Source organism: Mesoplodon densirostris, chromosome 15 (genome assembly GCF_025265405.1).
Source record: "Mesoplodon densirostris isolate mMesDen1 chromosome 15, mMesDen1 primary haplotype, whole genome shotgun sequence".
NCBI lineage: Eukaryota > Metazoa > Chordata > Mammalia > Artiodactyla > Ziphiidae > Mesoplodon > Mesoplodon densirostris.
The window spans coordinates 50,373,450-50,661,807 of NC_082675.1; the positions used below are offsets into that span (position 1 = coordinate 50,373,450).

Consider the following 288,358-nt stretch of genomic DNA (forward strand, 5'->3'; position numbering starts at 1 on the left):
GTAGACTGCCTATTTCCTCTTCATTTGTTTGGTCTGGTGGGTTTTTACCTTGCTCCTTCATCTGCTGTGTATTTCTCTGTCTTCTCAGTTTGCTGAACTGTGTTTGGCGTCTCCGTTTTGCAGGCTGCAGGTTTGTAGTTCCCATTGTATTTCGTGTCTGCTCCCAGTAGCTAAGGTTGGTTCAGTGGGTTGTGTAGGCTTCCTGGTGGAGCGGACTGGTGCCTGTGTTCTGGTGAATGCGGCTAGATCTTGTCTTTCTGGTGGGCAGGACCACGTCCAGTGGTGTGTTTTGGGGTGTCTGTGACCTTATTATGATTTTAGGCAGCCTCTCTGCTAATGGGTGAGGCTGTGTTCCTGTCTTGCTAGTTGTTTGGCATAGGGTGTCCAGCACTGTAGCTTGCTGGTTGTTGAGTGGAGCTGGGTCTTAGCGTTGAGGTGGAGATCTCTGGGAGAGCTTTTGCCATTTGATATTACGTGGGGCCAGGAGGTCTCTGGTGGACCAATGTCCTGAACTCAGCTCTCCCACCTCAGAGGCTCAGGCCTGATACCTGGCCAGAGCACTGAGACCCTGTCAGCCACACGGCTCAGAAGAAAAGGGAGGAAAGAAAGAAAGAAAGAAAGAAAGAGGGAGGGAGGGAGGGAGGAAGGAAGGAAGGAAGAAATATAAATTAAATAAAATAAAGTTATTAAAATAGAAAATATTACTAAGAATAAAAAATTAAAAAGTAATTTAAAAAAGAGCAAAAGAAAGAAGAGAGCAACCAAACCAAAAAACAAACCCACCAATGATAACAAGTGCTAAAAACTATACAAAAAGAAAAAAAATAGACAGACAGAACCCTTGGCAAATGGCAAAAGCAAAGCTATACAGACAAAATCACACAAAGAAGCATACACATACAGACTCACAAAAAGAGAAAAAGGAAAATATGTATATATATAAAGATAAAAAAGGAAGAGAGAAACCAAATCAATAAACAAATCTACCAATGATAATAAGCTCTAAATACTAAACTAAGATAAACATAAAACTAGAAGCAAATTAGATGCAGAAAGCAAACCCCAAGTCTACAGTTGCTCCCAAAGTCCACCACCTCAATTCTGGGATGATTCATCATCTATTCGGGTATTCCACAGATGCAGGGTATATTAAGTTGATTATGGAGATTTAATCCACTGCTCCTGAGGCTGCTGGGAGAAATTTCCCTTTCTCTTCTTTGATCACACAAGTCCTGGGGTTCAGCTTTGGATTTGGCCCCGCCTCTATGTGTAGGTCGCCTGAGGGCGTATTTTGGGAATTCTGAGGTCTTCTGCCAGCGTTCAGTAGGTGTTCTGTAGGAGTTGTTCCACATGTAGATGTATTTCTGATGTATTTGTGGAGAGGAAGGTGATCTCCATGTCTTACTCCTCCTCCATCTTGAAGGCGCCCTAAGAAAGAATTTTAAACAAACTATATTACTTTATTACATATCTGTGGATGAATCCACATAAAACTGGTACATTTAGAGTTACCAAACAGTTACAAATGTAATGAAAGAAGAAATGTTTACCTGAGATAATTACACTGCGAGGAAACAGATTTGATAATTGTGTGCTGACTTTTTCTGTAGGAGGTGAAATTATTTTCTTGGTCCTTCAGGGAGTCACTCTTCTTATTAACAAAGAGCATGCCTTTTTTCCCCCAAAGCCCCACATCTTTAGGTACCATTAAGCATGATTTAAGTTGTCAGCAGATTAATACGAACTTTTTACCAATAAACTATTCACATTTTTTCCTCCAATAATGAGTGATGGAATATGAAGGACATGTGGAGTGTATTCACATTTGATAGTCATTTTAATCAGAACACTGCAAGCACATATTCTTAAACATTTATCACTGGACTACATTAAAATTGGTAGCAGACAAAAGAAATGAGAGGAGAATCATTATCTAAATTCCTAAAGTACAGAATGATGTGGCTATGACCTTTAATTAATATTATGCTTTATACACAAGAAAGTCTGTCATACATGCCTTATATTGTATAAGTGTTTATTTTAAATCAACATTAAAAGCCATGAGTATGTAAGATGCTGAGTCACACAAATTTAAAGGTTTTGATCTTTGACCTGGAGAAGACCACATTCCAAATGACAGATGCACTGAAATATGCATACAGTATGAAAAGACAGCAGCATATTGTCACGTTGTACTTTTCCTCATATCTTGTAGAATTTCTTCATTGCCGCATTCTCTTAAGCAAAAATAACTAGCTGTTCCAAAACATGGGCTGGTTTTATAAAATGATCTTTCATCGCTTCAAAGAAGATTACCTATGATCTCAACAGACCTCAAGAACGCTACTGCAGGGCTTCCCTGGTGGCGCAGTGGTTGAGAGTCCGCCTGCCGATTCAGGGGACACGGGTTTGTGTCCCGGTCTGGGAAGATCCCACATGCCGCGGAGTGGCTGGGCCCGTGAGCCATGGCCGCTGAGCCTGTGCGTCCGGAGCCTGTGCTCCACAACGGGAGAGGCCCCAACAGTGAGAGGCCCGCATACCGCAAAAAAAGAACGCTACTGCAGAGCTACTAGCCACTCAAGCAGACCAACTCCGGAGATTATTGAAAGATGTATGGATAAAGCCTTTTATTTTCCTTACGTGAATTCACTACTCTTCAAAGTTTGGGGTTTGGATGAATAAGTCCAGGGGCTGCTACTGCTGTCTGGAAGGAAAATACAGCATATTAAAGAATGTCTATCAAGTTATCTTGCAAATCAGATCCCTTTCCAATCTAAAAATGTGGTATTGAGCTTGTAGAGCCTCATGTTTAAATAAAAAGTTTTTCCTTAAAAAAAAATAGAAGCTTAAGACAAATTACTTTTAAAATGTAAATACTTATTGATTCTCTTTATCAGTGACTGTTGTGTTGTCCTACATTAGGTACTTTTTTTCACTCCAACCAATTTATTCTACTCTGAATAACAGACTCATCAATCAAACAGTTTGGGGCTTCCCTGGTGGCGCAGTGGGTGAGAGTCCGCCTGCCGATGCAGGAGACACGGGTTCGTGCCCCGGCCCGGGAAGATCCCACATGCCGCGGAGCAGCTGGGCCTGTGAGCCATGGCCGCTGAGTCTGCGCGTCCGGAGCCTGTGCTCCGCAAGGGTAGAGACCACAACAGTGAGAGGCCCAAGTACCGCAAAAAAAAAAAAAAAAAAAAAATCAAACAGTTTGTCTCTCTCCTGCCCTGAATGTGCTGATTGACCCATTTTCTTCTAACAGTTAGTCAAGGCACAAATACAGATTATGGTCTGGGTTTTATTTCTGCCTTAAAAAAAATTCACATCAAGCAAGGTAACTGAAAGAAATGTTAGCTTTTCTTCCGGATCAGGTTGAGCTTTGTTTATTGCTCTTTTGAAAGCATATTACACAGGACTCATTTTCTCCCCACTTTCTAAGCAGCTCTACGGAGGATGACAGAGTGGGTAAGCCTCAGACCCGGCTTCCATTCAGGAGAGGGTTTAGGGAGGCTGTGGTGACAGTGCAGAGAAGTTCCTCCAGGCTGGCTGCCTGCCTACTTAATACCATGACACACAGAGCTGGACAGGACTACTGACTCTCCAGTGATTCTACAAAGTGGATAATGAAGCAGCTCTATTTACTGACTACTAGACAACAAGGCCAGGACCATCAACTGTAATCACAGCTAATGGCTCATATAAATTGGATCATGCAGACCAAGGATCTAGCAGAAACTCAACTCCTTTCCTAGAATTTATTTTGCTGAAATATACTCAGTGTATCGAGCGTTCGTAGGGATCTCCACCCCACACCTGCAGCCACGTAGAGAAGCTGTGAAGAGGAGACCAGCTTTCTTCCAAATGGGAGCACTGCCTGCCTAAGAGGATTCCATTTGGGATGAATCTTTCTAGCAGCCTTCATATTTTACAGGACCACTCAGAAACTCTTCTCAGGGGTTACCATATTCACTCTTATAACCATGTGTGGCCTATAATTTCTTTCAGCAGCCAATAGTTTCATTCAGGACCTAGTTTTAGGGTACAGTCACTAGCCCCATCATTGAAGTCAAATGATGCCTCTTCTCTCTACAAAGGTCTGAAGGATCCCCATCGTTTTATAACTAACTGAGTTGAGTTTTATCTCATATTGGTCCATAAGCATCCTGTAGGCAGCAACTATGGAACTTGACTTTGTATTATCCATAATGCCCAGAAGAATGCTTTACACACAATAGATGCCAAATGACATTATAGATTTCAGTAAATTAAAAACCTAATGCTTGACATGTAATAGTGAAAATTGCTAAGTGATTTTGGAAATCAGAGGAACCAGTTCTGCTTTTCCTACACACAGAAAAATTATTTGTATTGTTATGGCTATTACTTTATCCAAATACCTAACTGCAATTAGTTACACTTCCTTATGTTATCTTCAGAATATATATGTAATTAGAAAGTGGCTCGGACATAAAATTTTGCTTTAAAAAGTTTTATTGACAACTGATATTATGTTCCTCACTTTTGACTTTGGTGTTTACAAAGTTTTAGATAACCAGAAGTTTCATTATGGTCATCACCTTAACACAAGACCAGCCCTGGTTCATGTATTATCAGTAATAATTTCCTTTAATCTCTGCCAAACATGTTCCTTAAAAAAAACTTAATTCAATAATGCTAAATATTAAAATAAAACTTTCCTATTTCCATTGTCACAATCACATGATACCAGAAGGGTCTCAACCCTCAGTGCAAGTTCACTTACTTATTCTAAAATAAGTGTATTAATGCCCAGCAGTGCTAATGCCTCTCTGAACAAATCACCATCTTTCTATATACACATGACTCATATTCTTTCCTTTCTCTAGTGATCCAAGAAACATGTTTATTCTATTCCTTTACATCTACATCTGGGAGCCTTATTAGTAGAAGTAAAAATAAATAACTTAGCTTAAATAACTCAGCTTAGCAAATCTGCCCTCTCCTGCAAATTCACACTTACTATCCAGCACTCTGAAAATGCCTCATAGTTATTTTAAAAGGTTTGGCAATTTTGGAAATTTTAATTAGTTTTTTTGATCTTTAAATATTCTTATTTTATATAAATACCTAACATTAAATTAAAGCAAATATCTTAAGTGGGAAAAAATAGCGTAAAGGATGCTAGTGAGTACCCCATTAATATCCCTCGACCTTACTGCTTTGTGCATGTGTCAAGCACCTGTGTTCCTTTCCCTAAGGGCTTTTTCTAGCCACTATGCAGCAGGTCAAAAATGCCAGGGAATTAGCCTCCCTCTACAGGAGCTCTCCACTAATGTGGACGGGAGTTAGTAAATAAATACCCCAAATCCCTTACCTTGGAGGGGAGCAGATAACACAGAAGTGTTGTTCTACATAAGCTCTCAAAGGACCCCCCGGCCTAGTGGGATTGCACCCAGTAGCCCACAGTGGTACCTGCCGGACAATGTACCTTTTTATTGGCTATCATCCCTCCCTGTCTTACTGCCCAATTCTCCTACTGAGGTTTGCTTCACCTCCCAAATAAACTTTTTGCACTCAACTTTTTTCTAATAGTCTACTTCCGTGAAAGTTTAAATTAAGACAGTGAGATAAGAGGTCCTGAGAAGCAGATCCTCAGGCTGGGACTCTAGAACTGAATGACTTATCAGCCAAAAGACAATGAGGGGTCCATTTCTGGTGGTAAGTGGAGTGGTAACAATCCCAGACATGCTGTGGCAACCCAATTAATAAGCCACTCAGCAAGAATGAACTGGGGTATGATACAGATGGAAGAGGATGTATTGGATGATGCAGTAGCTCCAGCATTTAGAAGATTTGAGGGTAACAGTGATTAAGAATGATGAAATCAGCTTGTTGTTGTTAAGTGCAATTGAAGCTCTGAAGGAAGAAAAAGACAGGCAGACTCATGCTCCTACCAACTCAGCTCCTGTATTCCTTTGCCTGAGAGCATTCTTGGCCACTGAAGCCATTTTGCCCTTGTGTGCAGTAGACTTAAAGTGCTGGGAATTAATGACCTCCAGGAACAGCATTCAACCCATGAGCAACAGGTATTGGTGTATAAATACCCCAGCTCCCTCACCCTTAGAATAGATGACTCTGAGATGCATGTTCTACACTGGTTCCCAGAGTTTCCTCACTGGCATTAAACTCCAGTAGCCCACAGTGATAACTAGATTGATGATACACTTCTTAATAGTTGACTTCATTCTCTGTCTCCCTTCCCAGTTTGCTTTACATCCTGCTTAAACTCCAGTCCTAGTCTCAGGGTCTGCTTTGGGGGACATCCAGATTAAATCAAATGGTCTTATCCATCATTAATATGACTTCAGTGTTGCACCTAAAGAACCAGGCAAAGCCATGAGGAATATGCAGAATCCAATCAGATATTATTTAAATATTTATAAAAGTTTGGGCCCTATCAGGTTAGAAAAATATTAGACAAATTCAGAATAGACTCAAGGGATAAAGAGATTAGTTGACTCCTATTAATTAGTAAAGCAACTGCAAGGAAGAAGAATTGGATTTTGTATAAACTGAATTGGGACTTGAGTCCCAATTGGGAATTGAGTGGGCTGAGATACTACCTTTGTCAGGACCTGTTAAAGCCACTATACACAGGGCTCACGCTGCCCCAAGGCCTTGGCAGTGTCTCAGGACAACAAACATCCTATGATCCAAACAAAATTACATCAGATATGCAACCTTGTCCATCTAAGAAAGTCTTAGTAGAGTAACCTCAATTTACTGGCTTGAAATTTTTCTCTTTATTCCCCACCCACTACCCACCCCCCCACCCCCCCAGGAAAAACTTTTAGATTAAGGGAAGAAGGTGAAAAGGTAAATTCAATATATAATATGCTTGTGCTAAATGTTAGAAAAAACATATGTGTAATTGACATTGAGTGTAATATTGGAGAATAAAGGATCAGTCAAATGAATCTTATGATTCCTGCTTTAAACGTGCAGTTAGGTAATTCATTCAGACTTGTGATTTTAAATAGAAATATATAAAAGAATTAAAAGAATTATATTAAAGAATTATGGACTTATAAGTAATATTGTAACATTCAGAATAAGTAATATGTTTAGAATCCTCATGCTTAAAAATATAATTTAATAGATTTTAAGAATAATTCAAATGCCTGGGAAGGTGTTTGTTCTGATAATTTAACTGCTTTTAAAAAATTAAATATATTAAATTTATATATACTCCTTAAAATTAATTTTTAAAATAGACTAGATTTATAAGCAGAATACTTATATTTATAAGTTCAAATTTCAAAATGAAGGAAAAACTGGGGTTTGGATTTGCAACTTTCATAAATCAAATATTAAGTTTTACAAATCAAAGCAAGTATAAGTTGCCCTGCTCTCAAAGACAACCAAAAGACTCAGCCTTTCAAGAGTGGGATGCAGTGAAACCATGTTTATAACCACTATGGACTTTGTATTTTAAAAGGGGGCAGTCTAGAGCCCCCAAGTTCCCTGAATTACAAGTTCTCAATGATTTGCATTTTCAACCCTCTCACCCTGTTGTCTGAATTTCCTCTATCTACTGCCTGATTCTTTTTGGAATTATTTTCATAGTCTTCCTCTCCAGGCCACAGTCTCCGAGATAGTAAAAACACCTCCAATTGGACTCGGCAACTGTGATCAACCCTATAAACAGCCATGCTAATGACATTCTCTACACCTCAACCATCCACAAGTTAAATCACGTGGGAACTTTGTATCTCCTTTACTTCTTTTCCCCCTCTTTAAAATGATCAGAATAATGTCATTGTCTATGTCTGTTATCCTGATTAACTGAATTTTTACAATTATATGAGGGGAAAGTATTAATTCCTTTAAATAAATAAAACTGTTATATGTTCAGGATTTGGGGTGTATGTGGGGATTTTAAAATTTGTTTTACTTTAATGACTTAGCTAAAACATTTTCTTTCCTTACTAGAAGGAATCTTTATTTCAGTGAATTTCCTAGAAGGTTACAGGGCATTGTCCAGGGAAATAAAACAAAGCACTGCATTGCCCTGTTTTTCTAGGTAGTTCTGAATAGTAATGGCTGTATTTGCTTTACGTAATGGGCTTCTCAAAAAAAGATAAGTAAAATACTTAAACTTTTAAAAATGTTGGTTACTGTTCACTGCCATAAATCAGTCAGAAGTTGAGGCTAAAAGACCCAAATATTCCATCTGTCTGATTCACTGCCACTCTTATATAAAATGGAAGCAGCAAGCAGTTGAGAATTCCTAATCTGCCCCACCCCAAATCCAAGCCCAAATCCTGTGGCTGCCAACCTTATCTGGAATCTCCGTGTTGCTTGGAAATCCTGTGACTAAAACTTAGAAATTTTGCTTTCATGCTTTCAAGTTCCCAAGTCTGATCCTACTCAGCTCTCAGCAGATGAACCCACTAACTTCACCAAGAAAATAAAGACTATCCCTTATCTTTCCTTGCACAGCCATCCAGCTAACATGTCTTGAAGCACTAGGCAGTATGCTAGAAAGAATATACCTGAGAGAAAAGTAGGATTCAGTCTCTGCCTTCCAGAAATGCATTGCCTAGTGAAGAGGAGGATGTGGGAAAAAATAATTTAAACACAAGATAGTAAGTGTAACTGAGTGAGATGGGACTGTCATTCACAGTTTTATAAAAGCAATTGGAAGTAAAGTTTTATAAAAGCAGAGTTTTATAAAAACAACTGGAAGTAAAAAATGTAGTTACTTGGGGTTTTCCCCTGAATTCATTCTAACTACTTCCTAATTTCTAATTTATGATCATTCCCCTATCTTTAACTTCTGCTGGATCCCTTTTAGAAAAATGTAAATGTAAGACACATTCCAAATCATTTTTAAAATTCAAATCAGTCTAATAAATTATAATAGTGCTTAAGACCTTAGTTCCTAGGATAGTGCATTGTTGAATTATTTACAGCATGATGTGAGTGCAAAATAAATAGGGCTTTTTAAGAACCAGTGAATCACAATGGCCTCAGGTCACCAATGACCATTTTAGTGACAGGAATATATATGTGAACAGAAAGATGGTCATGAATTGATGACCGTAACCTTGAACCAGGGTTCAAAAACTCTAAAATTGTATTCTGTCTTTGCTGATGACACAGATCATAACTTCACGCAATAAAACTTCATTTCATTTCAGCCCTTTTTTTCTAGTCCAGTGGAAGTCCACCTCCACCACTAACTACTCCATGACAGCACGTAAGTCTCTTGAACACTAAAAGGATCATAATGACCTGCCTAACTCACATAAATATTATGGGATTCATATCACATAACAGATCCAAAAATATGTTTCAAAGTTTTTAAAAAATACTACATAGAGGAGAAAATGTATGATATTATTATTATTAATACTCATGTGTGGAAGAGCCTGAAATAGTAAAATTGGTGGGGTTGATTTTGAAACCATTTGAAGCTAAAGTAATAAAAACTGATAGAGTCCAAGCAAAAGAAAAATAGACATTGAAAAGTCATCTATTGCTAGGCCATTCCAAGCAGTGATCTACAGATGCTTTGAAAGGAAAAGATTTGCTCCCATTTCCAATATGTGGAACTAAGTGTTCTGTACCAGTCTAGTTTATATCAGTTTTAAGCAGTACAGCAAAACCAAGTTCTAGGTTTTTTAATTTCTTCTTGAACCATTCCAAAACTACAGGGACATCCAGCTCACCGTATAGTCCTAGGAGTAGAAGCCATATCCTTCCAAGTGTCCTGAGCATTTATATCCCATCTTTCTTAAAAATAACTTTTATCAAATGTAAGACATCATATTTTTTCATCAAGTCTAAATTATTATTGAATATAAGATACACCATTTTTTTAATATACACTACAAAAGAAAGTTCTACTAAACTATGACATACCATGACACATCCCAATTCCAGAGATTTTAAAATGAAAAAAAGTTATGTCTTAGAATCAATGAATATAATAATTACTGTCTTATTATAAAAGGAATCCATATTTGTTGAAAAATTGCCAAAGACTGTGTATTAGCAGAAACATGGTTGCAAGCAACAGAAAAACTAGATTAAGTAAGAGTTTGTGTAACTGGAAATCCATTGGAAGGACAGAGGTTAGGGTTGGTTTAATTCAGGGCCTGAAGGCTATCTCAAAAGAAGTTTCTTTCCACTCTCTGATCTGCCTTCCATGGTGTCAGCCTTCCTGAGACAAACTTCTTTCATGGTATGGGTTCCCGGTGTTCCATCTGCACCCCACTCCACACTGGAGATAGGGCTTCTATCCTGGCACTCCAAGCAAGAATTCTGAAATTCACCTGTACTGTTAAGATCATCTCCGTCATCTCACCTCACCTGAGCTGTAACTGCTGCTTAGAAAATGCAAATGTACATGAAAAGTACACGGACTGCATGGGAAAGGGAGTAATACCCAACCAGAAAATCTGCCTATTGCTAGAAAAAAACCAAAAAAACAAAAAACAATGGAGAAGGGGGAATTGCTTGAAATCTGTGATGGTTAATTTTATGCGTCAACTTGGCTAGGCTCTGGTGCCCAGTTGCTTGGCCAAACACTAGTCTAGATGTTGCTGTGAGGGTATTTTTAAGATGTAATTAGATTACCCTCCATAATGTGGGTGGGCCTCAAAAATGACTGAGCTTTTCCACAGAATAAGGAATTCTCCTCAAGAATGCAACGTCAACGCTTATCTGCATCTTCAGCCTCCTGGCCTGCCCTACAGATTTCGGACTTGCCAGCCCCCTCAATCATCCTACAATTGTGGGAACCAATTCCTTAATCTCTCTCATTCTCTCACTCTCCCCACCCCACCCCCCAGGAATACCATTTTAAAATATTTTCTCCAACTTTATTTATTTACTTTTCTATGCATAAAAACATATGGAAACATTTTACTCAAATGACATCATACTGGATATGCAAGATTCAGAACTTTTGAATCTTGGTTTTGTCCCTTTATTTGTTAAGGTGATCATTTTTCCATGCCCTTAAATATTTTAACGTGATTTTTTTTAACAGTTACCAAATAATCCATCACATAACTAAACTATAATTCATTTAACTGTTTGACTGTTTCTGGGCTTTTGGATGATTTCATTTTATTCTCTAAATACACAGCCCTCTCTCCTGATGTGAAAAGCCAGTTAGGAGACACTTCTGGAACCTGAGGCCTCCAGAGGTCAGAACCAAAAGGGTTGCACTTGGCAGGTATACACTCATCTCCTGACTCATCAACATGTATAAATTAAATATGTACAGCTTTTTATATGTCAAAGAAAAGTGTTGCACTTGGGGCTGGCTAGAGCTTATTATGAATAAAGAGTGTGTTGCCAATGCAGCATTTAGCCAGAATGATTCTGAACTGGCATCAAAAAAATATCACTCTTCAGGAGATAACCACAAAGATCTGCACCTACCATGAAGGTCTTTTGGTCAGTGACGTAGACCTCTGGTCCCTGCTCCTAAGTCATCATCACTGTTAAGGGCATACATTTGTTTTCAAGTAACATAGTAATGTTTGTGACTTGTCCAAAAATTTGTTTACTCTTGCAAGATCCTCAAAAGAATGAAAAAAAAAAACAACAAGGAAAATAAAAGGAGGAAGACGAGTTATGAATGGGCCTGTATGGAATCTCAGTAGGAACATATTCTGTATCCTATATTTACTGATTCACACTCCTAATTATGAGAGAAAACTGAATGTGCGCTGATGAGTGGTGAACAGAATGGACATTCTTGAAGAACAAAGAAACATATGGCCGCCTGGCAGACCACACCAGCATTTCTCCGAAGCACAATTGCCTGGGGGGTTTCTGGACCTGACACCCCTGCCACTGCAGATTTCACTCTCCATCCATTACCCTCATTGACAGAGGGCCTGATGCAAGTCCCCAGAGACAACATAGAGCTCCCAGCAGCTGGATTTCTCTGAAAGAGTTAAGTGGCATTTTTTCCCAATTACTCTTCTCAGACTTTAGATGGAGGGAAAAAACCATTTTGTGAAATGGTGAGAGTAATGACAACAATTAATTTGCGGCTGTGGTGAAGTGCAATTTTAGCAAGGCATTGAAATGTAGCATATGATTATAGTGTTTCTTCAAGAAACGGATTTCTAGGTCTCCTGTTCTAGTATTTTAATATAGTTTATGAATTTCCTTTTTATTTATTTACTTATTTGTCATATTCTAGAGATAACTTTGCTTTTGAATGCTGGGTTTTATTTTTAAGACTATACTTAACCCTCCTACCTAAATATCACTGGGAAACTCACGTAAAATGTATTTGAGGTCTTTAGAATATCTGTAAGCTGAAAGAAGATTGAAAAATCTCCCAGGTGCTGAAAGATTAAAGTTGCTGTATGTGTGAAAGGAATGACCTTACAATAAACTTATGCTAAACTGAGTTTTAAAAACATTAGTGGAGTGGCTAAATTATAGATAAATAATACAATATGATAAAGAAGATTTTGATTTTTTTAAAGGAAGGGAAATAATTCAAATCAACACATATTTATCAGTCTACTCTGTTCCTTTATTTATTTACATATTCATTCAATCATTCAGAAATATTTAGTTATCATCTATCATGTCCCAGGCACAGTTCAGCACACTGGACACAGAACAGTAAACAAAACAGACAAAAATTCTTGCTCTCATGGGGCTTACATTCTAGTGGAGAGAGATGGGCCCCTGAATTAAATTCCAATTTAATGACGATGACAGTGCATAAGTGCTTGAGATGTTAAATAATAAAAATGCCACAAAACCACGATATAAGAAATTTCAAATTTTAAATAAATGCTTATTTGGCATTATTTACTTATAACATCTTATTTATGAGGTTAAAAATAGAATTGTATGAAACCTGAAAATTAAACTGCTAAATTATCCGCAGATTCTTAGTAAGTATTGGGTTGGCCAAAAAGTGCCTTCGGTTTTTCAGTAAAAATAAAAGACATTTTTCATTTTCACCAAGAACTTTATTGAACAATGTATTCACCCTTTTGTTCCACTACCTTCTGCCATTTTCCAGGCAACTTCATAATTCCACCTTCCCAAAACTTTCTATCTTTTTGAGCAAAGAACTATTCCAGGTGCCTTTTATAGTCTTCCAGGGAATGAAAATTTTTTCCATTAAGAGAATTCTGTAAAGACCAAACTAAATGGAAATCCGAAGGTGCAGTGTCTGGTGAATACGGCGGATGAATCAGAACTTCCCAGCCAAGCTGTAACAGTTTTTGCCTGGTCATCAAAGAAACATGCAGTATTGAGTTATTCTGATGGAAGATTATACGTTTTCTGTTGACTAATTCCGGACGCTTTTCATAGAGTGCAGTTTTCAGTTGGTCTAATTGAGAGAAGTACTTGTGGGAATTGATTGTTTGGTTTTCCAGTAGGAGTTCATCATAGAGGACTCCCTTCCAATCCCACCATATATACAACATCACCTTTTTGGTTCTGAAGACCGGCCTTCGGTGTGATTGGTGGTGGTTCATTTCACTTGCCCCACAATCTCTTTTATTCCACATTATTGTACAGTATGCACTTTTCATTGCCCATTACAATTTGTTTTAAAAATGGAACGTTTTCATTGCATTTAAGTAGAGAATCACATGTGGAAATATGGTCAAGAAGGTTTTGTTCGCTTAACTTATGTGGAACCCAAACATCAAAGCGATTCACATAACCAAGCTTGTGCAAATGATTTTCAGCACTTGATTTGGATATTTTGAGTATGTCGGCTATCTCCCACGTGGTATAACATTGATTGTTCTCAGTTAATGTCTTGATTTGATCACTATCAACTTCAACTGGTCTACCTGACCATGGAGAATTGTCCAGAGAGAAATCTCCAGCACGAAACTTCGCAAACCACTTTGGACATGTTCAATCAGTCACAGCACCTTCTCCATACATTGCACAAACCTTTTTTTGTGTTTCAGTTGCGTTTTTACCTTTCTTGAAATAATAAAACGTAATATGATGAAAATGTTGCTTTTTTCTTGCATCTTCAATATTAAAATGGCTACACAAAAATTCACCTATTTTGATGTCTTTTTTTAAATGCACGCTATGACAGCTGTCACAATACAATCTAACAAAATTGTTTCTAATGAAGTTAAAGCCAACTAAGTGCTACTAGAGCCATCTTACAGAGAAAAACAAACGAACCTTTCGGCCAACCCGTTATAAGGTAAGGAACTGGCGGAAATGGCATTATATGAAAGGCAGCCTTATAACTGAGCAAGAACATGCTTTGACAGGTTGGTCAATAAACAACATGGAGAGGAAAGAGGACATCACACCAGAGTTTCACAATGTTCGAGGTTCCTGAAGAAGGGATATATGTACAGCAGAATCAGAAAACATTCACAATTTCTGCAGTATAATAAAAGAACTGGCTGATGTGAACAACAGGGTTTTAGGTGTGGAAAGACAGAAAGTGGCGCAGACTAAGGGGAGATCAAGATGGCGGAGTAGGAGACATGGAGCTCACCTTCCCCCACAAAAACAAAATGGGTGTAAGAGAGAGTGACTACCTTACAATAAACTACAGCCTCAATGACACTTGAGAAATAACAAAATAGTAAAAAGAGTAAACATGGAAATTCACCAAAGGACAATATACTTTTAAAGAGGTTAAGTAGAATGCAGAACTAGCCTAAATGTCAAATTAAAATTCTAAGATTGTCTGTTTAGTGATGATGTCTTACCCTTATGTAATGGTATGATGATTCTTAATCATTTTCATTTCATATAAATAATTACAGGTGTTAAACTGTTGTGTTACTTTGTCTCTAGATGAAGGAATATTTTTAAGACCAGCAGTTGTAGAAAGGGCTACAGATTGAGAAATTAAAGGTATATAAAATCTGTATAAGCTTTCCTGAGCTTCAGAATTATATTTAAAACACCCATTAGTCAATCTCCAGGGAATCCTTTGGGCACCTCTGACTTAACACATCCTAAACTGAACTCTTTATCTTGTTGAATATCCCATTTCTTCATCTCAAGTAACAGTTCCACCATTCACTCAGACTAGCAAGCTACAAACTTGGGAATCCCTCTCTCTCTCTCTCTCTCTCTCTCTCACAAACACACACACACACACACACACACTTTAACTGAAGACCACATTCTTCAATGATCTCTCCATCACCATCATCATTTTTCTTCTTGATCATCAGCTTCCCTCTGGATCACAATACTAGCCTTCTGGCTGATCTTCTGAACACTGGTCTCTCATTCTCCATTCCACACTGTTGCCTAAGTCATCTTCCTAAAAACAAACCTGACCGTAGGCACTTTTGCTCTAATACCTTTATCGGCTCCCTTCTGCCTACCCATTACTATAAGTAAAACATTTCTTATCTCACATATAAGTATTCATTTGTAAATAATATAGATACACAACTACTGCATTAATATATTGTACACATAAGAAAACATATCATAAAACTTGAAATTTTAAAGGGCAAGATAAAGATGAAATATACATTATTTTATATTCTATTTGTTAATGGTAGATAAAATATTTTGCTATCATTAAAATGTTATTTAGTGAGAGTAATGTGGTTGAATATGCTTCATAATTTCTATAAAGATTTATTGCTTTGTGATAAAGCAACTTAAAATCTGGTTCTAAGTGCAGTTTATTTCAATGTTTACTTTCATGGCTGTCAGGACTGCAGCATACATTTTACAAAGAGCCCCATATACAAATGGAGGAAGTGTATCATTGGATGAGATTATGATACTCATTTTTCATAATCATCCACCAATTTTGCAAGGACTTTTGTGAAAATTGACTAATGCTTGCATTATTCATGCTGTCTTCAACCTTTTAAAGTCATTTATCCATTCCATGAGGCTTAGATTAGTCAACCGAGATAATACACATAGATCCACTTAACCAAGCACACATAAAATGTTAATTAATTGCAGTTGTTTTCAGAGTTAGGAAGGAGGATAGGGACACCCCTTCAATGTTGTGGATCCCAACACTTCCTTCAGTATTCTTTGCACCTGATAAGTCCCTCTGTCTGACATTACAAACATACAAGGGCACCAATGTCAATCCATACGTTACTAAGTCCTTTCTCATATTTTCAGTTTTCACACTTCCTTCCCACACTCCAGTGTATCAGCTCACACAACCCTAGTGTGTTCTTAGCCCACTTTGGAGACCACTGGCCAGTATATTACATCCAGACATCTCAGCTAGGCGCCCCAGGACCTTCCTAGTCTACCCCACTGATGTCACCCTTCCACACACCCTACCCTTCAGCCACATGGAAATTCTTATCATTCTTTGATCATATCTCTGGTCAATCTCTGATCAGATCTTTGCTTTCCCATTCCTTCTCCGGAATACTCTGCCCACACACTCTGTCTCACCCCAAAGCATCCTTACCTGGTACTCTCTTCTTCATCCTTCAAGACTCAACCCAAATGTGAGTCCTTCTCTGATGTTCCTCCTCACTGTCCAGTGTTCTCTTAACATATTATTCATACCTTTAATACCCCTCAAGCTACACTATGCACACTCCATGTTTCCCTATCCTGTAAGTCTCTTGAGACCAAAGACCATTTGGGCAACCACAGGCACCTAACTTTGTGACTGCCCAGTAAAAGTCATCACAAAACTGTTTGTTGGATAAATTACAACTTAGCAAGATTTAAGCAATTTTAAAATTAGAAAAGCTGAAGAAGAGCAAACTTCTTTTGAAGAATCAAAGACTTCTTTCTAGAAGGTTCTGAGAAGACATAATGAATCAGTTACCTATTATTCTCACACTGGTTGACCAACCCATGGACAGGATATAGGAGAATGAAAAAGAAAATGCAATTGGCAAGGTAGTCTTTAATAAATCAAAACTAGCTTTCAAGTCAACAAAAATTGACTGCATTGTCTCCCAAGGGATCCCAAGGTGAGACAGTGATGATCCCACTGGTCCCTAGAAGCTCCATGGAACTGCCATAGAAAACTTAAACAGGTTTCATCTCTTGGCCTCAGACTTCATCCTTTAAGAGAAAATGACTAATCAACCAATTAATTAATTATATCTGCTGCTGTCGAAATGTGCTGTGATAAAAATACTGAATACAATTGATTCTCCTACAATTGTTCTACATCTGTTCTACTGTGTTCTAAGCAGCATATAGAAATGTATGTCCAACTTATTTCTTTGTAAATGAGTTTTTTTCAGTGTGGTATAAACATAGACCTCTATGCCACAATGGCTTTTTATGAGCCAAGGTAAAATTTTGTTCCTTTTGATGTACATTAAACATAGCTTATGATGTATACACCAATATGTAGTATATAATAAGCATATTTCCTCTCTGCCATTCTGTAGTATCTTATGGAGGTAGAACTTTTTGCTAGCAGACATAGCTAGAAATTAGGGCTTGGATCAGTCATTTAAGTTCTCTCTTTAACTTCATCTATGAAATAACAATACTTTTTAGCTAACTCACAAATATTTACTCATAAGAGCTCACACAATGTTTTGAAGGTGGCACTGATTTTTATTCCAACATTTACTCTGTAACTAGACACTAGAGTCATCACAAGGCAGTGATCCCTGTGAAGCTGTCATCTTATGCCACCTTTACTGCTCATCTTGATAAATGCTATCATATCTTGGTAATGAACACATCCATCTCCATCTTACATGGTATTACTGATACATTTGTAAGTGGTTCACTGCAGCATATCTCTTTTTTTTTACATGCTCATGCCTAATTCAAAATTTTCTGCTATTTCTTTTTTTGAAGATGTTGGGGGTAGGAGTTTATTAATTAATTTATTTATTTTTGCTGTGTTGGGTCTTCGTTTCTGTGCGAGCGCTTTCTCTAGTTGTGGCAAGCAGGGGCCACTCTTCATTGCAGTGCACGGGCCTCTCACTATCGCAACCTCTCGTTGTGGAGCACAGGCTCCAGACGCACAGGCTCAATAGTTGTGGCTCACGGGCCTAGTTGCTCCGCAGCATGTGGGATCCTCCCAGACCAGGGCTCGAACCCGTGTCCCCTGCATTAGCAGGCAGATTCTCAACCACTGCACCACCAGGGAAGCCCCTGCAGCATATCTCTTGAGGTTATGATTTATACTTAGAGCACTATTACAGCTTAGCAAAGACTCAGAGTTAAAAATAAATCAGATAAAATGAAAAGGATTTGAGCAAACAATTTAAAATATTAACTGATAAACTCTGCCTCTCCTTTTTAATCTCCCATGTTAGATATTTGTGGAAATGTGGGATTGAAGCTTTCAGAATATAGCCTTAGGAAGATACTGGTGTTATATAAAAATATTTATTTGGGACCTGTTTTATGAGAAGTAAATGTTTCAAAAGGGGTATCACTGATGGATGTGGACAGAGACAATATAAAATTGTTGTGATCAAAGGCACTATTTTAGTGCCCAACAACATATTATAATATCCTATATCTTTACAGCATCTTAGAGTTTACAGCATTCATCAATGCTTTATCCTTCTTAGGCACATGAAGCTTTGGGAGATGTAGGAAGCAAGTTTAGTTGACAGAATCTCTGCTCTTTAGGGAAAGAAGCCCAAAAGCTTATTGAAAACCATGATTTTATTTTATTCACATTGATGAGTGATTTTTTCTCCTTGCTTATGGACTGATTTTTATGATTTTATTTTTATACTCAGGGCTACATTTCAACATTCTCTTGAAGAACAAGAACATTCTTTGTCAAAGGCATAATTTGTCTCAGTCAATCATAGGAGAAATATGGGACAATTTGAAACTGCTAAAATATTTCCTTCTTGAGATACACATTCATTCCTCAAGTAGAGAATGACCAACAAAGTCAGCAAAATTAGCACATTTGCTTGTGTTGATGTAAGCTTACTTATGTAATGGTTGGTGTGTTCCTCAGGGTATAATCAAGATGTAAGATACTTCCCCGCTCTTGTGTGACAGAAGAGTTTGGATGATCAACTCCTGGAAAGACTGACCTTGACTAAATCATAAGGTGACCCTGACAGGCAGAGAGACAGAATTTCTCACTTATAAGTGTCTGTCTATATAATATCAATATTGTATCATAACAGCAATGATGTTGTTTTCCCAAAGGCTCCACATGCAGCTTCCTCAAACTGGTAATCTACGCTCACCCTCTACTATAACTAGACTGTTTTCAGTTTAATATTATCCCTAGCCCTCCTATGTAGTAGTAGAATGGATTCCTATGGTAGACACTACTCATGCCCCCCAAGATTTCTACTTCCCCATTTCTTCTGAGCACATACCCCCTTAAAGTTAGGTAATGACCATGCCACTTCCTTTGACTGGGTGAAAGCATTTAAGGTTTGGTGCACAATTTTCCATATTCTCTTCCCTTGCCATGGTGCTCATGGAGAGGTCACAGGAATGAAGCAGGCTAGATGATGATTCACCCTGAGAGCTGCCCTGGAGACTTTGCATTGAGCAGGAAATTAATTTTTGTCATATGGAGCAAGCCACTGAGATTTTGGTGGTGTCTGTCACAGCAGCATAATCTAGGCTACTCTGATGGATGTAGTCTCCCACCCGATCAGTTCACCCTGATCACCATTTATGCAGCAGCCCACAGCGGCATATGTGGCTGTTATACCAGTGAGTTGTGTTTACACATGAGTTGGCCCCAGTCATTATTGAAGGAAAGTCTCACAGAAATATCTGGGAGCAGCAAGAAGGCAGCTGGAACAATCATACTGTGTGAACCACACCCCTGCCAGGTCCCTGAATTAGCACTGAGGGCTTTCCAATGCAAATGATCATCTTGATTTATTACTGAGGAGGTATCCATTTTATGAGAGGAGAAAGGAGTTTAATTTAGAACACACTGAAACTTCTAGGCTAGTGGGAAAATCAGTGGAAATGCCTAGCAAGTAATTGGTAATCCAGAAATGGAGCTTGGAAACGGGTCAAGAATGTAGGTATAGATTCAGAAGTAATCTCCACAGACTTGAAAGTTGAAAATAAGATAGAAATAAAATTTCCAAGGGAAATGGCAGAAAGTGAGAAAAATAAAAAGCCAAGAAAAGAGTCTTAGGAAACAGTGATATGGGGATGGGGTGGCAGAGAGAGGAGAAGCAAAGAAGGGAAATATGGGAACTATGATGACAATACCCATTCATTTTGAAAGCTAAGAATACCATATCTTCATTAATAAATTCATTTCCAGTTAAATTTCAAGGTTTTTAATGAGGATAAAAAATGTACTACTCCGTAACAATCCATTTACTCACTCGGAGATTAAAATAGATTATCCTTCTGACAGGCACCTGGACATTATGTGTAATAAAAAGCAAAATGATTTTTTAATTCAATGTCCCAGAACTAATTTATCAAGATTTACAGTTTTTCAGAAGAAACAGAAGAACTTTTAAGCATGTGTGATTTGCTCTGCATTATGGTTGTTCATTTATTTAACAAACTTATTCTACACATCTGGTGGTGCTAGGCGCCCTTGGGCATAGAGTACTTACCCTCGGGCAGGCTGCCTCATCCCCTGAGCCCATTTCACACACTGCTCCCCCTGCTGGTATGTTGGACTTTGTGCCAGCTTTGCTCCCGCAAGTATGCCCCCAAGAGCTAATTAGCTAACGTTTGTTAAACCCTAGGTTTGTGTCTCAGGCACTACACTAGGTGCTTTAAATGGGTTTTCTCACTTAATCTTCAAGATTGAGTTGGATCTTCCCTACTTTACAGCTGTGGAGGCTTAAGTGTTAAGAAACTTGCCTAGGGACTTCTGTGGTGGTCCAGTGGGTAAGACTCCACCTTCCCCATGCAGGGGGCCTGGGTTCCTGGTCAGGGATCCCACATGCATGCCGCAACTAAGAGTTCGAATGCCGTAACTGAAGATCCCGCATGCCGCAACTAAGACCTGACACAGCCAAATAAATAAATAAATATTTTTAAAGGAAGGGAGGGAGGGAGGGAGGGAGGAAGGAAGGAAGGAAGGAAGGAAGGAAGGAAGGAAGGAAGAAAAGAAACTTGCCTAAAGTCACAAAGCTATTAAGTGGTGCAGTCGTGACTCAAAATAGGCTGGCCAACGCCAAAAGGGTGCTCTGAACCTTGCTACTCAAAGTGTGGTCCTCAAACCAGCAACACTGATGTTACCTAAGAGTTTGCAAAAATACAGACTCTCAGGTCCAACCTCAGACCCACTCAAACAGAATTTGGTTTTAACAAGGCCCCCAGATGATCCCTCTGCACATTAAAGTTTGGGAAGCACAGAGCAAAGTCACTCCACTCTGCAGACTTCACTTTAATGGATGCTGGGGAGATGGGGACAAGCTTTCTCCTGAGTTGCAATTTGGAGGAAAGCAAAGGTATATGTGTGTTCTCCAAGGGCAAAAGGAAGGATTCAGACAACAGGTTCTTGCAGTTTCAAACAATGGAGATCAGCAACAGTCAGGACCACTTCCAAAAGCAGCAGATACGGAGCTGGGTCCTGAAGCCAGAACATTTTCTCAATTCATTTCATTAAAGCTCCATGCTCTTCCAAATGGACAAGTGCCCACATCAATAATCTGGAGTTAGTGTCTCCAGCCTGATTCCATTTTCCAAATAGAATCCAAATATCAACGAGCACCAACAAGCAGATTTCAAACCTCAGTAGAACTTGCTATTATTTATTACATTGTTTATCATATTGTTCAGCTTAGAATTGCCTAGTTTAATTAATAATGTTCAGGACAAAACTAGTTTGCTCCGCAGTATCCATTGTTCCCAGGTATGAGTACAAACACTTGGTGCAAGTGTTTGTAAAAAGCAGATGCAAGACGGTTGGTGTGCAGGCCCCCAGTTACAGGTACTTAATTCAGGGTGTGGGGTCGCCTCTTAAGTCCCCTTTCTGAGCCGCGCTGGCCTCCTCCCTCTCGGCTGGGGCCCAACAGTTGGGCTCCTTTCACCGGCTGCCACTTTATTCCTTGTCACAAACTCACCCTGGCTTCCTAGGGCCCTAACTAGCGTTAGGGACTGACCCGCCGGCGGGTCGCCTCAGACCTGCCCAGGCCTCTCGGCGGCGGCCGCCCCGACCTGCACCCCGCAGCCCCCGGGAAGGGGTGGCCCTGGCCGGGCTCTCACGGGTGGCCCCGCCAGGCGGCAGCGGTAGCAGACGGCGAGTCACGTGTGGCGGAGGGGGCGGAGCGCGATCGGCCGGGTGGGTGGAGAAAACAAAGCCCCCAGCTGTCAGTAGAGGAAGGAGGCGACGGCGCCGGAGCAGGTGAGTCAAGTGCATTTAAAGCGGTACCGCCCTGGCGCACCCGGACACCCCCAGTTCTGGCGCAGTCCCTCCCAGGGCAGACACTGGCCGCACCTCCTTCCGCCGTCTGGGGGCTGCAGTCCGCCCGTCCCTCAGCCGGCGGGACCGGGGGTCTCCAAGCCCAGCAATAAGTTGTGCAGGGGTCAGCGCCGCGGCCCCCGGGTGTGCACCCGCCGCGCTCCTGCGGGCTGCATCCCTCCTTCGGGGCTCCAGAGCTGCGCACCCCGGGAAAGGGGAGGGAATCAGGGCTGCCACGCTGGCAGAGGCAAAGTGGACCGGCTCGGGGGGTGAGAGCAGGGCTGGCCAGGACTCTTGGCGCTGGAGAAGGAGGGGGTCTTGCGAGTGCGCGCCCGTAGCGCGCGGACCTCAGGGCGACGGAGTTGGGGCGCGGGGACTGAGAACTAGGGGCGCTGGCAGGGGCTGTGCGCTTCGGGGCAGACCAGGAAGTGCAGCGCACGGGCAACAGCCGGCTGGGGATCAAACCTTGGACCGCCCCCCAGCCCAGCTGCCTCCCCCAGGGCTTCTCCAGCGAAGAGCAGCCCCACCTCTCCATTCCGACTCCGGCTCCCGCCTGTGCTCCCGGCGCCCGGGACGCGGGAGCCGGATGGGTGGGAAAGAGAGCGGGTTATTATTCTGATCTCAAGTGGTTTTCTGCAAGGAGCTCCCTGCGCTCAGGGCGGGAGCAACTCAGCGACTCCCCATTCTGTTTGCGTAAGAAATTCTTCAGTCCACCCTTCGAAGGGTTGGGCAGTGACCACAAATCCCACAAAGGGCGGGCAGGAGGGGTGGGCACAGAAAGACCCTCCCTTCTGAACCCGGAGCGCTCGGTCATGCAGACTTTGAGACCCCGAAAGGGCCAGTGGACTAGGTCATCCCCTTGAGTCACTTTGCCAGTCCCGTGCCAAGGGCCGCCCAGTGCAGAGGGCAGAACTGTAACCTCGGAGGCAGGGGCGCTGCAGCTCAGGAGGAGCCTTTGTCTTAACCCCCAGCCCCCTTCTGCTAGTCCTCGCTGGGTCAGTAGCGCGTGGAGTAATTAATATTCCAAACATGAGCCGTCCCTTCGCCCGGGCACCAGCCAACACTGCTGTACCCTCCCTGCGGGTTTCTCCATCTCTTGAGCACATCGTCTTCTTTTCCAAAAGCATGGAATGTGGTCCAGACCCGCTAGGCTAGAGGAGGTTACTAAGCGCACTGTAGTGCAGTCACGTAAAATCAAGGGTTAAGTGTTCAAACCTGCACCCGCCCGCCCGCGAGGAGACGGAATAACTTTCTTGATTAGCATAGTATCTGCCCTGGGGGCCGCACTGCGACGCGGCGGTTTGGTCCCAGCGAGGTGAAGAGTGCAGTCCCCTCTCGATTGAGGTTTGGCGCAGCACCTGCTTCTAGTCTGAAGGACCCGAGCTTTCCAACTTTGCCAAACAAGACACTGTGGAATGAAACAGAACAGAGATCAAAAGGTAACCGAAAGAATAGCAACGTTTGAGATGCTTCGTTTAAGCACTAAATTTAGCTTAGTTTTTAACAAGGGGGGTGGGCAGGGGCAGGGGTCCTTGCCAACCTTCCATTCTGGAAATGACCCTTGCTTTGCTAGCGTTCTTTGCTGCCAAATTAATCAACATACCGGTTAGGGGCTGTCAGTAGATCTCCGAGATAGGGGTTTGGGGAGCCCACCGAGTGGTCGTTAGGTAAGCTCAACTGGCCAGTTTCCCTTGCATGGGAAGAACAATGCTTCTTCAACGCAAAGGTTCCCAAATTTTGCTGCCTGGGGAACTGTGAAAAATCCTGATGTCCATATCTCATCCCAAACCATTTAATTAGACTGTTTTGAGATGACAGTGAGGTTTGGGGTTGTTGTTGTGTTGTGGTGTGATGTGGTCTGTGTGTGTTAATCTCCAGGTGTTTCCATTGTGCACCCAAATTTGGGAACCAGTGAGGCAAGGGCAGAGTTCAGTGGCCGGCAGCTGCAAGCTGCAAGACAAGATGCCAGTTTAACTACCTGGGTGGGTGGGGAAAACCACGCTGAAACTGGAGTGCTGCTGACGAATGCCTGGGGTCGGGGGGACTGTCATCTGGGAGCTTGGCTGGCGGTGGTACCTGCCACATCATTTTTCACCCTCTCAGCCTAGGGTCTGGTTCTTAGTGGAAAGATCGAAGTTCACTGTCAGTGCCTGGTTTCTGCACGGTTGTTAAGGATACGGTAGAAACTTCATTCCAGAGGTGATTCACGTGTAGGAGGCAGTGGGGAAACCCAGCAGAAACTAACTTGGAGCAGCCTGGTGAGTCAGAAGCCTGCACTCAAAGGCGGATCCCGAGAATAGGAAGTAATTACATGGAGTAGCTTATTGACACCCACTACTCCACTCCTTTGAAAGCACTTTTGAATATCTGATCAGGATCTGTCTGCTTGTTTGAGCCGCTCCCTTTTCCAGCACTGTAAAGCTCTCCTGTTAGAAGAGGAAACACAAAGCCAACTAGATAGACGTCTTGTAATTTTCTTGGTGGGAGGCATGTAGGAAAAAAAAAAAAAGTTGGAAAGTGGTTTGGGTTATTTCAATTATGCGAAACAGTGAGGATGAATTTGCAAAACAAATTTTGAATACAACAATGTCAAATAACTGTTTGATTACACATTCAGAGCTAAATTAAAGGATCTATTTAAATAGAAATGGTTACATCTAACATTTTACGGGGAATCTTATGTTATTAACCAAAGGTTTCTTGCTTAAAAAACAAATCATCCTCAATGCATGATCCTAATAAGATAGCCTATTTAGAGATGTACACAGCTTATGAAATACTTATTTTTATTACTATTAACTTCAGTTATCTCTCTCTTTTCCTCATTATTCTTTATATCATCATAACTCTATTACCTAAACGCTTTCTTCTGCATTCTCAGTTTCTTTAAGGGGGAACAACCATGCCTAGCACATAGCAAGCATTCAATGTCATCAGCTGTTGAACTTTATTTGAACACCTCATAACACCTATGTACCTTACTTGGTATTCTGTTATCTAGAAGGGGCCTTTAATGTCTACAGCCCCTATAGCACAGAGCACAGGCCTTTTGTGTTTGTACTGAGCATTATCAGAAGGTGGGGAGAATATTTATAAGCAAAGCATCCTGAGTACATTCATTTTTATTTTTTTCCAAGACACACATTCTAGATATGTAGGAGCCAAAGTTCTGTTACAGTTCTTAAGAACCATAAAATGGTAGCTCATTTGTTTGCTTACATTTTTATATAAAACAATTTAGCATCCTGAGAATAACTAATAATTGTTATAATACTTAACTACACTCTCATGGATCCAAGATTCACTTCATGAAAATTTCACTCTCTACCCATTATTATGGAAAAAACACGTATTTTTTCCAAAAGGAACTAATTAAGCTAGGAGAGTTATTTCAGAGTAGGATAAATGGCAGATTAATAGTTAGACAGCTTTTATTGTCTTCTACCTACATTAAAAATAGCACAAAGATATTTAAATATCCAGCATATTTAAAAATGGAAATTGGGATGTATTCCTTGCTGGATACCAGCAAAAATAAATGTTAATAAGAATTTCCAAAAGCCAAAATGATGTAAATGAACCCGTTCTCATTTCTGTGTAGCTGAGAAAATTCTCTGGGAATGCAATTCTGAAATTTCAACTCCTTTTAGGGAAGGTGTAAGATACTGAAAGGCTGTAACATAGTCTAGAAAAATGGGACTAATTCAGATAAATCAGAAACTGTTCATGAGAGGATAGTACAAACCTAGCTCTGTGATATTTACAAGTAGCCCAAGAGGGCAAGGTACAAAGAAAGGGTATAGCCTCAATTTTAGAAGCTCTGAAGTTTTTGAGAACAGATGAGAACCACCCAGTCTTATTACCTTAAGTTTATACAGCCCATTGATCTTATTAACCTATCAGGGACTAAACACAGTTGAGTAGATAGTATTCCCATGTGCCAAATAGCACAGGTCCAGAAATTAAATGATCTTCAAATTGGGGAGAAATCTGAAGCCCCCACTCCTTTTCCAGAGTCTGGCCTATCATCCTGCTATTTCTTTTTTTTTTTTTTTTTTCGGTACGCGGGCCTCTCACCGCTGTGGCTCCCCCCGCCGCCGCGCAGCACAGGCCCCGGACGCTTAGGACCAGCGGCCACAGCTCACGGGCCCAGCCGCTCCACGGCATGCGGGATCCTCCCGGACCGGGGCACGAACCCGTGTCCCCTGCACCAGCAGGCGGACTCCCAACCACTGCGCCACCAGGGAAGCCCCCATCCTGCTATTTCTTAACTAGCTTTGATGTAATCTTGTCTGGAGGTTTTGGGTAGGCAAACTCAGTTCTAATTATATCATCCCTTCTTAAAGTAGGAGAAACTCTTCACCTATATCATGCTCTCATTTATTCTCAAATTATCAACCTTTGAACTAGGCCAATCCCAAACAATTGGAGCCATCGTTGGCTTCTTGTCCAGATAAGCAAAGTAAGAATTTTTAACTTGTATGAGGGTTCTTAAATGTTAGTCATATCATCCAGCAAAAGCTTAAATGCCCTGTACAGCATCTTTACTAAATAGTCTTTCAACTGATGCTTCACTGTCTTCCTGGAAGCACATTCCATTCACAGGAGGCTCTCAGCAGCATTCACTTACTGGAGACCACAAAGAACAAACCCAACTCTTTTACTTGTTCACCTGCAACCATCCTAAGTGTTTAAAGTGAATTTATTCTCCTTAATCAGGACGATCTGGCTAAAGTATTTCAAATCCATTAATTGCACAAGTTTTTTGCTCCATATCTATAACCACAAATTTTAAGAGAAGGATTCAAAATTGTGGTTTGTTACACCAGAGCCTCATAGAATAGAATTATCAGTAAATTTGCTTCCAACAAACCTAATAATCTACACACTTCAGAAATGACTACTGACAAACTTCATGCAATGGCATTAAGCTTAGGTTGAGTTGAAACCCATGAGTCGATCAACAGATCAGCAAACTCGATCAGGGAACAGCCACCTATGACCCAATGTCTTTTTTTGTATAGCCTATGAATTAAGATTGGTTTTTGTATTTTTTAATGGTTGAAAATAGAGCAAAGGAAGAAAAACATTTGTGGACCCTTGAAAATTTTGTGAAATTCAAATTTAAGTGTCCAAAATAGTTTTGTTGGACTACAGTCATACTTACTCACATATATATTATCCGTGGCTGCTTTTGTGCTGCTGCAGTGGAATAGAATAGTTGCACCGAAGACTGTATGGGCCACAAAACCTGAAATATTTACTGAATATTTACAGTCAAGGTTTGCAGACCCTGGGTTTATTCCAACTCAATATACTTCCATTTTAAATGAGAATTTGCGCACTGAAAACCTTGGTATTTTTTCAGTTTTTTCCCCTTTAGAGAAGGGGAAAAAATTTGTTTCCAAACATAGGTCAACTAATCTCCAAAGATAGTTTAGTTTCACATTCCCCTTTTCTGTGTATTTATTCCTCTGTTGAGTATATTTGCAAAAGCAGTACCTTTCTAAATAATATGTGAATTTTAGTGATGTCAGCCGTAAAACTTCTGAACCTAAACAGCCCAAACAGTGCAATACTAACTTACATTGAGCTACATCACTGTTTCCAGAGCTCTAGAAAATAGGAAAACATACCCTTGACAACAAGCCCATGATCACACTTGCCTCAATTCTTTAGCTGTAGAAACTTCCTTTTCCTCCACCCTAGGAGGGCGTTTGTATTCTTATTTGGTTTAGTATGTTAATGCATAATTTGAGGATCTATTCAGATTTAGATGTTTTTCATTGACTGTCACTTCATACACTTAACACATGATGTGGAAACTTGCTGCTTTGGGAAGTAGCACCACTCCTCTAAAGTATACATTTAAGGTAAATTGCTTGCTACTTACAAAGGCAATGATCATTAGGTAATAAGCAGATATACATATAATCACTTATATCACTAAAGGCTGACAGTATGCCATGGACAGTTTAGTTTGAAATTTCTAAATTCAAAAACAGATCAATTATGATCCAGAAATTCAAATTATATGTCTTCTGCTCAAGGCTGGACAGATTACTCTTAAGATTCTAGAAGGAATATTTGAAAGGACAACTACATTGATAGGAACTTGTCTTAATTTTTTACTGTAAGTGTTGCCTCTCATATAATGTCCTTCAGTTAAGAGAACTTCCTCTTTTTGATGACTTGTTAATGCCACAGGCTATTTGCAAGTGAGTTTCACTTAGATGAATAGAGCAATTTTAAGGGTTATATATAATTAGTGTCCTCTTCATCCCTTCCAGAATCAGTACACCTGCAATTTAGAGACCAAAATAATCAAACATTGCATTATAAGTAATGTAAATTTTGAGGTGCCTGAGGTCAGGTACATCATTTCTGAAAACAAAAACAAATTGTAAGTGTATTTAATCCCATCCTAGGGCTATTGGTAGTAATGGCTTGTAGGTAACTAACTTCCAAGGTAACTTAACCCACTAGTGTTCCTGACGGAGTATTTGGGAAAGGGGAGGAGGGAGACAACAGAAGACAGATTGTCTAACTCCTATGCTGACTGGGTAAGGAACTAGTCCAAGTGAAATTAACTTTCCACCCTTATCATCATTTAGATTTCACTAAATTTTTTTATGAAATACATTTTGTTTGATATAGTATCTGCCATACATATATCACTCATAGTTCTCTCCAAAGTAGTTCCTAAAATTAGGAACTAATTGGATTGACTATATTTTTACCAGAATAGGGAATTCATAATTGTCAATTGCTTAAGCAGGGGCAAAACACTCAAAAGCATTTTGCTAACACACAAACCTTGGTTCTAACTTAGAGTTAATTATAAACATCATGGCAGGAATGACTATTGATATTTAAAGTCAGTAGAAGGGAAAATAAGCAAGAAAAGGCAGCTGGAAAATGAGGTAATTCCTGTTTTTTTTTGCTAAAGTATCTGTAACTTTTTATTGGCTGTCATACTTAAAAGTGAAATCAGAGGACTAAATTACCATCTTTAAAAGCTGGTAAAGTCGACTTTCAGCAACTGATAAGCAAGAAGGGAGAGAGTGCCTGCAATCACCTTACACTTTCCTTCCTTCGAAAATAATGTTAAATCTAACCAACCTGCCAAAATGTGATGTATTAAGAACTTCTCATGAGTGTAAGAAATCACTATCTCCATTTTCCCACTGAGCATCTTCAGTTCTCCAGAAGTGGAAAAGAGTGGCAACTAGAAGAAACACTTTCCTGCTTTGCACCACCTGGTCCTTCCCCAGAAAGGAAGCTATTGATATAAGACTCCTGTTAGCTTCACTTCCAGCTTGCCCTCTATCATGATTTTTTTTAAGTGTGGTCTTTTGGGCACAAATCTCTTAAAAGGAATTTCCATGAATCAACAACAGTAATAGCCAAGTGCTCCATGTGGTATTGCCAAGTCCAGAAAGTAATTCCCTGTGCAGTTGGAATGTTTAAGCAACACTGTCAGTGGGTCTGTTAATTCTTCCTCTCAGCATCTGCTCCCTTAACACCTAAATGTAAGTTAGAATCTAGGGTATGTTTTTAGCAATGGTTGCTGCATAAAACACAGGATGCCCAGTTAAATCTGAATTTCAGATTAACAATGGTTTTTTTTAGTATGTCCCATATATTGCATGGGGTATTCTCATACTGAAAAAATTAATCTTCTATCTAAATTTCAAATTTAACTGGGCATCCCATCTTTTTGATGGTGGTTGATTGAAGTTTTGTTTTATTTTTGTTTTCTCTTTTTGTTTTTGCTAAATTTTACAATCCTACTTTTATCTCATAATCTCAAAATGACTAGCTTTCCTGGTCTGTAAAATATCTGATCCGAGACCCTATTTCTGGGGTAATAAAACATCTGAGCTGCCTTCACCTACTAAAGAGAAAAATCAAGCCATTATCGGAAGTTTTCTGCACATTTTGCTTAATTAAGAAGGGAAATAAAAAAGTAAAGCCAGATCTCGAAAATTAGCAATTTTTTTATTTGTAAGATATCTTAAGGTTCTTTCACAGACCTTTTAATAAAGTAGATACTTTAATGGGTAAATTGTTAGCTCAAGTGGGGTAACGTGAGAAACCCATCAGCCATGTCCACAGGACATTGTTGATTGAAGTTCAATCTCAGGTGATTCCAATGATGCCTTGCTAGTCAAGTGAGGTCCTGGGACCTGCCTGTAGCATCAGCATCGCCTGGGATGCCTTGAAATGCAGAATTTTGGGCTCCACCCCAGACCTTCTCAATCAGAATCTTCACTTTTTTTTTTTTTTTTTTTTTTTTTTTTGCTGTACGCGGGCCTCTCACTGCTGTGGCCTCTCCCGTTGCGGAGCACAGGCTCCGGACACACAGGCTCCGCGGCCATGGCTCGCGGGCCCAGCCGCTCCGCGGCATGTGGGATCTTCCGGGATCGGGGCACGAACCCGTGTCCCCTGCATCGGCAGGCGGACTCTCAACCACTGCGCCACCAGGGAAGCCCCAGAATCTTCACTTTAACAAGATCCGTAAGTGATTCGTATACACCTTAAAGTTTGAGAAGCCCTGAACTAAAGGATCCACTTTTTCACCATAAATTGGTCTTTATGTTTAATATCACGTTGCAATAATCCTTAACAAACTTTCTTTTAACACACAGGAAGGAATGGTTTATTTTGATCAAATATCTTCAAGATAGGCAACTATTGTATTTCTATTTTATTCATATGAAAATTCTAAATGACCATTTCTAATATTGTTTCATAATGAGCATATGTAATAAAATAAGACAAATGTAAGTTTAAAAAACACTCTCACTAGAACTAATTCAACAGCCTATTAAAACATTCTGGGTTGTCCTTGAATGAATTAGGTGGCAAATAGTTCCTGACCCTCAAATCACCAATAAATCTTTTTCGTGCTTTTTTACTTCATTTATTGCAACTTACATAAGAATATTTATAATCCAACACCACACATTCATGGTATCCCTAGGTTCCTCTAAAACTGAACAAAGGACATACAGTTTGGACCTATGGCAAATTCCAAACTACACTTATGAAATTCTAAGTTTTAAAAAGTAATTTAAAAAGTCCCATAGATCTTAATCCCTTTTGAGTTCAAAAACCTCCCTTCTCTATGCTTGCCTGCTTGTTTTTTAGATGTTATGGGGTTGTATCGTAGAAAGAATTCTAGATGTTGGAGCGAGAACATCAGAAGGCCTGATGTTTATAACCAGTTCTGCAGCTGACAGGAGTGGGTGATTTTGGAGACCTTAACATCCTTCATCACTATCCCTCAAACTGTTCCTCATCTGTCAGATAGAGACTGTGGGGTCTGAAATTGTCTCACAAGATTCTTTTTTTTATATATAAATTTATTTATTTATTTTTTTGGCTGCCTTGGGTCTTCCTTGCTGCGTGCAGGCTTTCTCTAGTTGTGGCGAGTGAGGACTACTCTTCGTTGCGGTGCGTGGACTTCTCATTGTGGTGGCTTCTCTTGTTGCAGAGCACGGGCTCTAGGCATGTGGGCTTCAGTAGTTGTGGCACACGGGCTCAGTAGTTGTGGCTCACGGGCTCTAGAGCGCAGGCTCAGTAGTTGTGAGGCACAGGCTTAGTTGCTCCGCAGCATGTGGGATCTTCCCAGACCAGGGATCGAACCCGTGTCCCCTGCATTGGCAGGTGGATTCTTAACCACTGCGCCACCAGGGAAGCCCCACAAGATTCTTGTAAGGATCAAATTAGATAATTTTATGTGTGGGTTTTCGTGATGATTGTTTTGTGTATGGTGATGTGGTCATATGATTTGTTTAGTGACCTGCTTCAGACATGGCTGGCAGTTGACTAAATATTACATGATGTGGTTTCCTACAACACGCCTGATTTGGAAGAAAGGTGGTAGTAATTTTAACGGTGCCATCTATGGAACCATCGAGCACATATCTCATAGACATGCAGCTTGATGTCCATGGCCAGCACAACACTCCCTTCTTCGCCACAGAAACTTAAAGTTCTCCTCCTGGCTGGGGACAGCGACATGTCCTGGGGAACCAAGCAATGAATTCCTTATCAGGGTACCACTCATGGCTCTGTGAAGTCAAATGACACAAGGCTTTTTCCTGCCAGAATTCTATACAATTCCTCCTGCATTTTTTTCCCCAGGAAAAATTTACTAATGGGTTATAAAAAAGCATTTCAGTATTTTTAATTAACTTTTAAAATAAAATATTATTCCTTTGACAACACATTTTTATGTTGTCATCATAAGCACATTGCTATATAATTGTTGTAATCAGTTATTAAGTAGCTTGGTGTCAAACAATCACATAATCCAAGATTGGAAGAAGCTGCCTGGTCATTCTGTTAAAGGAACCCCAGTGCAGAATTCTACCCACCCCTCGCAGCCCATGGAGGAGAAACTCATTTGTTTTGTTGTTGTTTTAACAAATTCATTACATAACAAATTCATTACAGAAACAAATTCATTAATAAGGGTCTGAAGAAGATGAGGGAGAGGTGTAAGGGGAAGCACTCCTCATCTTACCACCTTCATGCAACTATCACAAATCTATTTTTATTTTTGTGCAAAGCTCTTATTGTCTGTGTTCGCATTCAACCAGATTTCACCTGAAATTTGCCTTAGCATGTTGAATGTTGTTTCCCATATTCACCAGTGTTTCTAGCTTCAGTGCCTTGGCACATTCCTCTGCCTGGGATGCCTTGCCTGGGATGCCTTTTCCAGCCTTTGTCTTATCACAGGTGTTAATCCTTTTAGGTCCCCACCCCTCAAAGTGTTCTCCTGGAACCAGTGGAGCATCTTATAAATGCCCAAGCTCAGGCTTCACCCCAGACATTCTCCATCAGAATCTTTCCTTTAATAAGACCCACAGGTGTCATTGTTGTGGGTTAGCTTTGAGAAACATTGTTCTGGACAGTCTTTCCTAAGCTCCTAACCATTGCTTCCCACCACCTCCCACTGGTCCTCCCATCCAGGACAAGTTAGGTGGATCCTTGTGGTTGCCCTTTAATTCCCCCCATGTGGGCCTCCCCAGCACATAAACTGGTTGGAGATGGTGATGGATGCATAGTCATCGCCTTATCCCCGGGTCCTGGTGCAGCACTTGACATGTAAGAGTTTTATATTTGGAATTGTTTCATCATTTTCCAACACCACTGCTTTCGCAGATGAAGAAATGCAGAAGTAAGTTTTTCTTCCTGCTGGGAAATGGGGTACTCAGGTAGGGCTCTCTTGGCCATTGGCCTGCAGTTCGGGGGTCCCATTTGTTGCAGTCTTTATTATGGAAAACTTATGGGGTGGGGGATGATTCTCTGCAAGTAATTTCTGAAAGTCCACTGCTGGAACTTTATTTCTTTTACTTAAAATATTAATATCTATTAAAAACCAACACCTCTGAGAGGAATCGCGCTTTACCTTCGGTGTGAAGGTGGAGCAGCTGGCAGGTTTGGGTAAGTGTTTAGCGAGAGACAGAGGTACTGGTTATCTGACGGGAAAAGGTAAGGAACATTAGTAGGTGATAGAAAAGATAGATAGTGGAATGCTGCAAAACAACTTCTAATTCCGACAGATGTTACAATAGTTTTGTCTTGAATCATAACATTGGTCGCTTTTCCATTTTAAAAAGAAAATCACATTTTTTAATCTATAAAAATCTCAGGATGGGACTTCCCTGGTGGTTCAGGGGTTAGGACTCTGTGCTTCCTCTGCAGGGGTCGCAGGTTGGATCCCTGGTGGGGGAAGTTCTGCATGCCGCGAGGTGCAGCCAAAAAAAAAAAAAATCTCAGGTTGGACTTTTCTCCCCCATCCTGCATCTCATCTATGACAAATTTCATCCACCCCCTACATTCAGAACAAAACTAAACTGCTACCCTGGGGATTTTTCTTTTCAAATGTTTGTTTTTAAATTGTAGACAAAGTGCAGGTACATCTATACTGATGTTTCTAAACTCACATTCAAACTAAGCAGCACCTGACGCATGGGGAGCTTTCACTGTATTCATGAACCACTAAGTCTTTTCATAGTGGAAGGAGTGTTTCGTGAACTTGGGGATGGACAATCTGATGGAGGGAGGCTCAGCCCTGGAGGCTGCTGTTTTGAAGTAGCAGGAGACTGATTAAGGCTTTGGAATCAAACTGTACCCAGAAACAAGAAACATCTGTCCTGCAGGGCTATTGTTCATCATATTTGAAAGGAACAAGAAGCTCCTGGTACTGCTTACCAACAGCTCTCACAATTAGCCACACAGACCACAAGGAGTATAATTATGTCCAAGAATGTGTGGGACTTCCCTGGTGGTGCAGTGGTTAAGAATCCACCTGCCAATGCAGCGGACACGGGTTCGAGCCCTGGTCCGGGAAGATCCCACATGCTGTGGAGCAATTAAGCTTGTGCGCCACAACTACTGAGCCTGTGCTCTAGAGCCTGCAAACCACAACTACTGAGCCCGTGTGCCACAACTACTGAAGAGCTGTGCACCGCAACAAAGAGTAGCCCCCACTCACCACAACTAGAGAAAAGCCTGCACGCAGAAACAAAGACCCAATGCAGCCAAAAATAAATAAATTTATTTAAAAAAAAAAGAATGTGTGGCTTGCCCCGCCCCCCTTGGGAGTCTAGCGCTGTACTTACGCATCACCACGGACACCAACTCCAGAGGAATGGTGAATCTGAGTTAGGTTTATCCCTTGTGAAAGAGTGTATGAGGTTGTCTTTCCATCCCAAACTGCTTACCTGAGTGTCTGTGATGATACTATTCATGGTAATTTGCCCAGACTTTGGACCTTGGGTGCGGTTTGTAAGTCATTTGATGCCTTCAGAGTGTACCTTGTTGAGTAATCTGACTCAGGTGAGCCATGCAGGATGGGTAGAACAATCATGTGTTCTATATGCTGTAACATCAAGCCTAAGTCCATATGAGTCATATTTTCCCGTGGGAGTTGTGGCCCATCCCAGAGGAAAGCGATTTTTAACATATCCTTGTGAGGCTTGGTGGTGTTTTAAGGGTTGCTCTTGGATTCTGAAAGCTATGTGCATTTTTTGTTTGTTTTTCACATTTGGGGGGGGTTGTTTTAAAATGTTAAATAACCTTGTTACTAACCTTGGACTTTGATTATGTTAATAATTTTGTATGAATTTGGTTGAGAGAGTTTTACACCTTGATTTCTCTATCCAAAAAATGATACAAATGTTTGTTACTAATGATCATGAGTAGAGGCTCTAGAGATTAAAACATTAAAAGAGTAAGTTAAAATTATTCCAGATATGAAGAACCAGAAAGATGATAAACAAAGAAGCAGTAGCAACAGCTACCAAAGTATTCAAAAGAAAAGTAAACCTGAGTTAAGACCAAAAAAATGGTTGTCTCTAATTAACCTCCTATTCAAACAAGGATCTTCTCTTAAAATCTTTGCAAGTTAGGCATCACTTTGTCCTTATTGTTTTTTTTTCTTTTTTTTTGCGGTACGCGGGCCTCTCACTGTTGTGGCCTCTCCCGTTGCGGAGCACAGGCTCTGGATGTGCAGGCTCAGCGGCCATGGCTCACGGGCCCAGCTGCTCCGCGGCATGTGGGATCTTCCCCGACCAGGGAACGAACCCGTGTCCCCTGCATCGGCAGGCGGACTCTCAACCACTGCGCCACCAGGGAAGCCCTGTCCTTATTGTTTTTATTATTAACAATAAGTCAGTTTAAACTGATTGTCAAAGGACCTGGTTCTCGTCCCAGTTCTGCTCAAAGGGCAATCCAAAACAGCTCAACTCACCTGTGGTCCCAACTCATCAGTAAAGAGGGGCTCTTGTCTTTAACTTATCCTTTCCCCACAAGATATCCCAGTGCTCTGAAAGGTTGCTGCTAATCCAGCTTTCTTAGAATACAATACCGTAGAAAATGCACTGAGGACTGTATTTTCTTTTTCCTCTGGAGAATCTACACATTGTTCAAAACATGAGGAAAATAGTCTTGATAGTCCACTAGCACATCAAATGATCGAGTTAAGTTGTAACAGGCAGATGCAGTGGTAAGATTCAAACTTCCATTTAACATACAGAGAATACCATTGCAGCTCATCAAAATAGGAAAGCAATGGGATTTCTAGCAGAGCAGACTCATTTTATAAAGCGTCCACTCGGAAACCCTCCTGTGCTCACTTTTCCCTGTGCCTGTGGTAATTGGCATTGGGTCATCTCTCCACCAATCAGCTTGGGCTGAGATATGGAGATGTCATATAATCACATCCTGTTAGAGGGAAGGGAGGGCGTGGGTAAAGCAGAGCCACAGACTCAGTCTAGCATTGAGTTGTATTGTGCTGCCCCCAGATACAGGGAAAGACAAAAAAGCCTGCATCCCATGGTACAAAGGGCATTCCCTTTTATAAGACTGCAGTTGTGTGCTAGAAAAAGGAGAAAGGCCAAACGTCAACATTTGTGGCCAGAGGTAAAAATCATTGCCACTGTTGTCTTATGGTACCTTCATTAATGCCAGATGGTGCTCGAGGAGGGGTTTATGATGAACAAAGCCTTCCCCTGACCGGGCCATAGTGTCACTGCATGCCGGACTCTGGAGACATGGCCCTTGGATGCCTTCCGACTCCTGGTGGGAATAAACACAGCAGGTGTGTTCCACCCATCTTGGAGGTCTGGTATCATCAGTGTGTTCTGGCAGAGATGGTCTCATAAAATCGGTACCTAACTCTCTGTATGCTTTTCATTATGCCAAGTTGGATTGACCCTTCATTATGGCAAGTACAGTTGACCCTTGAACAATGTGGGTTTGAACTGCATGGGTTCACTTATACTTGGAGATTTTGCAACAGTAGATACTACGGTACTGCATGGTCCCTGGCTGGTTGACTCCCCGGATGTAGAGGAACCTTGGATACAGAGGGCCGACTATAAGTTTTACTCGGATTAATCCCCACCTTGTTCGAGGGTCAACTCTATTTTTAGAGCCACACGTAGCCTTGGCAGTCATCTCATTTAAATCCCATTATTTTTCTAGATGAAAAACTGAGGCATGGAGACTTTTCCTACTAAAAACTTAGTAATTTCAGAGTCTTAAAGTTTTTCTTTTTCAGCTCATTGTTCACTTTGACAGTGTTTGGCGGGTCATCTAAGCATCCTCCTGGTTCTTTTTTTTTTTCTTTTTTCTTTTTTAAATATTTATTTATTTATTTTTGGCTGTGTTGGGTCTTCGTTTCTGTGCAAGGGCTTTCTCTAGTTGCGGCGAGCGGGGGCCACTCCTCATCGTGGTGCGCGGGCCTCTCACTATCGCGGCCTCTCTTGTTGTGGAGCACAGGCTCCAGACGCGCAGGCTCAGTAGTTGTGGCTCATGGGCCCAGTTGCTCCGCAGCACGTGGGATCTTCCCAGACCAGGGCTCGAACCCATGTCCCCTGCATTGGCAGGCAGATTCTCAACCACTGTGCCACCAGGGAAGCCCCCCTCCTGGTTCTTGAGCACATGGTCCTCGTTAGGGTGCCCAGCTAACAGCTCAGCATTGGCAGTCCCCTTGGAAGGACTTTTTGGGGTGGGGAGGAGCAATAAGGCAGAAAAATAAGCCTCTCAGGATCCAAAAGACTTGAAAGAAATGAGACTATTAAGCACTGCATGAAATGAAGTGATATCTACAGAGCCTGAAACCCCTCCAACAGTCTTACGAGCAAGGGTTCTACAAGAAAAGTTCCACTTGGGGTCAAAAGATAAAGTTTTGTTTTCTGCTGTTTTTTCCTTGGCTGCCAACCTTAGAGAGGTGATAGTCAAAATGTGGGGTTTGCTGAGGTCACAGACTACAGCCCCCTCCAAAAAAGGCAGCAAAATAGGTTTCAAAAGGGCCAGTAAGGGTCCTGCTGAAAGGATTCCTTCGGGTCCCTTTCATCGAGGCCATGTCTACAAGATCTCTTTCATTCAGGCTTTCTCTCCCATTCTGTTTAAGCTATTGGGTTTCCCTAGAGTCGATTTTATTTTGATATTTCCTGACAATCTAATTAATGCTCAGACCCAGTTGATGAAGGATATGTGTTCAAATTCAGTTATTTAACAGTAATAATGATAAACATAAGTATTTTCCATTTACCTAGAAATTTACAGTTGCTAAAGAATTTTTACGCATAGCAGCAACACTCTCAGTAGCTGAACTTTACAGAAAACCATAAAAATTAGGGCCCAGAGTTTAAATGGCATGCCCAAAGCCACACAATTGGTAAAACCTCAACCTCAGGGAATGTTCTCCCAGGTCCAATGTTCCTTCTACCAGGCAGGTTTACAAATGATAGTCGGATTCTCTGAGTAGCCCTCAATGGTCCCTTTAACCCATAAAGGTACTGAATTATAACAACATCTTGACCTCTAGCCTCTTTGTATTTCCCATGGAAAGATGCATGGGGTTTCAAAAAAATTGGTTGACAAATCCATTTTTAGTACACAGTCGACCACAAATGAAGTCTCCCGATACTCAGGCCTTGATGGTCACTTTTTTCCCTCAGTTTGAAAATGCAAGTGCAGCTAGCAAGGCCCTGATTTGTTCAGGAGTGTTGTTAGAGAGTGCTGGCAATCTCAAAAGTCACTTTGTAACACAACATTGTAAAGCACTTATACTCCAATAAAGACATTTTTTTAAAATAATCACTTTGAACCTGACACTTTGAGGCAGAATGATGGTCCAAGTACACTGTAGTGTTGTGGAGGTCTTTAGTATTTGCAAAGTTAAGTTTTTAGCTCCTTGTATCCTTTTGCCAGTGTTTGGCAGGTCATCTGAGCATCATCCTGACTCTCCAGCACACTGGATATATGTGTGGTGCCTTCATCTGAATCAATGGTCTACACAAGAGAAAAATAACAGTGGTTTCATTGAGGATGCTCATGTAACAAGATTCAGAACCAGCCATTCAGATCAGCAGAGAAGAAATAACAAATGTTTGTTATTATCACACTCTAACCCATTTACACAGATTCGTTAATCAATTAAGTATGTATCATCTTGGAAAGGAGAGAGCTTTCTCTAAGGACCTAAAACTCTGGATGTGTACATGACCACTGGGAGATTAGGGACATGAAGAGAGAGGCGAAGCAAGTGGAAAATGATGGGGTACCCCAAGGATGGAATTTACCTCCTTAATTTTGCTTTGATCTGTCCTGGATAACAAGGTCTGAGCTGTAAATTGTTCAGATGATCCCAGTTGAAATAGACTGAGTGGCCCATCTGACTAAGCACAGGTTAGATTACCACCCAGCAGATTGTGAAGAGAGCACAGAAGTGGAGAGACCACCTGCCTTGCAACTCAAAGTGTGGCCCCCAGATCAGTAGCATCAGCATCACCTAGAAGTTTTTAGAAAGGTAGCCTCTCAGACCTTACCCAAGATCTATCAAAACATAATCTGAACTTTAACAGGATTTCCAGGTGACTCTTGAAAAACTCAAACTCTACATAATATCCAAGAGGACAGCAGTCATACGTGTTTCCCCTTTGTTCCATTCGCCCTGTCAATATCATTGCCTTCACAGCCCCATGATATAATTATTGTGTCTGTAAGTGCCTTGGGGGCTGCACTGTGTATTAGAGCCTCAGCACCTTGCATAATGCCTGGGATAAAATAGGTGTATAGGTGGCACTCAAGAGCTCCAGCTCTGAAATCCACAAATCTGAGTTTGAATCCCAGCCCCGCCACAAACCTCAGTTCATGTACCTATAAGATAGGAATAAAAATAGCACCCCTCATAGGGTTATTGGGAGTAAATGAGCTGATGCATGTGACATACGTAGCACAGCACCTGATGCACACCTGCTGTGCGTAAGTAGTAGCTGTTGTTATGTGCTCAATAAATGTTGAACAAATGAATGAATAGGAACTTCATGTGGAAAGAAAAAAAGATGGTCAATACTTGGTGCCCTGTTGCTTCAAATATATGAAATTGAATTTTAAAACAATATGCAAAGGAAGCCTCACGTAAGAGAAGGAAAAGGTAGAATGGGTCAGAATGGATTTATAGGAAAGCATGCGATTTGGAACCAGAAGACCAGGTTTGGATCCCAGCTCTGTCCTTTACTAGCTGTGTGATCTCCTACAACACACAAGCTCGCTGAGCCTCAGTTTCTTCATCTGAAGAATGGGATCAGTGGTCCTCTTTTTTTTTCTCCACTTATGCAAAAAAAAGTTTTGTAACTGACAAAGTATCCCTACCTCTCAGCACAGCCCTGGCACTTAGGAGATGCTCCCTAATGTATGTTTGCTCAATTGAATCAGAGCATGCAATGTCAACGGGATGACAACTGGGTACTAGAAGGGACAGTGGCCCTCCAAAACACAACCCTAACAAAATCCTATTCCTTTGCATTTAATTTCTTTAGGGTAGGGGGTAGTATAACGCAGAAAAAAATCTTTAAAACCTCCCTGTGGACAGGTGGTGAGGGAATTAGAAGTTTGGCTCTGCAACTTAGTACCAGATGAGAGTTCCTAAGGAAAGATACAAAGGAGAGAAAAGCAGCTAGCCAAAAAGCAAGCAGAGTGAACCTCTAGCAGTAGAAGAATTATGATTTCAAGATCTAGGTGAGATAGTATATGTCAGTGGTCCCCAACCTTTTTGGCACTAGGGACCGGTTTTGTGGAAGACAATTTTTCCACGGGGCGGGGGTGCTTGGTTCAGGCAGTAATGTGAGCGATGGGGAGCGGCAGATGAAGCTTCACTTGCTCACCCGCCGCTCACCTCCTGCTGTACCGCCCAGTTCCTAGCAGGCCGCACACCGGTAGCAGTCTGCGGCCCGGGGGTTGGAGACCCCTGGTATATGTGAAAGAATCTTACAAAATTAATAGCTATAGACATATATAACTATGAAAAGAAAAGAAAAGGCTTTACGGAATAGTCAGCCCTCTGGATCAAATTCAATACACGGTTGATTGAATCCATGGATGCAGAACCTGCAGATAGGGAAGGCCAACTGCACCATTTTGTATAAGGGACTTGAGCATCTGTGGATTTTGGTATCCATGGATGGTCCTGGAACCATATTGTATTTTCCTGGAACTGACTATATATATATTTTTTATTATTATTCCCCTTTATTTTTTTAACATCTTTATTGGAGTATAATTGCTTAACAATGTTGTGTTAGTTTCTGCTGTAAAACAAAGTGAATCAGCTATATGCATACATATATCTCCATATCCCCTCCCTCTTGCATCTCCCTCCCACCCTCGCTATCCCACCCCTCTAGATGGTCTCACAGCACCAAGCTGATCTCCCTGTACTATGCAGCTGCTTCCCACTAGCTATCTATTTTACATTTGGTAGTATATATATGTCCATGCCACTCTCTCACTTTGTCCCAGCTTACCCTCCACCCACGCCCCCCTGTGTCCTCAAGTCCATTCTCTACATCTGTGTCTTTATTCCTGTCCTGCCCCTAGGTTCTTCATAACGATTTTTTTCTTTTAGATTCCATATATATATGTTAGCATATGGTATTTGTTTTTCTCTTTCTCACTTACTTCACTCTGTATGACAGTCTCTAGGTCCATCCACCTCACTACAAATAACCCAATTTCGTTTCTTTTTATGGCTGAGTAATATTCCATTTTATATATGTGCCACGTCTTCTTTATCCATTCATCTGTCGATGGACACTTAGGTTGCTTCCATGTCCTGGCTATTGTAAATAGAGCTGCAATGAACATTGTGGTGCATGACTCTTTTTGAATTATGGTTTTCTCAGGGTATACACCCAGTAGTGGGATTGCTGGGTCGTATGGTAGTTCTATTTTTAGTTTTTTAAGGAACCTCTGTACTGTTCTCCATAGTGGCTGTATCAGTTTACATTCTCACCAACAGTGCAAGAGGGTTCCTTTTTTCTCCACACCCTCTCCAGCATTTATTGTTTGTAGATTTTTTCATGATGGCCATCCTGACCAGTGTGAGTTGATACCTCATTGTACTTTTGATTTGCATTTCTCTAATGATTAGTGATATTGAGCATCTTTTCATCTGTTTGTTGGCAATCTGTATATCTTCTTTGGAGAAATGTCAATTTAGGTCTTCTGCCTATTTTTGGATTAGGTTGTTTGTTTTTTTTAATATTGAGCTGCTTGAGCTGTTTATATATTTTGGAGATTAATCCTTTGTCAGTTGCTTCATTTGTAAATATTTTCTCCCATTCTGAGGGTTGTCTTTTCATCTTGTTTATAGTTTCCTTTACTGTGCAAAAGCTTTTAAGTTTCATTAGGTCCCATTTGTTTATTTTTGTTTTTATTTCCATTTCCCTAGGAGCTGAGTCAAAAAGTCTCTTGCTGTGATTTATGTCATAGAGTGTTCTGCCTATGTTTTCCTCTAAGAGTTTTATAGTGTCTGGCCTTACATTTACGTCTTTAACCCATTTTGAGTTTCTTTTTGTATACAGTGTTAGAGAGTATTCTAATTTCATTCTTTTACATGTAGCTGTCCAGTTTTCCCAGCACCACTTATTGAAGAGACTGTCTTTTCTCCATTGTATATTTTTGCCTCCTTTATCAAAGATAAGGTGACCATATGTGCGTGGGTTTATCTCTGGGCTTTGTATCCTGTTCCATTGATCTATATTTCTGTTTTTGTGCCAGTACCACACTGTCTTGATTACTGTAACTTTGTAGTATAGTCTGAAGTCAGGGAGCCTGATTCCTTCAGCTCCATTTTTCTTTCTCAAGATTGTTTTCACTATTCAGGGTCTTTTGTGTTTCCATACAAATTGTGAAATTTTTTGTTCTAATTTTGTGAAAAATGCCAGTGGTAGTTTGATAGGGATTGCATTGAATCTGTAGATTTCTTTGGGCAATATGGTCATTTTCACAGTGTTGATTCTTCCAATCCAAGAACATGGTATATCTCTCCGTCTGTTTGTATCGCCTTTAATTTCTTTCATCAGTGTCTTATAGTTTTCTGCATACAGGTCTTTTGTCTCCTTAGGTAGGTTTATTCCTAGGTATTTTATTCTTTTTGTTGCAGTGGTAAATGGAAGTGTTTCCTTAATTTCTCTTTCAGATTTTTCATCATTGGTATATAGGAATGCAAGAGATTTCTGTGCATTAATTTTGTATCCTGCTAGATTGGTTAGGGAAAAAACAATTATGAAGAAAATTAGCTTCTGCTCTAGAACTTCACTAGGTTATTTCCCAGGTGAGTGGAATTCAGCATGAATTTCTCCATCAAGGAATCTAGTCACTAAGACAGCCCCCAAACTGTTCGTAAGTGGACTCCTCTGTAAACCAAACCTCACAGCTGGGATCCCACGAGCAGTGTTAGTTGTTGCCAGATCAGCATTCTAGGGACCACATGGCTCAAACAGAAAACTTATGGGCAAAGGCTATGCAAAAATTCCTGCACATTTTAACAAGTTCTGTCCACTTACCAAGACTTCTAACAGACTCTGCTGAAAATGTTAGAATTTGAAAAGATTTCCGCACAAGTTAGACAATGATTATCCATCTTTTGAGGGAGATCTTAGCAATGCTCTTGCCATTGCTGAAGTCTTATTTAGATTTCATATTACCCTTTTACACTTTTAACATATTACTGCGTTCCTTCTTTGGGTGGTCAAAGGAATAACAAACTACAGACAGGACACGTGTAAAGCAGGGTTCCAGTTTTCAGTATGATCTGAGCAGTAAACTCGAACCCTGGACTCTAAGTGAATCTGATACCATTCTCTGTGCTGCTTTCCTGCTTCATGAACATTCTGCTACATTTCATTATCAATCATACTTATGAGCAAAGGAACTGTTCTTCTATTCCAGCTACTCTATTTTCAAGGATATCTGATTTAAAGTGGATAAAAGGATAAATGAAAAATAGTTATCAAAAATATTTCACAGAAGTACAGTGAATGTGGTATTTCTCATATGTAGTTTGTCTCATGTCATTTTTAAAAATTTCTTTTATACATTAACACTAAGACTATTCTAGAATAGAAAGGTCAATCTGTCTACTTCTATAGGTAGTAGCAGATGGATCAAGGAGTATTCTAGAAGAGAGGGTTAGGCCCAGATTGTATGAAAAGAACTGAATTTTTATTTAATTATAAAATCATCTCTTGGGATTCTCTTTTATTTTTATAGACGCCCAAATCACACGACCATAAGAAGTTTATAACATCATTACCATTCTTAATATATCCCACCAAAATCCCTTTATCAGACAGCTACAATTTTTCAAAAGCCCTTTTATATACAATATGGGTCATTTGAAGTCTGCCTTTCTTAAGTCAAGGAATGCGTTGTACCGTATCCAATATCCAAGATTCGGTGCAGTTTGACATTTTCTTGCCAGATAACCTCATTTGGGTCTGCTTTCCCTGGTGTGTGCTCAGCTGTTTGCTTCCCGGCAGTCATGCCTCTGGTCCCCTGAGGGAGTTGAACTGGGCAGGCTCTTGGCCTCCCTCCGGTGCCTCTGGGAAGGCCCTGAGCCCAACTGGAGACCCCTAATTGAGGCAGTGGTTGGTGGAGGGCACTCTGGAAGGCTGACAGCAAGTAGGATCTGTCTAAGGAGTCATCCTCTGTGACCTTCTGCTCACAAGCTGCTTACAAGCTGCTTTATTCCTAGAAAGCTGTGGGCCTCCCACACTAAAGACTGTGATCTACAACTGGAGTGCTTCAGTATCTCCAAGCTGCTACGGGGAGTTTGGACTTCAAGATACAGCTCATTCTGAAGATCCAAAGATAGCTGAGTCAACTCCTGGGAGGAAAACCTAGGTTCAGATCCCAGCAGCGTTCTCTTCTCCGAAAAGCTAGGAGCAGCTGGCAGGAGGCTGTAATTCCTGGCTCTTTGCAAGGAGAATGCTTTAACCTTGCATTGAGCAGACGCCTCATTGGCTAGATACGTAGCATTGAAAAAAGAACTCTTCCTTTCAATGGTATGGCATGATTGGCAATATTTTTACAACTCTGTTTTCATTCTGATGTATCCGTTATGTGCCTGCGGTTTTATGGCCAGACAAAGAAGCAGCCTTTGGGGGCGATTTTGGAGCTAGGACAGAGGTTCTGCTGTGCCCCACACTTGGGATGCCAGAATTCTGAGTTTGTTCAAAGAAAGAGGATTTGAAATTTCCAGAGGTTGAGGGAAAACAAAATGTGCTTTGTTAAAAGAGTCCAACCATGTCATGACTCTTATCCTAACAAAGCTATTTGGTCTTTTCAAGGAAAACAAATCCAACGGACAGGCCAGGGGAAGGCAGCTGGCTTATGGCTGTTCATTTCTGAGGGCTGCCTAGTGCTCAAGATGGGAAAAGTCAATGGGATCTCTCCTAAGGTGAAGGGAAAGTCCGCCAGCTCCTCTTCATGGGGTGATTACAGTTAGAGCCTTATTTAGTGTGGCCCAAGTTAGAATAGAGAACACCTGCCTTGTCATCAACGAACCATAAAGGATGAAATTCTCTTCCTGTGCCAATAAGATGTGGGAATTTTGGAAATTTATGGAAAGCATGAACTCGAAAGTATAAGAGATGGTTTCCAAAATGCAAAGAGTATCACACTGCCATTTAGAAGTCATTTCTGGTTTTGGGTGTGTGTATTTGTGTCAGTATTTGAATTTTAAGGTTGGGAAGGTAAATGTAGGAGCAAGAGGGCATAACAGCAGAGAAAATTCCAAGACAGGCAAGACTGGACAGCGAATGCTTGGCATGAGTTCTTAATGCTAAAGTTGTGGGTGAGAGATTATTTTTCTCAGATCTGCGCAACATGGAACAAATTCCTGACCCATCTGGCCCACTGCCTTGGGGCTTTTGTTCTTCTCTGAAAAGGTAAAAAAAAGAAAAAAGAAAAAGAAAGGAGGTATCTTGCTCAATTCTAGTTGCTGTCCAATCTCCTGATTTTTTTTAAGTTAAACTTTTTAATTTGAGACAATTGTACATTAACATGTAGCCCTAAGAAACAATACAGAGAGACCTCTGTACCCTCTGCTCCGTTTCCCCCTTGATGGTAACATCTGGAAGCTCTATGTACAGGGTCACAACCAGGTAATTGACATTGATACATGTTCAAGGTACAGAATGTTTCTGTCACCACAAAGGTACCTAGTGCTGCCCTTTTATAATCACACCCTCTTCCCTCCAGCCCTCACTCCCTCCTCAACCCCTGGCAACCACTAGTCTCTGCTCCCTTTCTGTAGTTTTCTAATTTCAAGAATGTTAGCTAAATGGAATCATACAGTACCTAACCTATGCACTGGCTTTTTTCACTCAGCATAATTCTCTGGAGATTGATCCAGGATTTTGCAGGTATCAGTAGTTCTTTTTTTTTATTGATTAGTAGCATTCCATTTTATGGGTATACTGGTTTGTTTAACCATTAACCTGTGAAAGGACATCAGTGTTGTCTCAATTTTGGCTATTATGAATAAATCTGCTAATAAAGAAAAGGTTTAACTTTTCTGGAAAAATGCCAAGAGTATCATTGGTGGGTTGTATGGTAGTTGCATGTTTCATTTTTTGTTTGGTTTGGTTTGGTTTTTTACAACAATCAAATGTTTTCTAGGGTAGCTGAACCATTTTATATTCTCACAAGCAATATATGAATGGTCTAGTTTCTTCTCATCCTCATCAGAATTTCAGATTGTTACTAGTCCTTATTTTGGTCCTTCTGATAAATGTCTAGTGATATCTCATTATGGTTTTATTTTTTTCACTTACCTAATGGCTAATGACATTGAATATCATTTCATCTGCTATCTGTATATCCTCCTCAGTGAAATGTCTGTCAGTGTCTTTTGCCTATTTCCTAATTGTTTGGTTTTTAGCTGAGTTTTGAAGCTTCTTAACTTATTCTAGATACTTGTCCTTTGTCAGATATGTGGTCTGAAAATATTTTCTCCTAATTATACCTTATATTTACACCTGATGGACAACAGTTCTTAATTTTGATGAAGTCCAATTTATCAATTTTTCCCTTGTATGGATTGCGTTTTTTGTTGTCAAAAACTTAAAAACTTAAAACTCTTTGTCAGGCCCTAGATCCCAAAGCTTTTCTCCTGTTTTAATTTTTTCTAAAAGTTTAATATTTCACATTTACATAGTGACCTATTTTGAGTTCATCTTTTTAAAAAGTGTGAAACTTAGAGACAATAACTGCTCTGCTTATGCCAGGCAGCACAGAAAAAACTGTTTGCCTTCCCTGACATCCCCACCAGTGGGGGACCCTAGACCTTCACCCTCACAAGGCATTATTGAGCACCTACCACATCCCAGGAGTAGACCAAGAGCTCTCCAGGTGTTTCGAATCAATGTCAGAGGCCTGGCTTTTAACGTGGTGTTGTGTGGACAAAGCAGAGTCTGTCAGACTCAATTAGAACTTGAACTAGAGCTGCATGATATTGGGAAACTGCTCCACTGCCCTGAGCCTCGGTAATAAGATGGTTTTGAGTATTAAATTAGATAAAATATGTCAAATGACTTGTGCAGGGGTATTCAATAAATGGTCTCATTCTTCTCCAAACTGATCCATCACAGCTGTTGAGAATGTTAGCAATGGGCTCTTGTTGTCAGAACAGAAAAGACCAGTTGTATACAGCTGATCCTGAATTTTCTAAGAGCTAATTATCTGGTTTACAGATAAACTAGGAACCTTATACTCTTGCTTCCTAGCTTGGTAGCCAACACTTTGCCTAGTAATGTAGCTACTGGTACTAGTTAAATAAAGAGGACAAATGAAAATTTTATTCTGATTCAGTTAAAATATCTCAAAGATGGACTTAGGAAAAGAAACTGACATGGATGGGAACAGATTTTTTTTAGTATTATCAACTCATTAAATTATGGGAAAAATGTGAAACACTCATAAAATTAAATTCTGTAAAATATGTGAAGAAATTCTACCTGTTCTATCTGAAGGGAAAAAATTGTCAGCTTATCTGTATCTGAGGTCACTTCTTGAAACCATCCACGTTAAATTTTCTGATTTTTATACAAGCCAAATTCTATGAATTACTTTTGAACTCCCTTATTGAATGGTATAACATTGAAAATTCAGCTATCACCTTTGTTTATTCTCTCAGCACTTACATTTTGTTATTTGCATTTATTTCCTTTTACCATCTCCTTTTTCCCTTATTTAAAAAAAAAAAATATATATATATATATAATGCCTCCCTCTTCCCTTTCTTAAAATCTTTCTCCAAGTGGCATCTCCAGAACTATGTCTGGGATTAATCACATTGTGTTGGATCTGCCACAAATACTTTATTTTTATACAATTGATGTTAAACTCAACAAGCACCAAAGGCATTTCTGAAATGGCCATATACAGAAAACACAGAAGAGCAATGTGCAGGGTGAGGGCTTAGGTGGCAGGTGGAGAGGGGTCATTTCTAGTCTGTTTCTTGGGTGTGGTGGGAAGACCACTAAGGCTCACACACATCTGCATCTTGGGTCCTTTTTAGGAGCAACTGCTTGAGCCACAAGCAGCCTCCCCAGTTACCATCCACCCCACCCCCAACCTGGACCCCTCAAAACCCACAGCTCACACACATGTCTCAACCTCTTGAATTGGATCTGTCCTTCATCAATTTATTGTCTTATCATTTAGTCAGAGCATATTTTGAAGATAAATAGCAAATTCATATAAAGAAAGTAAATAATTCCTTGATGGTGTATATATTTTGAAGTTTGATCCTGGCAATGCTTGTCCTGTTAAAATTAAGCACATCATTTTAAAAATATTTATTTACTTATTTGGTTGCGCCGGGTCTTAGTTGCGGCATGCAGGCTCCTTAGTTGCGGTACGTGGGCTCCTTAGTTGCAGCATGCATGTGGGATCAAGTTCCCTGACCAGGCATCAAACCTGGGCCCACCGCCTTGGGAGCACGGAGTCTTAGCCACTGTGCCACCAGGGAAGTCCCTAAACACATCTTTTAACTAGAAGAATAAGCCGGTTTTGATACTAGATATAAAGTCTGCAGAATAACCCAAGTTTGGGGAAGTCAATACTTTAATTGACGTTGGCATTTGATACCTCACTGGGGGCATTGGTTCCTTGGGTTATCTGCTAACACATGATTCTCATCACATGAGGCTATGGAGGGGAGGGTAAAAAAAATTCTCTTCATAGGACTGACATTATCTAAATACTCTCAAACTATGATTAATCAACACAAGAACTGATATAATAATGTAGCTGACAAGGCTATTGCTTGGCTAAGTTACTCTCTCATATGATAAAGTCAACTGAATTTGGATGTGTGCTTTTTAATTTTCTCTTCCATTGCTGGCCACACCCAATGAACTAAATAACCCTTTGCTCTGATGTTTTCAGCACAGTAAATGCTTTTTTTCTTTTTTTTCTTTTCATTTTTACGATCCCAGTATCCTGTTTCTCAGAGGAACATTTCATCTCGACAGCCAGGCAGAGAGCCTGGATGCTCAAGGTAAGATTTCAACATAAATTATGTTGCATGACTCCCTGTTTACAGATTAAATTGGAGTGTGTATTATTAATGCCTTTGTAACAAATTTATTTTCAAAATTCCATTATACAGTTAAAGCGAGTATTCGAGTAAACATGCTTCATTAAAACATTGTTTTTCAAACTACATTCCATTTCCCATGTGTACTAAGGGCTAATTAACTGTTATCCGCAATTCCTCTAAAAATGCTCAAGCCAGTTAAAGTTTAACTTTGGAGATCTTACTGGTGAGAAGTGAAGTGAGAGAATTTTAAGATATAGTCAAATGACCTCATGACATTTCTAATTATGAAGAAGGGATTATTTGTTAAAAATCCAGGCAACTGCTCTGTTGACTTTACAATAGAGGTGGGCGTCTTAAAGGAGATGAAAGCTCAGAAAGCCTCATGTTTTCAGTTTGGGATTTGTGTTTGAGACACAATCATTTGACCTTCTGTTGTTTCCCACTGGTGCTCCATCTAATATTCCAGGAGCTCACTAGAACAAAGGAACAATTAACTGAAATTCCACCAGATGGCAATATTTGGAAAGCCATCCAGTGAGGTTTCAAAGCTTTGAGCTATTTATTGTTCACACAGAGAATAGTCTCACAAAGTGTTAAGTCCTAGATTTCATTAAGGGTGCACTAAACATCTTTTGTTTTACTTTTTGCCCACAGCATCGAAATTTTTACTAGGGGGAAAAAAGGTGTGTGGGGAGTACGTGTTGTTTTCTTTTGTTTATCATTCTGGAAGGATAAAATTAGAAACTTCATTCTTCACTAATTCTCCAAACAGTATTGGTGAGTCTTAAAAGCTCAAATCAATAGGTAATATACCATATTTGTCTTGGGGTCTCTTTGTGATAAATGCTATGATTGATGGTCATTTTTAAATGAATTATTTGAGAAGAGAAACTGAAAATTCTTAAGAAGAGTAGAATTTTTAGGAGTTGCCTAGATATTAAAACAAGTGAAATTTACAGGTACAAAATTCTTATTTGTAATGATTTGAAATAATTAAGGTTTATTTAAATAGGATGAGGAACTTTGAACTGGAAGGAACTTTGCCCCTTTTGCTCTAAGGAAAGTAGAGATGCTGTATGTACCCTGAGTGGTGCCCAAAGAGCTGCCCTCTTCAACAATCAGAACTGGCCCTAGGACAGAGCTGGGACAGAGGGAAGGAAGTAGAAAGGCATCTGAGGGCAATTGAAATAGGAAGAACCAATAAGAGGAGCCGCCTGAGCTTTCCATGTGCACATAAAAGCAGTCCCTGAACAGAACCCTCGGACCCTGTTCATGGGAATGTAAGTGGCTGCACTATGGAAAACAGTATGAAGGTTCCTCAGAAAACTAAAAACAGAATTACCATATAATCCAGCAATCCCACTCCTGGGCATATTTCCAGACAAAACTATAATTCAAAAAGATACATGACCCCCTAGGTTCACAGCAGCACTGTTCACAATAGCCAGGACACGGAGACAACCTAAATGTCCATCGTCAGATGAATGGATAAAGAAGATGTAGTACGTCTTATATTTACAAAGGAATACTACTCAGCCATAAAAAGAATGAAATAATGCCATTTGCAGCAAGATGGATGCAACTAGAGATTATCATACTAAGTGAAGTAAGTCAGAAAGAGAAAGATGAATACCATATGATATCACTTATATGTGGAATCTAAAATATGACACAAATGAACCTATCTATGAAACAGAAACAGACTCATGGATATAGAGAACAGACTTGTGGTTGCCAAGGGGGAAGGGGGTTGGGGGAGGGATGGAGTGGGGGGTTGGGATTAGCAGATGTAAGCTATTATATACAGAATGGATAAACAAGGTCCTACTATATAACATGAGAAACTATATTCAGTATCCTATGATGGGGCTTCCCTGGTGGCGCAGTGGTTGAGAGTCCGCCTGCCGATGCAGGGGACACGGGTTCGTGCCCCGGTCCGGGACGATCCCACATGCCACGGAGTGGCTGGGCCCGTGAGCCATGGCCGCTGAGCCTGCGCGTCCGGAGCCTGTGCTCCACAATGGGAGAGGCCACAACAGTGAGAGGCCTGCGTACCATAAAAAGAAAAAAAAAATCCTATGATGAACCATAATGCAAAAGAATATTTTTGAAAAAGAATGTGTATATATATATGTATAATTGAATCATTTTGATGTGCAACAGAAATTAACACAACATAGTAAGTCAACTATACTTCATTAAAAAAAAAAAAAAGCAGTCCCTGGACAGGCACTGAGTGCCCTTTGAAACCCACTCGTGTGCCCTAGGAGGGGGTCTATATATCTGGTGTCCAGGACAGTCCTAGTTAACTTCTGTTGTCCTGGAATATCATCTAGTTACCACCCCACTTTCACCCTCAAAATTCTGTTTGGATAATCAGGTGATTGTATAATTTATCTTTCAAGCCGGCATGTTTGAAGAAAAAGTAATAGAAAAAGATGGCCTGATATCTAAATTGGGCATCTGTGTATAAACCTCCTTATATATATGGGGCTATGGGACAAATTCTTTTTCTGTGAAGAGCCACATGGTAAATAGTTTTCTGCCTTGTTGGTCGTACAGTCTCTGTCACAGCTATTCAATTCATTGTAGCGTGAAAACATAATAAACATAAATGAATGGGTTTGGCTGGCTTCCAGTAAAACTTTATTTACAAAAAACAGGCAGCCAGCAGCATTTGGCTGGCAGGGTTTACAGCCTTGTCTGATATAGTAGACAGTAAGGAAATAGGAGGTGGTGGAGAACCAAGAAGACAGCCATCCTTCATTCTTCTCCCTTCTCTTCATATCCCTTTTGGGTTGCAACCTCCTCATTTAACCCTCTCGGAAGCTGGTATTAATAGTTTCCTTGAGTGAGCAATTTTATCATCAGTTGTGTGGTTCCCGAGATTCATTTGCTGGGTCTAACTGCTTGCTTCTCATCCAAATCTGTTCCTGCACCTGCACACCATGCCTATGCTTTGTACCTCATGACACAGAAGAGCATCCCTACTCAGGTATCACTTGAGTCCTAGTGTCAAACACTGGAGCGATAGCTATTAACAGACATTGTAATTTATGCTTTGGTCCTCACTAAATAACTGTCTATAGGAAATACGGCTACATTAAGGAAACTTTTATGTTGATTCTACCAGAATTTTTATTATAAAAATAATAAATTTAAAGGAAACTTTAGGGGGGAAAAATCGCCCATAAAAATACCACCCCAAAATAACTATTTTTCTTTCTTTCTTTTTTTTTTTTTTGCATATTTGCTATTCCCTTAAGTATTCCTGTTTTTCTATAGTGGATAACATAGCACGTGTGAATTTTGTGTTTTATTTGATATTAATCACAAACATCTTTCATGAGTCATCAGAACAATCATTAGAATAGTATTATGTTGTATCAATGTGCCGTAAAATATCTTCTAATTTTTCACTAAAAAATGCTATACTAAATTTTTTGTAGACTTTCTTATTGTTTTGGTTGGTTTAGTTTAGTTGTTTGTTTTTTCTTTGGTTTTGTTTATTTCCTTAGGACAAAATCCCAGAAGTAAGATTATTATCCAAGGCTATGACCATTTGTATGACTTTTAATCTAGTTTACCACATATTTTTTTTTAATTTATTTTATTTTTGCCTGCGTTGGGTCTTTGTTGCTGTGCGCAGGCTTTCTCTAGTTGCAGTGAGCAGGGGCTACTCTTCATTGCGGTGTGCGAGCTTCTCATTGCAGTGGCTTCTCTTGTTGCAGAGCATGGGCTCTAGGCACGCGGGCTTCAGTAGTTGTGGCTCGTGGGCTCTAGGGCGCAGGCTCAGTAGTTGTGGTGCACAGGCTTAGTTGCTCCGCGGCATGTGGGATCTTTCCAGACCAGGGCTCGAACCTGTGTCCCCTGGCATTGGCAGGTGGATTCCCAACCACCTGGGTATCACCAGGGAAGCCCCCCACATCTTTTCTTAAAAGGTTTGGAGTACTTTACAAGTGTTTGCAGTTTGAGGGTATTAGGCTCACCACAACTTTGTGAGAAGCAGCACTTACTTTATTCAATAATATTTATTGAATGTCTTCTATATGTAAAGAACTGTGCCAATTACTTTGTGTGTGTGTATATGTAAACATATATGTAACAATATATAAATGATGTGCTCCTTCCACAAACATTTATTGAGTGCCTACTATGAACTGTGTATTGTAAGATTTTAATGGTGTGCAGAAGATAGCTTCTGTCTGAGTTTGACCTTACTGGGGAGCTAAGATACCTACGTAAATAGCTGTAATAAAATACACAAGATGAGACACACCATAGGAGAAATACAGTTAAAATATGAAGGCGTTTGGGAGGGGTGAGAGGAGGTAGAGATGGCATCTGAGCCAAACTTTGAAGGTAAATTGGATTGGGATGCTTGGAGGTGGTGAGATTTTCCCATCATTCCATAAGCATGTCTTGATTGCCAACTACATGCCAAGTCCTGTGCTACAAGCTCGGGATATAAAGGGGAACAGACAGAGCTCTTAAAGCTTACTCTCTAGTGGAGTAGACAGCCTTTAAAAAGAAAATTGTGTGATTGGTGGGATGGCTTATCTAGCAGAGGATACATGGAGGTAGGGATGAAACCAGGGTTTTCTTTGAAGAGGAGCTTTTCCCTGGCTCCTCTTTTGGCACTGTCTTCATCATCAGTTATTGGGTCAGAATCTGTGGGAGATCTGCTTCTGGAAGTTTGAAGGTTACTCTAGTTGTACTGACCAACATTCCAATTAAAATTGGCCTACATTTACAGCTGGTTCCCCCAGTGGGCACATTCACTGAGAATGCACAGAGCCTAAGGCTGGGATCAGCAAGACCTACATCCTGGCCCTCACCAGCTGATGACTGAAGCAAAGCACTAAGAAGTACAGGGTTTCATGGGTGTTTTGTTTTCTAACAGCTGGAAGGAACCTCAGTAATAATCTAACCCAACTCACTCATCTGACAGATGCACGTTCTTGTATGAAGGGAGTTGGGTGACTAGCCTAGTGTCAGACATTTGGTGACAATGCCACGGCACCAGAACCCTGGCTTCTGACTCTCACATGCTCTTGTTCCATATTCACTGCTGTAATTTTTTCTGCCTCATCTATACCACCGAAGTAAAAAGAACTAAAAAGTGTTAGCCTAAGCATTCCTTGTGCCTGTAGAAGCAATATATGTTTTACCCCTCTCGGACCAGAGCAAAAAATAATTTTAAAGTAAATATTTTTAATTTTAAAAGTAATGAATAGTGGTAGAAAGAGAGGGAAACTTGGAACAAATTCCTGCATCAGCCATTTACCTCCCTTAAGTTCTGGGCAAATAACTTGACCTCACTGAGTTTTTACATCTTGAGTTTGTTGTGAGAATAATTGGCAGTAACCGTTAAGTATTGGATACATTATGGGCACTCAGCAAATGTTTATTTTCTTTCTCCTTACCTCCTGGAGCTACAGGTTCTTGACAGATTTCCTTTTGTTTATTAATGAGGTGACCTTGTAAGACTCATGTGAATTAAATGATGGAGTGAGAGTACATTCATAAAAGTATCTGGTGCACAGCTTAATGTTCTCATTTCTGAATTTCACTGGACTACAGTTAAGTAGAGATCTAAAGGTTTTTATTCATGGTTCTTTATCCTTTTCTTCAGTAGCTTATTTTATATGGTCTGTGAACATGTTGGTGAGACTTAGAATTCATTCATTTTCTCCATGATTTACTTCAAAATGATTTGTCAAAGAGAGAAAGATGATTAGATGAAGAAAGTATGGCTAAATGTTAACTACAGAACATAGCTGGTGGTATGGTGTACGTTATGCTATTATACAATTTTTTCTACTTTTCTGGATGTTTGAAATGTCCCAGGCCAATTTATTTTTGGAGGATTACATATTAAATATGAAGCTTCTACCATGGCCCCATCACCATGCAAGGCTCCAAGGGTATGTTTTGGGCAAGAAAGTCAGGGTCTCAACCCTGATGGAGCTATGGCCCACCATAGCGGACACTAATAAAACAGGCAACTTCCTCTACAAGGTGCTAACGGCTATGGTAGGGGCTCCCGTGACATCCTGTCATCCTCCTAGCAGTGACAGCAAAGCCACGACTGGTGCAGGGAGGTCAGATGGGGCTTCCAAGAGGCAGTGACATCTCATCTAAGACCCAAAGAAAAAGGAGGAGCTAGCAGGTGTTGGGGAGAAGGGGACTGCAGGGAATGAGGGATTGTTTGGGCAGAAAGAGTAGCATCTTCAAAGACCTGGAAAGAAGATAAGAGAATCATATGGCATTTTAGCAAAATTGAAAGACATTCAGTAATGAGCTGCAGCATCAAGGTAGTAGTCAGAGGAGGACTGGATGGACAAGCAGATCAGGAAGGGCCTTGTGAGGCCTGTGAAGAGCTTTGAGTTGTATCCTGAAAGTGATGGTTGAGGTGTTTTAAGTAGAGAAGTAAAACTTCTATCATTTTAATCTTAGGATGGTCACCCTGGCAACTGTATGGAAAGTGATCGGGAGGGGATGAGATTAGAAGTGGAAACACAAAGTGGAGGATGATGATGAGCATCTGGATTAGCTGATGGTGGCAGCTGGGGTAGAGAGAAGTAGGTGGGTTTGAGTATAGTTTAGAAAACAAAATAGACAGCATGGGTAAGGGAGAGGTCAAGGTCTAATTCATTCATTCAACACGTGTATTGAGTGTATTGAGTGCTTGCTATGTGGTAAGCCTATTTCAGTGCTGAGAAGAAAAAGTCAGGTAAGGGCTATAGAGAATACAGGGTGTGTATAGAGAGGACTAATGGAGAGGGGTCTTTCACCAAAGCACTCGTTATCCTTCGGGACCCCCTTCAGGGATGTCAAAGTAAGAAGTAGTCACCTGGCAACCATGGAGTTCAGTGGGCTTCCCTGGGAGCTCCCCCAATGGTAGTGCTATGGTTTGCAGAGGATGATGCCCAGGTGCCTGATATAAGTAAGTGGGAGCTCTAGTGGTATTTACTGAGATAGGAAACACAGGGTTGAGGGAACACTGTGATGGCAAGAGTCAGAAACTCAGTATTAAATATGTTGAGGGTGCCCATGACATCCAAGAGTGTGTATATAGAGATTTGGGATCTGAATCCCAAAAGAGGGAAAAATGAGCCACAAGTATAGTTTTGGGAGTCACTAGCATGTAAGCAGTAAGCTGTGAATCTAGGTAAAACTGTCCAAGGAGAACAGAACCTTGAAGATCACCAGTATTTAAGGGGTAGATTATAGCAGCATGATTCACAATAGCCAAAGGCAACCAAGGTGTCCATCGACAGATGAATGGATAAACCAAATATGGTTTATACATACAGTGGAATATTATTCAGCCTTAAAAAAGGAAGGTAATTCTGCTACATGCTACAACATGGATGAACCTTGAGGACGTTATGTTAGGTGAAACATCAGTCACAAAAAAACAAGTACTGTATGATTCCACTTATATGAGGTACCTAGAGTAGCCAAATCCATAGAGACAGAAAGTAGCATGGTGGTTGACAGGGGCTGGGAGAGGGAGATATGGAGAGTTATTGTTTAATGGGTATAGAGTTCCAGTTTTGTAAGATGAAAAGAATTCTGGAGATGGATGCTAATGATGGTTGCACAACAGTGAAAGTACTTCATACTTCACTGAACTCTACACTTAAGTGGTTAAAATGGTAAGTTCTATGTTATATGTATTTTACTACAGTGAGAGAGAGACTGATAATGATTAGCCAGAAACATGGGAAAAAGACCAGTTGTATATGCTCTCATGGAAGCCAAGGGAAAATAGCATTTCAACACTGAGCAAAAAGCCAAGGATTGATAAACCCAAATGTTCCACAGAGGTTAAGTAAAATAATGACTAAAAGTGCCTATTGGTTTAGCAACCAAAAGGTTGTTAGTGATCTTGATGATGACGATTTTTTCTCTCGTGGTGAAAGTGGAACCCAGCATGGAAGTTGAGGAGTGAGGGGGAAATGGAGGCGTGGAAAAGGCAACTTTTTTTTTTAACATCTTTATTGGAGTATAATTGCTTTACAATGGTGTGTTAGTTTCTACTTTATAACAAAGTGAATCAGTTATACATATACATATGTTCCCATATCTCTTCCCTCTTGCGTCTCCCTCCCTCCCACCCTCCCACTGCAGTTCTATTTACAATAGCCAGGACATGGAAGCAACATAACTGTCCATCATCAGATGAATGGATAAAGAAGATGTGGCACATATATACAATGGAATATTACTCAGCCATAAAAAGAAACAAAATTGAGATATTTGTAGTGAGGTGGATGGACCTAGAGTCTGTCATACAAAGTGAAGTAAGTCAGAAAGAGAAAAATACCGTATGCTAACACATATATATGGAATCTAAGAAAAAAAAATGTCATGAAGAACCTAGGGGTAAGACGGGAATAAAGACACAGACCTACTAGAGAATGGACTTGAGGATATGGGCAGGGTTGAGGGTAAGCTGAGAGGGCAGCTTTAAATAAGCCCTGAGATATTTGGCTATAAGAATGAGGAGAGAAAGGGGGACCTGTAAGGAAGAAGAGTCCATTCAAGGTGGAAGAGACTTGATCAGTTCAAATATTGCTGGGAAGGAGCCAGTAGAAGCAGTGTGTTGGGGTCTGGTAGAAGGTTACAGGGCAGGAGGCAACTGGCCAGGATACACCTCTACGTTGCAACAAGCAAGAAACAGAATAAGATGACTACCGTGCAGGTAAATGTGTAGGTTTGGGGGCAGGAAACTTAAATTCTTGTCTAATGGCTTCAATTACCCTCTGAAGTCAAGGACAACGCTATCTGCTGGGGGAGGGAAGGTGGAAAGGTCAGAGATCTAAAGAAACTGAAAAAGTATTGAAATTGCTGGTTTGTGAATAATGACAGAGTGCTGAGTAGGGAAGCAGAAGGATGGTCTGGAAGCATTGACACCCACTCAGGTGTGGAGGGCATGAATTTATAGTTGTGCTGATCTTCTAGGCAGGGTGCCTCTTTCCCCCCCAAGCAGGGTTCAACAGTTCAAACAAGGCATATGTACCTGAGTAGATGAAAACTTTATAAGGGTTCCTTTTTGGGAAAACATGAAATTGATCTCAAGGACAATATGTTTACTTTCAAGTGGGCAAATGCTTTCTTCTTTCTTTTTAAAATGTTGCACGAGCCAAATGAAGGGGTTAACAGCTGTTGATGGTTTGGTTTATGAGTTTGATATTTGTACAGGGATTGTAACTAACTCACGAGGGCCCCCTGTTGACAGAATAGATTGTTGGGTGGCCAGCCTTAATTAACAATTGATTGGTTCAGAATGAAACTTTGAACGGTTTATTGAGTCGTTTGGTGTCACATCTCCCATTCACAAACTTGTACTGCCTGTCATTGGTGGCACCACAGGCAACTATTGCATTGTGTGAAAACATAAAACTGCCAAACTGCTTGGCAAACCGTTAATAAATTGTATATCCCTATAGGAGATTTCTGCCTTATGCATAGAGCACCAGGATCTGGTTAAGAAATACTCATTTTTGCTAGCAAAAGTGTCACTTAAATTACTCTGAGGTTGACCTATCTTATCACAATTTTCTTTACAAGTGGGTTGTGGTATGTGGAAAGAATGCTATTGATGTCTCATAGGCTGGTGCCTGGAATGCTTGTATATATTGAGGCCCCCTAATCAGGAAATATGTTTCTTCTACCTGGCTTCACTCTCTAAGTTTATTTTTCTGGCCTGAAAGTCATTAAAAAAATCAAAGAATTAATGAACAAAGATGATGGGTATGAAGCCTATGATATTTCTTTTTCCCACTGATACCCCACAGCTTCAGAGCAGAGTTCTAAATGTTCTGCAGTGATAAAAATGTTCTATCTATACCAACTATTTGGGGAGCCACTAGGCATATGTGCCCATTGAATATTTGAGATGTGGCTACGTGATTAAGGAACATTTTATTATTTTATTTTATTTTAATTCAATGTAAATAGCCACATGTGGCCAGTGGTACTGTATTGGACCGCCCATTTCTAGAAGACAGATTAGACAGTACAGAAATTTTAACTGCAGCATAGAAACAGAGCTAACCCAGGAAACTCACTCTGGTCTTTGATGGCCAAACAAGTCTGGCCTGGCCTCATCCTGCCATCAAGTTTGTTATAGCCTAGGGACACTGGCCCATGTGAGGGTAAGCATGGGGGAGGGGGCCAGATCTGAAAACAACCTACTGCTAGGGGAGAGTCACCTTCATTTCTACCTGAATTTTGTCTCTGATACCTGAACACTGGAGTCCTGTGTACAAAGAAAAATGTGGGAGAGAGAACAAACTTAATGCCTACTGTGTACAAATACCCGGCTAGCAACTTCACACATTAATGTGTTGGTTATCATATATGTCAGCTGTGAACCTTGTTTCTGCTTTTTTAGAAATGAGAAAATTGAGTTTTCAGAGGGATGACTGGCTTGTTCAAGGCACATAGTAAGTGGTAGAGACAGGATGCGAATCCAAGCAGGTGTGAATCCAAAGTTATTTCCACAAGCAGTACTCACAGACTTTAATTCCGTGTGTGTGTGTGTGTGTGTGTGTGTGTTTAATCCAATTATCTCGGAAGTTGTACCTGTGTGCCACCTCTCCTCCCTGCCCTCCCTACCCACTACCACTTCAGTTATGTTGATTGTAGCTTACCCCCCCCCATAGAAATACAACTATTAGTGTCATAGATGTACAGTCATTCGGACTGACTCAAGAAATAAAGACAGATCCCAACAGCTTAGTTACCATCACGGCAAAGTCTCAAGCTTCCTGGTACTTCTATATATTTATGATATATCTTATGAGAGGTAGGTTAGATTATCTACAGTCATCTAATCAAACATCTCCCAGAGTTCAAATGCTGCCTGCCTTCTCACATGTCTCTTACATGTATATTTTCTTCTACTTCTAAGGCATTTCCAAAATTTCCACTATTGAAAATAATGGTGGAAATCATGAAAAGCAAACACCTATGATCCTACCCTAACAAATGCCCCCCTTCATATAATTTGACATAGTTGTAAGCATATCTTGTGCATACTTTAGGACACTGCTTTTTATTTCACTTTGTCATGAGCGGTTTCCATGCTGCCACACATACTCATGATTACAGTGTTAATATCTATACAGTAGTATTTAGAGTTGACTTACCATTATTATTTCAACCTTCCATTGTTTGATGTGCAGAGTCTGTTTAAAAACTAACTTTGGCAGGTTTTAAACTTATAGATCATAATTGGTTGGTTAATACCCCTGGCTGGAAGTCTCCTATCTGTGTGTTTCCACATCCCCTGTGAATAGTTATTATACTCTGGAATTCCTAATTGGATATTACCTTGGATTTTAAACAAATTTTTCACATATGTAATTTTTAACTTCTAAAACATGATATTCTCAAGAGCAACAGATGATGCATTCTATTTTAATTACCACCCCCTCTCCCAGACATTAGTTACGTAATATATGCTTCTTGAATTCTGTATAGTCTATAAAACTGGCTTGGGATCAGGTTGCCCAGTGACTTGCAGATGACAGATTTTCAGCATCCCTTACCTCAAATATCATTCAGCTTAAAATGCATGCACTGACGTGTTTGTCTCTGTTCTAAAGTTAGTCATGTTTGAGTCTTCAAGAAAGCCTTTCAAATGAATCACAGGTAATCAGGTTGATATCAAACTATATTAGGGAACATGAACAGTCAAGGCTAGAATAAGCCTCAGAGTGCCTCCCTAGAGGACTAAATTCTAGGCCATGAGGATTTTTTATTTTCCAATACTTCATACTTCTGCTTTGGAATACGGTGTTAAACCTTTACTGGACCATGATGTTTCAAACTGCTGAGGTGTTGTTCTGTTATTTTTCAAGGCAATGACTAGGCTATATAATACCTGCCTGCTAGAGTTTCTCTCATGGGATTCTTGTGTCTCTAACTTTACTTTTGCTCTTGGGGAGAGATATGTTTCAGATTTGTGTGAGGTAATGCCACTCACGCAACATTACTTTGGCTTATAAGCTGGATTGAACCATTAGCATCTTTTTCCCGTGCCTGGCTTAGAAACTTTGTTTGGTCTGTCAAAAAATATGAACCGAGTGCTTGGAACATAGTGTAATTACACCGTAACAGTGCTATACAGGTGTCTTGAAAGAATATTATCCAACTACTCTTACCACCTGATCAAGAAAACAAAGTATAATAAAAATTGCCTAACTCAGGCGCACTATTTTTTAAGTTGCATCTCATCAAAACATTGATATTTTTATTGTAGAGTAAGATATCAGAACATGAAACATTTGCTTTTAAAAGTTAATCACAATTAGGTAAAATTATTTTGGACTTCAGGGTAAAAATATCAATAGTAGATAAAATTTTGGTTGAAAAAACTGACATAGCTGGCTCAAAGAACAATCATTTGTACAAAACTCAAATGTTTTTAAGTAATACAGAATTTTGACCATCTTAGGATGCTCATAAAGACTTCAGAAGAGGCAGACTTTGAGCTGAGCCTAGCTTTTTAAAATATGAGTACATTAAAAAAAAAAAAAGGAAAAAGGACACTGCAGGCGACAGTCAGAAGATACAGGGAACAGAGCATAACCCCTCTCAATGGGGTAAGGGGATGACTGATTCTTTAATGTGATAAATGGAGGATTAAGAAGAAAGACAAGCTGGGCTCTAACTGCACCAATTCCCAAATACCAGACTGTTATTTAAACTTTACATTTTAGATAGTAGGAAATATTGAACATACAAAAGAAAAATTAAAAAAAGAACAGATGAAATCACTCACAGAATTATTATAATCCAGATAAAATAATTCTGAGGATAGAAGAAAACAACAAAAAGATCTAATTACTATCCTTAGACAGTATGAAAAGTATTGCATCTATTAAACTTCACTACCCCCTTTCCAAAAGAAGAGAAGCTATGGATAAAAAGCAGTTAGAAAACATGAGTTCCTGCAAACTAAAAATCAAGAGAAAGACTTCCTGAATGTAGCTAAAGAGTATTCCAGAGTATAGAGCAAAAGATGAGAAGATGGAAAATGTAAGAAAAGATGTAAGAAAAGTATTAGTGATATGGAAAGATGATCTTGAAGTTCAAGATTAAGAAGAGTCCTTAAAGGAAAAGTAGAGACATTGGAGAGAAAGAAATAAAGACATAAGGATTCAGATTAAGAGAGGCCACTGACCACTGAGTAAAATAAATATAAAAATCCCAAACCTATGTTGGTGAAAGTTTAGGATAAAAAAGATTTAGAGCTTCTGGGGTGAAAAGTCAGACAATGAGAGCACTACCCACAGAAGAGTGATCACCTGAATGGCATAAACTTTGATACATAATACTGGAGACTGGGAGACAGTGGAACCATGTGTTCAAAGTTCAGAGGGGGATTGATTTTGAAACCATGGTTCTGTACTCAGCCCAACTAAGAATAAAGTATGAGAACAAATAGACATTTTCAGACATGAAAAGCCTTGAAAACTTCTCTTAGCCTCTCAAAAAACAACTTGAAGATGTAGTCCAGGAAAATACAAGAGAATAAAATAAAGGATAAATTAACATCCAGAAACTTATAGAACTAATGGAAGAGTCCAATTATAAGAAATATCAGGATGCCAGCAGTAATATCAAATCAGTTGATCCAAATTAGATAGTGGGTTCCATGATGAATGTCTTACAGAAAAAAAAGTCATTCTATTATATATATATATCTAGATTTAGAATCTGAGTATTTTTTATCATAAGATGATGGTATATATTTCTTATGCCCCCCCAAAAATTGTTAAAATGTCTAGGAAAAATAAACTATACAGTATAGAAATATAGAGAGATAGATAACACATCTATGTATTTGACATACCTGTTAAAATTCAAATTCAGTCTTAAAATGAGATATATTTTGGAACAATTAATGGCCTGTGAAAAAAGATAGTTCAATTGACCCTGATGTTTTTGTTATCTTATTATTTTGACTGCAAGATTGCAAGATTTAATGACATATTTATTTCTTTACGGAAGGTAATACCACTTGAATTTGGAGAGAATAAGAAATTACATAATCATAAATGCCATTTACTAGATTTCAAGTTTAGAAGCAACCTATAGTCAAAACAAGGAAGACTTGACTACAGTCATAGAACATAATGTAAATATAAATGATAAAGGAGACATAATGGTAAAACCATGCAAATTAAAAGTGGAAAGTTGAGAAGAAACATATAAAATGAAGAGTTAATAAGTAATATTCCTTGGAATGAGTCAAGAAATTTTAAGGATATTGCTTGAAGTTGTAAAGGTAACCACTGGAACAACTTTAAATATTAACAATAATTGAGAGGAGAAAGTTAATAGAAGTATGCCGAATTTCTTTTATAGTAGAAAATAGATACTATGTTGATAAATCAAGAATAAAACGGCTGAATTTTTAGAGATACATTTGTAACCTCACAAGAGCTAAACATAGTTTAAAAAAACATTAACTACACATTTAATATTATACATTCTGTAGTCCTCCGATGCTTAACGTGTGCATATTACTTTTATAAACTACAAATAACTATTCATATATATAGAATGGATTGGAAGGAACGAGCTTAGCCAGGAAGACTCCCAGAAGCTATCACATTTCTCTGCCTCTCAGGGGACACAGATTTGAAGGAAACAAACCAAACAAACAAAAAACAAAACAAAAACCCAAAACAAACAAACAAAAAAAGTTGAGGCAATTTGAGAAGAATTGATAGCATTTGGTGGTTGTGCAGACATTTGAAAAGGACAGGTTTTTAAAAAAAGGATGAAGCAAAGATATATGATATTTTCACACTTCATGAATACCTTTACAAGGTAATCTACACTGAAGCTACTGACAAAATGATACCCAGGATAATATACTTTTTTTTTTTTTTTTTTTTTTGCGGTATGCGGGCCTCTCACTGTTGTGGCCTCCCCCGTTGCGGAGCACAGGCTCCGGACGCGCAGGCTCCGGACGCGCAGGCTCAGCGGCCATGGCTCACGGGCCCAGCCGCTCCGCGGCATATGGGATCCTCCCAGACCGGGGCACGAACCCGTATCCCCTGCATCGGCAGGCGGACTCTCAACCACTTGCGCCACCAGGGAGGCCCAATATACTTATTTTTTTTTTTCCTTTTTTTTTTTTTTTTTTTTTTTTTTTCTTGCGGTATGTGGGCCTCTCACTGTTGTGGCCTCTCCCGTTGCGGAGCACAGGCTCCAGACGCGCAGGCCCAGCGGCCATGGCTCACGGGCCCAGCCGCTCCGCGGCATATGGGATCCTCCCAGACCGGGGCACGAACCCGTATCCCCTGCATCGGCAGGCGGACTCCCAACCATTTGCGCCACCAGGGAGGCCCAATATACTTATTTTTAAACTTATCATTACCTTGCTGTTTCTTACCCAGTGGTATGTCTCCAGGCTAGTTGAAAAGTGAAAATGTAGCATTTTATTAGGTGATATTTATAATATGGTTGAATATTTATCATAATAAGATTATGATAACCCAATTATTTTTATTTAATCATAAATGCCAAATATATTACACTAAAGAACCACTATAGGCTACAGTAAAGAATAATTTAATAACATCATTTTTTGGTCAAAACTTTCATATACACAACCAAGAATTGATGCTTCAGGCTAACTGTGTATACTGTTGGATCAGATCTCTTTCAATGATTTGATTTGTGGCAGAGAGAAAGTGCTCACATTTTATTACATTAGAAGTTCTCAAAGTCCCAGGACTCGGAATATTTGTTGAGTTTTCAATAAGCTTCTGATCTTCCTCTGCTACCATGAGCTGGAATTTTAGCGTCTTCCTGGGCTTGATCCTATTTACTAAATGTTTTTACGTAAATTACAAACTCTTCAGGTCCCTCTTCCTTCATTCACACCCTGACCTCATCCCTCACTCGTGAAGTATCCTTTGCAATTATTTGTTGAAAGCTTTTGACTATAAATGCCACTTTTTTTAGACTGCAGTAGAACAAAGCATTTTATACAAAAAAACATATTTTAGTTCTGATAACTACATAACTTGCTTTTCTTCAGCAAATAAAAACAAGAATCTCAAGATTAATAAAATTTACTAAGATCTGTGGAACAGGATCCAAAAGTTCACTTAACCTCCATTTCCCATTTTGGAAAGAATTATAATCGTGTGTAAAATTATGCAGAAAATTTGGCTCTTACATTTGCTTGACTTTCTAAAGGAATCAGGAAAATGTCTTTTCAGTAAATTTAGTATCTTTATACCCCAGACAATATTATGGACAGCAGCATCTCTCATCACTATAAGGCACTGTCTTTTGCCAGGTAAAATCAGTGTGAAGAGGCTCTGAGAGTTTGGACAGATTCTTTTTGTTTAGGGTTGTGGTTGGGTTTTTTCCCTCCATGTTGTAAATGGCTAGAGTGATGAATTTAAAGGGTGGAAGTAAATGATTCTTTGGCTTAGAGGAGGGGAAATGGAGAAAATAAAATAAAAGTAATCCAAGTTAGCTATACATTTTAGAACCACATAATTAAGAAACATTGGAGGTTATTCTTAAATCTTCATAGTGAAATCAAGCATCTTGCTTTAACACTAGCAAAGCCATATTTCTTCTCTTGATCTGAATGTGTCCCTTATATAGTATTTGTACAAAGCATGACATAAGCATGGATTTGCAGCTGTTTCGTAACCACTGTGAAGTTTATTGGCTCAGCTCCACAGCACTGTGTCCAAACTTTAGGAACTCTCCTCAAATATTGCAAATGTGGGAGGAGGCCATTTGTAGAATGATTTACTTCACCCTGATTTGAGTGTTTTGCGTGCAGAATGTGAGGCTGCTGTTTAACAGGTTGTGTCCAAATGTAAGTGACCGGCCAGAGAGCCTTTTTCTTGGACCTGTCATCCAGCCTCAAAACTTACCGTCTGGGGCTTCCCTGGTGGCGCAGTGGTTGAGAGTCCGCCTGCCGATGCAGGGGACACGGGTTCGTGCCCCGATCCCGGAAGATCCCACATGCCGCGGAGCGGCTGGGCCCGCGAGCCATGGCCGCGGAGCCTGTGTGTCCGGAGCCTGTGCTCCGCAACGGGAGAGGCCACAGCAGTGAGAGGCCCGCGTACAGCAAAAAAAAAAAAAAAAAAAAAAAAAAAAAAAAAAAACTTACCGTCTGAGGAACTTTGAATGTTCTAACCAGCAGTAGGAAATAGCAACCCTACAATTCTTTATTTCTTCTAAGAAATAATCGCCTTATGAATTTTTAAGCTGATATTTTTATTTGCTGAAAGCAGAGTGATTTGGGCTTCAGTGATGTAATCTGATTAGTCAGAACAATTGTGAGGATGAGATGGCAGTAGCTGAATGTTCCTGGCTCTCTCTCCTCGTCCTGGATGGACAGGGACTCTGCGAGGACAGCTCAGATACTGTTACATTTACATCGTAATTCATCTGACCAAGTTGATCTTGTCTTCTGAGCTCTACGATGAAGCAAGCTGAGTTACTTTAAAGTGGTAGCTTAGAGGTCTCTCAGTCCCACTGAACCTAGTCCAATACTATAATCACATGGAAGAATCTATTTCTACAGGAACATTTGTAAAGGACTCACAATCGGAACGTTTATGTGCTTCTCTCTGCTAATTACATGTAGAGGAAGTCTTTTCTTCTGCTGATACCAGGAGGCAGAACTAACATTCCTGGTTAAGAGTTAACCAGGTTAAATTCCTCTCTTACCATATGTGGTGGAGGTTACGTTTCTAAGGGTAGTTAGATTATGTAGGGCCTTAAGCACCAAAAGTAAAACGTGGAATTTTCATCCTGAAAGTGATAGGGAGCCATCGAAGACTTTTGGAAAAGAAGGGAGAAAAGGTAGATGTCATGTCGATATGTCAGAAGCACGGAGAGGAACATCAGGAAGCAAGGACACCCCCCTCCAGAGTCTCTCAAGCCAGGCATAACGTCCACAGTAGGGGTGTCAGAAGTGGGAGAGGAGGGCCTCCCTGGTGGCGCAAGTGGTTGAGAGTCCGCCTGCCGATGCAGGGGATACGGGTTCGTGCCCCGGTCTGGGAGGATCCCATATGCCGCGGAGCGGCTGGGCCCGTGAGCCATGGCCGCTGGGCCTGCGCGTCCGGAGCCTGCGCGTCCGGAGCCTGTGCTCCGCAACAGGGGAGGCCACAACAGTGAGAGGCCCGCATACCGAAAAAAAAAAAAAAAAAAAAAAAAAAGAAGTGGGAGAGGAGAGGGAGGGGCATAAATGCCACATTGTGAAATGAACAGGTAAGTGATCGAATCAGAGAGATGGGGAGGAAGGGTGGGGAAAAAGCTGAGGATTCAAAACTGATTGCTGGATTTGAGTCTGTTCAAGCAGGAGATGCGGAAAGAGAGGGAGCCAAGTATAGGGGAGAATCTTCCTCGTTCAATGAGCCGTGAATTGTCCAAACCAATGGCGCCAACCTAATTTCTGCTTCTGCCTCTGGTCTGCTTCTTCAGTAAGTGAGAGAAGGCGGTGATGACTGTAGACATCACATCACATTTTTACGAGGTACTTCTGGAAACCTGAGTGGAGATTTGATTTTTGAGTTGCTCTCATGACAACTGTCCATCAGGAAAACTGGCTCATCAGCACACAGGCCTATTCTTTGCTGCTGACGTTTCTGTCACTACCGCATGGGGTCGGGTGTGTTCTCCCTCCCTCCCCGTAAATATTGGGCAACTTTGAAGGAAACTCGGTATCACCCGAAACCCTTCACCAACATTTGTCCCCTCCTTTCCCTGTGCTGTGGTGAGTCAGGAACTTCTGTGTGGCTTTGCCATCCCTCAGGGCTCCAGGTATGAAAAAGGACAGGTTCTCTCTATTTGTAAATTCCCAAACCAGCTTGGGGTGTGGCTGGGCATAGGGCAGGATTCCTCTCAGGGATACTCACCAACCTCTACCTCAATTGTCTCCAACTAGTCATGGAGTCCTATGACTGATGACATGAACTTTAGGTTCTCAGTCATTCAAGGGTATTAAGCCTTTCATCATTGAAAATCAGACTTCTGAGTCTCACTAACATCTTCAGCTTGTCCTATTTGCCGTGGGATTAAAAGTCTATTTTGAAAATTAACGCTTCAGCCCTGATTCTTTTCTTCCCTGGAATCCTGCTGTAACAACCCCATGCTGAAGAAATGGAGAGTAAGAAGGTGAAGTAGGGTGTGTGTGGCAGAATGCATTTCCCAAACCTGGCTACCACAGTACATCCACATGTTTCCCTTACAGTGTGATATTGATATTCCTCCTACTGAGCATATCAGTGAAGTCAATATCCCTTCCTCTTGAATCTTTTTTTTTTTTTTTTTTTTTTTTGCGGTACACGGGCCTCTCACTGTTGTGGCCTCTCCTGTTGCAGAGCACAGGCTCCAGACGTGCAGGCTCAGCAGCCATGGCTCACGGGCCTAGCCGCTCCGCAGCATGTGGGATCTTCCCAGACCGGAGCATGAACCCATGTCCCCTGCATCAGCAGGAGGAGTCGCAACCACTACGCCACCAGGGAAGCCCCCTCTTGAATCTTGATGGACTTCAGTGGTTGCCTTGACCAGCAAAGTATGACAGAAGTTATGGTCTGTGACTTCTAAGACTAGATTCAAAACTTCCATGCCCTTCTGCCCTCTCTTTAGGGATCAGAGTGCTGGAAACCCAGCCACCATGCTGTGAGGGAGCCCAGGCCACAAGGAGTGGCCTGTGTAGGTGTTCTGCCAGAGCCCCAGCTGAGGTCCCAACCAAAAGGCAACATCAACCACCAGTTGTGAGACTGAGGAAGCATTAAGATGACTTCAGTAGTCAGCCACCTTCTGATTACAATTGTGTGAGAGATATGTGACAACCACCTAGCTGAGCCCAGTCAGCCTCCAGAATAACAAGAGATAATAAAATGATTGCTGTTACAAATTGGAAAAGAAGAACTAAAACTGTCACTGTTTACAGATGACATGATACTATACATAGAGAATCCTAAAGTTGCCACCAGAAAACTACTAGAGCTAATCAATGAATTTGGTAAAGTTGCAGGATACAAAATTAATGCACAGAAATCTCTTGCATTCCTATACACTAATAACGAAAGATCAGAAAGAGAAATTAAGGAAACAATCCCATTCACCATTGCAACAAAAAGAATAAAATACCTAGGAATAAACCTACCTAAGGAGGTAAAAGACCTGTACTCAGAAAACTATAAGACACTGATGAAAGAAATCAAAGATGACACAAACAGATGGAGAGCTATACCATGTTCTTGGACTGGAAGAATCAATATTGTGAAAATGACTATACTACCCAAAGCAATCTACAGATTCAATGCATTCCCTATCAAATTACCAGTGGTATTTTTTACAGAACTAGAACAAAAAATCTTAAAATTTGTATGGAGACACAAAAAGCCCCCGAATAGCCGAAGCAGTCTTGAGGGGAAAAAAAAGAGCTGGAGGAATCAGACTCCCTGACTTCAGACTATACTACAAAGCTACTTTAATCAAGACAATATGGTACTGACACAAAAACAGAAATATAGATCAATGGAACAGGATAGAAAGCCCAGGGATAAACCCACGCACCTATGGTCAACTAATCTATGACAAAGGAGGCAAGGATATACAATGGAGAAAAGACAGTCTCTTCAACAAGTGATGCTGGGAAAACTGGACAGGTACATGTAAAAGAATGAAATTAAAACACTTCCTAACACCATACACAAAAATAAACTCAAAATAGATTCGAGACCTAAATCTAAGACCGGACACTATAAAACTCTTCAAGGAAAACATAGGAAGAACACTCTTTGACATAAATCACAGCAAGACCTTTTTTGACCCACCTCCTAGAGTAATGGAAATAAAAACAAAAGTAAACAAATGGGATGTAATGAAACTTCAAAGCTTTTGTACAGCAAAGGAAACCATAAACCAGATGAAAAGACAACCCTCAGAATGGGAGAAAATATTTGCAAGTGAATCAATGGACAAAGGATTAATATCAAAAATATATAAACAGTTCAAGCAGCTCAATATTAAAAAAACAAACAACCCAATCAAAAAATGGACAGGAGACCTAAATACACATTTCTCCAAAGAAGACATACAGATGACCAAGAAGCACATGAAAAGCTGCTCAACATCACTAATTATTAGAGAAATGAAAATCAAAACTACAATGAGGTATCACCTCACACCAGTTAGAATGGTCATCATCAGAAAATCTACAAACAACAAATGCTGGAGAGGGTGTGGAGAAAAGGGAACCCTCTTGCACTGTTGGTGGAATGTAAATTGATACAGTCACTATGGAGAACAGTATGGAGGTTCCTTAAAAAACTAATAGAATTACCATATGACCCAGCAATCCCACTACTGGGCATATACCCAGAGAAAACCATAATTCAAAAAGAAACATGCACCCCAATGTTCATTGCAGTACTATTTACAGTAGCCAGGTCATGGAAGCATTCTAAATGCTCATCGACAGATGAATGGATAAAGAAGATGTGGTACATATATACAATGGAATATTACTCAGCCAGGAAAAGAAACAAAATTGGGTCATTTGTAGAGACGTGGATGGATCTAGAAACTGTCATACAGAGTGAAGTAAGTCAGAAAGAGAAAAACAAATATCATATTTTAACACATATATGTCGAACCTAGAAAAACAGTACAGATGAACCGGTTCACAGGGCTGAAATAGAGACACAGATGTAAAGAACAAATGTATGGACAACAACGGGGGAAAGTGGCTAGGAGGTTGGTGGTGGTGGGATGAATTGGGAGATTGGGATTGACATATATAAACTAATATATATAAAATAGATACCTAATAAGAACCTGCTGTATAAAAAATAAATAAAATAAAATTCAAAAAAAACATTATGGCCCCAGTGCACAAAGTGGGAACCTAGCTTTATATCTCAAAATATTACTTTGTAAATCTTAGTACCCCCATTACAGATAAAGAAACTGAGGCTGGGAGAAGTAATTGTCCAAGGTTACTCAACTTGTTAAGAACCAGCGTCTGGTTTTAAATCCGAGTCTGTGTGAATCTAAACCATGACCTCTTTCCACTTCTCTTCTGTGAAAAATATAGTACATGTACAATTTATACTACACTATATGTTCTAATTGAGATATAGTTGACATAACATACTAGTTTCAGGTGTACAGCACCGCAATTCAATATTTGTATACATTGTGACATGATCACCACAGTAAGTCTAGTTAACATCCATCATCACACAGTTCCAAATATTTTTCTTGTGATGAGAACTTTTAAGATGTACTGTCTTAGCAACTTTCAAATATACAATACAGTATTATTAACTATAGGCACCATGCTGTACATTACATCCTCAGCACTTACTTATTTTGTAACTGGAAGTTTGTACCTTTTGGCCCCCTTCACCCATTTAACCCACCCCTCACCATCCACCTCTGGCAACGACCAACCTGTTCTTTGTGTCTATGAGTTTGAATTTGTCATTTTGTTGAGGTTTTTTTTCCACGTATAATTGAGATTATATGGAATTTGTCTTTCTCTGTCTGACTTATTTCACTTAGCATAATGCCCACAAGGTCCATCCGTGTTGTTGCAAATGACAAGGTTTCCTTCTTCACTATGGCTGAATAATATTTGTGTGTGTGCGTGCGCGTGCACGCACATGTGCTCATGCGAGCCAGTTTTCTTTATCCATTCATCTGTTGATGAGCACTCAGGTTGCTTCCATGTTTTGGCTACTGTAAATAATGCTGCTGTAAATATGGAGGTGCACATATCTTTTCGAGTTAGTGTTTTTGTTTCCTTCAGGTAAATACCCAGAGTGTAATTGCTAGATCATATGGTGATTCTATTTTTAATTTTTTGAGGAAACTCCATGCTGTTTTCCATAGTGGCTGCACCAGTCTTACTTTCCCACCAACGGTGCATAAGCATTCCCTTTTCTCCAAAGTCTCACCAACGCTTATTTTTTTTTTTATAATGGCCATTCTAACAGGTGTGAGGTGATATCTCATTGTGACTTTGATTTGCATTTCCCTGATGATTAGTGATATTGAGCATCTTTTCATGTACCTGTTGGTCATCTGGATGTCTTCTTTGGAAAAATGTCTATTCACATCCTCTGCACATTTTTAAAAAACCACGTTGCTGTTTTTTTTCCTATTGAGTTGTATGAGTTCCCTATATATTTTGGTTATTAACCCCTATCAGATGTATGATTTGCAAGTATTTTCTCCCATTCGGTAGGTTGTCTTTTCATTTTGTGGATGGTTTCCTCTCCTGTGCAGAGGTTTTTGAGTTTGATGCAGTCCCACTTATTTGTGCTTTTGTTACCTTTGTTTTTAGAGTCAAATTCAAAAAATCACCACCAAGACTGATGTCAAGGAGTTTACTAACTATGTTTTCTTCTGAGAGTTTTATAGTTTCAGGTCTTATGTTCGAGTCTTTAATCCATTTTTTAAATTAATTAATTAATTAATTGTGTGTGTGTGTGTGTGTGTGCGCGCCTGCATTGGGTCTTCGTTTCTGCGTGCGGGCTTTCTCTAGTTGCGGCGAGTGGTGGCTACTCTTTGTTGAGGTGCACAGTCTTGTCATTGTGGTGGCTTCTCTTGCTGCAGAGCATGGGCTCTAGGTACGTGGGCTTCAGTAGTTTTGGCTCGCGGTCTCTAGAGCACAGGCTCAGTTGTAGCGCACAGGCTTATTTGCTCCGTGGCATGTGGGATCTTCCCGAACGAGGGCTCAAACCCATATCCCCTGCATTGGCAGGCGGATTCTTAACCACTGCGCCACCAGGGAAGTCCCTTCAAACCATTTTAAGTTAATTTTTGTTTATAGCATAAGATAGTGGTCCAGTTTCATTCTCTTGCATGAGGCTGTCCAGTTTTCCCAACACCATTTATTGAAGAGAGTGTCTTTCCCTATTGTGTATTCTTGGCTCCCTTGCATAAATTAATTAACCATGTATTTATGGATTTATTTCTGGACTATATATTCTGTTCCAGTGATCTTTGAATCTGTTTTTATGCCAATACCATACTGTCTTGATTACTATAGCTTTGTAATATTGTTTGAAATTGGGGCACATACCTCCAGCTTTGTTCCTCTTTCTCAAGCTGCTTTGGTTATTTGGGGTCTTTTGTGGTTTCATACAAATTTTAGGATTGTTTATTTATTTCTGGGAAAAATGCCATTGGCAGTTTGATAGGGATTACATTGCATCTGCAGATTGCTTTGGATAATGTGGACATTTTAACAATATTCTTCCAATCCACGAGCATGGAATATCTTTACATTTATTTGCGTATTCTTTAATTCATTCAATTTCTTTCATCATACTTTCCAATATACATGTCTTTCACCTCCTTGGTTAGATTTATTCCTTTATTTTATTATTTTTAATGCAATTGTAGTGGGATTGTTTTCTTAACAGTTCATTATTAGTGTATAAAAATGCAACAGGTTTTTGTATATTGGTTTTGTATACTGCAACTTTACTGGATTTATTAGTCCTAACAGTTCTTTGGTGGAGTCTTTGGGGTTTTCTATGTACTATATCATGCTATCTGCAAATAGTGACAGTTTTACTTCTTCCTTTCTGATCTGGATGCCTGTTATTTATTTTTATTGCCTAACAGTATGCTATATTAATTCTAAAGTGCTATCTTCAGTAAGGAAGATACCGTCTCCCACATTCCACCTCAAAAACACACCTACTGCAGCTCTAATTTTTTTTAATCCTAGAGAAATATTCAGTGGCCTGGCTTGGGTCACAGACCTAACCTTGAACCAATCTTTAGGTCCGGGAGGATGGAATATTATAATTGGCAAGCTTTACTAGAATCACAAGGTTTGAAAGAATAGTTCCCAGAAGAAGGAGGGGAAGACAAAAATAATAGAAATGCACTAGACATGCTTTTTGCACTACATGCCATTATTTCTCATTCATATTGATTCCATTGCTGCCTCTTTGAAGGCTGATGACATCCTCATTGAAGAGACTGGAGATGGGCCTTTGGGGGAGGGTATGAAAGGCAGGCTGTGTGAGGAGTTAATCCCAGGAATTGACCTCGCTCTCTCAGCTGACTGTTAATTTATCGTGGTTCCCTATATGTTAAGATTCCTTTGGATTTCCTAGGGGTCTGATTCCTTCACACAGAAATTAAGTGGAAGCTACTTGAAGGTAACCCTTCATGCTTTTATGTGCTATACTCTAGTTGAACCCCTCATGCTCATGCCCTATAGTGAGTGTGAATTGATGAAAGTACTTGGCATTATAAGCTCTTGAGTAAACAAAACGTAAGTGCTAATTAAAACATTTCTTTTGGAGACTTAGATCTTAATTCATGATTTCCAGTTGCATTCTCTCCCTCTCTTTTTTAATGAAGTAAGCTTTTTAAATTTTCTTTTTAAAAATTTTATTTGGATGAGGTCAGAAATTGGGGAATTTCTCTTGCATTACTCACACTGCTTCCCAGCTGCTGGCCTCATGTTCACTTGACACACTGTTGAGGAGCCACCCGTGAGCCGTAGTTCTGCCCCCCACACACCAGCCTTGTCAGAGAAGCCCCAGGCTCAGGAAGACCCTCCCTCCCAGTCTCCCTGCCATTGGTGGCCTAGGTCCTGAGTAGCTCTGAAACTTTAGAGGCCACTGGTACCTGTTAGAACTCCTGTCTTCCCATCCCTCCACCTTGGCTTTGAATTTATATTAAGGAGTCTCTTTACTCAGTTGGTACTTTTTAATATCAAAATCAGAAATAAAGTCCAGTGGGCTAGTTAACTTTTGAGAGCCCTAAGGAAATTGTCTCTTGAAAGCTTGTGAGCCTTCTGGAAGATAATTTACTTGTTAATGGTACCCAGAGTCTCTTCCTTTCCTTTGCCCCTCAACTGAGCCCAAGGTGCCTTTTATCCTTTCTCAGTTGTCCTACCCAGCCCCTTCATCAAGACCTGTTTTGTTTAAACGTGGAAATAAAATAGGGGAAGGAAGTAAAGGAATTTCATGAACTTGGGCATGGACACATTTCAATAAGAACATTCGACTAGGCATGTCTAGTGTTGGAGGGTTGAATTGTCACAGTCTTAGCATAGTGAAAATGAAAGCAGATTTCAGCTTTGAAAACAAATACCAAAAAATGCCTGTGGTCTCCTCTCCCCTCCAGAAGATATCAAAGAAATGTATATTGATGGTTGAGGCTTACTCAGAAAAAGAAAATAGTTAATCGCTATAAATAAGGGTAAGAAAATTAATTTTCCCTACTAATCACACATACCGCTAACCCCCAGTCCTGGTATCTCTTCCTCTCTCCCTCTCCCTTTTCCTTAACCATAATTTTTTTTTTTAGTATCTTTTATTTTATTGCTTATTTATTTTGACTATGTTGGGTTTTCATTGCTGTGGGCGGGCTTTCTCTAGTTGCGGCGAGCAGGGACTGCTCTTCCTTGCGGTGCGCGGAACGGGTGCTAGGTGCGTGGGCTCAGTAGTTGTGGCGCACGGGCTTAGTTGTTTCGCGGCATGTGGGATCTTCCTGGGCCAGGGCTCGAACCTGTGTCCCCCGCATTGGCAGGTGGATTCTTAACCACTGCGCCACCAGGGAAGTACTCCTTAACCATACTTTACAACTCCTATCCTTCCAGTCTCCACCCCTTACTGCCATGAATACTGCTCTCCTATCCTGTCTCTCGACCCCACCCACCTTATTCTCTCTTTCTCCACCCTTTTCCTGGCGTTACTTCCTTGCTCCCTAGACTGAATTGCCTTCAGGGCAGCAATCGACCTTCTCGTGCTTCTGTGTCCTGCTGTCGCATCCCTGCTGCTCCCCAGCCCTAGATTCTGCATTCTTGCACCCAGGTTTTCTCAGACCCTAGTGGAAGGCAGCCTGAGCTAGTGAACAAGGATGCCAGCTTTGACTCCTGGCGGGTGTGTTCACGCCCAGGTTTGCCACTTCCTGGCTGATGAGCTGGCTAAGTTATTTAACTAGCTGCCTCCTCTGACAAACAGGATTTAAAATCCCCCTTTCCTCATACGTTTCTGTGAGGATTAAAAATACCTCCCCAATCGAAACAGAGCGCTTGGTCCCTAAAAAGCACCCAGTAAATATTAGGTGTTGCTATTATCGTGGTCTTTGCTGCTGGAGAGGATTCCGCATCTGGACCAATAGATACTGTGAAGCCTGCTGCAGAGTGATGGCTCCTAACTTTGATTTGAAGCCAAAGTCCTCACAATGGCCATTCAAAGCCCTGTACGTTCTGGTCACTGCGATCTTTTCTACCCTCACCTCCTACAACCACCCTCCTACCCCACAACACACACATCACACACTCAAGTATAAGATTCACGAGGGCAGAGAATTTTGCCTGTTTTGTTCATTTCTGTCTCTCCAGCACCCTTTATTCCTAGCATGTAGTAGGTGTTCAGTAAATGCGTGTTGAGTGAATGACCAAGCCCCAGTACAAATATCATGGCCTTGGTGAAACTTTTCCTGTCTCTCCAGTCACGGTTGCTTTCTTTTCTATATTCCTGTGCTACTTAATACATCCTTCAATTATAACATTTATCACATTGAATTTTTATGGAAAACATATTTAAAGCTCTTCAGTTAACAAGATGGTATAATTCAGAAGCACATTTTTACTTAATAGAGTGAAACCTTGGGGCTTCCCTGGTGGCGCAGTGGTTGAGAGTCCCCCTGCCGATGCAGGTTCATGCCCTGGTCCGGGAAGATCCCACGTGCCGTGGAGCGGCTGGGCCCGTGAGCCATGGCCGCTGAGCCTGCGCATCCGGAGCCTGTGCTCCTCAGTGGGAAAGGCCACAACAGTGAGAGGCCCGCATACCGCAAAAAAAAAAAAAAAAAATAGAGTGAAACCTTAAATTGCACAGATTTGATTGATTGGTTACAGAAATCATAATGTTCTGCAAGTTTGTGAATTGTGTTCCCATCATGTTCTGTGAGTTATTCCACAAAATTAAGTCCAACCTTGAGAAAATCCAAGAAAAAGCAAATTAGAAAGCAAATTCCAACACACAGAGAAATCTTCCCTTAAGCAATGGCACGTTCTATATTTTGACATTACAGAAACCTCGCTTTTTTACTAGCAAATAGGAAGGAGGCTTACAAAACTCTGCCTTGTGGACATATCGGCATAGCTATAATTGTGACTGATAAATAATCTGCAAAGACAAGTAATCTCAAAAGTCAATCCTGGAACAGTCCACCTGCTCAGGTTGGTTTTGAAAGAGGGCATTCTTCATCTGGGGGAAAACATTTACCAATTTTTCTTAAATAAAACTCTATTACTAAAAGCCAGGAGGCATATACATATTATAGAATTCTCATCAGATCTAAAGAAAGAACTAATAAAATCTTCTATGCCTCAGGGTGAAAATAGCGAACAAGGACCACTCTCAAGTACATCTCTATGCCACCGATGTGATTTCAGAGCCAACACCATTGGCTGGCCAATCATGCATTTATTCACTGCTATCATTTTGGGTGTGGAGCATATTTTAAGCCACTGATTGATAACCTGTCCCTGCCATTCCCTACTGGAAAATACCAAGACATACGCATGGGAAAATTGCTTGTCCCAGGGCAGCAGTGGTGACTGCTAAGTGGAATCTTCTGTCTGCATTCAGAGGCAATAACAATCTAAGGAAGCTCCCCTCCCTCCATCTAAGGTGGTGTGACAGCTGTGAATGCCTTTGACAGCAGTGATTATCAGCTTCAGTGAACACATTTTAACTTGGAAAAGGCACTCGTGATGAGTAGGTACTGCTGGGATGGAATCGGGATTAGCATCCATTCCTGGCTGATGATTTCATATCTTCTCTGCTCTTGTATTTTGGATTTCTCATATCCGAGGCAATGCAAAATCCCTGTTTTAGACAAATCTCACATGTTGGAGAAATAGACAATGATTTCTTCCAGGATGCAATTATCGGTGCTCTCTGGCCTAAACCTCGAGAGAAATGGGACTGTGCTATAACCTAGGAACTTGGAAAATTAAAATCTGGGTTGGTGCCCAGTTCCATCTTCCTTGATTGTGCCTGTGGACTGGGACAGCGGCTGGTTTCCTTTTTCGCTCGTTGCTCTGGCTCTGTGTCTGCTGGATCTGCCTTAATAATCCTGCTCTCCAAACACACATTTTAAATATTCGTTTGACTTTTGGGGGGAAGGGTGGGTCTTGACCCCATAGAAGGGGACACATCTGGTGCCTAACAAGTGCTCGTTAATGAACATATTGGCTCCTCCAATACTGCCGAGAGCTTTCTAGTGCAAATACTTGTTGATGCTAGTTAATTGCTGACGATATGTACATGACCCATAATTTAATGTCACCTCATTCCTTCAGTATCTTTGTTAGGTCAGAATACTAGTGATCTTGCTAAGAATTACAGTTTCCCTACTTGTTGAAGATTTCTTTATTTTCTTCAGTAATCACCGATGGGTCTGATCTGAAATTCAATCTCTTAAAAATACCTTTGAGAGCACCTTATCAAATCCAGTCAACACTTCTGTGCCCTTATCTGTTTTTTGTTTGTTTTTTGGGGCTTGCCCCAACCAGGGATTGAACCCGTGCCCCCTGCAGTGGAAGCATGGAGCCCTAACCACGGGACTGCCAGGGAAGTCCTATTCTCTGCCCTTATCTGATTCAAACGGTCCATGACATTTGGCCCTAGAGACACCTCCCTCCTCTCTGATACCCACTTCTCCCCTGGGCCCACTGAAACCACTCCCTCTTGTGACTGGCCCCATCAGGCCAAATCCTTTGCCGTCTCTTTGCAGGCTTCTTTTTTATCACTCAGCTTTTAGAGAGTTCCATCCCAGGCCTTCTCTTTCTCCCTGAGTGAGGGCATCCACACCCTCAGCTTCAATGATCACGCATGAGACAATTTCCTCCAAATCATATGTATCTCCAAGTCAAACATATACGTTCAAAGACCCACATGTTCCCTTATTCAACAAATACTTAACAAACACCCACTGTGTGTGAAGCCTGGTGACCAATCATTGTCACCACTAGGATGTCCTATAGGTACTTCTCTATGTCCAAAACATGCTATGAGAATCTCTCTTCCAGAAGGACAATTCAATCTGTATTTCCCATCTTGATGAATGATACTGTTATCCCCTTGGTCACCCAAGCCGCAAACTTAGGATTCACTTGAAATATCTTTCTCCTTCACTGCCCACCCTTAATCCCCATCAACATCATGCCCACATCCATTTAGTCCAACAAATCATAGCAGTTATTCCTTCTGAATATCTCAAATCTGTGCTTGCTCCTATAACCCCTTGGCTCCTGTCTAAGTTTAGGCCATCATCACTGTATGATGCATTTTGATCTCCAACATGGGACTTCCCGGGTGGCGCAGTGGTTAAGAATCCACCTGCCAGTGTGGGGGACGCGGATTTGAGCCCTGGTCTGGGAAGATCCCACATGCCGCAGAGGAACTAGGCCTGTGCGCCACAACTACTGAGCCTGCTCTCTAGACCCCGAGAGCCACAACTACTGAGTCCGCATGACACAGCTACTGAAGCCTGCGCACCTAGAGCCTGTACTCCACAACAAGAGAAGCCACCACAATGAGAAGTCCACACACCGCAACGAAGAGTGACCCCCGCTCGCTGCAGCTGGAGAGGGCCCGTGCGCAGCAACGAAGACCCAACGAAGCCAAAAATAAACAAACAACAAATAAATAAATACTCCAACACGTCTTCTATGCTACTGCAGCATCAGATCTTCTTGATATGCAAATTTCACCATGAATTTCCCTCCCTAAAGCACTTCATGGTTCCAAAACACCTTCAGAGTGAAGGTCAAGCTTCAAAGCTTGGCCACAGCCCCTCCTGCACCTGGTCCTGGCCCTGTCCCCTGCCATCGTGCACTCTGTTCTCCATCCATACTAAACAACTTGCTGTCTCCCGGGGATATCACACCCTTTCGTACCTCTGTACCTAAGTATATCTGCTTGAGAAGCCCTTTGTCTCCCCTCTACACTACTGTTCCTCTTTTAAATGACAGTAGAGCCTAGTGGAGAAGCATGTCAACTTTGGGGTCAAGACATCTTGGACAAATTGCTTTTGCTCTTTGAGCCTCAATTTCATCATTAAGGTCATTGTGAGAATCAAATCAGATATTTGTTGAATCAGTGAATTATGTATTCATGTAGTGCCTACTACCTGCCAGCCCTTATGCTGAGAACCGAAGATATAGCAGTGGGCAAAGCAGTGGAAGCCCCTCCCTAAGGGATCTTGTATTCTGCTTAGCACAGAGAAAGTGAACAAAAAAGGTTATAATTATTACTCACCAAGGCTTGAGTAATAGCTCCTTGGGGAAACTTTTCAGACCTACTTCCCAGTTTCCATTCTGAATTAGGTGCTCATCTTCTATGGCTCTATACCACACTGTATGGTGCCATTATCACAGCATCATGTTGTGTCGTAATTGCCAATATTTTCATCTTGCTCATCTACAGCCCTGAGTTCCTTGAGGACAGAGCCTGGGACTTTTCTTCTTATTTTACCAGCTTGTAGTACACAAGAAATCCAGCTATATGTGTCAAGTGAATGAGTGAATGAACATTTCAGAGTATGCTTAACTTACTGTTTAAAAATAACATCTATAGGCCAGAGACTATGTCAATTGCTTCAACTATATTATGTAATTTAATCTTCACGGCAACACTGTGAATCCAGTATTATTACACCTAATTCATAGGTGAGGAAACTAAATCTTAGAGATGCAGAGTAACTTGCTAGGGTCACATAGCCCGCAGGTGGTGAAACCAAACCGGGGACCCAAGTCTGCCTGATGCCAGAGCCCCAGCTTCAATCCATGATGCTTCCTAAGAGGAGCCATTTCTCTATGGGGCAGTTGGAGATCTAGAATGATGATCTGGATATACTTTATTTTAGATACATCTGTGTACATAAGACAAACCTTCACCTACAGTCAGATGTACACAAGACATTTTAGTTTATTTGTGTGTATGTGATCTGTGCGACTCTCTTGGCCCCACTGAGGGGGATGGGAAATGAAAGGTTTTAAAAAGTTCACAGTATTACAGCCTCTTCCAGTTTAGACTGTCTTTGGACCACTCCATCTCTTGGGTGAATATTCAGTCTTTTAGATGTCCTCCTCTCTCCCTGGGTTCTCTGCCTAACTGTACCAAGCCACTGATTTTAGCCTCTAGTGTGATGAGGCTGCACCTTGATTGGGGAGGAAGGTGTTGGGGAGACACTCTTTGAAAGCCATCTCTTCCCAGAGTCTCAAATGGGACTTCTGCCTCATTAGGCAAAAGAAATTCCCTTAGGCTGAGAACAAAGCCAAAACCTCTCTAACGTCTTCCTTCAGGGACCCGGAGGTGGGAGATTCTGCTTTTTCCCACTTCCACCTGCTTCTTTCCAACCTTGGGGTTGGAAAGGGTACTCTCCCCGCCCTCTTCCTGCCTGTTTGACATTTCCCTCTGTCCTAGCATCCTCCTTCCCAAAGTGGAATGTGCCTTCCCCTTCTCCCCAGGGCTAAACTGGAGAATGGCTGCCAGGTAACCTGATTTATGGGGAGAGGAATGAAAACACATCTGTTTAATATTTTCAAATTATTACCCCTGTTACCCCTGCATCTCGGAGGGTAATCACAAGTCTCTGGGGGCTCTCTGGGTCCCTTTAGAGTGGTGTGGTTCAGAGCAGTCCTAGAGGAAGACTTACAAGGCTCTTAGGTACCTCCTCCACCTGCCCCACTACCCCTCCCCTTTCAGCCCATTCACCCAAATTCCTGGTCATAGTCCTCTTTTTCATGAACAGCCCAGAAACAGTGGGAGTATTCTCTCCACAAAATTAGTTGATATAACCAATGATCTATAATACATTCAAATTCTGACAAACATGGTCCCTCGGATAACACCAGTTATGTAACGTATTACTTAAATATGGAATCATGGAAAAGAAAGCTATCCAAAAGAGCCCCAAATGAGAGAGTGTATGCGGAAAACATTAAATATTTGATTTGTAGACTGTGCCTTTTAACTTCAGACTGTTCCCAAAGAAAGGGGAAGCTTTTGTGAAGGGGAACAAATCCGTAAGGAAATTAACAGCCATGGGTCAAGTAACAGAAATAGTAAGAGGAAGTGTTGATCTTTGTAGCAGTAACTACACTCTCATGCCCCTTTAGCTCATTGTGCAATGTGAGGCTTGCTGTGTATCTCTTGTACCTCGATATTTATCTGTTATACCTTGTGAAGTCTTAGGTCAGAGTTGGATCCTTATTGTATGAAAAAAATTCTTATGTAAGCTGAGATATGGATGAAGGAATCAACTTGTGCACTGTGAATTCACTGGAGAAAGTAGAAAATAAAATTATTAAAATATAGTTCAAAAGGAGAATACAGAATAGGAAAAAATGCCCCCTTATTTAAGATTATCATTACCATCTGGGTTGTAAACCATTTGACTCTAATTCTAGGAGCTTGATGCCAGAAATAACTTATTACCAGGGAAATATGCTGGAGAATTGTCAGGAATGACAAATTTTTTTACTTGTTTTAACATCTGTATCACAAAATGATAAAGCTGGTAAGCCATACAATGATGTGAAGGCATGAGCCTAGTACTTTCTGCTACATATATTTATTCTGTCTTTTACATTCCAATTCTCCTTCCTTTCCCACCCCACAAAGGGTCAGAGACCACTTTTGATAAGCAGAGAATCCTTCAAACTCCCTTCTTCTTTCTGAAGGAAAGCACTGGACACATCTGGAATCTGTTCAGAATTTATAATCTAATCCATACACTTTGCACAGTACTAGCAATTCTATTCACGGCTCTCTTTTCACAGTGGTCATGTTGAGAAGTACATAAAGTACTTGATTCTTACCTTGATCTATAACATTTATGAGTTCACATTAAACATAGACCACCACTGTCCAATCACATTGATAAAAGCATGTCATTTTGAAGTTCCAGTTCACTACTTCCTGGCTGTGTGACCTTGAGCATGTTGCTTAATCTCACTAGTTTACTCATCTTTAAAATAGGGATGGTAATAATAATAGTACCTGGCTCCTAGCCAATGTATTTGAAAGCTCCATTGCAATGATACAGAACAGCTTGAATGTTGAGAGCCTCCAAATACTAAACTGGATGTTCACGTGTTTAATTCAAAGAAAATAAAATACATGACAAGGATTTAATTATGTATATCGGGAGACAGTATAAGAATTTGAATTGGGAGGTCGTGTGTAATCATGATGTTCTAAAATGGTGGTTATCTTTTTTTTTTTTTTTTAACTCTTGGGGATTCTTTTGTGCAGAAAATCTCTTAATTTGCAATCTTTGATCTTCTCATTATTAACGTAAAGGTATATTGATTAGAAGGAAATGCAGCTTCCTCTTAGCTTTTCAGGTTTGGGGCTACTTTTGGGGAGGCGGTTACTGCTGTTTGGAGAATGGGGGAGGAACCTGGAACCCCTTAGTCTGATATAACCCCTTAGTCTGATATACTTTCTAGAAGGAGGCTACCAGGTCGTCTTATATTTTTCTGAAACCAGACGGAGTTTAATTTTCATGACACAAGAACTTGGTATTGAAGGAGTTAAAGGGTCTCCCACACCCCTCTGCCTGAATCGTTCTTTTGTGTACACAGCTGCAGTGGGAGCTCGGGTTGGAAAGGAAATGGTTAGAGGAAGAGCTGGTTTTCAGACCCAGGCGAGTCTGCGAGGGGGGCCGGGGGTGGCCTGGGGTTTTACATGCCAGATGTAGGCCTGCCCGGGTGCCTGCTTGGAGCCGCTGGCGTGGTCACGCCGGGGCCCAGCACTAATCAAGACGAGGTGATGAGTTAGCGGGTTGCTATGGGGATGGGCCGGGCCACGTGACCAGGGTGCTGCTGCCGGCGCTTTGACGTCAGCAGCCGGGAGGGCGGGCCTCGAGAGGGCGGGGCGGGATCCGAGGAGGAGAAGGGAGCTGCGAGCAGCGAGCAGGCGGCAGGCGCGGTCTGCGCGAGGAGCAGGCGAGCGGGAAGGCGAGACGCAGCCACCTTCCTCACCAGCCAGCCCACAGCGGTTTGTTCCCATCCTCGGGAGTGCGCCAATGCCCGGGCCGACCCAAACCCTGTCCCCAAATGGCGAGAACAACAACGACATCATCCAGGATAACGGGACCATCATTCCTTTCCGGAAGCACACAGTGCGCGGGGAGCGTTCCTACAGGTAATGGGGCTGGCACGGGAGCGGCGCCGGGCGGGGGACCGCGGCGGGCGGGAGCGCGGAAGTCCGCCCGTTATATAATAGAGCAGACGCTGCCCCCGGACCCGGCTGCAGACGGGCGTTTGTAAAGGCGGTTGTGATTATTTGCTATCTGTTTCCATGTGTCATGTTGGGTGTGCACGGAGGCTTCCTGATTGCAGATGGAAAGCATTTTGTGAATAGGTTTGCTGCCTGCAAGGGGTCTCCCTCCATCTCTTTCCTTCCACATTGATTTCAAAATGCAAGCAATTTTCTCCCCCTCTCCAAAGGGAGACAGGCTGGAGCACTTCCTTTCCTCCTTCCTTTTTAGATTTTAAAGGAGCCATGAGGTAGGCTGTGCCTGAAGACAGGGAACCAGGAGGATGGTGAGGAAAAGGTTTGCGCTTGCCCTGGTGTGCGTGTGTGCAGGAAAGATGGAATCCTCTAGATTAAGCTGCAGTCTGTGATGTTGAACCGCCAGATTGATGGAGCTTTGTAAGAATTCTGCTCGCTGATTGGTGCAAGGATTGACAGCAGAGGTCACGGTGTCAGACATTCACCAAAATTTTCTCCATAGAACCCAAGGTTTATTAGAGAGAGACTGGACTGCAATGGACCTGAAAAGAACTGGGTGCCGTTATGCATTTTCTTAGGAGTTTATGGCCTCCGCATGGGTGGGGGAGCCCGCCCTTCTTATTTACAGTAGGAAGGTAATTCCGGTATTTTGCTGAGGTCTGATTTGAGGATGGGACTGATCTTGGTCATTGTGTTGTGAGCCTTTTGATTAATGAGGCAGCCTGTACGGTTGGCATCGTTTTTACATTAGCATATCTGGCAATATGTTCTAGTAGATAAGCTCATTAAAATTGTTTGCATTGTTTGATAAGGATAACAATGTAATGGAGAATGCAGCTAGAGTCTAATGCAGCTCAAGGCCAGACTTGAAGGGAGACGGATAGCTTCGCTCATATTTCCTCTGAAGTTCTTTTGCACTGGGGTAGTTATTTTTACATGTTACCTTGATAACCGCTAACAATGCTTTTGCTTTGAGGCAGAGCACACATACCTCTGAAATGCATCCTCTCAGCGAGCAACAGGAAATCACTTTGTTTTTTAATGCCTTCATCTAAACATTCAGATGGTATTATGGGCAGACTCATCTGTGTGTGTATAAATATTGCATATTTTAAAAATAGAGCCAAAAGTACCCCCACATCCTCTCTCTTTGACCAAAGAAGTGCTATGAGCTGACTGAAAAAAAAATTATAAGCAATCTTTGCCCTGTCATCTCTGGCAGTTACATAAATACTGGGAGTTAATTTTGGCTGTGCCCATGAGGTCACCAAAATCTCATGCCTATGGTTCCAAGTAATATGTTGACATGGCATCCTTAGAGATTCCAAGTGCTGGTTAAACCAAGCACTTACTATAAACCAAAATTGGTTAATATAAATTTGCTTAATATAAACCAAAATTGGTCCACAACCTCTGGAAGCTTCCAGAGACCCATGAGACTGGAGGGGTGTTCTTGGAGACCCATGAGACTGGAACTTTGGGTCCCTTCTCTCCTTTACTTCTCTTCACCTTTCTCTGGACATTCCAAAGCTTAAAGTAGAATTTAAAAACAAAAACAAAAACAAAAACTCTGAGTTGCTTTTAAACCGCACTTATTTAAACTGCTCTTATAGGTGATAAATTTGAAGTATTTCTTCAGTGATTTCATCTCTGGCACGTAGGTGGCAGTTGTTTTTAAGATAGAGTTCGAATTTTACCACATGGGCCGAACGAAGGCAGTTGCCTGGTTGGGTTTTATTAGTCATATGAACTAACTTGCAATGGCAGTGGAAAAATCATGTGGTAGAAAGGTTAAATGCTACCTTTTGTTGATGAATTATTGCTTTAAAATAAAAATTTATTCACCTTTTAAATTCAGTCCAAGTTATTATTTCCTTTTCCTGAACTATTTCCAGTTTGCTTTCTGAGCCCCTGTATGGTACCTGAAATTATGTGAAAAACAAAACTGAATTTGAATAAAGATCTGACTGAGCAAAATCTTAAGTCACTAAGAGCATCATCACCTTTGTATTTTATATAACAGGAGTATTGGATGCTGTAGTGAGAGATGTCATAGGTTAAATGAAGAAAGAGGACTCCAAAATTACATTTGTGTTGTGTTATGTAAAGAGTGCACACGGAGACAGACACACTTGATATTTTCCTTGGTCTGCTTTTCTTTTAAAGTGGATGACCAACGTAGTATAACTACCACTTATTTTTTTGGAGGGGTGGAGGGGAAGGAAAAATGTGACACGTTTTTCTATCCAGGAAGTGTTCCATAATTATTTTGGCATCCTGAGGCTGGAGTAATATTGCCATTTAATTGCTGAGGAACCTTGGAAGGCAATTTGAAAGCCAGAGGAGAGATTTAACCACATAAGTTTTACTTTGGCTGTAGGTTCATTTTGGCCCCCAACAATGAGGTGAGCTTGAGAGTTCTGTTGGAGTGCCATGGAGGGGCCTGAGTCAGCCGAGAGCCCTGGGAGTATCACAGGAAATTCTCTTTGTGGTTCCTTTACTGACTTCTAGGTAGGGCCGCAGCAGGTCCTTCAATCTTTGGCTTTATTTTCTACATTTGCTTATTACATATAGACTTTCTCATCACATTCTTATAAAAGTTTTTGTGAAGTTAACTTCAAATATTTAAAACAAACACCATCTTAAAAGAGGTATGTAAATATAAGAAGAGTGCAGTTATTACTGAAAGGGGACTCTTCCAGGTACTCCAGGACAAGAACACCCCTCACCTGGCTGGGAGCACAGGTGAGAGGAGAAGCAGACACGCAGAGAACAAGACTGTTCTTTCTGGCTCCATCTGGGGGCAAGTGGTCGCTCTTCCCAGGAGGAGACATTATTGTCATAACATTTGCACTAGATTGTTTATAAATAAGGATCAAATATGGTTCACAACCCAGATATCTTGATCCAGGTATCTCTTGGTATAAACAGAACCCATTTTTACAGCCTCTACTAGAGGGGGTGGTAAATCATTATTGAAACAGAGTGCACTTCGATTAGCAGAGCAAGTTTCCTTTAGAAAATTACCCTTCCATTAGCAATTTCAACTGAAAAGAGCAAGTGCAAAAATGGCTCAGCAGAGCTGACTGGACGTGTTTCCACGGCTCATGTCCACTCCTGTGTGATCGCCTTCTCAGCCCCAGCTTCCTCATTGCATTTATGAGCGATAGAAATCCATATCTATCCAGAGCTGCCTAAAAAATAAATGTGGTGTGGGCCATCTGAGGTGACTGTTTAATTCACAGAGCGAACAAGTCCTGCTCTTGCTTTCCTGGGAGGGGCGACCCTCTCTAGCTCTGTTTCATGCAGATGCTCGTAGGAAATGAAATTTATTAACTGGCCCTCTGCCCACTGCATCTTTGTTTGCATACTCCAGGCTTTTAAGAACGAATGTATAAGTCCAGAGGACTGGTTCCACATGGGTGTTTGAACACACAACTACAGTAGCATGTGTTTCTGAATACTTAAAAAAAAAAAAAATTACTTGGCCCCAGGCAATGGACTGTAAAGAAAAGCACAATGAAAACTTAAGCCTGAAACATTGGCTCTGACATCCAACTTTGCCAGTTTTGAAAAATGAACTCGTGGTAAGGAAAACAAAAAGAAATATTGTGTGTGTGTGTGCACGCGCTTGTGCACAAAAGATAGTTGTGAAAGCGTGTTCTGTTTAATAGAAGCTATTGTAACACGCCTCACTTTAACCAGAATGTGGATTTCAGATCACATTCCCCTGAATAGCAGCTGCAGACAGCAGAAGTCTCCTTCATACATCTCCATTATGTATATATTAGTATCATCTGGGTTTACTACTGTCATAGGAGGTTTTTGAAAAAGTGATTTTTGTCCTTTACATTTTTCTTAGTATTTTTAAAGGTTACTTGATGCTTTGATTATTAGGTGCCCAATTTTTGAACTTCTTTTCAGGATCCTTTGTCAGGGCGTCTGTTAAGGGGATGGTCTTCCCGGTACCCTTGGCGAGAGGCTCACCCCTGCTCAGCAGTGGTTGTCACTGGTCTTATCTCTTTACGGTGCATTATCTTAGCAGAGATGGTCCTCCGAATTTAGGAGGTTGATTTCCATACGCAGTATCTTTCCTATATATACAGAGACCTCTTGAAGCTTCAATGAATAATCCCTTAGATCAGTGGAGGGGGATATATCGGGACTAATCTAAATATTCCATTTGGTTTGGAGAATTAATTTGACAAACGCTTGAGAGTCTTACTCTGGCCAAGCTCTCTGCCAGATGCCCCTTCAAGGACCTTGAGTTCTATTTCAAAGTCAGATGTGTGAGCTGTTCATTTTGTAACACGTTTACTTTGTTGTGAATATTTGGCTTGGTCTGATAGCAAAAGTGGTTTGCACTTCCTGAGCCCACAGTGACTCAAAGTAGAAAAAGACATCCTCAAGGCCAGGGTGCTGTAGGAAGCTAAGAGACATTGATGGAGACCAACAGTTTGGGTGAAAAGAGAGTGCAGACTTATTTAAAGCATTATCTTGTTTTTTCTAAAGGAGCGGAAGGTGGTGATAGATGCATAGGATGGTCAAGCTGATGGCTGCTTTTAGTGATGGACGCTTTTGTGTAATGTATCTAGTAAAGGAAACATAACTAGAGCTCAGTCTTTTTCTTTTTTCTAGACCTCATTTGCTTCGGGCAGGTAAAATGTGCCAGAAGAGCCAGATTTGGGTTATGACTTGGAACAGAAGAGGAATAGGGCAAGAGACTTGAAAATGAAGAGTACACGCTATGTAGTGTGCATTGGCAGAAGTCTGAAAACTTGGGATCTTGCGTACAGAATTGGTCCCGAGGTTTATAGCCAGTGCTTGTTGTTACATCATCCTTAACATGACAGTGCTCTTCCTATGAGGCACACCGTTTTATTTTTCCTAGAAGTAGTGTTTATTTTTCTTTTATAAAACATGAATTCTTTGTTCTTAAGAGAGCCTACCCTGGCAAAGCCCTGAGAGGTAATTTGTCAAAAATGCCGGCGGCATTGACATCTCAGGGCTGCGTTCTTGGGTTCACAGTTCTACTTTGGTTACAAACAGTAGTCTCTCCTCATGCAAGAGCCCTCCTGGTTCTGCGTAAGGTTTGCATTTGGTGCTCAGCAAATCAGGAGAAGGAGCAGCCACTAACATGGGCTCCTCTTCCCCCACCCCAGTCCACCTCCATTTTGTCATTTTGGAAAGCCAAAATGTGTTTTCAGGTTATTAATAATAAAATCTTTTAAATTTCCACTCTTTAAATAATTACACAATTATTGTTGTATTAAAATTTAAGCCAGAATTCCGGCAGTCTAAGAATCTGTTCTTTCAGCACACTTACAGGGTTCCTTCTATACGCCAGGCTCCATGCCAGGCACTTGAATTCGGAGAGAAATCATGCACAGCCCCTTCTTGAAAAGCCTCTAGTATTGGGGACAGCAGGCAGGAAGGCAGTGCTTGACAGAAGAAATCTGAGGTGAAGAGGTACCTCTGACCCCAAGAAAGTAATTCTGTGATTCTTGTGCTGATACTCGGCCACGGCAAAATTACGACTCCTGTAATTTTCAGAAGCTCTTAGAAATGGCGCATGTAAATAAAAACTATGTTTGAGTGTGTGTGTTCCCTACCATGACCTCTGTGTATTAGTTTTTATACAGCCCCAAGGCACAGGTTTGAGCATTGTTGAGTGACCTACGTGGTGGGAAGGTAGTCACTTGGGGAAAAGTAAAAGGTTTATCTCTTTTGATCCCCCAAGTTTTATATTTGTACTGACCATCACTATGTTTAAAATAGTACAGTATACTAACTTTTATGTAAAGAAAATTTATATATTCATATTTCCTTGATGTGCATGGAGAAACTGAAGGAATATAGACTAATCGCAGTGGAACTGTACAGACCGTCCCTGGGTACCTTTCTTTGTTTAAAAAAAAAGCTTACGACTATGTAAATGCACTACCTAATCAATGGTGTTTCATTTAACACCTTAGTAGGATTTTAAAAATTAAATGAGTTTTGATTTTTAACAGTGAGTTGTACGTGCTGAAGTGTGTTGGGAAGCATCTCAAAATATCATGGACTTGTTGAAGTCACATGGATGATATTAAAGATTTGCCTAACGCAAGTACCACCCTTTAAAACGTCGCAAATCACAGATGAAACGTGCTCCCACAGCATCCGCCCCTTGAGGTTTCACACATAGCAATGCATAGTCCATGTTTTGTTTCATTTCCCCCAGAGGCCATCGGAGCGTGATCAGTATCGTTTTTTTTTTGTGATGCGGCCAGCCTGCTTAGTATGCAACAGGAATCTTTCACTAACTGCAAAATAATCCTCTGTGAAGATTCTTTGTCAGTATCCTCTTTGGATGTTTCTCTCCTCATTTATTGAGCACCTGGTGTGTGTCAGGTATTGTGCAGGGGCCCTTAAAAATGTGAGATTGCAGGTTATGGCCATTTTTTAGCCACTCTGCTGCTCTCCTCTGCCCCAAGCCCCACCTCCCGCCCCCAGCTCTGAGTCTGACTCCCCCCTTATGGAAGTTATTGAGCAATATCTGGCCTTGATGGGACCCCCCGCGGTCGTGCTAGACACCAGCCAGGAAACAGGCCATCTGCATTCACCAGCTCTCCCTGCTCCTGCCCCTCCCCCACCCGTCTGGGTGAAGGCTGAGTGGATCCCATGGAGACTGACCAATTAAGAAGAAACAATAGGAGAGCTTTGAATACATTATCCCAGCTATAGGGACCTGCTGCTCACCAGCGGCAACCACGAAATAGAAAGCTTGTGGAGCTCGTGAGCCAAGGTCTCTGCTAGAAAAGGAGGAAGCGGAAGAGGGAGTGATTGGTGGGTGCCGTGGGGTGGAGAAGGGAGCGCAGGATGAGGGCTTCTTGGGGTGGATGTGTCAGCCCCTCCCCTTCCCCCCTGGCTTCCCATCTCTTTCTGTTTCTGGGGGCCTAGCACATCTGTCCCTCCAGCACGTATTCTCCGGGGAGAAGGAAAAAGAGATGAGCGTCATCAGCCGCCTAGGCAGGGGGCTGAGGACAGGAAGGCCTGGGGACCTGTAAGTCTTTCCAACACCCGTTAGAGGGGCTGGCAACACACAATAAATGGAAAAGCAGGTTTGGTGTTGGGGAGGCCGGTTTGTCTTTCCCTGGACTTTCTGACAGGCAGAGAGCATGGTCATATCACCGACTTTAAGATGTCAGTGTGAACGTACGTGCAGGCCGTGTGACGAGTGTCACTGCTACGTCACCTCCCATTCAGAACTTAGTCTACCTCCCCGTAAGACCAACGGGGCTCTCAAAGTCCCAGACTGCTGCTCAGAGACGCAGGGAGCGGTAGCAGGCAAAGCTTGGGCCCTGGCATGAGACTTACTCTGCCACCCCTTTCTGTTTCATCCAGGGTGAACTTTTTAGCCTCTCTAAGCCTCATTTTCCTAATGTGCTAATGGAAATAATAATAGCATCAACCTCACAGTTCTTAATGAGGACTTAAATGAGATACGGAATATAAAGTATACCAAGCAGTGAATGGTGCAAAAGTAAATGCCTTTAAAAATGTTAGCTAGTACTGTTGCTTGGAATTTCAATGTACCCTTTTACCCTGTCTTTATAATAAGCTATGACCTTTGTGTTGTCGGTACCTGTTACAATACCTGGCACATAGCAGATGTTCATTAAAAGTTGAAATTCAGTCTGGGAAAAATTCAAACAAATTATACTATGCTGTCCCCCACCTTACCAACTCTATTAAGAATTAATTTTACATACCGTAAACTGTATCCATTTAAAGTATATGATTCCATGAGTATTGGTGGTATGTATGCCTTTGAAGTCATCACTCCCAAAAGATTCCTGGTACCCTTTGCAGTTCATATCTCTTCTGTCCACAGCCCCAGGCAACCACTGCTCTGCTTTCTGTCACTGTAAATTAGACTACATTTTATATAAATGGAATCACACAAATTGTACTCTTTAGTGTCTGACTTCTTTTACTCGGTGTAATGATTTTGAGATTCATCCATGTTGGGTTTACCAGCAGATCATTACTTTTTGTGGCTGAGTAGTATTCCACTGTATGGCTATACCACATTTTATCAATTACCAGCTTGTGAACATTTGGATTGATTCCAGTTCTTGGCAATTATGAATACAACTTCTATGAATATTCATGTATAAATCTTTGTGGAGCAAATGTTTTCATTTCTCTGAGGTGAATATCTAGGAGTGGAATGTTTGGGTAATATCATTGGTGTTTAAGAAACTTAAGAAACTGCAAATAGTTGTCCAATGTGGTTGTACCATTTCACATTTCTACCAGAAGCGTAGGAGAGTTCCAGTTGCTTCACATCCTTGTCAACATTTGGTATTGTCAGTCTTTTCAATTTGGCCATCCTTACAGATGTGTACAGGTATACCATTGAGATTTTAAGTTATGTTTTTTTGATGATTAATGATGTTCAGTGTCTTTTATGTGTTTATTGGCCATTTGTGTATATTCTTTAGTGAAGTGTGTGTTCAGATGTTTTGCCTGTTTAAAAAATTAGTTGGTTTATTGTTATAAGAGGATTATTAAAAGTATAATCTAGATACTATAATATAGTCTTGACTTAGATTTTAATGGGTTTGAGTCTTGTGTTTTTAACCTGAATATAATAACTCTCAAGAAAAAGAATAGTTTTTTCTACGTGTTCTTTATCCCCACTGCCTTTTCTGGCAATTAGGTCCAGCTCTTAGTAAATACATATTAAATGATTCTATTAAAATAGACTGCAAAATAATAACAGGATCATTATATTAACTCAGGGAAAAACCACTAAATCCACTTAAAAAGTTATATTAAAAAGTTAAATTTTGGAGCTGTGTTTTCTTTGGGGCCTTGATAGATATGAGATGCTCTTTTAACTCTGTGGGGAAGAACCCTGTAATTCTGTAGGTACTCTTTTCTTTCTATTGAGTGTTCCCTTAACACTGTATGAAACTGTCTGCTATTGAATTTAAAAGGAAAATGTGTGTAGAAACGTTTTCTTCTTTTAAAGAGAGCAAGGAGCCATTTTCGTACTTTCGAAATTTTGCCCAGGATAATCAAAGCATTACATGCCTCCTCTGCCCTTTTTCTTTTCTTTAAATCTTGCTCACTCCTTTTCATTCTATCTAATTTGGCATTTTTGTTGTTGTTGCCAGTTTGACTCCTGACTTCTCAAAACCCCTAAGGAGAAATTGCCTCAAGTAGAGTTTAGAAACTGGGAAGCAAAAGCTCAGTAAGGTCCTAGGTTTACCTGAAAGGATCTGCTGAGGGCCCTTGTGATTTTTGAAAGGGTAGGAATGCTTGGCTTCCACAATCTTTGCAGCTGAAAACCAAATTTCTTAACCACATATGTTTCAAAACCCAAAGATACTATAAGATAAAGGTCACTTGTGACTTCACAAATGCCATAGGTCTACTAGTAGATTTTGAGTGCAACTTCTTTCATCTGTCACTTATTCATTTCATTGCAAAACCATGAGGCCAGATTTCAGATGAATTACTGCTTCTATGATGGCAGTAATCTCTTGCTGTCTAGGTCATGGATGATTATTTTCTGTGCTCTGTTTAGGACTGAGAAAGTTATAGCCACTCAAGGATCAGTTGAGAGTTGAAAGTGTTCTTTTTGCTTTAATTGAGGTTGTTCCATGAAAGGAAGCCAAATACCACTCGACAGGACATCCTGTGATTCCCTTAGTTTACGATGGCCAAGAACATGACTTTTTTTTTTTTAATAAGATGATTGCTTGCTTCCTTTCCTGTTAACAAGGGAGCCCAGAACCGATGGTGTCCATTTGGCTTTAAGGACAATAACTAGCAAACAACTAAACCTCGCTCCAAAATCACCTAAAGAATTATAGGACATGGAAGAACGTCCAGATCTTTTTATGTGAGCCAACAATGATTTGGTCATTGTTCGCATTTAAGTGACTGCTGGTTCTGTTGTCCTGAAATAATAACTGAAAAAGAGAGGAAACTAGATCAAACTAGAAGTTCTAGGAATTAAATATGTTAACATAAAATCTGGAATCGGGTATATTATGGTATATCTGAACAATGAAATGTAGTGCAAATACTACACATGAAGAAGATATGGAAAATGTTCAAAATATGTTAAGAGAAGTAAGCTGATTAGTATAAAAATATGTATGTATTGTATTGGTTTCCTAGGGCTGCCATAACAAATTTCCACAAACTAGGTGGCTTGATATGTATTCTCTCACAGTTGTCGAGGCTGGAAGTCTGAAATGAAGGTGATGGAAGAGCTCTGTTCCCTCTGAAGGCTCTGAAGGGAATTCATTCTTTTCCTCTTCTGCGTGGTCGCCCTCTGTGTCCCTTGGCTTGTAGCCACATCGCTTCATAGCCGCATCGCTTCAATCTCTGCTCTCTTATCACATGACTTCCTTCCCTGTGTATCTGTGTCTCTCTGGGTCTCTAAACGGTCTTCTCATAAGGACAGCAGTCATTGGATTTAGGGCCCTGACCTCATCTTATCTAATTACACCTGCAAAGACTCTCTTTCCTAATAAGATCACATTCTGAGGTTTCGAGTGGACATGAATTCCAGGGGGGACACTATTAAATCTAGTGTGTGTGTGTGTGTGTGTGTGTGTGTGTGTGTGTAACTGTTTTTATAAATGTACATGTATAAAATACACACACACCTCACACACTCATATAAAAGAGGTCTTTAATTTTATTTTTATCTTTATTTTCTACTTTTTCTCTAGTGAAAATGTACTGATTTTTTAATATAAAAATATTTTTAAAAATAAAAAATAGCACTTTGACATCTACTTTTTTAAAATAGTAGTTTTTTTAAACTAGCATTCTACCTTGAAATTGTTTTCTTTGCTTCATCAAACTATTCTGAGATTTTTTAACCTTAATTTAAAATAGGAATAAATCCTTTGTAGCATATATACACAAAAAAATATAGAGTCAATTAACATTTTTATGGTATTAATTGTGTTTATTATGCTTAGTATAACAATAACTAAAACTGAAGTAAGGTAGACTAGGTCTTTGAGACTTTGAGACTAGGTCAACCAGTAAAATATCAGGTCTTTGGTTTAAGTCTGGGGAACCACACACACACACAAAAGAAAGTTACAATTATACTCAGTTGCTGAATTCAAATTAATTTTTAAAATATGTTTTAAAGTCTCTAAGTTAAATTAATCTTAGGAACCTAGAAACTAGGCATGGGGGCAGGATGGGGAGGCACTTTGCCAAATTTCATCCATTCAAATTGACTCAAATACTGGTCAATTTTTAACATACATATTCACTCTGGAACTCACTTCATTTACTCACCGGATGCCTTTAGACTTTCCTGTCTCTAGTAACATCTCTATTTAGTCAAGTTGTTTATAAAGTCTTCTCATAAGTAATTTCCTTTCCCTTAATAATTTCTGAATGCTCATCAATCAACCGTTGTTTTTCTGTCTTTATCCCACGTTTAACAAAACATTCCAAATTCAGCAGGGACCACAATCCCCCATGTTTGTTAAACTACAACAGTATATTAAATTTTGTCTTTTGCTCCTGGGGGTCCTCATACCGTAGAACTGTGGAATCAAAACAAGAGGCTTCAATTCAAGTACCTGCTCTACATCCACTCTTTCCTAAACCCAAGGGTCTGACTGTGTATCTGCCCCCCTGGTATTTCTGTACCTGATTCAGTTTGAACATGGCACAGTTCTTATCCACTTTTTACTCACATGCTCAGTATCTGCACTTTCTTTTGAGAATCACAGTGTTCTTACACTGATGGCTGGAAATGTTTTAACTTTTGACCCGTGAAAAGGCAGCAGATAGGAGAGTGGAGAGGTACTGCAAGTTAAGAGTGAGTGAGTGTGTGTGTGTGTGAACTGATTTTTGTCAGGGGCTGTTGGGTATTTTGATGCAAGTCTATCAGCCCTTTCTTCATTCCCATAAATAAATAGTAAATGAGTTTATTGGCTTAAAACAGACAAACAAACAAAACTCTTCTACTCCAATACAAGGCAGATAGGATTGGTGTTTGTTTGCCCAGACAAGAGTAGCGGGAAACTAGGGAAGGGGAAAGAAGGATGAACTCTGACCCTGGGGTGGAATTGTAGGCAGATAGCAGGGAGTCTATTCTCTGGCCTAAATGAATCATTTCACCTGGGAAAGGAAGTTTGGGGAACGATGGCCTGGGGAACTGGTGATGAAATAGTGCTCCAAGTTTTGATAGTATTTCCTCACTGCTACGCCAGTTTGGCTGAACATTACTAATCTTAGACAGAAATTTCCATTTCCTGTGCTCATGACTTGCAGCCATCTTGGATGTAATTCACAGGATGTCCTCTGGGGTTGGGGAGTGGGTTTGAGGTAGAAAGCCAATCAGTACCTTGTCAACTAAAGGTAGTATTTAAGACGTTTAAGGAAAGAATTAAGAAGAGTGGGTGGCATGGACAGGGCTGGGGGTATGTGGGTGTATATCATCCATTTTAGAGTTAAATTCACTGGGACATATTTTAACACTGGCCTGCACTTCCCTTTTTCTTTTGGGCTTAATTTTATTGGTACTTCAGTTTCCATTTCAGTTTCAGAATGTTCTCATAAGTTTAAAAATGAATTTTGCCACAATGTTAATACAGACCTTTGGATAGGCACCAGTCTCTAAGAGTGATATACCCAGAGATTTGTGTTTGGTATTTTTTTTTAAGAAATTGATTTTTTTAAACACATAGTCAAGACATCAATCTGAAGCCTTTTATTAGTTGAAAAAAATTATAAGCAGTAATAATGTACGTGGTCTCTGTCCATTTTGACTAAGCTACCACAGAAAGAAAATTGAGAGACTTGAGTCCAAGATACGTAGTAACTAGAAATGCAAAATGTGGTGATTCCTAAAATATTAGCATGGCTTATATGTTACAGCTGGCAGGTTTTTGAGCCAAAAATCATTCCCAGCATTAAACTGAGTAAAACTAGTTACCCAAATCTCTCCATTTCAGGCTCTTCTTCAGGGAAACTTAACGTTAAAAGATCATCCTGGTTAAAGGGAAAATGTACAATGAGGACTTGGTAGCACTAAAAAAGGAAAAATGTTTTTTATTCAAGACCACAGTGGTATTCACACTTGGAGGTCTGTCTTCTTCTCACTCTCGTGACATCATAAAACCCGAGAGCAGAAAAGGACTTGGTTGAGGGCAGGAATCCTGGAATTAGCCTTGGGTCCAGATCCCAGCTCTTGCATTTAGTAATTGTAACTGGGCGAGTGCCTAACCCTCCCTGAGTCTGTGTACCTTCTCCTCCATCACGGCATAAATGCAGTAGCTGTCACATAGCATTGTCGTGAAGACTAAATGAGAAGATGAGTGTTAACTACGTACTCCTGGGAAGAAAGAAGATCCAAAGAGGTTAGGCACATGTGCCCAAGTTCGCCTAGCTGGTTGGTGGTAGCTCTGGGGTTAGAAGCCAGTGCTCCTGGCTCCTAGATCAGCGGTCTCGTGAAGCTGAAATATGTACAAATAGTGAGGGCGCTTTTCATCCTGGTGTTGGAGACATGAAGAATGGCATGTTTCTCTATTCCCTTCTCTTTTAGACATCAGACACCAGAGTCCTTTAGTCCACTCAACCCTAACTTATCCTCACCTGACCATCTCACACAGCACTAGAGACACGTATTGACAGTTGGCTTACATGGCATGATTTCGGGAACCCTGTAACTTTCTCCTCCCCACGAAATTCTCCCTCACATGCATCCATTCGGGTTTTATTTACTGTGCACCCACTATGTGCCAGGCACTGCTCTAGACATAGGAGACACACGGTAACAAAATGTATTCTATAAAGAACCTGCCTTCATAGAGCTAACTTCATGAGGGCAAGAGGTAGTGGACAGACAGTAAACTAACGGGATAATCACAGCTTGTGTTAGTATCACAGAGGAAAGGACAGGTGGTGGAGGAGTACCTGGAGGCGGCCACTTTAGAGTGTGGTCAGGGAGGGCTTGCTGAGGAGGTGACATTTGAGCTGAACCTGAAGCATGAGATGTAACCCATGGTGCCAAGTGCTGGGAATGACCCCTTCCTTCGCATAAGACATTGAGCCCCAATTATCCTGAAGGATTAACCTTGAATCTGTCGTCCCTCATTTGTTTTTTATTACGCAAAGTTTTCAGGAAGTGACACAGCTGAGGATGAGAAGTACCTGAGGAGGAATCAGCACCACCAAGAGCACAAAATAGTTCAGAACCGGAGGTGGGGGGCACTTCTAACAAAATTTGCCCACCACCCGGCTTTGCCTGGTATTGGTGGTGTGTTCATGCAGTCATCACATACTCTTCTGCTACGTCTTACGCACGGGGCATTAGCAACTGAGCATGACCACCCACCATGGTGGCAGGAGCACCCATGCCCTGAAGTGTTGACCCGGGGTCATGCTGGGTGGGGGAGGCTTGGGACCTGACTGGAAATGACTTAGGATCATGGGAGAGAGCTAAGGTCAGGGTGAGAAGGAACAGGGCCAAGTAGGGCTGGAAAGTTAAACAGAAGGCATATGGTCCTGACTGAGTGGATGTACCCGGAGCCAAGTTGAGGAGGGGCGGGGGGACTGGGCAAAAGTTGGTGCCCTGAGGAGGCCAGCCAAGCCTGTGGCATGGGAATGAGCTCTGGGTCATTGAAGTTATTTTCAGAGCACGGACCAAGCTACTCACTGTTTGAAACAGATGGACATTTAGGCAAATGTAATCAGTTATAATCAGTTGCATTTCTGACCATATGGCGTGTGTGTGTGTGTGTGTGTGTGTGTGCTTATGGCTTTAAACTTTTTGCTTCCGTTATACGCAGTTGAATTTCATTCATGTCCTTGAATGTTATGAATGCCACAAAAAACTTTTAGAATTCCCAAATTTCTTCACTCCTTGGATAAGAGCCAAGTTTCCAAGTCATTTCAGGGCCGTAGCAATTGACTGTTAATTCTGAATTTAAAAACCCCAAACCTTTATATGCTGGTTTTTTTTTTTAACAAATCAATTAATATTTTACTTAGCATGCAATTTTAACACATTGAATAAATGAACACAAATCCTCTATGTCTTTCATCATTTAGCATGACCTCAAAATCTCAGTCAAGCTAAACAATCACTCTCTGGACTTTAGCGGGTGGAGCCAAGCAGGAGTGTTTTTTTGTTTTTTAATTTATTGAAGTATAATTGATTTACAATGTTGTGTTAGTTTCAGGTGTACAGCAAAGTCATTCAGTTATACTTATATGTATATGCTATCTTGAAAATTGCATTTGTTTCATTTCCTTACAATATTGGGGGTAGCCAAGCTGAGGAGCCACCTACTGAATAGTACCTGGTGGGGTTCACGCAGATAACCACAAGGCTGTTAAATGGAGGTTGATTTTCAAGGCTAGTTAGAGAATCTCCTTTTGCAGGCAGTTGGAGAAATCTGTTTTAATCATATTCTGTTTTAAAAAAATAGCCCTTGGAATACTTGGTGATATGGCAGGAAGGAGCTTAATCTCTGTTTTTAAAAGGAACAGTTAATGGTAGATGGGATGGACACCCTGCAAAAGAGTATTATTTTCTGTTCATTCTCTCTGGGAGATGGCAATGATTAGCTGGAGGTAGGACCTCTGATTGTGAGACGACATGGAGCTTTGTGCCACAATTAAAAGCGTTATCATCAAGCAGTGGATGATAACGAAGGGCACATTAATAATCGCAATGGTAGGCCGCTTGGAAGAACCTGGAATAAAGAGCAGGCTAATGTGCCCTCTGATAAAACTCATATTTTATCCAATGTTTCTCTAAGCAGCTTAGTATTAAAGTTCTTTTACACTGGTTTTCTTCACTAGCTCTAAATTGTGACAAGCCTAATTTCGAGGAAAAATTAGTATATTTCACATTCTGTGTTTTAATAAAATATATGCATTTTATCATTGTGGGCATATCTTGATGCTTCTCTGCTGTCCTTGTCTAAAGTCAGTACTGCACCCAGGCCTCTGCCCCCGCTCAGCTCTCTGGGGAGGGTTGGTGCCTGGAAGAGTCCGTTTTGCGTTGTCTGTCTCATCCCATAAGAGAGTCGTAGAGCCCTGTAAAAATAAAACAGATGCACATCTGCCCACGGTGGCTTAAGTGTGTTATTATTACCTGAAGACAATAAATGACTCCTTAAATTCCCCTCCCAGCCCTAGAGTCCATGCAGCCATCAATTATTCCACAAGTTAAGTGGAAGCCTTAATACCCAATTTTCAATGAAACTCAATACAGTTTCCAGAATGTCTCTCCAGGGAGATTTCATCTTGTCAGTGTTTGTCTTTCAGAGACCCTCTGTGACTCTGGCTTCCCTCCATCCTGATCTCCCTCCTCAACCAAATACTGTCTCCCTGCCCCCATATTCTGGGTCACAAATAAAGAGCAAATGATGAATCGAGAATTATCTGGAGATATTCTTTCCTTGGTGAGATGTTTAAATCCTCCCCCTCACGATATTGAATCTGGAGAATGAATTATGCACAGCTGAAAGGCGGAGAAGTTTCTGGTTCAGGGGACACTTACCAGTCACTCCCAATGGTTGCCCAGTTCATTATCAGGGACAGCCACGGGGATTTCACATCAGCCTTTTGTGAGGAGGGAGCCAGGAAGCAGACACTCGGGCAGCATCTATTTCTGTTGTTACAAAGCTTTGCAGAGGAAAACTCTGACATTTAAGTGAATGTCTGCCATTGGGACCCGATCTCTTCATCCCCCCTCAGGTTGATGAACAACTTTTGGAATTTCTTCCTTTGTCTCCGTATTTAATCAGTGGGTATAAATATACACTTCTTTTCTTCAGTGTATATTTACAGGTTACTTTAGAAAGATGCCACTTGTAAGAGAAGGAAATAATTCATTTTTAGATCAGTGATTGTCTTGATCTCTTTTTAAACTCTTATCATAATACTTGTGGGTACATAGAAGTGTTTGCAAAATGGCTATTTCTGTTAGAATGACCCGCCCCCCAAATTCTTTCTGAGTAAAAAGCCACATTTACGAGTGTGTTTGAAATAATGCACCTCCCTTTACCTGGTATGTAGGAACAGGCCAACCTTGACAGTGCTAAAAAACGTGAACCAAAGGACAGCCCTGTGGGATGGGAATTAAAGGTGAGGCCTTGACCTAGACCAAGTGTAAGTCCAGTGATTGGTAAAGAAAGTGTTCTTGTGACTCACAGGTACTTCTCCACCTTGACATATATGGAGACTTCAGAGCCGTTTGGGTCAGCAGGACATGGCTTCCTATGAAGCATTGATACCTTTAGACGTTACTTAAGAAACCACTCAGATTATAGATTATTAATGGACTTCAAAAATCCTTATGTGCCCAAGCTCAAAGATGTGTTTCCCAGGTGAAAGAAAAATGCTATTATTCTTCATACCTCTTTTCCAGTCTGTTCTTTGTTTTGTAACTGGGTAAAGGGTGGATTGCATGTCAGTCTTAGGCTGGTGGAGGTGGATTACTTCCCCCAGTGATGGGGAACATGTTGAAAATACAGATTGTTATGAGAGAGAGAGAAGAAAGATGGTCACAGACATGAGTAAAGTTGTCAGTTGTCAGCGCAAAATTGTGTGAACAGAGTATATTGCCATGGGGGGGGTGAATTTACAGAACATTTTATATTGAACATGAAATTTCCAGTTGTGTATAGACTCCTTTAGGGAATGAAATAAAGAAAGTAACTTAAGTCAGGGGGTTGTGTGAGGGGCGGGGGAGCGGGGGTGGTGGCTTTTAAAGGTTCAGCTTCAAAATGCGTTTGGGGTAAATCAAAGCCAAACAGAGCCTACTTACAGAGCAGCAGACAGAAGTCAACCACTTACGGAAGGCAGTTCTTCTGCAGATGGTCGTGTCTAAACTTGGGAATTCTGGCAAACTCAGACGATAGTTGTGAAAAAAAAATCAAAATCAAAATAGGTTCCATATGCCTCATTCCCAAAATTAATTTCTCAAGCCCCTCTCCTTACAGCCACACACCCAAAACAGCATCAGAGCCAGGATCCTGAGACACCTGGTCTATTGTGAGCCCTGCTGAAAAAACACTGCGTTTCCCTCCAAATGGAGTGATCAGTCACGTTTCCCCCTAAATGTACACAGTGTGGCTGTGGTCTGTTGGTAAGGGTGGGGCAGAGAGATGAAATGAATTACATAAGAAATAATTCCAGTTGAAGGCCACATATAATGCTAGCTATGACATTTTACGTGTTTGCTACATTTTGAAGAGACACTCCTCTGGAATAATTCATAAACCTTGCCCAGTTTGTTCTTGGACACAACTGTGGACTATTTTGTAACTGGTTTAGGGGCCCATGACTAGTAAGGTGGTAGAATCCATGTTTTGGTTTCCACGGTTCGGGGTTTGCCTAGTCTTTATCCAGGCTTTGTTCAGTAGGCGAGCTCAAGTCTCAGTCCATAAAATTCCTTTTGTTTCAGTAGCAGAAATGTAACTTCTCATTTCTATGGCTGAGTGACTGCTGCAAAGCATAAACTTGCCGTACGTTTCCTGCCAGCACCCCCAAGTGCTGAATACAAGATTGAAATGGGGCAAAATCAACACACTGGCCCTCAGCCTGAGGCTGGCCTTTTTCTGAAGTCACATGTGTCAGTGGTCACTATCCACAGACAAGCCAGAAATACGACTTCACCTGCTGGAGGTATGAAGGGATTTTCATTTTTCTGTGTGTTTTTGTTTCTCTCACTTGTAAAAATAAAATATATATACATATATATATATTTGTATACATACACACACACACACACACACAGATATATATATATATAAAGTGCCAGTTCCCAGAAAGGCATTTGGACATTCACAGAAACAGTGTGTAAACTATATGGTGATTATTGGTTTACTTTCAAGAAGAAGCAATGGATGCAAATTCATTTTTTAAAATTTATTTTATTGAAGTATAGTTGATTTACAATGTTGTATTAATTTCTGCTGTGCAAATTTATTTTAAAATAAAATTTCAATGCTATTTTCAAAATATGTGACCCAGAGACTGACATGCCAGAAAATTGTCCCTTACCTACTGCTCTCAATGCTGTTGTACTTACCAGGTTTTAAATACATAGTGATTGGTTAAAGTTCTGACTGAAAGCCACAAATAAGAGGACAGTGCTTTGACTTCCTTTTTTACAAGGATGACAACGAGAGAAATGATTGTTCTAAAGAACAGATGTCAGGTCATCGAAGAATAAACAGTTATTTCTGTGGAAAAGGCATGCTGAAGATCCAAACAGAATAAACCATGCACAGTGCATTGGCTCTTTATTCTGTAGCATTTGGTATTACCTTACCTTCCTTAGCCACTTACTTTGCTTGCCTGAGTCTCTGGAAATTACTCAGTACATTTTAAAAAAATTAATATTTCGAATTGTTCTAATTCATACCTTCAAAAGGACTAGGAATCCACATTTGTCAGGGAAGAATACAGTTCCTGACTGGCTCCCCTCACGGGATTTTTTCAAGAATCAAAACGGGAGCATGGAATCACTTTAACTCTAAAATGATAGAAAAATTCCTTTTGTTATCCACACAACATTTCTGAAGAATAAGCAGGGACCAGTACTTTCACCTTTATATTGTAATATAGATTGACATCCAGGAAATTATAATGAAATCTTCAGATTCTAGTGGATATCTACAGAAGAGCTAAGACTGTTAAACTCCACCAACCCTGAGTTTAACATTTGGAAAAATATAAAATTTCTTCTACGAACTGTTGAGTCAGCTTGAATAAGTTAGGCTTGAAGGTATTGAAGTTGCACCTGTAGAAAGAAAAAGTTTTCTTTTTTCTGAAGGAATTAGGGGGAGAAAAAAGTGAATGGGCAGAGCAGAAATAGAATTCTTTTTCCATGTTAGCTGCCCCCTGACTTACTAGAGGTTGGGAAGAGCACTTCCCTCTCTGCAGAGAGAGAATCAGGACTCAGCTCTCCCTCCTAAAATCTGAAGGTGCCACACATTTGGATGGGGAACTAATAAAGGGAGCGAGAGATAACCACAAAGTGAAATGAATTTAGAAGTATCTTGGTAAAATTTGGAGCAAGATAGATTATCAGAATATTCTAATCAGCATGGATGGTAAATAGAAATTAACTGTGTCGAGTCCATTGCTGTTAATTTGAAGTAGGTATGGAAATCTATTTAATGTGTTGTTAATGTTTTATTTTAGAAAATGTAAGGAAATATTCCTAACCTTGACTGATTCACCCTTACTCTGTCCTCTATCCTAGTTTTCCCACAGGTCCCTTAACAATGGTTGTTTTTACTGCAGGGTTTCTAGGGATTGCAGTTGTGTCAGATGGAGATGGGGATGTGGTAGAGGTTAGAGTGGTGAGTCTAGTAACTAATTAACTGGAGTATTACTAAAGCAAAAATCAGGTGCTATTCCATTGTTTACCTGGTCATCTTAATGAGCTCCTTGAAGGCAGATAATGCTTTACTTGCTGTTGTGAGCCGACTGTCTTGATACGAAAGGATTGTTGTCCTTTGGTGAACGTTGTCAATAAAGGCACAGAAAAGAGTGTGATTCATCGACAGAACCTACAGCAAATGACTTGCTTCCTTGTTCTTATGGATTTTTAAAAAGCTATCATAACTCTTCTACCTGCCCTTTGGTTGTACATTTCTTTCTATTATGTAACCACAGAACATCTTTACTCACTTATATATGGATTATCTTTCTAAAACACGGATCTGATTGTGTCTGTCCCACTTTGCATTTAGTTTTGTTTTTAAATCATCTAGAGCAAAAATTTCATCCCGACTTGGCTTAATGCCATCTGGCACAATTCTGGGCCTTGGTGCCTCATCCTCCATCAATACATCGCCTGGTAAAGCAAAAGCTTCACACTAACTGCCTATAGGCAAAGCCATTAGAAAAGTACGTGAACTGCCAAAAGTTATGCCAGTACGTGAAAATCATACCAGACTGTCCAAAACACTTAAAATTTTGAATTTTTTCTGAGGTTTTATGTACTATACATAGTTGATTTAAAAAATTGACTAGTAACTAAAAGCAAATGGTTTTGTTTACTAAGTGATAGACTAAAGAAAACAGTGGAAGTTATTAACCAAAAAATGAAAAACCTTTTAATAATGTTGTGGAAAAGCAGTTACTGTAGTCACATTATCTGGGATGTCAGTGACATGAGTTTTTTTAGATCTTCAGGGCAAGAGAATCTAGAGACGAGGGTGCTTCTGGGGGTGGGTGGATATTTATTTTTATACCTATCTATAAATAATAAAATCTTCACTTAGCACTTTAAGTAAAAAGCAGATTTTTGTTGCTTTAGGATTAATAAGAATTCCAAACACAACTGTTTCATAAATGTATAGATTTTTGTGTAAAACCTGTAAGACTAGATTTTTCTGTCCTATATAGTCGTGCTTAAAAATATTATCTCTGAATACCATTTGTGACCAAAGGAATAAGGAACCCTTGGAGAAATGACTGGTTTTAGGTCTAAGGCAGCAAAGGTACGAGTCAAGCCTGAAGCATTTAGTCATACCAGAAAGCAGGGAAGTTAGCAAAGACTACTAGGATCTTCTCAAAAGAACCTAGAAACCAGTTTGAATAAAGGCATAAACTGCATTGGATTGAAACGTATCAAATGTGTTTAAATCCATGAGTTCATAATTACACTTAAAAAATAAAAACCTCATTGGTTGTATTTGGAGAATATTAGGAACTTAGCTCATTGTTTTGAAAATCTGTAAATAAAGGGAAAGAATCAGGCATCTATCCTGCCTTTGCTATATGCTCAGTATCTCAAAGGGGAAATTTCTCTTTGTAGAATTATTCTAGCTAATAAATCAAGAATGACTAGAAGAAAAGAGAGGACTCAAATAAACAAAATCAGAAATGAAAAAGGAGAAATAACAACCAATACTGCAGAAATACAAAAAATCATAAGAGAATAGTATGAACAATTATATGCCAACAAATTGGACAACCTAGAAGAAATGGACAAGTTTCTAGAAACATACAGCTCACCAAAACTGAATCAAGAAGAAGTAGATAATTTGAACAGACCGATCGCTAGAAGTTAAATAGAATCTGTAATTTAAAAAACTCCCTGAAAACACAAGTCCAGGACCAGATGTCTTCACTGGGGAATTCTACCAAACATGCAAAAAAGAACTTATACTGATCCTTCACAGATTCTTCCAAAAGACTGAAGAAGAGGGAACACTCCCTAAGTCATTCTATGAAACCACCATCACCCTGATACCAAAATCAGACAAAGACACTACCAAAAAAGAAAATTACAGGCCAATATCTTTGATGAATGTAGATGCGGAAATCCTCAACGATATATTAGCAAACTGGATCCAACAACACATAAAAAGGATTGTACACCATGATCAAGTTGGATTCATCCTAGGGTCATGAGGATGGTTCATCATGTGCAAATCAATTAGTGTGATACACCACATCAACAAAAGAAAAGACAAAAACAAAATGATCATTTCAATAGATGCAGGGAAAGTATTTGATGAAATTCAACATCCATTCATGATAAAAGCTCTCACCTAAATGGGTATAGAGGGAACGTATTTCAACATAATAGAAGCTATTTATGACAAACCCACAGCCAACATGATACTCAACAGTGAAAAGCTGAAAACCTTTCCAGTAAATTCTGGAACAAGACAAGGATGCCCACTCTCACCACTTCTATTCAACATAGTATTGGAAGGCCTAGCCACAGCAGTTGGACAAGAAAAAGAAATAAAAGTCCAAATTGGAAGGGAAGTGATACAATTGTCATTATATGCAGATGACATGAAACTCTCTATAGAAAACCCTAAAGATGCCACACACAAAAGCTATTAGAACTGATAAATTCAGCAAGGTATCAGGATACAAGATTTATCTACAGAAATCTGTTGCACTTTTTTGCACTAATAATGAAGTATCAGAAAGAGAAAGAAAAAAATTCCTTTTAAAATTGCATCAAAAATAAAAAGACTTAGGAATAAAACTGACCAAGGAGGTTAGAGACTTACAGGCTAAGAGCTATAAAACATTGATAAAGGAAATTGAAGATCATTCAAAGAAATGGAAAGATAGCTCATGCTCTTGGATTGGAAGAATTAATATTGTTAAAATGGCCATACTACCCAAAGCAATCTACAGATTTAACGCCATCCCTATCAAATTACCCATGACATTTTCCATACAACTAGAACAAATAATCCTAAAACTTATATGGAACCACAAAAGACCCAGAATTGCCAAAGCAATCCTGAGGAAAAAGAACAAAGCTGGAGGCATAACCGTCACGGATTTCAGACAATACTACAAAGCTACAGTAATCAAAACAGTGTGGTATTGGCACAAAAACAGACACATGGATCAATGGAACAGAATAGAGAGCCCAGAAATAAACCCACATACCTACGGTTAACTAGTGTTCGACAAAGGAGGCAAGAATATAAAACGGAGAAAAGACAGTCTCTTCAGCAAGTGGTGTTAGGAAAGCTGAACAGCTGCATGTAAATCAGTGAAGTTAGAACACTCTCTTACACCATACACAAAAATAAACTCGGACTTTACTGGTGGCACAGTGGTTAAGAATCTGCCTGCCAATGCAGGGGACGCGGGTTCAAGCCCTGGTCCAGGAAGATTCCACATGCCACAGAGCAACTAAGCCTGTGCGCCACAACTACTGAGCCTGTGCTCTAGAGCCTGTGAGCCACAACTACTGAGCCTGCGTGCCACAACTACTGAAGCCCACGCACCCAGAGCCTGTACTTTGCAACAAGAGAAGCCACTGCGATGAGAAGCCCATGTACCACAATGAAGAGTAGGCCCCGCTCACCACAATTAGAAAAAGCCCATGCACAGCAACAGAGGCCCAACGCAGCCAAAAATAAATAAATAAATTTATAAAAAATAAATAAACCCAAGATGGCTTAAAGACTTAAATATAAGACATGACACTATAAAGCTCTTAGAAGAGAACATAGGCAAAACATTCTCTGACATAAATCGTAGCAATGCCTTCTTAGATCAGTCTCCTAAGGTAATAGAAGTAAAAGCAAAAATAAACAAATGGGACCTAATCAAACTTATAAGCTTTTGCACAGCAAAGGAAACCATAAACAAAATGAAAATACAATGGGAGAAAAGATTTGCAAACAGTGCAACTGACAAGGGCTTAATTTCCTAAATATACAAACAGCTAATGTAGCTCAATATCAAAAAACAAACAACCCAATACAAAATGGGCAGAAGACCTAAATAGACATTTCTCTAAAGAAGACATATAGATTGCCAATAGGCACATGAAAAGATGTTCAACATCGTTAATTATTAGAGAAACGCAAGTCAAAACTACAATTAGGTACCACCTCACACTGGTCAGAATGGCCATCAACAAAAAGTCTACAAATAATAAATGCTGGACAGGGTGTAGGGAAAAGGGAACCCTCCTACACTGTTGGTGGGAATGTAAATTGGTGCAGCCACTATGGAGAACAGTATGGATGTTCCTTAAAAAACTAAAAATAAAGTTACCATATGATCCAGCAATACTACTCCTGGGCATATATCCAGGAAAGAGGAAAACTCTAATTGGAAAAGATCCACGGACCCCATTGTTCATAGCAGCACTACTTATAATAGCCAAGACATGGAAGCAACCTAAGTGTCCATCGACAGGTGTGTGTGTGTGTATGTATAAAATGAAATATTGCTGAGCCATAAAAAATGAAATAATGCCATTTGCAGCAACATTGATGGACCTAGAGATTATCACACTAAGTGGAGTCTGACAGAGAAAGACAAATATCACATGATGTCACTTACATGTGGAATCTAAAAAAAAAAATGCAACTGAACTTATTTACAAAACAGAAACAGACTCACAGACATGGAAAACAAACTCATGGTTACCAAAGGGGAAAGGGGCAGGGGGAGGGATAAATTAGGAGTTTGGGATTAACATGTACACACTAGTAAGTATAAAATAAACAACAGGGACCTACTGTAGAGCACAGGGAAATATATTCAATAACTTGAAATAACCTATAATGGAAAAGAATCTGAAAAGAATACATAGGGATATATATGTATGTATGTATGACTGAATCACTTTGATGTATACAACATTATAAATCAACTATACTTCAATTTAAGAAAAAAGAATGAATAATAGAATATCACTTTGAAGTCTCTAAAGAGTTGTTGGACCTAGGCAGATACCATCAATGGCTAACTATATCACTTAAGGAGTCAATCAGACAGTATGTGTCTCCTGATGGAAGTTGAAACACTGCATGAAATAGTCTTGTCCCCTGTCCTCCATTAGAACTTGAATCAGAGCAAGCTTCTAGGTCAAATTACCAGTTTCTGGGAATACAAGGGAGAGAGGAATATGTTAAAAGGCACCAATGGGATGCAGTGAGAAAAATCTAGATTGTGGAAATTCTACAAGACAAACAACCCATTCCTTCAACAACAGTTTTTTTAAATGCAAGGGAAATATTAGAAATGGAGAAGAAACCTATACATAAAAGAAAGTACATATCAGAGAATCACAATGTATGAATCTTATTTGAATTCAGATTCAAACAAATTGAAACAAAATTATAATGCATATTTGATATTAAGAAATTTTATTTTTAGGTGTGATAATGCTGTTGTGGTTTTGTTTTCTTTTTAATGTCCTTATCTTTTAGAGACACATACAAAAATACTGAGAGGTGAGATCATATAATGCTTGGCATTTACTTCAAAGTAATCTGGCTTGGGAGATGGAGGGTGGGAAGATGGGAGTGTTGATGGGAATATAAATGAAACAAGATTGGCCAAGTATAGATAATTGTTGAAACCAAGAAGTGAACACAACTGATTTGTTATTCTGTTCTCTCTCCTTTTGCATATATCAGAAAACTTTCAAAATAAAAGCGTATATATATATATATATATATATATATATATATATATATACACACATTTTATAAAAAATTATGTGTGGTATAATTGTACAAAATTAGTAAAATTGCAAAATTTCAACTAGGTTTAAATATTAAAAAGAATTTGTTACTACTGTTCACCTATTAGAATGGCCAAAATCCAAAATACCAACAATACCAAATTTTAGTGAGGATATGAAGCAATAGGAACTTTCCTTTATTTATTTATTTATTTATTTAATTTTATTTATTTTTTGGCTGCGTTGGGTCCCCACTACTGCGCATGGGCCCCCTCCAGCTGCGACGAGTAGGGGCCACCCTTCGCCGCGGTGTGTGGTCCTCCCACCGTGGTGGTCTCCCCCGCTGCAGAGCACGGGCTCCAGGCTCACGGGCCCAGCAGTTGTGGCTCACGGGCTCCAGAGCGCAGGCATACGGGCCTAGTTGCTCCGCGGCATGCGGATTCCCCCAGACCAGGGATCGAACCTGTGTCCCCTGCACCGGCAGGCGGATTCTCAACCACTGCGCCACCAGGGAAGTCCCGGAACTTTCTTTTTTTTTTTTAATGTTCATAATGGCTTTATTTATAATAGCCCCAAACTGTAAACAACCCAAATGTCCATCAACAGGTAAATGAATAAACAAACTCAGTATGTACATACAGTGGAACACTACTCAGCAATGAAAAGGCGTGAGCTACTGATATACAGTGCAACATGGATCTCACAGTTTTATGAAAGCAGCCATACAAATGTATATACTATGTGATTCTATTTATAGAAAATTCTAGAAAATGCAAACTAATCTACAGTAACTTTCATTCATTGCTGTTGGGAATGCAAAATGGTGCAGTGACTTTGCAAGAAGTTTGGCAGTTTCTTATAAAATTGAATATACTCTTACCATTGCAACCCATCAGTCATGCTGTTTGGTATTTACCCCAATGAATGAAAACTTATAAAAACCTGCACATGGATATTTATAGCAGCTTTATTCATAATTGCCTAAACTTGATGGCAACCAAGATGTCTTTCAGTAGGTGAGTGGTACATTCAGACCATGCAGTATTATTCAGCGCTAAAAAGAAGTGAGCTCTCAAGCCATGAAAAGGCATGGAGGCACTTTAAATGTGCATTACTGAAAGAAGCCAGTCTATGGTTCCAACTATGTGACATTCTGGAAAAGGTAAAACTATGGAGACATTAAAAGAAATCAGTGGTTGCCAGGAATGGTGGGAGGGAGGGATGAATCAGCAGAGCACAGAGGATTTTTAGGGCACTGAAGCTATTCTGTATGGTACTACAGTGGTGGATACTTGGCACTGTACATTTGTCACAGCCTGCACAGTGTATAACACCAAGAGTGAACCTAATGTAAACTATGGAACCTGGGTGATAATGTATCATTGTAGGTTCACCAATTTTAACATGTACCAGCCGGTTGGGGAGATTGGTGGGGGGGGCAGTGGAGGACGGGGAGGTATGTGGGAAAACTCTGTACTTTCCACTCAATTTTGCAGTGAACCTAAAGCTGCTCTTAAGTTTATTAATTAAGAAAAGGAAACCAATTACACCAAACTCTAGCTATCAAAGCATTTTAAGCAAAACAAACCTTTTCTGTTACCTTTTCTATGGCCAGTGTGTGCCCCTCCAGCGAAAAGTTGGGGGAAATAGTAAGTGTCATGAAATGGTCAGAAGGAGTATATTAACAGTCATCGCTGAAAGGAAGACTTGTGCAGTCAGGCAGGACTTCCAGATTATCCAAATACTTTTTTGTATACTTTTTTTTCAAGGCTTTGTCCAAAGCTTTTAGAGACTAATAGAGACTATCAGGTGAGGACTTTTCTTTTTCTTTTTTATTTTAATAAATTTATTTATTTATTTTTGGCTGTGTCGGGTCTTTGTTGCTGCGCGCAGGCTTTCTCTAGTTGCGGCGAGTGGGAGCTACTCTTCATTGCGGTGCGCGGGCTTCTCATTGCGGTGGCTTCTCTTGTTGCGGAGCGTGGGCTCTAGGCATGCGGGCTTCCGTAGTTGTGGCACATGGGCTCAGTAGTTGTGGCTCTCGGGCTCTAGAGCGCAGATTCAGTAGTTGTGGCGCACGGGCTTAGCTGCTCCGCGGCATGTGGGATCTTCCCAGACAAGGGCTAGAACCCATGTACTCCACATTGGCAAGTGGATTCTTTTTTTTTTTTTTTTTTTTTTTGCGGTATGCGGGCCTCTCACTGTTGTGGCCTCTCCCGTTGCGGAGCACAGGCTCCGGACGCGCAAGCTCAGTGGCCATGGCTCACGGGCCCAGCCGCTCCGCGGCATGTGGGATCTTCCCGGACCGGGGCACGAACCCGTGTCCCCTGCATCGGCAGGCGGACTCTCAACCACTGCACCACAAGGGAAGCCCGGCAAGTGGATTCTTAACCACTGCGCCACCAGGGAAGTCCCAAGGATTTTTTTTCTAATGAAGTGTATTTGTAACCTGTTTCTAAAGTGAACTTCCTTTTCTCTAAAGCTGATAAAAAATATTCCCAACTCACTTTCTTTTTTTTTTTTTGCCTGGGCTGCGCGGCTCATGGGATCTTAGTTCCCCATCCAGGGATTGAGCCCAGGCCCTTGGCAGTCAGAGCGTGGAGTCCTAACCACTGGACCACCAGGGAATTCCCCAACTTACCTTCTAAGTGAGACACTGAATTACATGAGAGATTAGGAATCTCAGAACGTGAAGAACATTTGAGTCAAGTTGAGGGAGACAAAAAATGATACTGCATGAACAATATATGAGATTTAACCATATTATAGCAAACACGTAGAACAGAGACAAAGGGAAGAGAAAGGGCTTAGCCAGAGCTAACAAACCTTAGAGTTCTGTCAGGGATCCAGAGCTGAATGGATGTCTGTCATTTTTCTGAGTTAATTTTTTCCTTGTAGGTAAATAAACTTTGTTTGTTCGTTTTTTCTAGTTGGGGAATGGCAGTCAACGTGTATTCTACCTCGATAACCCAAGAGACTATGAGCCGACATGACATCATTGCCTGGGTTAATGACATAGTATCTCTAAACTACACGAAAGTGGAACAGCTTTGTTCAGGTAAGAGATTCTTTTAAGTATTTACATAAACGTTTACTCCCTGTCGTGTGGAATGTGATTTTATGAACCACAGATGATGTATTTTGGATAGGAAAAAATATATGTATCCATATTGATGTATAATTAAAGGGGGAAAGCTCAGATATAATTGAAGAACATATGGGGGAAAATCATGGCCACCTAAGAGCATCGAGCCTCCACGACACATGTTATGAATGGTCTCGCTTAAGGTCTGTTAACTGGTCTCCCAGCCTCTTCTCCGTCACCCCCTCTCAGCCACCACATGTCTCCTCCTAATATGCAGATTGGGTCCTGCAACAGCTCTCCTTAAAAACCTTCCAGGCTCCACATTGTCCTTCCTACAGGATAAAATCCAGTCTTTCATGTGGCTGATAAGGTCCTTTATGTTCTGGCTGCAACCCATCTCCTTGGTGTCATCATCCTCCACATCTCTCTCCCCTGTGCCTCAGTCCCACAAAATACTCTTTGTTCCCTAAAGACTCCTTCCCTTCTGCATCCCACAGCTTTTTTTCAGGCTCCCTTTGCCCTTCTTTTCATTTGCAGTAAAATCTCGTTCACACTTTAAAATCCAACTCGGTTGTCACCCCCACCGAAGGGTTCCCCAGATCTCCCAGGCTCCACAGTGTTCATGGAGTGCTGTGCCCACCCTTGCAGAATAATGCATGTCACAGTGTGTCAGAAGGTCCAGGTCTTACTCCCCTGAAGGTACCCAGAGCCCTTGAGGACAGGACTGTGTTTCATCCTTTGTCATGTGTCTGCGGTGGCACCCTGCCTGCCTGCTATAAAGTAGGTCTGCAGGGAATGCATATTGAGCTAAACTTGTTTTAAAAAAGAAAAGATTTGACTTTAATGATAAAGTAGGGGCTTGTTAAAGAACATGTCACTAGTAAAGTAATTCATTCTTAGAGTATTTATCAAAGAAATAGTCTTCCTTTGGGAACAGGAAGTATTTTCTTCCTGTGAACTAACAGGTAAGAGATTTCCTCTCTGCCTCTGGCTCTGACCGGAAATAGTGTTACTAGAAAATATTATGAAATGTATTCATGTGAAATCCCACGAGACATGATAGGTGCAAAATAGTCATCAGGTAGAGCTGGTGCCATGGTGTTGGGGCAGCAGAAGGGCGTTCTGCTGGCTTTCTCAGTGGGTCATGTGTAGAGGATTTCATGCGGTGCCGTCAGAATTTGGAACGCCCGCACTAGTCACTCTCAGATGGGCCCGAATCCAACCCCCAGTGAATACACTCTCCGTTCTCCACATCTAGACTGGATTAGAATCGACTAGCAGACAAACTTCCCATCTGCTGACACCTCTTCTCCCATCACCATTTTCTCATGAGCAAGACAGTGAGGGTGACCAGAACCTAAGCATTTCCTCACCCACCCTTTCTGCGCCCAGGCCTCTAATATCAATACTGTGATTTGTGAGGTCAGTAATGGATGCTAACTGGCCAGTTCTTTGCCCTGCAGTACGAGCTAGAGAAAAACTGACTTAGACTATGATGACGCCCCAGGTATGTGTTGTTGGCCTATTGAAATGACTTCTAAAAATTACTGACAGAAACAGCCCCTGTTGCATGCTCCTCAACTGCAAATCTCCACTCAGTCAAGTTTTATGGTGCCGTTCTTGCTGTGTGTTCTGGAGCTCTCTAATATTTTATTTTTAATTTGCTGGAGGAAAAGCAACCCAGAGTGTTTTCTGTTATTAGCCATCCCTTTTCTGTTAATAGCGAATACCACTTTATATTGTAATTGTGGGTCCGTTTCTCCATAGGGCCTAACACATACTCTTCCGTCAGAAATGGTCATATTGGGATGAATGAAAATCAGTTGGAAACTGCTGTGGGGCAAGACAAAACTGTGTATCTTTCCCATAAAGTGGCTGTATGTACCTGTGGATAAGGGTCATGGGGTTGGTTATCAAAGAAAAAGAGACACAGGAAGGAAGGAGATAAGAAAAAGAGTCATAGAGAAAATTGCCAGTCATGGGTCTAAAGTGTTGAAGGAGCCCATGAGGAGCTTCCTATGTAATGCACTTGGGGAGTTTTTGCTGACAAATGAAATGAGAAGCAAATTCGAATTTTTAGATACAGTAGTAATAAATGCTGGAGTGTATGTGTACATGTATATGTGTGTGTATGTGTGTGTACCTATTACTTATATAAATATGTATAATTTCTTTGCATGTCTTTCAAATTTCATATAAGGCAAATTCAACAAAAATTTTGGTAGCATCTGTGAAGAGTTATTGTACAGTTTCCTTAAAGAAAGCATTGGTGTGCATTTTATAGTCGTATGTAGCTATGTTGCTATCCAGCGTGGCGTGATGAAACCTGTAGAAACCATTTTGATCATGAGAATAGATAATTTCTGTTAGGATAACTCACTGGTTACCTAAGGTTACAAGGTTGATGGTTCAGAAGAATATTTAAATATATATTTATTTAAATTATATTTAAAGGGTCCTTTCTTTATTGAAATACATTTTTTTGTTTGTTTGTCTTGGTTTTTTGTTTTGGGGGTATTTTTTTGTTTTTTTGTGGAGTTTTTTGGCTCAGAAAAACATGTCAATGTCCACAGTAGAGAGACATGTCTTTTATTTTAGGCAGTAGTTTCATCAGAGTGTGAACTGTGGCCCATGTGCATTTATAATCTTCTGAGAAGCTGCTTAAAAATGCAGGTTCTTGGGTTCATTCACCTTCAAAATCAGTGTCTCTGGATGTGTGAAGCCTAAAGTGTGCATTCTAACAAGCATCCCAAGTACTTCTGTGCTGCAGCCAAGAGCTTGCAGTGCATTTTAGAGAAACTCCAAACCACTAAAAGTAAAGTTAAAATATCCAAAATTTATCTGGCACGATTTCCTCATTCATAATTTAGTCTGTGACTTTTCTCTTGCCTTCAGCAATTGCATTTAGCAGGAAGTGCTATCTTTTTATTTATTTATGAATTTATTTATTTATACCCTTCTTTGTTCTAGAAGACATTGAAGGCAGCTAGGACAGTGCTATTAGGATAAGAACAAAACCAAATATTGGTGACCTAAGTGATTTATCCTCAGCATACCAAATGAGTAGTCAGTCAGATTTCTTGGAAAATATCTTTTCCTTTCAGTTTCATTTTAATTTCTTTAGTTTACTGTGTGTGATATTATTTTAGCAGTGTGCTGTGGAAAAACATACACAAAATACCTTCACATTTTAACTGATTTGTTTTCTTGTTCAGTAAAATTGTTCCTTACTCTTTTTCCTAAATGTTTATGTTCCAATCCTAGCAGTCCCCCTTTGGCATTTTTCCCCCATTTGCATTATTTCCTATTTCTTTTTTTAAATTTCTAGCTAAGAGATTGCCCTCCAGCTAATATTAAAACTAACATCAGCTTTCTTTAGCTCATAAAGAACTGACATACTGCCTCACGTGTGTGTGCCTTTTTCTGCAGAAATTTCTGCCTTTATATAACATCTCATTTGTTTCCATCTAAGCATTTTAAAAGCTTTTTAAAGGAGAGATGGTATGAGGTTTAACACTTAAAAACACGTTGCAGTAAGTTGCAAAAGAATGAAAATGACTCACTCTTTTCTCGTCTTAATTTTATCCCAAGGATGTAACCTTATGAAATTGTCTTTGGACATGAAATCTGGGTCATACAGTCATATGCATATTTAGTTCGCATTCATTTCTTGTGAACAGCAAGCTTTACGTTTCAAGTGAAAAGCTGGACTGTATAAATGAACAGGCTGTCAGTGGGTATGAATACTGCCTCTAATAATATGACAGTATACAGCTCATCTACATTTGATTTGAAAATGAATATTTGTGGATTTCCCACATTGGGATGGGAGATTGAACCACATGAAATACCACATTTGTTTGGCTTAAAAATATTTTATGTTTTTAGTTCAATTGCCTAATAAAATGTTTAGGGCTTTTTGTGGGGTGACACATTTTGGTTTTACTTTAGTACCGGCTCAAACCAGTTTACTAGATGTTTTATAAGGGATTCAAGAGAGAGAATGGACATATAGTTAAGAGAAAAATGAAAATTTTTAAATAAAAAATTTTTTTCAAAGAGAGAGAGAATGGGCTAAGTATGGTGCTAAGAATCCCTATAAATCTGCTTTAGTGACTCGAGGTACCATATTGGAGATGACAGGAAAGGTAGTGAGCTACCTGGAGCAGAACAGTGAAAAGAAATGAGGCAGGGAGTTGGTTGGGAGTGGAAGGAATGTATCTTCCCATTTGCCTCTTCACCCCCCATCCTCTGCTCTAACATACAAATTTCCTTGGAAACTTTTTTCTGACATCCATTTTTCTGTGTCCCAGTCCTCTCCCCTCAACTGGGATGCAGGCAGCAGAGCCATTGGTCCACTGCTGGGTCGCTGCCAGAGCTTGGCCAGTGGGCACCTGACGAGCGACTCTCCCGTGCATGGGAGAGAGAGGCTAGAGAGGCAGCCTGCCCTTCTCTCTGTGCCACCTTCCTTTCATCCTCCCTTCTCTGTCCACAGCACAAGCAAACCACTGATGCTCAGATTCCAGTACTGTCACTAGGCTAGTTATAACAGCTCAGTGATTTTCATGAGCATTTTAGTATTTGAATAAAATTTGGTTTGGATGAAACCATTTTTTTAGAATGGAAAATTTTAGATCTTTTCTTGACTAGCATTAAAAAAAAAGACAGAGGGACTTCCCTGGTGGTCCAGTGGGTAAGACTCTGTGCTCCCAATGTAGGGGGCCCAGGTTCGATCCCTGGTCAGGGGACTAGATCCCACATGCATGCTGCAACTAAGAGTCCGTGTGCCTCAACTAAGACCTGGCACAGCCAAAATAAATTAAATAAATAAGTAATTTTTTAAAAAAGAAAAATGATCAGGATTCGATTCAGCTTCATTTTGTGCTTCTCCACATTGTTTCAAGCTTTGTCTTGGATCAAGTTTTTGGTGTTTTCTTCTTCCAGGAAAGTTCCTGAATCCAGCTGGTCATATCATAATCAAAAATGACAATTCTCAGTCCTTCATGGCTCCCAGAAGGGGCTAGGCTTTACAGTAACACTGCAGGATTCAGAGGTGTGGTTGTCAGCCGTGCCTGGGACCTGTAGGACAGGTGCTCTGAGCCCAGCAGAGCATTCTTTATGATGTTTTTGGCTGCAATCTGTGCCTGTGAAATAGGTATGGTTTCCCCTGTGCCTTCTTCCTCCTGTCCACAGAGACCTCTGTCAGGAGGACAGGTTAGTGATGAAATCAGCTCAGAGTCTAAATTTAGTAGACCTTCTCAAGAGAGTTGGCTCTCTTGAACTGAAACCAAGTAAGGATATTTCGTCGATGTCTGGTAGCTCCAGAGCTTACTTAGCTTTATAAAATCATAGACTGTTATTTGCTTTCAGAAAGTTAAGTTATCTTGGATTGTGTTACTGTTGTTACAGATGTAACTGTATTATAGTGGAATATTATTCCTATTTGTGATGTATTATGTAGAGAGGTGGGGTTTTAGGGGTTTTGCTGACAGGTTTTCTCTGATTTTATTTTGCTGAAGTTAATTTTAAAATCTGTTTGCTTGGTCTCAGCAAACCAACTAATTGGCGAGCGGGGCAGGGGGGTGGGCAAAAAGTGAGTTGGAAAAAGGTGGAGAGGGAGGTCCAACATTGGGTTCAGTTGTTGCAGTGGATAATACACTCCTGTGTCTCCACTAATGTACCTGTCGAAAGGAAGTTTATTTTTTGAGTAGAATATGGGATACAGTAATATATTTTTCCTTCTAAACATGTTTGTTTATAGATATTTGCTACTTTGTTACCAAAAATAAACATAAATTGGTGTTTTTGTTGGGGGTTTTCTGTTTACTGCATTTTGTAATGCTAAATACCATAGTGGAAAAAAGTGTATGCATTCACCTCCATTTATCCAACTGTCCCTATAAATTTTGTTTTTTTACATAGATGATATATGTATTGATATACATACACACACACACGTATATGTATTGATACTGAAAGCAGTCAGCGATCTCTTCATCTGTCTCATTACTGTATTAAGTTCTGACAATCAATTTACTTTTATTTACACATGTTTTGAGTCCTTCTTTGGCCTAGGCCCTGGGGATCTGGATTAATAAGACGGGGTCGTGGTCCTCTAAGAGTTCAGTACGGCAGGGCACTGTCCTGCAGAAAACTAGAAAGCACATTGTGGCCAGTGCTGTTTTGGAAGAGCTTTGAGCTTACAAAGGAGAGGTGGGGAACACAGCGAGTCTGTGGAGAAACACCTTCCTTCAGATTCTTTGGGAGTTAGTGGGTGCTGCCTTAGAATGGCTGAAGAATGGCCACAGTTTGTGAAACACCTCAGAAATCCTCCTCTTGAGTCGCATGGGTGACCAGGACGCAGGATAATGTGTGTTTTATTAGGTCCAGCACTTAAATACATGAGGTATGTTGTTCCTCTAAGAGAAATGTAGAGTTTTTCCGGATGATATCATATGAGTATGTGAAAATTGTTTTTACTCTATTTTTTTGAAGAAACTGTGCGTACATCTGGGATTTTCTCAGAAACCATGGAATTGCTCAGTTCTTTGGAAGAAATGCAACAAATATTTTCATTTCCGTAAAGCCAGTCCTCAGTGATACAATAATTGGACAGGCCTCTAACTGAATAGGTGTCGGGCAACTCTGTTAGTATTTTCCAGAGGGACAGACCTACAGATGTGTCGTTTCTTTTCTTACCCTTTTCTACTGGAATCCCTCCTAAGTAGAGATGAAGACCATAAACTAGGGGAAGTAAAACAGGGAAAACAGATCACCTGGAATGAAGACTGGCAGTTTATACACTAACAAAAAATCAAGGAACATGTAATCACTATGAACTTAATATTGTGTCTTAACAGAAACGAAGCAAACTGGTGACATGTTATTAGAAATTTTAATGATTGCCTTTGAGAATTCTCAATAAAGTCACAAAATTTAATACTTGCAGGAATTTGTACAAGGCAGTACCCTTAATTAGATCCTAGACTTTCATCTTTTACTGTTTTCCCTTATCTGGGAAAATTCTCAGATGACATAGATGAATCCTGTCTTCAGGGTTCTTACGTATATCACTCATTTGCAAAATCTTTATCATGCAGTCTCCCCTTGGGTTCAGGTTCTTTTTCTTCTAATCTATTATAGTAAGACTCTGCCCGGTTTCAGCTGCTCCAAAACCATGAATGGGTCCATGGTTGTGAGTCTGGAAATGAGAATTGTTGTACTGGGGGCAGGTCATCAAAAGAAGTGTAGGGTGTGTCCAGGTGATGAAGATGATACTGATGAGAGTATAGGGCTTAGACCAAGGAATGAATCTCCAAATCCCCAACATTGACTCTGTTAGCATTATGCCTGGAGCCCTGACTCAACGGCCCCAGAAATATTGGTAAAGTGTGTGGGAATCATAGGGCTGGAGCCCAAGGACATGTTGGGTTTTGTGATTCATAATTCTAATTTTGGAAACCTTTAGAGCTCCTTCTCCTCTGATTTTGTCTTTGCTTTATGATAAGATGCTTAGCATATGATGATACTTTTATTTTGAAATCATTCACCAAGATCTTTAAAAACAAGTATCTTAAGGAAAAAGAAAGGTATGTTCCAACACATTGTAAGTTATTTTGATTTTCCTAAAGGTATTAATTACTTTACGTGATGAATATATTCTTTATGAAACATTATTTTATATTTATATTGCTTTTTTTTTCTTTCCCTTTTCTCCTCTTCAGTTTAAATCATCTAAAGACTTTAACAGGAAGAGTAGAAAATTGGTGGAAAATAGTCATTTCCTTTTATAAATGAATTTGTGATTACTTAAGCACCTCATATGTTTATCTGGGGAAAGACTTAAGGACTGGAGAAGCCCTCAAATGTTTTTCCGTAGATAAACTGGAGGCTCTTAGGAATGTGTTCATCCCCTTTCTTTGCTAGCAGGAGAGGCCAAGGACCTCATTTTGTTCTTTGGTTCTTTGCCCTTTGAATCTCAAACATGCATTTTGGAGATTCATATTTCATAGCTGAAACAATCCCATTCCATCCTCTTCATTTTTATAGCTCCAATTATTTTAACCAGCCACATAATACATGGTTTTGTACATTAGGGGCAAAATGATGTCATAGGGCCTCAACTTTATGTATCGTCCTTTAGCACTTTCATTGTGCTTTTATATGTATTATTTATTTTAATTCTTATAACAACTGTGTGCAGAAGAAGAATAGGACTTTGTTATTCCTATTTTATATAAGAGGATAAAAGCCCAGAGAAGCCAGGTGTTCATGGCTGGTGCTAGCTGGGGCCTCCCTGGATCACAGCCTTACGCTCTCCTTGCTCGTGCGTGCAGCCACTGTAGATGTGGAAGAGGGGTGTGTGCGTGTGCACGTTTTTGATTTTTTTCCATATCCATTTATCGGGAGCCCACTGAACATCTCTAGGAACAGAGAAGTTAGAAGTCCACATCCCCACCCTTTAAATTACTCACTGAGGTAATGAGACACATCTGGTAAGTCTGCTGATTGCACACTGGGACCTAGTATCATCATCAAGAACTTTCTTAGCAAAGGTAGCCGAGATGCTAGTAGAAACAGACAGGCATTTGCTCCCAATCTTATCAAGTTCTTTTTTACTCTATGTGCTGAGAGTGGGTGGGGGAGGAGGCGCCCCTTCTCTTGTCTGTTCTTCTTGCTTCCTCTCCTGCTCTAAACTCTCTTACCCTCCAAGCAAGATGAGGGCGCTCTGAAATGTTGCCACCTGCAGCGATTCGGTTCTCTCAGGATAATCCCTGGTCAGTGGAACAGTAACCAAAATAATGGCTCCTTGGAGACACACGTGCACGTTTGAAGCCCAAGAATGAACCCAGGCTTATTTTAATAAGCTTGGACCTTAGATGACAATTAACATCCTCATTTCTTCAATATCTGTGCTACTGAGAAAAAAGAACATCTTCTAGGATAATGTTGTTATCAGCTTGGTCCCCCAAAGGATTTATGACTCAAGGAATCACTGTTTCCCACGTATTTCATTCTGTTCAGTGAACCTGGATTGCTTTAGCTGTGCTGAGCACCTCTGTCAGTACTTCTCCAACTCCTTTCATATGAAAAGTTGATGTTTTCTCAGTCTTGTACAAAGGGACGTGCTGGTGCAACATTTAAGAATAGTCATCTGTCTCCCATCCAGTTCTGTCCCCTTATGACCGTATCTGTTTGCCATAGAGGAAATTCTAGAGCTGCCAGTGGTTTATAGTCATAGTGGACACTGTGCCAGCCCAGTAGAGAGATGAATTGTACCCCATCCCCGGTCTTAAAGAGTTACCCAGCAGTCAGTTAGGAGAGATCGCTAATTAAAATGCAAGTCTAACTTACTGCTGGGTTTCTGTAGCCATTATAGTGAAACAGTTAATTCTACACTGGGAACAGAAAAACTCCACAGAGGAGGTGATGTTTGGGCTAAACTTAACAAATGAGAAATTTCTGTTCAAATGTAAAAGGTGGCAAAATGACATTTTAGGCAGAAAACGTTTGCTCAAGCAGAGAGAAGGTGCAGCATTTTATGCACGTACATGCACACATGAGACTCTGAAACCTAAGTTAGGATTCAAGGCAGCAGAAGAGGGGGCAGTGAAGTGGCAGGTAATAAATGCCATAGTATTCGAAGAAAGGGGAAATTATGTCATCCTAGAAAAGCTTCTTGGGTCTTTGGCCAAACAGCCATGCAGATTTAGTGGATGGTCAGTAAATATTTATGAAATGGAGTTTAATTGAAATGCTCTCCTAACTAGGTTTTTCATATGGATAAGATTCAGGCTGAGAAGAGAAAGTTGGGGATTTCAAGTAAAGGTACTGTTTAGATGTCTTTTTGATGTTCTAACATATCGCTTTATGTATTCCTGAAGTCAGCAGATATTTATTGAGTGCCTACAGTGTGTCAGAAGGCGGGCTCAGAAGGCGGGCTAGGATCTGGGGATACAGCTCAGTACGAAAAGCAATACAGACTATACCTAGTTAGGACCCAGTCCTTTACTACCAGAGTTCTCCTTTGATACATTTGTATCCAGAGCATTCAAGATCCTTTTTCTCAGCTTTCCCCAGTGCAAAACAAAGGTGGAGCAAGGTCCCTGGACAAAAAGTAGTGCTCCTCCAGCCTGTCTCACCAACAGATGGCCTTATAACACGAATGGGCAGTCTGTGCTCTGAATATCTGAAGCAGTAGTAGGCTGTCCAGTTTCTACACAACTGAGATGATGAAGCCAAGCAAGCATCTTCGAGTTCTACTGTTCTTCAAAAGGAAATTTTTTTTCTAACCTATTTTTTCCCAAATTGTGTTTTAAATTTACAGTTTATCAGCCATGTAGACACTATTAAAAAAGGAAGTCACTGTCAAATGTTTGGGCATGTTAGAATTACATACCTGGAAACAGAAGAATTGAATTGCTTGGCACCTCTTAAAATAACCATCACTCCGCAGATTGGATTTTTTTCCACCCTGTAACCATTACATAATTCAGGCCGATTGCAAGTTACCTCTCTTTATTTGTCCCCTCCCTTGCAAGAGTTTGTTCTTATCCAAGTATTAACACTCATAAGCTCTTATGACCAACTTATTTGACAATAAGAAGCATGTAAATGTGAAACTCTTGACAGCACAATTTCCTGCAGTTTCTCTTGACATCCTCCATAGGAGGATCATTTCTCCACTATGATTTCTTTTAGATTACATTTGTATGACAATTCATGGTGTATGGCAACTTTAAAATTACACATAATTGTGTTTAAATTCAGTGTTTTAAAAAAACTCCTTTCCTGCCTTTTTGGTTCTTTTTTTTTTAAACTAAAGTTAAATTCCAGTCTTTCTATTTATTCTGTGATCATGTGATTGAATCTCAGAAGTAAATACTTATACAGTCCTCATACTAATTTGGGCTCCTCCTAATACTAGAATTGTGCTTAGAAAAGCAAAGTGTTCTGGGGTTAACCTTCAAAATATACAGAAAGCAATTTATCATAGAAAAATACTGTCTTAGGTATCACAGTCTGCATGAATGTTACGTGGTAGTTCTCTGTAATTGCTGGGGGCTTCCTTTGGTACCACCCCTGGCCTTCTGGGTTTTCTGTGGCCTCTAGGCCTCTTCTCAGGGAGCTGTGGGGAAGAGTGCTTACCTCTGGAAAATTGGGGATGGTATTGGTATTGGTACTGGTATTGGTGAGAGCCGGTAGACTGGATGTGATGGGGAGTGGCAGTAGAGAAGAAACCCTCACCTGCAAGTCTTGGAAAGCAGGTGAAATGGCTTTGATCTGGGAAGAACCCTGCAGCTCTCAGTCCCAGGGACAGTGACTTTAGCCGTTAAAAAGGCAACCTGAGGGGCCTCCCTGGTGGCGCAGTGGTTGAGAGTCCGCCTGCCGATGCAGGGGATACAGGTTCGTGCCCCGGTCCGGGAGGATCCCATATGCTGCGGAGCGGCTGGGCCCGTGAGCCATGGCCGCTGAGCCTGCGCATCTGAGCCTGTGCTCTGCAACGGGAGAGGCCACAACAGTGAGAGGCCCGCGTACAGCAAAAAAAAAAAAGGCAACCTGAGCAAGTGGTCCATAGTGTAGAAATGGACTGTGGGTTTATGCTGGTCTGTTCACACCACTGCATCTTCCACTATACTAAAAGCCTCTTCATCAGCTATGATACCCAGAGTTCACATAGTGGCCTGCATATAGAACTGTTGATAGAATGATATAAGCAATGATTCAGTAGAAATTGCCTGAAAAATTGGGAAAAGTTTATAACCTTTAGGGATTTTTAAAAAAACTTTATTGAAGTATAGTTGACTTACAGTGTTCTGTTAATTTCTGCTGTACAATGAAGTGATTCAGTTATATATATTCTTTTTCATATTCTTTTCCATTATGGTTTATCACAGGATGTTGAATATAGTTCCCTGTGCTATACAGTAGGACCTTGTTTATCCATCCTATATATAATAGTTTGCCTCTGCTAATCCCAAACTCCCAATCCTTCCCTCCCCCTTGGTAGCCACAAGTCTGTTCTCTATGTCTGTGAGTCTGTTTCTGTTTCATAAATAAGTTCGTTTGTGTCATATTTTAGATTCTACATATAAGTGATATCATATGATATTTATCTTTGTGACTTACTTCCCTTAGTATGATAATCTCTAGGTCCATCCATGTTACTGCAAATGGTATTATTTCATTCTTTTTTTATGGCTGAGTAATATTCCAGTGTGTGTGTATGTGTGTGTGTGTGTGTGTGTGTGTGTGTGTGTGTGTACCACATTTTCTTTATCCATTCATCTGTTGATGGACAGCTTTAGTTTATTTATCCATAATCTCATTTGTCCCTAAAATAGATAAAGATACTTGTGCCAAGAAATAAGCATTGGTTCCCCACTACCTACCAAATTAAATTAAACTGCTGTTTTTAAAGCCTTGAACAGTCTGGCTGCAACCATCTTTCTAGCATCTACCCCCATGACTTCCCTACCCATAACCTGCATTTGCCCAAACTCATCTTTCATCAGATGTTGTAATTCCCCATTTTTGCTTGGAATGGCTCCTTTGAGGACCACCTCCAATACCACCTTCCAGCCCATTCTTTCAACAAACTCTGTGTGCTCCCTCTTAAAGTCTTAAGGTCATTAAGTACCTGTAACCTCAACATTAGAGGTCAAGGTCCTTGAGGACTGGAAATGACCATGAAAGTTTGACTTGACTTCTTTTGTTAATATTGATTACTCTTTTGGGGGAGTTTATTGGGCAGAATTTTTGAACTAACTCCTTTAGTATTTCTGTGTCTCATAGGTTAACACTTAGAGTTGTTTTGTACTTTTGCTAGTTTTTCCATGTGTGTTTCTCTGGTCTCTTAAAACTAAATTCCTTGGTCCTTTAAGAGTAAAATCATATTCCTCAATAAGTAGTTGTTGGTTTATTGGTTTTTCATTGATTAATAAACAAAGTGACATCCCTCTGTGCCACCTACAGATGGGCGTTTCTTTAGCCTATAACCACAGAAATTAGATAGGAAATCTACCTTTTCAGATTCTTACCTTCTCCTCAAGCTTTTCTTAATTTAAATCTTGCATTTTTACATAGTCACACATGTAATCAGTACTTACAGAAAAAACTTTTTGTCCATTAAAGTAGAGGAGGTAATACAAACAAATGTGTGAAAATACCTGAATGGAGACAGAGAGAAACTGTTTATATCCTCTGATACTACAGCTTTACAGAGCTTTCTATTTTTTTTTTTTTGCCCCTCCAAACACATTTTATTTTATTTTTTTTAATAACAAATTTAATCAGTTATACATATACATATGTTTCCATATCCCCTCCCTTTTGCGTCTCCCTCCCACCCTCCCTATCCCACCCCTCCAGGCGGTCACAAAGCACCGCAGAGCTTTCTATTTTGATGACCCTAATAAGAAAACTGACCCCTTCAGAATGGGTTTCATATGTACCTTTCTTCCTTGTTTTTCATGTGTAATAAAGGCTTTTCGGTGCCTCCTTGTCCTTCTCTGTCTGGAATGCCAAATTCTAACTTCAGCTCTATTCTAGGCCTTCATCCTTTGGTATGTCTCGCTGCCAGTTTCAGTATCAGACTCCCTGGGAGCCAGTGACATTTTGTCCCGCACACCATTCCTGCCTGCGCTCCAAGTGCCTCTCCTCCTTCCTTCATTCATGATCCCCACGTAGAAGCCAGATCTTATGGTACGAAGCTGCATATGTCAGGCAGCTTGTTTTGGTAAAATTTGATGAGCACGTTACCCTAAGGGAAATCACTGGTGTTAGAAACTAGAAGTGAAACCAAGCACCCAGCTCTGGGTCGTCAATTAGCAGTGAAAAAGAAATCTTTCAAACCAATACGATGATTCTTCACCTGCCATTTCTTTCTTGTTTCAATTGACTGAATCTTTGTCTGCATCCATAGGCAGATTTGGAGTTTTATATTTTTCCCTAAGGCATTCAAATGCAAGATGATAAGTTACAGGGTAATTATGATTTCATTGAATAAAACAACTGTAAACAGTCCAGTTAGACTTTAGCGTGCTTTGCATTCCAGTTTTCAACACAGATAGAGTTGCAGTTAATTTCTATGAAAATTATTTTCACAAATACCACTCTTAAAATGCCAGCTCTGGGGCTTCCCTGGTGGCGCAGTGGTTGAGAGTCCGCCTGCCAATGCAGGGGACACGGGTTCGTGCCCCGGTCCAGGAAGATCCCACATGCAGCGGAGTGGCTGGGCCCGTGAGCCATGGCCGCTCAGCCTGCGCGTCTGGAGCCTGTGCTCCGCAATGGGAGAGGCCACAACAGTGAGAGGCCCGCGTACCACAAAAAAAAAAAAAAAATGCCAGCTCTGTTCTGAGTATTATGTATTTCTGTTATAATCTAATTATTTCTCTAAAATTTAATAATAATTTTTTAATAAAAATATTGGTACCTAAATCTTAATCAAGGGCTATTTGGTATGTAGATTTTTACTACATTGAAATTTCCTATTGAAAGATAGAGGAAAACAGTCTTCATTCTTCCATGATTTTTTGATGAAGAAGCACTAAATCAACTCGGTACATTGATCTTAATATCTGATCGATTATCTCTATGGAAGGTGTCACTTTTAACATTGTTCTGCAGGTTTCTTCATAAAAATCTGATTTAAAGGTAACTTTACTTTTTAAAAAGTACTCCTGGGTTTTGAAGGCAGGTTGTGAACAGGGGACATTGGTATCTTTAACTGCAATTTGCTGCAGCCGTATAAGATTCTTAAAAAGGTTTGATATCATATGAATCAGTAAAAACTTGAGGACATGTATCAGATGAAAGTCCAACCACATGGTTTAACAAAGATTTTTAATATATCTGCTGATACTCTTAAAAATCCATCTGCCGGAATAATGATTGCTGGCTTATTTCTTTTTCTATAAAAGAAAGGTGATGAAAATGTCCTTTGACAGCTTCCTCTGAGTGTGGAGAAGGGCACGGATAGCATGCTTTCAGCACTCGGCACAAGTCACAGAAGCCTTCTGTGTCTAGGTCTGCGGGAGGTGAAATCTTCCTGCTGGTTCTAACTCCTTTTCCTCTTCAAGGAATTGGTTTGAAAGCTATTTGTCTTTGAGACTCATTTAAAATTTGAATTAAAAGTTTCTGACATAACTCCAAGCAGTGAGAAGAAGTAGGAAGCTCAGTTGAGGACCGTGGGAATTCCCGGGAACAAGCTCAGTTGAAACCATGTTTCTGAACTGCAGATCTTATTTTTGCATTTGTGACTTGGGGCAGGTGATGTAGACAGTGTTCTAAGTTCACTTTCACAGAGTTAAATAATACTGTGGTAACTGAAGCTATGAAGCTGCTGTTCATGCCAGGAATGTGAAAGATGCCTATGAAAACAGCACAGAGCTACTACCAATTTCAGCATATTTTTGTTGTATTAGAAAAATGCAGTTGAAGTTTGGGATTTTAAATTCCTTTAAAATGTTAATGTTTCAAAGCATTATTATCTCACAGTTGCCATTAAGCTCTTCAAGCCTTCTGTTTGTGTAGGTAGAGCGATTTCTGCTGATGTGTTGGAAATATGTAACCCTGTGTTTTGCAGCCTCACTTTCCTCGTTAGGAAGCCCTGATTTCTTAAAGGGAAATACTGCCTTCAGCATGAGGTTTGGGCTTTGGTAACATATGCAGTTCTGCAGTGAGGTCAGTTCCAGGAAGGACAGGGCTTAATGCGAAAACAGAGCTGGAATGATTTTGTGATTATTGTGTAAAAACAATATTCTAACAGGAAAGATATTTAATAGTCAGCTGCTGAAGATGACAGAAAATATGGTTATGTTGCTGAGTGTATCAATATCGAGAGCTCAAAGAGGAGTACCTGGAAGATATAATCTGGGAAGGGCATGACTGGGTGCTCCTGGGAGCATCCCTCCAGGTGCAGCTGTGTACTCCTGGCTCCTACAGCAACTGTGGCAAAGGACGGTGATGGCTACAAGCAGGCGCGCTGGCAAAAGTCTTAGTCATATGAGGAGAAAGACATTGTTGCGTCCTAATTAGCAGAAATATCAAGTATCCCTTAAAAGACAAGTTGGTGATGGACTTTGAATTAGAGAATCATCTAATTTTAGAGCTTAGAGATCTGTCCAGACCAGACATTTTGCAGCTAGAAATACTGTTGGCTTAGAAGGGTGTGATGACATGTCACAGTCCGTTCAAGACGATTGAGGCTTAGATCCAAGTTCTGACAGTCTGGTTCTCTATCCTTCCCGCTCCCTCCCTGGTCCTCACTGATATTAGTTTGAGAGAAGAAGCTTTTAAAAAAGTTGTTTGCCTGTAATGATTTCTGTAATGAAAGGCATAATGGCATAGACGTGTCCAGTGAATAGACGCTGTCATTCTTTCCTTCTGACCCTTCCTCGGTACCAAGTAAGATTGTAGAAAAGTAGTAACTGAAGGCCTCAGTGACATAGGCTTTTCTGTATAAGGGCTGCCCGGCCTGGGAGAAAATCAGATGGGCAATTTGAGTAGCTGTTCGTGGCTGAACCCAAAATAGCTTGATATCGTCTCCACAGATTGTGTCCCATTTCTGGGAGAGTACTGTGAAATCTTGACAGCAGTAATATATATTTTTTTCCAAAGAATATAGAATGTTATTTATTTATTTATTTTAATTTTTATTGGAGTATAGTTGACTTACAATGTTGTATTAGTTACAGGTGTACAACAAAGTGAATAGTAATATATTATTGAGAAAGGATGTGCTTATTATATTTACATATATACACTATATATGTAAAATAAAGTTATTATGAGTATATATACTAAAATATAAAACCATGACCTTGGAGCAGATTAATGAGCTATCTGTCTAGCCCAGGATTGTTCTATGAGGAGGAAACGTATGGCTGACACTCCTCCTGTCAGTCTGAAAGGTTCATATGTTCTCTTGCAGTTTCCTTTGTGACTCCTTATAAAATTATAATCTAGCAAATTTTCTAAACTCTCTTTGAACCCTAAAATTTTATAATTCCTAGAAGCAGCATAGAGAAGAAGAAAAAAAAAATTTTAACTGGAGTTCAAAACAGAGTGTAAGTTCTACTTTTGTTACTTTCGTTAGCTGAATGACTTTCTGAGCCTGTTCCCAAGTCTCTAAAATAGGATGATGATAATTAAAAATACTTATCTCTGTGGGGTTCAGAATGTTTAAAATAGATATGAAAGCTTTAATAGATTTTATACGGACGTAGGTGTTTTCATTTCTTATATTTCTTGGCATAATGCAGTCCATAAACTTATAAAGTAATATTTCCTTTCCCTTTTGTTATTTGAAATTTTCCTTTTAAAAATGTCAGTTTATCCTGATATTCTTCTACTGAGGTCCTGAGATCTGGTAAAAATGAGATTATTTGTCTTCTCATGCTTTTCATGATTTCATACATTGAAATCATACATCCTCAAATCTTTTGAGTCTGGATATTCATTTTTGAGTTCTGCCTTTATACAGTGCCCCAACTGTTCCTTTTGGATTCCTATCCCCAAGTTTTTCAGCTCCATTATGTCACTTTTGATATATAACAACTGAAACCATCCTTAGGGCTATAGGCACAGGCACTGTACAAAGACAGAATATTTTCCCTTTTTCTACTTATTTCCTGATTATTTCCAGAATCTTGTTGACCTTCATAACTGCAGTGGCACCTTGAGCTGATAGGCTTAGAGCATAGCCCATCATAATTAATCTCTTGGTGAACACAACATCCTACAATTTGGAATGCTTTTACTTTGGTGTGATATCTAATATTTAGCCTTTTGAAGCTTATTTTTCACTTTACTGAAGACTGATTTCCAGAGTGGCTCTTGTTTTAGTTAGGTTTTTGTTTGTTTGTTTTATTTTGTTCTGTTTTTAATGTATTTATACCCCATCAATTTTTAAAAGAATATGTAGCAACTCTTCCAGTGATACCTCATATTTGGGACTTTGGTAACATTCGAATTTTATCATTTACCATCCCTTGTTGTTGTTCAACTGCTACACAACCTGTAGACCTTCATTCATTAACCGGATGTTTATTGAAGCCCACACTATGGCAGGTACTGCAGTAAAGGCTTGGATACAGAGGGGACCAAGACCGATTAAAGTGCAGACTCTCTTGAAACCTACATTCCAGTGAGGGGGGCAGTAAACCACAAACCAACATATGAATTAACAGTAAAATACCAGACATAAAACTAGATGAGGTGGTAGAGTAGCTGGAGGGTGACTTCAGATGGCATGGTCAGGAAGGACCTCTCTGAGGAAGTGACGTCTAAGCCTTGATCTGAATAGCAAGAACATGGAGTAACAAGGAAGCCAGTGTGAAAGGAGCTTCCAGGGAGAGGTGGACAGAGGCATGGTCACAGGACACTGCAGGCCAGGCAAGGAGTTTGGATTTTGTAGTGGTTTCGTAGGAATCACTGTGGTATCCTTAGCAAGGGGCAGTACATGAATAATGGCAGCCTTGGCATAATTTGATGAAAGTGGGATCTGTGTAAAATGTAGGCCCACATTATTGCGAGATTAATGACATGACCCCCAAATCTCTACACCTCTCAATGAGGAACATTCTGATTCGTGGCTGGCTAGGCTTTCAGGACAATGGCAGTGATTCCTGAATTTTCAAGTTAGTTGGTACCCATTTTGTCTAATTAAGGAATAAAATACAGAATTTCAAGGAGGGAGTGGTCACCAGAGCCAAATACTATTCAGAGGTTGAGTTGGATGAAGAAAGAAAAGTGACTGTTAGATTCAGTAACAGAGAAGCTATTGATGGCCTTGACCAGAACAGGGTAAGACTGGAAGACAACAGAATTTATTTGAATGGTAGATGAAACAATGGAAATAGACAATTTTGTCAAGTTTTACTGTGTATAGGAGGAGAGAAATAGCATAATAGCTAATGGATCATGTGGAGTTAAGGAAGTTTTTCTATCTTATTTTGTCAAAGTCACAGGATACTAGAGTATGTTTGCACATGTTAAGAATAGTCCATATGGAAAGAAATTGACATTGCAAGAGAGTGAGGATAGTTGCAGGAGCGACATCAACGAGAACGGGAGGGGAGATGTGATCCAGAGAAGAGGTGGAGGGTCGACCTTTGATGGGAATCAGAACATGGCAGCCTTGTTCAGGTTATGTCTGAGGGTGGTTTCCTGCTCCACAAGAACCACTGATGATGTTCTTAGTAGCAAAAATTAATGTCAAGGTATCCTTTTCCTGATGTCTCTTTAAGCACTAGATATTTGAGGAATGGAAGTTGAAAATACCCAAATGGACATAACCAGAGGCAATAGCAAGAAATCTTTAGCATAGTTCACAAAGTCAATAAGATAATTCTTAAAAATTCTCAGAGGCTCCTTTGACTCTAGAAAATGACATACGATATTATACCTAAATGATCATATAACATACCATTTACTGGAAATCCTAATGTGATCCACCCTTTCTTCATTGTTTATTGAAAAAATTAGCTTATTTGATGCTCATGGGGCTCTGAAGTGCATAGGGAAGGTGTGAAAAGCCCAGGACATACAGGTAACAAGTTGTGCAGTAAGGATTCTAATCAAAAAATTTTTAACTTTAGCGCTCAAGTTTTTATTTAATTTTTTAAATTTTATTTATTTATTTACTTATTTATGTATTTTTGGCTACGTTGGGTCTTCGTTGCGTGCAGGCTTTCTCTAGTTGCGGTGAGTGGGGGCTACTCTTCATTGCGGTGTGTGGGCTTCTCATTGTGGTGGCTTTTCTTGTTGCAGAGCACGGGCTCTAGGCGCGTGGGCTTCAGTAGTTGTGGCACGCAGGCTCAGTAGTTGTGGCTCGCGGGCTCTAGAGCACAGGCTCAGTAGTTGTGGCACATGGGCTTAGTTGCTCCGCGGCATGTGGGATCTTCCTGGACCAGGGCTCGAACCTGTGTCCCCTGCATTGGCAGGCAGATTCCCAACCACTGCACCGCCAGGTAAGTCCCTCCCATATTTTATATTTATTTTTTAAACTTAAAAGAACCATAAGAAAATAAGACAAAAGCACACACAAAATGTTGCACACAATCTCACTTATGAGTTTGCAAATCTAAACCAGCACTGTAATGAAGACTTTGTAAACATTACCAAGTAGGACTTAGTCCAGGAATGCAAAGATGATTCAACATTAGGAAATCAATGATGATGATTGATCAGGTTAATCAAAGAAGGAAACCAGTTTTATTATCTCCATGGTGGTTGAAAAGGTAGTTGGTACATATTTTTTGTATACCATATACATGTATATATGGTATAACAAAGGCATTACTTTCTGCATTGATTTCGCCCTAGAAAACCAGAGACGTAACTGAAAATTTATTAGAACTCATGAGTAATAACTCTGTAACAATAGAAGTAAATGTTTAAAGATCAATTTTCAGTAATCTAGATGAAATGGATAAATACCTAGAAAGACATAAACTACTTAAATAGAAATTCTGAATAGACCTATAAAACAAGAGATTGAATTAGTAATTTCAATACAAATTTCCACAGAGAACAGCCCAGGCCCAAATAACTTAATGGTGAATTCTACCAAATATTTAAAGAAAAACTAACACCAGTCCTTTAAAAACTCTTCCAAAAAGTAAAAGAGAGGGGAACAATTTACAACTCATTCTGTGAGGCCAATATTACCCTGATAACAAAACCAGGGACTTCCCTGGCGGTCCAGTGGTTAAGACTCCGTGCTTCCAATGCAGGTGGCATGGGTTCGATCCCTGGTTGGGGAACTGAGATCCCACATGTGGCACAGAGCGGCCAAAAGCAAACAAACAAACAAATAAAGACATCACAAGAAAACTATAGACCAGTATCTCTTATGAATATAGACATAAAAATCCTCAACAAAATACTAGCAGAATAAATCCAGCAGCATATAAAAAGATTATGCACCATGATCAAATAGGATTAATGCAAGGTTGTCTTAACATGAAAAGCAATCAATGTTATACACCATATTAATAGAATAAAGGACAAAAGCCACATGATACTCTCAGTGGATATTTAAAGAAGCATTTGACAAAATTCAGTACCCTTTCATGATTAAAAACACTAAAACTAGGAATAGAAGGAAACTTCCTAGTGTGATAATAATGCTATCTATGGAAAACCCATAGCTATTATCATACTTAGCAGTGAATAGATGCTTCCCCGCTAAGACAAGGAACGGGACAGGATGTCCACTACTGGCACTTCTATTCAACATTTTACTAGAGGTTCTGGCCAGGGCAACTGGGCAAGAAAAAGAAATGAGGCATTCAGCTTAGAAAGGAAGAAGTAAAGCTCTCTCTGTTTGCAGAGTCATGATCTTGTATGTAGAAATCCTAAGGAACCAACAAAAAACTATTATGACTAATAAGTCAGTTAAGCAGGGTTGGTGGATACAAGATCAGTACCCCCAAAATCAACCTTATTGACATTAGCTAACTATCCAAAAATAAAATTAAGCGTACAATTCCACTTAAAGTAGCATTAAAGGGGCTTCCCTGGTGGCACAGTGGTTGAGAATCTGACTGCCAATGCAGGAGACACAGGTTCGAGCCCTGGTCTGGGAAGATCCCACATGCCACGGAGCAACTGGGCCTGTGAGCCACAACTACTGAGCCTGCGCGTCTGGAGCCTGTGCTCCACAACAAGAGAGGCCGCGATAGTGAGAGGCCCGCACGCCGCAATGAAGAGTGGCTCCCTCTTGCCGTAACTAGAGAAAGCCCTCGCACAGAAACGGGGACCCAACACAGCCAAAAATAAATAAATAAATAAATAAATTACAAAAAATACTTTATAAAATGCAAATCTGGGTATGTTCATTCCCAACAGGTAACCCTACAGCACCGTCCTATTGCTCTCAGGATTAAAAAAAAAAAATAGCATTAAAGAGAATACAATAGGAATAAATTTAACAAAGAAGTATAAGACTTATATACTAAAAACTTTAAAATATCATTGGAGGAACTTAAGTGGAAAGATATCTCATGTTCGTGGATTGGAAAACTTTATGTTGTTAAGATGGCAGTAGTCCCCAGCTTAATCTCTAGATTCAATTCAGTCCCTGTCAAAATCTCAACTAATTTTTTTTTCCCCACAAAAAACATTGTGTTTCTTTTCTTTTTATTGTTTTAATTGGGGTATAGTTGCTTTACAATGTTGTGTTAGTGTCTGCTGTACAACAAAGTGAATCAGCTATATGTATACATATATCCCCTCCTTCTTGGACCTCCCTCCCACCCCACCCCCCATCCCACCCATCTAAGTCACCACAGAGCAGCAAGCTGAGCTCCCTGTGCTATACCACAGGTTCCCACTCACTATCTGTTTTACACATGGTAGTGTATATATGTCAATTCCCATCTCCCAATTCATCCCATTCGCCCCTTCCCTCCCACCCCGTGTCCATGTTGAATCTAGAAAAATGGTACAGATGAACCTATTTGCAGGGCAGGAATAGAGATGCAGACGTAGTCAACTACCTTTTTACACAAACTGACAAGCTGATTCTGAGATTAATAGATAAATTCGTGGGACCCAGAATAGCTGAAACAATCTTCAAATGGAAGAACAAAGTTGCAGGACTTCTACTTTCGATTTCAAAACTGACTACGGACCTGCAGTAATCAAGACAGTGTTACTGGCCCAAGGATAGGTGTATAGATGGAATAGAGCTGAGAGTCCAGAAATAAACCCATATATTTATAATTAATTGATTTTAACAAGAGTGCCAAGATAATTAAATGGTGCTGGGACAACTGAATGGTCACATGCAAAATAATGAAGTCTGGATCCAAACCTCACACCATGTAGAAGAAATAACTGAAAATGGATCATTGACCTTAATGTAAGGACTAAACTATACAACTTTTAGAAGAAATGTAAGTGAAATCATTATGCATTTGGATTAAGCAGTGGTTTCTTAGATGTGACAAAAGCCAAGTAACAAAAGAAAAAATGGATAAATTTTTCATCAAAATGAAAAAGTTTTGTGCTTCAAAGGATACCATCAAGAAAAAGACAATCCACAGAACAGGAGAAAATATTTGCAAATCAGATATCTGATAAGCGACCTGTATCCGAAATGTAGAAAGAAGTCTTAATAACTCACCAACAAAAAGGCATTTAACCCACTTTAAAAATGGGCAAAGGATTTGCATAAACATTTCTCCAAAGAAGATATACAAATGGTAAAAAAGCATATGAAAAAGGTGTTCAACACCATTAGCCACTAGGGAAATCAAATCAAAATTTACACACACTAGGATGGCTACAATCAAAAACACAAGTGTTGGTGAAGATCTGGAGAAACTGGAGCCCTCATATGTTGCTGGTGGGAGTGTGAAATGGAGCACCTGCTTTGGAAAACAGTCTGGCAGCTCCTCAAAATGTTAAAACACGGTATATCCCAAGAGAATTGAAAATTAAGTTCACACAAAATCATCTGCATGAATGTTTGTAGCAGCATTGCTGATAATAGCCCCTGAGTGAAAACAACTCAAACGTTCATCAACTGATGATTCAATCAATAAAATGTGTTACATTCATACAATGGAATATTATTCAACCATAAAAAGGAATATGACATTCTAATATGTGCCACAACATGGATGAACCTGGGAAAGATTTTGCTAAGTGAGCAAAACTAGACACAAAGGCCACATATTTTATGATTACATTTATATGAAATGGCCAAAATAAGTAAATCTGTAGAGACAAAATAAATTAGTGGTTACCAGGGTCTGGTGGGAGGAGAGAATCAAGAGTGGCTGCTAATATGTATGGGGTTTGTTTGGGGAAGGGGGGTGCTAATGAGAATCTTCTGGAATTAGAGAGTGGTGATAGGTGCATGATTCTGTAAATATATTAAAAACCACTGAATTATAAACTTTAAAAGATTGAACTTTATGGTATATGAATTATATTCCAATAAACCTATATCATTATATAATAAATGACTAAATTTTTTTGAATTTATTTATTTATACAGCAGGTTCTTATTTGTTATCTATTTTATACATATTAGTGTATATATGTCAATCCCAACCTCCCAATTCATCCCACCACCCCCGCCTTCCCCCCTTGCTGTCCATACGTTTGTTCTCTACATCTCTGTCTCTATTTCTGCCTTGTAAACTGGTTCATCTGTACCATTTTTCTAGATTCCACATATATGTGTTAATATATGATATTTCTTTTTCTCTTTCTGACTTACTCTGTATGACAGTCTCTAGGTCCATCCACATCTCTGCAAATGACCCCATTTCATTCCTTTTTATGGCTGAGTAATATTCCATTGTATATATGTACCACATCTTTATCCATTTGTCTGTTGATGGGCATTTAGGTTGCTTCCATGACCTGGCTATTGTAAATAGAGCTGCAATGAACATTGGGGTGCATGTCTCTTTTTGAATTATGGTTTTCTCAGGATATATGCCCAGTAGTGGGATTGCTGGGTCATTCAATAATTCTATTTTTAGTTTTTTGAGGAACCTCCATACTGTTCTCCATAGTGGCTATTATCAATTTACATTCCCACCAACAGTGCAAGAGGGTTCCCTTTTCTCCACACCCTCTCCAACATTTGTTGTTCGTAGATTTTCTATGATGCCCATTCTAACTGCTGTGAGGTGATACCTCATTGTAGTTTGGATTTGCATTTCTCTAATAATTAGTGATGTTGAGCATCTTTTCACGTGCCTCTTGGCCATCTGTATGTCTTCTTTTGAGAAATGTCTGTGTAGGTCTGCCCATTTATTGATTGCATTGTTTGTTTTTTTAATATTGAGCTGCCTGAGCTGTTTATATACTTTGGAGATTAATCCTTTGTCTGTTGATTCATTTGCAAATATTTTCTCCCATTCTGAGGGTTGTCTTTTCATCTTGTTTATAGTTTCCTTTGCTGTGCAAAAGCTTTTAAGTTTCATTAGGTCCCATTTGTTTATTTTTGTATTTATTTCCATTAGTCTAGGAGGTGAGTCAAAAGAGATCTTGCTGTGATTTATGTCAAAGAGTGTTCTTCCTATGTTTTCCTCTAAGAGTTTTATAGTGTCCGGTCTTACATTTAGGTCTTAAATCCATTTTGAGTATATTTTTGTGTATGGTGTGAGGGCATGTTCTGATTTAATTCTTTTACATGTAGCTGTCCAGTTTTTCCAGCACTACTTATTGAAGAGGCTGTCTTTTCTCCATTTTATACTCTTGCCTCCTTTATCAAAGATAAGGTGACCATATGTGCATGAGTTTATTCTGAGCTTTCTATCCTGTTCCATTGATCTATATTTCTGTTTTTGTGCCAGTACCATATTGTCTTGATTACTGTAGCTTTGTAGTATCGTCTGAAGTCAGGGAGTCTGATTCCTCCAGCTCTGTTTTTTTCCCTCAAGACTGCTTTGGCTATTCGGGGTCTTTTGTGTCTCCATACAAATTTTAAGATTTTTTGTTCTAGTTCTGTAAAAAATGCCATTGGTAATTTGATAGGGATTGCATTGAATCTGTAGATTGCTTTGGGTAGTATAGCCATTTTCACAATATTGATTCTTCCAATGCAAGAACATGGTATATGTCTCTCCATCTGTTTGTGTCATCTTTGATTTCTTTCATCAGTGTCTTATAGTTTTCTGAGTAGAGGTCTTTTACCTCCTTAGGTGGGTTTATTCCAAGGTATTTTATTCTTTTTGTTGCAATGGTGAATGGGATTGTTTCCTTAATTTCTCTTTCTGATCTTTTGTTGTTAGTATATAGGAATGCAAGAGATTTCTGTGCATTAATTTTGTATCCTGCAACTTTACCAAATTCATTGATTAGCTCTAGTAGTTTTCTGGTGGCATCTTTAGGATTCTCTATGTATAGTATCATGTCTTGTGCAAACAGGACAGCTTTACTTCTTCTTTTCCAATTTGTATTCCTTTTATTTCTTTTTCTTCTCTGATTGCTGTGGCTAGGACTTCCAAAACTATGTTGAATAATAGTGGTGAGAGTGGACATCCTTGTCTTTTCCTGATCTTAGAGGAAATGCTTTCAGTTTCTCACCATTGAGAATAATGTTTGCTGTGGGTTTGTCATATATGGCCTTAATTATGTTGAGGTAGGTTCCCTCTGTGCCCACTTTCTGGAGAGTTATTGTCATAAATGGGTGTTGAATTTTGTCAAAAGCTTTTTCTGCATGTACTGAGATGATCATATGGTTTTTATTCTTCAATTTGTTAATATGGTGTATCACATTGATTGATTTGTGTATATTGAAGAATCCTTGCATCCCTGGGATAAATCCCACTTGTTCATGGTGTATGATCCTTTTAATGTGTATTTGGATTCTGTTTGCTGGTATTTTGTTGAGGATTTTTGCATCTATATTCATCAGTGATACTGGTCTGTAATTTTCTCTCTTTTGTAGTATCTTTGTCTGGTTTTGGTATCAGGGTGATGGTGACCTTGTAGAATGAGTTTGGGAGTCTTCCTTCCTCTGCAGTTATTTGGAAGAGTTTGAGAAGGATGGGTGTTAGCTCTTCTTTAAATGTCTGATAGAATTCACCTGTGGAGCCATCTGGTACTGGAGTTTTGTATGTTGGAAGATTTTTAATCACAGTTTCAATTTCATTACTTGCGATTGGTCTCTTCATGTTTTCTATTTCTTCCTGGTTCAGTCTTGGAAGGTTATACGTTTCTAAGAATTTGTTCATGTCTTCCAGGGTGTCCATTTTATTGGCATAGTGTTGCTTGTAGTAGTCTCTTATGATGCTTTGTATTTCTGCAGTGTCCATTGTAACTTCTCCCTTTTCATTTCTAATTTTATTGATTTGCGTCCTCTCCCTCTTTTTCTTGATGAGTCTGGCCTAAGGTTTCTCAATTTTGTTTATCTTCTCAAAAACCAGCTTTTAGTTTTATTGATCTTTGCTGTTGTTTTCTTTGTTTCTGTTTCATTTATTTCTGCCCTGATCTTTATGATTCTTTCCTTCTGCTAACCTTGGGTTTTGTTTGTTCTTCTTTCTCTAGTTCCTTTAGGTGTAAGGTTAAATTGTTTATTTGAGATTTTCCTTGTTTCTTGAGGTAGGATTGTATTGCTATAAACTTCCCTCTTAGAACTGCTTTTGCTGCATCCCTTAGGTTTTGGGTCATCATGTTTTCATTGACATTTGTCTCTAGGTATTTTTTTATTTCCTCTTTGATTTCTTCAATGATCTCTTGGTTATTTAGTAACATATTGTTTAGCCTCCATGTGTTTGTGTGTTTTACGTTATTCTTCCCTGTAATTGATTTCTAACCTCATAGCGTTGTGGTCAGAAAAGATACTTGATATGATTTCAGTTTTCTTCAGTTTACTGAGGCTTGATTTGTGACCCAAGCTGTGTGTGATCTCTCCTGGAGAATCTTACACTTTGAGAAGAAAGTGTAATCTGCTGTTTTTTGATGGAATGTCCTATAAATATCAGTTAAATCTATCTGGTCCATTATGTCATTTAAAGCTTGTGTTTCCTTATTAATTTTCTGCCTGAATGATCTGTCTGTTGGTGTAAGTGAGGTGTTAAAGTCCCCCACTATTATTGTGTTACTGTCGATTTCCTCTTTTATAGCTGTTAGCAGTTGCCTTATGTATTGAGGTGCTCCTATGTTGGGTGCATATATATTTATAATTGTTATATCCTCTTCTTGAATTGATCCTTTGATCATTAGTAGTGTCCTTCCTTGTCTCTTGAAACATTCTTTATTTTAAAGTCTATTTTATCTGATATGAGTATTGCTACTCCAGCTTTCTTTTGATTTCCATTGGCATGGAATATCTTTTTCCATCCCCTCACTTTCAGTCTGTATTTGTCCCTAGGTCTGAAGTGGGTCTCTTGTAGAGAGCATATATATGGGTCTTGTTTTTGTATACATTCAGGGAGCCTGTGTCTTTTGGTTAGAGCATTTAATCCATTCACGTTTAAGGTAATTATCAACATGTATGTTCCTATTATCATTTTCTCAATCGTTATGGGTTTGTTTTTTGTAGGTCCTTTTCTTCTCTTGTGTTTCCTACTTAGAGAAGTTCCTTTAGCATTTGTTGTAGAGCTGGTTTGGTGGTGCTGAATTCTCTTAGCTTTTGCTTGTCTGTAAAGCTTTTGATTTCTGTGTTGAACCTGAATGAGATCCTTGCTGGGTAGAGTAATCTTGGTTGTAGGTTCTTCCCTTTCATCACTTTAAATATATCATGCCACTCCCTTCTGGCTTGCAGAATTTCTGCTGAGAAATCAGCTGTTAACGTTATGGGAGTTCCCTTGTATGTTATTTGTTGTTTTTCCCTTGTTGCTTTTAATAATTTTTCTTTGTCTTTAATTTTTGTCAGTTTGATTACTATGTGTCTCGGTGTGTTTCTCCTTGGCTTTATCCTGCCTGGGACTCTCTGCGCTTCCTTGACTTGGGTGGCTATTTCCTTTCCCTTGTTAGTGATGTTTTCGACTATCATCTCTTCATATATTTTCTCCGGTCCTTTCTCTCCCTCTTCTCCTTCTGGGACCCCTATAATGTGAATGTTGGTGCATTTAATATTGTCCCAGAGGTCTCTTAGGCTGTCTTCATTTCTTTTCATTATTTTTTCATATTCTGTTCTGCAGCAGTGAATTCCACCATTCTCTCTTCCAGGACACTTATCCATTCTTCTGCCTCAGTTATTCTGCTATCGATTCCTTCTAGTGTATCTTTCATTTCAGTTTTTGTATTGTTCGTCTCTGTTTGTTTGTTCTTTAACTCTTCTAGGTCTTTGTTAAACATTTCTTTCATCTTCTCGATCTTTGCCTCCATTCTTTTCCTGACGTCCTGGATCATCTTTACTATCATTATTCTGAATTCTTTTTCTGGAAGGTTGCTTATCTCCACTTCATTTAGTTGTTTTTCTGGGGTTTTATCTTGTTCCTTCATCTGGTATGTAGCCCTCTGTCTTTTCCTTTTGTCTGTCTTTCTGTCAATGTGGTTTTCTTTCCACAGGCTGCTGGATTGTAGTTCTTGCTTCTGCTGTCTGCCCTCTGGTGGATGAAGCTATCTCAATAAATGACTAAATTTTTAAGATCCAGTTTCTTCATGCCATGAATGACAAATTCAAAATTATAATGGAAAGAACGAATGCATGACAGAATTTAAGAAAATTTTGAGGAAAAGGAGAGGGGAAATTATTGTACAGATAGTAATACATATTATATATGTATTTAAGTAATGAAGAGTGTGGAACTATCATCGGGACAGGACCTGCCCCCGCCCCCCAAAAAAAACCCTGAAGAGACTTTAAGTGCATGTATTAGGAAAGTCAGAGAGAGAGTAAAATTAGTGATTCCTCTGTGGGAAAAGTATAGATTATCTATGAAATGATGGTGTTCAACACCTAGCTAAGTTTATCAGTCAGCAATTGTGGTTGAAAATAGCAGAAAATAATTCTGGCAAGTTTAAGCAGAGACAGATTTACAGAAATCATATTGGGCAGCTCTCACAGTCAGTGGGGAACCAAGCTCAGAAGGTGACAGCATCCAAAAGATGTGAAGAAACTAGGAATAGATCCTCCCTTGAGCCACTGGACTAGGTTGGTTAGGATGCCGCTGTGCTGCTGAAGCATCTGCTAGATCCCACCGCTGCCACCATGACCAAATTCTAATGATCCCTTCATGTTTCACTCACTCCCTTAAGACTCTGAGACCCAGGCAAGAGCATCCAAAGGCAGAGCCTAGGTCACAGGCCTGCATCTTACCCTGGGTGTTGGGAAAGGCATATCTGCCCACCTTCGGTACTGTGGTGAGAGGCAGGGCCCTGTTGCATCAAGTCAGATAGGAAGGTGTCCAAACGCTGGGGAGCCAAAAATTTCCACTAACATTTGGAATAACTAAAATTAGAACCGTCCTTTATATCATAGGCCAAAATAAATTCCACGTCTATTCAGAATGTAAATGTGAAACTTGAGACCATATAAGTACTTAAAGAAAATACACATGAATATTTATGTAATCTTGGCTTGGGAAAGTTGCTAAGCATGATATAAAAATCAGAAGGCCATTAAAAATGTCAGTAGCGAATATTTAATGATCCAGAAATGGAACCATGGTCTGTTAAATTTTTTAAAAAATAGAATGGTATATGCCAGAATATTAACAGTGGTTTCCTCTGGATGATGAGACCAGAGATGATTTTTCATTTCTTCCTTCACACTCTGTATTCAAGTTTGGTGGGGTTTTTTTGTTTGTTTCAAAAGCTGTTATTGCTTTTTAAATTTGGAAGGTGATTTGCTCACTGGGTTTGTACGAACACATAGATACCAGTGTCTCCATAGGTAAATTTTACGCTAACCACTACAAAAGTGAAAATAACTCTTTAAAGAGCAGGTAATGAGACACTTGTGTGTAGACACCCCCATCTCTATAAAAATCATGTTGAATGGCTTTTGGTATTGGCTCCATCTGGTGGCACTTCAAAAGGAGGACCTGAATAATTGGATGACGACTGTAAGAATGCCCCCCAAGATTATGATGCTTCTCTCACCTCCTCCAGTGTTTTTTGTTTTGGTTTGTTTTATTTTGTCTTGTTTTTAAGAGAACCCATCTGCTTGACTACAAAAGTACCAGTTTGTACTTAGGGTACTGGCATCTAAAGGAAGCATCACAGATGTAAAGATTCTGGAATTAATGTGTATTGTGGCCTATATTTCATCACTTTATACTCTTACCTACAAATAATGAGTTATCCCACCATTTCCTGTTGTAGCAGCCCTTAGATTCTTAATATCTGATTCCCTCTTTTCTGGGATTCCTATCTCAGTAAAGGATGCTCAACATCTATTTGACATAAGAGACCAAGTGGGCTCTTCCTGTGTAAAGGTGAGTCGCCCAAACAGAATGAAAGGCTTCTCACAGAAACCTTGATACCAAAGGATGGAGGAGAGCCCTTTATGTTCAGAAAGGCATATCATTGGCACGTTACAAAAACAGACCAAGAGATCTGGAGAAGCAAAGAAAGAAAGAGAACACAAAAATGGCCATTTGTTCCCATTCTCACCACTCAATTGCTTTTCCTACTTGTAAAAGAAAAATAATCACTCTGACTTGGAATTTCTTTTTCTAAATGCCTTTAGCCTTTACGAGTCAATATGTATGATCTTTCTGGGATTTTCTAGTTGATATTGTCATGATCTAAGAGTTCTGCATAAAATGTATATATATATATATATATATATATATATATATATATATATATATACATATGAAAGACTTACTAATATTCTTTTTTCTATGACCGTTTCCTCAGGGAACTCATTGAACATGTCTGTTATTTTTATTTCTCAGTCATAAATAGCATGACTCTGAACTTCTGTAAGTTTCAGAGTCTCCATGTCTCCACCCTTCATGTTAATATAGGAACCTCATTGCTCTGGACTGAAATTAAATTGGTATACAACTGTTTTTTGGTATTAGTTGGCTTAGTTAAACTGTTTCACCTCAGTCATTTTGCAGGGTGGATATAAAACAGCTTGGATGGCGTATGCATATTTTTTTGAGCTCCATATTTCATGTAGTTTGCTCATGTTGAAATTTTCTGCTATTTTTCTCTTATGTATTTTAATGATTTGGAGCCAGTAGCAGCTAGATGGAAGGAAAAATATGTTCCTTTTTTTTTCTGATAGAAGCTAAAGTTGTTTATACACTGATTTCCTTGGTGTTGAAGAATGAAGTTCTGTTCACTGTGGAATCTGGTGATGCTCTGGTGAACAGCGTCGGTATCACAGTGGTTAGGGATGGGGAAGTGGCAGGAGCTGCATCAAGGCACGTCCCTGCCCACCAGCACCCAGCCCTGGTGGGTGAGGAGATGTGGGTGCCATGAGGAGAGGAGCACACACGGCAGGAGGGCTGAGGGCTCTGGGCTCCCGGCTCCCTCCTGCCCAGCAACCCTCAGTCGCACGTGGTACAGTCAGACTCACACTGGTCCTTTTCTTGTCTCTTTCCAGGAGCAGCCTACTGCCAGTTCATGGACATGCTCTTTCCTGGCTGCATTAGTTTGAAGAAAGTAAAATTTCAAGCGAAGTTGGAACATGAGTACATTCACAATTTTAAGCTTCTGCAAGCATCGTTTAAGCGAATGAATGTTGATAAGGTAGGAGACACACTTGTACCTCCATGAAATGCATTATCTTTGCTTAAAATTGTTTTCACGCAGAGATGCAAAAATCCAAAAATGTGTCAGTGGGATATATCTTGACAACAGTACAGTAGGTTGGGTCCTGTACTGAGCATAAAGCACCAACCCTCACTTCCCATATTTTCATGAGGTTTTTATTTGAGGAGATTTCTAAACTTGTAGCCATTAGACTAAAAACGCTAACAGAAATTATGAATGCTGAAATGTTGTTATTCTGTATTAGCATTGCAGATGAGAAATTTTTATGTTTTCCAGATGCCACTGTGGTTCTTTGTGTGTTTTATTTCTTTAAAGAAATAGCACAGTACAGTAGAAATGGCATGGGTTTGAATCCCAGCACCATGACTTGAGCAAGTTATTTAAATTCTTTGAGTCTGAGTTTACCCATCTGTAAAATGGGACTAAAACCCCCTTCCCTGTGGTTATGAAATTAAGCGAGTACTACACATTAAAGTGTCCAGTATATACACTCAGATTCTCACTCAATGTCCATAAAATATTCTTTCACCCACTTTGAACTTCATAATTTTATTCTAGAGTGATACAAATGAAGTTAGACTAGAGTCCTTTTTCCCCTGTAGAGGACTATTGCTGAAGCCCATTCAGGCTCTGCATGTTTCCTGCTATTCAAATACATATTACATTCATAGTCTTTATTTAGGATATAGCTCTTGGAGAGAATAGGTTGGAAAGAAATGAATTTTGAATAAGGGAAAAGAGAAAAACCAGCAGGGGAGAAATAGAAAGCTTTTCTATTCATAGATAGTAGCAATAAATAAACAGGCTATGGAAATAAAAATTTAAATTTGGGGGCTTCCCTGGTGGCGCAGTGGTTGAGAGTCCGCCTGCCGATGCAGGGGACATGAGTTCGTGTCCCAGTCCGGGAAGATCCCACATGCCGCGGAGCGGCTGGGCCCGTGAGCCATGGCCGCTGAGCCTGCGTGTCCGGAGCCTGTGCTCCGCAGCAGGAGGGGCCACAACGGTGAGGGGCCCGCGTACCGCAAAAAAAAAAAAAAAAAATTTAAATTTTGCATTATAAGAGATAGAGGTTAAAGGAAAGAAAGTTTGCTGAACTGTATATATTTTTAAATTTATGCAATTAATATCTTCCTAAATCAAAGCATTCTTATCAAAATATTAAGAAAAGTTTGGCTTCTCATTTTCTCAGAATTTTTATTGCAAAACATACATCCTCTTTAACATTTTAATTTTTTGACTCCTTTTCAACTTGATATCCTTTGCTGTGGTTAATTTCCAATTAGCTCCTTCTGTATTTATTCAAAACCAGAGTTATATAGATTCTTCTTCCTTATTAGCATCACTTCTCTGTACACTTCTGTATCATTTTTCTATACATGCTTCTAGATCAAAAAGAAAAGAAACACCCATTCATAGGTTTATTGACGGAACTTGCTAGGTAACAAAGTTGGGGACTCCATATATCCGTAGAAGTGTACGAGAGTGGGTCAGCCATTGTTAAGAAATTTGAAGATAGGGAATTCCCTGGCAGACCAGTGGTTAGGACTCCCAGCTTTCACTGCCGAGGGCACAGGTTCAATCCTGTGTCAGGGAACTAGCATCCTGCAAGCCGTGGTGTGGCCCAAAAAAAGAAAAAAAGAAATTTGAAGATAAAATTCTTGTACTGGAGGAACACTGACCTTTATGACCTTTGTTGGCCTCTCTAGCTTAATATGCTATGATTCTACCCAGAGATCCTGGTGTAGAGACAGTGATCCCTGTTCATGTTTGTCATAGCCTGTGACAGCACGTGGGAAGCATATGTACAAATATTTCCTCGCCACCTCAGATTTTGAACTTATGACCCCGGAACTTTCATTTTGATAGGAATTGCAAAATTAAGTCAACAGAAGGAAGTGCCTGCTTTGAATGGCTAATGCATCATCATCATCTAAAACTGTTTATAAATGTTCACGTTTGGCAGAAAGCAAAATATAGTAGCATGTTAATTAAAGGGCCTTATGCTCCAAGAAGGCACTTTCTAAAACAATCACAATATCAGCATAAACAAAACTTACAAATCAGAAAACATGAAAATACTTAAATAGTACAATGAAAAGACCTCTAAAGGGAATACTGATTGGCTCTTTAGGCTGCCCGTTAAAAACACTTAATTTACACCCAGTCTTGATAAAATAGTTACAAAATACAAAAAGAAACCTGTTTAAGAAATGTACCCCCATGGCACATTAACCGTGCTCCAGTGTAACCCATGAATTACTGAGCCCTGTATTGTGGTTAGTTGTTTTTATTTTATGCTTGTCTCTCTACATTGTAAAGACACTCCATGAAAGCTCATTTTGTTTCATAGGAACCGTTAGATTAGTGTGAGTTTTCATTGACTTGAGTCTTATTCATTCGTACTCTCTAATAACTACAATCCTTTTAAGAGCTTATTCCAACACAGCTAGACCAAGTGTTACAAAGAAATAAGGAAAACCTATCAACCTTGAAACAGCACAACATCCCAGACCCATGTTTTTGGGGGGATATGCTTTGGCAATAAACATTCTACGAAGAGGATCAGCCCCTCTTGACAGCTCAGGGTATTCCTTGTTTCGTATGGTTTGTTCAGATGTATTAAATATTCCACGAGAACCAACTACAACATTTTAATTTTTCTTTAATATAATGAAAAATTATATGAATTCTGGAATACCACTGGCTAAGACACTGGGGGAGAGGCCAGCAGGCATGAATTGCAGATGTAAAGTTATATTTAGGGAACACTTCAGTTGTATTCCATACAAACAAGCCTGAGGATCGTGACTCACCGGGTGATTTTATATTGCAGGTAATTCCAGTGGAAAAGCTCGTGAAAGGGCGTTTCCAGGACAACCTGGATTTTATTCAGTGGTTTAAGAAGTTCTATGATGCTAACTACGATGGCAAGGAGTATGACCCCGTAGAAGCACGACAAGGGCAAGATGCAATTCCTCCTCCCGACCCCGGCGAACAGATCTTCAACCTGCCCAAGAAGTCTCACCATGCAAACTCCCCGACAGCAGGTACCGTAACAATGAAATCCTAGAGTCACTTTCACAGGCCCTCCGGCGCCGTACTGTGAGCCGATTTACACTTTTAAATATGGATCATCATCTATAATCCTTCAGAGGGAATTCATGAAATATCCATCCTGTCTCCGGTGTGAGCAGTGCCAATTTCTATGTGACAACATTCAGCAAGACCTCACTTAGCCAACTTCACCCAAAAGTGAAGTCACTGAGGATAAATACCTAGAACTTTAAAAAATGTTTTAACTATTTTGGAGAAAAATCTCTCTAAAATATATTACGAACATTCTTGCCTAGAAAACAGACTTTACCAAGCAGAATGTGCTCTTGTCCAATGAGGGTCATTATTATAAACATCAGCTGTGATACAGGAGAGTTAAATGATGAAATCCTCAGAAACCATGTGTTTCCATCCTGAACACCAGTGTTCACACTTGTTAAGTCAACAGCCTTAATTCTGTAAGAAGGCAAATTCCTTATTTATGCCCTGCTTCCAATGAGAATTACTAGAAATGATTATAACAAGACTAATACTAAACTGTGCGGACACGTGTCTGGAACTCAAGGAAGTGTCGGCTACAGGTAAACATTGGTGAGTCTTCCATATCCAGGTAATCGAAGCTGGAAGTGAGTCCCCAATGAGGAGGGGTGAGTCCCTGAGGAACTCGAACAATTAACGTTTGGGTAGAAAAGGAAGGGCTTACATAGGAGCAGGGAAGACACCAGAAAGATGGAAAGAAATGAAGGAGTGACGTGTCAGGGAAATAGAAGGAAGGGAGCAGAACGGTCACCAGTGTCTAAATCTGCTGAAGAGTCAAGTACAGTGAGGACTGGAAGGGTCCTTTGGGGTCACTCAGTGGAATGATGGGCCCAGGAGGGGGCTGAGGAATTGGAGAAAGGAAACTGAGACATCATAAAAATCCAACTTCAAAGCCACAGAGTAAATAAGGGGAAACAAAATAAACAAAGCACAGATCTTTGCGAATACATACATTTAAGGGACAAGAGGAAAAAGGAAGCTGAGAAAAGGAGGAACATCGGGGGAAAAACCAGCTCAACATCAGAGAACAGTAGGACATTTTTAGAAAGAGGGATCACCAACAGTGCTGAGTATTAATTGTTGGAGAGATCAGATAGGATGAAACCTGAAAATAGGCCAAAGAAAGAAATCTGGCTCCTGGGGGGGGTGATTAATAGTTCTTTAGAGAATTGGTCTGTAGAAATGCTGAATCCATACACCTAGATTGCAGCGGCTTATTAACAAGGGCATGACACACAAACGTGAAAGTGATGTGAGAGGAGATTCCACCTTCACCAAATCAGGAGAATAAGTGGAGGAAATAAAAACATTTTGTTGGCGTTGGGAAAAAGCTGACAGTTGCTTTAGGAAGTAAGATTGGGGAGAGGATGGTATTGTCCTCGATTTGATTTTGTTTGCTTTTAGGACACAGCACAAGGAGCAGGTTTGTAAGATGGGAGAAAGGTTCGTGAGAAGGAATAATAGGAAAAAGGAGGGGAAACTGGTGGAACAATGACCGTGAGGCTGGAGGGAAAAAGTGGGGTCAAGGGCATCGAAAGAGGTTTGGCAAGGAAAGGGAATGTTTACCTTTTTCAGAACAGAAGTGCTGGGAAGAGTTTGGGTAAAAATGAAGCCACAGGGAGTTTGGGGAACAAAAGTTTGTGGCCGTTCAAACTGGCCTTCAGCTTTTGTCAGAAAGTGTCATTATTCTAGGACCAGGATAGAGAAGGGGAGTGGTGTGTCTCCTTCAGAGCTGGGGAGACACAGGCAGATGGGGTTGAGGGACAAGAAGCTACGAAAACCAAGAGCGGCTGGTAGCTCTCACCGCAAGCTCTTTTTCTGCAGCTGCTAATGATGTACAGATTCATCTTGAAACTCAGCTGCTACTTTTTCAAGTTTTCAGCAGTGGAACCGGACAGGCCTCAGAACATTTTTCTTCTACAGTCATAACGTGTCTTTAAATTGGCACCAACCATTCTAACCCCACCCCGCCCCCAAACAGAACTGTCATTATGCTGCCTTGGCCTCATTTTCAAGGAATTCCCTCATCTGTCTTTCACAAAAGCCACAGAGAAACTTGTGCCATTTTGATAGAAAGAATGTCCATGAACCTGGAAAAGAAATACATTGTTTCCAGAGCTTAACTTCTCTGGTGACAAAGCTCAGGAAACACATTAAAGTCAGCAGATCATAAATTTGGTTTTTAATGTTCTGGAAGACAGTATTGCCAAGGCTTGTGTTCCTGATACCTCGACCATGTTTACCTCATTGGTCTTAATCAAGGAGGAAGGATATTTCCAGAAGTCAAACCAGTCATACTGTTTTTTATGGGACATGTTCTGACTCTTGGACATGGTGGGGTAGTAAAACTATACTGACAAAATTATAGCAAGGTATACATCACATGTAGAACATTGTTTTAAAGGCTATAATAGGAGAAAGGCTCCTATAAATACAATGAGACCTCATTTTTTTCTAGAGGTCATGTATCCAACTCTTGGGAAAACAGCCAAGAAAGTGTAAGCCAAAACGTCTTCTAAAAGTCAGAATAGGTGTTGTAAAATCTGTGCTATAAAATTCATACACTTTACTCTTTCCACAAGGGAGAGTTCCTAGAATACTTACCCAGAGTCTATTTGCTCTTTCTTTTATATATATTTATTTATTTTTAAAATTGACATCTAATTGATATACCACATTAGATTAGTTTCAGGTGTACAACAACATAGTGACTTGGCATTTGTACACATTGCAAAATGATCACCACAATGATTCTAGTTACCATACAAAGTTAATACGATATTATTGACTATATTCTCCATGCTGTACTTTACACCCTCATGACGTATTTATTTTATAACTGGAAGTTTGTACTTCTCGACCCCCCTTTTATTTGCTCTTTCTTGACTTGGATATAATTATAACAAACATGGGGATATGGTTTCTCAGTGTGTATCTTATTAGGGCAAGGAGTGTACTGATAGCACTACAAAGTGTGAACATTAGTAAAAGAAGAGCCAAAAAATCTTCATGAAACCTTATAAATAGTCCAGCAGCCTGAGATCTCTATTGCTGAATCAAAGAGCTCCGTGTCTCTCAGTAGCCCTCAAGATCTGTATGACACCAGCATGTACCAATTGATACACTCAGAGTTCCCTTCTAATTCTTAAGATTTTAATTTTCTATTTATAATCATCTCTCCCATGAACTATTTTATAGTCTCTAAACTAGCCTCTCTGCCTCTGGTCTGAAACCTTTCGAGACCATCCTCGTCGCACATAAGTCTGATTGTGTCCATCCAAAATTTAAGACAAATTAAAGTGCTTGATGAGGTGAGGGTCAGCTGTCTGGGAAATGCACATATCTATGCCAGTCATCTCCCAGTGATGCCAGGTCAGTAGCATTCAGCAGTAATTTCTGTGCCCATCTCTAGGCCTTGGTCGTTTTTTAATCATCTGTATTAGTGGAAACAAGCAACGTCTGGTGTAATCGAAAACAGGAGATGGTCTTTAATTATTTTTTCATTTTGGCTTTGGGATATTTGGTTCATTTTGCAGTGGCTTTATCTCTCTCCACATATATCCTTAAACTAATATTAAAAGTAATTTGCATGTCCTGACTATATAACGTGCTAGATTTTTCTGCCATTTCAATATAGACACCAGTATTCAGTGGATTCAGAGAAGCCATAGAACCCGTTGGTGTCTGTGTGTACTTGGGTGACTTACCTGGGCCGTAACAAGCTTCAGCATGAGCAGAGGCTGTTGCTAAGGGTGGATGGTTGCCTGGCAAGTCTTATCCTATCTACAACCTGAGGAATTGCATCTTGAATTGCTTTTGATCTACCAACAAGGAGCATATGTTAAAATATACATTTTTATAATGACAGATATCTATTAAGTGCATATGTCATCGTGAGTCATGATGTTTATAAATTTATTGCTATGAGCCATATCTGCAACTCGAGATAGCTGTCAGCGGGATCAGCTTTTATGTGTGAGCACTTAACTAAACTTAAAACGAAATTTGAGGTTGCGGTTCCTATAGCAACCACAGCTTAGACATGCTGCAAATCCACATATATTAATGCATTGAAATCAAACTCCCATATACAAATATAGTGTGATGGATTTAGAGTTGCTATGGAAATTGATTCTGAGCTTTCTCTTTTCCTTAGGGACTTTCCTTTAGGCATTGCAGCCTCAAAATAAGATTAGTAGAAATACTAGAAAAATGATTTCGAAAAGGAAGCAACCTAAGAAGTAAAATAGAATGGAATAAAGCATTTGAATGATCATAATTAAATTCCTAAATGGAGATTTAAATAAGTCCTAACAGCAACTTTCAAAAACTTTATTGAGTATTTGAATACTCTCACTCTTAATTATCTTTAATTTTGGGTTCTCTAAGGCTGTTCATACAACCTTAACAAAGTGATTATGTTTATTGATTTTATTTGTTTACCAGTGTTTGCGTATTCTTTGAGTACCTGTAATCTAAGTAAGCATCGCCTATCACCTTTGCGGAAAGAAGAGTTGCTTTTACTTTCCCCAAAAGTTTGGGGGGCTTTTGGGTTTTTTTTAGGAGAAGCAATGCAATGTAGCAGCTTACAGTGGTTTTTTTTTATCCTTGTTCTGATCTTGATTTTCTGGCCCAGAATGTGGTCTCCCTTGGTCAGTGTCACTTGAAAAGAGTATGCATTCTGCAGTTGTTGGTCGTATGGTGTTTTAGAAATATCAGTATCAAGGTAGTGGATGGTGTTATTCAGATCATCTATGTTTTTACTGATTTGTTGTTGTTGTCTTGTTCTAACAATTGCTGCAAAGAGAGTGTTAACTTTTATTGTGGAATTACCAGTTTGTCCCTTTAATTCTCTCAATTTTTGTTTCCTGTATTTAGGGCTCTGTTGTTAGATGCGTAGGTATTTCTGATTGTTGAGTCATGCTGATGAATTCACCTTTGTATTTTATGAGGCTTCCCTCTTTATCTTTGGTAATACTCTTTGTCTTGAAGTCTATTTTATCTAATATTAATACAGCCACTCCAGCTTTCTTATGCTTACTGTTTGCATGGTGTATCTTTCTCCATAATAGGTAAATTTCCACCTATCTTTGTCTTTATATTTAAAGTGTGTCTCTTATAAACAGCATGTAATTGGGTCTTGCATTTTTTATTCATTCTGATAATCTCTGGACATTGGAGCGTACAGTCCATTGTTAATGTAATTATTGATTTGGTTGGATTTAGATGTATCATTTGTTTTCTGCTCGTCCCCTTTGTTTTTTATTTCTCTGTTTCTCTTTTCCGGTTGTCTTCTGAATTTTAAAAACATTTTTTAGCATTCCATCTTAATTTATCCATTGCCTTTTTAATGGTACCGCTTTGCATTAATTTTTTTCAGTGGCTGTTCTAACGATTACCGTATATATTCTTACCTTTTCACAGTGTACTTAATATTTCATGTAAAATGTGGAACCCTGGCAACCCTTCCCTCCACTGTCCTTTGTTTTGGCTGTCATATGTATTACATTATAAACCCCACAAGACAGTGTTACAACTTTTGTTTTAAATCAACACTGTCTGATATTGTGGCTTTTGACCACTTGAAATGTGCTTATTCTGCATTGAAATGTGCTGCAGGTATACAGTGCATGCTGAATTTAGAAGACTTGGTATGGGAAAAATATAAAACTAGTCAATAATTTTTATATTGATTACACATAGAAATTATAATTTGCATATATTGTATACATTTTGCATATATATATTAAAATCTCAAGATTTTTTTAATGTAGCTACTAGAAGATGTTTACTTACATGGTTCCCATTATATTTCTATTAGGCAATGCTGCTTTAAATAGTCATATGAATTTTAAAGATTTTAAGAGAAAAAACTTATTTATTTTTCATATTTTTACCATTTCCAGTGTTCTTCATTCATTCCTGAACATCTGAGTTCCCTACTAATTTAATTTCTCTTGAGACTGAATAAATTTCTTCAGCATTTCTTGTCGAGCAGCTGCAATGGCAACAAATTCTTTTAGTTTTCCTTTTTCTATGAATGTCTTTATTTCACCTTCATTCTTTTTTTTTAAAACTTCTGTGCATCAAAGTACACTTTTTTTAAAATTTTATTTATTTATTTATTTATGGCTGCGTTGGGTATTCATTGCTGTGTGCGGGCTTTCTCTAGTTGTGGTGAGCGGGGACTACTCTTCGTTGCAGTGCATGGGCCTCTCATTGCAGTGGCTTCTCTTGTTGCAGAGCACGGGCTCTAGGCATGCGGGCTTCAGTAGTTGTGGCTTGCAGGCTCAGCAGTTGTGAGGCACAGGCTTAGTTGCTCCGCGGCACATGGGATCTTCCCAGAACAGGGCTTGAACCTGTGTCACCTGCATTGGCAGGTGGATTCTTAACCACTGTGCCACCAGGGAAGCCCTCACCTTCATTCTTTTTTTTTTTTTTTTTTTTTTCCCGTGGTACGCGGGCCTCTCACTGTTGTGGCCTCTCCCGTTGCGGAGCACAGGCTCCAGACGCGCAGGCTCAGCGGCCATGGCTCACGGGCCCAGCTGCTCTGCGGCATGTGGGATCTTCCCAGACCGGGGCACAAACCCGTGTCCCCTGCATCGGCAGGCGGACTCTCAACCACTGCGCCACCAGGGAAGCCCCTCACCTTCATTCTTAAAGAAAATTTTCCTAGGTAAAGAATTCAGACTGATCTTTTATTCCTCCCTCCCTCCCGTTAAAGATATCTTTCCACTATCTGTGACCTCTAAAGATAAGAAATGCATACTCATTCTAATCACCTTCCCCTATAATGATAAGTTGTTCTTCTCTGGATGCAGGCAAGACTCTTTATCTGTGGATTTCAGTAGTGTGGCTATGATGTTCTCTTTGAACTTATCTTGTTTTGGAGTTCATTAGACTTCTTAAATCTATAAGTTTATGTCTTTTACCACATTTGGGAGATTTTCAGCCATTATTTTTTCAAATTTTTTTTCAACTCCATTCTCTCTATCCTATTTTTCTGGGACTTCATTTTTCCATATGTTAGAGCTTTTGAAATTATCCCTCAGGTCCCTGAGGCTCATTTTTTCCCAGTATTCTCTCTATTCTTTAGATGGTTTCTATTAATGTATCTTCAAGTTAGCCCTCTTCTTCCTCTGTCATCTACATTCTACTACTGAGCATTTTTTAAATTTCAACTATTTTTTTCAGTTTTATTTTTTTTTCTTTCTCTCTTGAGATTGCCTATCTTTCATTTATTATGAGCATACTTTACCTGACTGGGAATGGTTATGATAGCTGCTTTAAAGTTCTTGTCTGCTAATTCCACCATTTCCTGACTCTTCATATGTTGAGTAATTTTGGATTGTGTCCTAGACATTGTGATGTTATATTATGGAGACTCTGGATTTTGTTACATTGCTCTGCAGAGTGTTGATGTTTCTGATGTAACAGGTATTAACTCAGAGTCCAAGTAAAAAGTACTCAAAAAGTTATATTTCACTCAAGGGTTCTAACCTTGGCCTCAAGCCTATACCATTATACAAGACCTTTTTCCTTATTATTGCCAGGATGCAAGTCTTCATTTATCTTTTGAGAAACTCCACCCTTTAAACATAAATGTTAGTCTCATCCCAAAGCTATCGTTTACTCTAAGAAGTGAATATTTCCCATGTCTTCTCTTTAGACTAAAGCAGTCCATAATGGCACTTACTTTCCAGAACCCCGTTAGGATAGGCACAGGCAGCGCCACCTTTCTGGTCCCTTCATGATCTCTCCATCGAGAGAAGTCAGGCCTATTTATTCTCACAACTTCCCAGTGTGTATCCGCCTGGTACTGCTCTCTCACGGTCCCCGGTCACCTAACCACATAGTGTACTATCCCTATACCTACTTACTGCAAGGATCAAATGTTGATTTTAAAAGATCATGCAGTATCAGCTCATAACAAGGAAGAAATGCATTTTTCTTACCAGTCCCATAATGAACAAGACTTCTTTTCAAATAGGTGTTAGCACTTCTCCTTATTATCTGAACAATGTATCTTTCACTCAGTCCCTGCCCTGTATCAGCATTGCATGCCCTTGGCCTGTTCATGTTGAGAAGCCATCCCGCTGCTAAGCTGCATACCAGTTAATGGCTACTCCCTTAGCTACAAGTAGGCCTGGAGAAAATGGGAAAAAATTATAATGGTCCAATTAATTAAATTCTTAGACGACATTCCCTACTCCCTGGAAGGAGAGGAGGGGTACTGGTGGTTTTGTTCCTCCAGTTACACATCTATCATATGTGAAATATAGAAGATAGGCATTGGGATGCTTTTCTCCTCAAAGAATAATTAAAGCTGCATTTCCCTATCTATAATACTGATAAAAACACAGCATAAAATATGAGCAGTGCTCGGCCTTGCCAGGATACTGAATATCTCTGAGTTTGGAATATTGGACACAGAGAGGAGCAAAGAGTCATGAAGAATTCAGGAGCTTCAGATAGGAATCTTCTGGCAGTGCCTGTGTAAGAGGCCAAAGGCTTCTTCCAAGGAAGAGCCCTGCATTTTTCATTTCCATCACAATGTGTTTGCTTAAGGAAACAGCACCTTTGACAGACAATTTACTAATTCAGTTCATATATATATATATATATATATATATATATTTTTTTTTTTTTTTTGGCGGTACGCGGGCCTCTCACTGTTGTGGCCTCTCCCGTTGAGGAGCACAGGCTCCGGACGCGCAGGCTCAGCGGCCATGGCTCACGGGCCCAGCCACTCCACGGCATGTGGGATCTTCCTGGACCGGGGCACGAACCTGTGTCCCCTGCATCAGCAGGCGGACTCTCAACCACTGAGCCACCAGGGAAGCCCAGTTTATAACTTTTTGTTGTTTTGGCTTTGGGGGATCAAAATATGTCACAGTTTTGTTTTTTTTTAAACCAGAATTTTTTCAAGCTTAGAGATCAAAACCTACAAAAATGTTGTGATGTTATTATTGTGTAACTCTCAAAATCTAAATCTAATATGAATAGAATTTTTAATGGAAGTTAGGGAAAAGGAAAACATTTAAAATGTAGAGGGAGTCATCAAATATAGAGGGAGTAGGTATTGAATACATACTAAATGCCAGCTATTGTTCTAAACACTTAACCTGTATTAGCTCAGTTTAGCTTCACAACAATCCTAAATGGTAGACTGTTCCCATTACACCCCTATTTTAAAGTTGAGGAAACTGAGGCACAGAGAGGTTCAGCAACTTGTCAGGGTCACATCCTGGAAATAGGGAACCCTGTGATTCCAGAGCCCGATGCTCTTTAACCATTATATTATTATATTGCCTCTCTCAAATATCATGGATATGGTCTTGTGTTATGTTCTTATCTGCTCCCCACACTATACTGAACCACAGTAAATTTTCACAAACGAAATTCAAATTGCATACTGAATGGAGGAAATAAAAGGCCCTCCAGTGTTGTAAAGCAGGGGTCCCCAACCCCCAGGCCACAGACTGGTAGCAGTCCGTGGCCTGTTAGGAACCGGGCCGCACAGCAGGAGGTGAGCGGCAGGTGAGTGAAGCTTCATCTGTATTTACAGCCGCTTCCCATCACTCCCCAATGTCACATTACTGCTGAACCATCCCCCCCTCCCCCAGTCCGTGGAAAAATTGTCTTCCACAGAACCGGTCCCTGGTGCCAAAAAAGTTGGCGACTGCTGTTGTAAAGGTTTGAAACAGAGCACATGCTATTCTATTCAAACGGCATTTATTTTTTTAAAGAGCAATAATTTTTACTTATTTTTTATTTTTTTAAGGGTTTTTAAATTTTTTATTTATTTATTTGTTTATTTATTTATTTTTTGGCTGCGTTGGGTCTTTGTTGCTGCACGTGGGCTTTCCCTAGTTGCGGCGTGCGGAGACTACTCTTCGTTGTGGTGCACGGGCTTCTCATTGCAGTGGCTTCTCTTGTTGTGGAGCATGGGCTGTAGGCACACCAGCTTCAGTAGTTGTAGCTCGCAAGCTCTAGAGCGCAGGTTCCGTAGTTGTGGTGCACGGGCTTAGTTGCTCCGCGGCATGTGGGATCTTCCCGGACCAGGGATCAAACCTGTGTCCCCTGCATTGACAGGCAGATTCTTAACCACTGCGCCACCAGGGAAGTCTCAAGAGCAATAATTTTTAAATGTTCAAAAACATTCCCGTCATCCTTGCAATAGGCTCTTGGGTGAGAGTCACTATATTTTATATATGTTTGTAAATGCAGGAAATGTTAAGCTACTTGTTCCAGGCCTCTTATCAGCCCCAAAGTAGAAATGTGTATAAGGCCCAGAAAACTGAGCCCTAGGTTAGTGGGATTACTTATCTCTGATTTCTTAATCCTTCAATTCAGATAATTCTCTGAGTTGATGGTCTGGGTGATTACAAAGTGAAGAGTAAGTGCTTCAGACAAAACTGGCCCGAATTTCAGCATGTCATACTCCATGTCCTCACAGCGGACTTTGCAGAAGAGGGTAAGGGTCTCCATTGTTGCCCCAGCTGCACCTGGGAAGCAAACCATCCTAGCCCTTTTTAAACAATGCTGGGTCCTTTCATAACCAGCACTGTGTCGTTCTTATATAGCTGCTCCCTCTACATGCTGAAATATTAATCAGTTCTGCAACTCAACCGCAGGTGTTCTTGTGATGGATCGTTCCTTTTCTCTCCATAGATATAACTTGGCATTTAGCTTCTCAGCCTCACCATAAAACTTGTCAAACCTCAAAAGTCCATGACTTATCATTTATTTCAGTTTCCATGAGCAGAACATCACAGATCACCAGTGAGCCTATTTTTCTTTATCATTGGTGCCTTTTTTTGTCCCTTGGTATGTTGGGCAGGAATAGAAAAGAGTTTTGACCTGAAGAATTTTCTATACTCCCTTTGAATTGGGTTCCGTATGAGGGGAGTCACATCCCATCCCCTTTCCCATATTCTGTTGGTTAGAAGCAAGCCACAGGTCCCACCCACATTCCAGGGGAGAGGACTGCACAAAGGTGGGAATAGCAGGAGGTGAAGATGAAGCAGTCACCTTAAGTTCTGTAGTCACAGAAGTTTACAGTTTACTATGGGGACTCTGGGGAGTCACTTAAAGGTTTTTGTTGTTGTTGTTGTTGGGTTTTTTTGCCATACGTGGGCCTCTCACTGTTGTGGCCTCTCCCGTCGTGGAGCACAGGCTCTGGAGGCGCAGGCTCAGCGACCATAGCTCACGGGCCTAGCCGCTCCGCAGCATGTGGGATCTTCCCAGACCAGGGCACGAACCCGTGTCCCCTGCATTGGCAGGCGGACTCTCAACCACTGCACCACCAGGGAAGCACAGTGAAAGGTTTTAAGTACAACAGCTAAGAAGCTGTTGCAGCCAAACATGTAGGAGTGGAGGGTGGCCTGAATAAAGGTCATGGCCATGTGGGTTATACTGACTTTTAGGCAGGTTTAGTCAACAAAACTTGATGGTGATGGGATATGAGAGGTGAAGGACAAGGGAAGCCAAGGATAAATGATGCACAAGTTTCTGGCTTGGTCACTGGTTGGGGGAAGCAGAAAACCTGGAGCGGGAGCCAACTGGAGTGGATGATTCGAGTGGGGCTCAGCTCTGGTTCTCACCTCCCCGAGCTCCAGCTGCTCTGTGGCCTCAGACTGTCTCTCTTTGCAAGCGAGTCCCGGTAAGGTAGTGTTAGTGGAGCACAGCAGACTTCCCACCATCAGCAAAACAACCTGAAACACTTGGTCTTGCCAGTGGAATCAGCAGGACTCTGAACATCGTAAAGGAACTAAATAGTCGCGTTCCCCTGAAATGGCCGTCTTGGTTTGTAAGCTTTTTGCTTAAATGACTGATGTATGCCAGGAATGCGTGACACCGGGATGTTGTTGTCATGGTGATGCCTGTGTGTCTCTATTCTCAGCAGGCTCTCTCAGTTTGTTGGACTCTTTCAATCGCCAGCTTTCCTTACTGCTGCAGCAAGCAGGCAAGGGAGTGTTCCCTCAATTATTGTTGGGATTCTGGTGCATCTTGTTTTCACGGGGGTGAGGGAACCTCACCGTTTCTAGAGAAAAACTGCTCTGAGAACAATTTAAAAACAAGAATTTGAACTAAGATAGTAATTGTTTGGCACCTAATGCATTTCAAAGCACACTTAATTCTCTGCCAGGGTGTGAGAGGTGTGAAAAGGCAGCTTATCGAAAGAAATATATACCACGTTCAGATAACTTCTTACACATCAGAATTTTTAATATTTGAGCTAATTTTAAGATGAGGAGTTCTTTCCTGCATTTTTTTTCCCCTCTGAAAAATTCTCCGAAACCAGAGTGACTCAAGCAGAGCCTGGAAAATATTGGAGAATCACATGATGGCTAAAAATAAGCACATCATCTCCAGCAGGGACAGTAACCAGGGCAGAAGTAACTCAGTTCTTGAATGCTCACACTGGCTGGACATGCTCGGCTGAGTCAGGCCCACTCGCCCATCTCAGTGGCCACCGGTCAGGGAAGCCTCCGGCACTGGGGCTCTGGACCCTGGCTGTCGGCGTTGCTCCCTGGCATATTTTCCCAGGGCAGAGCCGGTCAGCACACTGTGTGATGACCCCGAGCTGGGAGTAGGCTGGGAGGGACACCGGCTGACTCATAGCTCTTGTCACCGCCTCGTCCTCCTTCAGCCGTCCCCTTGGAACCAAGAGCAGATGCTATTGATCCCAGAATGTCTCTTAGTTGCTGTTGATGTTGCACAACTTAAGTTGTGATAAATGCCTGGATATTTGGTGCCTGTTCTATAGGGTATATCGTAGCGTTTTCTAAACTGTAGCATAGTAAATGCTTTCCCAAAACCAGAACTCATCTTGAGCACTCACTGCTCATCCCCAGGGGTATGACTGCAGTAGCCTCCCAGCTGGCAGAGGGGGCCTCCTAAAACCCAAGTCAGATCAGGTCACTCTGCTCAGGACCCTGCCATAGCTGCCCTCTTCCATCATAATGAAAGCCGGCCTCCAGCAGTAGCCCGTGAGGTCCTTGGTGACCTGCACCCTCCTCCTCCAGATTGGCTGCTGAGCAGGTGAGGCCACGCCTTGGCGCTGGCGCTGGGCCTTTCCTCTGCCTGGAATATTCTGCTCCTGGCTGTCCAGAAGGCCAGCTTCACCTCTCTCAGGTCTTTGCTCAGATCTCACGTTCCCAACGAGGCCTTGAAGAAGTCAAGGTGACTCCTGCAAATGGCATGTCCCCTGCAGGGATCTTGGAAGTTGCAACTATGGAGCTGTTACAACACACGTCGTCTTCTGTGAGGAGGGAGGCTGTGAGCTGGGGTGAGCCCCATGCGTGCCCGGTGTGGATCTCGCCTCCTTGCATCCCTGCTGGGCTGCTGCACGACTGTCACCAAGGGGACTTGGGCTTTTTGACCCCTGTCCTTCTGGGTGGACTCAGAAGGGTCTGGGTGGACCCTTCTGAGTGAGGGGTTAAGACTGGAGGGGATCATCATGGGTGCTCAGGCCTTCCCTGAAGTTCCTGTTTAAAACCTCCACTCACCCAGCACTCCTTACCCCTGCCCTGCACTGCCTCTCTCTCCATGGCATTTACTTTCTAGTTTATTATGTCACTTATTAATTTATTATTGTTATCGTTTATTATCTAATTCCCCTGTTAGAATGTAAATTCCACAAGGACCAGCGTCCACATTCAGTGTTCTATCCCAAGTGCCTGTAGCTTGCCAGGTACACAGTAGGGGTGCAGTAAATACTTGCAGCAGGCATGAGTGAATTGGGGGAATTTCAGAAGGCGCACAAAGACTTGGGTTACAGTCCACCAATTCTCAAGACAGTGCGGAATGGGGGAACCGATGCCTGGGAGCCCACTGGTGGGTTATGGGTTAACCAGTTTTTATAAAGATTTTCTTTAAATAAAATGAGTCTCATCTCCTTACTATTTCAGCAGTTTCGTTTTTATTTTGCTGGTGTCTAGAAATGGGAAACCCGTGTGCTGTCTTGTCGTTAGTTGAATCAGGCCTCGTTTGCTGAGTAATGATGATCGGGTACACTTACTGTGTGCCAGGACTTGTGTAGGAACTTGCCACGTATGAACTCAGGTACTCTTCCCAGCTCTGGGAAGGAGGCACTGCTACTGACTCTGTAGAACATAAAGAAATCCGGGTGGCAGCAGAAGTCACGCCACCGAGCAAGCAGCAGAGCCAGGATTACTACGAAGGCTGCAGGCTGCGGGGCACCCCCGCTCTTAACCACTGCCTCCCTCGGGGAAGACGAAGGACACCCAGTTCATACGAGGTCTTCATTCCCACAGGATTGATGTGGTTCAGTCTCGGCTGTGTGGAGCCCCTCCCCAAGCTGCTCAGAAGTGGAGCTGCCCACTTTTATAAGCTGACACCAAAGTGGCAAAAAGGAAGAGCCCAATTTTGCCAGTGGCTGCTCTGGTGGGACAGAAGCCATAAATAAGGGCTCTGAACTACTAATTTGAGAGTAAAAGAGCCACCCTCTTAAAGATCTCATAAATCAGGGCATCCCAGAACCCCTGTTAAAGTTCCATTTGGACAGAACGCTGGCCTCTGAGGTGGGTTTTGGTTGTTTTTTTTTTTTTTTTGCGGTACACGGGCCTCTCACTCTTGCGGCCTCTCCCATTGCGGAGCACAGGCTCCAGACGCGCAGGCTCAGCGGCCATGGCTCACGGGCCCAGCCGCTCCGCGGCATGTGGGATCTTCCCAGACCGGGGCACGAACCCGTGTCCCCTGCATCGGCAGGCGGACTCTCAACCACTGCGCCACCAGGGAAGCCCTGAGGTGGGGGCGGGGGTTGTTTTTTGATTTTTTTTTTTTTTTGCTCTCAGGGCAGAGCAGACCACAGAACCTACAAAGTGAAGGTATGGAGGCATTTTCGAAGGCAAGTGTGAGATCTTGAATTTACGACAGTCAGGGTTGTGTGGGAGCCGTTAGTCATTCCGCAGTATGACAGCTCTGGTGTCACTTTAGTCACTTAGGAAACCCTCTTCCTGTGGGAGTTGTCTCTTTTCATCAGTCCAACCCCATACCCTCTCCCCCAGCAGTGGCCTTATTTACTTATTTATTTTAACCTGGTTCATATCTCAGTTAAACAATAAAACCTGTTTGCCAAGGTAAAGGGGATAAGGAAATGATGTCAGGCCCATCCACAAATGATTAATCAATGTAGGTACAAGGTATCTTCTGTCATGTTTCAGTTGTTCTGTGGGGTTTAGGTTTGTTTTTATTGATTTATAATTGACATACAACCTTATATTAGTTTCACAGTTTGCAAGGCAGAAATAGAGACAGAGGTAGAGAACAAACGTATGGACACCAAGGGGGGAAAGCAGGGTAGGGGGTGGTGGTGGGATGAATTGGGAGATTGGGATTGGCATATATACACTAATATGTATAAAGTAGATAACTAATAAGAACATGCTGTATAAAAAATAAATTTAATTTAATTTAAAAAAACAAAAAAATTATTAGTTTCAGGTGTACAACAATGATTCAATGTTTATATATACTGCAAAATGATCATCACAACAAATCTAGTTAACAACCATCACTACACAGAGTTACTAGTTATTTTCTTCTTGTGATGAGAACTTTTAAGCTCTATTCTCTTAGCAACTTTCAAATATGCAATACAGTATTATAATTAATACAGTATTATTACAGTATTAATATTAATACAGTATTAATACAGTATTATTAACTATAGTATTACTATAACTGTGTAACGCCATGCTGTACATTACATCCCAGGACTTATTTATCTTATAACTGGAAGCTTTACCTTTTGATCCCCTTCACCCATTTCATCCCTCCCACTCCCCGCCATGGGCTTTTTAATTCAGTGGCACGGGGCTGGGGGGATGCTCTCAAAGTAGGGAAGAAGCTGGGGACGACCAGAAGTGTGGTTGCTTCCTGAGTGTGTGTGTGTTCTTAATGTCTCTGTGGTTCTTGTCAACAGTATTAATGTCATATTTTTAGCTCCTCTGTTTATGATTTTGGCAGAAAGAATACGGCAGATTATGTGAGAAGAATTTCTAAATTCCATCAGAGCCCTGGCTGCGAAGGATAAAGCCAAGTATAAAAAAGGATAAAGTGCTTTTATTTGCTTCATCGTTATGAATTCATTGGGCCTCATAGGCCCAAAATGTTGGCACATTTTCCATAAACATTAAGCAAGCTACTAATTATTAACATTAGACACAGCAGTGCTCTGGCTTCACTAAGGCAGTGAATCAGGCCACTCTTTGTATTTTACAACTATGGTTTAAAATGTTTTAGCATCATATTTATACCCCAACTCCTGAAGGCATTAATTAAGACAACTGCTCAAAGACTAGCATTGTAAATCATGTCCGTATCCAGTGGGTAAAGTCAGAGAATTATAGGGACTTGCAAGGAATTTATGTCTACTTTCCTCCGCTTCTGAAATTCCTTTTTTATTTTGAAAGGGTAATTAGTGGAGAGAGAGAGAAAAGCTTGAGGGAAAAATGATTCTTGTAAAACAGGACTACCACTAATTATATTTTCAGGACCTCATCAAATGCAGCTTGACAAAAAAATTGAAATGTTTGATAGCTGCAAGAAAAAAAAATCTATTATCTGTATTATTATTATTATTGTCAAAGTAGCTGTACTCCCTTTAAAAGCTATTATGTAAATGTTTTTTGTGTAAGCATCATTGAGCAGAGAGGCATGGGAAGGCCCGGGAGTGAAATCACCAGTGGACTTGGAGGCATTGAGGGAAGCATGAAGGCAGCTTTTGAGAACCTCAGTGTCTAAAGCCAGGATTAGACACTATAGAGGACATTATTGGGTCAATTCATAAAAATGGAATACGAATGTTAGTTTACATAAAAGTATTATATCAGTGTTAAATTTACTGACATTGATAACAGTACAGTTTTCTGATAACATCCTTATTATAGCAGCCCAGGTAAGTGAAAAAAGAATATTTGTCACCCCGGAAGCTGGGTACTCCTTAGGGTATGGTGTTTTGAAAGAAGGTAGCAAGGCTTGTAAAACAAATAAACAAAAACCTAGTTTTTAACTGACTAATGAGTGTGATATAATATAGGATATTGTCTGTCATTATTTATTCTAATAAGTTAAACCATGAAATCATTCAACACAATGAACAAAAGGTTGCATTTTCATCTTTATAAATTTTAGTATTTTAGCCTTAATCTCGTGATAGCTGTGGTCAATTACGTCCATATCAAATTGCAGCCTGTGAGGATTTAAAGAGCTCAGTTTACATTCTTTTGAAAATGAGCTTTGTGTGGTTTTTAAAAACTTTTAACCTCTGAAGATACTTAGATCTCCCTGTGTCTTTCCTGGTCTTTCATTTCTTCACGTTTATTCGTTAGAAGGTAGAAATGTACAGTTAACTTGGTGCTGACCTCTTGTATTCTCATTCATCAGACATGCATTTCCCTCGATTATCAGTTTCTTTCCAAACAACTTAATCAGAATTTCAAAACCCCTCTCATTTTAAATTTCAAATTCTAATTACTTAATTGAGCTATTAAATTTTTCAAATTTGTTTTCCCTTCTTTGTCCATATTCTGGGGGCAGCAGCTTTTCTTCTGTCCCCCGTGGGGGGAGCATAGCGGGTAGAGCGTGGACCAAGCCCCCTCTTCTCCACTGTCCCCTCCCTGCCCTGCAGCAGGGGGATGCCAGGTCTGACTCTCACTGCCTTCATCTTTCTCGTCTCAGAGACCCACAGCCTGCATACACGTGTACCAGTTTGAAGGACCTGGGGCTGCGCACCCCAACTGACCTTTACAGGATCCGTGAAACACAGATGCCACTTTAATGCCGAGACCCTGTGAACCACAGTAAAGTTGGACTCTGTCAGTAGCAAGGGATGTGTTTCTTCAGGAAAAAGCTGGAACTGGGACAGCGTCAGTAACTGCAACAGCTCTGGCCTCTCTGCCATGAGCCACACGGCATCTCCCGTGACCCCATTTCCCTCCCAGCCAGCTTCCTCTGTGTATTTTTAGGCTTTCTTTCCCTGATAACTTGGTCTTCCATGGGGCTTTGGCTTGCCATGACCTCTTCTACTTTAACTTCATATCAAACGTTTCAGGTTTTTCCAAGCTGCATTTGATGATGTCCTGGTAATATAATTAGTGATAACCTTGTTGTACAAGCAATCAGCTTCTATTCCTTCCATGCTTTTCTTTGAAAATTGACGTGAGACTGGGTGAGGCAGACTATAAGAACACGAGTGTGTCTGGTGGACCTCGCTCGGCTCCCGCAACCAGCCACGTCATAGCTGCTGACCTGCTTAGGGAGGCCTGCCCAGGCTGGGTGGGTGGGTCACTTGCTCTCTAGGGAAGCCCCTTCCCCAGAGCTGTTCTCTTCAGAAGAGGCATGAACGGAAACATGGCAGAGACTTGGATAGGACAGCCCAGCACAAACCATCTTGCTCCTCCCTACTCAGGGTTAACTGTTTACTGACTGAATTTACCCACATGAACTACTGTCTTGACTCCATCTATAAAGGGCCTAAGTAATAATGGAAGGTGAACTTGAAACCAAGTGAGAGATCTCTTTCTGGGAGGCTGGTGGGTTTTGTTTGGTTTCCTTCAGGTGTTGCTGGCTCCTGCTGTCAGTGACTTTGAGGTTGGCATCAGCTCCTCGAGCTTCCCCGGGATCTGTACCCTGGATAGATGCCTGTCCTAGGCGTTCTTTCATGAGTTATAAAAACTTATTATTGAGTGTCTCCTCTGGATCAGGCATTGTGATTGGCCTTGGGAACATAAAATAGTAAACAAAACAGACGCAACTCCTACCTCGTGGAGATTAAGTCTAATGGAAGAAGTAGGCATTAAATAAATCACTGTACCATTACAGTTGATGGGTGCTGGGTGAAGGGTGTTTGAGCCACCACATTTAAGCTGAGACCCGAAGGCTGTACGACATACTCACTCAAAGGAGGGGAGGAAGAATTTCAGGCAGAGGGAACACAGCCCGATCACAATCCGTGGTCATGTCTAGAACATTGCCTTGTTCCTGAGAATGCCGAGTGTGGCCATGCCTGGGCTTTTTTTTTTTTTTTTTTTTAATATACATTCATTTGCTTTATTTTTTAGATTCCACATGTAAGTGATAACATAGAGTATTTGTCTTTCTGTCTGTGGGCATTCTTAAATGACCCACTCCCACCAGGTCATGAGCTCCTGTAGAGCAGAGACTTCCAGTACAGGGTTCATGGTAGGCACTTAATAAATATGTATTTAGTAAATAAGAGGGGTTGGTCATAGACAGTCTTTGAGTCACTTTCTGTTAGACTTGTTTTATATTAAAATATGACATATTGCTCATGAAAAGGTCTGAAGTAACTTGATTTTTCAAAAGCTGCTTCCCCAGTGAGGCTGGCTGGTGGCCACCCTTGGAGAAGGCTGTTTGTCAGGCCAGCACATCCTCGCCCTGCCTCTCCTGCTGTTTTCCACGCTGTGTTCTTTACCCTGTTGGCTTAGCCTGGAGTTAGAGAAGCTGGCCAATGGGACACGGAAGCTCTGTCCAGGAGTGTGTTTTCTGGGCTTTTCCAGAGATGAAGCCTCCTCACAGCTGTTGAGCAAAGCAAAGCATCTGCTCTCTAGACAACTTGGGAAGTTCCGCTGCATAGGTGAGGTTTCCAGGTCACTGAAGGTTTGAATACTCAAACTTTTTAAGTCATTCCTAATTTAAGCATTCTCAGTTTTACATATATTAGGCATTTCCCTGTATTTTTTAAAGAATTCTTTTTTTCTTTATAACAGGCATGTATTTTAAACAGTATGTTACTGTCAGTGCTTCTTGAGGGTGTGTATGACTTTGCATCTCTTATGACTCTGAATACATATAGATAGGAATTTTATAGTCTTCCTGCTTGCTACTTTGTAATTAGGAGATTGGTTGAAACTTGTAGCTGCTGTCAGGGTGCCTGCCTTTTTCTAATCTCTTAGTACCAATAAACTGTAAAATTGGAAACCATACAACCAGGTTTTATTTACTTGTTCGTGTATTTAAACATTTGTTCCTTCACCAAGTATGTGTTCGGCCAAGTATTGTGCTAAGCACTGAGGTTGCAAAGCTGAGTATGATGAGTTCCTTGCCCTCCAAGAACCAGAGGAGCAGAGTGGGGGGGACTGTGGTGGAGAATTGGGCCAGTGGGAGCACTTACACCAGACTGAGCTGTTCTGAGTAAGAGGGAATGGCTGGGCCCCAGTAATGACCCTGAATTTATAAACCCATGGAGTGTATAAACTTCACTGCATATATCTTGTGCCATCTGTTTTGGCTGCAGAGGCCATTTCCTGTGTCTGTCAAGTTCTAGATAGTGAGAGCCTATCATGAGCTGAGCTTCAGGTAGATGAGGTCTTACCTGACATCAATGGTCCTATTTTTTTTTTTTTTGCCAATTTCTATCATTATTAGCGATGCTACTGAATAACTTGGTTAAGGTCCCAATCCTCAGGCTTCCCCGTTGTAAAGGCATATCTTTCACCCTTTATAAGCAACTTATAAGGTAACATCTTGACACGTGTAAATATCCCATCCTCCAAACACTTCTCAATGTTTTAGAGTCAACTGATGAAACTTTCCTGAATCAGTTATGTGTATTGCAAAACTGTGGTTTTTCTAGCATTTCTTTAGCATTTACTGGCTGTCGGTGTTCTGTGGAGATCTTTAGATCCTCCCTCTCCCCTACCCTCCTTATGGACTAGATTTTTATTTATTCAGTGCATTGTAATACATTACAGCCATCACTCTTTTTGGTATGCAAATGGTCCAAGTCTGGCCAGTTGGGAGCCCCTTTGGGCTGGCCCCTGTATCCTTGACATTCATTAATCCTTGAGCACATCCTTGCTTTTTGACATGAGATGTCCCAGGCCCACCTTGTCCTTTCCCTGCCCCAGCCCTGGAATCAGCCATATCATGTCTCAAGAAGCCCTTTTATTGCAGAATAACATTTAGAAACCAGGACTTGGGCACCAGGAGTGCCTGTTGCTACAGAGATATAATGGCTCCTAGACTCTTTTAATGGCTAAAACTAGGATATACACTAAAAGAGGAAAACATAGACATGTGCATTGATATTTCTCCTAAAGTGTTACTCTCTTATAAGGTCTGTGTTAGAAATTCAATTATGGTGATGCTCTGAGCTTATCAAAGAACGTTTCCTCTTTAAAAAAAAAAAAAACTTAAAATCCCTTTATATCTGTTCTCATCTCTCTGGAGGGAGAAGGGACAATGGCATTAATCTCATGTCACTTGAGAAAAACCACCAGTGCTCAGAAGGGTTAAGTAAGTTGCCCAGGATGATTCTGTCATTTTATCGAGTACATTCTTTCTAAGCGTATCTGTGCTACTTCTGTGCTGGCAAGAGATCACTGGCAGTGTCTCTTCTGTGTTTTAGTAAATTCCTTTTATATCACACTTTTGCTACATACCTAAAAAGCATTTCTGATGTTGCCAATATTCATAATTTATTCTGGGTCCTTTCAGGTGCGGCTAAATCAAGTCCAGCATCCAAACCAGGATCCACACCTTCTCGTCCCTCATCAGCCAAAAGGGCTTCGTCCAGCAGCTCAGCATCCAAATCTGATAAAGATTTAGAAACACAGGTCATACATCTTAATGAACAGGTAGGTAACTTGGCATCCCCAGCTCTGTCTCTGGGAGCAGTGACAGGTGTCAGGGGGTGAGATGAGCAGACTCCTATGGGCTTGGGATAGGGGGAGGGAAGCGGCGGGAATCAGTGGCTTCAAGCAAGTAAGAATGAAAGGAACTACTGGAGCAGATAATCAGTGGCCCGTTGTGAATAAAAGATGTTAAGTCACAAATCTCAAAGCTATACATTGAGACAGAGGGACAGATGACTGGCTTTAGGTAAATGCAGGCGTGCGGGCCAGCCTCCCCCTCCCCTACACCTCAGTGCCTGTTAGGAGCTCCAGGCTAGACCATGGCCACTTCTAGCCAGTCTAGATTGTGTTAAAGGCATCAGGGGTTAGTCTCCCTCCTTCCTTCCTTTCTTTCAGCAGCTATCTGTTAAGCCTGTTCGATGTGACAGACACTATACTTGATGCTGATAATATAATGGCAGCAGAGATAGAGAACTTCCCTTCCCTCATAGAACTTACAGATAGCAGCCACACACCACTGTCCATTACACAAGCAAAAGCCAAACGCCGAACACTTCCTGCAAGAATGAAAGTACACAGGAGCACTGAACCCAGGAATAGGGGATCAGAAAGGCCACAGTTAAATAGAACTTTCCTTTTTATCTAATATCCCTAGGATTGCAGTAAATCTAGGTCTACCGCCTTCGAAATTTTCAATATAAAAGCTTAGGTACGCTTTCTAACTAACAATAGCTAATTTTGTCCAAGAGTATACATAGTTTAAAAGTAATAAAACAGGGCCTCCCTGGTGGCGCAAGTGGTTGAGAGTCCGCCTGCCGATGCAGGGGATACGGGTTCGTGCCCCGGTCTGGGAGGATCCCATATGCCGCGGAGCGGCTGGGCCCGTGAGCCATGGCCGCTGAGCCTGTGCGTCCGGAGCCTGCGCGTCCGGAGCCTGTGCTCCGCAACGGGGGAGGCCACAGCAGTGAGAGGCCCGCATACCGCAAAAAAAAAAAAAAAAAAAAAAAAAAAAAAAAAAAAGTAATAAAACAATTGATAGCATAGGACCCAGTGCAGAAACCACCCACCCTTGCCCTGAGTTAGGAGGAGAGTCTTTTTTTTTTTTTTTTTTTTGCGGTACGCGGGCCTCTCACTGTTGTGGCCTCTCCCATTGAGGAGCACAGGCACCGGACGTGCAGGCTCAGCGGCCATGGCTCATGGGCCCAGCCGCTCCACGGCATGTGGGATCTTCCCAGACCGGGGCATGAACCCGTGTCCCCTGCATCGGCAGGCGGACTCTCAACCACTGCACCACCAGGGAAGCCCAGGAGGAGAGTCTTTTATCCTGGCCACTCCCACCCTGGGAGAAGAGCCATTATCCCTGGTGCCCAGGCTGTTCCCAGCCACTCACGGGCATGGGCAGATCCCGGTGATTAACCTGATTCTTGATGAGCCAGTAAGAGTCTGGAAACAGTTTTTGAGATTGTTGTATATCTGCAAACAAGAATCTAGTTTAAAAGCAAGGAGTTGCTTAACTAGGGTGTTTCTTTACAATTTTGAACACTTTAATGAAAAAGGTAAAACCTTAAGTCATCCGGTGCGTAGGGCTTTGATTTAGAAACTGTGGAATGTTCTCATTACCTGCTGATTCTCAGTTTGAGCCCTTATACAATTTCCAGCAATGAGTTCTTCTAGAATAAAAGGCAGTTAGTACTGAGACTGAGCTCTAGAGCCCGCGAGCCACAACTGCTGAGCCCGTGTGCCACAACTACTGAAGCCCGCGTGCCTAGAGCCCATGCTCCGCAACAAGAGAAGCCACCACAATGAGAAGCCCGCACACTACAGTGAAGAGTAGCCCCCACTCACCGCAACTAGAGAAAGCCCGCAAGCAGCAACAAAGACCCAACGCAGCCAAAAATAAATAAATAAAATTAAAAAAAAAAGGGCAGTTAGGACAGCCCTAATTAGCCTTGGGCCACATGCCTGAGGCTCTAAGCAAAGTAGACCTGAAGAGAGTCGGGTGTTACGTTAGATTTATAACCCTTTTCTCCTTAGGAACTCAAATTCTTTTGATATCTTTATCATGTTTCTTCATCTACCCCTACCACACCCAGTTTCCCAAATCACCAAGCCAAAGTAGAAACACATTGGAACCTCGAGATCCTGCCTGCCCCTCTCTCGCTTACGGCCTTCGCCAGCCAGCCCCACTTCCTCTCCTTGGGGCTGGCTCTGGGCTCCCAGGAGCTCTCCAATCACACACAGAGCCCCAAGGGCCCCAGCCCTCTACGATGCTTCAGTTAAACTGTTGTCCCATCCAAAATGCCACTCTAGAGAAGACACAGAGAAGCACATTCCAGTGGCCTTCCTCCTCCTGGCTGTAATTCCTTCATTACTTCCAAAGGCCTCACTCCTGGGCTGTCCCCCCCTGCATTCACATGGAGGAGGGTGTCCCTGTACCTCCATCCCCCAGAGGGAAGGTCAGACACATCCTACATTGGGAGCCTTCATTCACCAGCTGTTTCCTGAGCGCCTCCTTCAGCTGTATTTCCAAGACTATGTTAATGCTCCCTCCATTTTCTGTCCCCGAAGCCTACAGGGTGCTCCCCGAAACTGGTGGGGAGCCACACACAGGCATCACTGTGTTGGAATTGAGGACACAAAGACGAGGAAGGGCCAAGTAAAAATGCGCGGACCAAAGAGTGAATTACAGTGGTAATAGACAAAGTGACCAGTGCCCTAAACTTTAAGAATTCTCATTCACTTGGCCCCATGCCTTGATTTGGGCAGTCTCCCATGACATGCTATGAAAGCACCACTGTGTTAGAGAATTTCAATGATAGAAATGAACCAAAAGACACAGGGGAGGAAAAGCCATGACTAAAATAATCAGGGGTTGTTTCTGGAGAGCAGGTGAGCAAACAGGCGGTGGGATGGGGTCCCTGCTTGTGCTCGGGGACCACGGGGGCTGAAGAGTGGGGCCTGGTTAGCCCGCACAGACACTGTCCGTGGCTCGGACTGGAAGGCTGGGCGGATCTACAGTGTGTGGACACCTGAGCGGTGGAGAATTGGGAGAAGAGAACTTCCCCTTGACTTTTCTCAAGGGTCCATCCCCAGCATCCCCTCCACTGCTTAGGCTCCTGCTCTGACACGTGAGGGAGCAAGGAGGCATTGGAGTGGGACTGTGAAAATGGCATCCCATTTGCCAACTGATCTTTCATCAAGTAGTTTAGCTCCTGTTGGTTTTTACCAGGGAAAGTTTATAGCTGTGCATCTGTTAACCTCATGCATCTGGAATAGCAGCACAGGCCAACCTGGGCTGGGTGTTTCTACAAAGCCTCGACTCTTGGTTCACTGTACAGACCACAGCACTTGAAAGGCTGACAAGCCTGGTTTCCGTGGATCAGAGGCATCCAGAGACCCTTCTTGCCCGACACAGGGAAGGAGAGCTGGCAGACAGCAGACACCTGAACTACCACAGATCCGCTGGTGGCACCAGTGCAGGCTTGAGATGGGTCTGTGGTCGAGTCTGGGCGGGGTGGGGGGAGGTTCTAGAATAAACAGTTTTCTTTCTTCTGGAATTCAGCCAACTGGGCTGCCTTCAGTTTTTACAAATGTCCAAGCCATAGTATTATCAGAAATAAGAGCTGAAAGTTAGTGACTGAGGGAATTCCCTGGCAGTCCAGTGGTTAAAGACTCCGTGCTTCCACTGCAGTGGGGCATAGGTTCAATCCCTTGTCAGGGAACTAAGATCCTGCAAGCCGCAAGGCGTGGCCAAAAAAAATGATAGCAACTGATCCTCCTTTGCTTTGTAACCAGCTACATGAGGGCATCAGTGAGGTCAACTCTGAGGAAGAACCATATCCTTGAGTCTTACTGGATGGACACAAGTTTGCCAGGTGCACAAGGAGATGGACACTACATGTGCTGAGTATCTGTTTGAATGAATCAATAACTCCAGACAGATAAATAGCATGTACCAAGGCCCGGAGCTACTAGAAACAGAGAGATTTTCCACTCCAAATGTAATCTTTGGAAATCTGTGAAGGGTGATTTTTCGTATACTGAAAGAGAGATTTCTCCTGAGGAGAACCATGAGCGACCTAATTCACCTCCTAAAGATATTCTCTGCATAAATGCTCAAAGGGTTCAGGAAACTTGAGGGGTTCTCCGAGAGCAGGATGGGGGTGATGGTTTGGACCTGTGTGGAGCTGCTTGGCCTGCAGCCTGGAATTTGAGACCAGATCTGTCTACACTGCCTGTGGTGTTTCTTCAGCCCAGGTGACGGCTCTGCCAGCCTCAACCCTTGCCCCCTTCCCTTCATCAGCGCCATCTCCGTAACCACCGTGAAAAGCTGCAAGGCCCCTGAACCCGCATCAAGGGAGAAAAAAGGGAATGAGGGCTGTTCTGCTGAGGGACTGGAGCTTCCACATCTTCCCGCCTTTCATGTGATGAACTCGAAGCCAGAACTAGAGGAATTAAGACAGATCCACTCAGCCTACTTTTAGTCTCGCCCAGTTTTCCTTGTGCAGCCACACCCCAGTCCCTCAGTGGGAGCATTTGTCTAGTTTGGCTCAGGAACATGTATGAAGGGCTGCAAAGTCGAGGGCGGCTCTCAAGTGGCGTGAAGAAAGGAGGTTCCGCACAGCGCGTCTGAAGGGACCACAGCGCCAGCCCCTCCCTCCCCTCCCCTCTCTCCTCCCGCTCTCGCCTCTCGCCTCCCTGTAGAGGATGAACGAGTTGGGGGAAAGATGTGCCCCAGCCCAGGTTAGTTACCAGGAGAGGAAGGCTGACTCGGTGGAGCCTGGGTAGAACTGTCTCAGGCAGAAGGATCCCCGGGCCTCTGGGTATAAACGGTCGGTTGACAGGAGTGACAAGTGTGCTGTTGAAGCTGGGCATTCGGGCCCAGGCGCAAGCTCCAGCAGCAGCCCCTCGTCTCTCCCCGGACCTGCACGTTGGTTAGTTTTGCACATCTGTCTTTTCATGTTTCGCATCTTTAGACGCAGGCACAGTTGGTCATTTATTTCTTATGCTGTAGTTTGAGGGTTTTCTTTTCCACCTTCCCTCCCTCACAGGTACATTCGTTAAAACTTGCCCTTGAAGGCGTGGAAAAGGAAAGGGATTTCTACTTCGGAAAGTTGAGAGAGATTGAGCTCCTCTGCCAGGAACACGGGCAGGAAAACGATGACCTCGTGCAGCGACTCATGGAAATCCTCTACGCTTCGGAAGAACACGTGAGTGTGAGCAGAGCCCTGATGCTTGTGTCCCAGAGTGATGCTCTTGGTCAGAGTGCAGTGACGCCGTGCCTTCAGATACTGCCCTGGGACCTTAGTGAGCCTTGCAGCTCAGCCAGTGCATATGATGTTCCCAGAGGAATAAACACGAGCCTCATGACCCACTGACCCATGCTTATGGGACCTGCATTCATCAATCTGGGAAGAGATGTGCAGATGGTTGCCAGTTTTTGGGGGCAGGGGACCGGGGGACTTCGACTGAGAAAAATAGGCTTACACAGCCAAATCTCAAGTGGTTTTCAGCTCTCTGAGCAAATGAGCAGTAAGAATGTGTGCAAAGATTCTTCACACAGATCAGAATGTGGTTAAAGGAAAAATTAATCTAGATGCTTTTCCCATCCCCAGAAGTCCCACAACTGTTTTTTCCTTCATAGCTGGGTGTCTTGGCTACACTTTGCCAGTACAGAGCAGCATTGTGTGACAGCCCTTTGTGGAAAAATACTTCTGGAAGGCCTCCTCTGTGGAGGCCCTGCCCACCAGGGTCGCTCCCCACGAGTGGATGTGCCGAGGGGGGACCCAGGATGTGGCTCCGTCCGCGCATGGAAAGCAGATGTGAGGAGCAGCGGAGGAATATGAGTCTCAGGAAGCGAGGAGGGGAAGGGGCAGGATAAACGGCAGAGCCCAAGGCAGGTCACCCCAAGTCCGCCCAGACAGGCAGGGAGAGGCCCTGGCGGCCGCAGTGGGAGCCCCGTGGGGCTTCACTTTCATGAGGGCGGCGCGGTGAAAGGCAGGAGAGCACGGGCCGGGGTTGCAGGCATCCTGCTGCCAGGTTGGCGCTGAGGAAGTGTTTGGGTAGGTGTGATCAGGAGGCCTGCAGGTGCCCTGAGGGCTCTGTGGTCAAGTTGCACGTGTGTTGGTATTTCCACGGAACATAGGAAGCCACCAGCAAGTTTACTTTATCTTATTTCAGCCGAATACCAGGCAGTTGTTTACTCCGTGTAAGATTAAAATCCTAGCTCTGAAATTTTCCTAAACTGTAAGAAACCGTCTGGAGTTTGGGGACTCTCCAGCACTTTTTTTGTTTCCCCCAGATACGTATATATTCTTAAACCTCTTTCTCGGTTAGCTCAGACTATAGATCTTGAAGCCCTGGGAATCCGCCTGCCCAGGTCCCAGAGATAGCGACGGCTTTACAAAATATCATTCTCAATGTTTTCAGATCTGACGGAAGAAACCGAAGGTTGGTTTGTAGTGTGTGTATCTGCACCACCCAAAGTGGCATTTTTATGACGTTCTGTATGTAGAGAGTGCTTTGTCATCTGTCAGGCACTAGACGAATTATGGTTATTCTCTTCACAAGCTTGTTTGAGGCTGAATTCGATGAGGTCTGTGCAGCAGCACCGTGAGCCTGAGTGAACCGTGCTGCTGCCCGTCCGGGACGGTGCCCGCTCGCGGGAGCAAGGCAGCTTGCAGGATGGAATCTCCCTGTTGATTCTAACCTCGAGCCGGATCTTGTCCCAAAGGAGGAGTCCTTGTGAGGGAGCACCATCAGGTGAACTCCAAATTAAGGGTTGGCAGGGCCACTGAATTCCTAGGTAATGACAGGTGGGGCTGGCCTTCGGCAAGAGCTCTTGCCTCCTGAGAGTTCAGGGGTGTCTTCCTGGATGACTACACTCAGCTTCTGTTAGACCATTTATATCTCCAACACCCCCAGCACACACACCAGCACCAGCTTACCGCGGCCTGGATTCAGAGAGCCATTCTTGCAGTGTATGGGCAGTTAACGCACATGCCCCTCAAAGAAGTAATACTTCAAAGCATCATCAGCCATTAAGACTAATGGGTTTAGGAGGTCCTTTCCTCAAACTCTTGGGATGGGAGATGAGGGGGAAGGCCAGGGGCTTTACATGTATCAGCTCCTTTAATTGTCTGGAGAATCCTATTAGGTAGATATGGGCCCATTAGCCCATTTATAGATGAGAGAAACTAAGGCAGCCGAGAGGTTAAATAATGTTCCCGAGTGAATAAGCAGCATAATTCGCGTTTGAACTCAAGTCCTGAGTTCGTGCCCTCCCTTCTCCAAGCCTGAGCCACCTTTTAAATGGGGAACATGATAGTAGTAATAGCTAACCTTGAGCATTTAGCGTGTGCTAGATATTACGTTTATGTTCTATATATATATTTCTCACCACATCCTTATGTGGTGTACTATTACTTATCTCTGCTTTACAGATAAAATTACTTGCTCAATGACCCATCTTTATTTTTTATTTATTTTTTATTTTTTGCGATACGTGGGCCTCTCACTGTTGTGGCCTCTCCCGTTGCGGAGCACAGGCTCCAGATGCGCAGGCTCAGCGGCCATGGCTCACGGACCCAGCCGCTCCGCGGCATGTGGGATCTTCCTGGACCAGGGCACGAACCTGTGTCCCCTGCATCAGCAGGCGGACTCTCAACCACTGCGCCACCAGGGAAGCCCAATGACCCATCTTAAATAAGCTCCATCACTACCCAGGTTTCTCTAACTCAGAGCCCAGAATCTTAAGGACTATGTTCCCTGCTTCTCAGTATACTGGGTGCCATAGGGAAGGGAAAAAGTAAAGGCGGTACCTCTTGGGGGAAACTGCAGGACAGACTTTGTCTGATTGACAGTATTGAGTTGCATGTGTTCTGTATGTGAAGAAGGGAGTAGTCAAATTCCTACCTGGATTTTCTCCAAATAATTCCCTTCATCTTGTTTTGTTGTTTGACACCTTCAAAAGTATTGTCTTGGCCTCTTTCTCTGGGCAGTCTGTTTAATTCAGCATCTGCCAAGAACCTCCATTGTCTTCTGGCGGGTAGTGTCACTAAACCCCCCTTTGTTGTTCTGACTGGCACTGTGCTGATGTCATCAAATAGAGAGAAACGTGGTAGGGAGAAGAGAGAGACAGTGGCATCACTGTTGAGTGTAAGCCAAGGAGTATCCGAAGTCCAGGAAGAGGTTTAGAGGCAGTAACCAGGCTACTGGAATCTGGAAGAGAAAACAGACTTAACACAAACTTAACACATGTGGGTTCCCAGTGCAAAATCTTCAAATGCAGTTGCTGCCTTAATTCTTCTCATTCCAGGATAACTTCTAATGCAACTCTGTGTCTGGACAGCTCCAAAAGAAACACATCAGGCTATGCTGAGTTTTCTATAGAGAATAAGCTGGAATACGCCAAGTGTCCTTGTTTAGAATGTGACAAGACCCATTTTTTTAAACTTCGGTTTCTATAGAGAGAGAAGGCGAAGACTGTCTGCCACGTGCCTGAACGCTGCACGGTATTTTCCATGCTGCACACGTGCACACATGACACTTCTTACAGAGGCGGATGGCGAGACGCTCAGGAGCGGCTGTCCTGCTCTGCTCTCTGCTTCCCTTCCTGGAGGTTCAGGGAACTGTCCTAGACCCCTTAGAGCCACAAGCGTTTGCCTCCCTCCCTGAGCGTAGCGAGTCCTGATTCTGTGGTAGCCTCCCAGCTTATCCAGGTTCTACCATTGAGGCAGTGAGCCTTTAAAAAGCTTCCACTCTTGCCTAGGAAAGGCATCACTTGGGAAAAAATGTGCTCAGAGGTTGCTGAGCCACTGCACCCACCCACAAGCTCTCGGAGCCTCCTTTTTCCCTTGCTGTGCTTGACCCTGACATTGTGTCCTGTTTTCAGGCCATTCACACACTTCAGTGATAGGTGGACGTGCGGCCATGGGGGGCATGATGTCTGGGAAAAAAATGCCAGTATTTTATTCATGATGCCGCTGGTCGGACTTCTGTGCACATCTGAGAGGCAGAGATTTCTGGTTGGTTGCCTCCCTCCTGGAGATGAGAGGGGTGCTGAGGAATCAGAGGCTGCAGTGAGTGCCTGCTCTTCAGTTCACCACAGATGGACCCGACATTGACACTTCAGGTGGAGGCATTCGCTGGAGAGGCCTCCTCCTTCAGTCTTTATTTAGTGATGTCTGGTCTTTGATTCTCGTGAACAAGCAATCCTAGGATAACATGTTTGGAAGATGTAGAAATCCAGATGAGAGTTTTGAGTGTGGAAGTAAACAGAGGCAGTTCAGTTTGCAGTCACAGAAACCTAATGGAAGTTTCCAGAGCAGATGGCCAGCTGGCTGTCCAATGCCTCTCATTATGATTCTCATTATCTTTACTACTTAACTAGGGGCCACAGGTGCCTGGGCTTAACGTCGTTGGTTAGCTGCTGCCCTGTGGATCTGTAGGCTGAGGGTCACCTGCTAATACAGAGACACTTGTTTCCTGAGGTCCTGTCACAGAAGCCACTGTCGAATGACCTAAAGATACAACCCCCCTCAGCCCACATCTTTTGAATTCAGCCTGCGTTTCTGTCACTGGACGCAGCATTGGGTTTATAGAAAACAGACACAGCCCCTGTCTTAGAAGAGCTCACAGTCCCCTTGAGACAGACAGGGACACCAGTAACTGGAATTTGTCAGGTTGTGATAAACGCAGTAATAGAGACATAAATAAACTTGTGTGGGGAGCACATAAAGACAGCCTGGAGGGACAGGCAAGGACTTCACAGAGAAGATGACATTTGTGTTGGACGTGGAAAGATGATTAGGAATGTCAGCAGTTACAGAGGTAAGACGGGGGAGTATTTTTTCAGCAGAGGAAACGGCAGGAACAAAGCAGAGGAAAGAACAGCCGGACTTGCTGGTGTGAGCGGTGGTAGATGAGCCTGTCGTGCGCCACCTCCTACATCTGGGAAGGTGGGAGCCATGCCCCTCCCCACCGCAGCCCAGCTTCTTGGCGGCCCTCCCCCTCCTCCCCTCCTTTGTCCCCACTCTCCTCCCACCGTAGCCGAGAGCATTCTTCAGTACTGTCTTCCTGCTTGCTTCTCCTTCTCATGATTATTATAAGAATAAGGAACTCCAAAGCGGCACTCACAGCTGTGAGTGGATTGATATGCAAATATTAGACTTAATTAAGTAGGTGGCGCCCCAGTGCTCTAGTCACATGTTAGGCCTAGGTTTCGCCTGGCCTCCTCCTCACCTGTGCGTCTAAGTTCTTCAGTCTTGCGTGGGGCAGAAGAGAAAGATCCTTCTGGTGTGTGAGTGCCTCCACAGCACTGTGGGCGGGGAGTTCCCAGTGGTGATGTGCAACCGCTGCCTCGGAGTTACAGATGCGTCCTGCAGACTTTCAGAGCACCTTGATTCGAACCCCAAGCATTAGCAATCCATTGGGAACCCAGGACGTTTGTTCTTTATAGCCGCGGTACCCAATAAGAGTGCTCTGGGGTCCGCAGTTCCTGCAGATGAGATGCATGACCTCACAGCGGTGCACCGTGAATGAGGGAGCTGCCCTTGGCCAGCTGGAGACAAGGGCACCGCACCCACCCCCTGGCTCATCAAGTATGGAAAGGAGGCCCAAGGGGGAGCCTTATCTATTGCGCTTCTCGTCCCGCAGCTGGTTTGACGGGCCCACAGTTACTTGAATCCAAATCTTCCGACTTTCAGTCCTGAATTAAATCCATTATCCCACAGTTAACTCGCAGTCCGTGATGTGAGCAAATAAGATTTTCTGTAAAATGTCAAACAGATCCTCATTTCTGACAATCTTCCTCCCATCAGCAGCCTAACACTCACAAAAACAATTATGTAAGAAAAGTGCACTTCAGACCAGCTGAAGCCTGGGCAATATGATATGGAAGGCACCACACTGGCATTAAAAAGTTAGGATGACGAATACAACAACATCTCTACCCCTTAAGGGACTCAGAGGCTCAGAGCCTGGCTGAAGAGGCAGCCGTGGAGCCAGCCAGTGGGGCACACGAGCACGCGCCCATACACATACAGGGCTGCAGTGTGCAACCTGATGGAAGCATGAATCAAGGATGTAAAGCTCAGAGGAGTGATCCGTTCTGGGGTGAAGGCAGTGAGAAAGGCGTGGGGAGGAGCGTGCGGCAGAGCAGACACCCTGGAGTTCCTGGTCCACCGTTCCTGGTCAATTCCCATGAGCGTGAGTTTCCTTCTTTGCCCCTGGACTAGAGGGAGGCCGGTGGCTCTTCCTCGCTTGTTCTATCCCAGCAAGAGGTGCTCTCCTGCTCCCAGGAGGACACCTCTGTCCCCGAGGCACTAACTGAGCCGAGAGGACCACCCTCACGTGTGCTGAGCGGTGGGCAAAGAGGCTTGTGGAGGACGCTGCAGGGCCGACCCGGGGACAAGCTGGCAGAGCCGGGAGCAAAGGGGGGCTTGGGGCTCTGAGGTCAAAGGACATCGTGGTTGAGGAATTAAGGAGCGAGGTGTCCCGAAGGACAGCAGGATGTGGGCAGAGAGAGTAGGATTTGGGCCTTCACATTTCAGAGGTGGAGCAGTTTTAGGTATGATGACGGGTGTGGTCATGGGGCGAGCTAATATTTATTAAATTAAATAATGTGCTTCTTGAAGACACCAAGCCAGTAAGGGGCGGTGCTAGATTTGAGCCCAAGTCTTCAATACGATGTCATTTTCTACTCTTGTCATAGAAAAGACTATTTTTTTAAAAAATTATTTTTACTTTTAGAACATATTCCAATGAGTTACCAAGAAAAAAGAATCACAGCTCACACTTATATTATGTGCCAAACACTGTTCTAGGCACTTCACCTATTTTAACTCAGAGTTCTCTGTTGAATTCAGTGACTCCATTGATTCATTGATCAATGACACTCATTGAAAACTCTGTTAAATGGGCACCTTTGTCCTATCCCCCACTTGTACAGATGAGAAAACTGAGGCACAGAACAGTTAAGTCACCCAGCTTGTAAATAATGGATCTGGGAGATGAACTCCAGTTCCATGCTTATAATCTTGACATTATGCTGCCTCTCAGAAGATAAGTGGCACATGGCCTTGGCTGATAGTCTGGGTCATCCGTTCTTGCACCCTCTCTGATGTCTTCTTCCTGACACACATGCATTGAGTTGTACAGTAAGCAAGGTCTGACACAGATGGATGAGGCCCTATCCCGACTTCAGTATCCTCAGGATCCAGTGGATGAGGCCACAAGGTTCAAGACAAACAAGATTACAAGTCAAAAGTTTTAAGGCCAAGGAAGAAGCAAAATGCAGGAGGAGGGAGAGAATCCTGGCTCAGGGATCGGAGGAAATGATCCTGCTGTATTTGAGTTGGATCTTGACGGGTGTGTCCTTGGCTAAAGGGAATATGGGCCAGACAGGAAGGGGGTGTGCAAAGTGCAAACGAACACAAGCACGTCTGTACATCCCAACGTACGCTCCCGACTGCATCTCAAAACCACTGTGCATTCTGGAGGGAGCAGTCGGCCCTATTGATTAGCTACACTCCCTCTGCTTGGGTAGTAAAGAGCTAATTATTCTTCATGAGATTAAAAAAAAGAAGAAGAATTGGCAGATATAGCTGACCAAGGTTTATGTTCCCTGGAGTTTTGTGTTCGTGATGTGCTTCCCTGGGTTATATGCAAGTGAGTAAACAGGTCATTTGAAGCCAAGTAGAGGAACACTTCAACCATCAGAAAGTAAGCAAAAAAAGTCCTCACATACCCAAAATAGATGTCCCGAAGTCCCTGAGCACAAGCTCCTGATCTCCCCTGTTGGAGACACCGTCTGGCTGGGGGCAACCCGGAACCATAGTTATCGGCCTTTCCTTACCTAACCACTCTAACGAGCTGCTTCTCCGCATCAGATGAGTAACAGAGTATAACAAGGAGTCTGCTTCAAGCAGACATGCTACCAGGTGAGGAGGAGGACAGCAAGGCAGGAAACAGGAAGCCATGGGACACACTGCAGCGGCCTGGGGCCCTGTGCTGTGCCACAGCAGGCTCACTCATGGTTATCGCGACGCTCTTGAGTCCTTGCACCTGGTTTACTGTCGTACAGCGGGTGGGAAAGTATGTCGTATGTTCTGTGATGACGTCCTTCCAAAATGGTCAGAAGGAAAACGTGGTGCCTAAAGCCTGCTGGCCGCGCTCCAGATGGGCCGTTCCTTGATAGGGCGGGAAGGTGAAGGCATCCCTGTGTGTGCCTGGGCTCCTGGGAGCGGGGAGGCACTCGCGTGGCAAAAGCTGTGGCGATGCCGTGCTGTGCAGCGATGGTGGGGCTGGGGACGCTGCAGGGCTGCCGGCAGTGAACTGCTTCAGCTGAAACCTCTCCCCCTGCCCCACAGGAGGGCCACCCGGAGGAGCCGGAAGCAGAGGAACAAGTCCACGAACAGCAGCCCCAGCAGCAGGAAGAGTACTGAACCGTCTCGGCAGCTCTCCACACTTCCATTCTGGTGGGAACTTTTCTTCTGGAGAATTGGAACACCTGTGGCCTCAAGCTCATCAGAAACCAGTTGTTCCCAGCCTGCTGTTCCATCACTGCGCCGGCACCCATGCCAGCCACCGCGCTCGGTTCCCATTTCCTTCGCCAAGACACACTAGCTGCGGCCGTGGGCAGCCTCCCCAAGACATCACGGGGTCACATACCTTCAACTTCACCACTTGGCTGCTTGAGATTGGTTCTGCTCTTTGCATTTCTTTCCAGAACAACTGTCCCCACCCCCACCCCACCCTTTTTATCCTGGTGTGAAACAATGGTAATTTGATATATGGTATTTATATTGGCATTTCTCAACCCAGTGTCACTAGATGTCACACACATTTGTGGTGCTTTGATGTTTGCAAGTCTAACCTCTGAACATAAATTTGGTCAAATAATAAATTGGAACAAAGGGAAAGAGATACTTGATATGAAAGCCATATGACAGTGACTTATTTCACGGGGAAAAACACCGAGTGAGTCAGTTTCTCCCTCTACTCACAAACAAAAGGGAAAAAAAAAAAAAAAGGAATCAAAACTAGGACTTCAGGGCCCAGCAGTGTTCAGACATCAGCATGTTAGACAACCACACAGTATGTTGTTTTGAAAGACATTCACTCGAGGAAAACACCATCTCGACTTGGCCCTCTAACTGCTTGCCCTTTCCCTCACCTCCCCCCACCCAGATTCTCATGCTCTTTTCTTTCTCAGGGTCCTCTTTGGTGGGGAACCACTCTCCTCAAAAGCTGTCATCAATTGTCTGCAGTCAGCGGGGGTCTGCATGGGCACAGGTCCTCCTGCCTCCTCCTGTGGGTTTCAGCCCAAATCCTCTCATCCACACCAGGGGATTCCTACTAAAGAATGACTGCAGGGTGTGCAGCCCCGGGCGGCTGGGTCCGGCATCATGCTGCACACTTGCTGGAAGGCTGGGAGTGAAGACCTTATGAATAGGAGCGTAAGCCCAAGGGAGAATCCTGGTTCTGAAGTCTGGTGTTGACACTGGAATGACAGCATAGGAAAATCTGACTCCCAATGCCTTCTGGAATAAAGAATTCCCCCTCTTCAATACTATGGCCCTCCTTGTCATTGACCTTCGCTAAATCGTGGCAATTCATAAACAGAGGAAACATTAATGATTAAAAGCATTCCTTATTTTTTTTAACTAATATTTGCACATTTTCTTAGTATCTTTCCAAATCTTTGCCTCTTCCCCACCCCGCCCTTTGACAGATGGTTTCCCTTCCTGGATCATTCATTTCACTCGGTTTCTGACTTTAGATTTTCTTTTACTTGTTATTTGACTTAGCAGGTGCAACAAAAACAGCAAACAAGTGTGCCCACCCCACTTTCCTCTTAATTGAAAAGCTTAAAATAAATTTCTGAATTACGTATCATAAAGCTTTGACATTTCTTTATTAACTGATGAAATACTAATTCTAAATTCTAGCATTGAAGCTTTCCACCAAAAGAAGTCTTCTCAAAATAAACCTTTTGTGGCAGAGTGGTATTTATTGAGTAACATGTGAAAAAGATTGCTTGTATTTTTGAGGTTATTACAGGACACTGTGCAGAACTGGACAGATGTTTCATGGGGTTTGGTTTCCCTTTCTTCTCTCTCCTGCTTGCTCTGCGCTACAGCAGCAGCTCGTTTCTCTCAGGCTGGAATACGGCCTGGCTCTCGGCGGTGACATCCTCCCACACCTGGTCGCAGGGAGTGGTCGTGCTATACGCAGCATCGTGCTTAACAGTGTGTCGTCCCCACCCCTCCCTCCCCCCCCCACCAAGCCTGTTGCACTCACTGAGTTTCCTTCTTTCTAAACAGCTCTTGTAAAGAGGCACAATAAATGATTCCATGCAGGTGACCCTTCAGTGGTTCCTGGGCAGTTCTTTGCTTGCCTTGGACATGTCAGTAATACCCAGTGCCAGGTGGATCAGGAACCACACTCCCATCATGTGGATGCACATGATTACTGGGTAACGTGCATAAGCCTCACCAGTGACACTCAGCCACTCTGTTCCTCCCCAAATCCCCAACTTTCTCAGCTACAAACATACTGGCCATATATCTGGCAAAGACAACTTTCGCCAGTCATCCTACTTCCTTCTCCTTCCCGGAGTCTTGGGGCAGACCATTTATTTAGAGAGGAGCTATATACTTCTCTTTCTGTCAACATCTGAAACGTCTTCCATTGCCCTGCATCGCATGGGACATCACTGATGCTTTGGGGAATCTTTGACAGCTAAGTATCCCGGTCCTCTTCGGCTGCACCCCAGCTTCTGTGCAGACCACCTCTCGTTTCCCAGGACTGCTCCTTTCTCCCTGATGGCTTTACCCCATCATTCTCTCATCTCGGCAGCCAGTGCGTGCTTTCCTCTATGGACCCCGTCACGCGTCGTCATGCAGGGCCGAGAAGCATCCCCCGGTGTGTGCTCCGCTCCTCCCTCTCAGAAGCCAGACTTCGGTCTTGGAGTCCCCTTCACACCCGCCGCAGCTGGTTATAGTACTTCCACTGCTCATATCAGGTAGGAAGTGATTGAAGCAGGGGGTAAAGAGAAAAGAGCAGAAAAGCAGAAAAAGAAAAGACAAAGACACACCCTGTTGACCTGAGAGAAGTAAACTCCAGAAGGGAACCAAGAACTCCTCCCTTCCCTGGTGAGTATTTCCATTATTCCGTTAAGGTTTAATATGCATTCAAATTACTTTTACTAAATAGTACACCATAAAGCTTTTGTTATATATTAAATGTAAACTGAAAGGAATGTAAACATATGTATTGTTAATTATAAATATAGATAAGTAATGACATAATAGATGAAAAAGTCTTATTCAGATGTATCACATTCATTTTACATTACCCATCTACTGTCGCATGGTAGAATAGTTTTTTGTCTCTGAATATGTGAATAACTTGACTTGCATTTATCTTTTTACATATTTAATAAAAAAAAGGTATATGTTAAAATCGGCCTGGATCTATAGAGTCTTAAATTTTTATGCTAAAGGTTTCCTTTTGAGTGAACACGGTTATACGAATAGGCTATTTATGTAAATTCACACACAGAGCCCACATTTTATTATGATTTACATGGTGGGGGGCCTTGTTTTTATTGACGGCAAATGTTTTAACAGGAATTACAGGTTAGTATTTGATATCCAATGTAGCAGCTGTACTACCTTTTTAAAACTCTGCCAAAAATATTTTCTTACCAAAAAGAAAGATACACCGTTCATTCCCTTAGGAAACATTCCACTTGCAAAGCAAACAAAGGCCTTGCTCCTGCAGGTTCGCCTGCTCCATCTGGACAACACAAAGGCTGGGCAGAAGCAGGCAGATGTTTTGAAGTAAAGCTTTGTGGCAAAACGACCTGTGATTGGCAAAAGTTCTTTGATTAAGTGTATTCTCCTCCCTCCCCACCTACCAGTTTGCTGACTTTAACTAACAGTGATGATTTATAGACATAAATGGAATACCAACCTTACAGGAATAACTGAAAAAATGTATTTGAACTGGCCCACTGCCCTCCTGGAGACCCTGTAGAACAGGTGACAACAGTCTGTTGAAGACTTTGCCCAGGAGCCTCCAGGTTACTGAGGTTCAGCTGACACCCTTTTACCCTGAAGGATGCCAGCCTTACTGAACCTGCTTTCAAGCACCACCTAGAGCCCAGTTTTGTTTCTATACTGTCCTTTGGCAACTGTTTTCCATTCATTTGCCTTTAGGCCCTTTTCTTTTAAAAGCAGAGAAGCAGGAAAATAACAAAGCTACCACCACTGCTCTCCACCTACACATTACTCCACAGGGTACTTCTGTGATGGAAGTCTGAGCCGTTACCTGGGTTGGGAAAGCTCATGCTCAAAGCACACGTGTTTCCATTTAATTCACCAACCCTAGGGTTTTAAACACTACATCTTAGACGTTTGTGCACAAATAGTCAAGAATGCATGTGATTCATTTTACTTAAAAGGCACACTGGTGGACTCTAAGCACATCACAAACAGTTCAAAAGTGGTGAGATAACATGTTTGCTCCATTTTATTAAATCTGAGATCATCGGTAAAAATTTGAGGTGTTCCTACTGGTATTATGGGTAGGCCCATGAGTCCAGAGGGAGGGGAAGAAAGTTAATATACTTCCATTAAGTTTGAGTTACAAGGTGCCAGTTCTCTAAAATTAAACACAAACTTCATTTCTCTGACCTTTCTTATGCTTCCTCTTAATGGCTAGAACACAGCCACCGTGACCGTTTAGGCTGCTATTATGAGTAAATATTCACTGACCCAACTTCTCAGCACTAACATAGAGTCGCCAAACAGCACCAAGTGTGAGAACAGAGCATCTCCCTGGATGTCTAACAGCTCCTGTTTTGCGGAACTGGGAACTCATGAGACACTCTCCATTCACTGGAAGAGCTTGGGCTTTACTGCCTAACTGAAGGCAAAGTGTAAAATCCATTGAACCCTTGACCCTCAGATGGCACCAGGGCTTCAGGTCACAAGACTGCCCAAGGGCAGACCCTTCCCCCAGGCTGTGACCTGGACCCCATAGTGTATCAGTAGGTCTTACACAGAAGGTGCATTTGCTAAGGGCTTGCCTCCTCCTGTTGGGTTTAGGATTGGAACAAAAAAATAGAACGCCCAGCTGTAGTTAATTTGTTGAATGCCTTTTTCTCTCTTTCCACTGACCTACGATGTTGAACTTTTGCCAAGTTTTAATTTCTTAAACAGGTTTCTTTTTATATTTTGTAACTATTTTATCAAGACAGGGTGTAAATTGTTTTTAAAGAGCAAGAGCACATTAATGTACCTTTGAATTTATGCTATTCATTACAAACTAGCCCAGTACCTAAATGCATTCTTTTTCAGAAAATAAAGTTAAGTGCACATTTCTTTCTATGTAGCAAGAGCCCCTCATATTTTACACTATGGTATTCCTTTCAGTCTTGAAGGTTACCTGTATATTATAACTTTAAAAAAAATTTTTTAAGATACATTTATCTTATTCACTAAAATGTTTTGGTCAAATCTGACCATTTAAATGAGGCTTTAGAAATTAGAGAAGTAATGAAAAGTTCCCATAAATGTACTCAGAATTTTAGTCTAATTCAAATTCACAGCTTACTACTAGGACACTCTCTTCCAATCTGATACACTTACGATGCAGGTGAAATGTAGCCTCCTACCAATGGAACAGTTTTTTACCAGCGTGAAAGTTATGTCAGAGAAAGAAAATGCCTCATAAGCTAAGCTGTCTCAAAGACAGGTTCAGGGACCTTCCTGTCCTGTAGATATAGACACTGTCCAGTCACCTGAGCTTAAAACAAAAAACCATGAGGCAGAGATAGCTTCAAGATGGCAGAGGAGTAAGACATGGAGATCAACTTCCTCCCCACAAATACATCAAAAATACATCTACATGTGGAACAGCTCCTACAGAACACCTACTGAAAGCTGTCAGAAGACCTCAGACTTCCCAAAAAGCAAGAAACTCCCCACGTACCTGGATAGGGTAAAAGAAAAAAGAAAAAAAAGAGACAAAAGAATAGGGACGGGACCTGCACCTCTGGGAGGGAGCTGTGAAGGAGGAAAAGCTTCCACACACTAGGAAGCCCCTTCACTGGCGAAGACGGCAGGTGGGCGGGGTAGGGGGGAAGCTTCGGAGCCACAGAGGAAAGCGCAGCAACAGGGGTGCGGAGGGCAAAGCGGAGAGATTCCCACACAGAGGGTCAGTGCTGACCAGCACTCACCAGCCTGAGAGGCTTGTCTGCTCACCCACCAGCCAGGACGGGTGGGGGCTAGGAGCTGAGGCTCCGGCTTTGGAGGGCGGATCCCAGGGAGAGGACTGGGGTTGGCTGCGTGAAGACAGCCTGAAGGGGGTTAGTGCACCACAGCTAGCTGGGAGGGAGTCTGGGAAAATGTCTGGAGCTGCCGAAGAAGCAAGAGACTTTTCCTTGCCTCTTTGCTTCCTGGTGCGCGAGGAGAGGGGATTAAGAGCGCCACTTAAAGGAGCTCCAGAGACGGGCACGAGCCGTGGCTATCAGTGCGGACCCCAGAGACGGGCATGAGACGCTAAGGATGCTGCTGCAACCACCAAGAAGCCTGTGTGCAAGCACAGGTAACCATCCACACCTTCTCTCCTGGGAGCCTGTACAGCCCGCCACTGCCAGGGTCCCGTGATACAGGGACAACTTCCCCGGGAGAACACACGGCGTGCCTCAGGCTGTTGCAACGTCATGCCGGCCTCTGCCGCCGCAGGCTCGCCCCGCATTCCGTACCCCTCCCTCCCCCCGGCCTGAGTGAGCCAGAGCCCCCTAATCAGCTGCTACCTTAACCCCGCCCTGTCTGGGTGGGTAACAGATGCCCTAAGGCGACCTACACGCAGAGGCGGGGCCAAATCCAAAGCTGAACCCCAGGAGCTGTGTGAACAAAGACGAGAAAGGGAAATTTCTCCCAGCAGCCTCAGGAGCAGCGGATTAAATCTCCACAATCAACTTGATGTACCCTGCATCTGTGGAATACCTGAATAGACAATGAATCATCCCAAAATTGAGGTGGTGGACTTTGGGATCAACTGTAGACTTGGGGTTTGCTTTCTGCACCTAATTTGTTTCTGGTTTTATGTTTACCTTAGTTTAGTATTTAGAGCTTATTATCATTGGTAGATTTGTTTATTGATTTGGTGGCTCTCTTCCTTTTTTTTATATATATATATTTTTTTCCTTTTTCTCCTTTTGAGCGTCTGTATGTGTATGATTCTTTGTGTGGTTTTGTCTGTATAAGCTTTGCTTTTACCATTTATCCTACGGTTCTGTCTTTTTTTTTTTTTTAAGTATAGTTTTTAGCGCTTGTTAACATTGGTGGATTTGTCTTTTTGTTTGGTTGCTCTCCCTTTTTTTCACTACTTTTTTAGTTTTAATAATATATTTTTAATAACTTTATTTTATTCTATTTTATTTTTTCTTTCTTTCTTTCTTTCTTTCTTACTTTCTTTTTTCTCCCTTTTCTACTGAGCCAGATGGCTGACAGTCTTGGTGCTCCAGCCAGGTGTCAGGCCTGAGCCTCTGAGGTGGGAGAGCCGAGGTTAGGATACTGGTCCACCAGAGACCTCCCAGCCCCACATAATATCAAACGGCAGAAGCTCTCTCAGAGATCTCCATCTGAACACTAAGACCCAGCTCCACTCAACGACCAACAAACTACAGTGCTAGACACCCTATGCCACATAACTAGCAACCCAGGAACACAACCCCACCCATTAGCAGAGAGGCTGCATCTCTGCTAATCATAAAATCATAATAAGTTTACAGACACCCCAACACACCACCAGATGCAGTCCTGCCCACTAGAAAGACAAGATCCAGCCTCATCCACCAGAACACAGGCACAAGTCCCCTCCGCCAGGAAGCCTACACAACCCCCTGAACCAACCGTACCCACTGGGGGCACACACCAAAAACAACGAGAACTACGAACCTACAGCCTGCAGAAAGGAGACTGCAAACATGGTAAGTTAAGCAAAATGAGAAGACAGAGAAATACACAGCAGATGAAAGACCAAGGTAAAAACCCACAAGACCTAACAAATGAAGAGGAAATAGGCAGTATACCTGAAACAGAATTCAGAGTAATGATAGTGAAGATGATCCAAAATCTTGGAAATAGAATGGAGAAACTACAATAAACATTTAACAAGGACCTAGAACTACACAGGAAACACACAATGATGCACAACACAATAAATGAAATTTAAAATTCTCTAGAAGGAAACAATAGCAGAATAACTGAGGCAGAAGAATGAATAAGTGACCTGGAAGGTAAAATAGTGGAAATAACTACTGCAGAGCAGAACACAGAAAAAAGAATGAAAAGAATTGAGGACAGCCTCAGAGACCTCTGGGAAAACATTAAACACACCAACATTCAAATTATAGGGGTCCCAGAAGAAGAAGAGAAGAAGAAAGGGACTGAGAAAATATTTGAAGAGATTATAGTTGAAAACTTCCCTAATATGGGAAAGGAAATAGTCAATCAAGTCCAGGAAGCACAGAGAGTCCCATACAGGATAAATCTAAGGAGAAATACACCAAAACACATAATAATCAAATTATCAAAAATTAAATACAAAGAAAGAATATTAAAAGCAGCAATGGAAAAGCAACAAATACCATACAAGGGAATCCCCATAAGGTTAAGACCTAATGTTTCAGCAGAAATGCTGCAAGCCAGAAGGGAATGGCAGGACATGTTTAAAGTGATGAAAGAGAAAAACCTACAACCAAGATTACTCTACCCAACAAGGAGCTCATTCACATTTCACAGAGAATTTAAAACCTTTACAGACAAGCAAAAGCTAAGAGAATTCAGCACGACCAAACCAGCTTTACAACAAATGCTAAAGGAACTTTTCTAGGCAGGAAACACAGAGAAGGAAAAGACCTACAATAACAAACCCAAAACAATTAAGAAAATGGTAATAGGAACATACATATCGATAACTACCTTAAATGTAAATGGATTAAATGCTCCAACCAAAAGACACAGACTGGCTGAATGGACACAGAAACAAGACCCATATATATGCTGTCTACAAGAGACCCACTTCAGACCTAGGGACGTATACAGACTGAAAGAGAGAGGATGGATAAAGATATTCCATGCAAATGGAAATCAAAAGAAAGCTGGAGTAGCAATTCTCATATCACACAAAATAGACTTTAAAGACTATTACAAGAGACAAAGAAGGACACTATATAATTATCAAGGGATCAATCCAAGAAGAATATATAACAGTTGTAAATATTTATGCACCCAACATAGGAACACCTCAATACTTAAGGCAAATGCTAACAGCCATAAAGGGGAAATCGACAGTAACACAATCATAGTAGGGGACTTTATCACCCCACTTTCACCAATGGACAGATCATCCAAAATGAAAATAAATAAGGAAACACAAGCTTTAGATGATACATTAAACAAGATAGACTTAATTGATATTTAGAGGACATTCCATCCAAAAACAACAGAATACACTTTCTTCTCAAGTGCTCATGGAATATTCTCCAGGATAGATCATATCTTGGGTCACAAATCAAGCCTTGGTAAATTTAAGAAAATTGAAATTGTATCAAGTATCTTTTCTGACCACAACTCTATGAGACTAGATATCAATTACAGGAAAACATCTGTGAAAAATACAAACACATGAAGGCTAAACAATACACTACTAAATAACCAAGAGATCACTGAAGAAATCAAAGAGGAAATCAAAAAATATCTAAAAACAAATGACAATGAAAACACAATGACCCAAAACCTACGGGATGCAGCAAAAGCAGTTCTAAGAGGGAAGTTTATAGCAATACAATCCTGCTCAACAAACAAGAAACAACTCAAAGAAACAACCTAACCTTACAACTAAAGCAATTAGAGAAAGAAGAACAAAAAAATCCCAAAGTTAGCAGAAAGAAAGAAATCATAAAGATCGAATCAGGAATAAATGAAAAAGAAATGAAGAAAACAATAGCTAAGATCAATAAAACTAAAAGCTGGTTCTTTGAGAAGATAAACAAAATCGATAAACCACTAGCCAGACTCATCAAGAAAAAAAGGGAGAAGACTCAAATCAATAGAATTAGAAATGAAAAAGGAGAAGTAACAACTGACACTGAAGAAATACAAAGGATCATGAGAGATACTACAAGCAACTCTATGCCAATAAAATGGACAACCTGGAAGAAATGGACACATTCTCAGAAAAGCACAACCTTCTGAGACTGAACCAGGAGGAAATAGAAAATATAAACAGACCAATCACAAGCACTGAAATTGAAACTGTGATTTAAAATCTTCCAACAAACAAAAGCCCAGGACCAGATGGCTTCACAGGCAAATTCTATCAAACATTTAGAGAAGAGCTAACACCTATCCTTCTCAAACTCTTCCAAAATATAGCAGAGGGAGGGACACTCCCAAACTCATTCTATGAGGCCTCCATCACTCTGATACCAAAACCAGACAAAGATGTCACAAAAAAAGAAAACTACAGGCCAATATCTCTGATGAACATAGATGCAAAAATCCTCAACAAAATACTAGCAAACAGAATCCAACAGCACACTAAAAGGATCATACACCATGATCAAGTGTAGTTTATCCCAGGAATGCAAGGATTCTTCAATATATGCAAATCAATCCATGTGATAAATCATATTAACAAATTGAAGGAGAAAAACCATATGATCATCTCAATAGATGCAGAAAAACCTTTGACAGAATTCAACACCCATTTATGATAAAAACTGTCCAGAAAGTAGGCACAGAGGGAACTTACCTCAACATAATAAAGGCCATATAAGACAAACCCACAGCCAACATCGTTCTCAATGGTGAAAAACTGAAACCATTTCCACTAAGATCAAGAACAAGAAAAGGTTGCCGACTCTCACCACTATTATTCAACATACTTTTGGAAGCTTTAGCCACAGCAATCAGAGAAGAAAAAGAAATAAAAGGAATCCAAATTGGAAAAGAAGAAGTAAAACTGTCACTGTTTGCAGATGACATGATACTATACATAGAGAATCCTAAAGATGCTACCAGAAAACTACTAGAGTTAATCAATAAATTTGGTAAAGTAGCAGAATATAAAATTAATGCACAGAAATCTCTTGCATTCCTATATACTAATGATGAAAAATCTGAAAGAGAATTTAAGGAAACACTCCCATTTACCACTGCAACAAAAGAATAAAATACCTAGGAATATACCTACCTAAGGAGACAAAAGACCTGTATGCAGAAAACTATAAGACACTGATGAAAGAAAGTAAAGATGATACAAACACATGGAGAGACATACCATGTTCTTGGATTGGAGGAATCAACATTATGAAAATGACTGTACTACCCAAAGCAATCTACAGATTCAATGCAATCCCTATCAAACTACCAATGACATTTTTCACACAACTAGAACAAAAAAATTCACAATTTGCATGGAAACACAAAAGACCCCGAATAGCCAAAGCAATCCTGAGAAAGAAAACCAGAGCTGGAGAAATCAGGCTCCCTGACTTCAGACTATACTAAAAGGCTACAGTCATCAAGACAGTATGGTACTGGCACAAAAACAGAAAGATAGATCAATGGAACAGGATAGAAAGCCCAGAGATAAACCCACGCACATATGGTCATCTTATTTTTGATAAAGGAGGCAAGAATATACAATGGAGAAAAGACAGCCTCTTCAACAAGTGGTGCTAGGAAAACTGGACAGCTACATGTAAAAGAATGAAATTAGCACACTCCCTAACACATACCCAAAAATAAACTCAAAATGGATTAAAGACTTAAATGTAAGGCCAGACACTATAAAACTCTTAGAGGATAACATAGGCAGAACACTCTATGACATAAATCACAGCAAGATCCTTTTTGACCCACCTCCTAGAGTAATGGAAATAAAAACAGAAGTAGACAAATGGGACCTAATGAAACTTCAAAGCTTTTGCACAGCAAAGGAAACCATAAACAAGATGAAAAGACAACCCTCAGAATGGGAGAAAGTATTTGCAAATGAAGTAACTGACAAAGGATAAATCTCCAAAATTTACAAGCAGCTCATGAAGCTCAATACCAAACCCAATCCAAAAATGGGCAGAAGACCTAAATAGACATTTCTCCAAAGAAGATATACAGATTGCCAACAAACACATGAAAGGATGCTTAGCATCACTAATCATTAGAGAAATGCAAATTGAAACTACAATGAGGTATCACCTCACACTGGTTAGAATGGCCATCATCAAAAAATCTACAAACAATAAATGCTGGAGAGAGTGTGGAGAAAAGGGAACACTCTTGCACTGTCGGTGGCAATGTAAACTGATACAGCCACTATGGAGAACAGTATGGAGGTTCCTTAAGAAACTAAAAATAGAACTACCATATGACCCAGGAATCCCACTCCTGGGCATATACCCTGAGAAAACCATAATTCAAAAGAGTCATGTACCACAATGTTCACTGCAGCTCTATTTACAATAGCTACGACATGGAAGCAACCTAAGAGCCCATCGACAGATAAATGGATAAAGAAGATGTGGCACATATATACAATGGAATATTATTCAGCCATAAAAAGAAATGAAACTGAGTTATTTGTAGTGAGGTGGATGGACCTATGGACTGTCATATAGAGTGAAGTAAATCAGGAAGACAAAAATACTGTATGCTAACAGATATATATGGAATCGAAAAAAAAAAAAAAAAAAGGTTCCCATAAACCTTGGGCCAGGACAGGAATGAAGACGCAGATGTAGAGAACGGACTTGAGGACATGGGGAGGGGGGAGGGGAAGCTGGGACGAAGTGAGAGAGTGGCATGGACATATATACACTACCAAATGTAAAACAGATAGCTAGTGGGAAGCAGCCACATAGCACACGGAGATCAGCTTGGTGCTTTGTGTCCACCTAGTGGGGTGGGATAGGGAGGGTCAGAGGGAAACGGAAGAGGGAGGGATATACATATATGTACAGCTGATTCACTTTGTTATACAACAGAAACGAACACACCATTGTAATGCAATTATACTCCAATGAAGATGTTAAAAGAAAAAAGAAAGAAAATGTAAGCAGAACATGTATCACATCTGCCACATAGTAAGTGCTGAATAAATGTAATCTGCATATGTTAAAAAAAAAAAAAAAAACCCATGAGGGCCTTTGGTCATTTGGCCCATTAACATTGCTCCTTGGGAGAAACCATGCCCTGGAATCCAGAACAGGAAGTGGCTGCTGCTTCACAGAAAGGGTGTTTATTCCTGGTCACATTTTTTAAATGGAAAGGTGTATATGTTCAAAGGCTCACTCAACTGTCTCCTCAAGAGAAATAGAGGGAGAAAAAAATTACCTAACACAGCTCTCTTTAAATGTAAAACACATATCCAAGAAAGCTGCTAATTCTACCTCAGAAATACCCATAAGAAAATTTTAAGCTAAAAAGAAGGCAGGGGTAAGGGAAGAGTGTTTTCGTTTTCTCCTCCAATTTAACTGTTTCCAAAAGGTGAGCACCAACCATGGGCAAAACGCAGCAGTCACCAGTGACTTGTTACTACTAAAATATCATGTCACTGTCCCTCAAATACTCTAAAGAGGCACTCTGAATCCATACCTGCTTCAGTCCATAAAAAGTAAACTGAAGCAGTTCACATATTTTTTTTTTTTTTTTTTGCGGTATGCGGGCCTCTCACTGTTGTGGCCTCCCCCGTCGCGGAGCACAGGCTCCGGACGCGCAGGCTCCGGACGCGCAGGCTCAGCGGCCATGGCTCACGGGCCCAGCCGCTCCGCGGCATATGGGATCCTCCCAGACCGGGGCACGAACCCGTATCCCCTGCATCGGCAGGCGGACTCTCAACCACTTGCGCCACCAGGGAGGCCCAATTTTTTAAAGCAGTATATTACACATAAGTGAGGACATCAGAGAGAAGGAGGGAACAATGAAGCCAGCAGTATGTCAGTGGCCTCACACATGCCCTAAAGGTCTTCTAGACTTTACTAGGACCAAGGGGGAAAAATTATCTCTGACCTTCCTACTGGCCAGCACAGAGAGGAAGTAATCATCACTCCAAAGTGTCCATAAGCTGAAAACAAATCAGTTGCTTAGGAGTACATATACTTAGGCCTAAGAGACATTTCTCCATGGCTCCTCCTCCTAAGAAATTAATGATGCAGGGAACCTGACTTTCACAGTATCTCACAGCAAATACAATAATGGTCTAACTGGCCTGTCATTATTAATCATCAGGACTATCCCTGATGACATAATGCCAAGACTCAGTTCAGTAAAGACTAGTCTACCAGGGACCAAAACTGTCTGAGCATGGAACTAGCCCCCGGAGTTCCGGGCTTCATCCCAGGATGAAGAGTATCCAGAGGAACAGCGTGCATGGTGGGGCTGCTAAAGGTTCAACTCCTTGACGTGGAGGCTGAGGTGGACCCTGCAGGGCAGAGAGTGTGCCCTTCTGTGACCTGACCGGCACTAGAGGGCAGCTCTAGGACTGAAGGCTACCTATCAAGACCCAGTCCCTTTCCTGACAGTCAGCCACCTTGGGTAAGGGGCAGCAGTTCATGCTGAAGGGTGAGGAGCCTGGCCAGGACACGGCTGGAAGTGCAGGCCACGCCACCGCTCGTGGAGAAGGCAGGAGGCCCATGCGCAGGGTCACAGTTTTCCCCAGAGCACTGTAAGATCTGACTTGTGAGTTTCTGTTTTTTCTATTATTCTTGGCAATTTACCAATAAGGCAGTTTTCAGTGTAGATTACAAATATGAAACTACTGGCTGTTACTCCCATAACCCTCCAAATTATCCTAGAGATAGGAAACACCATCTGTCAGTGGACTAAGTCCAAACCTAAGTCTGCAGGGAAAGAAGGGATAATATTTTAATAAAAATCTTAACTGTATCTATAAAACCCTTTACGGGTTGCAAAATAGTTTCCCAAATAACCACGTGGAGGAAAAAGAGAATAGGCTTTGAAAATGCTCTGACCTGAAGTCAAATCCCAGCCACACCACTTCTAGCTGTGTGATTTTCAACAGACCACATACCATTTCTTAGTCTCCATTTCCTCTTCTGAATATGTAGAGAAAACCTACCTGGCAAACTTGTTTTGAAGAATAAATGAGATTACATGTATAAAGTACCTTACACATAGTAGATAGTTAATAAATAGTAACTACTGTTACTAGTTTTGGCTTTGACAGTCCTGTGAGGGAGGTAATATAGATATTATACTACTATGACCCTGGTACTAGACATTTCACTACTGCCCACCGCTCCCATCATCCCTGCAGGAGCAGCCCTAGCAGCCGTATATTATACCACAGAATCCTGCCCCCTCTCCGCCATAGCCGATGGTCCAGAGTGGACGTCTAACCCAGGGGCAGTCAACCTATGGTTGCCAGTAACCACATGGCCTATGAGCCAGACCAATCTGGTGCTTAAAAATTCTGACTCCCGACAAATAACAATCAAAAACCCAAGTCCCTGGGCTTCCCTGGTGGCGCAGTGGTTGAGAGTCCGCCTGCCGATGCAGGGGACACGGGTTCGTGCTCCAGTCCAGGAAGATCCCACATGCCGTGGAGCGGCTGGGCCAATGAGCCATGGCCGCTGAGCCTGCACGTCCGGAGCCTGTACTCCGCAATGGGAGAGGCCACAACAGTGAGAGGCCCGTGTACTGCAAAAACAACAACAACAAAAAAAGCCCCAAGTCCCTGAAGGGACAGTTCCCTGAGTGAGGCCTATCTTTCCTACCTTGGAGGCATTTGGAGAAAAGTCAAATGTGAACTAAAACTCTCCTTTTAGAAGCTGCTACCCTCTACCCATAGTCGGTGCTCAAAACACGTTGTTTGCATTGACATGTCACTTTCATGGGTATTTAGATTTTATTTGTTTTTTCTCACTCACTTATATGCTCTGAGGTCACTTCCTAAGCAAATGAAATAAGGAAGAGTAAATACATACAGGTTCAAAGTGAATTTTCAATACAAGTTAAACAATGATCTCTGTTTTCTCCCTTCACTCTCCTCTACTAGTTTTCCAGCCAACGGGCATGTCTACCCAACCTGCTGCCACTCAGGGTATCCCCTCCCAGGGCAGTAGAGCAGGTGGAGGCCACAGGGATGTCCCCTTTATATACAACACCCACCTTCCTAAACCCCCCTCTCAACAATAAGGACATGGAGGCTCACCTGCGTCCACCTCATTTCTGGCACCTCTTTTCACTCCTAAGAAGAAAAAAATGATCATATACTCATCCCACCCTCTGCAGTGGACATGATACAGTTTTTGACGCCGTGAACAGGACAAGTGTCAATTCCTCTAGGCTTTCCAGAAGACTTGTAACTGCAGAGAGGACCATGGGGCCAGGAGAAAGAGCCAGTGAAAGGGCTCTGATGTGATGATCACTCTGCACTGTCAAAATAACAAACAAGCACACGTCCAGGTAGCCAGCGAGGCAGCTATGGCGAAAGGAAGCGCTCTAAAAGTCGCCATTATCTATAAACGTTTCCTGTTCTTTCTGTGCTGCTCTCTCCCCAAAACTTCCTTTCCCTGAAACTGCCTTCCTTATGATGAGAAAACCTGTGCTATTTCCAAAAGACTATTTATGGGAAATATTTTGGATACATTTTAGTGATTTTTAAAATTTTATTATTTATTTATTTATTTTTGGCTGTGTTGTGTCTTCATTACTGTGTGCAGGCTTTCTCTAGTTGCATCAAGTGGGGGCTACTCTTCATTGCGGTGCGTGGGCTTCTCGTTGCAGTGGCTTTTCTTGTTGCGGAGCACAGGCTCTAGGCGTGTGGGCGTCAGTAGTTGCAGCACATGGGCTCAGTAGTTGCGGCGTGCGGGCTCAGTAGTTGTGGCTCACGGGCTCTAGAGCACAGGCTCAATAGTTGTGGTGCACGGGCTTAGTTGCTCCATGGCATGTGGGATCTTCCTGGACCAGGGGTTGAACCCGTGTCCCCTGCATTGGCGGGTGGACTCAACCACTGCACCACCAGGGAAGTCCCTTGGATACATTTTTAAAACAGCTCAGAGATAATTTTTAAAACATACCTCACTGGACTGGCTCTTTGCTTTCAACATGGAAATCACACTGTACACCTTTCTCCGTATTCCCAACTTCTGAATGTCCAGGGGGAAAACCTAGCCTTGCCACATTCATTAGGATCTTAGCTCCCAACTGCCTAGTGAGACCCACCAGCACATTCTGCTTTAGCCACCTCTGATGACAACCACGGCAAAGGTGGTGACCCTGCAGGCTGTCCGTTCCCTGACACCCCAACATGCACTCAGTGATTCATCTACCAGAACAGTGTACAAGGACCCACCTTTTTTATTTTTTTTAAATTTTTTTATTTTATTTTTTATTTTTTGCTTTATAACAAATTTAATCAGTTATACATATACATATGTTCCCATATCCCCTCCCTTTTGCGTCTCCCTCCCACCCTCCCTATCCTACCCCTCCAGACGGTCACAAAGCACCGAGCTGATCTCCCTGTGCTATGCGGCTGCTTCCCACTAGCTATCTACCTTACGTTTGGTAGTGTATATATGTCCATGCCACTCTTTCACTTTGTAACAGCTTACCCTTCCCCCTCTCCATATCCTCAAGTCCATTCTCTAGTAGGTCTGTGTCTTTATTCCTGTCTTACCCTATGTTCTTCATGACATTTTTTTTTCTTAAATTCCATATATATGTGTCAGCATACAGTATTTGTCTTTCTCTTTCTGACTTACTTCACTCTGTATGACAGACTCTAGGTCCATCCACCTCATTACAAATAGCTCAATTTCGTTTCTTTTTATGGCTGAGTACTATTCCATTGTATATATGTGCCACATCTTCTTTATCCATTCATCCGATGATGGACACTTAGGTTGTTTCCATCTCCGGGCTATTGTAAATAGGGCTGCTATGAACATTTTGGTACATGTCTCTTTTTGAATTATGGTTTTCTCAGGGTATATGCCCAGGAGTGGGATTGCTGGGTCATATGGTAGTTCTATTTGTAGTTTTTTAAGGAAACTCCATACCGTTCTCCATAGTGGCTGTACCAATTCACATAACCACCAGCAGTACAAGAGGGTTCCCTTTTTTCCACACCCTCTCCAGCATTTATTGTTTCTAGATTTTTTGATGATGGCCATTCTGACTGGTGTGAGATGATATCTCATTGTAGTTTTGATTTGCATTTCTCTAATGAGTAAAGATGTTGAGCATCCTTTCATGTGTTTGTTGGCAGTCTGTATATCTTCTGTGGAGAAATGTCTATTTAGGTCTTCTGCCCATTTCTGGATTGGGTTGTTTGTTTTTTTGTTATTGAGCTGCATGAGCTGCTTATAAATTTTGGAGATTAATCCTTTGTCAGTTGCTTCATTTGCAAATACTTTCTCCCATTCTGAGGGTTGTCTTTTGGTCTTGTTTATGGTTTCCTTTGCTGTGCAAAAGCTTTTAAGCTTCATTAGGTCCCATGTGTTTATTTTTGTCTTTATTTCCATTTCTCTAGGAGGTGGGTCAAAAAGGATCTTGCTGTGATTTATGTCATAGAGTGTTCTGCCTATGTTTTCCTCTAAGAGTTTGATACTGTCCGGCCTTACATTTAGGTCTTTAATCCATTTTGAGTTTATTTTTGTGTATGGTGTTAGGGAGTGATCTAATTTCATACTTTTACATGTCCCAATCCAGTTTTCACAGCACCACTTATTGAAGAGACTGTCCTTTCTCCACTGTACTTTCCTGCCTCCTTTATCACAGATAAGGTGACCATATGTCTGTGGGTTTATCTCTGGGCTTTCTATCCTGTTCCATTGATCTATCTTTCTGTTTTTGTGCCAGTACCATACTGTCTTGATTACTGTAGCTTTGTAGTATAGTCTGAAGTCAGGGAGCCTGATTCCTCCAGCTCCATTTTTCGTTCTCAAGATTGCTTTGGCTATTCGGGGTCTTTTGTGTTTCCATACAAATTGGAAAATTTTTTGTTCTAGTTCTGTGAAAAATGCCAGTGGTAGTTTGATAGGGATTGCATTGAATCTGTAGATTGCTTTGGGTAGTAGAGTCATTTTCACAATGTTGATTCTTCCAATCCAAGAACATGGTACATCTCTCCATCTATTTGTATCATCTTTAATTTCTTTCATCAGTGTCTTATAATTTTCTGCATGCAGGTCTTTTGTCTCCTTAGGTAGGTTTATTCCTAGATATTTTATTCTTTTGTTGCAATGGTAAATGGGAGCGTTTCCTTGATTTCACTTTCAGATTTTTCATCATTAGTATATAGGAATGCCAGAGATTTCTGTGCATTAATTTTGTATCCTGCAACTTTACCAAATTCATTGATTAGCTCTAGTAGTTTTCTGGTAGCATCTTTAGGATTCTCTATGTATAGTATCATGTCATCTGCAAACAGTGACAGCTTTAATTCTTCTTTTCCCATTTGGATTCCTTTTATTTCCTTTTCTTCTCTGATTGCTGTGGCTAAAACTTCCAAAACTATGTTGAATAAGAGTGGTGAGAGTGGGCAACCTTGTCTTGTTCCTGATCTTAGTGGAAATGCTTTCAGTTTTTCACCATTGAGGACGATGCTGGCTGTGAGTTTGTCATATATGGCCTTTATTATGTTGAGGAAAGTTCCCTCTATGCCTACTTTCTGCACGGTTTTTATCATAAATGGGTGTTGAATTTTGTCAAAAGCTTTCTCTGCATCTATTGAGATGATCATATGGTTCTTCTCCTTCAATTTGTTAATATGGTGTATCACGTTGACTGATTTGCGTATATTGAAGAATCCTTGCATTCCTGGAATAAACCCCACTTGATCATGGTGTATGATCCTTTTAATGTGCTGTTGGATTCTGTTTGCCAGTATTTTGTTGAGGATTTTTGCATCTATGTTCATCAGTGATATTGGCCTGTAGTTTTCTTTCTTTGTGACATCCTTGTCTGGTTTTGGTATCAAGGTGATGGTGGCCTCATAGAATGAGTTTGGGAGTGTTCCTCCGTCTGCTATATTTTGGAAGAGTTTCAGAAGGATAGGTGTTAGCTCTTCTCTAAATGCTTGATAGAATTCGCCTGTGAAGCCATCTGGTCCTGGGCTTTTGTTTGTTGGAAGATTTTTTATCACAGTTTCAATTTCAGTGCTTGTGATTGGTCTGTTCATATTTTCTATTTCTTCCTGATTCAGTCTGGGCAGGTTGTGCATTTCTAAGAATTTGTCCATTTCTTCCAGGTTGTCCATTTTATTGGCATAGAGTTGCTTATAGTAATCTCTCATGATCTTTTGTATTTCTGGCAGTGTCAGTTGTTACTTCTCCTTTTTCATTTCTAATTCTATTGATTTGAGTCTTCTCCCTTTTTTTCTTGATGAGTCTGGCTAATGGTTTATCAATTTTGTTTATCTTCTCAAAGAACCAGCTTTTAGTTTTATTGATCTTTGCTATCGTTTCCTTCATTTCTTTTTCATTTATTTCTGATCTGATTTTTATGATTTCTTTCCTTCTGCTAACTTTGGGATGTTTTTGTTCTTCTTTCTCTAATTGCTTTAGGTGCAAGGTTAGGTTGTTTATTCGAGATGTTTCCTGTTTCTTAAGGTGGGATTGTATTGCTATAAACTTCCCTCTTAGAACTGCTTTTGCTGCATCCCATAGGTTTTGGGTCGTCGTGTCTCCATTGTCATTTGTTTCTAGGTATTTTTTAATTTCCTCTTTGATTTCTTCAGTGATCACTTCGTCATTAAGTAGTGTATTGTTTAGCCTCCATGTGTTTGTATGTTTTACAGCTCTTTTCCTGTAATTGATATCTAGTCTCATAGCATTGTGGTCGGAAAAGATACTTGATACAATTTCAATTTTCTTAAATTTACCAAGGCTTGATTTGTGACCCAAGATATGATCTATCCTGGAGAATGTTCCATGAGCACTTGAGAAAAATGTGTATTCTGTTGTTTTTGGATGGAATGTCCTATAAATATCAATTAAGTCCATCTTGTTTAATGTATCATTTAAAGCTTGTGTTTCCTTATTTATTTTCATTTTGGATGACCTGTCCATTGGTGAAAGTGGGGTGTTAAAGTCCCCTACTATGATTGTGTTACTGTCGATTTCTCCTTTTATGGCTGTTAATATTTCCCTTATGTATTGGGGTGCTCCTATGTTTGGTGCATAAATATTTACAATTGTTATATCTTCTTCTTGGATCGATCCCTTGATCATTATGTAGTGTCCTTCTTTGTCTCTTCTAGTAGTCTTTATTTTAAAGTCTATTTTGTCTGATATGAGAATTGCTACTCCAGCTTTCTTTTGGTTTCCATTTGCATGGAATATCTTTTTCCATCCCCTTACTTTCAGTCTGTGTGTGTCTCTAGGTCTGAAGTGGGTCTCTTGTAGACAGCATATATATGGGTCTTGTTTTTGTATCCATTCAGCCAGTCTGTGTCTTTTGGTGGGAGCATTTAGTCCATTTACATTTAAGGTAATTATTGATATGCATGTTCCTATTCCCATTTTCTTAATTGTTTTGGTTCGTTATTGTAGGTCTTTTCCTTCTGTTGTGTTTCTTGCCTAGAGAAGTTCCTTTAGCATTTGTTGTAAAGCTGGTTTGGTGGTGCTGAACTCTCTCAGCTTTTGCTTGTCTGTGAACGTTTTAATTTCTCCATCAAATCTGAATGAGATCCTTGCTGGGTAGAGTAATCTTGGTTGCAGGTTTTTCTCCTTCATCACTTTAATTATGTCCTGCCACTCCCTTCTGGCTTGTAGAGTTTCTGCTGAGAGATCAGCTGTTATCCTGATGGGGATTCCCTTGTGTGTTATTTGTTGTTTTTGCCTTGCTGCTTTTAATATGATTTCTTTGTGTTTAATTTTTGACAGTTTGATTAATATGTGTCTTGGCGTATTTCTCCTTGGATTTATTCTGTATGGGACTCTCTGTGCCTCCTGGACTTGATTAACTATTTCCTTCCCCATATTAGGGAAGTTTTCAACTATAATCTCTTCAAATATTTTCTCAGTCCCTTTCTTTTTCTCTTCTTCTTCTGGAACCCCTATAATTCGAATGTTGGTGTGTTTAATGTTGTCCCAGAGGTCTCTGAGACTGTCCTCTGTTCTTTTCATTCTTTTTTCTTTATTTTGCTCTGCAGCAGTTATTTCCACTATTTTATCTTCCACCTCACTTATCCATTCTTCTGCCTCAGTTATTCTGCTATTGATCCCATCTAGAGTGTTTTTTATTTCATGTATTGTGTTTTTAATCGATGCTTGATTCATCTTTAGTTCTTCTAGGTCCTTGTTAACTGTTTCTTGCATTTTGTCTATTCTATTTCCAAGATTTTGGATCTTGGAAATAGAATCTTGGATCATCTTTACCATCATTATTCTGAATTCTTTTTCAGGTAGACTGCCTATTACCTCTTCATTTGTTAGGTCTGGTGGGTTTTTATCTTGCTCCTTCTCCTGCTGTGTGTTTTTCTGTCTTCTCATTTTGCTTATGTTACTGTGTTTGGGGTCTCCTTTTTGCAGGCTGCAGGTTCGTAGTTCCCGTTGTTTTTGGTGTCTGTCCCCAGTGGCTAACGTTGGTTTAGTGGGTTGTGTAGGGACCCATCTTTGAAGCCTGTCAAGTTTTTTGGCCATTTGCTAAAACTTACTCAGTTTGCTTATCTAGAACAGGGAGAATAATGGTAGCCCTGTTGTATGGCCCCAGCCTAGCATCATAGGTGCTCAACAAATAACAATTACATACATGAGCATTCAGCACAGTGTATAATCACCTATGTATATTTATCAGTGTAATTATTTGGCTAATTTCTAATCTTGTCATCGCTACTAAATTCCATGCACCATAGCCACATAGACTATCTGTATGGCTCAACATTCCGGCCCTAGCATCTAGTCCCCTGAGCTGATACATAGGAGGTGCACAATACACTTACTGGTGAGTGGAAACTTCCTCTACTGAGGGTTGTTATGAAGATTTAATAAAATACTGCATGCCAGTGAGGTACCACCTCACACCAGTCAGAATGGCCATCATTAAAAAGTCTACAAATAACAAATGCTGGGGAAGGTATGGAGAAAAGGGAACCCTCCTACACTGTTGGTGGGAATATAAGTTGTTGCAGCCACTATGGAAAACAGTATGGAGGTTCCTCAAAAACTAATAACAGAGTTGCCATATGATCCAGCAATCCCACTCCTGGGCATGTATCTGGACTGAACTATAATTCAAACAGATACATTTACCCCTGTGTTCACAGCAGCACTATTCACAATAATCAAGACATGGAAACAACCTAAATGTCCATTGACAGATGAATGGATGAAGAAGATGTGGTATACATATACAGTGGAATATTACTCAGCCATAAAAAAGAATGAAATAATGCCACTTGCAGTAACATGGATGGACCTAAAGATTATCATACTAAGTGAAGTGAGTAAGAAAGAGAAAGACAAATACCATATGATATTACTTATATGTGGAATCTCAAATATGACACAAATGAACATATCTACAAAACAGAAACAGACTCACAGACATAAAGAACAGACTTGTGGTTGCCAAGGGGGAAAGGGTGTGGGGGAGGGATGGATTGAGAGTTTGGGGTTAGCAGATGCAAACTGTTATATACAGAATGGATAAACAATAAGGTCCTACTGTATAGCACAGGGAACTATATTCAGTATTTTGTGATAAGCCATAATGGAAAAGAACATAAAAAAGAATGTATATATATATAATTGAATTACTTTGCTGTACAGCAGAAATTAATACAACATTGTAAATAAACTATACTTCAATCAATCAATCAACCAATAAAATAATGCATGCAAAGAGCTTAGCATTGTGCCTGGCACATAATCAGTACAGGTATACCTTGTTTTATTGTGCTTCAATTTATTGCACTTTGCAGATAACTGCATTTTACAGTTGAAGGTGTGTAGCAACCCTATCAGATGATGGTTAGCATTTTTTAGCAATAAAATATTTTTAATTAAAGCATGTACATTTTTTAGACATAATGCTATTGCACACTTAACAGACTACAGTGTAGTGTAAACATAACTTTTAAATGCCCTGGGAAACCAAAAACATTTGTGTGACTCACCTTATTGCTATATCTACTTTATTGCAGTGGTCTAGAAGCAAACCCAAAATATCTCTGAGGTATGCCTGTACTCAGTGCATTGTTGCCTGCTACAATTAGTAGTGTAGTAATAGTAGTGCTACATAGCAGTTGTGGTCGTGGTGGTATTATTTCTCTCAACCCATGCCTGAATCATGGTGTGAAAAGGAGATACTCTCTCTGTTCTCCAGAGAGGGAGGCAGCCATCCAGAGACAGTCCCTGCGCTACTGCTTTTTTCAGATCCCCATCACCACCATTTTCGATTCTAGCTTTAAATTCCTGCCTCCTCTCTCCACAATCTACCCACCATGATATACTCTTCTGGCTTATGTTCAGTCTCTAGAAGAATAAAAGTTTCCACAGTTTACTGATAGATGATGAGCTTTCTGATCAACACTAAACACTGGAAACCATTGGATCTACATGTTCCAAACGGTTTCTTTTGACCAAAAGGGGACTGGAGATCATTGTTCATCTAGCAGTGTCTTAAAAGAGAGAATGACCTTGCTTGGTGTCACCACAGGTTTCTCTTGAAGGAGTTGGGTCTTCTCTCTTAACACATTATATTGTGATTACTGGTGTTTAAGCCTGTGTTCATACCAAGGTATGAATTCAGGGATGGGACCACTGTGTCTATAAGTTTAATATCCCAGCATTGAGCAGTCTGAGCACAGAGCAAAACTCAGTGTATGATTGATTACCAAATAAAGAAGGGGAAAGGTGCCGTGACAGAGTTTAGAGTTATTTCCTATATCTCCATTTTGCTCTCCATTAACACAAATAACAAAAATTTAGCTTTATATTAAAGAAAATTACAATCCAGGTGGTCAGAAGAACTAGAGAGATGAGAACACAGAATTGGAGAAAACAATGAAGTGTGGCCTCTTGGTCATGAGCATGGAAATTTAACATCATGATTTTTTAAAAACTACCACTTCATCATATGATGTATTTTCAAGCTTTAGAGATTGAATTCCTCAATATGTATTAGATTCTGATTACATGATTATGTTCGACTTTGAACTTTTCTTAGATAAACTTCAAAACGAAAATGGAAAGGTCATGAAAAGAACAAGAAGATGTAGAGTCTGAAAAAGACTTAGCAACCCTCTAGGCCAGTGATTCTCAAAATATGGTCCTGAGACCCTTGGAGACCTCCAAGACCATTTCAGAGAGTCCTTGAAATCAAATTATTTCCATGATGATATTAAGATGTCATCTGCCTTTCTCACTCCCATCCTTTCACCAGTCAGTGTACAGCAGATCCTTCCCAGGGTTACAGGATGACATCACAGCAATAGCAGGTTTAACAGTCCAACTCTCTTCTACTAAGCCAGACCTTAAGAAAATTTGCAAAAAAAAAGCAAAATAATATCACTTTTCTCACTGTTTTTGTTTTGAAAAAATAGTTATTTTTGTAAAAATATTCTTTGTTCATATATAATAAGTTTATTATTGCTTTTTAAAAAGAATTAGTATTTTTAACTTCCCAGTTTTAGTTTCTAAAATGATAAATATCAATAACTATAACCCATATAAATAAAAGTTCTTTGGAGTCTTCAATATTTCTTGAGTCTAAATAGGGTCTGAGACCATTAAGTGTGAGAATCACTGCTCTAAACCCATGGTTTTCAACCAGGGATTTGCATTTGAATCAGGAAATCAGGTCCTGGCTTTTCTATGTTGTAACTGATAAAGAGGCAAAGAAGCATTCTAAGCTCCATGACCTCACCTGTAACATTAGAAGGTGACAGTAAACATAGAGGCTAGGATCGGAAAAGTATTGTGAAGTAATTATTGGGTTGGCAAAAAAGTTCGTTCGGGTTTTTGGTAGCATCTTATGGAAAAGTCCGAACAAACTTTTTGGCCAGCCCAATAGTAGCGACCATTCATATTAAACTGGATATAGAAAATGTAAAACTGTAAGAATCAAAGATTTAAAGGTTTTTTAGGCTAGGCAACTGGCAGGAAACTAGTGCCTCTGGTAGTTGACAATAGCCAGGTTGGAACTGGGAGAGAAGATATGAACCCACTGTTAGATGGCAGGTCCTGAAAGTGGAGATGTCCTGCAATGTCTCAATCACTCTTTGGAGACAGAGAACTGCAGTGGAGGTGAGCGGTCCGAACCAGGGATACGGATTTGAGGGTTAGTTAGCCTTCTCTCATGACAGGTGGCATCCAGAGGGTGAATAAGCCCACCCAGGAAGTGAATGTGGAACCTGGAGCTGTTCAAGGCAGAACCTGGGCTGAGGGGCTCCTTTTTGGAGCAGGAACTAAAGAAGAGCCTAGGAGATGTTGGGAAAGGCCAAGCCAGATAACCAGAACAATGCAGGACGCTGCATGGTATCCATGACATAGCCACTGGATGGGTGGGAAGATGGAAAGACAAAAAAGAGGGAAAAAAAAAAACAGCTGAGACAGCTTCAAGGAGGATTGACTGGTCAACAATATCAAAGCCACAGAAAAGGTACAATGGTAAATTCTGAGAAGCTATGAATTTGACAAGAATTGGATCATTGCCAGCTTTAAACAAAAGTTTTTAATAGAAAAATTTTAGTGGAGTCAAAACAATACATGAAAACTGCACGGGAAAAAAAATCTAAAAGCATACGGAAGGAAATAAAAAGGATGGGAGAAAGAAAAAGGAACAAAATCCAGCAAAGACTCTCAGTATTTAAGCCAGGACCACCTGTGTACAGCCATGATAGAAATACCCAATGGCTTCAGAGCCGCTGAAGGTGCTAAAAGCAAAGGGAAGAATGGTGGGTAAAAGGACTCACAGACTTTCATTGTCTTCAAACCACCCTGTTCATGGGACTATTTCTTATTACATCAAAAGAGAATCCTAAGAAATCCTATAAATCAGAGGTCAAAAGACATTAAGAGTAATGAGGTGAAGGTTAAAGATCTATTCTGGGGCTTCCCTGGTGGCGCAGTGGTTGGGAGTCCGCCTGCCGATGCAGGGGGCGCGGGTTCGTGCCCTGGTCCGGGAGGATCCCACGTGCCGCGGAGTGGCTGGGCCCGTGAGCCGTGGCTGCTGGGCCTGCGCGAGGCCCAGCTGGGAGAGGCCACAGCGGTGAGAGGCCCGTGTACCGCAAAAAAAAAAAAAGAAAAGAAAAAAAAAGGGAGACTTCCGGGTAAGATGGCGGAAGAGTAAGACGCGGAGATCACCTTCCTCCCCACAGATACACCAGAAATACAGCTACACGTGGAACAACTCCTACAGAACACCTACTGAACGCTGGCAGAAGACCCCAGACCTCCCAAAAGGCAAGAAACTCCCCACATACCTGGGTAGGGCAAAGCGGAGAGATTCCCGCACAGAGGAGCGGTGCCGAGCGCCACTCACCAGCCCGAGAGGCTTGTCTGCTCCCCCGCCGTGGAGGGCGGCGCTGGAGCTGAGGCTCGGGCTTCGGTCAGAGCGCAGCGAGAGGACTGGGGCTGGCGGCGAGAACTCAGCCTGAAGGGAGCTAATGTGCCACAGCTAGCCGGGAGGGAGTCCGGGAAAACTCTGGAGCTGCCGAAGAGGCAGGAGACTTTTTCTTCCCTCTTGGTTTCCTGGTGCTCGAGGAGAGGGGATTAAGAGCGCCGCGTAAAGGAGCTCCAGAGACGGGCGCGAGTCGCGGCTGAAAGCGCCGAGCCCAGAGACGGGCGTGGGACGCTGGGGCTGCTGCTGCCGCCGCCAAGAAGCCTGTGTGCGAGCGCAGGTCACTGTCCACACCGCCCTTCCGGGAGCCTGTGCAGCCTGCCACTGCCGGGGTCCCGGGATCCAGGGGCAGCTTCCCTGAGAGAACGCACGGCGCGCCTTGGGCTGGTGCAACGTCACGCCGACCTCTGCCGCTGCAGGCTCGCCCCGCACTCCGTGCCCCTCCCTCCCGCCCGGCCTGAGTGAGCCAGAGCCCCCGAAGAGGCTGCTCCTTTAACCCTGTCCTGTCTGAGCGAAGAACAGACGCCCTCCGGCGACCAACACGCAGAGGCGGGGCCAAATCCAAAGCTGAGACCCAGGAGCTGTGAGAACAAAGAAGAGAAAGGGAAACCTCTCCCAGCAGCCTCAGAAGCAGCGGATTAAAGCTCCACAATCAACTTGATGTACCCTGCATCTGTGGAATACATGAATAGACAACAAATCATCCCAAATTGAGGAGCCAGGAGTCAGTGCTGTGCCTCTGAGGTGGGAGAGCCAACTTCAGGACACTGGTCCACAAGAGACCTCCCAGCTCCACATAATATCAAACGGCGAAAATCTTCCAGAGATCTCCATCTCAACACCAGCACCCAGCTTCACTCAACGACCAGCAAGCTACAGTGCTGGACACGCTATGCCAAACAACTAGCAAGACAGGAACACAACACCACCCATTAGCAGAGAGGTGGCCTAAAATCATAAAAAGTCTGCAGACACCCGAAAACACACCACCAGACGTGGACCTGCCCACCAGAAAGACAAGATCCAGCCTCATCCACCAGAACACAGGCAGTAGTCCCCTCCACCAAGAAGCCTACACAACCCACTAAACCAACGTTAGCCACTGGGGACAGACACCAAAAACAACGGGAACTACGAACCTGCAGCCTGCAAAAAGGAGACCCCAAACACAGTAACATAAGCAAAATGAGAAGACAGAAAAACACACAGCAGGAGAAGGAGCAAGATAAAAACCCACCAGACCTAACAAATGAAGAGGTAATAGGCAGTCTACCTGAAAAAGAATTCAGAATAATGATGGTAAAGGTGATCCAAAATCTTGGAAATAGAATAGACAAAATGCAAGAAACAGTTAACAAGGACCTAGAAGAACTAAAGATGAATCAAGCATCGATTAAAAACACAATAAATGAAATAAAAAATACTCTAGATGGGATCAACAGCAGAATAACTGAGGCAGAAGAACGGATAAGTGAGGTGGAAGATAAAATAGTGGAAATAACTGCTGCAGAGCAAAATAAAGAAAAAAGAATGAAAAGAACAGAGGACAGTCTCAGAGACCTCTGGGACAACATTAAACGCACCAACATTCGAATTATAGGGGTTCCAGAAGAAGAAGAGAAAAAGAAAGGGACTGAGAAAATATTTGAAGAGATTATAGTTGAAAACTTCCCTAATATGGGAAAGGAAATAGTTAATCAAGTCCAGGAGGCACAGAGAGTCCAATACAGAATAAATCCAAGGAGAAATACACCAAGACACATATTAATCAAACTGTCAAAAATTAAACACAAAGAGGGGCCTCCCTGGTGGCGCAAGTGGTTGAGAGTCCGCCTGCCAATGCAGGGGATACGGGTTCGTGCCCCGGTCTGTGAGGATCCCATATGCCGCGGAGCGGCTGGGCCCGTGAGCCATGGCCGCTGAGCCTGCGCGTCCGGAGCCTGCGCGTCGGGAGCCTGTGCTCCGCAACGGGGGAGGCCACAACAGTGAGAGGCCCGCATACCGCAAAAAAAAAAAAAAAAAAATTAAACACAAAGAAATCATATTAAAAGCAGCAAGGCAAAAACAACAAATAACACACAAGGGAATCCCCATCAGGATAACAGCTGATCTCTCAGCAGAAACTCTACAAGCCAGAAGGGAGTGGCAGGACATAATTAAAGTGATGAAGGAGAAAAACCTGCAACCAAGATTACTCTACCCAGCAAGGATCTCATTCAGATTTGATGGAGAAATTAAAACCTTTACAGACAAGCAAAAGCTGAGAGAGTTCAGCACCACCAAACCAGCTTTACAACAAATGCTAAAGGAACTTCTCTAGGCAAGAAACACAACAGAAGGAAAAGAACTACAATAACGAACCCAAAACAATTAAGAAAATGGGAATAGGAACATACATATCAATAATTACCTTAAATGTAAATGGACTAAATGCTCCCACCAAAAGACACAGACTGGCTGAATGGATACAAAAACAAGACCCATATATATGCTGTCTACAAGAGACCCACTTCAGACCTAGAGACACACACAGACTGAAAGTAAGGGGATGGAAAAAGATATTCCATGCAAATGGAAACCAAAAGAAAGCTGGAGTAGCAATTCTCATATCAGACAAAATAGACTTTAAAATAAAGACTACTAGAAGAGACAAAGAAGGACACTACATAATGATCAAGGGATCGATCCAAGAAGAAGATATAACAATTGTAAATATTTATGCACCAAACATAGGAGCACCCCAATACATAAGGGAAATATTAACAGCCATAAAAGGAGAAATCGACAGTAACACAATCATAGTAGGGGACTTTAACACCCCACTTTCACCAATGGACAGGTCATCCAAAATGAAAATAAATAAGGAAACACAAGCTTTAAATGATACATTAAACAAGATGGACTTAATTGATATTTATAGGACATTCCATCCAAAAACAACAGAATACACATTTTTCTCAAGTGCTCATGGAACATTCTCCAGGATAGATCATATCTTGGGTCACAAATCAAGCCTTGGTAAATTTAAGAAAATTGAAATTGTATCAAGTATCTTTTCCGACCACAATGCTATGAGACTAGATATCAATTACAGGAAAAGAGCTGTAAAACATACAAACACATGGAGGCTAAACAATACACTACTTAATGACGAAGTGATCACTGAAGAAATCAAAGAGGAAATTAAAAAATACCTAGAAACAAATGACAATGGAGACACGACGACCCAAAACCTATGGGATGCAGCAAAAGCAGTTCTAAGAGGGAAGTTTATAGCAATACAATCCCACCTTAAGAAACAGGAAACATCTCGAATAAACAACCTAACCTTGCACCTAAAGCAATTAGAGAAAGAAGAACAAAAACATCCCAAAGTTAGCAGAAGGAAAGAAATCATAAAAATCAGATCAGAAATAAATGAAAAAGAAATGAAGGAAACGATAGCAAAGATCAATAAAACTAAAAGCTGGTTCTTTGAGAAGATAAACAAAATTGATAAACCATTAGCCAGACTCATCAAGAAAAAAAGGGAGAAGACTCAAATCAATAGAATTAGAAATGAAAAAGGAGAAGTAACAACTGACACTGCCAGAAATACAAAAGATCATGAGAGATTACTATAAGCAACTCTATGCCAATAAAATGGACAACCTGGAAGAAATGGACAAATTCTTAGAAATGCACAACCTGCCCAGACTGAATCAGGAAGAAATAGAAAATATGAACAGACCAATCACAAGCACTGAAATTGAAACTGTGATAAAAAATCTTCCAACAAACAAAAGCCCAGGACCAGATGGCTTCACAGGCGAATTCTATCAAGCATTTAGAGAAGAGCTAACACCTATCCTTCTGAAACTCTTCCAAAATATAGCAGACGGAGGAACACTCCCAAACTCATTCTATGAGGCCACCATCACCTTGATACCAAAACCAGACAAGGATGTCACAAAGAAAGAAAACTACAGGCCAATATCACTGATGAACATAGATGCAAAAATCCTCAACAAAATACTAGCAAACAGAATCCAACAGCACATTAAAAGGATCATACACCATGATCAAGTGGGGTTTATTCCAGGAATGCAAGGATTCTTCAATATACGCAAATCAATCAACGTGATACACCATATTAACAAATTGAAGGAGAAAAACCATATGATCATCTCAATAGATGCAGAGAAAGCTTTTGACAAAATTCAACACCCATTTATGATAAAAACCGTGCAGAAAGTAGGCATAGAGGGAACTTTCCTCAACATAATAAAGGCCATATATGACAAACCCACAGCCAGCATCGTCCTCAATGGTGAAAAACTGAAAGCATTTCCACTAAGATCAGGAACAAGACAAGGTTGCCCACTCTCACCACTCTTATTCAACATAGTTTTGGAAGTTTTAGCCACAGCAATCAGAGAAGAAAAGGAAATAAAAGGAATCCAAATGGGAAAAGAAGAAGTAAAGCTGTCACTGTTTGCAGATGACATGATACTATACATAGAGAATCCTAAAGATGCTACCAGAAAACTACTAGAGCTAATCAATGAATTTGGTAAAGTTGCAGAATACAAAATTAATGCACAGAAATCTCTGGCATTCCTATATACTAATGATGAAAAATCTGAAAGTGAAATCAAGGAAACGCTCCCATTTACCATTGCAACAAAAAGAATAAAATATCTAGGAATAAACCTACCTAAGGAGACAAAAGACCTGTATGCAGAAAATTATAAGACACTGATGAAAGAAATTAAAGATGATACAAATAGATGGAGAGATGTACCATGTTCTTGGATTGGAAGAATCAACATTGTGAAAATGACTCTACTACCCAAAGCAATCTACAGATTCAATGCAATCCCTATCAGACTACCACTGGCATTTTTCACAGAACTAGAACAAAAAATTTCACAATTTGTATGGAAACACAAAAGACCCCGAATAGCCAAAGCAATCTTGAGAATGAAAAATGGAGCTGGAGGAATCAGGCTCCCTGACTTCAGACTATACTACAAAGCTACAGTAATCAAGACAGTATGGTACTGGCACAAAAACAGAAAGATAGATCAATGGAACAGGATAGAAAGCCCAGAGATAAACCCACGCACATATGGTCACCTTATCTTTGATAAAGGAGGCAGGAAAGTACAGTGGAGAAAGGACAGTCTCTTCAATAAGTGGTGCTGGGAAAACTGGACAGGGACATGTAAAAGTATGAGATTAGATCACTCCCTAACACCATACACAAAAATAAGCTCAAAATGGATTAAAGACCTAAATGTAAGGCCAGACACTATCAAACTCCTAGAGGAAAACATAGGCAGAACACTCTATGACATAAATCACAGCAAGATCTTTTTTGACCCACCTCCTAGAGAAATGGAAATAAAGACAAAAATAAACACATGGGACCTAATGAAACTTCAAAGCTTTTGCACAGCAAAGGAAACCATAAACAAGACCAAAAGACAACCCTCAGAATGGGAGAAAATATTTGCAAATGAAGCAACTGACAAAGGATTAATCTCCAAAATTTATAAGCAGCTCATGCAGCTCAATAGCAAAAAAACAAACAACCCAATCCAAAAATGGGCAGAAGACCTAAATAGACATTTCTCCACAGAAGATATACAGACTGCCAACAAACACATGAAAGGATGCTCAACATCTTTACTCATTAGAGAAATGCAAATCAAAACTACAATGAGATATCATCTCACACCAGTCAGAATGGCCATCATCAAAAAATCTAGAAACAATAAATGCTGGAGAGGGTGTGGAAAAAAGGGAACACTCTTGCACTGCTGGTGGGAATGTGAATTGGTACAGCCACTATGGAGAATGGTATGGAGGTTCCTTAAAAAACTACAAATAGAACTACCATATGACCCAGCGATCCCACTACTGGGCATATACCCTGAGAAAACCATAATTCAAAAAGAGACATGTACCAAAATGTTCATAGCAGCCCTATTTACAATAGCCCGGAGATGGAAACAACCTAAGTGTCCATCATCGGATGAATGGGTAAAGAAGATGTGGCACATATATACAATGGAATATTACTCAGCCATAAAAAGAAATGAAATTGAGCTATTTGTAATGAGGTGGATGGACCTAGAGTCTGTCATACAGAGTGAAGTAAGTCAGAAAGAGAAAGACAAATACTGTATGCTGACACATATATATGGAATTTAAGAAAAAAAAATGTCATGAAGAACATAGGGGTAAGACGGGAATAAAGACACAGACCTACTAGAGCATGGACTTGAGGATATGGGGAGGGGGAAGGGTAAGCTGTGATAAAGTGAAAGAGCGGCATGGACATATATACACTACCAAACGTAAGGTAGATAGCTAGTGGGAAGCAGCCGCATAGCACAGGGAGATCAGCTCGGTTCTTTGTGACCGCCTGGAGGGTTGGGATAGGGACGGTGGGAGGGAGATGCAAAAGGGAGGGGATATGGGAACATATGTATATGTATAACTGATTAAATTTGTAAAATAAAATTAAAAAAAAAAAGATCTATTCTGGTTATTTAAAGGAAAATATTTAGATTTTAATAGATCTTGACTTGCTATGAGGTACAAATAATAAAAATCAAAATATCAGAGATTCGTGTAGAAAAAAGGAATTGCTATGACAACCACAAGTTGGCCTCCACAGAAAATATAAATAGGAATCAGAATGAGAAAATTATAGAGAAATGTGACTGATTTGGAAACCATTTGAACTAGTACTATCCTTTAATGTTTTGCTCATTTGGCTCTGATATGAGAACATGAAAACATTCCTCCACTTCAATAGCTCCTTTGTATTTCAGATTAAAATGAGCAGACCATCAATTAACGAAATGAAACTGGAAACCAAGACCATCTAATGACTTACTCCACTAAAATGTCCCTGTCCCCTTCACTGTTAACTTCTAATATTTATAGGCCCATGCAAAAATTCAAGAGTAGACATGCATTAAATGCATTATATTGCAGGCCAAATAGTAAAAGCAGATAACAGGGAATGAGGACTCCATACATCTTTAGCTGCCAGAATGTAAAGCTTCAAACCAGTTGTAAAGGACCAAAATTTCCTAACTCGTCTCCAGCATTTTCAATTAACCATGAAAATTCCTGAGACCTGCTATGAGGTTTGCTACTTTTTTGACTGGTGAGGGGAGGTAGAGTCGGGAAGGGTCAGATTTCCCCAGCTTCTCTGGGGATAACCCAGTCACTTTCCAGAGTTCACTCTTCCAAAACCAGAAGAGTCAGATCTGCAAGCCCAGGGATCCCAAGGAATCAAAGTTAGGGTATCCAGTGATCTGATCTTCTGCACAGTGCATTTGCCTTAAGACATGTTCACTGCCAAGTGAGTAAGCTGGTTATAAATAGCTCTCCAATTAGCTAGGTTGTCAGACCCTGACCCAGGCCCTTGTGTTTTCCCTCCTGCCTGCCCAGTATCCTCACTTTCTTGGTCTAGTGGCCTCAGATACCTTGCTATATAGCCTCATGCCCAGTCTTCCTCTCTTACTCTGGTTTGCTCCTTCACCTAGTCTGGCACCCGACTCGAGCTTTGGTCTAGATGCTGTTGTTCAATCTCCTAAGGCTCTGTGCTCTACAGCCCAAGGGCCAGGCCAGCCCTGCCCTTCCTCTGAACCCATCTCCAGCTCTAGGAGCCCCAGTCTTTGCAACTCCAAGCCACTTGCCTATCAAGTGGAATGGTTTGGACACAGATCAGTTTTATCTACAGACATTCTCCCACAGCACTGAGCTTCCCGCTATGTCACCCAAGTTCAACATCTTCCCAAAGAGAAGGAAAGAATTCACTGATTCAGTGTGTCTGACAAAAACGATCACATATATGAGGGTCCTTCTGATGCTGTTACTGAACTATATGACTTCTCATCCCCTGTATTAACCAAACTAATTAAAATCTGTCATTCATACCATGATAAATAAATTGTAAATTAGAACTGCAATGTCACATGATTCAGAGTATGTTTTGCTAGATCCTCCATAAATCATCTTACACAACAATTTGTAATCATCAGCAGGTATGAATGTCAAAACACATAAGTCGCGTGATTTAAATTCAAGTTCCTTGCATCCAAGAACTTTAGTTTTGAGAAACTTCTATAAATAAATCCATATAAATTCCAAGTCTTGATGTGGGATCATCAAATATGGGAAGGGCATCCTGAAATAACTTTTGCCATCCCCAGCACTTGAAGGCCTGAAGCTAGCTCTCTTTTCAAAACATAGGCCGTTACTAAATGTGCAACGTATATACTGGCTGGCTTGGTCAGAGCAAGCTTGGTTCAAGAACTCACACTTCCACTTTGGAAGAGCCTTTGCCAGGGAAACAACACTAGCAAGGCCTTGAGATTCTACAGACACACTGGTGAATGCAGCACCAGACATGAATATAAGAAGTCTGGGGTTTCCCTGGTGGCAAAGAAGTTAAGAATCCACCTGCCAATGCAGGGGACACGGGTTCGAGCCCTGGTCCAGGAAGATCCCACATGCTGTGGAGCAACTAAGCCAATGCGCCACAACTACTGAGCCTGCACTCTAGAGTAGCGAGCCACAGCTACTGAAGCCCACATGCTTAGAAACTGTGCTCTGCAACAAGAGAAGCCACCACAGTGAGAAGCCTGTGCACCGCAACTGAGGACTAGACCCCTGCTTGCCACAACTAGAGAAAGCCTGCGCACAGCAACGAAGAGCCAACACAGCCATAAATAAATAAACAAACAAACAAACCCTTTTAAAAAAAAAAAAAGAAGAAGAAGTCTGGGCTGCTTGGTCATACGTCACATAGAGCAAGGCTGCCCTTGGAGTAAGGAAGGAAAACAAGGCAGGAAACACCAAAAGGAGCAAAGCTTCATAAAAACCAGCTTTCTTTGGGGCTTTCTTCAGATATGCCCTATAAAGAAAAACAAACAAATACTGACTAGAAGACTTCCTGGTCATCACAAAAACTCTTGGAATTCTAATATGCATTCATCTTTGCCACACAGAAGTATTTGAGCTAAATACTATCTTTCAAGAACATCAAGATCCTTGTTGTTGAGCACACCCTGGTTTCCCTTCCACCTTTGATCTCCAATCAACCACTGAACAAGGAACAAGCCAATAACACAGATGAAAAAGGATGTGTCACTTCTCAACTACTTTGTTGTGCCTTGTTCCCACTAATGCCCCAGGCCCAACTGGGAATAACAGTCCTTCTTATGAAAGATGTCCCTCTGGACACAGGATGTGCATCAAGCAGAATTTCATGAAGCCCAGGGTCTTTTTCCAAAGAATCGAAGAAGTTGGAAACTATGCAACACAGCTGATGAGTTTCACAGCGGAGTTTCGAACCCAGAACAATCTGAACCAACAGCTCCGTACTCTTTCCTCTAGTACCTTCTAGTTCACCTTTCTAGGTTTAAACTTACATGTAAATGTTATGCAACGTCTATGAAAAGCAAGGAACACACAGCAGGATCGGGAGGAGGGAACAAATGAGGATTTGTTATAATTCCACAGTGGTAAGGTGTACCATAGTGACAACAATAGAAATATTTTACTGTCTTATTAGAAAATAATATAATTCTTGACCAGATATTCCAAATTGCATTCTGCCACAGTAGTGGTACTGCTGACATGATCATTAGTTTTATTATTATAGTCTTATATATTTGTAAATATATATTACTTTAGAAGTGCCAGCTAAAATAGGTTGTTTGGGGTTTTTGTTTTATTTTTAAATCAGATGCCCAGCATTTCTAATGAGGACATGATAGAAAATTTAAATTTCAAAGAAAATGTCAATGCCAACACAAAAAGTGATTTTAAATGTTCCTCCCACAGAATGCTGATTCTCCACACCATGGCCAAGTGTACACACGTAATTATTAGCTGGTTCATTGGCACCCAATGGACCAGATGTAAACATGACTCCAAACTGTTCATTTACTAACCAAGCTCTCCAGATACTGTCAATCCTGGAAGGATTGAATCAAATGCACTGACCAAAGCAGCTGGGAGTGAGAAGGGGATGTGGAAGCCATCTAGACCAACTGCTCCTTCAGTCATGAGTCTCCTTCTAAGACCCCTGTCATGAAGCCACCTGGCTGCATGCCAGGGTCATGTCTGTCCCTGGCTACACCAACCGAGAGCTCACTATGTCCCAGGACAGGCCACCATGCCATCTTTGGAGAGCTCTGTTTCATGATTAGTTGCAACCATCAGAGTAAACAAACCAGTGACTGGTCTGAGGACAGGGATACGTGCTTATTTTCCCCTGTAACACAAGTCAACAAGAAAGCCTCTAATCAAATAAATCCAAAGAGGGGTACAAACGTAATTGTGACACATGTTTAGACTAGTTGAAGCAGATCAGGTCACTGGGCCACTGAAGAAATCATTCCTAAACCATATAAATGAGCTCACGTTACACGCCTACACTATGAAGTATTTTTTCCCTCTTAAATACATTTGCCATCAAACTGAAAAAAAAATTCAGATTCTTGGATCAGTACTGATAGATAAATGCAGCACTTTGGCCAAAGGAGCTGGGTGTCATTGTCTGTATCACAGTCACTGGACAAGTTGGGCCCTTCTCTGCCCAACTGACTGACCTACAGAAGATTTATGCCACAGGAAGCTGAGATGGTGACCTCAAAGTTGCTGAAATATTCAGACAAGTCTGTGCAGTTCTCTGGAATAGCACAATTTGGGAGAACTAGCTTTGTAGATAGAAAATATAGGCATTGTCATCATCAAAAAATCTACAAACAACAAATGCTGGAGAGGGTGTGGAGAAAAGGGAACCCTCTTGCACTGTCAGTGGGAATGTAAATTGATACAGCCACTATGGAGAACAGTATGGAGGTTCCTTAAAAAACTAAAAATAGGGCTTCCCTGGTGGCGCAGTGGTTGAGAGTCCACCTGCTGATGCAGGGGACACAGGTTCGTGCCCCGGTCTGGGAAGATCCCACGTGCCGCGGAGCGGCTGGGCCCGTGAGCCATGGCCGCTGGGCCTGTGTGTCCGGAGCCTGTGCTCCGCAACGGGAGAGGCCACAACAGTGAGAGGCCCACATACCTCAAAAAAAAAAAAAAAAAAAGAATTACCATATGACCCAGCAATCCCACTACTGGGCATATACCCTAAGAAAACCATAATTCAAATAAAGTCATGTACCACCATGTTCATTGCAGCACTGTTTACAATAGCCAGAACATGGAAGCAACCTAACTGTCCATCGACAGATGAACAGATAAAGAAGATGTGGCATGTATATACAATGGAATATTACTCAGCCATAAAAAGAAACGAAATTGAGTTATTTGTAGTGAGGTGGATGCACCTAGAGTCTGTCATACAGAGTGAAGTAAGTCAGAAAGAGAAAAACAAATACCGTATGCTAACACATATATATGGAATCTTAAAAAAAAATGGTTCTGAAGAACCTAGGGAAAGGACAGGAATAAAGACACAAATGTAGAGAATGGACTTGAGGACATGGGGAGGGGGAAGGGTAAGGTGGGACGAAGTGAGAGAGTGGCATGGACATATATACATTACCAAATGTAAAATAGATAGCTAGTGGGAAGCAGCCGCATAGCACAGGGAGAACAGCTCCATGCTTTGTGACCACCTAGAGGGGTGGGAATAGGGAGGGCGGGAGGGAGAAGCAAGAGGGAAGGGATATGGGGATATATGTATATGTATATGTATAGTTGATTCACTTTGTTATACAGCAGAAACTAACACAACACTGTAAAGCAATTATATTCCAATAAAGATGTTAAAAAAAAAAGAAAGAAAGAAAATATAGGCATTGTCAAGCTAGATTGTAGAGTGTTCAAAAGGAACATCTCACTACATTACAGACTGCCCAGGTAATGAACTGACACTCATTCTAGTCAGAAAAGAGCATTTTGGAGGACCATTTTTTCAGTTCTTAAACTAACACTTTTTAAATCTTTAACATTTTTCTTTGTTTCTCATTGTCTTTCATAGACGGGAGATTTTTTCCCTCAAATAGTGAAGTAGTTTAAGGCTTTGTAATCTAAGTAAATAACCTAAATATATCTCCTCTCCATGTACATTCTCAAGATTACAGCTTGGGTTCTCTGAGTTTAATGAGGACTAGAGTTAGACTGTTTCCCATTAGAAAGAGAAAGGAGTAAGGCAGAAATTCAATAAGTGTTCAAGTAAAATACAGCCATCCTCACATCTGTATTATATTAGAGGAGACACAAGACAAAACATTGACTCTTGAGGTTAAATCTAAATTTCCTGCTTCAGTTCTGAAAGAGTTTGAGAGTTTAGATCAAAAAGGCAACAGAGAAATAAGACCAAAAAATGTCTAAAAACAAGTTTCAAAGGCTATGAAATGCCAACACTTAGTTACTTGTTTGAAGCATCAGTTTAGTCAGCAATTACCCTAGAGCCACAAACAAAAATTAGTGAAAATTCTACTACATGCTCTTTTTCCAAGTTCGGGATGACCCACCTGGGATCTGTGTGTCATAGGAGGTGCCAAACCACCACCTCTGATTCTTCAACTCTCTTGTGTGATATTGTTGAATTTCCACGTCTTCCTCTCTAGTATACTGTTACATCACACTTGAATTTCCGAAGATGTTATTTCAGTCTCCTTTGGAATCTACTGGTCTTTAATTTCAAACTTTAATTTCATCCTGCAAAAAAGAAAACCCTAAGTCTTGGGTCAAAGATCAAAAAGCAAGAAAAACTATCTCAACAAAAACAAAAGAGCATGAGAACAGAAACAGGATTCAGGGAACTCTCCTTAAGTCTGGCTTTTGAGCCTGAAACCTCTAGCCTTTATCAAGCTTGTGAGTAAAACTACGTTTGAAGAAAGTAATACTGACCTATTAACTTTGGTGGCTCTGTGGAAGCTTCTCTAAAATGTCACTGATCAGAAATACATACACACACACACACAGTAGATGAAGAATTTGTTATTTTGAACAACTCAGAATGAAACAGCCTCTCCTATCGAATTCCATGGTAGAGTGAGATGCATATCTCTAAACCTTGCACATTACAAAATTTTCCTCAACCATGAAGATTCTGATTGAATCAAGGGACTGGGAATAGAAGGAGATATTTACCATGAAGTCATTTTAGACAAATCTTTTATCAAGTTATGCCTTTGTTTCAGCATCTAAAAGAATCTAGGGTCTATGCTTGGTCTTCAAGTCCTTTTACCAATTTATCCCTTGTCCTGTCTCAACAGATTATTAACCCTCAGCTAGTCAAACAAATCCTACTGCTGTTCTTTCTACCCCACTGGTTACTCCTTCTCGGTCTCTTTTTCTTCTTTCTCCTTTTAACGTTGGAAGGTCCCAGGGCTCAGTCCTTGGATGTCTTTTCTATCATCACTCACAACCTTGGAGAGTTCATCCCGTCTTCTTATTCCAGAGACTCTCAAATTTATATTTTCAGCTCCAACCTCTCTGCTGAATTCCAGACTTATATACACAACTGCCTGTTTAATATCTCCATTTGGATGTCTAATAGACATCTCAAACTTCTGTGTCCCAAATGGAAGTCCCAGTTTCTCCCTACCCCATCCCACAAACATCCTGCCCCTACAAGGCTCCCTGTTCTCAGCTAATGACAACTCCATCCTTCCAGTTGCTCAAGACAAGTTATAGTGTCACACTTGACTCTCACTCTCCAAATTCAATCTGTCAGAAAATCCTATTGGCTGTAAGAAAGCCCTCAAGAAAACCGTATATCCAGGATCCAGTCTGTTTCCTTATCACTTTCATAGCTACTACCCTGATCCAGGCTCCGTTATTTCTTACCTGGGTTACCTAATGGCCTCCAAAATTCTCTCTCTGCTTCCAACCTTGTCTCCTGGATAGCCAAGGAGATCCTCTTTAAACATCAGTCATATCATTTCATTCCTCTTCATCAACTCAGTAATGACTATCCAGACTACCTGTTTCACGCAGGTAAAAACAAAAGTCCTCACAATGGACTGGTTTCCTTCTTCTCCCCCTTGATCAACCTGCTCTGACCACAGAGACCACCTGTTGTTCCTTAAACATCTCAGGCTCGCTCCTCCCTTAGGTCCTTTGCACTGGTACTTCTCTCTTTCTAGAATGTTCCTCCCTCAGAGAGCCATAGGGTTCCCTCACCTTCTTCAAGTCTTTGCTCAACAGTTTCCTTCTTAGTGAGGCCCACTCTGAATACCTGCTTAAAATTGCAGCCACCCTCCTCCCCAACTCCCAATCCTCTTTCCCCCACTGTACATTTTTTTTTCTCTAAAGTACTTATCACCTTCTAATATTTACTTACTTATTTATTTTGTTTCTTCCCACAACACACACATACACACCAAGAGTGTAAGCTCCATGAGGGCAGTGATTTTTATATTTTGTTCACTGAGATATTCCAAGGGCCTAGAATATAAACACACTGGGTGAATATTAATTGACTAAAGTCCACCAGACCACCAACTTGCCCATTCTATTCTCTGAAGTTTTATCTGTGTCATGGATCCCTTTTTAGACTGACTTTTCCCAACCTCTCTAGCAATATAAGTTCCTCTTTTCCTCACTTCAAGCTCCAATTTAAATCCTCCTCTTAAATCTTTTCTACATTAGCTCTGCTCTATTGACCATAGACTTTTATGTACTTAGTGAACAAAAAAATTTGCATTAGCATCTTTGTTGGCCAACTCTGTAAATTTTAAGTCATACATACATACAGCTAAACTCTCAGTTCTTTATCTTACAAGAAATTCTGTAAGAACTATAGTCCCTGGTATTTGTGAATGTTTCATGCCTTTAAGAGATGCATCTGATGGAGAGAGAGAGATTAGCAGAGAGTCCCTTAGTCACGGGGTAAATACTGAAAAGTTCACAAGCTTTCTTTGGTGAGAAACCCAAGCCCATCATTATGGGGTGAAACATGTCCCCCAGGAAAGAGATGTCAAAGTCCTCACCCCTAGTACCTCAGAATGTGACCTTTTCTAGATTACCTTTCCAGAGGTAATCAAATTAAAACAAGGGCATTAGGGTGGGCCCTAATCCAATGTGAATGGTGTCCTTATAAAAAGGGGAAATCTGGACACAGAAACAGACATACACAGAGGGAAAATGTTGTGAAGACACACAGGAAAAACACCATGTTAGGACAGAGGACTGGAGTGATGATCTGTGAGGCAAGGGATGCCTGAGGCTACCAGAAGTTAAGAGACAGGCCTGGAACAAACCCTTCTCTAGTGCCTTCAGAGGGAACACTATCCTGCCAACACTTTGATTTTTGTCTCCAGAACTCTGAAGCAATACATATCTGTTATTTTAAGCCACCCAGTTTATGATATGTTGTTATGACAGCCCTAGGAAACCAATGTACCCATTATTTGGATGCAGTAAATTGAGCTGAGATCTGGTTAGATATCCACATTTTCAAATTATTCAGGTTGCAACAATGTGCCCTGAAACTGAGGTTTTTTAACTGATTGTCTTGATTCCAGAGCAACGTTGTAATCATTACTTTACAATCATTCCACTAATAATATACTCAGTTGGGGATAAGGGAATCATCTTTCTACTCTAGAATCAAATAGATCCTCTCTTTTGAGTACAAGGGAGGATCACACAATGGCCTTATAATTTCTACAGGCAAGCTGGCCTACAAAGCTGAAAGTCAGAAAACATTCTGCACTATTAACTGGCAATTATATGTTTGAATTGGATCTACACAGGGAGAAAAACAGTTTAGAAAACCATTAAAATTATATGACTAAATTTAATCCATTGGTTCAGATTTTAGAAAAATGTCTGGTTTGAGTTACCTGGACCAGCTATCTAGCTTTCTGGTTCAATATACAATCATCCTTTTAGCTTTGGCATCAGGTTCCAAACCATATTCTAAAAGAGAAAAAAATAAGAGCCACTGTTTGAAAGTTTATACTTCAGGAATAAACTCAGCTTAATTCCCTTGGAGGCCGAGAGACTCAGGTTATTGGACCTTTCCTAGGTGTGAGGGTGAGAACAGAGGCCACTGTCACATGAGCCTGAAAAACTTTGAACTGTTTTCTCCATACTGCGCCTTCAGACCAGATGCCATCTGCCCAGCCTCATTTCTTCCTTGAACTAAATCAAGAACTCGGTTTTTCCATTGCTGCAATGCTCACAGGTCTAGAAAGACAAGAGTTAAAGTTTAAACATTCCTGTCAGTTACTGGATATTTTCCAGTAAAGGAAGAATCACAATTAGCAAATCAAACCCTAGTGATTTACTTATACTGCATATTACAATATAATCCTAGCATCTATTGAGCTGTTTTACCAAAGTGCCAGACGTTTTCTATACATTTTCTCTAATCGTCACAAAAACTATGCAAGGAAGATGTCATCTCCATTTTTCTAAGGGGAAGATGTTCAAAGGAGCTAAGTGGCAGAATTAGGGTTTAAACTCAGGTCCTTCTGGCTGCAAACTCAGCCACTGAACAAGCAGCATTAAGAAGAGCCAGTTCCCACCACTTCCCAGAACTTTAATTCCATTATCTTTAATTTTCAGAATAACCCTGGTAGACAGGAATTGCTGTGATCCCCTTGTCACACCTGAGTGGACTGACACTCAGGAACGTTATGTGACTTGCCTATAGCTGGATTAAAAAACCAGACTTCCCTGTATTGAGTACTGTCCTAAGCCATTGGGTTTTTCCATAAAACCCAAATGAACTTTTTGGCCAAACCAATATTTATAACCATTATAAACCACCCTAAAAAGCAGAGGGGTATTATCCTCACTTTCCACGTGAGGAAGGTGAAGTTCAGACAGGTCACTTGACTTTTCATGTCACAAAGCTATCAAGTGGCAGAGCCAGGATTCAAAGCCAGGTCTGAGGACTCCAAACCCGTGCTCCTGCCACTGTGCCAGGCCGCCTTTCCCAGGGCCTTTTAGTAATTAAGTCAGTGTCACTGAAACTCTAGGCTACCTTTCAAGGGCTATTATAACAAGGAGAGCACTTGGAATAAGAGTAAAACCACGTGACAACATAGTACAGGAAGAAAAAACTACGATCTGGGGTTACAATATCCAAGTTGGCCCAGTTAGCGCACAGAGCAGCAAGCATTCTCTATGTTCCAAATAATGACACTGTTAATTTGATTTATATAAAAGGAAATAAAGAAATTTACATAAATGAAAACACAAGCAGGAGGAGGGAAGCAGGTATACATTGCCAGAAATGAGCTAGGTATTAAATGAGAAAGGGCAAAATAGGGAATTTCTGTGTGTTTTATTCATTTTACTTCATTTTTAAAGGCTCTTCCCCGCCTATCCTCTTCCCACTGAGTTCAGTGACAGTATTCCCCTGCCTCTAACCAAAATGTTGCTTTGGCAGGAAATGAGGAGGAGGAGACTCCGTTTGAATGCAGGCTATTACCCTATGATTAACCCTTCTCCCTTGGATCAGAATCCGGGGTCCTTTTGCCAAAAAGGCAAAGAAAAGAATAAGTTTACAAAACCCAAGCCCTATCCCTTCTATGACATATCAGAGTGTTACACAATGCTTCCATATAGATTCCCTCATTTAATCTTTACATCAGCCCTGGGAGGTAGACAAAGTCTACATCATAATCCTCATTTTACTGACAATAAAGATAAATTCGGGCCTCCCTGGTGGCGCAGTGGTTGAGAGTCCGCCTGCCGATGCAGGGGATACGGGTTCGTGCCCCGGTCTGGGAGGATCCCATATGCCGCGGAGCGGCTGGGCCCGTGAGCCATGGCCGCTGGGCCTGCGCATCCGGAGCCTGTGCTCCGCAACGGGAGGGGCCACAACAGTGAGAGGCCCGCATACTGCAAAAAGAAAAAAAAAAAAAAAGATAAATTCAATTAAGTGACTTGTTCAAGATCATACAATCAGTAAAACTCAGGCTGGAAGCCAGGTATTCTGTTACTGAACCTCAGGTTCTTTCCACAGCAGCATCATGTTCTAAATTATCTGAGAAATAACCTGTTTTACTCTATAATGCTGAATATCTCTACAGCTGCTATTGCAGTTACCACATCATCATAATTTTTTTATTACTGTTTGGTAGACTTTATTTTTTTACGAGCAGTTTTAGGTTCACAGCAAAATTGAGCAGAAAGTACAGAGGTTTCCCATATACCCTCTGTCCCCACACATGCATAGCCTCACCCATTATCAACATCCCTCACCAGAGTAACACATTTGTTACAATTCATCATCATTTTTTAACTATAAAGAAAATTCAAATGATCATTCTTAGCATGTTCTTACTAGATAAAAATTAAGAAAGTATACAGATAATGTAGCTACTTTTAATGGAGCACATGCTATGCACTGGAGAATATACTAGGTATTTGCACATTTAACTCTCACAACTCTAAGGAAGCTGTTGTTCTTTTTATTTTTATGTCTCATGAAACTGAGGCTCAGAGAGGCTAAATGACTTGCCCACACTTACAAAGGAGGAGGTAGGTAGGATTCAAAGAACTCCAAAGTCTATGATATTTCTGAGGCACCAGACATCAGGGGAAAGACTTCATAAACCACCTTACCCTCCAGTTAAGGCAAGATGACTACTAGAAAAATCGTAAGTCTACCAGCTTCCTTAGGAACCTACCACAACCTAACAATCCCCAAGTTGGTCAGTTTGTTCATTACCTAAATCCAGGAAAGAAGGGCAAAACAAGGTGCTACTGAATCAGTGAATGACCGAAATGTAACTGGAAAGCTGTGTTAGCATTAATATGCAGATTCATATTAATATGCAGACTCATTAATATGCAAACTCATATTAAGTTTGAGTCTCACCTTCCCCCATGCAGGCAATAATGAATGACCTCTTTACTCTCAGAGGATCAAGAACCCTTTGTTCAAGGCTTCCACCACCTACATGTGAACCTCAACCTCTAGCCTATGGCTAAAGTAATTTCCTTTGTCTCATGAGATGACAGTCATAAGACTGAGTACATAAAAGAATGAGAAGGAGAAGGGGAAAGGGGAGGAGGAAGAGGAGGAGGAAAAAGGCAGTTCCCAGTATCTGGGGAACCAATGCTACCTAGAGCTCCTACTCACCTCTACTATGTACACTTATCACCAGCCTCTCTGCCTCATCCCCAGTAAACGTATGAAAGACCATGAAGAATGGGCTTCCCAGTCCCTTTATTTCTATTTAAACCCTCCCTAAAACACCACCCATAGTTTCAACCTGGCCTGAATGAACAAGGAAACTGGGTAACATTTCTAACAGGACTTTACTTTTATAGTCTTTTTGTGTGTGTGTGTGTGCTATACAGTAGGTCCTTGTTGGTTGTCTATTTTAAATATAGCAGTGTATACATATCAATCCCAAATTCCCAATCTATCCCTTCCCCCCACCCTTCCCCCAGTAACCATAAATTCATCCCCTAGGTTCTGTGAATCTGTTTCTGTGTTGTAAATAAGTTCATTTGTATCATTTTATTTCAGATTCTGCACATAAGCGATACTGTATGATATTTGTCTTTCTCTGTCTGACTTACTTCACTTAGCATGATAATCTCCAGGTCCATCCATGTTGCTGCAAATGGCAGTATTTCATTCTTTTTAATGGCTGAGTAATATTCCATTGTATATATGTACCACATCTTCTTTATATATTCATCTGTCAATGGACATTTAGGTTGCTTCCATGTCTTGGGTTATTGTAAACAGTGCTGCAATGAACCTTGGGGTGCATGCATACTTTCAAACCAAGTTTTTCTCCAGATATATGCCCAGGAGTAGGATTGCTGGATCATATGGTAGCTCTATTTTTAGTTTTTTAAGGAACTTCCACACTGTTCCCCATAGTGACTGCACCAATTTACATTCCCATCAACAGTGTAGGAGGGTTCCCTTTTTTCCACACCCTCTCCAGCATTTATTGTTTGTAGATTTTTTTTTTTTTTTTTTTTTTTTTTTTTGCGGTACGCGGGCCTCTCACTGCTGTGGCCTCTCCCGTTGCGGAGCACAGGCTCCGGACGCACAGGCTCAGCGGCCATGGCTCACGGGCCCAGCCGCTCCGCGGCATGTGGGATCCTCCCGGACCGGGGCACGAACCCGTGTCCCCTGCATCGGCAGGCGGACTCTCAACCACTGCGCCACCAGGGAGGCCCTGTTTGTAGATTTTTTGATGATGACCATTCTGACTGGTGTGAGGTGATACCTCATTGTAGTTTTGATTTGCATTTCTCTAATAATTAGTGATGTTGAACATCTTTTCATGTGCCTCTTGGCCATCTGTACATCTTCTTTGGAGAAATGTCTATTTAGGGCTTCTGCCCATTTTTTGACTAGGTTGTTTTTTGATTTTTATGAGTTTTTTTAAATTAATTAATTAATTTTTTGGCTGCATTGGGTCTTCACTGCTGCATGCACAGGCTTTCTAGTTGCAGCGAGCGTGGGTTACTCTTTGTTGTGGTGCACTGGCTTCTCACTGCAGTGGTTTCTCTTATTGTGGAGCACGGGCTCTAGCCGCGCGGGCTTCAGTAGCTGTGGCTCATGTGCTCTAGAGTGCAGGCTCACTGGTTGTGGTGCGTGGGCTTAGTTGCTCCACAGCATGTGGGATCTTCCCCGACCAGGGATCGAACCCATGTCCCCTGCATTGGCAGGCAGATTCTCAACCACTGCGCCACCAGGGAAGTCCAGGTTGTTTGTTTTATGGTATTGAGCCACATGAGCCATTGGTAAATGTTGAAGACTAATCCTTTGTCAGTTGCATCATTTGCAAATATTTTCTCCCATTCTGTGGGTTGTCTTTTCATTTTATTTATGGTTTCCTTTGCTGTGTAAAGGCTTTTGAGTTTAATTAGATCCCATTTGTCTATTTTTGTTTATATTTGCATACTTTTACAGTCTTGAAATAATTACTACTACAATACTATCCTACTACAATATTTTCCTACTAATAATATTGAGGCAATGAATAACAATGGTAATAATAGCTGATTGAGTTCCTATTATATTCCAGGTGCTTTATATATTTAATCCTCTCCCAAATCTTATGATAAAAGGTCCATAATTCACATCCACAATTCTAAAATTTAAAAGTTCTGAAAACCCATATGTATTTTCCTAAGTATGGAGGAAACTCTTTTTGTGGCAAAACCTAATGTGAACCAAAACTGGGTTTTTACAGTCTTTATTTATCCACTTGGTGTGAACGTCCATACATTTTGATGGAAAATGAGTTATTGTGTTGGATTTGAGGGCACAGCACCAGGCTCTACTGGGATGTAACATATTATGTATTATAGAATACATATGCACCTTTTTCTTTCTAAAATCTAAAAATATCTGAATTCTAAAACATACCTAGACACAAGAATTTCAGATATCTCTACTTTTCTGATGAGAAACAGAGAGTCACAAAGAATACAATTTTACTATTTACTTCCTTTAGGTCATCAGAGCCCTTTTACTAATTTAATAGTCAATGTTCAATTTTTTTTAATTCAGAAAAGGATAGCTATTACATCTGCACATAATCTAATAGTCATACGTAAATGGATCATTCCAATATACACCCCCATCCAAACTGTGTTAAGAGCTACTGGCTTGTGGCTGACCTGAGAGAGCTGAGCTTGCATTTATCATCTCCTGTTACCCTGTCCAATCTCTAGCAAGGAATATTCAGTAACATCTCTAAGAACAATGACTTACTATATTCCATGCACTGTTCTAAGTGCTATACATAACACATTTAATCCTCACAACAACACATTGAGAATGGGCACTATTATTCCCACTTTATAAATGATGACTCTGAGGCAGAGAGAGGTGAAGTATATTGTCCAGTTAGTAAAAGTGGCAAAGCTAGGATCTGACTCTCAGCAGATATCAAACAGACAAAAATCCTTTTCTTCACAGCACTTGTTGAGAGGGGGAGGGACAGAAAGTAAATAAATAAAATAAATAACCAAACTATATAGTATATCAGAAAGTTGATAAGTCCCATGAAGAGGAAGAAAATCTGAGCTTTTAATTATAACACTCTATCTCTTAGTGAAAGTAATGTCAGGTCTGGTGTCTGAAGGGTGAAAGAGAAGATAAATTTTTGGCTAAGAAAACTGAACACTGAACTCTACTATCAAAGTAAAGCCTATAAATGAATTTCTTTTTTTTTTTAAGAATACATAAGAACTTCCACTTCCAAGCATCATGGAGTAACAAGGATCAGATTTACCCTTCTACCTGAAAGGTTAAAAAATAAAAGCAAAAAACAGATAAAATGTATGAAACAATGGTTTTCAAGATACTGGATATCACACAGTGGTGGACAGTGATTCCTGAGAAACAGGAAACAAATGAGGTGAGCCCTATGATTTCCCTAGCATACTGACTGGAGGGAAATTCCAAGTGGAAACCCATTTGTGGGATGTCCCAGGAGATTTTGGCCAGTTTAATAAGGCAAGAAAAGGAATAAAAGGCATCTGGCTTAAAAAGCAAAAAGTAAAACAGTCTCCATTTGCATATGACATAATTTTCTATGTAGAAAATCCTAAGGAATACTTTTTAAAGCTACAAGAATTAATAGGTGAATTTAACAACACTGCAGGATACAAGCAATGTACAAAATCAATTGTATTTCTATGTACCTATAGACTAGTGATGAATAATTGGAAATTGAAATAAAATATCATTTACAGGGGACTTCCGGGTAAGATGGCGGAAGAGTAAGACGCGGAGATCACCTTCCTCCCCACAGATACACCAGAAATACAGCTACACGTGCAACAACTCCTACAGAACACCTACTGAACGCTGGCAGAAGACCCCAGACCTCCCAAAAGGCAAGAAACTCCCCACATACCTGGGTAGGGCAAAGCAGAGAGATTCCCGCACAGAGGAGCGGTGCCGAGCGGCACTCACCAGCCCGAGAGGCTTGTCTGCTCCCCCGCCAGGGCGGGCGGCGCTGGAGCTGAGGCTCGGGCTTCGGTCAGAGCGCAGGGAGAGGACTGGGACTGGCGGCGAGAACTCAGCCTGAAGGGGGCTAGTGTGGCACAGCTAGCCGGGAGGGAGTCCGGGAAAACTCTGGAGCTGCCGAAGAGGCAGGAGACTTTTTCTTCCCTCTTGGTTTCCTGGTGCGCGAGGAGAGGGGATTAAGAGCGCCGCGTAAAGGAGCTCCAGAGACGGGCGCGAGTCGCGGCTGAAAGCGCGGAGCCCAGAGACGGGCGTGGGACGCTGGGGCTGCTGCTGCCGCCGCCAAGAAGCCTGTGTGCGAGCGCAGGACACTGTCCACACCGCCCTTCCGGGAGCCTGTGCAGCCTGCCACTGCCGGGGTCCCGGGATCCAGGGGCGGCTTCCCTGGGGGAACGCACGGCGCGCCTCGGGCTGGTGCAACGTCACGCCGACCTCTGCCGCTGCAGGCTCGCCCCTCACTCCGTGCCCCTCCCTCCCGCCCGGCCTGAGTGAGCCAGAGTCCCCGAAGAGGCTGCTCCTTTAACCCTGTCCTGTCTGAGCGAAGAACAGACGCCCTCCGGCGACCTACATGCAGAGGCGGGGCCAAATCCAAAGCTGAGACCCAGGAGCTGTGAGAACAAAGAAGAGAAAGGGAAACCTCTCCCAGCAGCCTCAGAAGCAGCGAATTAAAGCTCCACAATCAACTTCATGTACCCTGCATCTGTGGAATACATGAATAGACAACAAATCATCCCAAATTGAGGAGCCAGGAGTCAGTGCTGTGCCTCTGAGGTGGGAGAGCGAACTTCAGGACACTGGTCCACAAGAGACCTCCCAGCTCCACATAATATCAAACGGCGAAAATCTTCCAGAGATCTCCATCTCAACACCAGCACCCAGCTTCACTCAACGACCAGCAAGCTACAGTGCTGGACACCCTATGCCAAACAACTAGCAAGACAGGAACACAACACCACCCATTAGCAGAGAGGCTGCCTCAAATCATAAAAAGTCCGCAAACACCCCAAAACACACCACCAGACGTGGACCTGCCCACCAGAAAGACAAGATCCAGCCTCATCCACCAGAACACAGGCAGTAGTCCCCTCCACCAAGAAGCCTACACAACCCACTAAACCAACGTTAGCCACTGGGGACAGACACCAAAAACAACGGGAACTACGAACCTGCAGCCTGCAAAAAGGAGACCCCAAACACAGTAACATAAGCAAAATGAGAAGACAGAAAAACACACAGCAGGAGAAGGAGCAAGATAAAAACCCACCAGACCTAAAAAATGAAGAGGTAATAGGCAGTCTACCTGAAAAAGAATTCAGAATAATGATGGTAAAGATGATCCAAAATCTTGGAAATAGAATAGACAAAATGCAAGAAACAGTTAACAAGGACCTAGAAGAACTAAAGATGAATCAAGCATCGATTAAAAACACAATACATGAAATAAAAAATACTCTAGATGGGATCAATAGCAGAATAACTGAGGCAGAAGAACGGATAAGTGAGGTGGAAGATAAAATAGTGGAAATAACTGCTGCACAGCAAAATAAAGAAAAAAGAATGAAAAGAACAGAGGACAGTCTCAGAGACCTCTGGGACAACATTAAACGCACCAACATTCGAATTATAGGGGTTCCAGAAGAAGAAGAGAAAAAGAAAGGGACTGAGAAAATATTTGAAGAGATTATAGTTGAAAACTTCCCTAATATGGGAAAGGAAATAGTTAATCAAGTCCAGGAGGCACAGAGAGTCCCATACAGAATAAATCCAAGGAGAAATACACCAAGACACATATTAATCAAACTGTCAAAAATTAAACACAAAGAAATCATATTAAAAGCAGCAAGGCAAAAACAACAAATAACACACAAGGGAATCCCCATCAGGATAACAGCTGATCTCTCAGCAGAAACTCTACAAGCCAGAAGGGAGTGGCAGGACATAATTAAAGTGATGAAGGAGAAAAACCTGCAACCAAGATTACTCTACCCAGCAAGGATCTCATTCAGATTTGATGGAGAAATTAAAACGTTTACGGACAAGCAAAAGCTGAGAGAGTTCAGCACCACCAAACCAGCTTTACAACAAATGCTAAAGGAACTTCTCTAGGCAAGAAACACAACAGAAGGAAAAGAACTACAATAACGAACCCAAAACAATTAAGAAAATGGGAATAGGAACATACATATCAATAATTACCTTAAATGTAAATGGACTAAATGCTCCCACCAAAAGACACAGACTGGCTGAATGGATACAAAAACAAGACCCATATATATGTTGTCTACAAGAGACCCACTTCAGACCTAGAGACACATACAGACTGAAAGTAAGGGGATGGAAAAAGATATTCCATGCAAATGGAAACCAAAAGAAAGCTGGAGTAGCAATTCTCATATCAGAAAAAATAGACTTTAAAATAAAGACTACTAGAAGAGACAAAGAAGGACACTACATAATGATCAAGGGATCAATCCAAGAAGAAGATATAACAATTGTAAATATTTATGCACCAAACATAGGAGCACCTCAATACATAAGGGAAATATTAACAGCCATAAAAGGAGAAATCGACAGTAACACAATCATAGTAGGGGACTTTAACACCCCACTTTCACCAATGGACAGGTCATCCAAAATGAAAATAAATAAGGAAACACAAGCTTTAAATGATACATTAAACAAGATGGACTTAATTGATATTTATAGGACATTTCATCCAAAAACAACAGAATACACATTTTTCTCAAGTGCTCATGGAACATTCTCCAGGATAGATCATATCTTGGGTCACAAATCAAGCCTTGGTAAATTTAAGAAAATTGAAATTGTATCAAGTATCTTTTCCGACCACAATGCTATGAGACTAGATATCAATTACAGGAAAAGAGCTGTAAAACATACAAACACATGGAGGCTAAACAATACACTACTTAATAACGAAGTGATCACTGAAGAAATCAAAGAGGAAATTAAAAAATACCTAGAAACAAATGACAATGGAGACACGACGACCCAAAACCTATGGGATGCAGCAAAAGCAGTTCTAAGGGGGAAGTTTATGGCAATACAATCCCACCTTAAGAAACAGGAAACATCTCGAATAAACAACCTAACCTTGCACCTAAAGCAATTAGAGAAAGAAGAACAAAAACATCCCAAAGTTAGCAGAAGGAAAGAAATCATAAAAATCAGATCAGAAATAAATGAAAAAGAAATGAAGGAAACGATAGCAAAGATCAATAAAACTAAAAGCTGGTTCTTTGAGAAGATAAACAAAATTGATAAACCATTAGCCAGACTCATCAAGAAAAAAAGGGAGAAGACTCAAATCAATAGAATTAGAAATGAAAAAGGAGAAGTAACAACTGACACTGCAGAAATACAAAACATCATGAGAGATTACTATAAGCAACTCTATGCCAATAAAATGGACAACCTGGAAGAAATGGACAAATTCTTAGAAATGCACAACCTGCCAAGACTGAATCAGGAAGAAATAGAAAATATGAATAGACCAATCACAAGCACTGGAATTGAAACTGTGATTAAAAATCTTCCAACAAACAAAAGCCCAGGACCAGATGGCTTCACAGGCGAATTCTATCAAGCATTTAGAGAAGAGCTAACACCTATCCTTCTCAAACTCTTCCAAAATATAGCAGAGGGAGGAACACTCCCAAACTCATTCTACGAGGCCACCATCACCTTGATACCAAAACCAGACAAGGATGTCACAAAGAAAGAAAACTACAGGCCAATATCACTGATGAACATAGATGCAAAAATCCTCAACAAAATACTAGCAAACAGAATCCAACAGCACATTAAAAGGATCATACACCATGATCAAGTGGGGTTTATTCCAGGAATGCAAGGATTCTTCAATATACGCAAATCAATCAATGTGATACACCATATTAACAAGTTGAAGGAGAAAAACCATATGATCATCTCAATAGATGCAGAGAAAGCTTTTGACAAAATTCAACACCCATTTATGATAAAAACCCTGCAGAAAGTAGGCATAGAGGGAACTTTCCTCAACATAATAAAGGCCATATATGACAAACCCACAGCCAGCATCGTCCTCAATGGTGAAAAACTGAAACCATTTCCACTAAGATCAGGAACAAGACAAGGTTGCCCACTCTCACCACTCTTATTCAACATAGTTTTGGAAGTTTTAGCCACAGCAATCAGAGAAGAAAAGGAAATAAAAGGAATCCAAATGGGAAAAGAAGAAGTAAAGCTGTCACTGTTTGCAGATGACATGATACTATACATAGAGAATCCTAAAGATGCTACCAGAAAACTACTAGAGCTAATCAATGAATTTGGTAAAGTTGCTGGATACAAAATTAATGCACAGAAATCTCTGGCATTCCTATATACTAATGATGAAAAATCTGAAAGTGAAATCAAGGAAACACTCCCATTTACCATTGCAACAAAAAGAATAAAATATCTAGGAATAAACCTACCTAAGGAGACAAAAGACCTGTATGCAGAAAATTATAAGACACTGATGAAAGAAATTAAAGATGATACAAATAGATGGAGAGATGTACCATGTTCTTGGATTGGAAGAATCAACATTGTGAAAATGACTCTACTACCCAAAGCAATCTACAGATTCAATGCAATCCCTATCAAACTACCAATGGCATTTTTCACAGAACTAGAACAAAAAATTTCACAATTTGTATGGAAACACAAAAGACCCCGAATAGCCAAAGCAATCTTGAGAACGAAAAATGGAGCTGGAGGAATCAGGCTCCCTGACTTCAGACTATACTACAAAGCTACAGTAATCAAGACAGTATGGTACTGGCACAAAAACAGAAAGATAGATCAATGGAACAGGATAGAAAGCCCAGAGATAAACCCACGGACATATGGTCACCTTATCTTTGATAAAGGAGGCAGGAATGTACAGTGGAGAAAGGACAGTCTCTTCAATAAGTGGTGCTGGGAAAACTGGACAGGGACATGTAAAAGTATGAGATTAGATCACTCCCTAACACCATACACAAAAATTAGCTCAAAATGGATTAAAGACCTAAATGTAAGGCCAGACACTATCAAACTCCTAGAGGAAAACATAGGCAGAACACTCTATGACATAAATCACAGCAAGATCCTTTTTGACCCACCTCCTAGAGAAATGGAAATAAAGACAAAAATAAACACATGGGACCTAATGAAAATTCAAAGCTTTTGCACAGCAAAGGAAACCATAAACAAGACCAAAAGACAACCCTCAGAATGGGAGAAAATATTTGCAAATGAAGCAACTGACAAAGGATTAATCTCCAAAATTTATAAGCAGCTCATGCAGCTCAATAGCAAAAAAACAAACAACCCAATCCAAAAATGGGCAGAAGACCTAAATAGACATTTCTCCACAGAAGATATACAGACAGCCAACAAACACATGAAAGGATGCTCAACATCTTTACTCATTAGAGAAATGCAAATCAAAACTACAATGAGATATCATCTCACACCAGTCAGAATGGCCATCATCAAAAAATCTAGAAACAATAAATGCTGGAGAGGGTGTGGAAAAAAGGGAACACTCTTGCACTGCTGGTGGGAATGTGAATTGGTACAGCCACTATGGAGAACAGTATGGAGGTTCCTTAAAAAACTACAAATAGAACTACCATATGACCCAGCAATCCCACTACTGGGCATATACCCTGAGAAAACCATAATTCAAAAAGAGACATGTACCAAAATGTTCATAGCAGCCCTATTTACAATAGCCCGGAGATGGAAACAACCTAAGTGTCCATCATCGGATGAATGGATAAAGAAGATGTGGCACATATATACAATGGAATATTACTCAGCCATAAAAAGAAATGAAATTGAGCTATTTGTAATGAGGTGGATGGACCTAGAGTCTGTCATACAGAGTGAAGTAAGTCAGAAAGAGAAAGACAAATACTGTATGCTGACACATATATATGGAATTTAAGAAAAAAATGTCATCAAGAACATAGGGGTAAGACAGGAATAAAGACACAGACCTACTAGAGCATGGACTTGAGGATATGGGGAGGGGGAAGGGTAAGCTGTGACAAAGTGAAAGAGCGGCATGGACATATATACACTACCAAATGTAAGGTAGATAGCTAGTGGGAAGCAGCCGCATAGCACAGGGAGATCAGCCCGGTTCTTTGTGACCGCCTGGAGGGGTGGGATAGGGAGGGTGGGAGGGAGACGCAAAAGGGAGGGGATATGGGAACATATGTATATGTATAACTGATTAAATTTGTAAAATAAAAAAAAAAAAAAAAAAATATCATTTACAATAGCATCAAAAATATGAAAAAAAGATGTATATAAACATCTTTTACACAATTATAAAAGATAGGGGCTTCCCTGGTGGCACAGTGGTTGAGAGTCCGCCTGCCGGTGCAGGGGACACGAGTTCATGCCCCGGTCGGGGAGAATCCCGCATGCCACGGAGCGGCTGGGCCCGTGAGCCATGGCCGCTGAGCCTGCGCGTCCGGAGCCTGTGCTCCGCAACGGGAGAGGCCACAGCATTGAGAGGCCCATGTACCGCTAAAAAAAAAAAAAAAAGATATATACATTGAAAGATATATACACACTGAAACTATAAAACATTGCTAGAAAAAATTAAAGAACACTTAAATGATTGGAAATCTGCTCATTGTTTATGGGTCAAAAGACTCAATACTATTCAGAAGGTAGCTCTCCCCAAATTGTTCTATAGATTCAGCATAATTCCTATCAAAATCCCAGCTGACTTTTTGCGGACGAGGACAAGATGATCATAAAATTCATACGGAACTGCAAAGGATCTAGAATAACAATAGAAAAAGTGTTTTTAAAGAACAAAGTTAAAGGACTAACACTACTTGACTTCAAAAGGTGTTATAAAGCTACAGTAATAAAGATGGTGTGGTATTGTCATGAAGATAAACAAATGCATCGATGGAAATGCCTAAAAAGCTTATTAAAAAGGTCCAAACATATATGGCCAACTGACTTTCAACAAAGATGTGAAAGCAATTCAGTGGAGAAAGGATCTTTTCAACAAATGGTGCTAGAATATGCATAAAAAGTGCATATTAGATCAATACTTCACACCATATACAAAGATTAATTTTAAGTGTATCACAGACCTAAATGTAAAACCTAAAATGATAAAACTTCAAAAACAAAACATATATGAAAATCTTTATGACCTGGGGTTAGGCAAAGATTTCTTAGCTACAACGTCAAAAGCATGATTCATAAGAAAACAAACTGATAAACTGGACTTCATGAAAACTAAAACCTGTTAAGAGATGAAAAGACAGTCCTCGGACTGGAAGAAAACACCTGCAAAGCATTTATCTTATAAAAGATTTGTATCCAGAATATATAAAGAATTCTCAAAATTCCAAAATAAGAGCACAAACAATCCAACATATAGACAAAAGATGTGAACAGATATCATCAAAGAAGATATACAAGTAGCAAGTAAGTACATGAAAGGATGCTCAACATCATTAGTAATTAGGGAAATACAAATAAAAATAGCAAAGAGACACCACTACACACCTATTAGAATGGCTAAAATTATGAAGATTCACAGGAACAAGTGTTGGTGATGGTAAACTGCGCAACTTTAAACTCTCATACACTGCTGGTGAGAATGTAGAATGGTATACCCAGTTTGGAAAACAATTTGTTAATATCTTAAAAAGTAAAATATACACCTGCCATATGATCCAGCCATTCCACCCAAAGATTTGTACACAAATGTTCATAGCAGTTCTATTTGTAATAACCAAAACCTGGAAACAACCCAGATGCACACTCACAGGTGAATTGTTAAACAAATTGTAATATTCCATACGATGGAATATTCCTGAGAAATAAAAAGAATGAAGTAATGATACATGTAACACAAGGAGGAATCTTAAAATAATTATGCTGAATAAAAAAAGACAAATATATATATATATATATAATATGATTCCATTTATATGAAACACTAGAAAACTAATCTACAGAGACAGAAAGCAGATCAATGTGGTTGCCTCAGATCTCTCAGGAGGGAGAGATTGCAAAGGGTCATAAGGAAACTTTTGGGAGGTGATGGATATGTTCATTATCTTGATTGTAATGATGATTTCACCAGTGTGTACATAGGTCAAAATGTATCAATACTATCTGCACATACTTTAAACATGTACAGTATTGAATGTCAATTATACCTCAATAAAGCTTTTTTTAAAAAAATAACACATAAGAAACTAGAGACTGGCCTCCTTCTGCTAGAATCTACTGAAATTATATCACTTGTACAGATAGGCATAACTAACTGCAAATAGACAAATCAGTCCCATACAAACACTGAGAAGGATTTAGTTCTTCAAAAGAATGTTATAAATGTGTGTGATTCACAGATGATTAAACAATTCTAATACAAGAAGGAACAGTTTTGCTATTTTTCTTTGCCTTCTTTATGCAAAATCAAGGTTTCAGATACCTTACAAATAACTTTTAACATGACCAGTAATTTTGTTTATTATGTGTTCTGATGATCTACTGCTATATCAAAAACCACTGCAAAAGCTAGTGTCTTATATACAGTTTGGTCAGAACTCAACAGGAACAGCATTTCTGTTTCACTCAGAGCCATCTCAGATGGCACAAAGGCTGAGAGCTGCAGGCATCTGAAAGCTCATTGATCACAAGTCCAGTGGTTGAAGTCAGCTGTCAGCTGGGACCTTAGCTGGACTAGAGCCATAGCACAAAGCCTCTCTGTGTGGCCTGGGCTTCCTCACAACATGGCATCTGGGTCCCACACACCAACATCCCAAGAGAGAGCCAGCTATAAGCCATGTCACCTCTTCTAACCTAGCCTTTTAAGTCACTCACTGTCATTCTGCCACATTCTATTCTCTAAAATCAAATGACAAAGGGCAGTCCATATTCAAAGAGGGGGGATTAGATTCCACCTTTTGATAGGAGGAATGTCAAAGAATTTGCAGATGTGTTTTAAAACCACCGTACTGTATTTATTGAAAATGCAGATTCCTCATCATCCTTTCAAATACATGGCCAGGAGCTTTCATGGAAGGAGCACTGTGCTAGGACTCCAGGACAATGGATTCAAATTCTGATACAGATTTGAGACTCTTACATGGGTTAATTTCCATGTTAAGAACAGGGACTAGGAACTAGTGTACAGATGAGGTCAAAGTGAGATGAGAGGGCACAGAGGGAAGGGACACAGGCTGCTCAGTTCAGGTCTTTAGTAGAGAAAAGCAGTGGAGGCACCAGGCAAAACACAGTGTCTAGACTCCCAAAAGAATGCTTAGAGCCACTGATGGGTCAGTCCTATAAAAGCAGAGTGAAGAATAGTGGTGGGCAGCCACCAACAGGGAAATCTTACAGCAGGTACACGTGGCTCTGAGGCCAGGATTGGGTTTTAGTACCCCTACTCCTCGGCAGAACTGTGCTTCCTCTAGACAGAAAACAATCTTCTATTATTATACCAAATCATACAGTATCATCATTGCATGCTTATCTAGTAGGACCAGCTGTCCTACTAGACTAATATGCTCCATAAAGGCAGGGACCATGTTTAATTCATTTTTGAATCTCAGCACCTTGCATGGTTCCTTTGGTGCTCAATACTTTGCAAGTGCTCAGGAATAAACGGAACTGAACTATCAAGGTCAAAGCAGGGAACTAGTCTTAAGGGAGTAAGAGTCTAAGACTGGGTATCAGGACAGGATTTAGAATCTGGGAAAATAAAGGTCCAGTTATTAAATTGTGTGGTGGTCGCGGTCCTAGGCAGATGATAGGTGCTGAGGATCTGTGTATGACTGGCCACAAGGCTGACCTGCCTGAGCTCTTAAACAAAGGTTCCTTAATTTCCCCCAAAGATTAATCCTAAAGCATGGATGTAAGATCATAAGAAGGGAATAAGGGCAGGGACAGAAAGATCTGTGGCTGGCCCACATAAAGGAGTGCACCAGGTAGTCTGTGAGACCCCTTTCTTCCTCTAAGTCATTCTGCACAGAAGGGAACTATGCCTATGAGCACGATGCGTTCTGGACAACCTGCCAGGAATCCCCCACTGCACCACGTGGTTTCTCCAGGCCAGACTTCTCTGCTGTGAGCTCATCTATTCAACTGCCCCAGATTCCCAAAGGCATTAGACAGAGCTCATCACCACGCCCAAACCACCGAGTTCCTCCTGCATCCCCTGACTGAATAAGACAGAACCACTGCCACCCTGCTTGCCATGCCGGAACCAGGCCTTGTCCTGAACACCTTGCCTCAATCAGCCCCACTTCCAGTTATGTCCTATCGATTCCAACTCTTTATTATTACTCAACGCTGTCTCCTCGAAATGCAAATCTAAACTACAATGAGGTACCACCTCACACCGGTCAGAATGGCCATCACCAAAAAGTCTACAAATAATAAATGCTGGACAGGGTGTGGATAAAAGGGAACCCTCCTACACTGTTGGTGGGAATGTAAATTGGTGTAGCCACTATGGAGAACAGTATGGAGGTTCCTTTAAAAACTGGAAATAGAGTTGCCATATAATCCAGCAATCCCACTCCTGGGCATATATCCCAAAGAGATGAAAATTCTAATTCAAAAAGATACATGCATCACAATGTTCATAGCAGCACTATTTACAATAGCCAAGACATGGAAGCAAGCTATATGTTCATCAACAGATTAATGCATAAAGAAGATGTGGTATGTGTGTGTGTGTGTATATAGATAAATAAATATACATACATACATACAATGGACTATTACTCAGCCATAAGAATGAAATAATGCTGTTTGCAGCAACATGGACGGACCTAGAAATTATCATACTAAATGAAGTAAGTCAGACAGAGAAAGACAAATATTATATGATATCACTTATATGTGGAATCTTAAAAAATGATACAAATGAACTTATTTATAAAAAAGAAATAGATGCACAGACATAGAAAACAAACTTATGGTTACCAAAGGGGGAGGGGAGGAGGGATAAATTGGGAATTTGGTATTAACAGATACACACCACTATACATAAAATAGATAACCAACAAGGACTCACTGTACAGCACAGGGAATTATATTCAGTACCTTGTAGTAACCTATAATGAAAAAGAATCTGAAAAAGAATATATATATATAAACTGAATCACTTTGCTGTACACCTGAATCATGTAAATCAACTTCAATTTTTTTAAAAAGAGGAAAAAAAAACAGAACAAAACTGTCTCCTCTTCCAAGAAACCCTCCCTAACCCTAAAAAGTTGAAATGCCTTAAGTAACTTCAGATTCTGAACTGCCTTGATACACTACCCAGATGGCCCAGGTAACGTGGTCGTTCAACAAATGTTTGTTGAATAAATGAATGAACATATTAAATAAAGCCACAGCCACTGTAAACCGTGCCCCCACCCAGCACTTCCTAACCCCCTCCCCTCCTTTGTTTTTTCCCCTCCATAGCCCTTATTGCCTCTAACATGCTATAAATTTACTTATTTCTTTTATCTCCTCGTCTCCATGTCCCTCTGAATGTAACCTACGTGACAAAGGGGTTTTTGACTGTTGGTTCATCCCTGAATCCCAAGTGCATAGACTAGCACCTGGCATTCAGTAAGCACTTAATAAACACAAACTAATGACAAGCTTCCACTGCTTAACTGGCTTCAGACAGCCTTGGCATTTTCTAGGCGGTGATCCTCCTAGGTTCCCTGGCAATCACACCTCCCTGACGTGCCACCCTCTCCCCACCTGGGACACTCTTTCCTCATCTGCCTGGACAACAGCTTATTTTAGGGCAGCTGCTGCTGCAGCAGAACCAACTACTGAAGGAAACACTTCCCATCCCAACATCTGGAAAATTCACTTAGAAAGACTTTCAAACCTCATGTGCCAGGAAAAGTAACTCTTTCACTTTTTACAAAGTAGCCAAGTGACTATAAAATATTAGTTTTCAAAATGCATTTAATGAGGAACTAGTTGGTACTTAAAAATTCAAATACCTGGTTCGGAGTCAAGATGGCGTACTAGGAGGATGCCAAATTCGCGTCTCCTCACAACTAGGGCACGTACCAGGCACCAGTGGGGGACCACGGACACCTAAGGGGACGGGAGGAACACCCAGTGACCGGGTAGGACATGGGACATGGTGGGGAGTGAAGGGGGAGGAGAAGTGGAGGGGGGACGGGACTGGAGCCCCTGAGGGGCGGCTGGGGGAGGAGAAGGGACCCCACACACCAAGGGGGAAATTGGGGAACCACTGAGAGGGCAGAGGATCAAAAGGGAGCGTGGCCCGGTTTCCCCGGCCCACGTGGGCCCCCAGGAACCTGCTGAGATCCCAGGCCTGATCCTCTGCCCACCTAGGCCCCCTCCAGCTGGGCGGGTCCTGAGGGAGTGGGAAGGAGGGAAGGGGGAGCAAAAGTAAAGGCCGGACCTCCGGGACCAACACCCCTGAGGGGTGGCTGGGGGAGGGGAGGAGTTCCTACACCCAGCGGGACCCACCCACGGTTAGGGGTCCAGCTTGGACGGGGGAAAACCTGGGGGAGACAGTGGGGGAGGGGCACGAAGGAACGGAAGCAAACGGCCAGTGCCTTCCCTGTCCACTTAGGGACTGGGAAGCCTAATCCTCTGCCCTCGGAGCCTCCCTCCTGCAGTGCAGTGCCCAAGCCCCGCCCCTACACCCCCACCCAGGGCCGCACCTCTACACTCGGAGACCCCCTCTGAGACCCGCTCCAACGCGCTGGGCCTAAACCCCACCCACACACACCCACTCAGGGCCCTACCTCCCAACTCCAGAACTCCACACTCCAGAGGCCCTCCTTTCCACATGCTGCCTCTCCCCTTCTGTGCAGGTACTAAACAGAGGCCCTGCCCCATGCTTGAACCTCGCCCTGCCTAGGCCTACCCCACACTCAAACGCCACCCCCCACAACTGCCTAGGTCCTGACCCACCCAAAACCCCACCCCTGCCTAAGTTCCACACCCACCTAAACTCCACCCCCGTAGCCAAGGCTTTTTTTTTTTTTCTTTTTTCCCCTTTTGGATTGGGGTTCTGTTTTACCTTGTTGATTCATTGTTGTTGATTCTTTTATATTCTTATTTTTCCTAAAAAATCTTTTATTTTTCTAATTTCATTTTATTCTTTATACTTTGTTATTGTTCTCTCATTTTCACTTGTTTCCCACCCCCTTTTCTTTCTTTTTTCTGTTGTGCTTTTAGTTTACCTGGTTGCAGTTGTTTCAGTCATAGTTTTATTTTTCCTAATATATTTTTTCTTTCTAATTTTATTTTGTTTTTTATTCTTTCACACTGTACTGCTCCTTTTTTTCTTTCTTTCTTTCTTCCTTTTTTTTTTTTCCCAACTGTGCCATGAAGCTTGCGGTATCTTGGTGCACAGGCCAGAGGTCAGGCCCAAGCTCCTAAGGTGGGAGCTCTGAGTCCAAACAGCTGGACTAACAGAGAACCACAGACCCCAGGGAATATCAATCGGAGTGAGGCCTCCCAGAGGTCCTCACTTCAGCACCAAGACCCAGCTCTATCCAACAGCCTGCAAATTCCAGTGATGGACATCTCAGGCCAAACAACCAGTAAGACAGGAATACAGAACCACCCATCAAAAAAAAAAATGAAATGACAAAAAAATATGTTAAAGATGAAGGAGCAAGGTAAAAACCTACAAGACCAAATAAATGAAGGAAATAGGCAAACTACCTGAAAAAGAATTCAGAGTAATGAAAGTAAAGATGATCCAAAATCTCAGAAACAGAATGGAGAAAATACAAGAAACATATAACAAAGTCCTAGAAGAACTCAAGAGCAAACAAACAGTGATGAACAACACAATTACTGAAATTTAAAATACCTTAGAAGGAATCAGTAACAGAATAACTGAGGCAGAAGAATGGATAAGTGAGCTAGAAGATAAAATGGTGGAAGTAACTGCCAGGGAGCAGAATAAAGAAAAAATGAAAAGAATTGAGGACAGTCTCAAACACCTCTGGGACAACATTAAATGCACCAACATTCAAATTATAGGGGGGCCAGAAGAAGAAGAGAAAAAGGGTCTGAGAAAATATTTCAAGAGATTACAGTTGAAAACATCCCTAACATGGGAAAGGAAATAGTCAATCAAGTCCAGGAAGCACAAAGAGTACCACACAGGATAAACCCAAAGAGAAACATGCCGAGATACATATAAATCAAACTATCAAAATTAAATACAAAGAAAAAATATTAAAAGCAGCAGGGAAAAGCAACAAATAACATACAAGGGAATCCCCATAAGGGTAACAGCTGATCTTTCAGCAGAAACTCTGCAAGCCAGAAGGGAGTGTCAGGACATATTTAAAGTGATGAAAGGGGAAAATCTACAACCAAGATTACTCTAACCAGCAAGGATCTCATTCAGAATGAAGGAGAAATTAAAACCTTTACACATAAGCAAAAATTAAGAGAATTCAGCACCACCAAACAAGCTTTACAACAAATTCTAAAGGAACTTCTCTAGGCAGGAAACACAAGAGAAGGAAAAGACCTACAAAAACAAACACAAAACAATTAAGAAAATGATAATAGGAACATACATATTGCTAATTACCTTATATGTAAACAGATTAAATACTCCAACCAAAAGACATCGACTGGCTGAATGGATAAAGAAACAAGACCCGTACATATGCTGTCTACAAGAGACCCACTTCAGACCTAGGGACACATACAGACTGAACGTGAGGGGATAGAAAAAGATATTCCATGCAAATGGAAATCAAAAGAAAGCTGGAGTAGCAATTCTCATATCAGACAAAATAGACTTTAAAATAAAGACTATTACAAGAGACAAAGAAGCACACTATATAATGATCAAGGGATCAATCCAAGAAGAATATATAACAATTGTAAATATTTACGCACCCAATGTAGCAAAACCTCAATACATAAGGCGAATGCTAACGGCCATAAAACAGGAAATCAACAGTAACAAAATAATAGTAGGCGACGTCAACACCCCACTTTCACCAATGGACAGATCATCCAAAATGAAAATAAACATGGAAACACAAGCTTTAAACACATTAAAAAAGATGGACTTAACTGATATTTATAGGACATTCAATCCAAACACAACACAATACACTTTCTTTTCAAGTGCTCATGGAAAATTCTCTAGGATAGATCATATCTTGGGTCACAAATCAAGCCTTGGTAAATTTAAGAAAACTGAAATTGTATCAAGTATCTTTTATGACCACAACCCTATGAGACTAAATATCAATTACAAGAAAAAAAATTGTAAAAAATAGAAACACATAGAGGCTAAAAAATACACTACTAAATAACCAAGAGATCACTGAAGAAATCAAAGAGGAAATCAAAAAATACCTAGAAAATGACAATGAAAACACAATGACCCAAAACCTATGGGATGCAGCAAAAGCAGTTCTAAGAGGGAAGTTTATAGCAATACAATCCTACCTCAAGAAACAAGAAACATCTCAAAGGAACAACCTACCTTACACCTAAAGAAATTAGAAAAAGAAGAACAAAAAATCCCAAAGTTAGCAGAAGGAAAGAAATCATAAAGATCAGATCAGAAATAAATGAAAAAGAAATGAAGGAAACAATAGCAAAGATCAATAAAACTAAAAGCTGGTTCTTTGAGAAGATAACAAAATCGATAAACCACTAGCCAGACTCATCAAGAAAAAAAGGGAGAAGACTCAAATCAACAGAATTAGAAATGAAAAAGGGGAAGTAACAACTGACACTGCAGAAATACAAAAGTTCATGAGAGATTACTACAAGCAACTCTATGCCAATAAAATGGACAACCTGGAAGAAATGGACAAATTCTTAGAAACGCACAACCTGCCCAGACTGAACCAGGAAGAAATAGAAAAAATAAACAGACCAATCACGAGCACTGAAATTGAAACTGTGATTTAAAATCTTCCAACAAACAAAGCCCAGGACCAGATGGCTTCACAGGTGAATTCTGTCAAACATTTAGAGAAGAGCTAACACCTATACTTCTCAAACTCTTCCAAAATATAGCAGAGGGAGGGACACTCCCAAACTCATTCTATGAGATCTCCATCACCCTGATACGAAAACCAGACAAAGATGTCACAAAAAAAGGAAACTACAGGCCAATATGTCTAAAGAACATAGTTGCAAAAATCCTCAACAAAATACTAGCAAACAGAATCCAACAGCACATTAAAAGGATCATACACCATGATCAAGTGGGGTTTATCCCAAGAAGGCAAGGATTCTTTAATATATGCAAATCAATCCATATGATAAACCATATTAACAAATTGAAGGAGAAAAACCATATGATCATCTCAATAGATGCAGAAAAAGCTTTTGACAAAATTCAACACCCACTTATGATAAAAACTCTCCAGAAAGTAGGCATAGAGGGAACCTACCTCAGCAAAATAAAGGCCATATATGACAAACCCACAGGCAACATCATTCTCAATAGTGAAAAACTGAAATCATTTCCTCTAAGATCAGGAACAAAACAAGGTTGCCCACTCTCACCACTATTATTCAACATACTTTTGGAAGTTTTAGCCACAGCAATCAGAGAAGAAAAAGAAATAAAAGGAATCCAAATTGGAAAAGAAGAAGTAAAACTGTCACTGTTTGCAGATGACACGATACTATACATAGAGAATCCTAAAGATGCCACCAGAAAACTACTAGAGTTAATCAATGAATTTGGTAAAGAAGCAGGATATAAAATTAATGCACAGAAATCTCTTGCATTCCTATACACTAATGATGAAAACTCTGAACGAGAAATTAAGGAAACACTCCCATTTACCACTGCAACAAAAAGAATAAAATATCTAGGAATAAACCTACCTAAGCAGACAAAAGACCTGTATGCAGAAAACTATAAGACACTGATGAAAGAAATTAAAGATGACACAAACACATAGAGAGATATACCATGTTGTTGGATTGGAAGAATCAACATTGTGAAAATGACTATACTACCCAAAGCAATTTACAGATTCAATGCAATCCCAATCAAACTACCAATGGCATTTTTCACAGAACTAGAACAAAAACTTTCACAACTGTATGGAAACAAAAAAGACCCTAAAGTGCCAAAGCAATCTTGAGAATGAAAAATGGAGCTGGAGGAAGCAGGCTCCTGGACTTTAGATTATACTACAAAGCTACAGTAACCAAGACAGAATGATACTGGCACAAAAACAGAAATATAGATCAATGGAACAGGATAGAAAGCCCAGAGATAAACCCATGCACATATGGTCATCTTATCTTTGATAAAGGATGCAAGAATATACAATGGAGAAAAGACAGCCTCTTCAAATAAATGGTGCTGGGAAAACTGGAAAGCTACATGTAACAGAATGAAATTAGAACATTCCCTAACGCCATATACAAAAATAAACTCAAAATGGATTAAAGACCTAAATATAAGGCCAGACACTATAAAACTCTTAGAGGAAAACATAGGCAGAACACTCTATGACATAAATCATAACAAGATCCTTTTTGACCCACTTCCTAGAGAAATGGAAAGAAAAACAAAAATAAACAAATGGGACCTAATGAAACTTAAAAGCTTTTGCACAGCAAAGGAAATCATAAACAAGACCAAAAGACAACCCTCAGAATGGGAGAAAATATTTGCAAATGAAGCAACTGACAAAGAATTAATCTCAAAAATTTACAAGCAAGTCAATATCAAAAAAAAAAAAACCCACAAAAAACAAATAAACAACCCAATCCAAAAATGGGCAGAAGACCTAAATAGACATTTCTCCGAAGAAGATATACAGATTGCCAACAAACACATGAAAGGATGCTTAGCATCACTAATCATTAGAGAAATGTAAATCGAAACTACAATGAGCTATCACCTCACACCAGTTAGAATGGCCATCATCAAAAACGCTACAAACAGGGCTTCCCTGGTGGCGCAGTGGTTGAGAGTCTGCCTGCCGATGCAGGGGACATGGGTTCGTGCCCCGGTCCAAGAAGATCCCACATGCCGCAGAGTGGCTGGGCCCATGAGCCATGGCTGCTGAGCCCGCGCGTCCGGAGCCTGTGCTCCGCAACAGGAGAGGCCACAACAGTGAGAGGCCCGCGTACCGCAAAAAAAAAAAAAAAAAAAAAAAATGCTACAAACAATAAATGCTGGAGAGGGTGTGGAGAAAAGGGAACCCTCTTGCACTGTTAGTGGGAATGTAAACTGATACAGCCACTATGGAGAACAGTATGGAGGTTCCTTTAAAGACTAAAAATAGAACTACCATACGACCCAGCAATCCCACTACTGGGCATATACCCTGAGAAAACCATAATTCAAAGAGTCATGCACCACAATATTCATTGCAGCTCTGTTTACAAGAGCCAGGACATGGAAGCAACCTAAGTGTCCATCGACAGATGAATGGATAAAGAAGATGTGGCACATATATACAATGGAATATTACTCAGCCATAAAAATAAACGATATTGAGTTATTTGTAGTGAGGTAGATGGACCTAGGGACTGTCATACAGAGTGAAGTAAGTCAGAAAGAGGAAATACAAATTCCGTATGCTAACACATATATATGGAATCTAAAAAAAAAAGGTTGTGAAGAACCTAGGGGCAGGACAGGAATAAAGATGCAGACATAGAGAATGGACTTGAGGACATGGGGAGGGGAAAGGGTAAGCTGGGACAAGTGAGAGAGCGGCATTGACATATATACACTACCAAATGTAAAAGAGATAGCTAGTGGGAAGCAGCCGCATAGCACAGGGAGATCAGCTTGGTGCTTTGTTACTACCTAGAGGGGTGGGATAGGGAAGGTGGGAGGGAGACACAAGAGGGAGGAGATATGGGGATGTATGTATATTCGGTTTGTTACACAGCAGAAACTAACACACCATTGTAAAGCAATTATACTCTAATAAAGGTGTTAAAAAAAAAAGAAGGGTGAGAGGGAAATGAAGAGGGAGGGGATATGGGGATATACGTATGCATATAGCTGACTGACTTTGTTATACAGCAGAAACTAACACAACACTGTAAAGCAATTACACTCCAATAAAGATGTTAAAGAAAAAAATTCAAATATTTGTGAAATTTTAATACTTAGAAAAACTTAGACCCAGGAAATACTAAATTTGGGATTATTTTTCTAAGTCAGTGGTAGGGAAAATCATCTTTATTTTTCCAGTAACAAAATCAAGGTTAGGGCCTACCTAGAATTAGCAAAATTATGTTGTCTTTTTTTTTAATTCATTTGAAGTTTTTAAAAGGCCACTAAAGTGATTTATTCATGATTGTCTATATAACAACTTGTCTACATGCCTTAAAATATGGCAGACTCTTTAGATATGTCATGCTGTTTGATTCTAACGACGCTGGGATAGAAATATAATTAGACACATTTCAGAGTAGAAGAAACTGCAAATCAGAGCAACTACGTAATTACTGTAACATTTTATTTCTCAACAAAAAAGGAAGGGATCTGAAATTAATATGGCAAAATGATAAGATCTGACAAAGTTACAATGGCGGCCAAACATGGTATTGTATATACATCTTTCTGAGCTCCAGATACTTCATAATTTAAAAAATCAATAATGATGGTAATAATTTGCCCATGTTACAGTACTAATTAAGGGCAGAACCAAAATTTAAATTCACATCTGTTTGACTCAAAAGTCCATGTTTTTTCTCACAATATTGTGCTGCCTTGCCTCTCCAAAATAGAAACTATGACATTTGCTTGAACTAGTACATAACCAAGTTGGAAGACCTGCAAAGTAGATGTAACTCATTATTACAGTTATTATTAGCAGAAATAATAATACAAATGTGGCGAGTGTGTTGGACGCATACACTACCTTTCTTCCAATGTCTCTGAGATGGTTCAGTAATCCTAGACCATGAGATTGTGAAAATTATCCCCTTTTCTCAAATGGCACCTTAGGATAGAGCCCACAAGCTTAGAACCAGCCTCTCTTTCTTATAGTCCAAGACATAATTAAAAATAAAGTGCATTATTACAGACAAAGAAAGAAAAATGAATAAACCAAAGACAGTAGGTGGGTAGGGAGTAACTGTGAGTGAGTTCTGGAGGAGGAATGGGAAAGAATCCTGAGACTCAAAGAGTAAGAAGAGAGAGTGGGAGAGGAAGGATTATATATAAAGGAGGCATAAAAAGAACTAGGAGATAAGGTGAAATCTGGAGATGGAGAAAGACAAGAGTTAGAGAAAGTAAAAGGAATATAGAACAAGAAAAAACCAAAAATTAGAGGAAAGAGTGGGACAAAGAAGTTGGGGGTTAAAATGAATGACATAAAGAGAAGGCAATCATTTCATAAATTAGTTCCATGTCCTGCCATGTGGGTTTTCCCCTCCCTTTCCTGACATTAACAGGATCAGCAACTTTGAGTGCTACATTTTGCAATAGGAGGGTAATAAATTGAAAGCATCAGTGAGCAAACAGACCCTCACAATGAAAATTAAGCACTGAAGAATGCAAATTAAATCCCGACATGACATAATGCTTAGAAATGTGGCACGTGGCACTGAAACATGATGTTGTTCTGGAAGCATTGTCAGTTCTGCAGTGAGCCTCCAGACTGCAGGCTGCTGCTACAGATTTTATTTCTTCCCCCCTTAGTCCACCAGTGTACACTGGAATCTGACTCCATCTTTACTACTGAACAAGCAGGAGGAATCTTCATGCTCCCAACCACACCCACACCTGCCAACACCTTTATCCAGCAGGTTGAAGGGCTGAGGGGCAAGCAGCAGTGACACACGCCAGGGAAAAGGCACACTCTTCCTCAAGTTTTCTCTCTGGCTCTCCCTTTCAGGGAATTTTAAAAATCACATTCAGAATGCTCAAAAATGTTAGAGCCTTTAAAAACCTGTAGCCGCCATCAATTTTTCTTCCATATTCATTAGGTTTGTTTTTATAGGTAAATATTTCTTTCTAAAAAGGTAGTAGTTAAAATCCATAAAGCTGCAAGGGAGACTTAGTAAAAGTATTAGCTTATATTGCCCAGTTAAGCACTTGTTCTTCAAGTGGGGATTAGTTTTGTTTTTGTTTTTGTTTTAAGGCACTTTGTAGCCATTTCATCTGTTTATAAAGAAGTTTTAGGTTAATTCCAGTTAGGTTAATTCAATAAGGATTTATGTTACAAGTGCCTACTTATATCAAGGTACTATGGTCTAATCCACACAAAATTAAAAAATTAAACTGTCAACCATATGCTAGATGATATATTAAAGCTCACCTTTATGTATAGGCAGTTCCTAAGGAAAAGTGACGTGAACAGATCAACAAGCACAACTCACCCATTCATTTCAACCTCCTGCCACGCAGCACCACCTACCCCCCACCATGGCGCTGGGAACTGCCCTAAGCTATACAGTCACCAGAGCCCTTGATCTCCCCTCCCATCCTCTCTCCTCCTCTCTGCTGCCCCATCAGCCCTGCAGCCTCCCTCGGCAGGTGCCCCTCAGCTCCAGGACTGACCCAGCCTCCAGCCTGCACAGCAGCTGCCATTCCCTGCTGGGGACACCTGGTGTGCAAGCAAGCCCTGGGCTGCACTCCTGCCAGAATGTCTACGGAGGAGCAGACACTGGCCTCAGACTCCGAAGAGCTGGGCTTGAGTCCGAAATCCTCCACTTCCTAATTGTGTGTCGACGGATACTTTATTTCACCTCTTTCAGCTTCCATGTCTTTACCCTTAAAATGGGAAGACCATCTGCTCTACCATCTTCATAGGATTGTTGTGAAGATTTTGTGGGCTTACTACGTGGGAAAGCATTTTCTAAGTGCTATAGTGATACATACTTATTCAGAAGTAAACTATTTAGAGATATAAGCTGGTAAATAGTGGTCTAATTTTATAAATTACAGGACACTGGAAAGGTCACAACCTGAAAGTCAGACATGGATCCAGTCCTGGCTCTGCTGGATAACCCCAAATGAGTCACTTACCTTCTCCCATCCTTTGTATGAGTTAATGTTTTTACTCAACTTGAAGATCTCTGAAGATCCTTCAGGTACTAATAATCTGCGAGTCTAGAGCAGCACTGCTCAATTGCACATGTGTTAAATAAGCTTTCAGGAACCAGCCTGGGAACGGAACAGTAAAACATTGCTTATATGGAAAAATGAGTTCTGAGCGATGACAACTGGCTTACAAGTGAACTTTTGGAACAAAATCAATTTGCAATTTGGAGACTGTATGAATCACTACTATAGATTTCCATTACAAAAAAAAAACTTTGGTGAAGTTAGGAAATATCTCCCATTCTCTTCTGGAGTTGATTTTCCACAACATTTCAGCTTTGACGCTGGATGAGATCTGGGGTGTACTTGAGTTTTTAGTTAACCAAACCACCACCATTTCTAAGGACAATGGCTGATTTCCCTTTTGGCACATGATGTGTGTGTATGTATGCGTGCATGAGTGTGTGTGTGTGTGTGTGTGTGTGTGTGTGTGTGTGTGTGCTTGAGGAGTGAGGGAAGGGTATTAACATGGATTTTACTTAAAATCTGATATTTTATGAAATTATTATGCATCATGAAAACTATTCTGAATTCTTAGAAAAAGAAACATGCAATATTGACATACATTTTCATTTTTAACCTTTATTTTCCTCCTTGTATCATTCTGACATTAACTGTTTAAAGTGAAAAAGGAAAGGGCAGTGTATCCCTTAAGCAGTTCTAACAAAGGCAATGGGATAACTAGTACTCTCTGAAATTAAAAAATGAAATGAAATGAAATGAAATGAAAAGACTTTCTTCTCAATTGACCTTCCTAAAGCGCGGAAGTCTCAGACACATATTATTCCTTGGGTCCTGAGTGCAGCATGTTATAGTAACTTTTTGAGGCTGTGAGGGAGTATGAAGAGATCATGGGATATTGTTGCCATAGACGTTTGGGGTTATGTAATAAGAACTTTACTTGACAACCTGTGAATGGAGGACACCTCAGTTGGAGGCCCAGAACCCTGATTTTTAACTGGCTCATCTCACACGGTTTCAATATATGGTTGTTATGATAAAAATAACCACAATCCAAGGAATCATAATTATAAAGACATGTTCCTCTAAGAAATTCTCTCACACATCTTCCTTCTCTGATGAATTAAGCTGTACTCACTGTCAAGAACGTAATGTTTTCCCATTCAATGAAATGTCATGTGCTATTCACTTTGTGTTTTATTATGAGATGCACAGATAACTTTTCTAAAAACAAATTTAAAACAGCACATTTTTAAACAAAAATAAAATGAATTGCACACAGGTAGGCTCCAGAAAAAGTTCACACAGTTTTTCAGAAACTATTCCAAGGATCATGGCAGTTAACATGTTTAGTGATTGTCCTTTTCCCCACTATGGTGATATTTTGTGTCTGATGGACTTTCCAAACTTATTACCAGACAATAGACATTATCACACTCTGACAACATTATGTATTCATGTAAAAAGAAAAATTAAAAACAAAAAAAAAGGAGTTAAGGGTGTTGAGAAGTACGAATTTCCAGTTATAAAATAAACCAGGGCTTCCCTGGTGGTGCAGTGGTTGAGAGTCAGCCTGCCGATGCAGGGGACGCGGGTTCGTGCCCCGGTCCGGGAAGATCCCACATGCCACGGAGCGGCTGGGCCCATGAGCCACGGCCACTGAGCCTGCGTGTCCAGAGCCTGTGCTCCGCAACGGGAGAGGCCACAACAGTGAGAGGCCCGCGTACCGCAAATAAATAAATAAAATAAAATAAACCAGTCTTGGAGATGTAATATAGAGCATGGTGACTATAGTTAATACCATACTGCATATTTGAAAGTTGCTAAGAGAATAGATCTTAAAAGTTATCATCATAAGATAAAAAACTTTTTGTAACTAAAATATCAGGTCATTTCAACAATAAATCTGTTGCCCTGGCTTGAGAGGAAATAAAAATCAGTGTGAGACACTGCTTCCCCTCTGCAAGGGATCAAAACAGCCCCTAAGGGATCCTTGTCTTAGTCAATAGATCCTTGAAATCAAACCCAGGGTAGTCATGCATTAAAAAACATGATCTTTGGAGGATGATGATGATGATACGGTGATGACAACGAAAATAGCTGGCATTTATTGTTCATTTCTACAAGTGAAGCATCACACAAAGAGCATGATCTAAATTAGCTCATTTAAACCTTACAATGACTCTGGGATAGTATTATCAACCCCATTTTACATATGGGAAATAAGCTTATGATGACTGAATAACTTGCCCAAAGTTACACAGCTAAGAACTAGCAAGGCCTCAACCCAAATTCAGATGGGTCTTCGTGCTGAACCTCTTCGTTTGCTCGTCCAGATCTACTTTCCACCCTAATCTCTGCACCAATTTGACAAATTGTGCCAATTTTATACCCAGGTGGTTGACCTCTGTGAATTGCATCAATGGGCTTCCTTGACTTCTGGATGGCAGTTGTTTAGCCCATAGGAGCCGAGGCAGGAGGTCAGAGGGAAGAAGGAGACTAAGGCTGGGCTGCTTATTCCCTGGGCTTCCTGCCTGTGGAGTCACCTGAAGTTTCTATGTCCTTCAAGTGATATCACTGCTCTTCTCAAGATGTGGCTCTCTAGATGATTCTCTCCTGAAGGGTTCCAGGAACTAAATGCCCCCACTCCTTCATCCCTTCAAGCCAGAGCTGGTAACAGCTATATTGCTACTAGCTCCGGGTACACACTATCCAATGTGATTTCTATCCTTGTAAATTGTCCCTGAATTAAATCCTCCATAGATTAACCTAATTTGAATGTATAGTTTGATTCCTGTTGGGACCCTATTACAGTCCGACTCCAGAAATCATGTTCTCAACCACCATGCTAAACTACCTCCTAAATTATCGGAGAATCTCAAGTTTTCACTCTCCAGGATAAATGTAAATGGGCTCCAGTGTTACCTTAGAATAGTTCTGACCTCTGTGGGGCCTCCTGGAATCCAAGTCTGTTAAATAGTTTTCTTACACCTTCCCTTTACTACTTTATTCCCTTCTATATCATATTACATGTTATATTATGGTATGGAATTATCAGGTTAAATACTTCTGAAATTAATCATTTCCAATGAAATTTGATCTCTCAAAAAATTATATGCTTTTTCTTTCTAGGTCTCAACTGTCTAGGCTTTAGTCTTTCTTTTATGAGAATCTAAGCAGTAAAGACTACTATGAATATTTCTACTCAAGTTCTTTAGAATGTTGAAAAGCAAAAATGGTGAGAAGAAAAAATACCTAGGAATAGGGCTTATTTCTGTAGCCCTATTCGTAGAGTATCATTTCCCAACCAATACTGTGGAATGCTCTGACACGTCATAATGATGGTCCTGGGGTTTCATGAGACCCAAGAGCCAATTTTTGACTAGGCATATTAGTGTGCAGGTAATTATTGATATATTCTCCAAGACAGAGAGTAGAAAAGAGACTGTACATGTGCCTCTGTGTGTGTGTGTGTGTGTGTGTGTGTCTTACATACACAAGCAGTCCCAAAGGAGGCCTTGGTCCCTGTGTCAATGCAGGAAGTACTGTCACTACGCTCAGGGGACTGTAATGTGACTCTAACATTGCTGCTTGGAATGCAATTCCCCTTGAAATTGATCCTATAGAATCACAATGTTACAGCTAGAAGAGACCTCAGAGATAAAAAAGGAAGCGGTCCAACCTCTTCATTTTTTAGATGAGTCAATACATCAGGGCAAGAAGTGACCTCCGTGGATTTCCAGTCTAAAAGTCTGATACCATTAATCAAACTCTCGGAGTCCTGGGGGACTTACTGTTGTTCCTCCACGTACTGTCCCCTGTGTCCATCTAGTTCTCAAAACCACCAAGAGATTGACAGACGACACAACATCTCAAAGTGTTTACTTATTAAGCCTAATATAAGCAGTTTTACATATTATTAAATATTTTACAAGATTTTTAATGACTGTATAGCCTTTTGGCTTTTGGATGTACCATAATTTAATTCATCAATCCCCTGTGTTTTATTTACCTCCACTTCACCCCACTGGTGAGGGAGGGATTCCTGCCTTAGGGTGACAGGGACGGCCAGATACATGACACCTGACACTGGACAGATGAGACCGACAGCAGTTTATCGCTCCCATATACTCACGCCCCAGGGAAGACACTGCACAACACATGGAGCCGCCTGGGGGCTACCCCCCCGGAACAGAGTGAACAAGCAGGATCTGTGAGAGGCAGGCTCCGTTGAAATAAGAGGGTGAGGTGACCCCTAGTTCCTGCAGGAGGGTGCCATTGGCTTGTCTGAATAATTCTGCAGACTGGCAGGAAACTGAAGCCCACTACTCAGGGATAAGCAGCACTGTGCCTGGCCCCCTGATAAGGAGAGGTTTGGGCCAGTGTATCTTATCCAAGGGAGCAGAATTGGGTGGGGGGGCGGGGGGGGTTCACTTAAGCCATTCAAGCCTATCCACACACCCAGTTTCAGATGTCAAGGCAGCACATAATCTTTTTATTTTTTTTTTAACTTTTTATTTTATATTGGCGTATAGTTGATTAACAATGTTGTGTTAGTTTCAGGTGTACAGCAAAGTGATTCAGTTATACATATACATGTATCTATTCTTTTTCAAATTCTTTTCCTATTTAGGTTATTACATAATATTGAGAAGAGTCCCCTGTGCTATACAGTAGGCCCTTGTTGGTTATCTTTTTTTTTTTTTTTTTTTTTTTGCGCGGTACGCGGGCCTCTCACTGCTGTGGCCTCTCCCGCCACGGAGCACAGGCTCCGGACGCACGGGGCCAGCGGCCATGGCTCACGGGCTTAGCCGCTCCGCAGCATGTGAGAAGAGCATGTGGGATCTTCCCGGACCGGGGCATGAACCCACGTCCCCTGCATCAGCAGGTGGACTCCCAAGCACTGCGCCACCAGGGAAGCCCTGGTTATCTATTTTAAATATAGCAGAAGGCAGCACATAATCTTGAAACTTAACTCTAGGTCTTACACCACACCCTGTTGCTTAAATTCCCAATATTTCATTCTCATAAGCATAGCCACATTGGGCACCTTTGAACATCCATCATTTTACCTATCTCTGATCATATCCTTAGGATAAATTCCTCAATGCTGAAATTCAATGGGAAAAAACAACAATAAAACAAACACTATTCTATAAGTATGTATGGAGGGGGGCGTACTCCATCCCCTATCTGTCAAATAATATTCATATTCTAGGCAGAATGTTGTTTTGCTTTTATCTATTTTAACCAGATGCTTTATTATTATAAAACCTATAAGTTCTTACAAATACATTCAAGCAATACAAAATGGTATATAATGAAAAATAAAAGCCTCCCTCACCTGCTCCCAAGCCCCACTAGGAGGACTTTCCCCCTCAAAAACTCAAAATGTTTATGAATATACAAGTATACCATAGTATATCTTTAAAATTTTTTTGAATCCAATAAATGGGAGGATAATATACCTTACAATGAAACTGCAGAGTACTTCATTAGATGGATGCTGCATTGGTTTGCCAGGGCTGCCCAATAAAATACAACAGACCGGGTGGCTTAAAACAACAGAAATTTACTTTCTCACAGTTCTGGCGGCTAGAAGTCCAAGATCAAGGTGCCAATAGGGGGCTTCCCTGGTGGCGCAGTGGTTGAGAGTCCGCCTGCCAATGCAGGGGACACGGGCTCGTGCCCTGGTCTGGGAAGATCCCGCATGCCGCGGAGCAGCTAGGCCCGTGAGCCATGGCCGCTGAGCCTGCGCGTCCGAAGCCTGTGCTCGGCAACGGGAGAGGCCACAACAGTGAGAGGCCACAACAGTGAGAGGGCCGCGTACCGCAAAAAGAAAAGAAAAAAAAAAAAAAAAAAAAAGGTGCCAATAGGTTTGTTTTCTCCTGAGGCCTCTGTCCTTGCCTTGCAGATAGCTATCTTCTCATTGTGTCTTCACATGGTCTTTCCTCTCTGTGTGTGCCCCCTGGTCTCTTTCTCTTCTTATAAGGACACCAGTCATATTGAATTAAGGCCCCACCCTTATGACCTCATTTCAACTTAATCACCTCTTTAAAGGCCCTATTTCCAAATATAGTCACATTCTAAGATATTGGGGGTTAGGACTTCAACATATGAATTTGGGGGGAACACAATTCAGTCCATAACAAATGTATTATAAATTCTGTTGTTTTCAGCTTTTTACCATTATAACAGTGCTGCAATGAATATCGTTGTACATGTATCTTTGAACATGTGTGAGTATATCTGTAGAATAAACTCCTAGAAGCAGAACTGCTGAGTCAAAGGAATATATTTTCGTACCTATTGCCAAACTGCCCTCCAAAAAGGTTTGTCAAATTTAAATTTCCACCAACAGTGTATGTGAGTCATCATTTCCCCTCATACCCAACACATGGCACATTATCAAACTTTGCCAATCTGTAAGTAAAAAGTGATATCTTATTTTGGTCTGCTTCTTTTAATTATCAGTGAGGTTTTATACAGTATACAGCATTTTTCATAAGATGACTACCGTCTTTTTTTCATACATACTATTATATTTACAGTGATTAAATGCTTATATTATATATATTATGTTTAAAAATCAAAATTGCTAAAATGTCTTTATTCGAATCTATAGTCAGGTAATTAGAACACTGGTTCCACTATATCTAATTTAAAGAAGTATGGCCACACAAGCTTTGTACTGAAACTGTACTAAATAAGTACTTGTTGAACCAAACTGATCACTGGTGGCCTTTGCTGTCAGCAAAGGTAATAAAACCATCTCCTTTTAAAAAAAAAAAAAGCCCCTAATTATCAGTGCATTGCTGAGTGGTTGTGTATCTTTTCAATAACTTTGAATTAATTTGAACACATTTTCCTCTACCAATTCTTTTCCAGTTGACATGTAGGCATGACTGAGCCTGGTGTTTTCAAATTGGGTTGAAAGAAAAAAGGTTGTTTTTAATTTTAAAGTTACCTGAAAAGTTTGGTAAATAAACCAAATCTAATTTTTAACCTAGTACCAGTACAGACTTAACTTTTCTTGTATCCTGCTATGCTTTTGGAGCCTCTGGAAGACACGGCACCAGGGCAGCCTCAAGACAGGAGTTCCTTTTACAATGAGCAGGCAGCGTAAGCAAGGCCAGGTACAAGTGAATAGGCAAGATGCTGAGAAAAGATGAGTATGCTTGCTACGGAACATAAAATTTTAAAAAGAAAAATCACCTGCAGGGTTTTGGTATGAGTGTATTTACTGGGAGGGGGCTCCACAGTGAGGGAGGAAATCATTTTCATATTGAATAGAACTATCCAGGTTTCCCAAGTGCCTCCTAATAGCTAATAGCAGCAGGAATATTTACGAACAGATACACTACTCAATTCTGTTTGCCACATGTAAATCTAAAAGTGCACATTAAGTTTGCCGTGTTTCAGGATTTCATCATGTTTTTGGCAAGAGTATGTACACATAAGGAGACCTTTTGTTAAACCACATAACTCTGATCTTGTTTATGAGCTCTAAAATTAAATTATCTCACATAAATACTCAGAAGGTAATTGTCATATTAGTCTCAATGGTCCACAGTACCACCACAAAAGATCCAGTCACAATTCATTCTGTGACATGGGCGGCCTGTTGGCTTGGTATAATATGCTGCTTCGTGGGAGTTTCATGACCTACAGACTCCCACGCATTTGGAGAGGCAAAGAGTGGCTGGAAGCACTTTTGCTGGATCTGTGGCAAAAGCATTTACTATTGAATAAAGGAAATACACTAATGTAAAAGAATGAAGACCATAGTTCAGAGCCTGTAAACTTTCACTGTGAAGGGCCAAATAGTAAATATTTCAGATTTTGCAGGCCATTGGGTCTCTGTGACAACTACTAAACTCTGCGGTTGTATCACGAAAACAGCCATAAATGAATGAATATACGTATTCACATAAATGAATAGGTGTAGCAGTGTTCCAATAAAACTTTATTTACAAAAAAAAGAGAGAGGCAAGCCAGATTTGGCCTATGGGTGATAATTTACCACCTCCTGCTCTAGACTACATTGATCTTCCCCTTCTCTGGTAGTTTCTTTTCTAAACATGCACAGTTACTATGTCCCAGGCCCTATTCAGCTTTTTTAAAATTAATTTATTCAATCCTCAAAACAACTCTGCTGTTATCATCTTCCCATTTTACAGATGAGAAAACTAAGGCACAGAGAGGTTGAATAACTTTCCCAGGGTTGTACAACCAGTAAATGGCAGAACTAGAACTTGAAACCAGACAATCTGACCACAGAGACCACAGCTTGCCACCCACTCCTGTGAGCTTTTAATTGTGCTAAGAGCTCTCAAAAAATTCATCCGCCCTTTCAGGGACTCCTGAAGCTCTCCAAATCTGGCTGGTATCCAGAGAAGATTATTTTTGCCACTAATCATCCAAGTGGATCCCAGGTTCATTATAGTTCTATGTGAGACTTCTAACAAGGGAAACACAGGGAGACGCTGAGGGTCCCAAATCTATCCTGGCATTTGGATGCTCTCAGACACCTTATTAAGGTTTCTAGATCTTTATCCAGCATCTTTTCCCAATTTGCTATAAGCCTAGAAGTTACTGTGTCCCCTAAGGGATAATTTGGGACAATACTGTGCTACCAAAATATGCTGTTTAAAAAACAAGAGAAAACACTAGAAAATTATCATATTTCATGTAAAATTAATGACTACAGATATAAAAATTTAGCCCAAAGTCCTCTTATAACACAAAATTATGGGTCATCTGGATGAAAAGTAATGATGTTTGTCACTATAAGCAACGGGATACTACTATGAGGTTTGGAATTTATCCCTTTAAATCTGAATAAAGTAGACAAATCCTGGCTATTGGTGTTCCGATAGTACCAAGGACGGGAGGTCAATTTTAACTTGCTGCTCGCTGAACAGTCTCCATGATTTGATTGTCCCTCACCATCCCATCATAGTATCTAGATATCCTTTCAATCAAAACGTATCGCTTCTGATAGGTTTAAAAACTCATAATTAAAGAAGAAAGTAAACTGAACATCCCTTTCAGAACATGGAAACTTCCTGTGATTGCCAAAAAGAACTTGAAATGCCTTAAGATTGAGATTATACATTCAGTCAAATCAGCAAATACAAATTAATAGTTTTGTGTAAGGATTTAGAACATAAGTAGAATGAGAAAAGAGGTTTTCTCTGAAACAGCCTCTGGGAAAGGGAAGTGGGTGTTTTCACGTCCCGTTCATAAAAGCCAAGGACAAGTCCATAAACTTTTCTATGGCCTTTACTAAAGAGAAAAAAAAAAATCCCGTTTCTATTTGTTAGAAGTCTTCAGATTTCATATTCTGGGAGAACAGAGAATGTTTAGCTCTGAAACGGCACGAAAATCTTATGCAGGATATATTCTGTAAGTTTTAAAAAAAGATATTTTATCACATAAGTGTGCCTTGTCATTCATTAGAGAACACCACTGTAGTATTGTGACCAGGTTCCCTACTGAGTTCTGAAGTTTTCATTGAACAGGAAAGATATGAAAGGGCAGGGGAGAAAAAAACATGTGAAGCCTACTATGTACCAAGCTCCATGCTAGGAAATTTAATATAAATTATTACATTAAGGAAATAGCTAATTTAAAATGTTAGTTTCCATCTTCAACTTTTGAAGATTGCTGATTGTCATTAAAAATATTTTCTCTTATTTCAATTTCTGTTGGGAAATTTTTAATTTTATTATGAAAGTGCTTTTCTTTTATATTGTACTAACACCTTTTAAAAGCAGGCTGAGGAAAGCTGACCTGTGAAGGAGTCTCTCCTGCTTGAGGTGAAGGATTGTGCCTGCCCATCTTCTGACTGTTGTTAAGGGCAATGGGACCTCTGGAGCATTTTTAGTTATCAAGGCCTTCCTTTCCGTCTCCCACCCCCACCCCCAATTACAAACTAATATATTTTTCAATATGAGGACTTGTGTGTGTTCATGACTATAATAAATGAGGCATGGCTTTGCAAACAGCTGGAATATCCTCTCAAGAAGTCATTTACATAATTAAACACTGAAGCTCTGAACATGGTACCTATGGTGTGTGACCCACTCTTGCATCTGAGGTAACTTCAAAGCAGCATCACATTCTTCCAGCAACTGCTCAATCAGATCACTCCTAAATCCTCACGCCTCCACCCAGCCTTCCCACGGTAACCTAGATATTTGCTTCATCTACAACAAACTCTCTGCCTTCTCTCACACTTCCTGCCTCAATTTTGCTGAAAAGTCACTTTCCTTGACTTAAACTAATTTACTCTTTTTGTTATGTTTCCTGTGTCCTGGACATTGGCTAGATTCACTTAGCTGTTTTAAGTTTTGAAATAAAGGCTATGGGATGGGACTCTGACCATAATCATTTACTGAATACCTATGAACCCTTATCATACTGTTTGCTCTATTTGGATAATTTATATTTTTCTTTGCTCAGATAATTCAATTTCCCTCATATAATCCCCATAACAACCCATTGAAGTATATATTACTATTCCCATTTTACAGACGTGGAAGTTGAGCCTCAGAAGTTAAGTTAGAAATGGCTAGGACAGTGATAATGATTCAAACCCACTCACTGACTTCCAAAACTTACTGCTCTTAAACATTAGGTAATATTGCCCATAAAGTTCTCTTTATCTGTAGTAGTTAACATAAAACCATACATAATTACATCCTCAGAAAGTATCTTCAACTATATCTTTATAACTTTTTTAAAATCACTTTTGTAAGGCTAAATTTAGATGAGCTAATTCTTAACTATTTTCATTATGAGTACCATAGAGAATTTGACAATGGTGTTGGACCCTCTGCCCAGAAAAAAAACACATATCACACATACAACAGTCTAGATGGCTGCCAACTTTAGAGGTGTCTCCACTGACAGATTAGAATCCTTCTCAGTCACAGGTTAATGTTGCCAGGTCATCTCTCTGCAGATATTACCAGCAAGCCCTCCCATTCTTTGATTTTGTTTTCTACTGAGCGTGAAATGTACCATTTCCATTACTACATTCTGGCCATGACATAGGGAAATGACTCACAATTGACTTTCCACACTGTTGAACCCCCACATCTTCAACAATGATGCTAAGTTTGGTGTGACCTTTCTACCCCATCAGCCTCACAGATGTGGTGTTGTTTTGCTACTTGCCAGTACGTTTTCCCTCCTGCTGAAATAGTCTTGACTTGTATATCAGAACACATAATAATAAGGTACAATCCATTTTCCTAGCACAGAATCATTCAGAGAAAGGGGTTTGACCACAAGGCATAAGAAAAAGACTAAGGAGAAGCTAGTTACAAGAGGCAGTCTAGAATTCCACGGAGGTTAAGAGCCCAAGCTTTGGAGTAAGGTGGCTAAGTAAGACAGCTATAGGCTCAAGTCTGTGTTCTGTCACTCACTTCCTGTATGACCTTGAACAATTTATTTAACCTCTCTGACTTCCTTAATCTGTGAAATTGGAATAATACCACACATCCTTCGTGGTCCAAGTTAATGTTAAGATTAGATGTTGAGATCAGATGAGAAACGTACAAGAGTTTGGCACATTGGAAGTGCTGGGTAATGGGTGGTATTATTATGTTATTCTTAGTACTTTTCAATGGACTGGTTATCTGATTATGAAAAACTATATTCTAGTCAGCAGATAGTTTTCATATATATATTTATCATTATTAAAAGTGATATGTAGTATTAAACCATGGACTTTTTGCCTGTACCCAAAAGGAAACCCTATCAATTGGATTACTGACTTTTAAGGAATTAGAACATAAAAATGCTTAAAGAGGAAATCATATGAATTCCCTATTTTTAATCATTTGGGAGGATCCTCTGGGCTCAGGGTTACACTAATAAACATTAATCATTGTTATTATATAATAGATATGCAGAAATACTGAATAAGAGAGGTTTCCAGATGATAAAATATCAATTATTCTTTTACTATAGCACACTATTCTGTGACGTATCCTTTTATTTAGAAGTCATCAAGGGGAGTTTCCTGGCGGTCCAGTGGTTCGGACTCCGAGCTTCCACTGCAGGGGGCATGGGTTTGAGCCCTAGTTGGGGAAATAAGATCCCACATGCCGCGTGGAGCAGTTAAAAAAAAAAAAAAAGTCATCAAGAAGATTTATTTTTAAGAGATATTGAGAATGTAGTATGTATTTATTGAATTGAAGGCCAAACTGAAAATCATACATGCCAGAGTTTTATATATTATCTTATTATGTCTCACAACTTCCTAGCATGACAAAGATTATGTGCCTACTTTATATTTGAAGCAATTGTGTGTTAGAAAGCTTAATTTGCCAATGTACACATCTAGTAACTTGTGTGAAAGTAACTAGTAATTAGTACATTAGCATTCCAACCTTGGCCTAACTTCAAACCCATGTTGTTTTTAACATACTCTGCTGCCTGCCAAATTTTACAAGGGAAAAGACATAATTTTCAAACCAGTCAGGAACTCTGGTTATAAAATGTCTTACTCTCTCCATTATCAATCTGATAACCTCCTAGAGGAAAAAATGGCAAAGTTTACAGAATAAATATCCAGAATGTGCTGTCTCTTGAATAGAGAGATTTTAAATTCAAAAAATAGAAGGTAAAAAATGCAATAGAATTCTGATGAGACAACAATTCAATTCAAAAATATAACACCCTTTTCCCAGCTTATTATGTGGGTTCAAATGAATGAGCTGCCATCCCAAACTAATTAGAACACCGGTTGTAAGCATAACTTGGCACTCTGATTACTCACTAATTTGAATGAAGCATCAGCAAAGGGCACATGAAAACTGTATGCGTAAATCAAGAGAATTTCTCCAATTTTAATGAATCATATCTTTTAGGAGATAAGCTACAGTTAAAGGTTAGTTTATGTGCCAATTAAGGAAGCTATAATCATAAACAATTTGCCTGTGCCTGGAATAAAATTTAATCAATCTAGGATCATTTCCTTTTCATCTGTGCAAAAAAAAAGAGTAATTTATTTATGTAATTATTACCAAGAATTTGGAAAAAAATTAAAAGTACTGGAATGCAAGAACTAGGGTAGAAATTTAGCACCAACTGGAAAGCTAACATGGACTAATAAGTCAGGCACTTCCATAGGTGCTGCTAATAAGAAATAAGTACCAGCTTAGCCCTTGAAATGTCACCTATATAGCCAAGCAGGCCAATAATAGATATTTATGAGTTTGCTAAGTCTTTCAGAACACAGAGAATGAAGAAACTCAGAGGATTTAATTGATTTTATCACCACAATACCCCAGGCTTTTCAAAATAGTACCAGATCCTTTTGTTGTAGAAGTTATCTGCCTTAATTTTTCTATTAGGACCAAATAGTTACCAAGAGTCAGAACAGTAGGTATGAAAGGAAGTACAATATCAAAAGGTAAAATGATGTAAGCTAAGGCTCAATTAGAAAAGCCAAAAAAAAGCATCCAGGTGCCTTATTTTATTCATAAGAAATGTGCCAGAAATCATTAACAGAAATGAACCATTCGGTAAATCTTAGCCAAAGCCAGAGATTTCTCTAGAATTCAGCCTTCTCTCTTGAGTGTAGCTATATCGCGCAACCCAATAATGAGGTTCATAAACCATATTTTTCATCATTTTATAATGTACAGACATACTCAATGTTTAAATGACTCTATTAATAGAAGCCAAATCATAACACTCTGCCTCTGAACACAACAGGGACAACGAAGACTTGTGATATGAACAAGTCTGCTGAAATTTAAGTAGTGCCAGAATTCAACAGTATAAGAAGAGGTGATTAAAGCTTATGAAACCTCCCTCTCATGGCTGCTTAGGCATTCATTTTTCCTTAATCTTCCTTTTTAAGTTAAAAAGCACTAAAGAATGTTTAGAAAATGAATATCACCACGCATATCCCTGCCACCTTAAAACTATTATCATTTGCATTATCCCTGTCTAGTCTTGTTTTTTCATGTATATAAAATCCTTTCTTTTACACTAACAGGAGTATATTATATGCACCTTGCTTTTTTTTTTCACCTAAAATATTTCTTGGAGATGCATTCGTATTGGTATTTAAACCTGCCTCACTCTTTTTAATGGCTGCATGTTATTTCAGTGTACGATGTAGCATAATTTATTTACCCAGTCCCTATAAAATATCAAATCACTTGTTTGTAATTTTTTTTATTACAAACAACGCCACATTCTGGTACTCATATCTTTATGCAGATATGAGAGTATATTGGTGGGATAAATTCCTAGAAGTGGAACTTCTTTAGTTGATGTTTTATGTATTATAGTTAAAGTCATAGTGTCCATTCAGTTTTACAGTCTGGACATTTCACATTGGATTTTATACACAATAAACATTTTCCCTGTTGCTATATAGCCTCCAAGATTAAAGTTTTTGGTGGTTTATGGCTTCTTATTAAGGGGATACACTCAACCTTCCCTCTATTGTTAGGCAGTTCAACATTTCTAATAAGTTGCTTCAATAAGTAATGTAATGCTGCTCCTCACGCGCTGTATGAGGACCCTGAGCCCCCACTCTGGTCCTCCTCTCCACTCCTCTTAGCACAAAGCATCCCCATTCTAGAATATTCTCCAGGTCTCCATGACCCTGGAATTCCTTGCCTAAATGGCATGATATATGCTACAACATGGATGGACCTTGAAAACACTGTGCTTAGTGAAATAAACATTCAACTGTTTGGGAATCATAAACAATTTCCCAAACTGGTTATCGTCTTCAGAAAGTTCAACTTTTAATGTAGTTCAGATCTGACTTTAAACTTCCGGGTTTTCCATCTTGCCTACAAAGCTCCCCTCCTTCACTCCAATATTCCACCCCACCACATTACAGAAATATTCCCCTATAGCTTTATTTGCTACATTTAAATACTGAGTTCATCTTGTATTCGTATAAACATAGCAAAAGGATGAATACCAAACTGTTAGCACCAGTTATCTAAACTTTGCCTTTATACAATATAACTAGATCCTTTGTGATATATATGTATTACTTAATAAACAACAAAGAATACTGTCTAGCTCTAAAAAACAGTAAATGTAAACATTACCATTTTCACTGCCAAGCTGAGAAAAGGAATAAAATAAAACAATTCATTTGGGAGTATTCAAAGGTACTCAGCAAAAGTAAAATATCAACCCAGATTCTAAATAACCAGTTTTTGTAAACTTTAGAGTAACAACAATTTTTTAAAATTTTCCCTCAAATGGTTTAACCAAATGTAAGAATAAATAAACCCATATTCCATTCAGGATAAGATGAAACTGTGGTTCACCTAAAGATCAAGCTCCAGCTAATTAGTAAAAGGAGCCAGACCAGAAGATGACAACCAGCCCAAGGAAAGAAAGCAGCACATGATTAAGAGAGCAGATGGTCACTTGCAATTTATTGTTTGATTTGGATTGATGGCCCAGTGAGGGAAGGCCTTTAGCTTAAGCTCTTCCCTTGAGAGCCCTGGATGGCTAGACTCCAGTGATTTGTTCAAGTTGGAGCCCTTCTCCCAGAAGTGCTTCCATAATTCATAAAAAGTCTAATGTGTATATCAAACAAGCACAGACCAGGGGTCCATACTCTTTCAAGATGGCATGCTAACTAACTCCTTCTGGCCTCAGGCAGGCAGAGTGGAAGAGGAAAAGCACCTTTTTATCTTCCAAAGATCCTGTTTAAAAAGCAAAACACACTGGGAGGAACTTTATCTTACTTAGATCATTTTGTATATATACCTTAAGTTAATGGTAGCAAAGATCTGCCGACAGCCCTGTGAAAGTACAATCAGGCCTCAGGATAGGTAGAAATGGGTGAACTCAGGAAAGAGAAACAGGGTACTGATTTAAGAAGGAGTCAAAAGCATGCTTCCATGTATTTCTCAACTTTGTTTAGAATGAACACATCCTGTACCACACATGATCAGCTCTAAAAGGCCTTCCCTAATGTGAACTGTCCAACCAATTAAAAAGTATCTGCTTATTAAGCTGCAAGTGGCTATTGCATAAACAGAAAGAGATCCCAAACAAAACCACAGATAGTTCTGACAAGGTATTAGTAGAACATATACATCTTTAAGTATTTTGTTTTTCAAGTAAACATCTATTTTAAAAAAGGTGAAGAAACAGATTTGGATGGGGGAGGGGGAATTATGGCTAAGTCCAACTTTGAGTTTTTCAGCTCAAAAAGTATTTAAATAAATAAAAACTGGTAGTTCTTAAAGTCAGTCTGAGGTTACTGCCATTATCTCTTGGGTTTTGTTCTTATGTTATCTTTTTCTAACTAAAGAGAGAGAGAGAGAGAAATAAATCTGTATTAATCCCTTTGTAAGCCAGCTTTCCAATTACTTTTTCTCCCAGATTCAGTATCCTTTTCATTACCAGAAAGTTACCTTGCATTAAATTGAAGATTTACAAATTAAAACTCAAATCTTTTTTTTCTTAAGTAACTCCACAAACATGTTAAACAGGAAAAGGAAGTTGGAGTTAGGAATTGGGAGGCTATAAGAATTTTTCGTTTCTAAAGGATTGGATGTGACTGCCAACAATTCCGTGGTTTTAGATGCTTTCAAAAGGAAGAATGTGATAATAGCTCCTGGGTGGAATAATTTTGGCTGGACTTGATTAAATCTAAGCTTAAAACTTATAGAGAACAGCTTGAACTAAATTTATTTTTTTTAAGAAACAGCTATGCATTTCATCTTACTGTGGCCTTGCCAAATTCAGGGCCTTTTGGGAGTCTGGCACCAGATTAGACACTAACAAAGCGAGCTAAATGCCCTAGGTGATATGTGTTACTTAACTCCAATCAACACTAATGAGTGTGTGTCTCACTAAAACCCTGCACGCGTAATTTTGGAAAGGAGTCCTTTCCTTTCTCAAAGAGCTATTCCATTAAGCTCCCAGAAAGTAATCAATCTAAAACAGACTGAGTGACAAACACTGGACATATTCAGCTGGCTTTTTTATTTGTACTCTAATGTCTTTTTCTGTTGGTAAATAAATTATTTTACACTTCTTAGAAATGCATCTAGAGTTTGCATCCAATATCTTAAGCTTTGTTCTTGACATCATTTTCTGGTGGCTTCAGGACATATGATTTTTTTAAAATTTTTATTGGAATATAGTTGCTTTACAATATTGTGTTAGTTTCTACTGTACAGCAAAGTGAATCAGCTATACGCATACATATATCCCCTCTTTTTTGGATTTCCTTCCCATTTAGGTCACCACAGAGCACTGAGTAGAGTTCCCTGGGCTATACAGTAGGTTCTCATTAGTTATCTGTTTTATACATCGTATCAATAGTGTATATATGTCAATCCCAATCTCCCAATTCATCCCACCACCACCACCCCTCCCACTTTTCCCCCTTGGTATCCATACATTTGTTCTCGATGTTTGTGTCTCTATTTCTGCTTTGTAAATAAGATCGTCTAAACCAATTTTTTCAGATTCCACATGTATGTGTTAATATACGATATTTGTTTTTCTCTTTCTGACTTACTTCACTCTGTATGACGGTCTCTAGATCCATCCATGTCTCTACAAATGACCCAATTTCATTCCTTTTTATGGCTGAGTAATATTCCATTATATATACAGGACATATGATTTTAGTACCACTGACAATAATTCTAGAATATTTGAAAAAATCAACTACATGTTGGATAACTCCTGGAGTGTCCATTTTCCAAATCTGAATACAAATAACACTAAATATTAAAAACTGTCCAATGGGTTTCAGTTCCAAGACAAGATGGCATAAATGTACCTCTCCCTAATCCTCCTGCTAAGCACTGCTAAAATCCTGGGACATTATATATAAAACACACATAAGAAGATTCTGAATATTCTTGCAGCAGTGAAAGAAAAAAACTCTATATCCATGAAAATATCCTTCAAGAATGAAGGGAAAATCAGACATTCTCAGATGAAAGAAAAGTAAGAGAATTTGTTGCCAGCAGGCCACCCTAAAGAATGGCTTTAAAAAGTTCTTAAATCAGAAAGGAATGATAAAAGAAGGAAACTTGGAACATCAGGAAGGAAGAAAGAACAAAAAGAGTAAAAATTTAGGTAAATACAATAGACATTCCTTCACCTCTTGAGTTTTCTAAATTGTGTTTAATAGTTGAAGCAAAAAAATTATAGCATTATTTGATGTGGTTCTAAATGTAAGTAGAGGAAATATCAATATTTAAGACAATTACATTATAAATGGTGGAGGTAAGGTTTCTATACTTTATTTGAAATGGCAAAGGCCAACACCAGTAGACTGTGATAAGTTATGTATACGTAATACAATGCCTAGAGCAACCACTGAGAAAGCTATACAAAGACATACACTCAAAACACTATAGATGAATTAAGACAGAATTCCTAAGAATGTTTTAGCAACCCACAGGAAGGCAAAATGGAGAAACAGAGAGAACAAACAGAAAATGAAAAATAAAATGGAATACTTAAGCTACAAAATATCAATAATTACATTAAATGAAAATAGTCTAAGTTCCCCACTTAAACAGAGATTGGCAGAGTGGATAAAAACCATGACCCAGATATATGCTGTCTACAGCAAACTGCATACAACAACTTGGATGGCACTCAAGGTCATGATGCTGGGTGAAAAAAGTCCTCAGAAGGTCACATACTATATTTTTCCACTTATATAACATTCTCAAAATGACAAAATTAAAAATATGGAGAACAGATTAGCAGTTACCAGGGTTAGGGCTGGGGTGGGCATGACTATAAAGGGATAGCATGAGGGAAATCTTTGCAGTAAAGGAATAGTTCTGTATCTTAATTGCAGTGGCGGTTACACAAATCTACACGTTATAGAACGGCATAGAACTATACACACACATTGCACCAATGTCAGTTTTCTAGTATTAATATTGTATCATGGTTACATAAGATGTAACCCTTTTATAGGCATACTGCAGAGATATTTCAGGTTCAGTTCCAGATCACCACAATAAAGCAAATATTGCAACAAAGAGAGTCATGAATTGTTTAGTTTCCCAGTGCATATAAAAGTTATGTTTGGGGGGGAAAGATAAATTGGGAGATTGGGATTGACATATACACACTACTATATATAAAATAGATAACTAATAAGAACCTACTGTACAGCACAGGGAATTCTACTCAATACTCTGTAATGACTTATATGGGAACAGAATCTAAAAACGAGTGGATATATGATTATGTATAACTGATTCACTTTGCTGTACAGCAGAAACTAACACAACATTGTATATCAACTGTACTCCAATACAAATTTTTTTAAAGTTATGTTTACACCATACTGTTGTCTCTCAAGTGTGCAGCAGCATTATTTTTTTTAAAAGGTACACCTTAATTTAAAAATACTTTGTTGGGCTTCCCTGGTGGTGCAGTGGTTGAGAGTCCGCCTGCCGATGCAGGGGACACGGGTTCGTGCCCCGGTCCGGGGAGATCCCACATGCCGCGGAGTGGCTGGGCCTGTGAGCCACGGCCGCTGAGCCTGTGTGTCCGGAGCCTGTGCTCCGCAATGGGAGAGGCCACAGCAGTGAGAGGCCCGCGTACCGCCAAAAAAAAAAAAAAAAAAAAAAAAAATACTTTGTTTACAGAAACAGAAATATGGATCAATGGAACAGAATACTGAGCCCAGAAATAAACTCTCATACCTACAGTCAATTAATCTTCAACAAAGGAGGCAAGAATATACAATGAAGAAAAGACAGTCTCTTCAGCAAGTGGTGTTGAGAAAGCTGGACAGCCACATGTAAATCAATGAATTTAGAACACACCCTCATACCATAGACAAAAATAAACTCAAAATGGCCTAAAGACTTAAATATAAGACATGACACCATAAAACTCCTGAAGAGAACATTGGCAAAACATTCTCTGACATAAATCGCACCAATGTTTTTTTAGGTCAGTCTCCCAAGGCAATAGAAAGAAAAGCAAAGATAAACAAATGGGACCTAATCAAACTTATAAGCTTTTGCACAGCAAAGGAAACCATAAACAAAACAAAAAGACAATCTACAGACTGGGAGAAAATATTTGCAAGCAATGTTACTGACAAGGGCTTAATTTCCAAAATATACGAACAGCTCATACAACTCAATAACAAAAAAACAAACAACCCAATCAAAAAAAAAAAAAGGGCAGAGAACCTAAACAGACAGTTCGCCAAAGAAGACAGATGGCCAAAAAGCACATGAAAAGATGCTCAACCTCGCTAATTAGAGAAATGCAAATCAAAACTACAATGAGGTACCACCTCACACCAGTCAGGATGGCCATCATTAAAAAGTCTACAGGGCCTCCCTGGTGGCGCAGTGGTTGAGAGTCCGCCTGCCGATGCAGGGGATACGGGTTCGTGCCCTGGTCTGGGAAGATCCCACATGCCGCGGAGCGGCTGGGCCCGTGGGCCATGGCCGCTGAGCCTGCGCATCCGGAGCCTGTGCTCCGCAACGGGAGAGGCCACAACAGTGAGAGGCCCGCATACCGCAAAAAAAAAAAAAAAAAAAAGTCTACAAATAACAAATGATGGAGAGGGTGTGGAGAAAAGGGAACTCTCCTACCCTGTTGGTAGGAATGTAAACTGGTGCAGCCCCTATGGAAAGCAGTATGGAGGTTCCTTAAAAAACTAAAAATAGAGTCTCCATATGATCCAGCAATCCCACTCCTGGGCATATATCCAGAGAAAACTAAAATTTGAAAAGATACATGCACCCCAAAGTTCACTGCAGCACTGTTTACAATAGCCAAGACATGGAAGCAACCTATCTGGCCATCAACAGATAAATGGATAAAGAAAATGTGGTATATATACACAGTGGAATACTACTCATCCATAAAAAAGAATGAAATAATGCCATTTGCAGCAACATGGATGGACCTAGAAATTATCATACTAAGTGAAGTAAGTTTGACAGAGAAAGACAAATACCATATGATATCACTTATATGTGGAATGTAAAACATGACACAAATGAACTTATTTACAAAACAGAAACAGACTCACAGACACAGAAAACAAACTTATGGTTACCAAAGGGGAAAGGGGTTGGGATAGGGATAAATTAGGAGTTTGGGATTAGCAGATACAAACTACTATATATAAAATAGATAAACAACAAGGTCCTACTGTGTAGCACAGGGAACTATATTCAACATCCTGTAATAAACTGTAATAGAAAAGAATATGAAGAAGAATATGTGTGTGTATGTATATATATATATATATATATATATGACTGAATCACTTTTCTGTACACCAGAAACTAACAAAACATTGTAAATCAACTATACTTCAATTAAAAAAATATTGCTTAAAAATGCAAACCATCGGGCTTCCCTGGTGGCGCGGTGGTTGAGAGTCCGCCTGCTGATGCAGGGGATGCGGGTTCGTGCCCCGGTCCGGGAGGATCTCACGTGTTGCGGAGCGGCTAGGCCCTTGAGCCATGTCCGCAGGGCCTGCGCGTCCGGAGGCTGTGCTCTGCAACAGGAGAGGCCACAGCAGTGACAGGCCCGTGTACCGCAAAAAAAAAAAAAAAAGAAAGAAAAAGAAAAATGCTAACCATCATCTGAGCTTTCAACGAGTTGTAATTTTTTTGCCATAGTAACATCAAAGATCACTGATCACAGATCACCATAACAAATATAATAATAATGGAAAAGTTTGAAGTATTGCAAGAATTACCAAAATGTGACACAGAGACACCAAGTGAACAAATGCTGTTGGGAGAATGGCACTGATAGACTTGCTCAATGCAGCGTTGCCACAAACCTTCAGTTTGTAAAAAATATATCTGCAAAACATAATAAACTGAAGTATGCCTGTATCTAGTTTCCCCAGTGGTTATGTTACATCTTATGTAATCACTGGGGAAAACTGAGTAGAGGGTACACAGGATCTCTCTGTACTATTCTGCAGCTTCCTGTGAATCTGTAGTTATCTCAAAAACAAAACAAAACAAAGAAAAAACTCTGCCTAAGTTCAAATCCAGGCTCCACCACCCCCTGTGTGAACTTGAGCTCATTTAACCAATCTGTGCCTTGGTTTTTGTCATCCTTAAACAAAATAACATTATCTACCATGTCATGGCAAGAAATAACTGAAATAATACATTATAAGAAGAACTGTTCTATGAGTACTAAGTGATTATTCGCATATTTCTGACTTTCCTTTGTTGCAGAGCTGGGCAAGATCAAGTCTTCTTTTCATCTTTGATTATTTACATGATCTACTTCATGTCCAAATCATACAGCTATTATCAGGGAGCCTATATGACTAATAAAATGTTTTAAGCATCTCTCCAACACATCTAAGAAAACGTTGGCCTGCAGGCTGAAAACAAGAGAACTAGACACTGAGCATATCAAGGATAGGCATGGGCAGTTCTACTCTCTGACTTTATTCACACCCTACCTTGAGAATCAAAATATGCCTCCCAAAGCACAGGATGTTTACTATCCATATAATTTATTGAACAAAAGCAAACAAAAATCATACTGTTTAATTAATCAAAAGCAATTAGAAAACCTGACACATATATAGCCAGACAAACCCAGAGGAACAGAATAGGAAGCCAAGAAATAAATCAAATACATTTGGGAGTTAAGTATATGAAAAGGGTGTTATCTGAAATTGGTCAGGGAAAGTTGGAATATTCAATAAACTGTGTTGTAACAATTGGACAGCCACCTGGAAGTAAAGGTTAGACCCACACTTTACATCAGGATAAATTCTAAATGGATCAAATACTTAGGTGTGAAAATAAAGCAATGAAGGTACTAGAAGAAAATAGAAACTTCTTTTTAACCTTGCGGTAGGGCAGGCTTTTCTTACCATGATACAAAACAAAGAAGCCACAGAAGAAACAATTAACAAACTGACTATATAAAATCAAAAAGTTCTGCATGACAAAAACAAAACCAAAAAATCTCAAAAAAAAAGAAGAAAAGCAAAAAAGCAAAGAAAAAATGAGGAAAAATATCCACAGACAACAATAAGATCAATAATCCTCTTTAAAAACATATCTGGTTATTCCTGTAGCACTGTTTATAACAGCAAAAAATCGGAAACAACCTAAATGTCCATCAGCAATAACCTGATTAAGTTATAGTTTAGTAAATTTTACATGATAGAATATTATGCAGTTGTGAAAAAATGGAGAAGTTCTTTAGTTAAATAATACAGAAAGATATCTATTATTAAAACTATTATTAGTTTTCTTTAAGTAAAGTGAAAACAGAATATATGGTATGCTTCCTTTTGAGTAAAAGGGGTAACTTAAGAAAATATAAATATATATATATATTGCTTATATGCAAAAAGAAACTGTAATGATATATAATAAACCACTTATACTGGCTATCCAGGGTGTAGGCAGGTAGATGGGAACTGAGCAGATATGAAAAATGTTTCATTTTATACTTTCTGTTACTTTTTTGAATCATTCGAAAATTTATCTGTTCATAACATTAGATTAAAAACAACTTTTAAGCAGATTAGGAAAAGATTATTTTATTCATTTTAACCTCCATTAAAGGATATCCCAAGCAATTTGAATAGACTGAAAACATTCTGATAAACACGTAATCAGAGACTGGGAGGTCTTAAGATGCTACCAAGAGCCCCTGAGTCAAAATGCTGAAAGATGATTTCCCACTCAACAGTCTAAGAAATTAGTTTAAATTTACTTCAAAATAGGAACAATCATATACGTATTTTAGCAAATTTTAAAGGCATTAACAACTAAATTTTATGAAATTCTGAGGTCTAGAAATTCCACACTATTTTAAAGAGAAAAAATATATTTTTTAAAGACAACAATGAAGGTGGACAATTGGCAGGGGTGGGGTAAGCAGCTTTTGCACTAGGAAGATGACTAGGAGGAAATACCAAAGAGCTTCAGTTTACTACAGCAGCAACCTAAAGTTTGAGAGAAACAGTCCAACAGCTTATTATGTGTGTACATGTGTACTGTGTGTGTTTACCTATTTATTCATTTGTTTACTTATGTACTTGTTTATTTTAGTCATTCATTCATTCACCTCAGACTGATAACTTTCATGTTATTTTTTAAAAAAAATTTTATTGAAATAGAGTTGATTTACAAAGTTGTGGCAATCTCTGCTGTACAGCACAGTGACTCAGTGATACACATATAGCCATTCTTCTTTATATTCTTTTCCATTAGGGTTTATCACAGGATACTGAGTATAGTTCCCTGTGCTATACAGTAGGACCTTGTTGTTTATCCATCCTTTATATAATAGTTTACATCTGCTAATCCCACACTTTCAGTCCTTTCCTCTCCCACCCCCTCCCCCTTGGCAACCACAAGTCTGTTCTCTATGTCTGTGAGTCTGTTTCTGTTTTGTAGATAGGTTCATTTGTGCCACATTTTAGATTCCACATATACATGATATCATATAGTATTTGTCTTTCTCTTTCTGACTTTCACTTAGTATAATAATCTCTAGTTGCATCCATGTTGCTGCAAATGGCATTATTTTGTTCATTTTTATGGTTGTATAGTATTCCATTGTATATATGTACCACATCTTCTTTATCCATTCCTCTGTCAATGGACATTTAGGTTGCTTTCATGTCTTGGCTATCGTGAATAGTGCTGCTATGAACATTGGGGTGCATGTATCTTTTTGAATTAGTTTTGTCTGGGTATATGCCCAGGAGTGGGATTGCTGGATCATGTGGTAATTCTATTTTTAGTTTTCTGATGAACCTCCACACTGTATTCCTTGTCCTTTCATTTTAAACAAAATAAATTTAAAAGCTGAAGGGAATTATATTCTTAAAGCTTTCAGACCTACAGAGCTAAAAATCTATTTAAAGAAGCAATTTTTTAAATTATAAAATGGGAGGGCAGCATGATCACCACATTGGTAAGTGATCATAAAAAAGTAAAAGTGATCATTCCTAAGACACTAAATATTAAACCCAGAGAGACTATAAATATACACTTTCATAGCCTCTAGTCATTCCTAAGCTTTAGTTATTAAATGATTTACATCTTAACTATGGAAAGAGTACACAATTTTTCCAAATTTAAGTATTTTACCTTGAGAGAAGAAAAGGGAAAATTTACAATGAATAATATACACTTTGGATAGAAACCTGATAATATAAAACTGGGGCTTAAGTTTTTGTTAGGGGAGACATAAATTTGTCTGTATTTGTCAGCTGCAAACTGGTGTTTGCCTATCAAAGACTATTTACATTAATCTGCTTTGTCTTTTATTTTCCATAATCCAAGATGGGGTTGAGAGTTCCTCCCGCGTGCTCCCAAAGTATTCTATGTATAATGCACCTTACTGTGTTCTAGAATTCTGTTGATGTCTCCATGACACCCTCTAGACAGGTTTCCAGGAGGCAGGACCCTTTGTCTTCTATTCACTGTAGTAGTCACAGAACCTAGTAGAGTGTTTGGCTTGATGATGATTAACAGACATTGTTGATTTGATTAGATATCAAAAAATTTAGGTGTAGCACATGTTGACTCTATTGATATTTTTGTTACCAAGATGCAAGTCCGTGTGCCCAACGACGCACAGTGAGGCCAGACAATACCAAAACGCCGGAGTCTGGAACAGAGAAAGGTTTATCAGTTGGTGGCTCCCTCAAGGCCAGGGGAGCTGACATCCTTTATGGCCCTGCGATAAACCTTATGGCGGGCAGCAATGGCTGAGTGCTAAAGGCTGCGTACTACAGTGCTCTATTACATTTTTACAGAGCTAACTTTTTCATTTAGGCCAAAGTTATTTGGTTTTTATGTATGCCATCACTTTTAAAAAGAGATGACAAACTTGTAAGACTGAATAAGCATAAGAGAAATTGATCCTTAAGAGTTTCACTATAAAATTCTCCAAGGCTAATTTTCTTTCTGTTTATATAACTCAAAATTAGCTGTAATAGAGTTTACTCTTTTTTTTTTTTTTTTTTTTGCGGTATGAGGGCCTCTCACTGTTGTGGCCTCTCCTGTTCCGGAGCACAGGCTCCGGATGCGCAGGCTCAGTGGCCATGGCTCATGGGCCCAGCCGCTCCGCGGCATGTGGGATCTTCCTGGACCGGGGCACGAGCCTGCGTCCCCTGCATCGGCAGGCGGACTCTCAACCACTGCGCCACCAGGGAAACCCTAGAGTTTACTCTTTTACAGCATCCTTGTATAACTCTGTGGAAAGTATTTCAGATTATTTGGTCCCTTTGGCTGTTATATGATTTTTATTTATAATTCAAGTATTTTATGAATCCTCTAGATGTTGAAAATCCAAATTACTATGTTCAGAAAGTGTTAAATGTTAGTGGGAATGAGGAATTATACTGCAGGCTCCACTGGGATCCAACAAAAGCTGCCCTGCTTTATCTGGCCAAGAGGTGGCAGCATGCTCCAGGAAAACGTCGCAAAAATCCTGTGACTTGTTTCTCCTGAGTATTTAAAACCACTAAAGAATTGCTGGACTGTGGGACACAGAGTAAACAAAAATTTAGCTATTCTACTGGTTCCAACCAAACTGAATGTCCAAAGCAGTAGGGGTCATTGGATGGTTTCAACCATTTTACAGGGATGGTTTCAACCATTTTACAGCTAGATCCAGTGTCACCACTGTTGCTAATTATCACCTGCTTGTTAATTCACAACATGTGTAACACAAACTAGCAAGGTTCCTGCCAAGCCAGAGAGGAGAGAGGTAAAGGAACAAGGGGAGCTTGGGAGTAAGAGAAACTGAAGAATGCTTTGAGTAGTCTGGAACACCTCTCATATGCACATTTGATGACCTTTCAGTCTAATAAACATGATTAATATGTGATATACTCTTAGAGTTTATAATACTAACCCTTTACATATAACTATATTATTAACATAGATACTAACAATAATACGATCAAATAACTACAAAAACTAGTGAGGGTTTTAAGGTCGTTTAATTTACTCATTCTTTGTACAAGTATACGATTCGGTAAAAATAGAAGAATTTATCCCATGGCACAGGTACTTCTGTTTGACTGACATTCAACATTTTCATATATTTTATTATACCTGTAGGATGTGATCCTTTTACAGAATAATAAAATTATGGTACAATATTGGGCCAGTTAGATATTAAAGATAAACAGTTACTTGTTTGAGTTTGTTTGGTTTGGTTTGGTTAGATTCAGTCATTAGTTGACTTTATTTCATTCTGCCATGTCATCATGCTTACCTATATAAACTGTTAATTAATAGTGTCCTTGCTTTTAAAGATTTAAGAGATTCTGGCATGCTCTATATTTAAAGAGTTCCCAGTTGCCATGCAGTTTCCTAGGAGACTGAGAAATCTGTTGCTATTTAAACACAAAACTAAACCGACTAGACTTGTTTAACTGCAAAATTGACTTGAGACCTGTTTAAAATTATATAAGGGAGTAGCCACTAAGCTTAGAAATGTGTGAAGTGTGCATCAGGGTAGACCTTGAATTTCAAATGAAACTTGGAGACTTAGTAGCACATCATCTTCCTGTGCACAGTCTCTGCTAGGACTCACCATGGGCTGTATGGTAGCACAGCACTGGAAGAAGTACAATCACACAACATCACTTCGGGGCTACCATGGAGCTGACTGAGTTGGTGGTGCAGGACCAAATGTTAAATCTTTCTGCACCCTAATTGCATGCAAGCAGTCTAGACATCTGTTAAATGTTTGTCAAACTGTTGATGACAGTGATGATGATGTTGTTAGTTTTGCTTGCTAAGAAATCAAACAAAGGAAATTTACCAGGTAAAGAACTAAATGGTAATAAAAACTACATTTTTAAGGATCGTTTCTAAAAATAAGGACTTCAAATTTTAAAAAGAAGTTAACAGTATGCTCAAAGTGCTTTGCTAGATCCTAGGAATACTAACATACAAGAGAAGCAACTCATAACAGAGCCCTTCCTAGGGTGCTGAGGAAGGTTTCAAAGGGAAAACAATACATAAAGCAGCCTTGAAGGATGCTCAGGATTTCATCCAAAAGCAAAAACGTTATTAAAGACGATAGTCAGGGCAAAGGCAAAATGTTGAACAGAGCATGACGAGAAAGATGATGCCTCAGCTTTGATGCCCGAGCATACAAGGGACAATACTGTGGGTCAGAAGGAGGAAGATGCTGAATGGCGTGGTAATGGTGTGCACCTTATATTCTGAGGACACAGCAAGGCAGCAAAGACTTATACATAGGATGATTACATCATCAGATTCATGTTAAGACTCTGGCAGCAATCTGCAAGATGCACCGGAGTAAGAGGGCAGATGTGAGTCAAGGAGATCAATTAAGCAGCTATTACTAGAAAGATAGTAAAGGCTTGAATTAAAACAGTAAAAAGGAAAAGAAGACAAATTTGAGCTACTTCAGATGATGATTCAATACTGATCTCAGGTGGCCTTGATGTGCAGCAGCTTGAAGCAGGATTTCGGTTCCCAGCCAGAGACTGAAGTCAGGCCGCAGCAGTGAGAGTGCTGAATCCTAGCCACTAGACCAGTGGCCAGTGACAAGGCCCTGGCCTTTCGGCTTTGCAGAAATGAATTCCCACAAAGACACGGAAAGTAGTGAAACAAGCAAAGTGTTTACTAGGAGGAAAAAGAGTACTTGTGGATAGACACATGGGCGGGCTGAGAGGGAGTTGCACCCTCTTGGTAGTTTGAATCACTTTTATGGGGCATTTCTTCTGGGTTTTCTTTGACCAATCATCTTCCTTTGCCTGGTTTTGAGTCCGTATTTGGTGTATCTCAGGGTCCTCCCATGTGCGTGCGTGCGTGCATCTCTTAGCCAAGATGGATTCTAGCAAAGAGGCCTATGGGTAGGTTGGCATCACTTACTATGGGTGGTGCCCCCTCCCTTACTGACCTCCAAGGAGCCTTTCTGCACCTGTGTAGTCAGGAAGGTCTCCTTGACTTGGAGAATGAGGAATATGTGGTCTTTTATCGCTTATCTGGGCAGGGCTCAGATTCTCCTCCCTCCTGCTATTTTGGAGTATCTGTCACAGGGGACAAACTCTGGCTGCTCAGCCTGGGGCCCATCTATCTCCTGCCTCAATATGACCAAAGTTTTTAAATGACCAATTTTTCCCAGTGCCTTCCACTGGCCCTAAAATTTCTACTTAGTCATGATGTGCGAGGTTAAAAAAGCAAGTTAATAAGTAATTGTTCTAATAATTGCATAATATAACAATTAATTATTAATAAGATTAAAAATGAAGGAAGGTAGTCAAGTCGAATTTGGCTGTGTGAATGTTGAAGAATTGGTAAACTGTCCAGGATAGATGTCCTCACAGGTTGGAAATTAAGATTTGGGGCTTGGTAGATATAATAAGAAAGACATATTTGGTCTTCATCCCCAGTTCCTCACACAGAGCTCCTAAACCCCCTGAATTTCCTGAGCGGTGGGGTGAGAGCAGTGTCTTTTGTTATTCATAATAAGCCCCTTTCAACTACACCTGAGTAGATGCTAATGGAGTGATTCTTGGGAGGGCTGGTTGCCAGAGAAAATAACCACATGATTAGAGGACTGGAATTTTCAGCCTCACCCAGCGACCTCCAGGGAGAGGAGAGGGACTAGGGATTCAGTTAATCATCAGTGGTCAATGATTTAATCAATCCTGCCTTTGTAATGGAACCTCCATAAAAACCCTAAATGATGGGTTCAGAAAGCTACCAGTAGGGTGGCACAACCCAAACTCTACGGGAACAGAAGCTCCCACACCTTGAGACCCTTCCTGACCTCACCCTATATACATCTTCATCTGGCTGTTCATTTGTATCCTTTATAATACATCAGTCATAGTAAGTCAAGTATTTCCCTGAGTTCTGTGAGCCGTTATAGCAAACTATCAAACCTGTGCAGGAGGGACTGTGGGAACCTCCAATTTATAGCCAAGTCAGACAGAAGTGTGGGTAAGCTGGGAACCCACTACTTAAAACTGTTGTCTCGGGCCTCCCTGGTGGCGCAAGTGGTTGAGAGTCCGCCTGCCGATGCAGGGGATACGGGTTCGTGCCCCGGTCTGGGGGGATCCCATATGCCGCGGAGCGGCTGGGCCCGTGAGCCATGGCCGCTGCGCCTGCGCGTCCGGAGCCTGTGCTCCGCAACGGGAGAGGCCACAACAGTGAGAGGCCCACATACCGCAAAAAGAAAAAAAAAAAACCTGTTGTCTCAAGTAGGGGGCAGTAGTATGGGACTCAACCTTTCACCTGTGGGGCCTGTGCTGACGGGGTAGTTAGTGTCAGAACTGAATTAAATTGTAGGACACCCAGTTTGTGTCCACAGATAACTGGAGGATTGCTGGGTAAGGAAGACCCACACACTTGGTGTAAGAAGTGTCACGAACAGAGAAATGGTTTTCCTTTAGTAAACAGGTCAGGAATGAAAATACAACTCGGGGGGTCATTTATGTATGAGTAGAAGAGTGAAATCACTCCCCCAACAGAGGGAATATATACGGAGAGTGTTGAAGATGAGCTCAGCAGAAGCCTGAAGGAAGGAAGTAGGTGGTAAAGAGGAGCTAGCTAGGCAAAGTGCAGCTGGAGTAGTAGAGAAAAATAGTGCCCTAGAAACTAAAAAAAAAAAAAAAAAGGATAGGCTGTTAACAGTGACAAAGTGCTTGAGTTCAGGAAGGATAAGGATTGAGAAGAGGTCACTGGATTTGGCAATTACAAGGTCACTATCTTCTAAGGTTCAACTTCACTGGAATGGTAAGAGGAAACTGGGTTAATAAATAAGAGAGTATATTGAAAAGATTTTAAGCTATCACTTACTTTTACATTGAAGTACGATTTTGGGGGAATTATGGAAGTGTGGAGATAAGGATACATACTTCCTTTTTTTTTTTCTATTCTAAATTCTTTTACTCAATATGAAAGTGTTATTACCTGTAGCAGTATAATCCCAGTCACAAAAAGATGATATAAAATAATGAATTTTTAAAAGCAAAACAAATCCAGGAAAAGTAAGCAAACTGGATTGTACCTCCTGAAAAATGTTTTTAAAATGAAAGTATATTTTGGCATTTGGGAGGCCTAGAGGTAATATTGGGTAGTATATATTTTAGTCATTTTCCACCATGTTACCTAACAAGATTAAAAGAAATGAACTTCTCATTAGATGTTGCCAAATAGAAACCCAATGAAGATTCAATAAGTTCACTGTTCTATTAAAAATTCAATTAAAAAGGAATTCAGTTAAAACCTCAATCTCCTTCTAGTAACAAATAATACAACAACAAAAGAATATAGGCAAATAATACAAGCTCAAGACAACCAAATTAGATTTTTAAACAGGTCCAGCTTACCACAAATAATAGTTACAATGAAATGACGTGCCTTTTAACACCTAAGTCCTACAGCTTTAAAAAAAAAAAGCCTCCCCTCCACACTTTAATGTTTCCTACCCACAAAACCATTAGAAAATATTTCATTCAGCTTCTTTAGTAGAGTTGTTCTTTTCATTACTCATAATCCATTCATTTAGAAAGGCATTGCCTTTCCCCCCCGCCCCACAATCTTAGAATGTATCTTTCTTTGTTGAGTCACCCCTAAGGCAGAACAGAATCCTGCTGGAAGATCTTTCTGAAGTGGCTGGCAGGATTAAGAGCTAGGATGAGATCTGTCATTGTGGTTAACCCATAAAGGGAAAAAAAAAAAAGTAAACAACAATAAGAGCC

The 288,358-nt window shown here is 40.7% G+C and overlaps 1 protein-coding gene across 2 annotated transcripts; it reads left to right on the top strand.

The window, feature by feature from the left end:
- The first annotated feature begins 22,196 nt into the window (after positions 1-22,196).
- MAPRE2 (microtubule associated protein RP/EB family member 2) lies at positions 22,197-184,527 on the top strand. 2 transcript variants are annotated; one of them, XM_060119123.1, is made up of 8 exons: positions 22,197-22,264; positions 49,636-49,697; positions 113,963-114,090; positions 146,102-146,247; positions 149,105-149,318; positions 170,854-170,993; positions 176,042-176,200; positions 184,361-184,527. In XM_060119123.1, the coding sequence occupies exons 3-8, from the start codon at positions 113,970-113,972 to the stop codon at positions 184,433-184,435; spliced, it is 855 nt and encodes a 284-aa protein (XP_059975106.1). In that variant the 5' UTR covers positions 22,197-22,264; positions 49,636-49,697; positions 113,963-113,969; the 3' UTR covers positions 184,436-184,527. The 2 variants fall into 2 exon arrangements, with proteins under 2 accessions (XP_059975106.1, XP_059975105.1); XM_060119122.1 differs by lacking the exons at positions 22,197-22,264; positions 49,636-49,697 and adding an exon at positions 84,703-84,967.
- Positions 184,528-288,358: the final 103,831 nt, after the last annotated feature.

What these genes read in the sequence shown, in the direction of transcription:
- MAPRE2 (XM_060119122.1), top strand. Translation starts at nt 84,849, where the DNA reads ATGCCCGGGCCGACCCAAACCCTGTCCCCAAATGGCGAGAACAACAAC. An exon ending in CGCGGGGAGCGTTCCTACAG is followed by an intron (nt 84,968 to 113,962) that starts GTAATGGGGCTG and finishes CGTTTTTTCTAG; the next exon opens with TTGGGGAATGGCAGTCAACG. An exon ending in AGCGAATGAATGTTGATAAG is followed by an intron (nt 146,248 to 149,104) that starts GTAGGAGACACA and finishes TTTATATTGCAG; the next exon opens with GTAATTCCAGTGGAAAAGCT.